The 288,358-nt window shown below is 44.9% G+C and overlaps 7 protein-coding genes across 14 annotated transcripts; 3 read left to right on the top strand and 4 right to left on the bottom strand.

The window, feature by feature from the left end:
* Window positions 1-15,239: 15,239 nt before the first annotated feature.
* Window positions 15,240-101,425, top strand: CCDC158 (coiled-coil domain containing 158). Of its 5 annotated transcripts, none has more exons than XM_039541599.1 (27): window positions 15,240-15,317; window positions 47,485-47,675; window positions 48,905-48,941; window positions 50,987-51,117; window positions 52,740-52,984; window positions 53,324-53,433; window positions 53,772-54,099; window positions 56,545-56,621; window positions 57,575-57,685; window positions 59,077-59,191; window positions 65,385-65,504; window positions 68,613-68,810; window positions 70,537-71,019; window positions 73,585-73,774; window positions 75,293-75,445; window positions 75,906-76,018; window positions 77,235-77,393; window positions 79,792-79,884; window positions 81,469-81,594; window positions 84,914-85,077; window positions 87,145-87,204; window positions 90,913-90,972; window positions 94,102-94,169; window positions 95,189-95,395; window positions 96,356-96,379; window positions 99,833-99,934; window positions 101,235-101,425. In XM_039541599.1, the coding sequence occupies exons 3-27, from the start codon at window positions 48,916-48,918 to the stop codon at window positions 101,309-101,311; spliced, it is 3,540 nt and encodes a 1,179-aa protein (XP_039397533.1). In that variant the 5' UTR covers window positions 15,240-15,317; window positions 47,485-47,675; window positions 48,905-48,915; the 3' UTR covers window positions 101,312-101,425. The 5 variants fall into 5 exon arrangements, with proteins under 5 accessions (XP_039397533.1, XP_039397532.1, XP_039397531.1 ...); XM_039541598.1 differs by lacking the exon at window positions 15,240-15,317 and adding an exon at window positions 44,257-44,297; XM_039541597.1 differs by lacking the exon at window positions 15,240-15,317 and adding an exon at window positions 44,260-44,309.
* Window positions 101,426-110,935: 9,510 nt separating this feature from the next.
* On the bottom strand, window positions 110,936-114,141 carry STBD1 (starch binding domain 1). The gene is made up of 2 exons (XM_039539406.1): window positions 113,872-114,141; window positions 110,936-112,326 (listed from the first exon to the last, which is right to left on the bottom strand). Exons 1-2 carry the CDS (start codon window positions 114,122-114,124, stop codon window positions 111,440-111,442), a joined length of 1,140 nt encoding a protein of 379 aa, XP_039395340.1. The 5' UTR covers window positions 114,125-114,141; the 3' UTR covers window positions 110,936-111,439.
* Window positions 114,142-122,686: 8,545 nt separating this feature from the next.
* FAM47E (family with sequence similarity 47 member E) lies at window positions 122,687-138,719 on the bottom strand. The gene is made up of 8 exons (XM_039541334.1): window positions 138,564-138,719; window positions 136,880-137,210; window positions 135,398-135,555; window positions 134,562-134,715; window positions 129,411-129,590; window positions 127,168-127,320; window positions 125,784-125,861; window positions 122,687-122,878 (listed from the first exon to the last, which is right to left on the bottom strand). Exons 1-8 carry the CDS (start codon window positions 138,578-138,580, stop codon window positions 122,765-122,767), a joined length of 1,185 nt encoding a protein of 394 aa, XP_039397268.1. The 5' UTR covers window positions 138,581-138,719; the 3' UTR covers window positions 122,687-122,764.
* Window positions 138,720-149,536: 10,817 nt separating this feature from the next.
* SCARB2 (scavenger receptor class B member 2) lies at window positions 149,537-185,702 on the top strand. 4 transcript variants are annotated; one of them, XM_039540835.1, is made up of 13 exons: window positions 149,537-150,016; window positions 155,840-155,997; window positions 159,669-159,816; window positions 165,760-165,948; window positions 166,716-166,807; window positions 170,187-170,306; window positions 171,298-171,476; window positions 173,928-174,046; window positions 176,275-176,348; window positions 177,539-177,590; window positions 178,544-178,702; window positions 178,834-178,904; window positions 181,434-185,702. In XM_039540835.1, the coding sequence occupies exons 1-12, from the start codon at window positions 149,900-149,902 to the stop codon at window positions 178,861-178,863; spliced, it is 1,437 nt and encodes a 478-aa protein (XP_039396769.1). In that variant the 5' UTR covers window positions 149,537-149,899; the 3' UTR covers window positions 178,864-178,904; window positions 181,434-185,702. The 4 variants fall into 4 exon arrangements, with proteins under 4 accessions (XP_039396769.1, XP_039396770.1, XP_039396768.1 ...); XM_039540836.1 differs by having other exon boundaries at window positions 178,834-178,909; window positions 181,434-181,534; XM_039540834.1 differs by lacking the exon at window positions 178,834-178,904 and having other exon boundaries at window positions 181,434-181,534.
* A 2,312-nt stretch (window positions 185,703-188,014) lies between these two features.
* NUP54 (nucleoporin 54) lies at window positions 188,015-213,299 on the top strand. Its single transcript, XM_039542085.1, has 12 exons — window positions 188,015-188,215; window positions 194,475-194,558; window positions 194,680-194,817; window positions 197,274-197,500; window positions 200,995-201,182; window positions 202,662-202,858; window positions 209,218-209,272; window positions 210,015-210,108; window positions 211,392-211,499; window positions 211,648-211,767; window positions 212,192-212,302; window positions 213,050-213,299. Exons 1-12 carry the CDS (start codon window positions 188,164-188,166, stop codon window positions 213,176-213,178), a joined length of 1,503 nt encoding a protein of 500 aa, XP_039398019.1. The 5' UTR covers window positions 188,015-188,163; the 3' UTR covers window positions 213,179-213,299.
* Window positions 213,300-214,543: 1,244 nt separating this feature from the next.
* PPEF2 (protein phosphatase with EF-hand domain 2) lies at window positions 214,544-254,445 on the bottom strand. Its single transcript, XM_039541189.1, has 18 exons — window positions 254,370-254,445; window positions 246,582-246,654; window positions 241,746-241,775; window positions 238,758-238,885; window positions 236,672-236,729; window positions 234,891-235,066; window positions 224,545-224,659; window positions 223,487-223,533; window positions 222,582-222,748; window positions 222,456-222,492; window positions 222,213-222,362; window positions 220,467-220,817; window positions 219,901-220,086; window positions 219,043-219,185; window positions 218,147-218,253; window positions 217,507-217,670; window positions 216,420-216,507; window positions 214,544-215,203 (listed from the first exon to the last, which is right to left on the bottom strand). Exons 2-18 carry the CDS (start codon window positions 246,634-246,636, stop codon window positions 214,971-214,973), a joined length of 2,235 nt encoding a protein of 744 aa, XP_039397123.1. The 5' UTR covers window positions 246,637-246,654; window positions 254,370-254,445; the 3' UTR covers window positions 214,544-214,970.
* Window positions 254,446-262,383: 7,938 nt separating this feature from the next.
* NAAA (N-acylethanolamine acid amidase) lies at window positions 262,384-285,327 on the bottom strand. Its single transcript, XM_039539229.1, has 10 exons — window positions 284,969-285,327; window positions 284,389-284,553; window positions 278,052-278,178; window positions 276,598-276,688; window positions 274,417-274,493; window positions 268,179-268,351; window positions 266,713-266,775; window positions 266,029-266,095; window positions 263,524-263,552; window positions 262,384-262,465 (listed from the first exon to the last, which is right to left on the bottom strand). Exons 1-10 carry the CDS (start codon window positions 285,022-285,024, stop codon window positions 262,390-262,392), a joined length of 924 nt encoding a protein of 307 aa, XP_039395163.1. The 5' UTR covers window positions 285,025-285,327; the 3' UTR covers window positions 262,384-262,389.
* Window positions 285,328-288,358: the final 3,031 nt, after the last annotated feature.

Below are 288,358 nucleotides of genomic sequence, written 5' to 3'. Positions count from 1 at the left end.
GCCCATCATTGGCTGTGTTCTCCTTATCACACATGTTGTGCTAGCCATGTGTAGGATTGTAGACAACACAGTGAAGCAAGAGTCACTGAGTACTCATCAGCCTGCATTGCTTCTTGTACCTGCTAGTCCCTGTTTTATTATTAATCTCAGCACCTTTAGTCACAGGTCCAGCACTTTCTCCAAATTCAGGTTTTGACTGTTCTTTATGGCCTTGATTCAGCGCAGCACGTAGGCAGGTACTTAACTTTAAGCACACACTTAAGTCTCATTGAAGTTAATGGAATTTAGGCTCACGCTCAACATTACCTCCCATGCCCTCAAGAAGACGTGATCTTGAAGGGGAAACATGCAGCTTCACCTCCATTCACAGGGACGCCAGATGTCACCAGGGTCCACAAAATTAGTGAGAAAGATTATTCATACACGTCACAAACTCTAAATAGACCCATGTTCAAACACAGGTTTATTTGCATGTTTGTTATGTTTCAGACAATATTTTGCAACTAAATGAAACCTGCAAGTTAAAATAAGTTACAGAATTCCATCAGCGGCAGAAGCCACCTCCTCTGCCCTCTCCCTCACTACTAAGAGCAATTTCAGTGGATCCAAGCAAAATTCTTTACCTGGCATTCTTAAGTTTCTACTAATCTCTCGGTTTCTAGTTGCTACTGTCATTTTTTCTGGCCACCATTCATTTTGGTAAGAAGACTAGTAGCCCCAAGAGACCAAAAGACCTTTTGTTCTGTTCTAAAACCTAGTTGGCTAACTGGAACCAGTAAAAAAACCATCATAATTTCAACTGGAATTTGCCTAGGGCCTGGGAGACTTAGGAGATCAGGCACTGGACTATAGCTAGCAGGAAACATCACTGCCTGAAGATTAATGATTGCTTCAACGTGTGACAGAAACATTTCTGTGCATCTTCAGAAGAGCTCCATGATCCACAGTTTGAGAACCACTGTTTAGGTGGATACTCCCTCAAGAAAACCCTGCTACATAAGTGTTAATGAATTCTGAGTGAAGTAAGAAAAGCTGTATTATCCCAAAGATAGCAGGAATGGGGAAAATAGTTACCCTGAGAGAAAGGCACATGGTTTTCCTTTCATTCCATTTGATTATACTTGGATAATGCCCTCTACAGAGCTGTCCATCACTTGCAAGCTCAGGTCAGAGAAACACCCTGACCCGACCAGCTGGGTGACACAAGCCAAACAATGATGAATTCAAATTCAGTTGATCTTGCAAGAAAGGTCTCCGAGTGGTCCATTGAGCAGCTACAAGAACACCCCATTTTTCATTTTTTTGACATGTAAGGATTTTGGAAAAGTGTATTCTTTCATGCTCAGATAGGAGTCTTCCCTACCTGGACATTTTTGATGCGAGCACTGCATAGATCACCTCCTTCTGTAACTGTCCATTTGTAGTCATGTCTTTTGACTACTACAAAATGTTAAATTAAATTTGGAAATGTTCTAGTTTGCACATTTTTCCAACACAACAAAGAACTGCCTCTACGCTGTCTATTCTTCAACTGACCTGATATTTAAGAATTTGTTCCATCACGGTCACTTAATCTGTTATTAGAGAATGTTGTCTGTACTTAACTAATAGGAATAGAAAATAATAAAAAAGGCAACAAGTTACAAAGTTGAGAAGCCAAATCTGATCTGGATCCAGATCCAAACTTCCCCCAAGTGTCCTGATTTGTGTCTTCTCTCAATTATTTAGTATTCCGATTTGGGCACATCCCTAGTTATTACTATGGCTGAAGGTGTCAAGAAGTCACAGGATGATTATCATTCAGCATCTGACTTCTGTGTTGACTACAACAGTGGTTCTCAGGGGTACATGTACCCCTGGGGGCAGGCATAGGTCTTCCAGGGGGTACATCAGTTCATCGAGATATTTGCCTAGTTTTATAACAGGCTACATAAAAAGCACTAGCAAAGTCAGTACAAACTAAAATTTCATACAGACAATGACTTGTTGATACTGCTCTCTACACTATAAACTGAAATGTAAGTACAATATTTATATTCCAATTGGTTTATTTTATAATTATATGGTAAAAACGAGAACATCAGCAACTTTTCAGTAACAGTGTGGCTGTGACACTTTCGTATTTTTATGTCTGATTTTGTAAGCAAGCAGTTTTTAAGTGAGGTGAAACTTGGGGGTACCCAAGACAAATCAGACTACGGAAAGGGGTGCAGTAGTCTGGAAAGGTTGAGAGCCACTGGGCTACATCACAGTGCAACCTATGCATGAGTGTGTGTTACAGGTCCCCCACTATGCTGATCTGCAGAGCATATGAGTCGTTACAGCAGCCAGCTACAGAGGTCTGCCCCGTTAGCTCAAACTGTAGCAGTTCATGCTGTTAGCTCTGGAGGTCCCTGGTTCAATCAGCCAAAATAGCAGGTGATTACAATAGCATATCTAGGCCAAATTAGACTGGATTAATCTACAGGCAAATGCTAGCACATAGCTTTGTAAGGGACTATTGTGTGTGACAGGGATGAGCAAATCCATAGAAGTTTGGATTCAGGTTAGTCATACATTTCACCAAGCTCTTCCCAATGTTTCTGAGACAGAAACCTGCTAAACTGCTCCGATACCTGCTAAACTGAATGAAAACTGAAAAGGGTTGCTTCAGCAGCCAAGAATGCAGCTGGTGTGGGTGGGCTCTGATTACATTGCCCAGCCACAGTGTGTGAGCCGTAGAGAAATCATGCTGTAATCAACAAGGTCTTCAGCTGCCAAAATCAGTCACTCAGACTTAGCCCTGGTCTACACTGGGGGGGAAATTGACCTAAGATATGCAACTTCAGCTACAAGAATAGCGTAGCTGGAGTCGACGTATTTAGGTCTACTTTAGGTATTTAGGTCGACTGCTGCTGCTCCCCCGTCGACTCCACTTGCGCCTCTCGTGTCCATGGAGTACCGGAGTCGATGGGAGAGCACTCGGGGATCGATTTTATCGCATCCACACTAGACGCGATAAATTGATCCCCGATAGATCGATCGGCGGGTAGTGTAGACATACCCTTAGAGCTGTATTTTAGCCTTCCAACCACTGCTGCAGTGAGGAGTGTTTGGAGATCTCCTGCCTAAAGCAAGTGGTATGTTTAATGGGAAGAGAAGAGAGCACACATAGCCGTGGCAACTATGTATTTTTGGAGAGACGACATGTGTTTCTCCCAGAGTCAACCAGCTTCTGCTGACCAATATGGAAGGGAGAGAGGTGAAGGTCCTTCCTCAGCCCAATCCATCCTTGTCTCCTATGGGGTGTTATGATCCACTGGTGGTTCTAAACAATTTCCACCCATGCACTCAATGAACAGAACTGGAATAATGGCTGCCCCTTAAGCAAATGTAAGGGCTCCTTGAACCTTCTTTCCCTCCTCCTCTTCAGTGAAGAGCCAGATATGATCTGGCCTATACACCAAAGAAATACTCCTTCTAGCTCAAGACAGCAAAGTTTGGTGTATAATTAAGTCTAACTTCTTTCCAACATCCTGGCCTTTACTTTCTGATCATGTTAAAAATAGAGAGACATAATGGCCAAGACTTTCAAAAGCAATTATTGATGATTGACTTTGAGTGCCTTATTAGGTGCTCAACTTGAGACGTCTCAAAGGGATCTGATTTTCAGAGGAAGGCGGTGAGCACAATCTGCAAAGGGGGCCTCTTTCAGGTGTCTCAAGTTGGGCACCAAAACAATGAGGCACCCAAAGTCACTAGTCACTTTTGAAAGTCTTGGCCACAATTCACACATGTGATGGAACTAAATACTTGTACTGGAGAGAGCAGACACCAGCCATGAATTTCAACCTTTCCCGCTGGTGGCTCCTCAGAGCCAGACTCTACTACCAAGTCCTGATGAGCCAACAACTGATGAAGGACATTCAAATTTAGGGCTGGTCTACACTCAAGGGCTGGTCTACACCACGGGGGGAAATCGATCTAAGGTACGCAACTTCAGCTACGTGAATAACATAGCTGAAGTCGAAGTATCTTAGATCGAATTACCTACCGTCCTCACGGCGCGGGATCGATGTCCGCGGCTCCCCATGTCGACTCCGCTACTGCTGTTCGGGTTGGTGGAGTTCTGGAGTCAACAGGAGCGCGTTCGGGGATCGATATATCACGTCTAGATGAGACGCGATATATCGATCCCCGAGAAATCGATTGCTACCCGCCGATACGGCGGGTAGTGAAGACGTAGCCTCAAAACTTACAATCGGCATAGCTACAGCTCTCAGGGCTGTGAAAAATCCCCACTCCAAGAGACATAGCTATGCCAGCCCAGGCCCTGATATAGACAGTGCTAGGTTGATGGAAGAATTCTTCTGTTGGCACAGATACCACCTCCCAGGGAGGTGGATTAACTACAGCAATGGGAGAACCCCTCCTGTCACTATAGTGAAAATCTACACTTAAAACCCTACAGTGCTGCAGTTGCAGAACTGCAGCTTTAGCTTTTTAAGAGTAGACATCCCCTTAGTAAGAATAAGTTTGCACATTCATCTCCAACCTACAGGAGGTAGTTAAAAGGGTCCTAGTATATTACCACCCCATGTGTGGGTTTGTCAGCAGGGCTGGAACTTAAGACCTTCAGATCCCTAGCACAGACCTCTACAAGTTGAGCTAAAGAAGCAGTTGCCAGCTGACAGTAATGGTAGGCTGTTATCCTCCAGGTGGACTAGCCACTAGCAGGCAATGCAACACACATTTTATGACCATATTATAAATGCACACAGATTTTCTAACTAGTTGCTCACTCATTCTCCCAGTTTTCACACCTCTATCTTCTGCACGGGTTTGCCTGTTCCTTTTCCTGTTTACATGGGTTGCCAACAAAAAAAAATCACTCTATTAACACTGGTATGAAGTCAGCCAAAGATCCTATCATTGGCGTGCACACAAAGCTCTTTTTCTCAGTTGTCGTCTAAATGCAGTTATTATCATTCAGTTCAGTGCACCATTGTGTCTCACTGTGCTGTACATTATGGTTTCTTTTACTATCAAAAGTATAAAACATAGTCAAATATGACGACTGTGGTTATTCATTCATTTATAGTGCACTTTTCACACATCACTATATTTTAAATATTTACAAACTATGTCTACAGAGAGATCATTTTACTGCACCTACTGCCAAAATGCAGCCATCTCTACAACAGCACAGAGCAGCTAGTATACTAACACCATCAATGCTATGTAACAGTTTTAGGTCAAGGAGAGAAGTAGTGAGATGGAATTTAAGTTGACAGAATGTAATTACTCTCGATGGAATTTGGCCAGGACCCAGGGTTCATGATCTAGCAAAATGGTCCACAGGATGACCCGTAATGACTGCTAGTATTCAGAAAGCCAGAACCTCCATCAGCACAGCGTCCACTCCACTGTCCAGAACCCACTGGGGGCACTGGGTCAGTATGGACTCAGAGGGAATAAAGGCACATACTGAATCCCCAACGCCCCTTCTTGTAGTATTTCCAAGTCTCCATCCGAGTACTGGCCCAGTCCAACCTGCTTAGCTAATGAGATCTGACAAGATCACAGCCTGAGAATAATCAAACATTCTCTGCAGTGAACAACAACCACTCACCCTGGGTTCTATTAAAACCTGACCAGCAGAAGAACCCATTGTTCGAGGAGCTGATGAGATGCAAAAGACATCCTAAAGATGCAGTCACTCAAGCATACTTACATTTTAGAAGCTCCCCGTAAGGAATTTTGCTGCTGAAATACTGTCTGTAATAAACCGAACTTTGCATCTACTCACAGATGCTACTGATCTACAGGACAATAATGAGAAATCAATTGCCTTATTTTTAATAACATTTGAGCATGACAGAGCCATAGGCATTTGTGTTTTTTTGTCACCTGTGCTCAGAAAACCTTTATAATGTATTATGAACGCACAGTAAGAGACAGCCATTCCAGGCAGAGAGGACCAGGTTTGGAGCTGGTGTCTATTGGGCCTTTCAGCAATTCAGAGTCTAACCCCCAGGGTTTACAATCTAAGTAGAGAAAACAGAAAAGAGGTCGATGAAAATAAGCGTTTTTATTCTTGTTTTATAGCTGGAGAATAAAGGCACAGAGGGATGAAGTGACCTGCCCAAACAGCACCAAGGAAGTCTGTGGCAGAGCCAGGAATGGGACCACAGTGCCTTCCTCCCCGGGGCTTAATAACAGAGAAGAGCTGGAGAGAAAATGTCCCCCACAAGCCTGATTTCTGCAGTGGGAGATACCAAACTCCATAGTCAGCCTATAGGCAAATATGGGTTAAGACTCTCAGCATTTTGTCCATGCCCAGCCCTTCTTTGCAAGCCATTATACAGACAAGTCCCTCCGCTGGAGGCCTGGCTCTTTTTTCACATGCTATCAATAGTCACAAATCAGGGGAATATTCAGCTCTGAACCTTTTCTGAAAGTACGGCATGCTGGCATCACACAGGAGCAATCCAACCCCTCAGACTTCCTGGGAGGTAAAATTCCCCAGTCATTCGCTCTCTCTAGGCCCCCAACTAAAGACAGAAAGACATTTTCTTCAGTAACACCCTCTGTGAGGAAACAGAGATGGCAGTCAGTAGGAATAGCTTAGCCTTGGGGTGTGGGAAGTCTGCTGTGCTGCATATGAGCAAAGAAAGACTAGAAATCATCCTCATAAGAGTATTGCTGGTCGAGCGGTTTTGCCCCTTGGGTAAGAAGCAGGGCTTTGGCATGCTGCTGCTCGGTCGCGTGTTGGCATGACAAATTCTTACACCCCTTGCTGCGAAAGGCGGCTCATGGAACAGTCCTAAAGCAGCGTTACATAATCAGAGCCTGCCCTAGGCCGAACGGCTGCTTTTCTGTGTGGTGAGCACACTGGCAGGAAGACAGCGTTCATTTCCATCGTTCGCTGCCTGACAAAGATGTCAGCTCCTGTTTCTCTCCGTCATGAACGCGGGCCAGGTAACCAGCCTCGACTTTTCTTAGTCTAGAGGGAGCTATAGAGTGCAAGAGGAACATCAAACTGTATGGAGACTACATGGTGCAATCACCTCTTCCTCCTAATGGGCCCTTAGGTATCCTCACTACAGCAGCCACCGGGAAACTGCACACAGCACACTGATTCCTTGCACTGTCATTTTCTAGCTTGCACTGTCGCTCTCCCTAAGGGCCAGGTCACAGATTGGCCCTGCACTTCTACATGGGGGGTGGGCACAACAGGAAGTCAAACACCCTCCACGCTGCTGCATGTGCACAGGGTACTTCCACCCCCTGTGCAGGTGGGGAAAGAGGGAAAAGGACTCAATGGAGTTTTGTCTCCACCTCTCATCATACTGGCCAGCACAGCTGAACCAGCAATGGAGGGGCAATAATATACTACTAGTCAGGGAACAAGCGAAAGAATTGTGCCTCTCTGAGTGACCTCCCCACATACACACACACACTCACATGGGGCTAGTTTTTCAATGCCAATCTAGCCCTTCCTGTTCATCGGTTCCAGAGTGAGGTCAGGCAGCTGCTGTACTGTGGTAATGCCTAAAAGTCCCAATCAAGGGTCAGGACCCGTCGCGCTAGGCGCTGTACACACACAACATGAGACTATGGTCTCTTCCCTAAAGAACTTACAATCTAAATAATCACCAAATAACAAATAATCATCAGTGGTAATTAACCATACATAATATGATCCCCATTGTGTAGATTTGGGCACGAGGCCACAGAGAAATGGGGGACCCTTGTGGTGAAGACACAGGAAACATGGGCTCTACTGCCTCTACCACAGCAAGTCCTTTGCCATCTTGGGTCAGTCACTGCAGTTTGTTTCCTCATCTACAAAGTGATACTGATCTACATCACAGGGCTGTTGTGTGGCTGAATTTCTTAGTTTGTAGAACACTTTGAGATCCTTAGACACAAGGCACTAAAAGAGTGCAAAGTACCATCATTAAGAATAATAAGTGTATTACCTAAGCTCACACAGGAAGTCAGTTCTAGAGCCAGGATAGAATCCAGATCTCCTTGCTCCTAGTCCACTGCAAACCATTGCTGATCTGAGGTCCAGTCCACCAGTGGTTCTTCAGGCAAGCCTCCCCTTGACTCCAGATTATGTATTATAAAGGCTATTTTACAGATGGGAAAACCTTTCTGGGGCACAGAAAGGTTAGCAATGTCCTGATGACTGTCACCCAAGTATATTTGCTTCTCAGAAAACTGCAGTTGTTTAGTTGATTTCCTGGTTTGGAGAATCACAGTAAGTCGCAATCATTATTATTTGTATTATGGTCACACCTAGAAGCCAAAACCAAGACCAGCACCTCATTGTGCTAGACCTCAGGAGAGATAGTCCCTGCCCTGAAGATCTTACGGTCTGAACTGACAAGACAGAGAAAGGGTGGGAGGGGCAAACAGAGGTAAAATGACTTGCTTAAGGTCACATAACAGAGCCATAAATGAAACAGAGGGCTGCAGAGTCCCAGTCCAGCACCCTACACAGAGGGCCATACTGCCTTTGTACCTACTCCAGCTGTGACTCTTCCACGCAACCTAGTTAAGTGTGTATGTGTCATTAGACCTAGCATGCGGTGTGTATTTCGTGAAAATAGTCATTAGGGCCCCATCGTGCCCATGTGGCATCTCCATACTATGTTGTTATGTAAAGGCCAAAGACATAACAGGTGACCAGGAACAGAGTGAAACAGAGAGACAGCGGAGACAAAGTGATAAGGGAAATGCCCCTTTCGGCCCCTGGGGCTAGTAGCTCATTTGGAGGGTGGTAGGAAGGGGGGAATGGCTGTTTGGGGTAACCAGACTTATTTGATAACCCTGTAGAGGACTGGTCCAACTACACTGAGACACTGGAACAGGATATCATCACTAATGGTATAAGTTATGAGAAAAAGGCGGCAGTCCCAGGGGTAAAAACTTGTACCATCTGTGTGGCCCAATAGCTCCTACTAAACTAGCAGGCAAACCTTTGCTGAGATTGTTTAAATTCTACATCATCCTGAAAGCCCCTGGTGACTGCAGAGCATTCCAGCTTTTTAAAACAGAAGCAAAAAGAAAAAGGAAACAGTTTTTGAACTTGTGACTGGCTTAAGGACATTAACAGAGCAGCTTCAATTTGGAGGCAGCGAGGGATTGGTTAGTATGTGGGATGCAAAATGAAGCAACCAAAAACCAATTACTGGATGAGATATAGCAAGGCTTTTTGGATGAGGCCAAGAAGCTCACATCCTCTGAAAGGGGACACTACTATGCATCTTTCGCCTCTGAAGTTAGCTTGTGACACTTCCCCATATGGAATAGGAGCAGTAATTTCACATGTGATGGAAGATCAGACTGAAAGATTTCATACTCTGAAGAATATAACTACACACAACTTGATAAAGAAGCTTTGAGTTTAGTCTGGGGACTTACGAAGTTAGATCAGTATCTGTATGAGACCCTTTACTCTGGTGACAGATCATTAACCGCTAGTTCCCGTTTTTAACCCAAAGACAGGAGTGCAACGGCCGGGGTGCTGTTTTTGAAAACGTTGACTCCATGGTCTAAGTTTTCTAAAGTGTCTATTTTTGTGTGGGCAAATTGAAACCACTGAGTTGTTTTCAGAGAGTGCTGAGTACCCACCCTCTAAAAAAAAATCAGACCCCCTCTAAGATGTCTCAAGTTGGGCACCAAAGCTTGAAGCACCTACAATTACTATTCACATTGGGAAAATCCTCAGTTTTTCAGACAAAAGAAATGTGAACTCAAATATAGCCCTATCTTCTTTCTACAGTAGCTATTGTGTACCTGACCTGACAGCAGTGTAACAAATATATGCAGATCAGACTAGAATTACCACAAAAATGCCATCTATATTTACTAACAGCACTGGACTGTGAAGTACAATGTTAATGAATTTACCTTGTCCTCTCACATTCCTTAAGTAAAACAGACTGTTTTGGTTGGCCAGGTGGGGTTGCTAGGTTAGAGATTTAGGTATGGGTGGTGGGGGGCACACAGGGACTCTCTCTCCCAGGGCGTATGGAGCCTTAATAAATCACGGGCATGATGTTTTCTGGCAAGCAGAGATTGGCCACACTGTTCTGAAAGTAGCTGCTGCTGACTGACTCACAGAGCAGCACAGGCCCATGGGCCCATACCTCCTGCTATTGATTTAAGTGGGAGAGAGATAGGGTCCTATGTATGGAGAAATTGGCTCCTTTCCCCTTTGGGGCAGGGTGGGGCGGAAACCACCCTGTGTGTGGCTGACTTGCTGGATGGATAAAAAGGCTAAGTCACCCCTGATGAAGCTGTGATGGAAACGTAATCCTCTTCAACAAAAGCTGCAATCCTAAAACACCTCTAGCCCCTAGCATAAGAGAATGGGAGGATCCCTTCAAAGAACATTGTTTCTCCATCAGTCTTTCATGGTGCCTTTCTCCCTCGTGTTCTCCTCTCCCTTCCCGCTCCCCACCCCCATTTCCCTAGCTTTAGTTTGCATGGGCTATTTATAGAGACCTAACAACAATAGAGATTTACATGGCAAGCCTGCGGAAACCTCTTAGCCTGGAATCAGAACTGTGCAGTATTCCCAAGAAACAAACGTGTTTGAACTTGCCTCCCCAAGAGCGTTGCATTCATTGACTTGCAAGCGGGGTGAACAGTGGTAGTCATTTAACCAAGGGACAAGCGCCAGCAACTTATTTAATTGCAGACTTGGTGCCAAGGGGACCACAATACAACTATTAATAAAAGTCTGCACTACACGACTAATTCTTCTAACCTTTTGCTGTTGCCTTATAGTCAGGTCAGCGGCTGCATCCCTTCTGAACTGACACTATACAAGAAATAAGGGCAACTGCTTTTAAGCAAACATGAAACGAAGGGGGGGGAAATCTTTGATAATATGAAGATCCCTCTGCTTCCTTCTCTCCAAATGGTTTACATTTCTTTCTGTGTTTTAAGGCTCTCACTCTCTTGAAAGTAGAAATGTGTCTTGCCATGTATTTGCTCCTGAAAAACAGCCAGATCGTTGGTCTGAATTCCAGCAGTTCATTTCCCAGTTTCTATGAGACTGCGTTTGAGAAATGTGGCTCTCTTTCAGTCCACTTGCAAGACTGTTCTGCAATGAACACATAAAAATGAGTCGTCTGGCACTGGGGACCAATCTGGTTTTCTAAAACAGCCACTCACTTCAAAAATAATAATTTTAATAAAAAGGGTGAACAGATACATTCCTAGATTGTCTTCAAGAAAAGATAAATGAATGGCTCTAGCACTATCAAAAATCTTCAAGGAGAAGATTATTCCAACAGTAAATATGTGCAGCTAGAGACATTTGATTCCATCTTTAAATTACACAGAAATGTCAAGTTGCATAATTCTGAAATCCTAAAAGCAGTAGCATTATTATGTAAAGCAATGATTCAATGAGTCTACTCATCGTGCATATTCATTGAGCATGTGCAGTCTTTGCAGGGTAAGGGCCTACGTTTCACTCTCTACCCATCACCCACGTTTGTTTGGTTGATCCACCTATTGTTGCATCACATGTAGAGATTGTGAGCTCCTTGAAGCAGCATTGTATTTTTATTTTGTTTGTATATAATGCCTAGAGCACTGGGGCTCTAATCCCTGAGTGAGGCCTCTTAGCACTTCAGTAATGAAAAACAAATAATACCTAGAGCTGATCAAAAAACAGAGAAAAGCACCTTCCCAGGAAACTTCAAAACTTTCCACTTTGCAGGGTTCAAAATGGTCCCATTTCCGACTTTTGGCAAAAGTTTCACAATATTTTCAATCAAGATTTTTATTAAAGTGGTGCTTGAAATAGTGAATGAACATTTTTCATTTATCAACACAAATGTTGATTAAAAACAAATAAAAAACACCCATGAAATGTTGGCAAAGAAAGGGAAAGTGTTTGGAGAGGTTGACAATTTTTTGCAAAAAGTCCCATTTTCAAAAATAGGCCACTTTTCACTGGAAATACTTTATCTGAAAAGGTTTGGTCAGCTCTAATAATGAGAGACAACAATGTTAGCCAAGTATCTTGGCTAACAATATTAGCTAAGTATCTGAGATTTCAGATGCTGAAGGTGTTCATCTGAACATCAGTCAACAGAAGGAAAATGACCCATAGTTGACAATGGCTGTTTACAAATTCTCTCCCTCTCCACCGGTGTTGGAAAAATTTGGACTGCTGGTGTAGACCGAAGCAAACTGCTTTCAGCACCACTACAGAATGTGTGTTTGAGACCTGATGGAACGGGGAGCCACGACAGTTGTCAGCCAAACACGTCCCTTGTCCATCATTCTGAAAATCCCCATTCTCCAGTGAGAATAGAGAAGGGCTTTCAGGCCAGCAGATTATCTGGAGGGGGCTGTGGGAACTGAAAAATGCTGCACCTGCCTGTAAAATGGTACCAACTCAGCACAAGGCGTTTCCAGAGGGGAAAGTTAATACATGGGAGGAATGCACATAAATCCTGTTATTTCTTAATGGGATTTGGGAGCTTACTTCTCACCCGGTGCTTTGAAATGTATCCCACAGCCTGCTCTATTAATGAAATTAAGCACAGTGATTTTCTTATCAGCGGGAATCATTCTAAACTGTTACCTTTTTTCTTTTTTTTTTACATTAGTATAAAAAATGAACACTGTGCTTGGATGTTGGTTAGAATGTTAACAAGTGCTGTGACCTGAGTAAGCTGGGTTCATCTCTTCCGGTTTCCCTTCCCCCCCCCCCCCCGCCCCTCCTTTAACAGCCAACCTTCATTCAGGATGAATGTAAAAAGTAATGAATCTCCTTTATGAAATAGATAGCTGAGATACTAGGAGCCACCACTCAAAACACTAGCCACATGCAAGGCTGAAGTAGCAGCTGAACCATGTGGTCTGAGGGGTTTTCCCTGTGGCGTGAATGCAAATGCAGGGGGCTGGGTATTGTTTGATGGAGCTGGGTGTGTATGTGTAAGAGAAAGAAACACCACTATAGCATACAGAGGAGGCAGCAAGAAAGTGCCAGAGAAAGCCAGAGAAACACTTGTAGTGTGATCCATAGGCACCAACTTCATGGGTGCTCCAGCCTTGGAGCACCCACGGAGAAAAATGAGTGGGTGCTTAGAACCCACCAGCAGCCAAACTCCACTCCCACCCACAGCCCTCACCGATCAACTCCTTCCCCTCCCTCCCAGTGCCTCCTGCACACTGCAGAACAGCTGTTCTGTGGTATGCAGGAGGCGCTGGGAGGGAGGGGTAGGAGCAGGGATGGGGCACACTCAGGGGAGAGGGTGGAACTGGGTGGGGAAGAGGCAGGACAGGGGTGCAGCCTTGGGGGAATGGATGGAGTGGGGGCGGGGGTGGAGGCTTAGGGGAAAGGGTGGAGTGGGGGCAGGGCGTGGGGCGGAGCAGGGTTTGAGCACCCCCGGGGAAAATTAGAAGCCAGCACCTGTGGTGTGACCCTGAGAGAGAGAGAGAGAGAGATTTTGGGTCAAGTGCTGGCTTGAAAGAGGCTTGGAACTGTGAACAAAGAAATGGTCTCCTGTTGTTTGATTCTTATTGTATTCGGGCAAACTAGCCTTTGTACATTTTTTGTAAATAAACAGGATTGCATTAAAGAAATACTGTGGCCTCTAGGTGTTACCATAATACAGATCATTAACGAAAGCGCAGGACAAGCTGCCTGAAGGTGCAATGTGACAATGTTATACGATACCTGGGATGGATAATTAGACTGCATGAGAGTAGTAGGACAGTATGCAACTAATGCAACCTCCTCCAAAAAATAAGCAGGCTTACGTGCTTGTTTTTTCTGTACTGCAGAGGCAGCCTGCTCAGCCTCTCCCAGTGAGGTGCTGGAAGAGGCTTCTGGAAGCACCTTGTTAAAGTTCTACCACCACACTGAAAGGAAAGCTGAGGTGACTTCCCTACCTCTGATCAAGACTACCTTACTGGGGATACTGCTGAATCATCCCCACCTGAGACCACTCCTTCCCAGAGCTGAGGAAAACACATCTGAAGTGGAATGTGTTGACTATCGAACGGGCCAGATGACACAGGGTGCCAGGTCATACTGACAGCATTTTCCCAGTGGGGAAGAGCTCTACTGTCCTGTACACAGTATTCCCCACCCCAGGCCTGTCCCTTTTCACAACGACACTGGTTGAACAATTCCCCATTGTATCACCACACGCAAGCTATTTACCAGGAACAAAGTGCAAACATTCCCAGCAAGGGCACGGCACAGGAGTTGGTTTGCCAGGCGGTGCCGCTTCCCTCCTTTTGCCGCTTGTGTTGAAATAGGCACACAAATGAAGAGATGCCCCAGCCCCTACCTATCCCATGGCCCATGCGGTTTATCACAGGCTAAGGAAGAAGTTCTAGTGGCAGAGCCCTACCACTTCACTGATTGGGGGTGGGGACGAAAGCTTCATAGCACTTAGCAACCCCTGATTAACGAGCAGGGTTTTGACAGGCCTCCCTCAAAGGGTTCGGTCCAGACCTCTTCTGCTTGAAGAATGGTGACCACAAGGAAAAGTGGAGGGTCTTAAAGTCTCGGCCAGGGACATAGGGGACCCCTTGGAGGTTGGAGAAGAGGGAAACCCAGATGTGTGAGTTTATAGAAGGATGTTAGAAAGCAAAGGTGAAGCATATTCAGTGCACTTCCTATATAGCACAGGCAGAGACAGCCTTAGGCCCATACTACCCATGCCCGGCTCAGCCAGGCCCACTACACACATCACCAGCAGTAGTTCCGCAGGCCTGGTTCCAGGGGAAGACAGAGCTTAGCTGAACTCCACATATCTTATTTCACATAGGTGTCACCCAGGCAGCAGCCATCCTGCCTGGGGCTGCGATCTCCTCCCATCACACAAACCAGACAGGGTTGGGCTTGTACAGTAACTGGATGGAAGGCGAATCAGAAGCACTGTGGGGTTTGCAGGAGGTGGAAATCTTTCCTCTAAGTCAGTACTGAAGCCAGGGCCCTGTGCTGGTGTTAGTGGGCACTGGGCAGCTAGAGGGTGCTGAGATTTAGGTGGAGAGGAACACCAAATTCCACCTCAGGTCATTCCATTCTGCTGCCTAAGTTCCCGCCCCAGACAAGCTATCAGTCACTTGCTGTTCCATTGCTGGTTGCATGGTCCTGCCCTAGTAAACAGCTGCCATCTTCCACCCAGTGCAGATGGGGAGGGAAATAATGCTTCTATACACAGTCTGAAAGAGCACGTTGGGATTTTTCAGGAGGGTGGCAGATCTCCCATTAGCTTCCATCATGCAGGATCGAGCCCTAAATCTCTCCTCTCCCCGCCTCGGAGGACATGGAGTTATAAAAGGTAAGTGATTTGCCTTTGTGATTGTACTGGAGGATTTCTGCTCTACAATAGACTGGACTCAGGGACTCTTTGCTGCCACCAAATGGTGATTTACCCAAAGCTTTGGAGAATATGAAACTGAAGAGCTGCAGCAGCAAAATTTTTATAGCTCACTAATGCATTCAGACCAAGGATTCCAGGCTATTTTTTCTAATTATCAGGTTTTAGCTCATCCTTTAGGATTATTTTCTTCTTTTATAATCAGCACAGCTGAACCCCCCACAAGGTTTGGACAGTTCAAATGCATGTTCCACAGCATTAGGCCTGATCCAAAATCCCAAAGACAAACAGCCCTAAAATCTGAATTCAGATTATCTCAGCTCCAGCTCTAGTTTTTAATTAATGCATTGTTTTCCAGTGGCCTTCTCCGATACCTCATGCTCCCTGGACGAGCTCCCTGCAAGTGCAGAAGAGATTTAGAGATTGCCAGAGTCCTCCCTAAAAAACTGTCAGTTCTGCACAAACTCTTATTTTGGGTCTCACTGGGGTGTATTTTGTACAAACCTATTCTCCAACTCACTCTCCAAGATCAGCTTAAATCCGAAATCTGGTAAATGTTCAATACACTACAGAAGGGTTTAGTCACTAGGGTGCCCCCTCATGGCTGGGCATAGCATTGCAGCTCTTTCCTCTCAGCGCCCCTGGCCGACATTCACTCCATTCCTGCAGTGGTCTGCTTCTTCCCATGACCCAGCCCTCTGGACAGGTTATGTTTTATTTCCACCCCTTCCAGGGTAACAGGAAGTCCAACAACGACTCTAATGTCCTTACATATGGCCCTTAGCCCTAACTCTTGGCCCCATGGGCCTTACCCAGCATTTTAAAATCATCCTTATCCCGTTTTGTCTGAGGGCTTCACCTCACCTTCCTAGTGGCTGGTAGAGAAACCCAGGGCCTCCCACTACCCTGGACTGCAGTCCAAGCCAGGCTAAGCAGGTAAGGCCTGCTTCATCAGACACCTTGGTGCTGCCTCCCTGGACTACTTCCAATTAGCCTTTCTTTTGGGCTTTTCCACAGCTTGTTCCAGGGCGCTCTGCAATGAGCAGTGCCTCCCAGGGCTTCTCCCTGGAAGTCTGGGGCTTACTTTTGTGTCAGGGTCAAACACGGGAACTTGTTCCAGTCTTGTGTCTTCCAAGCGTCTCCTCTCCCTAAACTTCCTCCTCACCCTGCAGCAACCTTCCTGTTCTCCAGCGGTCTCTCCACCGCCAAGAGGCCGACTGCAGAGTTCTTCTATCGCCCTGCAGATCCCTTCTCCTCCAGACATCCTCTCTTTATAGCATCGCTCACCGACGCCCAGCTCCTCCCCAGTCTATGCCATCCTTCAGACACGACCAGGTGCATTAATTGAGCTCTCTAGTTCCAGTGAACTCTTTCCAAGCCAGTATGGAGTCAATACCCCATTGCATAGACAAGTGTGTCTGGTAGATCCTTCTGTGACTCCTGAGTCCAAGCCAGGACTTAGGCAGAGCCTGTGTAGTGACATCAGGCGGCACAGGCTGTGTTTAGTATTAGAGCTGGAAAGGGGTCCTGTCCGTGTCCAGTAAGCTGAATATAGAACGTCCGTGACGTCCATTACAGCTGAGTCCCGCCTTCTCTTTGCTCTGAGACACACCACTAAGTGTGTGACCTACTGCAGCAGTGACATGAGGCCAAATGACTGAACAGGAAGCAAAAAAGGGCTCAGACTAAGCTGTGTGGAAGTTTAATTTCGCAGCGAGAGGCTGTCTTCAATAACAAGGTACCTCTAAGTATGGCTACTGAGTTGGAGAGAAGCACCTGGAAGTCCCTCATCTCTCAATCTGGAGGAGCTTTTTTCTGGGGATTCATCTTAACAAATTTACCCTCAGGAAAGGCACATCTGTGATTTGTGTCTGGAGCGGAGGAGCTCTGGATTCACCTGTTTTTTTGTTAATAAGGGAAGTTGAGATATTCCTAATGGATCAGAGAGGGAAACATTTGTCATGACAAATTGCAGATGGCCTATCTGCACCATCAGGCAACCTGTCTCCAGGCTCAAAAGCTCCCGCTGCCTCTGTTTGTGGTGCATCGACACCCCAGCGAGCTAGCACTCGCGGCAGTCAGTCAGCAAGGAAGCACTGTGTCTGCAAGTGCTAATTCAGCGTAGTGGAAGCAAACAGAAGTCTTTTTGTGGAATGGGGGGATTGGCAGCCTAATGGAGGTGGCTGACAATAGAGGCCTTTTGGCTAAGCAATTCTGTTCCTTTGAGAGAAGGTAGGAGATCCTGTCCCCAGAGCTGGCATCAGAAATCGCTAGTAAGGCCCCACTCAGAGCCCTCAGAACGAGGGGAAAGTGCAGTGGGTACTCTTTCTGTGCTGCACCAAAATTATTTTTCCTCTGCCCTGTAAGTAAATGTCTATTTTATTCCCATTTTCTAGTGATCTGGGACATTCCTGGTCCTTACGGCTATGGCATGCCCTTTCATACAGGAATGTTGTGAAGCCTACTAGCATATTTCATTCTATTTTTTAGCTGTGTGTGGATTTAGTGCTGGTGAAAGGTGCCAGATGGATCACCCTACAAAATGTGGTCCTCTGCTCATCAACAGAAGAAGCACATCTTCCCTCTGTGTCTCGCCCATGTGTTTCAACACAGACCTGAAGAAAACCCCTCTAGGGGGAATAAGGGTGGTTCCTTCTCTGTGCCCAATCTGTTCTTGGCCTCTTTGCTGAGAGTGAAAGGAAGAGTACCAATTAGCTACATTTTTTAATTTATGGGGACACCCATCCACTTAAATCTGGACTGAAATCACTGCATGAAATATAACACATTTAAGAGCCTAGCTACACAATCAATAGGATTATTCCCCTTTCCAATGAGTAAAATGAAGAATATATGAAGGAACAATAGAAACTCTCCAGCCAGGCAATACTGTATATTCTCTGTTGCCTTCCTTATACCACGGGCCCATCCAAAGCAGGTCCCTGAATGTCTATTTACAATACTTCAATCCTGCAAAGTTTTACACCTATGATTAACTTTACACACTGTGACTAGTCCCATTGAAGTCAATGAAGTGAGGATCTGTGGGTCCTGAACTCAGGCCTGCGGGCCGCTGCTGCCTCCATACCACCATCAACAGTTCTATTAGTGCAGTGGTTCCCGAACCAGGGCTGTCGCTTGTTCACGGTAAGCCCCTGGCAGGCCGGGCCGGTGTGTTTACCTTCCACGTCCGCAGGTTGGGTCGATCGCAGCTCCCACTGGCCGCAGTTCGCCGCTCCAGGCCAATGAGGGCTGCGGGAAGCGGCAGCCAGCACGTCCCTCAGCCCACGCCGCTTCCTGCAGCTCCCATTGGCCGAGAGCGGCAAACCGCGGCCACTGGGAGCTGTGATTGGCCGAACCTGCGGATGCAGCAGGTAAACAAACCGTCCAAGCCCGCCAGGGGCTTTCCCTGAACAAGCGGCGCCCCTAGATTGGGAACCACTGTACTAGTGATTGGAGAACTGGGAGCCCTAGGGCCTTACGCTCTGCTAAAGGTACGGACCACTGGACCTAGCTGGAGGAACCTGGTACACTATTTAAGCCAGAAAGAGACAGAGGAAGTTGTCCATGCAAATGAATGTATTCCTGGTGGGCTGCTACATGGGAGCCTGCCTTCTTGTCTGAGTTCTGCCTTCCTGAATCATCCCCGGTTCCTGCCTTCCTGACCTGCTCTGGTTCTGGCTGTCCTGCCTTGTTCTTAATCCCTGCCCTTGTTCTCTGCCTCTGCCTTTTGACTTAACTTAGCTCCTACTCCGACCAGGGCGTGCACAGGAATTTCATCCACAAGTACTTGGCTGCGGTGGGGTCACAGAGCTCCTCCGGTTCCCGGACCTCAGAGAGCTCCTTCGGCCCTGTGGCTGTGGCCTGGGCACAGAACTCCTCTAGCTCTGGGGCCAGAGGAGCTCATTCTCCCTCCCTGCCGCAACCCCAGGGCCAGAGGAGTTCTGTGCCCCGCTGATTACTGGGGTGGTCTGTGCCTGCTTGCACCTCCTTGTGCACGCCCCTGACTCCGACCACTAGGTCTGACCACCCAAACCCCAGTCATGGCAAATGAGGCTACTCACAACACATAAAGCTAAGCATTTGCACAGGCCTTTGCACGACTGAAGCCTTATATTGCTGTCATATTATGACTATATTTTAAAAAATGACACAAAAGCAAGGTACATATAATCCACTTTAAAAACCAGACAAATGTGGGCCCAGCCCTGCAACACTGGTACACTCACATGACACAACTACACATGAGTAGTCTCACTGAAAACTCTAGGGTTACTCAAAAACATGAAGTTACCCACATGCATGTTAAAAATGCAAACAAAAGAAATAGTATTTTTCAATTCACCTCATACAACAGGGGTGGGCAAACTACAGCCCAGGGCGGCCGCGTCCAGTCCTTCAGATATTTTAATCCGGCCCTCAAGCTCCTGCCGGAGAGCGGGGTTGGGGGCTTGCTGCACACAGCTCCTGGAAACAGCAGCACATCCCCCGTCCAGCTCCTACGTGTAGGGGGGGGCTCCACACGCTGTCCCCACCAAGCGCTGCTCCCACAGCTCCCATTGGCCAGCAAATGTGGCCAATGGGAGCTGCAGGGGCAGTGCCTGCAGACGGGGCAGTGAGCAGAGCCACCTGGCTGTACCCCCGCATAGGAGCCGAAGGGGGGACATACTGCTGCTTCCGGGAGCTGCTTGAGGTAAGTGCCGCCCAGAGCCTGCACCCTTGACCCTCTCACATGCCCCAACCCCCTGCCCCAGCCCTCCGAACTCCTCGATCCCACCTTCCTGCATCCCAGAGCCCTCACCCCCCTGCCCACATCCCAATCCCATGCCCCAGCCTGGAGCCCCCTCCCGCACCCTGAACTTCTAATTTCTGACCTCCCAGCCAGAGCCCTCACTCCCTCTCCGCACCCCAACTCCCAATTTTGTGAGCATTCATGGCCTGCCATACAATTTCCATACCCAGATGTGGCCTTCGGGCCAAAAAGTTTGCCCACCCCTGTCATACAAGTACTGTAGTGCATTCTCTTTGCTGTGTAAGTGCAGCTTACAAATGTAGATTTCTTTTTGTTACATAACTGAACTCAAAAACAAAACAATGTAAAACTTTAGAGCATACAAGTCCACTCAGTCCTACTTCTTGTTCAGCCACTCGCTAAGGCAAACAAGTTTGTTTACATTTACAGGAGATAATGCTGCCTGCTTTTTGTTTACAATGGCACCAGAAAGGGAGAACAGGCGTTTGCATGGCACTTTTGTAGCCAGCATTGCAAGGTCTTTATGTGCCAGATATGCTAAACATTCGTATGCCCCTTCATGCTTCGGCCACCATTCCAGAGGACATGCTTCCATGCTAATGATGCTCATTGAAAAAATAAAGCATTAATTAAATTTGTGACTAAACTCCTTGGGGGGAGAATTGTATGTCTCCTACTCTGTTTTACACTCATTCTGCCATATATGTCATCTAAATGAGCTGATGAGAGAATCAATTTGCTAACTAAGTGGTTAAAGTTTTCTGCATTGGTAAAGGTGTTTCAAGCATCTGCAGATCTGTATATCTGGACATACACTAACATGTTTTCCCCTGTTAAAAGTTAACATACAGAAAGATGGGAAAATCTATATTTGTGTTAATTCATTTGAAAGATGGATAATTTCAATGCAGCTTCTTTCCAAAGACCAGTCCTCTACACAAGGCATAATATTCTTCTTGGCTAGCAGCGGGACAACAGCCAAAGCTTTGGAGCAAGGTTGAGAAACCAATGAGACTTAGTCTCCCTTTTGTGTTGTTTTTGAGATAAAGAGCAGCTTTGTCAATCAAAACTGTATGTGAGGGGTTCTGAAGTAGAAGAGTGGTCTTGACATGCCCCCCGAAGCAGTTAATATTTCTTGTTTGTGTGGGTTTTGAGAATGATTCTGTCAATCAACCTCTGTATTTGGATCTATTCATCATTTCTTCCCAGCTATTCAAAGACATAAAAACTCTTGAGGTGAAGGGGCAAAAGAGCTTGGTAGGGAGAGAAAAAAGGCTCTCTACAGCAAGGCAAACTTCATGCTGAACTTTCTAAGTGGAGTGAACTTTGCAAGGTCTCAGGCCTCATAATCCAATGTAAATCTCAAGGAAAATGTATACTATTCACCACTGGCAAAGATTCCTTGTTACTTATCCTTGTTCACTACTCAGATGTGTTTTCTGGCATAAAATTACTTCACAAAAGATTATTATTAGGACCCTGTCTGTTTAAATAGTGTTTAAAAATATTTGCTATAGTGTAAAAGGATTATAAATAAAAAGCAGCCAAAAATAGTACCTCCAGTACAAACCTTGCTGTATTAGGGTGTGAGGGTGGTTTGAATTCAAATCCTCCAGTATGACCCCAGCCTCCAAATATTGCTTTGGTGCCTGTTCCTATGTTCTGGGTCATATTTCAAATCCTGTTAATAAAGCTGTTGCAAGAGGACTGAAAGTTGCATGAGACTTGCTCATGGTGGAAATCTCACTCAATCAGTGGTTCTTGATTTCTGCCATTTGGGGCTAAAAATTCTCACGAGAAGAGCAAACAGGATCTCACTGGGTTGAATGTGACCTTGATTTGCCCTGACTTGGTCTCCAGACCAAACCAATACATTAAACCCAATCCAGATCCACTCTACTTTCTTAGTCCCACTCTAGCTGTGAGATCAATATTGCAAGAGTAAAAGCACCTGAATATTTCTGTGTGGCAAAGACAGTCAAGCTGGGTGTGGGGAACAGCCTTACTCATTTCCCCTTGGCTTGCTGCAGGAATTTTTAACGGAATGTAATTTAATAACGTCGTTTGGTGCATCCTAGAGCCGTGCGTGATCTATTTCTGCCATCTCCTTGGTACACACAGACCTTTAGAAACGTAAGGTGATGTAGGCCTCTGAAATGCCCATTTGTTTTACACTCAGTGTTCATGTAATTAACAAGAGGGCTGTTTCTCTTGCTAGGGATTAAGGCATCTGAGACGTTCTTTCTTGGCTAGTAGTTATATGGGAACATTTTTCACATGCTGTGCGGTAGCTCATCCATTCCCTTAGCTCAAAAGCATAGGTCACCGACAGGGTCTTTGTGCCAGAAACACGAGACAAACCCCAAGGTTTACCTCCCAGCAGGGTTGTAGGAAGCAATAAAAGTTTAATAATAATAGGGATAGCCTGGGAGAGAGCATGGGAAATAATCTTGAATACTAGCAAGAGCTTTAGCCCATGTTAAGGGCCTGATCCAACTCCTGTTGAAGCTGACAGATGTCTTTCCATGGACTTTAATGGAAACTAGATTGGGCCCTTAGCCATGAGGGTCCTGTGCCTATGCTGCTTCTAACACTTTCGTTTAAGAAGCCTCTCTGTCCACACTTGAGTGAGCTCATGGTGCATTTAGCGACACATAATGAGAATCGTTCTATCAGCCTTGACAGACCCAAACCCAAAAGGACATTCTGGACCTCAGCTGGCCAGCTGACAGACTCTTCCAAGTCTTCGCCTTTGATCCAGCTCCAAATTCTGTAACATTTTGATCAAAGGACTCCCAGAGTCAGCATTCTCCCATTAGGTCAGTTCCAGGAGTCTATCAGTCTTTCCCACTCTGACATCCAGATGGCTTCTAAGTGAAATTAAATGGTCTCAAGCACCGAGAGGCAAAGATTCTTTGCTAAGCCTGGCATTTTATTTTTAAACTCTCATGACTCTCTACAAAAGATTATTTTAAAACTGTTTGTTAACCTTTCTGTAGGTCTTGATTTGCTAAAGCGAAGGAATCACTTCTATTAAAGGGGCTGAAGTTGGCACATTCAAGAATCATTCATCTTGGCAGAGGGTTAGACTAGATGACCCTTGTGATCCCTTTTAACCCTATGGTTCTATGATTCTAAGATGGACATACTGTCCTTGGCATGAGAGCTAGAGATACCAGGACACTGACTATACTTTTACTCTCTAAATGTTTGTGTTTTCTCATTCTTCTACCATTTGTTTGGATTTTATTTATTTTTATGCCCAACCACAGAATAACTTTCCTCCATGTTACTGGACATAGTACTTTTAAATTTTTTCCCTATCTTTCAGTACGCACCAGTGAGTGAGACATTGAGTCCTAGATTAATAGACTTTATGCCAGTGAAGGGACTGTCATGATCATCTAGTTTGACGTCCTGCATAGCATAGGCCGTGATGGCTACACAGTAATATATTTTGGTGCTGTGTGTAACACAGCAAGTCTTCAGAAATGGAGTCTTGTGTGAGGAAGCAGAAGGATAGAACAGTAAGGGCAACAAGTGGAGAAAAATAATTCAGTATTTATTTGGGCTGTCAAGTGATTAAAAAAATTAATCACAATTAATCGCGCAATTAAAATTAATCATGATTAATCATGCAATTAATTGCTCTGATAAACAATAATAGAATACAATTTATTGTAATATTTTTGATGTTTTCTACATTTTAAAATATATTATTTTAATTACAACACAGAATACAAAATGTACGGTACTCACTTTACATTTATTTTTTATTATAAATATTTTCACCGTAAAAAGCCAAAAGAAATACTATTTTTCAATTCCCCAATTACAAGTACTGTAATGCAGTCTCTTTATCGTGAAAGCTGAACTTACAAATGTAGAAATATGTACAAAAAATAACTGCATTCAAAAATAAAACAATGTAAAACTTTAGAGCCTACAAGTCCACTCAGTCCTACTTCAACCAATCGCTCAGACAAATAAGTTTGTTTACATTTGCAGGAGATAAGGCTGCTGACTTCTTGTTTGCAATGTCACCTGAAAGTGAGAACAGGTGTTTGCATAGCACTGTTGTAGCCAGCGTCGCATGATATTTACATGCCAGATACGCTAAATGTCCCTTCATGCTCCAGAGGACATGCGTCCATGCCAATGACGGGCGATCAATCACAATTAATTTTTTTATTCGCGATTAATTTTTTTTAGTTAACTGGGATTAATCAACAGCCCTAATTACAAGATACCCAACAGCTGTCTACAAATTACTGGGCTGCAGATGGATGCCCACTAACTGACTGAGTTAGTTTCAAAGGCCCAGATCTTCAAAGATATTGATCTCAGTGGAAGTTAGAGCCTAAATAGCTTTGAGGATCTAGGCCAAGGTGTTTAGTTAAAGTATTTTCCTGTGTCTGTAGGACATGTGGAGGGGCTTGGGGGATGGGGTCTTAGCCCCATTGTTTTCTCTTAAAAGATTTGGACCTGATCCTAAATTCCTTGCACATTGAAAATTCCCATTGCCTTTGGGCCAACGCTTGGCACACACCATGCCGGCGTAAAGAACTGCCTTTCCATGGTGTGCAGTACTGAGAGGCAGAGAGCTTGTATTTATAGTTCTGGACCTTTCTTAAGCACACCAATCTACCTTCCCCTCAGTCACAGTTTCAAAGGCTCTCTTAGGTGAGATCACCAACTGAGTGATACCTACAGGACCAAAACAATTATGAGTTACTGATGACTACAAATAGAACATGTCTTATGTCATCCATGACTGTTTAACTGGTAGTAGATTGAGTAATGAGAGAGACTATAGAATAACCAAGGGGCGTACAATAGGCTTTCACACAGAAGTTAGAGGACCTTGACTTTGCAGATATCAACTTACTATCCTATACCCACATAGATATGCAAGCCAAAACAAATGATTTCCAGGCCAATACATAATTAGTAGGGTTGAATATCAACACCGAGAAAACACAAACCAGGAGAAGCAACACACAACAGGAAATGCCAATAACACTTTCTGGGACTGACACGGAAGGGGTCCAATGTTTCACTTCTTTTGGCAGCACTGTAAGTACAACAGGTAGAACAAAGACCTGAAAACCAGTTATAAAGTCATAGAGTTTAAGGGCACAAGGGACCATCAGATCATCTAGTCTGTCTTCTTGTATATCACAGGCCACCAACACCCCACACTAAACCCAGCAACCAAAATAAGACCAAGGTATTACAGCCCACAGGAGACAAGACTACTATGTGCCACAGGCAGAGAATAGGAAAGATCAAAGTGTACCAGTGCCCGAGGCCTCCAAAATGGCAGGAAATGATTAACTGAGACATATCCAGATAATCCAGGCAGGTGACCCACACCCACATACTGCAGAGGAAGGTGAAAAGCCCCCAAGGTCACTGCCAATCTGATCTGGGGGAAAAATTCCTTCCTGACCACCTCACCTATGGCCATCAGTTAGGACCCTCAATATGTGAGCAAGAACCAGCCAGCCAAGCACCTGAGAGAGATAATGCTTGGTGCTACCTCAGAGTCCTGGCCCTCCCCATCCAACGTCCCATCTACAGCCATGGCCATCCCGGATGCTTCAGGAGAAGGAGATGTTAATAAAAGAAAAACAGGGGGGTGGGAAGTCCTGAACATAAGACATAAACTGGGAGTGACATTGTGACTCTAAAGCCAAATCGGGAGAAACAGAAATCTTGCCCTCCAAACTAAACTTTGAATATTTAACACTATTGCAAAGCCAGTCTTACTATAGGGTGCTGAAACTTGGAGACTTATTAAGATCTTACTATCTAAACTTCAAGTTTTCATGATCAGCTGCCTTGGACAAATCCACAATATCAGATGGCCAGAAAAAAATCACAAATAAAGAACTCTGCAGGAGGACAAAAGAGAAACCAATAGGACAGGAAATTATAGAACAAAATTGGAGATGGCCAGGACACACATAGAGGAAAGATCCAAAACCACAACAAGACAGGCATTGGACTGAAACCCCTCCCGAGCAACAGGCAACAAGGTAGATCAAGGATAACATGGAAATGCACAACAGGAGCAGCATAGAAAGCTATCAACATGACCTGCTAAAACCTGCAGCAGGAGACTGGCAAAAAATAGACTGCATGGAATAGACAGGCATGAGAAATAGAGACAAGTATCACATGTGAGCGGACTTGCCAACTATCAAATATTCCATGACCTTTTAATTGTGTTACATGGAGATAACAGGACATATAATAATAGATGGTAAAATCATGCTGCAAACTTTCAGAGACTTCAGTTACATGGTCACTGAAGTCCAGATTCTCATTTACACTTTGCACCACTCTGGCAGTGTCAAGGGACCTTAATGTGGGTGTAAATGTACCTTACTTGCCAGAGCAGTGTAAACAGGCCACAGCGTAAATGAGAATCAGGCCTTAACTCTGAATTACCACTCATTTAAATTCTTAACCTGCATCCATGCCCCACTTTTCTCTAGTTTTTACAGATCAGCAATACTGCTGTTAGACTAAATTCTGCTCATCTTGTCACCGTACTTACATGAGTGGTCCCATTCATTCCAATGGGACTTCTTCAGTGAGTAAGTCAGGTAGTCAAGATTTGACCTAGACAATGTTTTCATTTATTATTACCAACAGTTCCCAATAGCTCTACAGTATAATCTTGATCGGTCAAGGAATAAAGAATTATGTATTATCTAGGTCAAAAAGCTTTCTAGGTAACTAACCTGAATTCACTATCTGCTATTCAGAGTGAATTATGAACACAGATATGTTACATAGCTATAATGTATTCGTCTATATAACCAGATTGGTCTTCAGCTGAAACTGGAAGCAAACAAAACAAAACCCATGCTTGGCACAATTTCCAGAGAGTAAAACTCATATGGAAGCTGGCAAGCTAGCATCTATGCCACTGATGCATGAACAGATGCACAAAAATTAGTGACAGCGCAAGCGAGGCTGTAGCTACAAGTTAAAAAAACAAAATACAAATTTTTGCAGTGTTGTTTTAGGGAAGGAAGGCACAAGTCATACAGCTGCCAGTGGCCTCATGCACACTCCAGGCATGTTTGACATTCAGGGGGCCGGTTGCTGAGGAAACCAAATCCCACAGACTCATTAATGCTCCACAGCAAGAGCCATCTCTGTCTCATTTAAGAAAAGTTATTGAACTTTGTATGTTGTGGGAAGATATTTCAGGATTAAAAGCAAAACCTGCTTTCACCACAACAGTAAAAACATTCTCATGCACAAAGCTGAAAATCTGACACTGCAATATTAGTCCCTAATGTGCAAAAAGTGAAATATAACGTATTGACTCAGTGATGTGATGTTTTGCTTTATGTGTCTGTCCCAAGTTGTCTCTATTTAATGATTGCTCTACAGGAAAGGGGGGGAATGTTCATTTAAAGCTAAGAACCAGTTCAAGTTGGGAACGTTTATGTGAAAGTCCCAATCCCACAATCCTTGCTCATGTGACTAAAGGGGAAATGAATTGATGGGAACTCATTGATTTCAATGGAGCGACTCATCTGAGTAAGGATCACTCATGTGAGTGAGGGCTGCAGGATCACGCCTAAATGGAATAGATCCAGAGTACCAGAGTTTTCTTTTAGCTGCCATTGGTTTTGATCCTCTGAGTTTCTAGAGCCCACAAGTCCCATCCTATATAAAGAAATTAGATTAAATAATTATACATGTGCATACAAACTCAAACACACACCCAAAAGGTCCATTTTTTACATTATGTATATACACATACATGCTATTGCCAACAGCCTAGCAGAGATTTGAGAACCACAAAATGTACATTTTTCTAAAGCATTTAAGTCCCATTTTCAAAAGTGACTTAGGCACTTGTGAGTCTCTCTCATTGAGAGTGAATAGGACTTAGGCCCTCAGGGACAGATTTTTAAAGGTATTTAGGCACATAAAGATTCAGATAGGTGCCTAAGGGGATTTTTACTTTTGAATATCTCATGAGACACCCATTTAAATCTTTAGGTGTCTAAATACTTTAAAAATCTGGCCCTTATGAGCCAAACCCTATTGACTATTGACTTTATTTAGGCTCCTAAGTGCTCAAGTCCCTTTTGAAAATGGGACCTAAGTACTTTTGAAAAGGTGAGAGACAGGTATTCAGCCTGTAACATGAGCTAGGCAGGGGGGAGGGGAGGTCGACACCTCTGCCCGGGAAGCTAGACAAAGGAAAGGAGCTGAGTGGAGGGGGTTGGGTCAGTTTTCGGTTTGGGAGCTGGGTGGTGGGTTTTCAGGGGATCCTAGGCTGGGCTCCAAGCACCCTGAACCCCCCAGAAAGGCCAGATTGAGGGGTCCTGGCTCTGGCCACGAGCTCTGCTGTATCCTATGTTCCTGTTGTCCAATAAACCTTCTGTTTTACTGGCTGGCTGAGAGTCACTGTGAGTCCCAGGAAGAGGGGTGCAGGGCCGGACTCCCCCACACTCCGTGACAACTGGTGGCAAAGGTGGGATCTACTGCACCCCGTGTACGGCGCTTCCTGCAGTAAGTGACTGGGGAGCAGTAAAACGAAGGGGCGATTGCAGGGGTGATTGACCCCTGGGAGAGTGTGACCAGAGAGGACTGTGCAGTAACAGGGTCCCCTGGGGGATCTCAGCGAGCGGTCCCAGGGGCGGAGGAGTCTGCAGCTTGACCCTGGCAGAGAGGTGGTGACCTCAAGGACTGGCACACTAGGGGTCCCCCTGGAACCCGTGGGGAGCGGCGAGCACTCCGGCCTGCGAGTGGCCAGCAGGAAGATGTATGCCAAGCAGCGTAAGTGTGAACTGGTGGAGCTGTGCAAGCGGAGGGGGCTGCGCAGTGGGAAGCTCACCAAGGCCCAGCTGATTGCCCAGCTGGAGGACGAAGATCGCGTGAATGAACCGATCCCTGTCTCTGAGGGAAGCAGCCTGGCAGATGCAGCGCAGGCACCAGTGTCTGTCCCAGCTGGGAGTGGTCAGCTGGCTGCTGAGGGCTTCCCGAGACCCCTCAGTCCTATGCCTAGGAGGAGGGTGAGGAGGAGCCCAGCGACTACCGAGGGCACCGTGACCCCCCCGGCCAGCAGGGGATCCTCCTGGCGAAGCTCACCCCCCAGCAGGGGATCGTCCCGGCGACGCTCATCCGTGGAGCGCATGCAGCTGGAATTGGAGAGAGAGCTGAAACTGAGAGAGCTGAAGGATTGTGAGAGACAGAGGAAACATGACCGGAAGGAAAAAGAGTGACAGAGGGAGCGTGACCGGAAGGAGAAAGAGCGACAGCGTCAACATGAACTGGACTTGGCGAGGCTGGGGGACAGCAGGCTCCGGCCAGCGGGGAGTGAGGGGGGGCCCAGGACTGCGCGGAGCTTTGATAAGTGCATCCTGGCCCAGCGTAAGGAGGGGGAGGACATGGATGACTTCCTGGGTGCCTTTGAGACAGCCTGCGAGCTGCACCAGGTAGATCCTGCGGACAGGCTCCGGGTTCTCACCCCCTTACTGGACCCCAAAGCCGTGGCATTGTACAGCCAGCTGGGAGAGGAGGAGAAAGGGGACTACAAACTATCCAAGCAGGCCCTGCTGCATGAGTTTGGGCTGACTCCTGAGATGTACCAGGAGAGGTTCCGGAGTCAGGATAAAACCCCTGAGGTCTCATATCTGCAACTAGCCGTCCGCATGGAGGGATACGCCAGCAAGTGGGCAGATGGGGCCCAGACACCGGGGGACGTGATTAAACTGCTGGTACTGGAGCAGCTGTATGAGCGGTGCCCATCCGACCTGAGGCTGTGGTTGATGGACCAAAAGCCAGAGAACCCGCGACATGCAGGGCGGCTGGCTGATGACTTTGTGAAGAGCCGGTCGGGGGGTGGCAGGGAGGAGCCCCAAAGGAACAGGCCCGCCGCGACGCAGAGAGAGAGTCAACCTGGGACCTCCCAAAGGGGGAATAGGGAGAACCCCCTCCCAAGGGGAACGGCCAGCGCCAGGGACAACCGCCCGATTCGAGGGGACCAACGGGACATGAGCTGCTATCACTGTGGCCAGAGGGGCCACATACGGTCCCAGTGCCCCAGGCTCAAGGACAAACTGAGCAGACCGACCCCACACCAGGTTAACTTGGTAGAGACCCAGCTGGATGAGGGGCAGCGTTCGCAGGAAAGGGGGGCTGGCCACGTACCACCGGCGAAGGAGGGAGGGGGGCCCCAGGTCAGCTCATCTGAGGGGCTGGATGCTCCAGGCTCCGAGTTTTGGGTTTACAGGGTGGGCACGGGGCTACCCCTCCGGAAAGAGTGCCTTGTTTCCCTGGAGGTAGATGGGAGGAAGGTCACTGGGTACTGGGACACGGGCGCAGAAGTGACACTGGCCCGGCCCGGGGTGGTGGCCCCAGATCGGATGGTGCCCAACACCTTCCTGACCCTGAGGGGTGTGAGCGGGACCCAATTCAAGGTGCCTGTGGCGAGGGTGCACCTGAAGTGGGGGGCCAAGGAGGGCCCCAAGGATGTGGGGGTACACCCCCATTTGCCCACAGAGGTGTTAATGGGGGGGACCTCGAGGCCTGGCCAGGCAAGGCCCGGGGTGCCCTGGTCGTGACCAGTAGTCAGAGTCGGCGCAGGGCACTGCACCCTGACAACGGGGAAGGTACTCGGCCCGAGGCACAGGACCCTAACCTGGTGGGGAGGGAATGCCCAGGGACACGGCCCAGAGAGGCTGCTACCTCAGACCTAGCTGGTGAGAGAGAACAGGTCCCCATCCCTGTTCCAGCTGCTGAGTTCCAGGCCGAGTTGCAGAAAGACCCCTCCTTGCGGAAGCTCAGGGACCGGGCTGACCTCAGTGGGGTACAGACCATGAGGAGAGGTTGCAAGGAGAGGTTCCTGTGGGAGAAGGGGTTCCTGTACCGAGAATGGGCTCCCCCCAGGGAAGTGGAGTCATGGGGGATCAGGAGGCAGCTGGTGGTTCCCCAGAAGTTTCGCCACAAGCTCCTGTACCTGGCCCATGACATCCCCCTCGCAGGGCACCAGGGAATCTGACCTACCAGGCAGAGGCTGCTACAGAACTTTTACTGGCCTGGGGTCTTTACCCATGTCCGACAGTACTGCCAATCCTGTGACCCCTGCCAGAGGGTGGGGAAGGCCCGGGACAAGGGGAAAGCAGCTTTGAGGCCTTTGCCCATCATAGAAGAACCTTTCCAGAAGGTGGCCATGGACATAGTGGGACCTCTCAGCAAGGCGACCCGGTCAGGGAAGAAATACATCCTGGTGGTGGTAGATTTCGCCACTCGCTACCCCGAGGCGGTGGCCTTGTCCTCTACCGACGCAGACACCGTGGCAGATGCGCTGCTGACCATTTTCAGCCGGGTGGGGTTCCCCAAGGAAGTCTTAACGGACCAGGGGTCCAACTTCATGTCGGACCTGCACCAGTTCCTGTGGGAGAAATGTGGGGTCCGGCACAACTGGGCCTCAGCGTATCATCCCCAGACCAACGGGCTGGTGGAGAGGTTCAACAGGACGCTAAAGATGATGATAAAAACATTTATGCACCAGCACCCACAGGACTGGGACAAGTATTTACCTCACCTGCTGTTCGCGTACAGGGAGGTACCCCAGGAATCTACTGGGTTCTCGCCTTTCGAACTGTTATATGGAAGGCGGGTAAGGGGGCCCCTGGACCTGCTGAGAGACAAATGGGAGGGGAAGGACAATCCCGATGGAGAGTCGGTGGTGGAGTATGTCCTGACCTTCCGGGAAAGACTTGCCGAGCTCATGGGCCTCGCCAGGGAGAATCTGGCCCGAGCCCAGAGGAAGCAGAAGGTCTGGTACGACCGTACGGCGCGGGCCCGCGCCTTCGCCACAGGGGATCAAGTGATGGTTGAGGAAAAACCGTGAGGAAAAACAAACTCCAGGCCGCCTGGGAAGGGCCCTTCAAGGTTATCAAGCAACTAAATGAGGTAAACTATGTGGTGGAGCTGTCGAACCGGGCGCACCACCGCTGGGTGTACCATGTGAATATGATGAAGCCATACTATGACAGGGGGAATATGGTGTTGGCCGTGTGTGGACATTGGGAGGAGCCGGGAGATGACCCTTTAGTGGATCTATTCCCAGGGACAAAGGCTGGTTCCCCCCTGGAGGCGATTCCCCTTTCTGATCAGCTGACCCCGGCCCAGCAGACTGAGATCAGAGGGGTGCTGCATCTGTACCGACACCTGTTTTCCAACCAGCCTGGACGCACTAATTTGACTGTCCACCGGGTGGAGACCGGGTCACATCCCCCTATACGATGCTCCCCTTTTCGGGTCACCGGGAAAACTGCCCAGGACCTAGAAAGAGAGGTCAGGGACATGCTGGCCTTGGGGGTGATCCAGCCGTCCACCAGCCCCTGGGCCTCCCCAGTGGTGCTGGTCCCCAAGAAGGATGGGTCGATCCGGTTCTGTGTGGACTATCGAAAGCTCAATGCCATCACCGTATCTGATGCCTACCCCATGCCCAGGCCTGACGAGCTCCTGGACAAGCTGGGAGGCGCTCGGTATCTCACCACCATGGATCTTACAAAGGGCTACTGGCAAGTGCCGCTGGACGCAGATGCCAGGCTGAAATCGGCCTTTATTACCCCTCTGGGGCTCTATGAGTTTCTGACCCTGCCTTTTGGCCTCAAGGGAGCGCCGGCCACCTTCCAGCGTCTGGTGGATTAGCTACTGAGGGGGATGGAGAGTTTTGCTGTGGCGTATATTGATGACATCTGCGTCTTCAGCCAGACCTGGGAGGACCACATGTCCCAGGTTAGACAAGTGCTGGGCCGACTCCGAGAGGCTGGGTTAACCGTAAAGGCTGAGAAATGCAAGGTGGGGATGGCGGAAGTATCTTACCTGGGCCATCGGGTGGGGAGCGGCTGCCTAAAGCCGGAACCAGCCAAGGTGGAGGTGATCAGAGACTGGCCTGCTCCCCAGACCAAAAAGCAGGTCCAGACCTTTATTGGGATGGCGGGGTACTATCGAAGGTTCGTGCCCCACTTTAGCGCCATAGCCGCCCCCATCACTGAGCTGTGCAAGAAGAGGAAGCCAGACAAGGTGGTCTGGACCAAGCAGTGCCAGCAGGCTCTCCAGGCGCTGAAGGAGGCTCTGCTCAGAGGCCCAGTTCTGGCAAATCCAGATTTTGACACGCCCTTTATGGTGTTCACCGACGCCTCAGACACGGGTCTGGGGCGGTGTTGATGCAGGAGGATGAAAAGGGGGAGAGACACCCCATCGTGTACCTGAGCAAGAAGTTGCTACCCCGGGAGCAGAACTACGTGGCCATCGAGAAGGAATGCCTGGCCATGGTGTGGACCCTTAAGAAACTGGAGCCATATCTCTTTGGGCACCACTTCACCGTGTACACCGACCACTCTCCCCTGACCTGGCTGCACCAGATGAAAGGAGCCAACGCCAAGCTCCTGAGGTGGAGCCTGCTCCTGCAGGACTATGACATGGACGTGGTCCATGTAAAGGGAAGTGCCAACCTGATAGCGGACGCACTGTCCCGGAGAGGGGGCCCCGAACTTCCCCGGGTCACTGGGCAGAGTGACCCCGCTCAGTTCAGTCTCGAAGGGGGGAGAGGTGTGGTGGAGTAGGGGCTGTCGGAGATAGGTGAGAGACAGGTATTCACCCTGTAACATGAGCTAGGCAGGGGGGAGGGGAGGTTGACACCTCTGCCCGGGAAGCTAGACAAAGGAAAGGAGCTGAGTGGAGGGGGTTGGGTCAGTTTTCGGTTTGGGAGTTGGGTGGTGGGATTTCAGGGGATCCTAGGCTGGGATCCAAGCACCCTGAACCCCCAGAAGGTCCAGATTGAGGGGTCCTGGCTCTGGCCACGAGCTCTGCTGCAGCCTGTGTTCCTGTTGTCCAATAAACCTTCTGTTTTACTGGCTGGCTGAGAGTCACTGTGAGTCCCAGGAAGAGGGGTGCAGGACCGGACTCCCCCACACTCCGTGACAGTTACCTGTAGGTTAATATTGCATTCCTGAACAATAGTAATTTAATTCCAGAAGTACCACATTTCATAGGTATTTAGTAAATAGGAGAATGCTGGGGTGGATTTTTTAAAATTGCTATGTATATGCATACTTTCTGTGTGTGTGTGTGAATAGTCAGATACGTGCATGCATATGTATATTTATATACACATACATACCCAGAACTATTTACTACACTTTTCTATTTTTTCCCCTTCAGTTCTGATTAGCTGAAACAATATCATGTGACCTAAAATGTTTTCTCGCTAGTCAATTGACAAAAGCAGGTAACGGCTCACTGAACATGCTCAGATGCACCAGGATTTCATGGTACAAGATGGCTGGTGCAGCACACAAAAGGAAGATTCACCCACTGGCATTTAAAAAGAAACTATGATGAAATGAATAGAGCCTCTTTCTGAAAGCAATAGTTTCTGTCTTTTGGACAGGAAAGTTACTTTGATAGCTTAACAATGCCCTTAGACTTCAGGCATTACAATCAACAAAAGGATGTCCTGGACACCTAAGGATTTCAATAGAAGCTAGAGGTGCTCAGCACTTGCCAGGATCAGTCCAAACCCAGGAACAATTCCACCATGTAGGAGGCAATATTTTACAACTATTGCCCTGGAAACCAGGCATTTCTGCTAACTTCTTTGCATCCTGATTTAAAACAAACAAAAGTACCTTGGAGATGATTAATGGTTCCCCATGCTCCAGTCCGCCTTTCAGAGTGAATCCCCATGGAGCTCCTCCTTGAAGCAACACCTCCAGATAAATGTATCTTTCTTTATAGGTTATGCTGGATTCTGAAGAGGCTATGCCAGTGGCAGTATTGTCTAGCATCCTCATCTTTATTATCACATACTCATTCAGCCACAAATCCCACTGAAGCAATCACGGAAGAACAAGTTGAACTGCCCCCAAGTCCACTACGAGTCATCCTTAAGCATGTGAAACCCTGGGCTGTTTGGGGAGAGGCTTCTGACACAGCAAGTTTCTCTTCTGAGTTGAAGTCCAGGGTCCTGTGTTGAAAAGTCTTCATGCCAGCATTTCAGCATGTTGTTTTTCCTTCAGAACTCACTGAGTCCTTGCAGGCATTTCAGAATTGTGTCTTTCCCATCCCAAGTATTCCTTGGCAGGATACCTTTCTGAAAATTATTCTTCCTGCCCTTACTATTTCAAACCTGTGTGTTTTACGTAAATTGGACAAAAGAAAAAAAACTATGTAGGTTTATAACCACTGGCCAGTAAATTGCCAAAATCCGAACGAATGCTTCATTTGTGATTGATTATCGGTCTTTTCTTCCTTTCTGTGTGTGATTTACCATTATAATGGCCTTTTTGCCTCAGTCCATTGCACTAAAAGAATGAAAGCGTCTTCTCCCTCTCGCTCCCTCTCTCCTGCTCACTTCAGAATTTTCTGACTTGTCAAAAAGAAAAAAACGGAGGGGGGGAAAAGCCCAGACTGAAAAAAGCATTTCCGTGTGGTTTTAAACTTGAAATAACTTCCCACGTCTCGAATTAAAAAGAACTAGAGTCTACAGGGCAAACAGGAAAGGCAGGTGAAATTAATCCCTTGAAAAAATGTTAAGATGATAGCTGAATTCTTTTCACTTTCCGGGCTTTCCCAGATGATCTGCCAGAGTTGCTGCAGCTACTGCTGTTCAGAGGGAGAACGGGGAAGTGAAAGTAAGCTGGATTAAGGATTTCTGCACAGCAAGCATGGAGCTATGGAATGCAGGGTGCAGGACCTGGTGCTCCCATTTCCATTGGCAACAGGTTTGTATAATTTTTGGTGGTGCCTAGAATGGGTCCAAATTGTCCACCCCTGCCTTGTAAGCCAATATATATTTTTTAAAATAATGTAAAAATGGACTGGAAACAGTAAGCATGTACAATCTCCCTATGGCTTGTCATGCAGGAGGGGGACAGTCTGACCCAGAGTGATTTCCGATGTATTTACATATTAGTAGCTTCTCTGTGACAAGACCTCAGCTGTGAATTCGCTGGGAGCTAGTGATTGGATATTACATCATCAACATGCACAGCCCACCAAGCTGAAAATGGCTCCAGACAATCAGGACCAAATTCTCACTTAGTTCCACCAGCTGCAAACCCTGTGTAACCTCACTGAAGTCATGGCGAGAGCTACTGTTAAACAGGTAGAAAAGTGAGAGAAGATAAAATAGTTACCTGCAGTTGGTTTGTTGCCTTTGGAGCGGCCAGAATCACATCAACATTTGGATCTTGCTCCCTTGTTATTGCAGCTGTGTATAATTTAAGCTGTAAATTTTCACTCTAAAAGAATGACAGTTCTTGGGATATTAGAGAGACAAGGTGGGTGAGGTAATATCTTTTACTGGACCAACTTCTGTTGGTGAGAGAGACACGCTCAGGAAGAAATGCTCTGTGTAAGCTCGAAAGCTGTTCTCTCTCACCTTCGGAAAGTATTACCTCACCCACTTTGTCTCTCTAATATCCAGGGACCAACATGGCTACGACAACACTGCATACAATTCTTGGGATATTCAGAAATACCTAGCAACCCAGAGATCTGATTTCCACCACAATGTGTAGGTGTGGGCAAACATGCTATAAACAGCGAGTTAGCTCCACTTTTTATATAATCCTGCTCAAAGAAAGATAAAATGTTACTTTACACATTGAAAATGATCATTTCAGTTAAAATGAATGGGCCAGATCTTCAGCGGGTGTAAATCTGGAATAGCTGTATTGAAGTCAGTGGAGTGATAAGGATTTATACCCGCTGGGGATCCAGCCCACAATTTCCACATGACTTTGTCTTTTTAAAGTTTGCAAAACCACACCACCAGGGAACCACATCAGGCCCATGATCCATGACCATGTCAATCTGAACAAGAACACCCTGGCTCCATTTTGGCAGCTTGATTCGGGATGGCAGAAAGTGTTTATGCTAATCACTAGACTATTGTCTAGTATAAATCTTTCTAAAAAAGGAACATTCACTCCTAATTACAATTAAAACAATATTTTAAATTCAGTTATAGAAAGAGAATCCAAAGTCTCAAATAGTAACCATTTTTGTTAGCTTACCTATGGCTGTATCCTCAAATAGCTGGAGTACCTTGGCACTACCTGTCACTCCAAGCAGGAAACTTCTTTAAGAGAAAGAGGATCCAATATGGCAACCAGGGGCGGCTCTAAGAGCAGGGCGCGCTCTGGCGGTGCCGGTCCCGCGGCTCTGGGGGACCTCTGGCAGACATGCCTGCGGAGGTTCCGCTGGTCCCGCGGCTCCGGTGGAGCTTCCGCAGGCACGTCTGCGGGAGGTCCACCCGAGCTGCGGGACCAGCGAACCCTCCGCAGTCATGCCTGCGGGAGGTCCCCCGAAGCCGCGGCTCCGGTGGACCTCCCACAGGCATGACTGCGGAGGGTTCGCCGGAGCCGGCTGCTGCCCTGCCGGCAAAATGCCGCCCCAAGCGCGCGCTTGACGCGCTGGGGTCTGGAGCCGGCCCTGATGGCAACACCCATTTTTTCATGTCCTTTGTGTATATATATCTTCCTACTGTATTTTCCACTGGACGCATCCAATGAAGTGGGTTTTAGCCCACAAAAGCTTATGCTCAAATAAATTTGTTAGTCTCTAAGGTGCCACAAGGACTCCTCGTTCTTTTTACTGATTTCAGTGTTCGGACTGAATGATCAGCCCCCAAATCTCTAATCAGTCAGCCCACTGCCTCCAGTATATGAATTGCTGCTGGTTGCTGTAACTCAGTGTCTAAATCCATGACTAACATCCCAAGTTTCTTCTCCAAACAATCAGTGTAACTAACATCCTAATATTCTCTGTATTGATTTGACTAGATGCATTTGTTTAACCAAAGCCATGGCGTCACCTACAGGTAGTCTATAGCTAATGCAGTGATTTGACAGCTCCATCACGGTTCATTCCAGATCTTATCAATTCACACTTGTCATAACTGGCTTACATAGCACAAGGTTTATTTACCTTATATTTTATTTATTTTTATTTCAAAAAGAAACAAAAAGACTCTAGAACAATTTTATTGAGCCTAAAAGCAATATCACATCCATAAATATAAAAGGACATACTGACTGGAAGAGAAAATAGCATAAAATATTAGATCCTCACTGTGGAAATCAACGGGAGGTGCACCATTCTGATATAATTAACTCCATGAGGGCTCTGTGAAATTCTGGCTGATTTTAGGGTTTGCCCCATGACCAAAACTCGGTGCAGCAGTAAGGAAATGTAGTAAATCAGATGGAGGCAGTTGAGATGCAGAATTTAGTGTTTTCAACTTTCGATAAAATCAGGAGGACCTTGTGAGAGAGAAGTGCTGCCAGTAAGAGGTGTCATTTCAGAAAAAATGTGGTGGGGGGGGAGAGTTGTGTCATCATAGAGAACATTATATGTTATTTTATTATATCCTGCAGCTTGGGGGGGGGGTGACAGAGATGGAAGTTGAGTATATAAACCTATGAAAAGTGCGGGGGGGGGGGGGGAGGGCTGAGAGACAGGGACAAACCAAGGGGGCAACTGACCTCCTTGTCCCATAGCAAATGATGCACCTGCTGCTGGTCAAGCTCTGGTGGTTTATGGAAGCTGCTGCAGACCAGTTGTCATGTTCTGAAAATGGACATAAGTAAGCTTGGAAAGATTAGACTTTAATCATAGACACAAAGACTCATAGACTTTAAGGTCAGAAGGGACCATTATGATCATCTAGTCTGACCTCCTGCACAATGCAGGCCACAGAATCTCACCCAGAATCATCGGCAAATGTCAGTAAACGTCGATTTCACCATGCACGCACAAACCAGTGAAAAACTATTTTCATCCATAATCAAAATTTACAAGAGGCAAAGTAAGAAAAATGCTTCTTGAGAACTTAGAGTTTGATTTAAGGATATTTACTTTGTATATTTCAACACGTGATATTGATAATTTGTGGTTTAATGGTTATAAAGCTTTAACATTTTGAATCTCAACATCTATCGTCATTAAATGATTATTGACTGACTCCCACCATATTTCCTGCAACTGTGAACAATACCAGCAATACCAGCTGTTTTAGAAGAATTCTGCCGTATTTAGGTTCTTATACCACCTTCCTCACCATACCTGTCATTTGCCGCTCGTTCTGCCCTTCATCCTCTCCCTCAAGGGAGAATTGTGCGGGCCGCGTGCTGTTTTATTTTGCGAGGTTGGTTTTTGTTTTCTAGATGTACATACTACTCTGTGTTTATGTTAGAGAAGGCAATGCTGAAGAACTGCACTTTGCACTTGGAGCAGAAGGTGGTGAGGTTTGTGAGGGTCCTGAGTTCCTGTGGAGTTCATTCCACAATCTAAGACCAACCTCCAGGAAACTGTCTGCTGCACAGACAAGACTTTACCCTGAGGGTAGAAAGTTCCACTGTGTCTGAGGAGCAAAGAGATCAGCCATGGTCTTTATCTTGGCGCTTTTTTAGGCAACCTTTTAGATATGCTGAGATCAGGCCAGTGAGCACCTTAAAGTTACAGACTGATCTCTTGAATTTGCTTGTGTTAACAATGGATTTCTCCTTCCATTCACTTAGCTTGGTTAGGTCCCTCTGAAGCTGTTGACAATCTTTTCTGGTCTTGACTAACCTAAATAATTTTAGGTCCTCTGCAAATGTTGTCATGTTACTACTTCAAGTTCAGGGGAGATATCTCCCAACATCCTCTGTTGATAAACTCCAGGGAAAGGGGTTGGATAGCCAGCCTGCTCCTGAGATGCCCGTTACTGTCCTGCCCTGCACTTGCCCTGGATGCTGCTAGGCCAGTGGCATCAGGCAATGGCATGGGAGCAGGATCTGGGCAGCAGAGGCAGCATGGAGGAAGTGTCTGAAGCCAGCGAGTGGAGTCTGCAGCCTGGTAGGGAGAATGGCCCAGCTGTGGGGAGAAAAGAGTTGGCTGGGGCTGCAGCCTTCCTTTGTGCAACAGCTGCTGCCTGCAGAGGTGCTGCCTCTGCCGGCTCCTTCTCCTCAGAAAGTAGCAAGGATGCAGGAGTGTTCTGCTTCACAACAGGTTCTGGCACCCCCCTGATCACCTCTTTGCGCCCTCCAAAGGGTCATGCCCCCCCAGTTTGAAATCCTATATGCTAAACCATGCTACGGTTTCAGAATGCAAAAAATAAGCCCAAATTTGCAAGAAATTAACCTTTTTTATTATTATTATTTGAATGGCAGTAGCACCTAGGAGTCCCAGGCATGGGTATTGTGCTAGGCGCTGTACAAACACAGAACAAAAAGATAATCCTTGGTCTTGTCTGCAGCTGTTCAGTGTCAGAAGATATGCAAAAAAACCCACTGACTCATTAGGACAATGACACCTCCCTCTGAATCTGAATCTTCTCTGCACGGTTAAATGTCACTTAGGGCATAAATGAGGCTCCGCCATTCCTGTCTATCCAGGGCTGCTCTTTGCATGTCCTCTCTGTGGTTAAGTCCCAGAAGATTTCCCTTTCTACTGTTCAAAAGGAGGGATTCTTTCAATTGGCCCCTTTCGCATGTTCCTCCGGCTGCCCAAGGACACGCCTGCCACGGCAGATACTCTGGCTTTGTTCTTAACAAATATTTACATCTTCCTCTCTGGATAATTTAGAGATAAGGAGTTTTGAACTCTCTGATGAATCTCAGCATTTGTTATATATTAATTCCGTTGAATACCTAGTACTCTCCTAGGGCTTTGGCTTTCAAAAACACTGAGACGTCTGTCCGATTTCCAGCTTGCACATCCATATGTTAAAGGGTAAATAACATTTGAGTTGTAGCTTCATAGCTTGGCCTTTACGTTGTAGATTTTTGACGACCCACTCTTATTTAAGCTGGTGAAAGCAGCTGCCTCACTGCCAATTTGTGATGCTGTTTCCTTCTGCGTATCCCCATTGGCTTGCACGTTATTGCTCAGGTATGTAAGCTGACTCATTTCTTGTATTCCTTTGCCTTCTGATACAACATGTGAAGTAGAGGTTGCTGGGGCGCTCTTTGGATTTGTTTTCTCATAACTGATTATTTACCGTCTTTTTTGCGATGCTGGGTACTTTTTTGGTCTTCGCTTGCACGTTGCTTGAGCTGTCGCTTAAAAGACCTATGCCATCAGCAAAATCTAGATATTGTTGTTGAGCCATGTGCTGCTGTGTTGCATCCAGCAACATGGTCTAATTCTGCTCCTGTGAAGTGAGTGAAGTTTTATCATTTGGATCCCAGGTTCCCAAATCCATATGGAAACATATCATGGGCCAGATCCTCAGTTGCTGTAATCAGCATAGCTCCATTGCCCTCCATGAAGCTATGCCAGTTTACATCCAGCTGAGGATCTGGCCATGAGGGAAAAGACAAGTATGTTGATAGACAAGCATTTAATATTTCCATCCAAGGTGCAGAGACTCCCAGGTGCTTCCTTGCCAGATACGCTCCAAGAATAGGAGGCAAAGTTTTCAGTAAGAGCATATTGAAAGTGCTATAGAGTCCTCAATGCATGAATGATCAATGAGAGTTTTGTGCATTGCAAGCTGGGAGGGCTAGGGGTACCAGAAAAGTCAGGAAGTGGGGTACCCAGAGATAGGGTTTCCAGAAAATGCCAGGGGTTGTTGCAAGATCCTCCCCATGGGCATTAGGGTACCTGCACTGATATCGGGAAGAGGGAGGCAGGGGCACACCGTATGAGGCACAGGGCTGCAGCTCTAATGGGGAGCAGGTATTGAATTTCTTCCTGCAGCAGCAGCTGGGATCCTTTCAATGAAACTTTACAGAGAAACCAAACACCGCATATGGCTTTCATTGGTTCCCACACACAGGACAAGTCTGAGAGGTGGAGTTTGTTTCCTAGGCTACCGAGCCAGCCAAAGGCTGGGGGTGTGGAGGGGGGCAGATGGCTTTCAACGGTTCCTGGAGTTTAAGAGGCCCAGACCAGCTTTTAATGATCAGTGCCATGTGCAAACGAAAGAGCGGAGTATGAGCTGCCCCCCCCAGCTTCCCTATACGGAGAAGCAAAATCACAACACATATGCTCAGAGCAGGGAGGTCCCATTACTAGGGACAGCGGCCCCACTGCAGGAGGAGACAAAGATATTGCTCAGTTCAATAGTTCTTTATTGGCATGACGAACTATACAAGTGCTGCCAAAGAGTAAAAGAGACAGACCCCTCAGGTGCCTGTCAGAGGTAGGTACAACTTGTCCATGATGAGGCTTCATGCTGTGCCAGGATTGATACCACCTGAGATCATATTGTCATTAGTGTCCAGGCCTGACCCAGCGTCAGGCTGTTATATAGGTTGATGTTTTTTCTCTCCTTCGTCTCAGGGTGATGCACAATTTTTCCTCAACACTTTGTGATGAAGAGCCCTCTATCATTCCTGATATCATGAGGTAATAGCTTTGCGCTGCCTCGTGTCTCAACCACTGGAGTAGAAGGTGTCTCTCTGCCTAGACAGACAAATTTTGCCTTTGTGTGTGTTTGTTTTTCCTGATGGGGTACTGATATGTACTACCACAATGTGGTACAGTATGCCACGTGCTTGCTGGTGCTGTGGAGGTCTCTGTTTTCAGCTGGAGAATTCCCTCACTTTCTCACTGAATTGACGGCAGCTTGCATTCTTCTTTCGTTCTGAGGTGCAGTCCTTTCATTCTGGTTATACGGGTGCTTGCTTAGTTGAGGATTCCATATAAGTCTTTTGTGGCAATGCTGATGTTAGCTGCTGCTGAATTGTAGAGTTTCTTTAGAAACCTATTTCTCAGGTTTTTGTGATAGGAGTTTTCAGGACTCTCTAATATTTAAGTCTTGTCAATGAATATATTTCTTGAGCACTCTGGTTGCTGTTATTTGGTTTGATTTGCTTTGGTATTGGAGCAGTCAGCTGATATATACAATTGTGATTTGGCAATCAGTACATTTTTGTGACTGAACTCTAGGCATGCGATGGAATAGCTGGTCACCGTATTTCCAACCTCTGAACTAAAAGGGCTGCCAGAATTGCTTTGCAATAGAGAATACATAATCCAAGTCATGTTATCATACTGCCAACCTTAGGCATTCAAAAAAACCTCAGACACCTCTAAAAGGATGGGATTGGCATAAAAATCATTAGTTGGATATTTTCAGGCTGCTTTTGATTTTTGACCCTTTGGGGGAAGCCACTCACCCCCAATTTGTGTGTGATTGCTTTGTGTACAACCTTAAACACATACAAAAATGCAAACCTTCCCCCTGGCTGCTCCCAGGGAGATTCCAGTCGCCCACTCCGAATCCCTGGGGAGGGAGACATGCCATTCTTTCCCTTTCCATCTCCCTCCCCACCACTATCCTGCCTCCTTCCTTATTCTCCTAGCCCCCCTCTTCTTTCTTCCCTACCCCCCCCCAATTTACTGCTGCTCTCAAAGGCTCCCTGTATACTCCCCCACAGTGAGTAACAACAGCAGAGGCACTATAGAGAATGGGGATTCCAGGAGATAGGCATCCAGAGGCTGTGGGGCCATGGGACGAGGCAGCGAGACCCACCGACACAGGCGTCATGGCCCCTTCAGTGACCCTGGCAACGGGGCTGTACTTATATACACACCAGGCTCAGTTCTGGCTTTGGGTCAGGGCTTCCAGCTCTCAGCTCCCCGGCCTCCTCGCTGAGTCAGCAGCTTTCCTGGCAGCCAGACAGAAGTACCTGGGGGGTTTAATGTGCTTTTCCCCCAGTCGGGGATGCCGCGGGCTGAAGGATTTCCCAGCCCTGAAGGCTGAGGGGCTGACGCGTTTCAGCCGGCCTGGGCCGCCGGCAGCGCGCTGGAGTCTCCGGGAGCGAGGGGAGGCTGGAGCCTGAGCGAGGTGCGTCGAGACAGGGTGACAGAGGGTGCGAGACGGGGGCCGCGGGCAGCTGGAAGGGGTCCCACAGAGAGCAGTGGGGCTGACACAGAAGCACTGGGGGAAGCATGAAGCAGGGCTGGCCAGCATCAGACACCTCGGGGGAAACGCACGTGGGGCAGCCCCCCACGGCCTCCCCCAGCCTAGCGGGGAGGTGAGGGGCCCCGCAGTGCAGCAGGGAACGCTGCAGTTCCTCCTCCCTGCCACCAGGGGTGCCTGCCCCGGGGCTGCCAGGCAGCCTCTCCGCCGCCCCACTCCCTGCTCCCCCTCGGGGATCCCGGCCAGGAGCGCAGGGAGGCGACGGCAGCGGGACGAGGTGCTGGGCAAGGTGGGGAGAGCGTCCCCGGCCCAGCAGCAGCTGGCACCCCCGGCCCAACAACCAGCCCCTACCCCCAGCCAGCGCCGGTCACCCAGCCAGCCCAGCACCCGCCCGGCCCCCCGCCCGGCACCCAGCCAGCCTGGCACCCACCTCAACCCCCGCCCTGCACCCAGCCAGCCCGGCACCCACCCGGCCCCCGCCCCAGCACCCAGCCAGCCCGGCACCCACCCGGCCCCGCCCGGCACCCAGCCAGCCTGGCACCACCTCAACCCCAGCCCAGCACCCAGCCAGCCTGGCACCCGCCCGGCCCCCCCCCCGGCCCCCAGCCAGCCCGGCACCCACCTCAAGCCCAGCACCCAGCCAGCCCGGCACCCACCCGGCCCCGCCCAGCACCCAGCCAGCCTGGCACCTCCCAGCCCCGCCCGGCACCCAGCCAGCCCGGCACCCACCCGGCCCCAGCCCGGCCCCAGCCAGCCGGCACCCGGCACCCACCCGGCCCCACGGCACCCACCCGGCCCCGCCCGGCACCCAGCCAGCCCGGCACCCACCCGGCCCCCAGCCCGGCCCCCAGCCAGCCTGGCACCCACCCGGCCCCACCCGGCACCCACCCGGCCCCAGCCAGCCCGGCACCGCCCAGCCCCGCCCAGCCAGCCCGGCACCCACCCGGCCCCGCCCAGCACCCAGCCAGCCTGGCACCCACCTCAACCCCGCCTGGCACCCAGCCAGCCTGGCACCTGCCTGGCACCAAGCCAGCCTGGCACCCACCCAGCCCCCCGCCCGGCACCCACCCAGCCCGGCCCCCGCCCGGCCCTCCGCCTGGCACCCAGCCAGCCTGGCACCCACCCGGCCCCGCCCGCACCCAGCCAGCCCGGCACCCACCAAGACCCCAGCCCCGCACCCAGCCAGCCTGGCACCCACCCGGCCCCCCGCCCCGCACCCAGCCAGCCCGGCACCCAGCCAGCCTGGCACCCACCTCAACCCCCGCCCGGCACCCAGCCAGCCTGGCACCCACCTCAACCCCCGCCCGGCACCCAGGCAGCCTGGCACCCGCCTGACCCCTGCCCAGCACCCAGCCAGCCTGGCACCACCCCCCCCCGGCACCCAGCCAGCCTGGCACCCGCCTGGCACCAATCTATCCTGGCACCCACCCAGCCCCCCGCCTGGCACCCACCCAGCCTGGCACCCACCTGATGCACACCCAGCCAGCCTGGCACTCGCCCGGCCCCTGCCCGGCCCCCAGCCAGCCTGGCACCCACCCAGCCACCACACAGTACCCAGCCAGCCTGGCACCCACCCGGCCCCCCGCCCAGCACCCAGCCAGCCTGGCACCCTCCCGGGCCCCCGCCCAGCACCCAGCCAGCCCGGCACCCAGCCAGCCCCCAGCCCGGCACTCAGCCCGCCTGGCACCCACCTGCCCCCAGCCCCTACCCCACCAAGCACCCACCTGCCCCCTGCCAGGTGCCAGGCACCGAGCCAGTCTGGCCCCCACCCAACCCACACCCACCCCCTCACCACACCAGGCCGCACACCCACCCGGTCCCCCTCCCAACCCCGGCCCCCCCCCCCCCCACACACCCACCCAGCCCCCTTCCCAGCGCCAGGCACTGAGCCAGTCCCTCCTCCACCACCACCAGGCACCCAGCCTGACAGACACCCAGCAGCCCCAGTTCCCTGTCAGGCAGCCACCTGGCCCCCCTCACACCACCAGGCACCCACCCTGCCCTGACACCCACCCACCTCCCCGAGCCAGGTACCCACCCAGTACCCCAGCCAGCCAGCCAGCCAGCCAGCCACCCACCCCCTTGCTCCACACCCCGCCAGCTCCCACATGAGGCACTGACCCAACCAGCTGCACACTGCCAGGCACCCACCCAGTCTGACACTAACCCAACTGCGCCAGCTCTCCACCAGGCACTGACCCAACACCCCACCTGGCCCCCTATAGGCACCACCAGGTCCAGGTGGATCAGGGTCCTTGTGGAGGGCTAATCTTAGAGAGGGCCCCTCGCAGCTGTTTCTAGAGAGCATAGGGATAGGTCCTGCCTCCCGCCCATGGCTGCTCTGACAGCCCACGGCCCCAGGGTGGAGGCAGGCATCAGTGACTTTCTCTCACCTCTGAGAAACACCATTCAGCAGAGCGGTCCCAAACTTGGCAACTCTGCCTGAAGGGGACCCAGCAGCCTGATTCAACAGTGAGCCACTCTGTGATGCCTGAGTAACACCACTGAAATCAGTGGTGGTACAGTGGCATATAACTGAAATAACAAGAGTGGTGAACTGGGCCCAGAGACCTAATGGGAGGGACAATGGGGAGAGAGACACAGAGAGGGAACGTAAAAGCAGACTCAGCTCCCCACGGAAAGAGAGGGGCTGCCTCTAAAGTTGCCTCAAGGGGCGGGGGGGGGGGGAAATCAGCTCCTGCTGAGGTGAAAATTAAGAGAGACTTTATTTTCCAACAGGCTATGACCACGTCCATGTCTGCAAATCAGCGTGCGCTCATTTTATACAAGCCTGAACTCAGGCTTTTTGAGGGCCTGCTAGCAGGCTCCAGGGGCTGCCAGAATCTAAATCTCACTGGACAATAAGCTTACCCTAGAAGTTCAGCTTCCTGTAGACGGGCAGTCTTCTGCACCAATGTGCCTTCTGGGAGCACAGGCCTGGCTCTGCACTCCCATGTTTGAAAAACCCAAAGGAGGAGCTATTCACTCCTGCAAGTTCAGCACCTAAGGGGTGAAGTTGCAAGTCAGCATTGTGGACTCCTTCCGCCCAGTTTGCAGGGCAGAAAACTCAAAGGGAGCTGCTAGTGCTCATCACCTCTAAAAATCTGGTGACATGTCATTTTGTATTGAGGCACCCAAGTCTGAAAACTTTTTGGCCCGCTTGTACAACACCTAGCACAGTGGGCCAGAGGTCTCTGACTAGGCACTACTACTACAACACATAATTTTGAAAGTGTCAGCCTTCTCTAGCGGTTAGTGTGGGGTCTGGGAGCCAGGACTCCCCGATTCTATTTCTGACTCTTCTGTTGCTTTATTGTGCACCTTGGGCAAGTGACTTTCAGTAAGTTTTCTGTATCAGTGAAATTGGGACAATAATACTTACCCACTTGTATAGCAAAGCATTTGGATAATTTGGCTGAAAGGATTATATAATTATAAATTGTTCATTCTTTTATATTCCTTAGAACAAACTCTGAACTAAATGCAACTCTGCTGCAGGTGGATTATGCAAGCGCTGATCTGGACCTCTGTCTTTCTGCAATTAATCCAGCCTTGCAAAACTGTCTTGAAAATTTACCAGAGCAGATACAAAAACTACTTGCCCTCCATAGTGAAAACACTTTGCGCACCTCTCAAAAAGAATTACTTGCCACAGGTGAGTGGAGGAGAAGAATTTTGCAAAGCTGAATAAAGCTCAGATTTATTAGGGACAAGGTTTCAAAACTGGCTGCCTAATTTATGCCAAAAGAATCTGTGCATAAAACCCTCCATTTGAGCCATCCAGCAGGCACTTGAAGCACAAAATAGGTCAATGTGTGCCTGGTGCCTCTGTGTGCATAAAGCTTGTATGTGCAAATGTCCACAGGACTTTTGTGTGCTCAAAATCTGTTACCAGTTTTGCAGCTGTAGTCTAGGCAGAGAGTTGAAATTCCAGCCTTTAATGTTAATTTGGAGCATAAAGTTTGATGCCTGAAATCAGTTGTGAGAATGGTAAATTTTGCATACCTCTTCCAGTAAAAAAAAAAGAGGTATTTCATAGGAGATGCCAGGGCTATATAAGAGAATTCCATTCCAGATCATGGCTACTAGTGACACAGTGTAGTTCTGACACCCTGCCTTCAGCTCCTTAGGGATTCAGGTAAATGACTTCCATCCGGAGTTTTTAAATAATATTCACCATCTCCTGGGAAAATAATTTATTGAGTTTAATCAGCTTCCCCACAGAAGAGCTTCTCTAAATTCAGGGGACTGGGAGGATTTCCTATCAGGCTTCTCTCTCCTTAGCTCTAGAGACCCACAGTCCTGCTTGTTGGGCTGAGTTTGTTAATTTAAATTGTTAATTAATTTGTTTAATTTTACGTTATTGCATTTCTCCCTGGGTTGGGAGAACTCAGCAGGCAGCAATACTCCCCAGCTGGTTTCTCTAAGACCAAATCACCCTAATCCAGCAAGCCTTTTTCAAGCTGCCTTCTTGCTCTCTTTTTCATTGCTCTCTGGAGGCTTCACTTTTAACACCAGGCCTGGACTGATTTTAACCACATGAACTACTGTCATGGGGTGCTACGCTCATTTCCCCAACGTGGGGAGGAGGGTTGAATGAGTCACAAGTGGGGCAGAACCAATTACCTCTTAAAGGGGCCAGTCATCCCATCACAGCTGGCCCCTGTTATAAAACATAGAGTTGCGTTTATGCAACAAAGTCCATCTCACAATATTACTCAGGAAACAGAAAAACTTTCCAAAGCAAATATAAACAGCTAATTGTTTAACATCTGTGAACTTATTTCTACACTATTAAATTGCATTAGTTCAAAATTCATTTAAGAGAAAAAGTTGATTTTTAAAATGTGAAAAAAAATTAAAGATTGCTATTATTCTTTGCAGACACTGTTACAATGAGCAAGAATATCCAGGAATTAAGGTAGTGTCTGTCTTTTTTGTTTGTTTATTAGCGAAGTTATTTTTAAAATACCCTGCTGCTTACCCTTATAGTGTACACCTTGATTATTGAACTTTGACATGACCAGAATAGTAAAAGATAGTCTTCTTAGCAATAACGTGACAGCAGAGATGAGGAAGAAATGTGTTACAAAGTGCACCAATGTCAAAGCCATTCTGTGGCATTCTTACTGATGACAATGGGACTTTTGCACAAAGATGAAGGGTAGAATATGGCCCTGGGGTAATAATTAAACTTTTATGGCCTGATTCTCTTTTACTTTCATTTTCATATTGTTACATTGTGTATCAGTCCATAGGGTAAAAATGATGTGAAGCCCTTTTAGGAATCTTTCTGCCTTTTGTTTATTTGCCTTTTGATGTTTGCAGTTAACAAATTTACACACACAATTATGCCAATTAGATGCAAATATTTAGGCACACATTTACGCATCAAATAATTGAAAATTTTGCCTGAAAAGTATCATCACTGGGCTTCCGCATTAACAACTTAGATTCATGGGGCAGTTTTAACACTCTTCGGGTTGGATTTACTAGTAGGTTCTGGCTGCTTTGCACCCATTTGGAGTAGGTTCTGGCTGCAAAGCACATGGAGTGTATCAGTGAATCTGGCCCGAGTTTATAAACGTCTCTGAAATCTTGTTTTTTGTTTTATTTCAGTAGGAGGGCTCATCTGAGCACTTCATATATCAGACTATTGAGGTGAAGCTGAGGTGTTGTGTAGCAATATCCGTATGGTGAATGAAGCACCCTCTAATTACAATTGAGATTCAGTAAGCTCAGATCAAGTTATAAACTTCCTGTGCAGCACCTATCCAGCTCTATGGGGCAATGCAGAGTGGACAGGTTTGCATCCTTCTTACCCCAACCTCTCCCACTGAGGCAGCATGTGCCCTTAAGGCCTCACAGAGGGAGTAGTCTGTGGGGTCTCTTGAGCTCAGAGACTTGTCTAAGACAGAGTCTTGTTTGAAACTCACAAAGGAAGGGATCCTTACTTCCATCCCCTGCACACCCACTGTGCCAGTAACAATCTGGCCATTACTGCACACTTAACTGGATTTGCACCCATGAGAAGGTGAGTTTGATTGCAGGTTTTCCCTCTTGATGTCTTTAACATCTCTTAAAAATCTAGGATTTTGTCCATTTTCATGAGCTGTCTAGACTTCAAAAATAGGATATAGATCCACATTTAGAAATATCTCCCTTTCTGTGCCCTTCCCATTTTCTCCTTAACTTCCTCATCCTTCCTTCTTCAAAAGGCTAGGTACATGTTTTTAAGAAATGTTGTGCTGCCTATGCGACTTCAAACAAATAAGATTTTGAAACTCTGCATTCTATGGGCGATGTCATGCTGTGAGCTAGGAGAGTTCTTGTTTCTGTGCTGGAGATCAGTGTGTTTAACTGAAAAATGTTTTCTGTTATTGTAGAGGGTTTCTTCTCTTTACAACCCTGAAGTGTCTCCCCATAACATCTGAAAAATACAGTCCCATAGCACTTGTCAGAATTCAGTATGAAATTTCTCCTTAACCATTTGATTGATTGAGTTGTTAATGCTTTTGTCAATCAGTCAATCAGCCATGCAAACTTTACACGGTAAAGCAGAATTTCTGTGTCAGTAGATGGTATTTCACCAGCCAATCAAGAGAAAAAGTAAGGCGGGGTGGGAGGAATCTTGTTTTGATATGATCCGAACAGGTTGTTTTTATTTGTTTGATGGAGTATTTTGTTTTGTTGTATTTTGTGTTCAGCCCCTTCAGGACAAATCTTGGCTGGTGTATATCAGCATAGCTCAATTGATTTCAGTGGAGCTACACAAATTTACAAGAGTTGACGATCTGGCACTTTCTTGCTAAATGAGTGTATAATGTCACTAAATGGAGCCTATAAAATGATCTTATTTTTAATTATTCATTTCAAATACTATTTGTGGTGACACGATGCAGTTGGATACCTTCCTCTATTCATACATTGTACTCTCAACAAATACTCACACATATAATTTTGCAGGGAAGCACTGGAAAGACAAACAAAAGAGACTCTGAAACTCCAAGAAGAAGCAACCAAATTTACAATGGAATCAATCACACATTCTCTGAGTCATGAAGAGATTTTATCAAGTGGCAACATTCCCAGTGGGGGTAAGTACTAAATACAGTTTAACAACATTGAGAATTCATTTAACATCAAGCTATCTCAGTTGTGCAAACTGTCCCACTCAAGAGTTATTGTTAAAAAGGGTGCATAAGAGTTGAAATTTTACACTTAAGGTTGAAGCATCTTTTAGCAAAACTGTTGTTTCAAAACTGCTGTTTTAAAACTGGTGTCTTGTACATTCTGAACAATGTACAAAAATATCTACATAAGAATGGCCATCAGACCATAAGAATCAGACCAATGGTCCATTTAGCCCAGTGTCCTGTCTTCTAACAGTGACCAATGCCAGATGTTTAAGAGGGAAAGAACAGAACAGGGCAATTATCGATTGGTCCATCCTCTGTCATCCAGTTGTAGCTTCTGTCAGTCAGCAGTTTATGGACATCCAGAGAATAGGGTTACATCCCTGCCCATCTTGGCTAATAGCCAAGAACTTATGGCTTTTTTGTGAACTTATCTAATTTTTTTAACCCAGTTATAGTTTTGGTCTTCACAGCGTCCCTTGGCAATGAGTTCTATAGGTTGACTGTGCATTATATGAAGAAGTACTTCCTTATATTTGTTTTAAGCCTACTGCCTATTGATTTCATTGGGTGACCTCTGGTTCTTGTGTTATACGAAGGGGTAAATAACACTTCCTTATTCACTTTCTCCATACCATTCATGATTTTTATAGACCTCTGTCCTATCCCCCACCCTTAGTCGTCTCTTTTCTAAGTGAACAGTCCCAGTCTTTTTCATCTCTCCTCATATGGAAGCTGTTCCATACCACTAATAATTTTTGTTGCCCTTCTCTGTACTTTTTCCAATTCTAATATATCTTTTTGGAGATGGGGTGACCAGAACCTTATGTGATATTCAAAGTGTGGGCATACCAGGGATTTATATAGTGGCCTTATGATATTTTCTCTTTTATTATCTATCCCTTTCCTAATCTGATTTTAGTGAATTAACAAAGTGGTGCAGATGTGCTATGATAGTGGATGGGGGTTGGACATGTGTGCAAAGGTGGCTTTAATCTGCTTTTGCACTCTCCTGATCCCTAGATTGCTATATACTGGATCCCCCCAATGTAAATCAGGGCGGCTCCCAGATTGCCAGTGGTCCTAACATGCAGTTAAGCCAGCCAGAGATCACTGGGGTGCAAGGATGCCCTGGCCATGCCACTTTCACCAGCTCTAAGGGTGGGTGGCATAGGAACTACCCCAAGCTGTACCCCCTACCTGGGGGTGATCATCCTGTAGTCTAAGAACTGAGGCCAAAGGGCCTGACTTACCATTGCCATGCACATTGTGGCAGCATTTTCAGCAGTGCAAAGTGAGAGTGCAGTGGGTTTAAAATGTTACCAATCTGATCTTGCAGTGTCTCACACCCACTCTGCACTCACTTTGCACTGGTGTACATGACAAGATGCATTGCAAGAATGGATGGGGCCTATACAATCCTTAGAAAAAGCTGACTTCTAAAGTATATGGGCTTGATTCTCCACTGTCTTGAAGAGAATGGGCAGAACACTCATTTGGCTCTTGGCTTTCACAGGTGTAAAGAATTATTTTATTTTCACATAAGGATTCCATTTTCAATATATAATATTTTCTCATTTCAGGTGCTGCTAGCCCACTTTTCAGCAATCAGAATGTATTAGCATCTTCCATTCGTAGCACAGTGATGGAAACCTCTACCTCTGCTAGTGCTGGCAGTAGTCCACCCAAAACTGTCTTGTATTCTAAATATGAAGTGGACATTGATACCCAGAAGAGAAGCACTAGTTATCCTGGAAAAGAGCACATTGAGAGCATCTTGGAAGAGTACTCACAGCAAGTCAGAGATCTGCAGAAGAGGCTAAATGATGTGAGTTGAAGACTTTGGGCCAGATTCATGGGTGTGGCTGCCATGGCTTTCTTACATACTGGATTCCTGGACTGGCCAGGGTAGAGTTTGGTCACCAGCACATTTAGAGCAGCCTCTTACCTGTTCTCAGCTACCATAGTTCCCAGTGCCTCAGAACAGCAGCAGTCTTGCCATGCCCCCTCCGGTAATGCCCCCAGTACACCTGCACCATAGCAATGAGCAACAACTGGGTATCTGAGAACACTAAAAAAATGTATCTTATTATAAATTACCATATTACCCTTAGCTACATTTATTTTTGGTCAAATATTCAATAATTTGCTTGTTTTGTTTGTCCAGAACACTGAACTGCATGAACAACAGAAGTTCAATTTAAGACAGACAATCGTTGAGTTGCAGACCAAACTTCAGGAGGTGCAAATGGAGAGAGATGCTCTTGTGGATATCAGGTGTGTGCATGCTTACATCAGAGACTAGCCCATTGTAGTGTATCTGGTAAATGATACACAGCTCCCATGTGGGCTTGGGAGGAGGAGAAGGACTGCAGCAGGTGATTGAACTAGTCCCCAAGTGCAAGGACGGTTCTCCTGGAAGGAGCCTTGGGCAGCAGTAGTCATGGCAGAGTGCAAGGTCTGGCCCATAGTTTCAGAAAACATACCAGAGTCCATAATTTGCAGAAATAGTGATTATAAACCCTCCCCCCCCAATATCAGACAGGATAAAAACAAACATTGTACACCATTATCACTTTCAATATTTCTTGGATGTCTTCCTTTCTGAAATACAGACGAAGAGAATCCCAGACCCAGGAGGACATCAAAATACAGCTACAGGCTACAATTCATGAACTGCAAACAGCTAACCACCTTCAGGAGGAGATGCTGAGGGAGGCCAACAGCCAAACTGAGCATCTGAAAAAGATGGTACATGGCCATGAGGAAGTGCTCCACGAACTGCGGGGCGTTCTAGTGGACTACGAAGACAGCACAGGCAAGAGGGTGTATGAGCACGAGAACATCAGCGGTCTCCATATCCGCAACCTGGGCACAGCTTTTAGTAAAGTCCTGCGAGATTTAGACTCAGAGGTGTCGTATCTCAAAGGGAGGATTTTCCCGGTGAGTGGGGAGAACACTACTTTTCCTGACAGTTAGTGGTGTAAGCTTCCAGGTGACTATGTGTTTTGTAAAAACACTCTGAGAGCCAAATCCACAAAGCAGTGCCTGGCTCAAGTAGCTGAATCCTTCCCTTGCCTCAGAGCAGCTGTGGAGCCAATTCACACAGGCTGCTTCGGGGTGCTGCATGATCCCCGTGCATACCACTCCCACCTCCTGCACAAGAGAGCTCCAGAGAATCCAAGTAGTGGTGGATCCCCTGGCCCTGTCCAATCCCCACTCTTGGGAGCCCTGGGGAAGCTATTTTAGCTCAATATATTAATTTGCCTTCCTATAAAGCTGCAAGGGCTTGTGATTTCAGCAGTTCCCTGGCTCCTAAGCTGAGTCTCTTTTGGTTATCTTCTGAACATGCTTGAAAGCCAAAATTTTACAGCTGTTGCATCAGTTCAGTAGTAGCTTCAGTGTGAAAAGTTAGCCGTTGGATTGTTATGCTGGAAGGTAGTGTTAATACCTGTCCTCAGTCCTAGACCTGGGTAAAATCAGTGGGTGCACTAAGCACTTATGAAGAAGCAGACAAAGGCCCTTTGTGTAGCAATAGCTGAAATAATAGATGCCACTGCCCAAGGCTCTAGCCAGCATGGCAAGGCCTGAGGAGAAACTAAGCCATGTGGGCAGAGGGATTTCCCTGGGGACTGATTGCAGACACAGGTGCTGGGAGATTGACACTGGTTGGTGGGGTGGGTGTCTGTGGCTGTCAGAGGAAGAAAGATGTAAAAAGCCAGGAGAAAGTCAGCAGACAGTGAGAGAAGTAGTCATGAGGATGGCCCTGAGAGGGATCAAAGGCAGCTCCTTGGGGGGAAAGGGCTTGCTTAAAAGTAGGCTTGGAAATTGTCAACAAGGAAACTGGCTGCTGTTGTGTGTTCCTACTGTGTTCAGGGAAACAGGTCTTTGTATACAGGGGCGGCTCTAGAAACTCTGCCCCCCCCAAGCGCCGCGCCGCGCCGCCGCTCTTACCGGTCCACGGCGGGTCCCTTCCTCCAGCTCGGTCCCTGTTGAGCCATGCCTGCGCACAGGTCCCGAGCCGGCGACGGCGGCGGAGGACCCTGTCCGCGCGCCGCGGGAGCTCGCGAGCGGCGGAGGGGAACGGACCCGCGGACCGTCATGCCTGCGGCAGGTCCGCGCTCGTCCGGCTCGTGACCTGCAGCAGGGCATGCCGGGCGGAGCTCCATGCAAATCCGCCCCAAGGAAGCCCGCCCGCCGCGCCTGCTTGGCGCGCTGGTGTCTAGAGCCGCCCCTGTTTGTATACATTCTTTGTTAATGGTATCAAAGAAATACCTGGCTCCATCATCAGTTTCGCCTCCTAATGGAAACAATGCAGCGATGCCCCAAATATTGGCCAAAGGGCAACGATATTAATCAGTAATGACCTGAATCTGTACAGTGCTAAGCACATCTCGTGATGTGTCAAGAGCCCTCAACGTCTATTGATTTAGGTGGAAGTTAAGAGCACTCAGACTTTTGTGAGATGAAGCCCTACAGAAATCAGTGCTGGCTATCAAAGACTCCTTTGTCTGACGCTATGTCATCGGCTTAGGGCCAGATTGCACCTTGGCCACCATGCTGGTGGACAAGCAAGTGAAGACCTTGTCTTCATTAGGACAAAAAAGGTGTGTTCTTAACTCGCCTGCTAACTCGAGGTAAAATCCTGGTGAAGAGGACAAGGAATTGTGTGGTTTCACACAAGTAAGCTCTTTGGGGCAGGAACTTCCTTTATTCTACCTGTACAGCACTAGCACAGTGGTCCATGACTGGGGCTGCCAGACACTATGATAATACAAATAATAAATAATAATTAGTTAGCAGCTCAAGGTAAACCCCAAGGTCCCCTATAGTTTTTAACTCAACCTGCTAACTTGTGTAAAAACTACAGATGCCTTTACTTCAGGTCAAATCCTAGTGAAGACAGATAACTCAAGGTAAGAACACCCTTTTTTCCTAATGAAGACAGACTGAGAGGGCGCAAAGAGCCTCACGCCCTTTACACATCCCATTCAGTGGCCAGCTACACCGGAGTCTTTGAGCTCAGGGAGTGCAAAGACTGCAGGGCTAGCACTGCTTTCTACACTAGCCCATGGAAAGGGGGCAGGCAGGAGTCCAACTGTGACCATATTCCCCACTGGCAGCGGGCCAGGCACAGAGGAGCAAATGCTGTAACATCTTTTAGGAGGAGCACACTGCCTGAACTCCCACTAGGGTGATGTGTCTCTGTACTGTCCCCAACTCAGCTCTGTAGTTTACAGCCAGAATTTAACCTTGCTTGTGTGAGTTATGCAAACTGAACCTTGGTTTCTTAAACTGTAGTAACTATTGATTTAGATTGTGTTTTCATTTACTAGTGGGTAAGAGTGATTACTCACTATAAACAACACTGTAATTTGCTTACAACAGTTGGAGGAACAACTTGAATCACTGAAAAAAGAATCACAGGCCAAAACAGAACTTCTGCTTCAACAACATCAAGATAGGTACCTTTTCCCTATTTAATCACTAGTATAGTTCAGGCACCATCACTTCCTCACTTTTCCAGGATTAATTATTTTTTGTACCAGATGCTGATACTATAATAAGTGTGGGGTGCAGTAGCAGTCAGTATTATTGAGGGTTTATCTGTTTCTATTGTAGCTTTGTGTTTTTAAATGCTCATAATTTCCTGACACATTTAACAATTTCCAGACATGATCTCTGCTGAAAGGTCAATATTTTGGAAGCGTCTGAGCAAAACCATTTCCATTGGGTTGTAGTAGGAGGATTTTCTGACTTTTGTGTTCTTTACCGTGTCATGTTAATATTTTCCTAATATAGGCATGTTTGTTAATGACTAGAACCAAAACCGTTTAAATAATTCTTGTGTGGAGTGCAGCATTCTTGTTAAAGCTGGTTAGGATAAAATCAATAACTTTATAAAGTAGGATGGAAAATAGAAATGACCAGAGGTATTTTAAGTAACACTGCAAAAAATGCTTACAGTGCTTTTTGCTTTTTTCAGATCAGGGCTCTTCCCCTCTCTCTGATTAAAATAAGCAACCGAGCTTGCTATTTATGTAGCTAGTGCAGATTGCAGTACACCTTGTCTAATACATGGTAGTGCTTTAATGTAAATAACAATGTGTGGATGACATGACTTTTAATTGTCATCTTTTATTTTCCTTGTTTTTCCCCTTATCTCTTTCTTGTTTTTGTTCAAAACTTTGGCCTTCCTTGGTTCAACAAATTGCAACTTCTCGAACTTTCTAATTGAATTATCTAGTTATGTCATCAAAATAAACTGTGAATTAATTTTATACAATTGATTACATTCATGACAAATCCCCCAAATCTTTAAACTTATGACTACTGGGGAAATATTCTTTTCCGTACAGTTTATGCAGTGGGAAATACCTTGTCTACAATTGTAACCAGTATTTATTTTTTAAAATAGGATTGAGCAACTAATAAATGAACATGAACAGGAGGTGGCAGCACTGACTGATAAAACCAACAGCGCACGCAGCCATGCAAATAGTATCCAAAGCCAGATGGAGATCATTCAGTATGTTTCTCAGTTATACTGCAGAACACATTAAAATAACCTTGCTTCTAGAGAGGGCACCCTCTGCTAGCATACACTCTCTGCTGGCATGATAAGATTTCCTAGTAACTTTGCTTCAGAGTTAATCAATCACTGCAGAAATCATGGGAGGTGAAATCTAGAAAGGGTACAGAATAGATAGGGGGGAACACAGTCTTGTGCCTAAGGCAAAGCTCTGAGAATCAGGAGACATGGGAACTGACTCTCAGTCAGAAGCAAGGTAAGTCAAATGAGTCATTGGAGTTACTCTGGTTCAGGTGAGAGGAGAATCAGTCCTGGGCTCTTTTCCTGACTGACGTAAATTTCTTTTTGTGACGTTGAGCAAATCTCTGAGTCCTGAGTTATGAGCAACTCCTGCAACACTGCACAGTAGCGAAGTGAAGGAGTGAACAAGAACCTTCTTCACTTGCACATCTGCATGGGGAATGCTCACAATAGCATTCCCTGCAATCTCTATCACAGGGACTGCTTCTCTTCCTCCCCTCTTTGGGAAGCAGAACTAGGAAAATGTGGGACCACAGCCCTGCTCCCTCTCTAGACCTACCCATAGAGCAGGAAAAGATTGCTGCGGGGAGCATTCTGCACCAGCTTTATATAAATTAAGGAGATGACTGGAGTCCTTAACCATCAAGAGTTGGTAGGATTCTGGTCCAAAATTCATTCCTGACAGTATATTTCTTGTCATCTGTATCATAAACAAAAATGGATGAATTCTTTTGATGTTTACTGGCAGAAATAAATAGTGATGAATTTTATAGAAGATCCTGTGGAAAAGCCACATATATGGCCAGTGTTGGCATTGCTAATAATTGAGTGACTGGAAAATGGCATGGTGGTTCCCTGTTGATGGTCCCTTGATGACTTGTAGGTCAGATGTGCTCAGTTTACATGTTAAAAGATGAGTTTTCTATCTGCCAACCCCGCAAACTGAAGCTGGGGTTTGGAAGTCAAATTGGGCCATGTGTGACTTGCACATAATCGCCCATGATAAAGATTCGCTGAGCTGTATTCTGCCCAGAGTTCCACTTGTGCAGTCCTCTGGTGCAACTAAAGACAGACTCTAGCTCCCCAGTTAAAACTTAGTTAACATGTGTGTTGATGATACATGGCCCAGAATTGTAAACAGAAATAAAAGCAGTGACGACTTATTTTTGTCATTAAATTAACCAAATATGACTGAATACAGAGGGAGCAGATCTGTTAAGCAAGACGGTGCCATTTTTATATTTTCACATTTCAGACTTCACACAGTGAAGTCTAGGGATCACATCCTTAGCATAGCCGTGTATGTATCATGCTTTGGCAGCGCTCACAATTTTTTTTTTTTTCCTTCCTTTCAAAATTTTTCTTAGAGAACAAACACGAAACCAGAATTCAATGTACATGCGTCAGGTCAGTCAACTGGAATCCACTGTTTCTCAGCTGCGTTCTGAGTTACGAGAAGCTAAAAGGATGTATGAAGACAAGGTGTGTGTGGACTGTAGTGTTCGTACTAGCTCCAGCTGAACTTGGTACCTGGGTTTTCTCCTGAAATGCACTGTATAGGTCAGAAAAAGACAATCACACTCTCATTTGAAAAGGTGTTGTTTCAGAGAAATTCAATGGCTGATCAGATAGATCACTATTCTTTTATCCATGGCACTGTTTTTCTTTCCAAACTATTGTATTGTATTATATACCATGTTTAAGCATAGGAGCAGGCTTGAAGTGGTTTCCATTATATAAAGGGTTTGCAGTTTGGTTCAATGTCTCTCAGCACCTCTGCTGTAAAAATTGTTCCGGCACCCCTGAGTTTAAGAACAAATAACATTGTTCTCTAACAAACAGATTAGAGGAGCACACAGATCAAAATTAGTTGCAAATGATTCCATCTGGAAATCAGTGCAGAGGACCATAGACTTTAAATAGCAGTTGTATATGTGGATCAAAGGCATTATGTCTCCTAAAAAGGTAGAGAATGTAACAAGAAGACACAATTAGGCAATTAAAAAGAACTTCTTGAATGAGCCATAACATCCAGAAGTGTTCTCCAGAAACTTTCTGTCTTGGGAAATCAAAGAGGAAACTAATCTGCTGTAAACAGATCAAGAGCCCTAATCGGCATCTGGAATATTAATTTTTTACCCATTAGTTAAAGGAAACTGGTGATTAGGTCAAATAAAGCTGCTGTAATTAGCAATTCAGACCTAAATGCTTTGGCCAGAGAAAGAGGGAGAATCTTAACCACAAATACAGGCCGAGGCACTTTGGTCTTGAATCACCAATTACAGCAGCTTCATTTGACCCAATCAACAAGCTTCCTCACAAATCCTTCATTCTGTTTACCACTCTCCTCTCCCATCTACCTATCCACAGTCCCAAATGAGACAGTTCATTTGGCTGTCTCATGAACATGCCTTCTCTCAGGGGTTCTCTCACAGGTTTTCATAGGGTGGATCATACCTCAATAGAGAGAGTGTGGTTTCAGCCACCTGCTCTTGCAGCTTCCCAATCATGAACCATTTGGAATCACATAAAACCCCTGTGGCTACTACAGCAATTGCTTGTGTAGGAAAACAGTGTTAGTATTGAAGTATTTTGAAGTGACCCAGGTGGAAAGACAGCATTTGTCAGCACCTGCAGGTTCAAGCTGCTTTTCTTCATAGCAGCAAGTTTGATAGCACACTGAAAATCCCTGACTCAAAATATGGGCAGCAAATCCTTTTCCTACACCTTTACCTTTTGGTGATCCATTACCTTAGACCAATGGAGAGAAGTTCACTCCAGCCAGTTCCACTCCAGAAGTTCACTCCATCCATTCACTTTTCAGAGAATTTATTTAATGTCACCTCCCCACCCCAACTCCACATCCCTTTCTGGGATCCCTCTTACAAGAAAATACAAAGACTGAAGTCAGTGCCCTTCCCCAAACGGGAACAGAAGAGTTACCTCTCCAGTAATTGGGAAGGGGGTTGTATTGCCATTATTTCCTCATTCCCAAATACATGAGAGTTACGGAAACTGAACACGTACATCGAAAAGTTCCGTTTCTGTGTGGTGATGATGGTAGCCTCTACAGTATAATTCTTTCTCTGAGTTCACAAGGCTGGTTTGAGACTGTACCCCTAAAGAATGCCTATTTCAATATAATATCTAGCTCTCTCTTCAAAAATACTTGAGGCTCTGCACATGTGAAGGCCGCTACCCAGAATGACAGATTTCTTTCAGGAGGTGTTCCCCATCAAATATGGGTTGCAATTGTTTGATGATACCCCATGTGGGTTCCAGTGTGAGGTGGTAGGTGACAACTAGAGCTGTGTAATCATTTCCCTCCCCCTCATGACTGGAGAGGTATTAATGGGCCCAGGGAAGTCCTGATAACACAGCTCCATTGGAGCTCCATTGTCAGGGAGCCCGGAATCCCAGAGTAAGTAGTGGACCTCTGTGCAGATGATCCTTGTCTCTTGTGCATCCCCCAGCATCCACTGGTCTCTGGTGATGGGACCATGGCTCATTGGGCGGGGAACACTCAGAGGAAATCCACAAAGAGATTTTCCCTGCACAGCAGTAGATGACTCTGATTCACTAACCACAACATTTTGTGTGCCCTTTCTTTAGAATTTCCATTTCCTTATTCCCTTCCCTGGACTTAGGTCCTTTGGTTTCATAGATAATACTGCTGTGATTCTGACATCTCATAATTATTATCTGAGGATAATTTCCCTTTTTTCTCAGAGGCTGACCTGAAAATGGTTGCTCTCCGCTCTTTGTAAAATTAGAGCTGACAACTCATGCAGTAACGTTTGACTTCTGGAGTCAAATCCTGCTTATGTTACACATCATGTTAACTTTGGCAGCCTTTTCCTGCTTATTAGTGGAAAGCTGCTTCCATTGTAGAGCTGTTGTATGATTTTACATGGTTGTTATTCACTGTTCAAGAAAGGCCCAGAAAGGAAATAGCAGGGATATGGTAGGTCAAGCTTGAGGTACCATGGCACAGATATGTTGTGCATTTGAAAGCAGGCCAACCTGCCCTTTGTCTGGCTCCACTTACTGCTCTGTTTCACGTGCATCAAAATTCATTCCATAGTGTTTCAAAACAAGCACCGCAGATCTCAAACCAAACAAATTTTTTGTTGGGCTTGTAAATTAATCTGTTATGTTCCAGCTGTGGCCGAAGTGCAGTTTACCATGTACTTTTTCATGTAGATGACTTTAACAAATTCTGTTCGGCATAAACAGAGCAGCACGCTATACTAGAATCATAGTAATGTCGGGCTGGAAGGGACCTCGAGAGGTCATCAAGTTCAGCCCCCTGCACTGAGGCAGGACCAAGTAAATCTACACCATCCGAGAGAGACAATGTGAGTGAGGTAATATCTTTTATTGGACCAATTTCTGCTGTTGAGAGAGACGATCTTTCAAGCTTTTCCAGAACTATTCTTGAGGTCTGGGAAATGTACTCAGAGTGACACAGCTAAATACAAGGTGGAGCAGATTGTTTAGCGTAAGTGGTTAACAGATTTCAAGGTGAAGTGGCCGTTAACACCTTTCCCATCATATGGGGGAAAAGGAGGGGGAAAAAGCTGGGGGTGGGATTTAGTGGGTTATAGATTGTTGTGATAAGCCATAAATCCAGTGTCGCTATTCAGTCCTTGGTTTTTAGCGTCTAGCAAAGATATGAATTTAAGCTCCCAGACTCATCTTTTGAACCTGTTGTGCAGGTTTCCTTTGAGGATGAGAACTGAGAGGTCAGATATGGAGTGATCGCTTTGTGAAATGTGTTCACCCACAGGTGAAATGGATGGTGTTTTTGTCTTTTATAATTTTTCTGCCTGAGTTCATTCTAGAGCATAGTAATTGTCTCGCTTCACCCAGATAGTTGTGATCAGGGCATTTAGTGCACTGGATGAGGTACACCACAGGTTTTGACAGGCATAGGTAGGACCCATGGATCCTGAAAAGTGTGGTGAGGGGGGGCGGGGGTTGATCATTGTAGCTGTGGAGGTATGTCTACAGGTTTTGCCTCTGTTGTTCCGGCAGGGTCTGGTGCCACTTTGAGTTGGTGAGCCCTGGTCTGTGGGGAGTTTGCTTCTGATGATGAGCTTAGAGAGGCTGAGGAGTTGTTTGAAGGCCAGGAAAAGGGGTTTAGGAAAGATTTCTTTCAGGATATGGTCCCCATCAAATATAGGTTGTAATTGTTTTATGATACCCCATGTGGGTTCCAGTGTTAGGTGCTAGGCAACAACTAGGGGTGTCCACCCACCCACCGACGACTGGAGAGGTGTTTATGGGCCATTTCCACTTGAATGGTCCCTTGAAATATGTGTTACCGACATGCTAAACAATCTGTTCCACCTTGCATTTAGCTGTGACACTGAGTACATTTCCCAGACCTGAAAGAGAGCTCTGTGTAAGCTCCAAAGCTTGTCTCCCAAACCAACAGAATTTGGTCCAATAAGAGATATTACCTCATCCACCTTGTCTCTCTAACAGCCTGGGACCAACACAACCTCAGTTCTAGACCATCCCTGGCAGGTGTTTGTCTGGAAGGTGCCACCCCTATATCTCTGACTGCAGAACGCAATCTTTGGGCATTTTTCCCTTTTGGAATTCTTAACAAAAACAGAACCCCAGAATTTTATGTGCAATACTTCTCCAAATGTTACTAACTGCAGCAAACATCACTCTCAGCTACCTGCACCTGGCCCACTCCACAGTCTTGGCACGGATCCGGTCCTGGCTCCGCACCAGCCTCTAGCCTTGGCTGCTGGTCGTGGCTCCATTCCCGGCTCCATTCCTGAGGGCTGGGCTGGGAACGGAGCCAGAGCTGGTCGCGGGCCCGGCTGCTGGCTCCGATTGCAGCCCAGCTGTGGCTCCACCCCCAGCCTTGGCCCCTGGGAGCAGCCCTGCTCCCAGCCCCACCCCCAACTGCAGCCCTAGCCTTGGCCCCTTTACCCCCGTCTGCGTCCCTCCCCCGAGATGCAGCATCATTCCGGCGGGGTGTGTGGACAGGAGTTAGGGGGTGCACGACCCTCAAGAGTTTGGGGACTGCTGCATTAGAGAAAGTTTACCACCTCCAGGTGGAGATAACCCATTGGTTTGCCCATAGATTTGATAATGTATTTATGATGAAGGAATGCAGCTCCCTGCTGTGTTGTAGATATTATTGGCTTCATCAGCTATTGCTACAGACACGCAGAATCTTACACTCAGGCCATGGCATATCTGAAGGATTTCACATCATCTTTAAGAACAAAGTGAATATGACCAGACAGACAACCATTTTTAGAGGAAATTGGGTAGTATAGGCTAAGCTATTATTTTTGTATTGCTCCATCTGGACATCATTCCCACGCTGTGTTTGGCAAGGGACTCTCCATACGCTGCCAGATCCTGGCTCAGATTGTCCTCAGGAGATCCATGCATGAAGGGCTTTCTCCATTAGCAGATCTGTCCCAGATGGAAGCAAGGGGGCCAGCCCCCTTGGTAATACCTTCCCACACCTCTGGAGCCTACAGAGGGCTCTCCACTGGGTTGGGCTCTCATAGGAGGAGGGGAGGGGTCAGCTCAGGGAGTGGGTAAGACTGTATGGACCATCATGCTCCCCCACCCTCCCAGATATTATGTACAATAAGTAATATGTCCTTTCCCATGGAGCCCCGCCATACGGGGGCTATAGGAATGGCTCTAAGGGCAACTGCAGACAGAAAAGGCCCTGGAAGTGGTCCTTTAATGTTACACTTCTAGCAAGCCGAGGAGTTACCAGGGACCCCACAGCCAATCCTGACCTTCTCTCTACCCAGAGAGCACTGTAGGCCTTAGAATCAGAATTGCAGCTCAGTGACAGGGAGGGCAAATCCTGCCTCTACCAGGCTTTGGGATAAGACTTGTTGAGGAGGTCCTTATGGAGCTGTCCTGTACTCTCCTGTTGGATAATGACAGCATCATTGGCATGATGTTCCCCCTCTCCACTGGTCTGAAAGGCAGGAGTTTTGAGGTCACTCCTGAATAAACTGGTTATGCAACTGTATTAATAATCAGAACATGTACTATTCCCCTGTAATTATAATTGCATTATAGAGAGAACAGTTTACTGCTTCTGTCCTATGCCAATGAAAGGTTGGTTGATTGTTTTTTAAAGAAGGCAAAAAGGTAATTTCAAGATCTTAGTCAGGCCAAGAAAGATTGTAGATTTTAAAGTGTAGTTCTTTGAAAAGTGTTGCAATAGCATTGTAGGTGGTACTATGTTTATTATCACACAGTGACGCCTTATCAAATGTGCTCAATTTTCAAGTACAAATGTTGATTTATCTGACTGCCGGCCATGCAATATCAACTTAGAATCTGCTAGTCAAACTGGGTTTTTTCCTAGCTCAGACATTACCAACATAAAGATTCCGCATTTAGACTGTAGTTAACCATTGTCTTGATGAGGTTTGAGTGGGAATAGAATCCAGCTCACTCTCCCCTAGCTGTGTTGGCTCTCCAGGACTAACAGTAGTAGTCAAAACTCATTTTAATCACTAAAGCAAGCAGATACATCTCTGAATACACATAGGGAACAGATCTGTTGAATACAGCAGCACCTTTTGGACACAGTCACTTTTCAGAGTAGAACTGTCCCATAAGACAATTATCCCCAGCTGTTAAATTCTGTTTATTTGCATGCATACTTTAGATAGAAGATTTGGAAAAGCAACTGCACCTGGCTCATTCTGAGATGGCAGAGGCACAAACTGAACGGGATCAATACAGTCAAGAATCTGGAAATCTGGATGATCAGCTTCAGCAGCTGCTGGTAGGAATTTGATATATTAATAAACCATTTATAGGGGAGTTCCATTTTAGTAATCAGTTTGTCTCTTAATCAGTTGAATACATGGATTAAATCTTACCATCTAATAGCTTTTGTTTTTATTGTTGCTGTTGTATGGGCACATTGCCTATTATGGAAAGCTGGCAGCCTCTTTATAATTAAGACTGAGACTTACTATAAATTTAATCTTCCTGCCCCAGAAATCCTCAAAGGCCTGAAAAGAGCACACTCAATGCAGGCATACCCCTGGTAGCTGGGCATGGCATAGCAGACTCTCCTTCATTTTCTGCCAACACCAGCTCCGGCCTGGAAGTGGTCTGCCTGTTCTTATGACCTCAGCCCCCTGATCAGGCCACATTTAGAACCACCCCTTCTAGGTTAACAAGAAGTCTTGCAAATAATCGTTCCAGTCCTTACTTTGGCCCTCAACTCTGGTCCCCACGGTCCCTACCAGCCTTCATTCAGGGATTCAACCATAACCCCTTCCCAGGAGTTTCACACTATGTGCCGCAGTGAAAGATAGGGGAACCCAGACCCCTCCTTTACACTGGGCCCCTATAGCCAGCAGCCAACATCTGCTCCATCAGACTCCTTGCTGCTGCTTCCCTGGACATCCTGCTTCCATGGCCTTTTTCCAGACTTCTCCCCACAGAGTCTCTAGTTTCATCTTTCTTTTAGTGGCCAGGACTCTCATGGCTCTTCCCTGGGTCCCCCAATAAAATCCCAAACTAGAAGTACAAACTTAAACAAACTTCTGCCCTCCTCAGGCTCTCATTTAATCTCTCAGGTTTCCCCTGCTCTGTTTCTCACTTGAGCATCTACCAGGGTTCGCGCTCTCTCTCTCTCTCACTCTGGAAGTCACAATTCTGCCTTGTTAATGCACTTACTCCACCTCAGTACTTGCTCCATGTCTCTCCTAGACTCTTACCAGCATCCTCTATTCAGGAAAGGATCCCAGGGAGCTTTCTCCTTGACCCCGCCAGTCTCTCTCCCTTATACCAAGGGAGGCACTGCAGAACCCTTTCTCCCCACAACAATCCTCTAGGCTGGGCTTCCTCTCTTTATACTAACAACCCAGCTGGGATTCTTCTTTCATTGGGCCTGGCCCACCCTTCAGGTGCAACCAGGTGCCCTAATTGAGCTCTCTACTCCAGTTAATTGTTTCATTACTTATATGGAGCACATATCTCATCACAAGTTCATTCCATTAGAAACCCAGGAAATTCAGAGCTAAGGTTAACATTAAAAGAAATGCAAACATTTGAAACTATGAAAATCACAGTTAAGGCTCCCAAATATAAGAACAGCCGGCATACTGGGTCAGATCAAAGGTCCAGTATCCTGTTTTCTGACAGTGGCCAATGCCAGGTGCTTCAGAGGGAGTGAGCAGAACAGGTAATCATTGAGTGATCCATCCCGTCGCCCATTCCCATCCTTAACTCTGACCCCATAGCCAAGCTAGGTTAGCATCCCACCTTTTTTCCTTTCATATCTACTTTGTAAGATTTTTTTTTGATCCAGGACTTTCCTAACTGCTCTATATAGTCCCTGGCCATAGACTGAAGACATCTTAAATGGGAAAAAAACAAAACAAAAACACACTGTACCTGTACAGCTTGCACAGATAGTAGCAAAATTGTGCATCACAGATCATTGGTTTCATACATACACCCTATTTCCAATGCTAAGTGTAATACTTCATCATCACACTCAACTTTTGCTCTGTGTATGAGTTCTGTAATTTCATGATCGGGTTTTGGGAGGTTAGTATACCAACTTTCTGTCTAGTATCACTTGTACAATAGGTGACACATGGAATCTGAAGAAGAGTTTTGCATGATTGCATTCTGTATGCTGTTTAAAACAAACAAAAGGTGTTCTTTTCACACAATGCACAGTCGGTCTGGGGAACTCTTTGCCAGAGGATGCTGTGAAGGCCAAGACTATAACAGGGTTCAAAAAAGAACTAGATAAGTTCATGGAGGATAGATCCATCAATGGCTATTAGCCAGGATGGGCAGGGATGGTGTCCCTAGCCTGTTTGCCGGAGGCTGGGAATGGGAGACAGGGGATGGATCATTTGATGATTATCTATTCTGTTCATTCCCTCTGGGGCGCCTGGCATTGGCTACTGTTGGAAGACAGGATACTGGGCTAAATGGACCTTTGGTCTGATCCAGTATGGCCATTCTTATGTTCTTATCTAATCAGGAATGTGCAAAGTATATATTTTCCTGTGAACTCTTTATAGCGTAGAGAAGGCTGGAGCCAGGACAGTCACTATACAATTAAGAGTAAAGCATTCTAGTTTATGAATAAGGTAGTCTCAGTTTCTAATATTCTTCAAGGTATTGGGGGGAAAAGTTACATTTGTTTCAATGCCTTTACTGTGTATGTTCATTCTTTCACTCTCTGAGTCTCTCATTTCATTCCCATTTTCTTTGGCTTTACTAGTGTTCTGCGTGCTGCCTCCGCTTCCAAAATGTCAGCCCCTTCACATTCTACTAAGAATTCTGCTAACCCCTTTTTTAATTAACATTTTCCAAATTGCCTGATAATTTTGGATTGTGGCATCAGTTTTTGAAACTTTACATTTGTTTCTGAGCTAAAAATGATTGAAAAAATGTACAACAAATTGCTGTCTGCAAACAGTCAATCAAGCCATGAAATTACAGTTCTCATTATTGTTAAAGGTGGATGATTTCCTTCCTTGGCATGTACTGTAGTATTTGTATTTTTTTTCACTATTAATTTTGATACAATGCAGTTTTTTGCATTTTGCTGATTTTTTTGGCTAGGGTATGTTAGCATAGAAATGGCATCAAAGGCTTCAAGTCTTGAAGTGTTAAATAAGATATTGATAGCGGTAGTACTTAGAAGAGGATTAGTTTAAAGCTATTGCTGTGTTGAAGGATGGTGCCTCAGAAGCATCAAACTATCTGTTCACCAGAAATCCTGGCTTTTATTAGGTGTAAAGATATAGTAATCATGATTTAACTATATTACTGATTGTTGCTAATATTAAAGAAAACAAAAGACAGGATGGCTTTACGATTTAAAGAGGACAGTGGCTGCTGTAATTTCTTGTAGGCTGATCTACATAAAAAAGAGATGGAACTGAGTCTGGAAAAGGAGCAGAACAAGCGGCTTTGGGATCGGGACACTGGCAACAGCATCACCATTGACCACCTACGGAGAGAACTGGACAACAAGAATATGGAATTGCAGCGCATGGAGAACATAGTGAAAACAATGAAGACCGAGTGTCAGGGACAAATGGAACGTCAGGTCAGGAAGGAACTGCTGAGTGTATTATTACCATTGAGAGGTTTCCCATTCCCATACACCTAGATATATACCAGGGGTAGGCAACCTTCGGCACGTGTGCCAAAGGCGGCAGGCAAGCTGATTTTCAGTGGCACTCACACGGCCCAGGTCCTGGCCACCAGTCCGGGGGGCTCTGCATTTTAATTTAATTTTAAATGAAGCTTCTTAAACATTTTAAAAACCTTATTTACTTTACATACAACAATAGCTTAGTTATATATTATAGACTTATAGAAAGAGACCTTCTAAAAATGTTTAAATGTATTACTGGCACGCAAAATCTTAAATTAGAGTGAATAAATGAAGACTTGGCATACCACTTCTGAAAGGTTGCTGACCCCTGATATATACTAAAAATAGCACTGTTTTTCTTATCCTAGTTGGAACATGAGCAGCATCTATACGTAAGCTGCCAGAGGTTTTCATTCTAATGCCCTAATTTTGATCACTCATAACTTTCTGAAACTTTCACCTGCCAGTCAGAAATTTTCAGTCCTAATCTCTGGCCTAAGGTGATTTTATACCAAAACAGCCGGAATTTGAAATTTGGCACATTAACACACTTCATGAAGAAGTGACTTTGAGTGTCTGAGGAAACTTGGTTTGGCTTTGGCCAAGTTATAAGCTTCCAGAAATCCCATTTTGTGCATGTACAGTAAATGTAATGTGCCCAGGACTGATGGCAGCACCTATGAACCTCTTGTGGACTGTTCTCTATTTCACTTCTCTTTCAAGACGGTCTTTCTGGTGGCAATCACTTCTGCAAGAAGAGCTAGTGAACTAAAGGCCCTCATAATTGAGCCACTGTATACAGTATTTCATCGGGACATGGCGGTGTTTATGTCCACAGCCTAATTACTGGGCTGAGTTGAGCCCTGTGTCCAAAAGGACTGTTCCGTTGCTTTCAACAGAGTAGACTCTGGACATCAAGCCCTAGGGTCAACTCCTTTCTTCAAACTGCTGCATCCTCTCAAAAAAATCTTCCAAGTCCAAATACGTAACCCAGTGCCAATCCTGTCAGCTGCTGCTCTCCACTTTAGGTCAAATTAATTTGTCTATAACTTGATTCCTTTATTTGCCACCAACTAGACAGGCTTTCCCTACAACTACTTCCTGCAATCCCCTCTTCCCTCCACCATTAACTTCTACCTTCAATTCCTGATATTTCTGGGTCCATTCTTGTCTTCTGCATCTGTACTGCACTATTAGCGGTTCTTGGGTCACAATGCTTCCTGTTGGAGGTTGTCCTATAAAAGTCTATGCACTTTGCTGACTACAGCAATAAAACTAGTTATATACTATTGATGCACACATACCTTTTCCAGGATATATTTGCTGTAAAGTTCAATTGCTCAGGCTTTAATATATTGAATTATTTAGACCTGTCTCCTCTGAATAGTTTAGAGACAGTTAATTTGTTTATTCTATTTTTCATATCAGTCCTACTTATTTTTTTTTCTATATTTCACACTGTGTTTCCTTTATCAAGGAAGGAAGAAAAGCAGAAGAATCATGAAATCCACTAGGGTCCTTGTCATGCAAACCTAATTTACCAGTGAAGCTGTCAGATACTATAATGATGGATGCTATAGAAAATCCATAGATAGGTAGCTAGAAAACCCTGTAAGTAGGAAGGCAGATAGAAAATACAGTTGTCAAAGTTGACCATTTTATTGTTACCATTCAGATGGCTGCAATTAAGGAAAAGAATGAAAGCATTGAAAGAGTCTCCTCCTTGACTGCCCAGCTAGAATCAACCAAAGAGATGCTCCGTAAAGTGGTTGAAGATCTGACAGCCAAGAAGATAAATCTGGAGGCTTCTGAGAGAACAGTGTCTGACTTGACAGCCTGCCTGCAAGAGAAGGAGAGAGCCATTGAAATTACCAATGAGGAAGTCAGGAAGCTCCGGTCACGGGTAGATAGTAAGTTGCAGGAGCTCCAGCACTTAAAGAATGAAGGGGATTACTTACAGAATGTGCAGTTGGAGTGTGAGACACTGAAACTGCAGGTGATGGAAAAGGAAAGAGTTATTGAGATCTTCCAAAAGCAAATTGATAACATGACCCAGATTGTGGGCCAGCATGGACGAACTGCTGGTGCAATGGAGGTGGAGAAATCTCAGCTTGTGAAAGAAATCAGTGACAGGAAACTGGAAGTACAAGAACTTAAGGTCTGTACATTTCACCGTGTTTACGTCTCTGCAAGACAGTACGTTCAGTCTGTTTTAAAATCCACATATTGATATGTTACACTGTCTGTGTTTTCAAGCAGTTCAGAAAATGGGCCTAGAAATCTATAAACATTTAGAAGACCTAGCATGGCTGGGAACATCATCATTATGTTATCATTATTATTTTGATCAGTTTGTATGAAAAATGAAATAAATATTTCTAGGTCTGAAGTTAACACATTATGGGTGAAATCATGTGCAATCCTGCAGGGCCAGGATTTTACTCTATGTCCATGAGTCAGAGTAGTAACTAAACTGGACTCAATATTAAAAAATGTGCACCTGAGTTGCACATGTAAAAGCATACTTTTGCATACACCAAAGGGATAATTGCATGCACAACTGCAAATTTAACAATGTGTACAATTACCCAATTATGCACAACCAAATGTGTGTCTGTGTGAATAGCTTAGCCTCTTATTTTTATAATCTATAGGTCAATTGATCTGCTTCACCATTTTACCAAAGAACAAACATGGACAAGAAGGAGGCAAAAGTGTGTTCTTCATCACAAAATTACCATGGTGGATCCCCACTGTAGAATAGTGCTTCAGCCATTGTGTGTCCCACTCCAAGGCAGTTGATCTGCAGATCTAAACATTTTGACTTGTGGTTATAAAAGGCCACCCTACCATTTTCAGCTTCTTTTCTACTGATGATAGAGGTCATAGAACCATTGCTTCATTGTTCACGATTACACAGTGAATTAGTTTTAGAATAACAGTGGATGTTAGTATAATAATTAGCCATTATAATTGATGTTAATTGTTACTATAACAGCAGCAAAGAATCCTGTGGCACCTTATAGAGACAACAGAGTTTTAGAGCAGAGCAGTGGGTGAATAAGTGATGCATGATGATGATCGGATGTGGGCATCCACCCGAAAATTCCTGCTCAAACCTCTAAAACTCTCTGTTAATCTATAGGTTGCTTTTGCTTTTACAGATCCAGACTAACATGGCTACCCCTCTGATACTTGTTACTATAACAGTAGTGTTAGATCCAGAACTAGTTTGTTCTTTCATAGGCAGATCCAGAGAAGTGTTTAGGCTTTAAAGGTTGATGACAACGAGAAGTGCATGACGGACCAACCTGTGAGTCACCCTTTACCATACAGGCTTTACCACCCCCACCACTTCAGGCAAGAGGAGAGCAGGAGCAGTAGACAAAAGTTTAGGAAAAAATTTTGTCCACTCAGCACTCAATCTTGAAGGCCTTGAGATGTCAGATCTGAAGGTGTCAGGCCGCACCTTCAACAAAACAGAAAAAGTCATATTGTTACTGAGAGTGGTAATTATGGGTGTTTAGTTACAGAAGGAGAAGCACTCTCAACCTTTGTGGCACTCTTCATTGAGACTGACTAAACATTCCTCATCTAGAGTATGCCCTATAGACCTGACATCTTCTTTAAAGAAGAGGCATTCTAAGCTCACCATAGTCAGGTGCTGACAAGACTCCTTAGAAAAGGAAAGGTTTGTTCTTGGAGCTTACTCAATTCCAAGGGGCTCAGATTTGTTGGTTCATATAGAAACAATCTGATCAGTTTAGCACTGGAGGAACATTTGAGCCCTCTCCGTTGATCTCCATTGGTTCTGGTCTGATGTCAGTTCAGCATCCAGAGTTTTGGGTGAGGGCTAAGGAGTTTTGCAGTGCATCATCAGATCCAGAGCTGACTCCCTGGTTCTATTACAAGCATGGTTCTAAGTCTCTTGGGCTGAACCCACTAGAGGCTTTGCAAGTGATGTATCTGGCCCTTTACTTAGCAGGGCTCTCACTTCAGAGACTCATACACAGAAGTCTCCCACCTCATCTGCAGCAGCCTTCAAACCAAAGGACCTTATCACTAAAATATTCTGATCTACCACTTCATCAGCTCTGTCTTCTCTCAGTGCTGGCTTAGTATGAAGCCATCCTTGCCTCCTTGTACTTTTGCTGTTGTGTGGTGTGTATGGGGTGCCACAGCTGGGCTATGGCCCCTACAACCTTTGGAGCATGTGACTTTTCTGGTTTCAAGTGCCACTTTACCCTGCATCTTCTCATGGTCACCTCAGGTAGATGGTATACTGAGCTCCTTCCCAAGGCTCAACTAGTTTCCATCAACTTGGTAAGAAATCATTTCAAATCCCAATTCATTCACAGGTGAAACGGCACAAATCAGTCTTTTTAAAAATCTTGTGAGTAACTATAGGAATCAAAACACAAAACATATGTGAGTTAGGGATTTTATCAACTGATTTAGCCACTAGCTGAACTCTGATAGTGCTTAAGACCAGAGCACATTTTGTTAAAAACAGTAATCAGTTGGGTTAGCAGAGACAGTGATATATGCTGAAATAATCTGTTTATATATTTATCCCCCCCATTTTTGTGTCTTTTCCATTCTAGTTTTCATCTTTGCACCAAGTTATTCCATGATAAAAATCAGATTTCAAATAATTCTGATGTGTATATGTCTTAATTGTTAGTTAAAAGCTTTATTACAATTTATTTATTTACATAAGTAGATTGCGATGGACAAGAAAGAAGACAGAATCCGTGAAATGGAGACCAGATTGAGTGAGCTGGAGCTGGAAAAAGTTAAACTGATAAATACCTGCACTGAGAGGCTCCGTGCAGTAAAGGACATGAAACTGGAAAGAGACCAACTCATGAATGAGCTGAAAGCCAGTCGCACTGAGCTAGCTGGCCTCGCAGGTAGGGAGCCTCAGATCAGATATCTGCTAAATCAGGCTGATGTTAAAAATAGAAGAGCTGCCTGCTCACTCCAAATATGGGTACCAGTCAAGTCAAGGAAAAAGTTCCCGGATAGAGTACACTGATGGTCAGGCTGCTTCAGAGAGCTAATTCATTATTTGGATTTCTAGTATAGAATGAAGATGATGTCATTTAGAGGCATAACTCCCAGTGCCTTGTGCAAAAATACTCAGCAAAGCCTGACCTTTGGTAGGGCCCAGAATAAAAACCCTAGTAGGTCACAGAATATAAACTTCACCACGAGCCCTCCTTCTTCCCCAGGTTTTATACAGGGAAGCTAGATATTGCAATGTTCCATCATTTAAATAAACTGATCTGGCACATCCTATTAACTGTTTACTATCAAAATGTAGTGAAAATCTTGTATCTTAACTCATCAGAAAAAGGACATTAGCAAATGCTATACATGAAAGGAGATCAAGATGCCAGGGACATACAGTATGTGATATTGGCAGAAAGTGTCTGAACCCTATCACTGCCAATAATAGCCTACTCAAAAACTCATAACTACGAGGTGAGGTTGTACATGTGTATTTCCTTTCACCACAGTCACCAGAACTCAAGGAAATCACCTGTTAAGGCAGCATTAACATCCAGACCAACCACAATTCACATGCTGTACTATGCAGACATTATACCAGCCACATGCATTCACAGATTCCCCCATTCATTTTCAGCATAATACATATGCCCAGCTCCCCACAGTCATGCTCCAGTGCACAACCTTAACTCTGACCTCAGCAAAATTAGTAGATGGTAACCATATACATACTTTTACTTGGAAAGTCTGTCCTCAGATTTTGTGAAAGATAATAACAACAGAGTTCAAGTGTGTGAGGGCATGGGGGGGTGTCTGAAATGGAGGGTCCAGAGCTGGAGGGGCCACACTGTGTGGGAGCCAGAGCTGTGCAGGTAGTGAGAGGGAGTTGTGTAGGGAACATAGATTTGTAGAGGATGATTGGGGGAATTTGAGGGGGTCAGAGCTGTTTGAGGGATGCATTTGAGTTGAAGCTGTGCCAAAGCGATTTCAGGGGGGTCAGGACATAGAGCAGGTTGGAGTTGTGAAAAAGAGCCTGAGAGAATGGGCACAGGTCAGATATTTTATCTCACAAGTAGCTATGCCACACCAGGTAGCAATGGGCAGTCTGATCCCTGAGCAGCACACAATCAAGAAGTGTAGCTTGATTGTCACGTTGTAGAATGGACTTATAGAACAGTTAGGAAATGCATCTCATTTTGTTCCAGTGAAACACAGCCTTTCGATGACATCATAGCAATGCAATGGAATATAACGTGTTTTAATTTGTTAGCAATTTTTTTCTCTGTTAATTGCATAAATATTGTATTCCTTTTAAGGGATTAATCAGCACATAAATAAATACATTAAATAGTAACAGGTGGATGATTTTATGAATCACTTTACACTTTCGTTCAATTCAATGTGCTTACATTGCACAGAGGAATATGAAAATTTAAAGAGGAATTATCGAGACAAAAGCGAAGAGATGGAAGGTATCACAAGCAAACTCAGAATGCAATTGAAATCTGCCCAGGCTGAACTGGAACAAACCAGAGCCACTTTAAAGACTATGGAAGGTTCCGACGGCCATGGTAACTGGAAGGTTTTTTTTTCTTACCTCATATTTGTTTGTCTTTTTAACAAGTGGCATTTGTAAATATCTTTATTCCTTCAGTAGATGTTATTAATGGTAATTCAAATATTTTATAAAAGGAATAAAAAACAGTGGCATATGCAGACACCTTCTTGTTTTATGGTTTACTAGGAATCAAATTATGCCAGGAAATTTGGAGCTGAATTTCATCAGAGTATAAGGTGGTCTATATTAAATTTTCCAGTATAGGTTCTTCTGTTTATATCACAGTCACCACGTAGGCAAAACTCCCATTGAGTCTAATGGGAAGTTTGCTCACATAAGGACTGCAGAATCCCAACCCACAGTCTGTCTTTAGTGTATTATTGACAATTGATTTCCAAATAACACAGAAAGCATCATGCCTGATCCATTTTGTTCATGAAGGACTAATCAGTTGGGAACCTTGTCTTTTACAGCTATGAAAGTTGCAATGGGAATGCAGAAGCAAATCACAGCCAAGAGAGGACAGATAGATGCATTGCAGAGCAAGATTAAATTCTTGGAGGAGGCAATGACAAATGCAACTAAGGTCACAAGAGCTCCAAGTAAAAGTATTTAACTATATTTAGATAAATAGTTCCAAGTAGAGATTCAGGGCCAAATTCAGGGTTAGTCCAAGAGAGACCAAAGGGAGTATTAGTTAGCTTAACTTATACCTTCATCTGGCTTCCTCCAGCTGAATGTTACATCAATTAGTCTCTCTCCAGACTGAAATTCCCTCAGACTTAGGGCCTAATTTTCATATACTCTAAGTCACTTTACACTGCTCTAGTGATGTAAAGGAGCCCTAAACTAGGTGTAAATATAATTTACTGCCAGATCAGATGAAAGTGATCTTAGTGTAAATGAGAATCAGGCCCTTAATTACTTACAAACTCGTTTAGACTCACGTCCTCTTACCAACCAACTCCCCTTTCTTGCACATCCTTCTGAATCTGGCCCTCAGTGCTTACCCTCAGTTTTACCTCTCAGTTTTGTTTGCTGCTAGATTTGAGATACTATTTCCTAACTGAAAAATCCCTCCAGAGGTGATTTTGGTTCATTCTGCTCAATAGCAGGCAACTATTATATTTATTAGCTAACATATCCTGATTGACAACAACTGTCAGGCAGCTACAATAACTTATTTTCATATTTTCTGTAAACATTATTGTTCATACGATAATGCCACTGTGGGTGCTTGCTTTGGAGGACGGTTTAGCAGAATTTGTCTTAATTCAGATTCTGAGCACTTCAAGTTTTGGTGGATACTGCTTGTCAGTTTCTTACCAATGAAAGTCTGTCTAGTAGATTCCCAGACAGATAAGTGGTTTAGTTACCAGTAGAGTTGACTGGATTATCACCTACATGTGTTTACAGAAATTCATCGTCCTCTGCTAGCTTTGGATCTAGTCACTTGCATGGATTATGACAGTTGTTTCTTCGATATTGGGCAATGGAAGAGCTTATCAAAGCGTGGAGCATAGTAGTATGCTCATACACTGTCAAAGCTTCACATTTCAGATTTGAAATGGTTCAAGGCTCTGTGAGGTGACAGTCTAACGCTATAAGAGGTCACCCTCCTATTGTGAAAGCTCCTGTTTCTGCTTAGTATGATAGCCGAGCTTCTGGAAAGGTTCACTGAGCAATTTTAAAAGAATATAAACCATTTCAATTCATAAAGCTCATAGATAACAGATGTCTATATTGTTAGCAATCCTAAACTGGTATCTCATTCACTTTGGTCTTGATCTTTACAAATGCAGGAGAAGCATTATCTGAAAGAAGAAAAAAATAAACTAAGCCAAGAACTGAGTAGTATTGCAACAGAAAACAACAAGATGACTGGAGAGCTGGAGATCCTAAGGTCACAAGATCGACGTTTGAAAGAAAAGATTGCTAACATGGAGGCAGCTCTTGATAAGGTAGCTCTTGGTTTAGTCAGACTTTTCATTCCCCAAACTTTTCCTGTGAAGAGAAGGGACCTTAAGAGGTGACATCTGGTAAAACCTTGACCTGGACCTCACATTAATACACTTCTGGTTTCTTTAACTGAAGCCTTAATTTAGCCCCAGCTGGCTCAGGAGATACAAGTTGCACCTCCTTGAGCTAGAAGGGAAGAATTCATCCCTAGGGAAGGGCTGGTGTGGTTTGCACTGCTACCTTCCACTGAATGTTTCTGTGGTCGGGACTCTGTAGGAGCCCTGCCAGAGAGACACTGAATCAGTATGTTCCTGGTGATCACCCTGGCCAGTATTGCCCATTTATGGAGGCTGCAGGCCTCCTAGTTCAGGGAGGATTGTAAGCACCTTGTGCTGTTGCAATTGCTGCCTGGTTGAGCTTATCACAGCAGATCCTGCCCCCGGTCTAGACAGCACTCCAGCCTCCAGGTGAGGACCTAAACAGCCATGTAAAACTAACTGTTGTTAGAGGTAGAGCTGGTAGTGACACCTATACTTAAAATTGCCTAACACTTCCCATTATAACATGGTTTTTCTGTTGCTTTACAACTTTGCCATACTTTAACCATTCAGGCCGAAAGTTTCCATGCTGGGTTCTGCCTCAGGCTGAAGTTTTCAGGAGAGTTTCAGCTAGAACCGTTCATCCCTTTCTGAAAAAGATATTGTGGAAAAATAATGTGCTTTTCCCATGTTAAATTTTTTTACAACCATTTCATGGAGGAGCTCAAGTGCCTCCATTCTGTGGAGCAAGGACTTGGAATTCAGCAGGGGGTTGCTTTGGGGCCCCAGATGTGCCTTTTCCTATCCCTGTGAAAAACACCCAAGCTGCACCAACCTATAAACCCTTGAAAAATCTCCATTTGCATATCTTCAGTATAGACTTGTTAGAATTGGGCAGCTAAATTCCATCTGCACTGGCCACGCTCAACCCCTCACAGCGCCTATGTGCCAACCAGACTGTGCATGTGCCATCCCCATAAAACTCCATCTCAGGACTGCATGGGCCACCAGGGGGCACTGGGCACAGGAACTGAGAGCAGGTGGACTCTCCCTCATGTGCCACAAAGTCCCCCTCCCTCCAGGCATACAGGCAGCATACAAGAGGAACGTGCTTGACGCATATACAGAGGGGAAGAGAAATTGTCCTAGTGGGGTGTGGAGAAGGAGTAGATTAGAACAAGGAGCCTGTGGGGTGGACAGAGACTGGTTGGGCAAGGAGACTGAGACAAGGTGGCTATTGGGGTGACTGGGATGAATATCCTAAGAACGGAGACTCAGCCTGCGAGAGGGGGGAAGACAGATCAGATGCAGAGCCAGCACCACAGGCATCCTTAATTCTGGCCATTTCCTAAATTTGAGTGCTTGACTCGGCAATATTAATAATGTTGTTAGCACAGCTTTGTTGTGTGTAACAGAACATACAGTAATAATATAGCCGACTAACAAAGGCATAGGCACAATGAAGGCTGGTGCTGTCTGAAAGTGAGTGGGTGAAAACTAACTGTAAAAGTACAGTCAGAGCCCATTTAAAGCAGTGGGTAAAGATCATAACGGATGGTCAGACAGGACAGATAGTGCCTATAATACCTACCCTGAAGAGCCTCCACTGTGTAGACATCATTAAATGTAATTGATCAACCTGCTGCTCATAAATTATTTCTGAGTTGAATGTTGAAATAGAAACTACCGTGCAAACAAGAAGCAGCTAATTATGTGTATGAACACTGTATTCACCATGCTTCAGTGAGCATAGAGAGTTAACTGCCTTTTTGTCATGTGACAATGGCAAAGAATGACAGAAAGAAACTCAGTTTCTTCTAACACTGAACAAGGAACTTTATTAGAATTATGAAAACACCCTCCCTAAAGTGTCCCTGTCCCTCTCTGCCTCACAGTAGCGCTCGGGCTCAGAAACTTCCCCAGCTCCTGTTGCTTAGTTTCCTGCTACAGATTTAAAGAACCAGAATACGTATTATCATATCTGCATATATCACATTTTTCCGCTATAAACAATCTTTAACAAGTTGTATTATTTAACAGAGTATAGATTCCAGACTTCACCCCCTCATCCATTTTAAAGCCTTGAAGAGGGCTTTGCCTAGTTAATACACTTGGATTACTAATCCCATAGGTGTTCAGGATTCTTTCCAATAGCAATATCTCCTTTCACTAAGGTTGTTGTGTGGGTATCCTTGCTACTAGGGTCATATGGCGATTCAGCTGCCTTTTGGAAGCTCTGCTGGCACTATACAAATGAAAGGTCTCTTTGTAGGGCCCCTTGTTCTTATTTGAGAGAGAGGATTAAAAACATTTAATAGAAAACAAAGAAAAGGTTAATTAAATCTCATATTCTCTCTTGCAGGCATCTATGCAATTTGCAGAATGTCAGTGCATAATCCAGTGTCAGGAGCAAGAAGCCATGCGCTTCAAACTACAACACACTTTGGATATAAAAGTAAGTTCTTTATAGCTAATATGTGGACTGAAAAATTTAGGCATTTACTCTTGGTTCTAGTTTTAATACTATCCTCCTTTTACTTCAGCATATGCCCAAGGGTACTTATCTGATACCCTTAACTCAGGTTTAACATCACCCCTTCACAAGTGGTGCCTTTGATATCACTTACTTGTAAAATACTATTCCATGTGAGTAAGGGTATCAGGGTCTGACTTAAAATGAATTAAAGTTGTAATGGGAATGCTTTGGCACCATGCTTCTGTGACAAGTACTAAGACTTTTGTGATACTCCTGAGATTTTCTGGCAGTTTCAGGTGAATTAGAATTTGAGAGTTTTACTGAATTCTATATGAAAATGAATAATGCACCCAGAACAGTAATAAGTTATTTAACTGGACATTAAAATATGGGACAATTTTGTTTTGTAGTGGTTTCTATAGCAGGATGGACATCCACTAAGCACTCCGTCCTGGGGCAGTGTACAGGCACACTGATCCCTTTTGCAGGACCTGTAAGAACTGCACACAACTTTCACACAGCTGTCCCACCCTTTGCCTGTGGCTGGCTTCATAATAGGATGATTCTTTTCTAGGATAAAATCACCCCTGCCTCGGGCCACTTCAATAACAGAAATAGTTCTTAACCATCACAGGGTCCCAAGATAAAGCCCATCACCACACAAGAGTCCATACTAAGCTCTGGTGTCTTCGCTCATAGGCAGAGCTCTTATTCTGTCCCAGCTTGTCCTCCCAGTTCTTCCTAGCTGGAGCTTAGCCTTCCATCTCTTGCCTTTAAGCCCAGACTCCATCCAGGTTTCTCCACAGAAGCTGCCTGGTCCCTGGGCTTCTCTCTGTCACAGCTCCCTTGGCCTCAGGCCCTTCTCCACATGCGGTCTTCGCACACTCTGCAGTTTCTCTTTGCTATTCTGTACTCCCCCCACTGCAGCCTCCTGCTGCTCTTTATAGGGCAATCACCCTGTTCTCTCTCCTGTGTGACTCCTTCTATAATCAAGCCTGGCTCACCACAACCTTTAAGGGGTGAGCCACCCTGTGGCAGCGCCTAAGAATCATTACCCTTGAGTGCTTCCCAGATAGAAAACAGTTGTAACCACCACAGCAATACATGGAATTCTGAGCACAAAGCAAACTGCTGGAAGTGGGTGTGACTAATGGGTTTAAAGGGGTTAACTTGTGTGTGCCTTGTAAAGTAGATTATAGGACTACACTGGGGGCCATATTTTATAGCATCAAACTGCCTGCTGCCGTTCAGGATTCCTTGCAGTCAGTGTGATCCTATGGTTTTTTATTCTGCATAGGAGGAACACCAGTCATGGACCAGCCAAGATTTTCAAAGGTGACTATTGACTTTGGGTGCCTCCATTTTTGTGTTCCCAACCTGAGACAACCCTAAAGGGGTCTGATTTGAGGCCCTCAGAGTCACTAGTCACTTTTGAGAATCTTGGACCAAGGCCCTATTGTGCTACACACTGTGAAAAACACATAACAAAGATGGCCCCTGTCCCAAAGGGTTTAGTCTGTACACCATTTTGTCTGCTTACACCTGACTACTGTTCTTCGGCAGGAACTGCAGGGCCCAGGATATACGTCAGGTTCTACTTCTGGAAAGCCACGCCACATATCATTGCCACTTACTCATCCCCATGCTAACGTGCCACCTTCCCAAGCCTTTCAAGGCTTCATTCCTCACGTGAGTATCTGCTCTAGATTGTGAAGTCAGCATGACACAGAGCTATTCTGAAGTTCAAAAACTGATGTCATTTCCAGTGGGGGTTTTTCAAAGGGATTCTTACCTACCAGGCTTAACTCATTTCCTTTAACGTCTCATATTATGGACTTACTCCTTTTCTTTTTATTTAGCTAAGACTCTCTTAGCAGTTGGAGAATAAAAACTAGCTTTTTAAAACTAATTTCCTTACCTGTGTCACTAATAACACTTTAAAATATTGAAACAAAGACTACATTGAAATACATTTGACTTTTCACCATTTATGGTGTGTGTTTTCTGTAACTCACTCAGCACAGACAGTGAGAAAAGACTAGTCAGATTTCCAGTTTCCAGCCAATTTCCTTTTCTGGTTCTCATGCACCAGTACAATCCTGCAATGTTTGGTTGCAAATGCTGCAGGAGAATGTTTTAAAAGTTCCTTCCCATACTGGCTTTCTCTGATTTTTTTTTCCTTTTAGTTTATGACAGCTTTTGTATTAATATTAGATTATGTAACCTTCCTCTGTTCTTTTTAAATACACCTAAATTATGGATTTAACCGAAATCTTATGCAGAAAATAATTCTCCATTATTTTCTCTATAGTTTTTATATGATTTTCCATATAGGACATGCCCCAGATCCCACCAAAGTAAATGAGAGTCTCAATCACGTTTGGTAGCAATTGGATCAAGCCCATGATCATTAACACACAACAGAGTGTGGGTTTGTCAGTCACTGTGTGCACACCTTATTTTGTATCAGTAAATATGTACCGTGGGACCAATTCTGTCCTCACGCAGATCCATTGATCTCAGCAGGAATTGCACCTAATTAAGGCCCCATCAGCCCTCTGCGTGTGCTCATGGCATGCCCCCTCCATGCCCCTACAGACGCCCCATGTAGGGAGGGGTGCAGGGCCAAAAGTTGCAGACTGTCCCCACTAATCCCATGGGGAAATATAAGATACTGCACGTAAAATCTACAGTCTTTTTTTTCTGCTTTGCTCTTTGTGTTTTGGGAATTCACATTTCCTACAGGGACAGCTGTGGCTCGGGGGAGTCCCAAATAGCACAGCTCCTGCAGGAGCTATACTAGTGCCCACGGATTTATGGGAGTGGGTAGCAGGCAGCAGGGCTGAGGAAAGGGCCCCGTGCCCAGCCTTTCCCTTCTCTTGTGTGAGAATAACCTTCCTAGAGGGTGTGGCCACGTGAGGACAGAATTGGACTTTGTATATTTACAGTATGTTCAGCTTTATCTTTGCCGGGTCCAGTGTAAACCAAATGCTGACATTTAACTTGAGCATGCTAATACACCATTGGGAGAACTTTAGTAACTCCAGTGCAAAAGGTTTTTGTTGCTTTCTCAGAAAAGAAATGGTTTGATCACTCTACATCATTGCAAGTTTCTCTTTCACACAGCAGAGAAAACGTCACTAAACGATGGCCATTATTTTGCGGCTAAGGCATGTTTGTGTACTTTAGCCTACGAATTGTCTATTTGCTCTGTCCATTGAATGTCTGCATAAACTGTTACCTATCTCTGAGTTTTCTGAGAACAGACAAAGCAGCTAGGAAATTATAAAAAAGCTTTGGCCAAAGTTTTGCCTTTTATCACTTGGAGACATGCACTTAAAAAGTTCCAGTTACCAACTAACTTCACTTTCTAATGTGTCCCTTTTTCTGTATATACAGCATGTGAGCAAAATGTATCAATTGTGTGACTCCAATGAAATCAGTGGAGTCACAGCAAGGATGCACTTGGCCTTTCTGGGTATGTCTACACTGCAATTTAAAACGCACTGTGGGCCAGTGGCAGCTGACTCTGGCTAAGGGGCTGTTTAATTGCAGTGTAGATATCCAGGCTCAAGCTGGAGCCCAAGCTCTGGTACCTTCCCCCCTCGTGGAGTCCCAGAGCTCGGGCTCCAGCCCAAGCCCAAATGTCTACACTGCAATTAAACAGCCTCACAAGCCCAAGCCCCGGGAGCCCAAGCCAGTTGGCACAAGCCAGACATGGGTGTCTAATTGTAGTGTAGACATACCCATTGTAAGCCCCACCTGTTAAGATTGCCTGACACTTCCCATTATAATATCCTATTATTAGATGCTTATAACTTTGCCAACCTTTAAGCATTTGGGCTGAAATTTTTTTATATCGGGTGTCTGTTTCAAGATGACTTTAAGAAAGAAAAACCCATTTCAGACAGAACGGTTTAACCCATTTCGAAGAACGAGGTTAGAGAAAAGTGCATTGTTTTGCCCAGGTTAAAAAGAATTCTGGCAATCTTTTCTTTGAGCAGCTCAAGCACTCTAATAGTGTGGTCCTCATTTTCTGGGTGCCTGACTTGAGCCCACGGGTCTTGATTTGCAAAATTGCTGAGCATTCACAGCTGCAACTGAAGTCAATCCAAGTTGTGCTTCAAACATATAAAGTATTATAGAATGCTAAGTAATCTGAAAAATCAGGTCCTAGGGGTCACAGATTGGGCACTCAAAATTAGTGGACACTGTTGACCTTAAAATCCCTGTGCCTCTGTTCCCTATCTGTAAAATGGGAGTAATACCAGCCCCTCATTTCACAGGAGGTGTTGTGCTAATTAATTCATGTGTGTTTGTGAATAATCAGATACTGTAGTGAGGAGCTCCAGAAAAAAGCTGATGAGGAAATTAATAATTCTCTGTTCAGAGCCGGGGTTGACTAGGGTTCACTAAATAAGGCCTAGGGCCACCCATTGAATAATCAGGAGAAAACAAAATATTAAATTTTATTAAATGCAATATTTTAAATATTGAATATAACTTAATTTTCATTGAGTGAGGATTGTGCATCATGTACGCTGAATGAGATGGAAGTCCTGTGGAAAATATAGTATGTGATCATGTAATTAAAGACTGCTTTACAATGCATATGCACCGGAAGGCTGAATTAAGGTTGCATTTCCTAACTTTTGAGTGCTTAACTTTGCAACCTTAATAATGTTTTTTGAACATAGTATTTGTGTATGTATATAAAAATGTACATCTATATCCAGTACTGTGTATAATCATGTTATGATTTTCTTTACAATATTCTGAAAGACAGACGGCTTATTAACTTACATAGTATAGTCACCTCTTATAAAATATTTTGATAATGATCAAATTTTCATGGTCAAACCTCTAGATAGCCGCCACTAAAATAGAGTTAAAAAATCTACTAACTAAGAACAAAAGAGAAATGTCTGTCTTTAGCTAGGTATATATAGGTTCTGGAAAGCAAAATGCCATTTTAAAGATATCTTTTATAAATGAATATTTAATTCAGATGCCACCCAAGCCAGGCATTGTGAAGGAGGACCCACTGCGAGATTTAAAGCGGCTTCTCCAGGAATTAAGAAGTACGATTGATGAGATCCCCTCCATGGTTCTCAGTAAGAGTGACAGCGATGGCAGGAGAGAGTTACCTTTAGCCACCTTGAGAAACACAATGTAAGAAAAGTGTAAATTAATCTGGACATATATAGCGTTCTGAAACTAAAATCTGGCCACTCAAGTGCTTTGGGGACAGTGCAGGATACTGTTGTACAGGAAACCGGGATTTAGGAGTGGACTCAAGGTATCCAGAGAGATTAGCCATATTGCTCATGCAACAGCCCTTATTGATAAGCTGCTTTCTGGGAGAGGAGTAGTGGTTGCTTATAAGAGTGCAGAAGGAGAATGGTGGCCCAAATTAAAAAGATAGGCAAGGTATCTGTGCCATGGTCTAATGAATCCATATCACAGGCTGAGGATGATATATGGCTATGATGGTAGTGGAACTAGCAAATGACTGCATCATTTGCACCCCGGTGATGTCTTGTTTATTTACTTTCCATCTAAGCATTTCAGATTTTATGATCATTTGTGAACCCCCTTCTTCTGTATTATGGAAGTATCCTGTCATGTGAGAGTAGGGTGACCAGATGTCCCAATTTTATAGGGACAGTCCTGATTTTTTGGGCCTTTTTCTTATATAGGCTCCTATTACCCCCCACCCTGTCCCGATTTTTCACATTTGCTGTCTGGTCACCCTATGTGGGAGACAGGCGAATGGTTTCTCTTAGAACACTACAATGACTTCATAGATCATGTTAAACAAAATATCAAAACCAGCATCACTTGTAAAAGCCTGATGCTCTGGATCCAGAAATAGGGAGTTTGTAAAGATTAACATCATTCATGACTTTGCATTAGAATATATTCCTTATTTCAAGAATTATTTATCTCCCATTGTATGTAAAATTGGGGCTTTGTCAGATCAGTCTCATATACCAAACATCCCATTCTCGGGCTTTTTACTGTTTTGGTTGAGTAGCTGTTTTTTACTGAACCAGAAATTAGTGTTATCAGCATCAAACCCTTTGAGAGTCTTGACAGTCATAACGAGGGCCCTACCAAATGCATGATCCATTTTGGTCAATTTCACGGTTATAGGATTTTAAAAATTGTAAATTTCATGATTTCAACTATTTAAATCTGAAATTTCACAGTGTTGTAATTGTAGAGGTCCTGACCCAAAATGGAGTTGGGGGTGAGGGTTTGCAAGGTTATTGTAGGGGGGGTTGCAGTTCTGCTACACTTATTTCTGTGCTGCTGCTGGCGGCGGTGCTGCTTTCAGAGCTGGGCAGCTGGACAATGGCAGCTGCTGGCCAGAAGCCCAGCTCTGAAGGCAGAGTCACCACCAGCACCAGCACAGCAGTAAAGATGGCATGGTATGGTATTGCCACTCTTACTTCTGCGCTGCTGCTGGCGACTGTGCTGCTTTCAGAGCTGGGCAGCTGGAGGGCGGTCAGGAGCCCAGGTTTGAAGGCAGAGTCACCACCAGCACCAGCGCAGAAGTAAGGATGGCCTGGATGGTATTGCCACCCTTACTTCTGCGCTGCTGCTGGCAGGGCACTGCCTTCAACAGCTGCCGCTCTCTGGCCGCCCAACTCTGAAGGCAGCGTAGAAGAAAGGGTGACAATACAGCAACCCCCCAGAAACTCCCTTTTGGGTCAGAACCCCCAATTTGAGAAACCCCCTGAAATCCGTATAGTATAGGGTAAAATCACACAGAAGATGAGATGAGACCAGATTTCATGGTCTGTGATGTGTTTTTCACGGCCATGAATTTGGTAGGGCTCTACTCATAACAAGAGAAGAATGTTTCAGAACACAGGGCAGTCAACAGTGCTGAATTGCCAATGTCTGGATTATAATGATTGTCTGTATTATATCTTTATGATGGAAGTGAGATAAGCCATTGGCCTCTGTGTTGCTAATTCAGCCATGAGCTCAAGAAATGGTTTTCAACGTCTAGCAGTAAATCTTTGACATTTTGTAAGAACAGTTTCTTTGGAAAGATTTGCCTTCTGTTTTCTCTCTTCTGTGTGACATTGTGTTCCCCATGTGAGTTGACATGAGGACTGGAGAATCCTTTCCCGAACTAATTATTCCTCAGAAAATGACTATATCTGCCAATCCTCATGGTAGTGCTTTTCTTGATATTGTTAACCATGGTACATTTTTCCCATACAGAGATGCTGCAAGTAGAGAATCTGCTGTCACATGCAGCTTGCGACAGGATATATACAGCAAGTAAGAAACATTGTCATTTGACTGAGAATATCCCCGACTTTTACCAGTAATCCGGGAATTAGTCTACTTGTTTCTCTAGAGGATATTAAATAGAAGCTACTAAAGCTGAACATTTTAAAATCAGTAGGTCCAGACAACATGCTTCCAAGAAGTTCAAAAGAGCTGGCTGATAAGCTCACTGAACCATTCATACTGGTTTTCAGTAAGTCTTGGAACAATGAGGAAGTTCCAGAAGACTAAAGAAAAGCTAATGTTGTGCCAATTTTAAAAAAGGGTAAATGAGATGATCCAGGTAATTATAGGCTTGGTAGCCTGACATCAATCCCAGGCAAGATAATGGAGCAGCTGACATGGGACTTAATAAAAAATGAGAGAGTAATGTAATTGTGCCAGTCAACATGGTTTTATAGAAAATAGATCCTGTCAAACTAGTTTGATTTTTTTATGAGAATATAAATTTGTTTGATAAAGGTAATATGTTAACCTCATAGACTTCTCTAAGATGTTTGACTTGGTACTGCGTTATATTTTTATGAAAAAAACCAGAACCATATAAGATTAACATGGCACACGTTAAATGGATTAAACTGGATAACTGATAGGTCTTAGAATGTAACTGTAAATGGGGAATTGTCATCAACCAGGTGTGTTTCCTGTGGGGGTCTCAGAGGCATCAGTTCTTGACCCTATGGTATCAATGACCTGGAAGAAAACATAAAATCATAACTGATAAATTTTGCAAATGAAACAAAAATTGGAAGAGTGGTAAATAATGAAGAGTACAGGTCACTGATTCACAGTGATCTGGATTGCCTGGAAAACGGCGCAAACAAACAATATGTGTTTTAATACAGCTAAAGTGTGTATGTCACAGGTCCAGACACCGCTGGAATGCCGTGTCCAGTTCTGGGGCCCACAATTCAAGAAGGATGTAGATAAATTGGAGAGGGTTCAGAAAAGAGCCGAAAGAATCATTAAAGGCTTAGAAAACCTGCCTTATAGTGATAGACTCAAGGAACTCAATTTATTTAGCTTAACAAAGAGAAGGTTAGGCGGTGACTTGATTCAGTAATAATGAGCTTTTCAGTCTAGCAGAGAAAGGTACAACATGATCCAATGGCTGGAAGCTGAAGCTAGACAAATTCAGACTGAAAATAAGGTGTAAATTTTTAATTATGAGAGTAATTAACCATTGGAACAGTTTACCCAGGGTCAAAGTGGATTCTGTATTACTGACAATTTTAAACTCAAGATTGGATGTTTTCTAAAAGATACATTCTATAAATTATTTTGGGAGAGTCTGTGGCCTGTGTTATACCTAGATGTCCACAGAGGTCTCTTCTGGCCTGGGAATCCCTGAATGCAGTAAAACCAGAGGGACTAGCTTTTGGGAAACAATGGCAGTAGAGTTGATTATCAAGATAGGTTTTAAGATGGTGAAGAAAATCCCTGGTATTGTGTTCCAGGTGACTGGAAGTTCTTTTAATATCAAAGCACTGAGATACATTAGCGTGATACATATCTGTGAACTCTATTGATCAGGTCTGCACCTCATAGGTATTCATACAATACTGATTAAACTCCCCAAACCCTTTTCCAATATGCTCCAGGCACAGTGCAAAGCCTGGTAAGGATTATCCAAGGGCAATCTCTTTTCTGATTGTTTCAAACCCCTGTAAAGAATCTGAAAGTGTCATACACAGGACGTTACAGAAATCCCCGGGAGTGAATGTGGCTCCTTTTCTAGTGAAGTTACATTAATTGAATACAGAGCATATGGACAGATGGAACAATATGCTTCTCTCCAGCTGGGACAGAACTGACTTGTTGACGATTTGGATTTCAGGAAAGCTTTTATTTATGTGGATGGTTTTCTCCTCCAGTGCCTTAATGGAGAGGAGGTGGTACTTTATGAGTAAAATACTTGATAGAATGGGCTTTCAGTCTGGAAGCGATCATGGTAGCAGAGCTGGTGATGGAAAGGTAGTGTTTTTATGAAGCTCCAAAATTAAACCAATCAACATTTGCTTCTCTAGGTCACAGCCAAGAAACCTCCCAAACCTGACACTTTAAATCAATCCGTGTCCTTGGTAGGTTCTGGAAATTGACCCAGATGCGTGGTCCACAATCTAACCCTACACGTCTGTGCAATAAGAACTTTAAAGTGGCTGATATGTGAGACCAGATTGGGAAAAGGCAGGAATTCATACTATGGGAGTTGTGATCCATGGGAGTTATCGGATATCGTTGGATGAAATATGAGCTTAATACAGTAGACTCCACTGCATAGTACCTTTCCTTGCACGGTCTCTGGGCTGTGCCCTGCCCTGGCACTGAGGGCCCAGGCTCCGCATGTCGCCATGCCCCCTCTCTCCATACAAAGCCCTGGCTACAGGCAGGTTTGTGAGGCTGTAACCAGGGAAGGAAGCACTGGGAAATACCAAGTTCAGGGATGGAACCTATTAATAGTTTCCAAAGCAGCTATTGTGAAAAATCAGTCCATGCTGTGAACTTGCTGACAATGGGAAGGACAGTGGGTTCCATACTCTATCACTGTCCACCCACAAAGCCTTGAGAGGTAGCTACAGGTGGAAAGAGCAAATACTAAGGGTGCCTGTAAGCAGTTGAACTCACCACCATAGCACTTCTGGCATCAGGTCAAGGCCCTGTGGGGTCTTCACTTCTAGTGCCCCTATCGGTCGCCTCTTTGGCCCTGCAGTGGCCTGATTCTGTCTGTGAGTCAGCTCTCCGACTAAGTCCTTTCTAGTCCAGACCCCTTCCAGGATGACAAAAGTACAACTAAAGTCCAAAAATGTCCCAACATCAGAGATCCTGCTTCCCTCACTTGGGCTACTCCTCATCCCAGCCTTTAGGCTCAGTCCTCGGCCTCATCCTGGGCTCAGTAGTCTTATGTTGGGGTTGTACACCTCTTCCTCGGCTCTTGAAGGTGGGCTCAACCTCAAAGCCCCTGGTGCTGCTTCCTTCGTCAGTCTGTTTCCCCAGGCTCCTCCCAGGCAGTGGGTACTTCCTACCACCTCTCTCCTGGGTCCTCCCTAACTGAGTTCTCCTTCCTTCTCATCTAGTCTCTTCCTGACCCTTTCACAGCTGGGGTCACTAGGTATAATTAAGTTGCCAAACCAAGACCAGCTGACAGATAGCTGCCAGGTCACTGGCATGGTTGAGCCCAACCCCGCCTTAAGGAAATGTCTACACTGCAGTAGGGAGCATGCTTCCCAGCACGGTGGGCAGACGTGGGAGCTCTGCTCAAACTAGCATACTGAAAACGGCAGTGTGGCCAGGGTGACACAGGTGATGGTTGGGCTACCTGCCCAAGTATGGACCTAGAAGGTCAGGTAGATTTGGACTTAGGTGCCTCGCCCGAGCTGCTGTCCATGCCGCTGTGGCCACACTGCTGTTTTCAGCATGCTACCTCAAGCGGGGCTACCTTCTCTGTCTATCCCCATTGGGAAGCTCATCCCAGCTGCAGTGTAGACCTAGCCACAAAGGGCAGCCAATCTGCGACAGTCCCCCAACTTCCATTATAACGTGTAAACGTCTTGATGAATGCATATAACATTTTAGCAATTTTTTCTTCATATCTGGCTGTGTACTGCTGCAAACTGCTGCATCTTGGAAATCCTGGGCAATCTAGCAGTCCTGATGGTAATGCTTCATGGGTTTCTAACTGGCCTATGTCTTTTCATACAGAGATACTGCCGTGAGAGACTCCGCTCCTGAAGGCAGCTTGGGGCAGGATACTTTCAGCAGGTGAGAAGTGATGCCACTTAACTGTGTGTAACCCCAACACCATCAGAGCATGCATGCTGATCTCACTATCTCTTTGTTATTTATTTTCTAGGATGTGGAGGATTTGTTATATTGAGTTATTCCTGTGCTTTTCAATGCTGTATTATTTGTGAAGCACTGTCAGGATGCTTCTTAGAAAGAACGTAACAAATATGATCAGCAGGGCCGGATCCAGGCATCAGCGCAGCAAGCAGGTGCTTGGGGCAGCCAATGGGAAGGACCTGCCGCCAAAGTGCTGCCGATCACAGCTCCCCCCCACCCCCGTCACTTGGGGCGGCAAAAACGCTGGAGCCGGCCCTGATGATCAGGCCAAATCAATGCTGATTTACACCTGGTTCAACCCCACTAAAATCAGTGCCACCACACCAGGAATAAATGAGTCCCATTAAAGCCCATTTGGAATTATGAAGTTGCTGCAATGATATTTAAATGACGATTGTTAGTGTGGACTAGTGGCTCCTCATGGTGATTCTGCTGTAGAAATAGGCCCCAAAAGTGCTCGTTGTAGACTTAAAATGGCAGGCACTAATGACCTGAATTTCGGATATGCTACAAATCCCATTTAAATCAGCAGGAGCTCTGCATCTCTGAAAATCAGAATATTAGTACGTTAGCACCAAGACACAGAAAGCCAGAAAACTGGGGGAATCCAGAAATCATGAACCAATTTCATATTTCCAGAAATCCATTTAGGGCCAGATTCTGATATCCCTCCTCATGTTAGGTGATACCTTACTCGACAAGTGGTCCCATTGACTTAAAATGGGACTATTCAGCATGACATAGGACATTGGAATCTAGCCCTAAATCATAGCTGAGAGAAAAAACAATGAAGGAACTTTCCTTTCAAATAACATTCTTGGATAATAATATCAGATAGCAAGGTTATCTGATCTAGTTTTCCAGACACTGATTGGAAGGTATGTGCCAGTCCTTCTTACCAAACCATTTGCAAAACAAATCCCTTATTTTTCAGTTGACATTAGTAAATCAGTTCTCAGTCTATACACTGAATCATCCTATGAAATGACTGATGCAATCATCTGCTTTCTCTGTTCTAATATTCACCATGCATTGCCACTGCATTAAAAATCTCAGTGCTGGGTTTATAGGCTATGTTTTTATCTTTGTAAAGCCTTCCGGCCAGATTCATCAACCTATTTTCTGTGACAAAGCAGTAGTTTTTCCTCAATTTTTCCTTTTTTGCTGCCATAAAATAACCTGTCTTTGTCAAAAAGTCAAGAGAAAATAACTAGCAGTAGGTTATTATTTGATAAAATGATCAGTGAATATAAATATGCATGAGTACAAAAAAAACCCAGCCACTTTGTTGTTTTTAATGTGTGTATCGCAGTTGAACTGCTATATATCTATACGTCATGTAACCCCAACATCAGAGCATGCATGCTGATCTCACTGTCTAATAGCATGCTACCTGCCTTATTACTAGTGAGATAATCTTTCTCAAACAAGGAAGAATCAAAAGCAGGAAAGCATACCTAGATGTGAACCTGAACAGTTCTATATCAAATACACTGTGCCACAGACAGCCAGGAGTAAATCCAGGGCTGTTACACCAGGAATGCATGTAGCCCACTCTGTATAGTAAATTTATCTTAAACAGAATGCTTGTCATTGCATAGAATATTATGACATATGTATGGAACAACCACCAGTGTTACGTTGTCCTTTCATAAAATGTATGCCCTAATTAAAACAACTATTGCATGTACTATTTATACACTAGCACTGTTAAATGGAAAAGGATTATCACTCAGCTGCTGCCAATAGCCAAGGCACTGAAGTAGCTAGTGCATAAATGTTGAAATAAGCTTTTCATGTCAATGGTTTGTTGTGTTAGCATCATCACCTATTTATGTCCCTCTGCTGGAGTTACACTCCTTTAGACTCTGTGCAATCCTCCCCACCTACAGCATGAATTCTGCAACAAGATTACTGTACGGCTCTGGTAATTGTATTTCCAACTGGTTTTAACCCAAAAGTCCTCAGTAAGACCCTGCTCCTGCAGTTTGTTTTGTGTGGGCAGACTCCCTATACCCAGGCAAAGCTCCAGCCAATCTAATGAAGCTCCATTGCAGACTAACCCCTCTCTTTGCCTGGTGCCACACTGACTTCAGCAGGGCCCTCATGGGCACAGAAGCCAGGCCACATGGATCCTGCTGCAAGACCAGCATCTTAGTCTTTACTCCATCCTTATGCAGGCAAAACTCTCCCTGGGAATTAAGACTGGAGTAAAACCTAAGCAAGGACGTCAAGGTTTAGCCCACTGTTTACTCTCCAGGTAGAGCTTGTGTGGTGTGTTTTCCTTACTATTCTCTTGGTTTTGTTTCTGCTCTGTGGACTGACTGCAATTATATATGTTAACCCTTTGATATAACGTACTACACCCCGTATTCTAACTATAGGAACCTATATGAAAATCAGAAATCCCCATATTGTACAAGGATCCAGAGCCCATTGAAGTCAGTGGAAAAACTTAAACTGACCTCAGCTGGCGCTAAGCACTCAAATTGTGGTACTAACATAGCTGGGGGCATGCCGCTTTAAACTGCAGTCATCAGTAGAGACTCTCGGATACTATGTTTATGGAGGGCACGTAAATATCTAGATAGGAGCAGCTCACTGAATGTGGTACATTTTGACATCTCCCAGCACCGTAGGCATCCCCTCCTCTCCAGCCAACATCGCCCTCTGCTGGGCTACACTTTCTCACCCCCCAGCATCCTCTGTGGGAAGAGAGGTTGTGGCCACATTGCAGCTGTACAGCTTTCCCCAGTGATGGACTGACCTACACCCAGGCATGAGGCTGGACCATTAGCTTTAACATTACGCTAAAAATTGCATGAGAATGAAATGCCTGAGCACAAGAATGCTGGAATGGTTCTTTCAGCCCTCCAAGTAAGCCCATTTGAACCCTGTATGCACCATTTACCTTTCATGTATGTATATGAGAGTTCTAGAATGCATGCAAACGCTTCACTTTCTCATGGTGGGGATTAGCTACTCCAGCGAAATCTCAGCCTGGCACGTTCAGGAGGGAATGCTAGTCTGCCATTATTTTGCTTGCAGGGAGCCTTTAACTTTACATGTTTCGGATCTTGAGGACCAAACTGCTACTCGGCCCTTCACACCCACTGGTGAGTTTTCACTGGCTGCACTAAAGAATGCATGTTTCAAGTAGGCGTGGCTCGGCCCAGAGCAGAATTGTATAGAGACAGGAAACAAGTGTATTTTCATAGGTAAGGTTTATAAGTGTCTCTTAGCAGGAGCTTTTTACAAAATCTCTAAAGCACTTAGCACAGTGCTTCATCATATGTGTTTTATTATTCATAGGTCAGCTCTCTTGAGAGTGACATCAGCACATGTACTAAGAATTGAAAAGATAAGGAGGGCTTTCCAGTTAGCTGTTTTCCCAGTTCTAGAGCGATTCCAACAAATTACTGTGTTTATTATGGTTTTCCCCATGAATATCTTCCACTTGACAAAATGAATTTCCATAACAGGTATTTGTTAACAGTAGTGGTCTTACCTAGTTACAAAGCAACATTTTCAAACTTGGGTGCCTACATTTAGGCCTCTAATTCCATATTTAGGTAACTAAATAAGAGACCTGATTTTCAGAGGTGCTGCGTAATGGCACCTCTCATTGACTTCATTTGGAGTAAGGGTTACTCAGCACCTCTTACACGCTGGTCATTTTTATTTAGATGCCTCCGTATAAATTTTGGGCACCCAACTTTGAAAATATTGTCCTAAGCCTTCTCCTAAGTAGCTAGACAGAAGGTAAAGCAAGAATTGGGTTGGTGAACAACTTTGAAACTCCTGTCTGAATTGTTGAAAATCTGGTGCTTCTCCAAGGGTGCCAGAAACAAGTAGTTAGCAGAAATACACTTGGCCATACTCCTCTAGGGAAAAAGTACAAGCCATCTTCCAGTTGACAATCCATGCGTCAATACTGCATGTGACTTGCAAAGAAGTTATACTCTCTGTACTCTTGGCTAGAGGGTAGGAGCTGCTGTGTTGGCTGCTGATGGAAAATGGGAAGGATCAAAGAATGCAATGAAGAGAACAGGGTTATGAAATGATTGCATAGCAGAACTCACATTAAGGGTAGAATATGAGCATTTATTCAAATTGTACTGTGTCAATTTTCTAGCAAGTCCATCCATCTTCACTGCCGCTCCTCGTTATGCCTCTTCCCCAAAGAAGTTCTCCCAGGAGGAGAGATACAAAGATAGGTCTCCAGTGCACTCACTGTTAACTGCTCCGCTAGATGACCTGAAGGCTGTCCCTAGTACCTCAGCAGATCACAGACCATCTTTGAGGAAGAGTAGCTCACCAGAAGCTACAACTGCCCGGAAAAGTAAGTATGGCCCCTCCTTCCAATCAAGAGGACTCTGCTGGCTTTTTTCTCTCCCCTAATCACTACTGTAGTGAATTACAAACAACCGGCTAAATTCATCCCAACTGTAATTCTATAGAGACCAGTGGAGTTACACCACCATACACAGATGTTATGTTATGTGGTTCATGAGGGTAATGTTTTTAAATGTTCAGAAATATATTTATTTTCATGTTTCCTTTTTAATATATAATTATTTAAATTGGGGTGGGCAAACTTTTTGGCCCAAGAGCCACATCAGGGAATAAAAATTGTATGGTGGGCCATGAATGCTCAGAAAATTGGGGTTCAGGTGCAGGAGGGGGTGAGGGCTCTGGCTGGGGGTGCGGGCTCCGCGGTGCAGCCAGAAATGAGGCATTCAGGGTGCAGAAGGGGGCTCCGGGCTGAGGCGTGGGGTGCAGGAGTGCAGGCTCCAGCTGGGGGTGCAGACTCTGGGGTGGGGCTGGGGATGAGAGGTTTGGGGTGCAGGAGGGTGCTCCGGGCTGGGATCGAGGGGTTTGGAGAGTGGGAGGGGGAATCAGGGCTGGGGCAGGGAGTTGGGGCATGGGGAGAGGTTCAGGGGTGTAGGCTCCGGGCAGTGCTTACTGCAAGCGGCTCCTGGAAGCAGCAGTATGTCCCTTCTCTGGCTCCTACGTGGAGGCAGGGTCAGGCAGCTCTGCACACTGCTCTATCTTCAGGCACCACCCCTGCAGCTCCCATTGGAGCACCGGAGGGGGCCATTGGAGCATGTAGAAACTGGACGGGGACCATGCCGTGGCTTCCGGGAGCCCCATGAAACAGCCCCCAACCTTGCTCTCTGGCTGGCGTGCCAGAGCAGGGCAAGCCCCAGACCCCATCCCCCACTTTAAATCCTCCCCTTTCACTCAATAAAAGTAGTAGTGATTCTCAAAATTACATTATTGGCCTTTTCTTTTTACACAGATATCTCCTTCACTCCCAGTTCTTGTAAGTGTAATTCCATGATGCACATTTGTTCCAATGTATTTGATGTTCCATTTTAAAGCTGCGTTCTAGAATTTGCAAACCTGCTTGCCCTACTGAAATCCACCTCAGTTATTACTAATTTTCTCACTTCACACTGCATGTCCCTGTCCCAAAGAGCTTAAAGACAAAATGCTTCCCCATTTAGGAAGTGCCGCATTGTGACAACCCATATTAAGACAAATATTTCTCCTCCTGTATTGTATACACTCTGATGTGTATCACAGCAGCTGTTTAACAGTGACGATGATTAACACTATATAGCAGTTTAGGATGGAAAGTGACGAAAAATACTATATCCCATTAAAGCTGCACGAGAAGTTACCAGAACATTAACAAAACTGGAAGAAAACAATGAGGGTGAGATTTTTCAAAAGCGTTCTGTGTTGGCCTAACCATTCAAGTCAATGCCCATTGATTTCAATGGCAGCAGAGTTAGACCAACATTGAGGACTTGTAAAAATGCCACTCTGGCTGTCTATAAACTGTAAAGTGCTTCTAAAACTAAACTAGTACTTAACAATGCAGAACGTAGAGAAAGGAAGATAAATGTATTTGAAAATCAACCACAGCATTAAAAATTCTGGAAGGCTCAACCTTCCCTTATTAAAACAGAATATACAATTTACAAAGGGCTGGAGTGTGAAGTCATTACCCAATCACAACTCCATACAAGAGATTTGCTACCACATTCCTGGAGAGAAAGGAGCCACTGATCACTTGAAGAGGGGGAAAAAATTACCAAAAAGGTAATTCAAACAAACAGGTGCCTTCTCTCCATCAGGCAGGGAACAGTTGGGGCGAATTCCTGTTGTTGCAGGTAGACAGTCTTATTGCTTCCTCAGTAGGAGATCAGCAAACCGCTCTTCCTTGCAGGGAGGTGGGAAAATAAGGGGTCTCCTTTGGTAAGTGTGTTGTCGCTGGGCTATTTGGGGTTTTTTGAAAGCAGCCCTGGTTCTCCCTTTTGGTAATGAGATAAAAGGGAATGATTCTTCTTTCATCAGGGGAGCAAACACACACACACACAAAAATTGACTCCTTAGTTGCAGGGCAACCAGTTCCAAGTCATAGTCATAGAGTTTAAGGCCAGATGAGACCAGTTCATCTAATCTGACCTCAGGCCACCAACACCACCCAGCCATCCTCACCTTCCTCTTCTTCCTAGTCCCTGGAGAAAGCACAGCATCTTCCAACCAACCCAAAACATCTCATCTTTATCATCAGTTGTCATCAAGGCAAATCCCAAAGGGACATAGCCTCCTTACAGATCAAGCACCACCAGGACTGATGTCTAGCTAGGTCCTTTATGGCTACATCTTAATGGCCAGAACTGGAGGATTCTTTTCTCTAGGCCTGGAAACTATGAGACAAAGCAGGCTCTTTTCTCCTACGCGGTGAAGGGATTCAATCCCTCTTCTGTCTGGCAATAAAGATACATTCATTCCTTCACAATCCCATTGTAGTCAGTGGGAATTTTACTCAACTAAGGACTGAGCAAAAAGGCTTTCAGGATTTGGCCAAACGAATGGCTTGTAGAACAGATCTAAATCCTCCTGCCCAGAAATGACCCTAACTAGTTTGGGAAAGCATAGGTAGTTCAACCATAGAGCCCCCTACTAGTTAAACCAAAAACTTGTCAGTTGCCTTATCTAATTAAATAAAATGTGCAGTTACCTATTCTCGGTATTTGCGCTACTCAGGGTATTTGCTATGGTAAGTATTGAGAAATGCCAAGGACTAGTGGAAATATTGATATAACCACATCTCTCTCATATGTATAAAATCTTAGGTAAAAGTAACAAACTTTTCCATCCCACCACTATGCTGGTAGAAGGGTGTGTATTTTAACACCAGTGTACCAGCCACCTGCCAGTGGCTCAGGTTGCCTGGAGTACTTTATTAATCTAGTATCAAAAAGTCCCTAAAAAAGGGCCATCAGTGATAAATAGATCAAGACTAATCTTTGGAGTGATACCCAGCTACACATTAGTTATTACATTTGCTTCTTACTTTGTTTGTAATTCCCTTTAGAACCCTGACAATAGCATTTCCCACTCAGTTGTTTTAATTTTTTACAGTTGGCAAACCTCCGGCTTTTCCTCTGTTTTCTCTAAGGAGCCCTAGCAAAAAGAGCTGTGCTGGGCTCACATCCTTGCGCTTCTGCTGGTGGGCTGACTGGCTCTGCAGCAATGAAACACACACTAGTGGGCTAACCCTGCAAGACTTCGCATGCTTGTTTGTTTAAAAACTAGGAGAAGGGTGCACGTAAGCAGAATGAAGGGCACATGACACTTCCACGCTCGTTGCCAGGGACGGTTGGGTAAATGCAAGTCCATTTATCTACAGAACAGTACAAGCTTCTGCTACCACTGTGTCTTAATGCTGATAGGGCTTCTCAGCTCAGGAAGTAATTAGTTGCAAGCCTAATGATGAATTTTGTGGGGTGAACATCTCTGCAGTTGCAATTGCACATAACCCACCAATTTATTTCACACAAACCATTAGACAGGCAGATGACACTGATGACTTTCCGTCACTGCCTGCCCTGGCTCAGTTCAAACCTGTAACCTAGAGATGAAAAGTTCCACATTCCATGCTTTTTCTGTGTGCCTGTGTCTCTGCCCCACCTCAACCTACCTGTCCCTTTCCCACCTTATTTTAGATTCAGCAGCAGATATGAATGGTGCAGCTCCTGACCAGACGTGGTTTACCGCTGGTGCCAGCTGCAGCGTGAAACCAACTATGATTGTGTAATTGTAAAGCATTGATTTGCATGTGCCATTATACCTGCTAAATTGGGCTCGTCCAGAGTCCACCTCCTGCTCAAACTGAATCCCAGACAGGCCAGCTACTAATTCCTTTATTGCTATTACAGCCTTACATTTCAACTCTATTTCTGAACATCAGTATTCAGTCAGAGTCAGTGTGGCCTAGTGGGTGGAGCACTGTACAGGGACTGAGAAGACCTGGCTTCTGTCCCTCTGTCTGCTACTGGCTTCTTAGATGACCTTGGGCAAGTCACTTCACTTCTGTGTCTCAGTTTGCCCATCTATAAAATGGGGATAATGATACTGACCTCTTGTGTAAAGAGCTCTGAGATCTACCAGTGAAAAATGCTATGCACAAGTATTATTATTAACAAAGTACTTTTTCCTCCTTCCCCCTCCATGCAACCACATAGCATTTTAAAAAATTGGCTTGGTTGAAACAGAAATGATTAATTACAAAAACTGATGTTAATGATCTTGTCATCTCATTTATTTTCTCTTTGATAGGACTACTTTGCATATTTGTTGGAAATCTTTATTTTAGAACTAATTTTAACTCTAATTTGAAGGCTCCTATATAAAAGACAACTAGTTAGATAATGTATTTTTGGACCTCTAATAGTATAGTGACTAATCATTTTCTCAATAGCCTCTCAGCCTGTGGAAACCAGTGGGAGCACATGCAGGCAGCTACAGAACAAGATGGAAAACCTACAAAACCTGGTGGAAACGTTACAGATGAAAAACCAAGGTACTGGAATTTATTCTATTGAAATCACTCCTATTTCTTTTAAAATGTACTGGATCTCCACTGTCTTTGTGGTACATACCATAGCTCTGGCCACAGTTGTCCATTCCTGTCAGTTTAGATGTGTCCAATTTACTAATAGCCACTTCCACATTATCCAGCTCCTAGGAGAATAAACAGATTAACTCCACAATGTACTGTACTCAGCCCCTTAACTCTAATGAGCTCTGAGATCCTAAAGCTTTCAAACATGGCAGCTGTTCAGGGGTGCAGTCATGTGTTGCTGCGACCAATTAAATGGGAGTTTTAAAGAGCTGTTGACACTCCATGGAAATTGAAAGCTCTTCTGTTTATAGCGGTCTTCATTTAAAAAGAAAATCAGTTTACCAACAGTAACCACACAACTAGAGCTGATCCTCCACAGCTATTCCTTATTCTAAAAACAGGGAAATACTGCAGTCTCAGCCCACCCACTGATCACAGCTGACATATTAGGGCCTGATCCTGCTCCCACTCACACTGAAACCAGCTAAACTCCTGTCAACTTCAGTGACTGCAGACCACTGGGTGCTGGAATTCCTTTTGTCAGCAGCATTTTGTCTTGCTCTACATTCTGATTATCTTCCCTTTCCCCTTCACTTCTGTGCTTATGGCCGTGGAAAATGAATGCTTCCACACACCATATAGTTCTTATGTGAAAGTCATGAATGATGGGAAACCAAACAGGGAAAAGTTTGGGCCAGCTTGTGTAAACAGTCATATCTCCATTGACTTCAACAGCCCTTCAGGATTTGCTCTCATTTAACTTCCACACGTTACGGTTACAGAAAACATGCTGGTGTATTATACAGCAGCTGTATAAAAGATACAGAACAAAAATAACCCCTCATATGCGCATTAGAACAAACTCCACCTTACAAACATTGACTTTTAAGTGACTTTAGGCCAATCAATTTCAATACAACCCATACAAGTAACTTTGAAATCAATAGAGTTGTGCCCATTTCCTTTCTTACAGTAATGAATTTGGGCCATTGGGTCCAAATGAAACAGCTGTATAGTCAAGCCAAGGTAACAGCCATTTAGTATTAGGCCTACTTTGTGTACTAAAACATCAGCCTAGTAAAGTGGAAGCCATGTTTGTTTTCTAAAGGGCATAGCAAACACAGAGCTTTGCCTGTGTAATGTGCTGGCTGGCTGTATAAACTGCAGCTGTCAAAACATGAAGCTTGAGTTGTTTTCTGCTCAGCATGATCTAGCAAGACACAGCATTCGAGTGATCTTTTCTCACTGCTATTTTCAGCAATGTCTTCGATGATCCGCTGTCAGGAAAAGAAGATTGAGAAAGTGAAGGAAAAGGAGAAAAAGCTAACAAAATAAAGAAACTCTGTATGGTTGTGATCATTCTAATATATGTAGATTCAGCCCCATTAAATGTGATGCTTAAAATATGATACTGTTAAAGATTCATAATAAAGGTTCATAGTTTTGTAATCAGTGTCTTGGACTAGAATACTAGCTGCAGTCTGCAGTACTAAAAGAGCAAGAAGCAGAGAAGTAAACACAAGACATGGAGATAAAGGTATTGCATCTTTTAGTGGCATACATTGGGAATAGCCACATACTCCAAGGGAGTTATGCTGGTCATCTCAAACAAGGCCCAACAGAGCCCACACACCTATCCGGGAGCTGCCACCAGTTCAGTGACTCTTTAAAAATTGTTAGTCTTTAAATATTTTAGTGAGATTCCTTTTGTTAGCCGTCCACCTCTGAAAACAACCTGGAGTAACTTCTATACGTAATGTTATTTCAAGAAGTTCTGCTAGTTCATGCTACTCCATATTTCAGAGCTAGAAACAAATAATGCTGCCCGCCTCATAGGCAAACTGGGAATTTCCCCTTTTCACTTGTATAAACTAGCCATTTTAGTTCCCCACCTCCATCCACTCTTGGACCATACACCTGGCACTGGGACAGGACTAAATGCATCTCATTCCAGTGTGACCTTTTTGGGGGTGGAGGGGAATGGAGTGGGGCAGGGAGGAGGTCCTTTCTCAGTAGAAAAAAAAAGTTCTATAGCTGGTAGGATGTGTTTAATACAGTAAATATTTGAAGATGCCGTGCACTGGGATATTAGCAGTAGTCGCAATGAAGATGGATTAAGGAGCAGAGTGCAGGTAAAGTAGCCGGAGGTGCATGATAAATGTAATTTAACGTATGGAAACCACCATCTATATACATTTCTCGGACTAGAGAGTGTATCTACAATGCAGTGAATTGGCTGAATGGTGCACAAAGCAAAAAAGGATCACCCGTTGCTCTTCCCCCAAAGATTCCTTTCCTTCTGTCACTTCCTCCAAGAGGATCTCTCATTCAGAGTTCCCATTTCTCCCACTTAAACACTGGGTCTTCCTACAACTCTGCATATGAATGTGAGATGTTTAGACCCAACATTGGAAGCCAAACTCTCACACTTCAGAGAAAGATGAAGTGGGAGCAGGGGGAACATAATTCACATAACCAATTGCGTAGTGCTGCATAGAAGGGGGAAAAATATCCTTCCTGATTCTTGTGGAGAACTGCCTCCACATTGAAGCATGTGACCAGAGTGGCTGTATCTGATACATAAAGTAGGTAGGCAGGCAGCATGAGATTTATTCTCATTAAAGTTATATTTTTTTAGTCTAAAGACACTGACAGTGTTTCTTTAATAACAAAGAGAGGGTTGGATTAGATTGTCATGAAATGCCTCACAGCAAGGTACAGAACTCCGCCCTAGAACAGTCCTGTTCCTCCTGTCATGACCGGTACCATGCGGCACCTTCCAGCCAAGGGTAATAATTAACATCCCACATCCTCCAATAATATACACTACGGTAGTTGCATGGAACATTATCCCCCCCACCTTCCAAAATGGCACATCAGTGGTACTTGTACCTGCCCCAGAGATCAAAAGGCAAGATAGGATGTGGACTTTGATCTCTCTCACAATAGCACAGCCATTACCTCTAGCCAGACCCAAAGTGTCCTGCACCTCATTCCAATGGCAATAAACTGCCTTAGAGCAAGTGTAACAACTGCTGACACACCCAATCACAAGAAGAGAGAATCTTATAGAAGTAGAAATGAAAACAATCTTGTAACCCACAAATAACTTTGAGAAGGAACATTTTAAGACAGTTGCCTGGGGAGGGAGGGGAGACTGTTCATATGCCTGAGGACAAGACCACAGAAAGGAATGACCTAGGGAGGAAAAAACTGAGTTTTAGATTCAGAGTAGAGAGTATAAAAGGCAGGGACCCTACTTTCATACATCCGTGAAAGAAACAGAAATACCTACAAATATGAGTGCCCATTTGCAAGTGGCATCTCAGAAAGTTGCCAAGTGCTTAAACTATTTTACATAGCAATGACTGCCAATGTGATTTCATGGGTGGGGTTTTCCTTACAGGTGGAATGATGCTTACAGACTTGACATTTATTGCACGGATTAATTTGAGGATGTTCTGGGTTTGGATGGGGAGTACAAACAGGGACCCTGTAGTCATCCCCATAGCTTAGTTCTGATATCATAATACCCATATTTTGGCTTCCACTGACTTTGAGGCAACCTCTGTACAAAGAAGCCCGGAGGTAACATTTTCAAAAGTGCCTACAACATAGGAGTCGACAGTTCATCTTCAGTGACTTTGTAGAGGCTAAGGCCAGAGTCTATGACAGCATAGCCCCCCAGCAATAGATGCAGCATACACCACCAGGAGGAGGTTTTCTGCTAGTGTAGTACCACCACCTCCCTGCCCTCTTCTCTCAGCACAGCTGTGTCTATAATGGGGGATCTGTTGGCCTAGCTATGGGGCTGAGGAGTGTTTGGGGTGGTATTTTATACCCCAACCACCATAGCTATGCTAGTACACCTCTACCCCGCTATAACGCAGCCCACTATAGCACGGGTTCGCATATAGCGCAGTAGCAGGGGGCTCCGGCGGCACTTTAAAGGGTCCAGGGCTCCCCGCAGCGGCCGGAGCCTGGAGCTCTTTAAATCACCGCCAGATCCCTGCCACTGCTACCCCGGGGCTGCGGCAGCAGGGCTCGCTGGCAATTTAAAGGGCCTGGGGCTCCGGCTGCTGTGGGGAGCCCTGGGCCCTTTAAATCACCACTGGAGCCCTGCCATCCCTTCCCTGGGGCTGTGGCAGTGGGGCTCCACCAGCAATTTAAAGGGCCTGGGGCTCCCCGCAGTGGCTGGAGCCTGGAGCTCTTTAAATCACCACCGGAGCCCTGCCGCCCTTACCCCGATATAATGGGGTTTCAGCTATAACACGGTAGGGAGTTTTTGGCTCCCCACGACCGCATTATAGCAGGGTAGAGGTGTATAAGTTAAGTGTAGACCAGGCCTAAGTTTCATTGATTTTCAATAAAACTGACTCCCAAGTCCCTTTGGAAAGTGGGACAGAGGCCTGGTCTACACGTAAGTTATATCGGCATAGTTATATCGGTCAGGGACGTGGAAAAAAAAAGACACCCCTCTCTGACTAACCTAACCCCCAGCATATAGACAGAAGAATGCTTCCATCGCTGTAGCGAACATCAGTCAGGGAGGTGGTGTTTCTATACCTACAGAAAAACCCATGTGCGGTGTAGTCTCAGCCTACACCACAAGACTATGCCAGTAGAGTGTCCGTAACTAGTATTACCATATCACTACCCTTAGATTCTTCTGCAAATCTGATTCTTCTGCAAATTTTACCATGGGTCAGCCCAGGTGGTTACATGTGGGGAGGAAGTAGAAGAGGAATAAAGCCAATAGGTACCCACGCGAGCATGATGAACCCATCACTTTTTAAAAAGCTGTATCATTTGGAGGAGAGGCTCTACAAAGGTCGCTTGGTTACCACAAAACATCTAACTTTCTTTAAAAACTTGTTGCATGATACAATTCTCAGGACAGACCAATCGTCCAAACTTGCTCAGCCCAGTCTCGATTTCATTTGCTGGGGTTTGCAGGTGATGAGATTACTGTTCCTTTATACTTTTCAAAGACTTGGTCTTTCATCATCGTCCACAGTAGCATCACACACTAAATCTCATTGTTTCAGTTCCTCACTAGTTGAGGCTTGTGATTGGGTAATATCTTCCATCAGTTTCACAAGCCTTGTTCATAATCTAGATACAACCCACCCCGCTAAGCAACCCTGACCTTGTGGTAAACTTAAGGTCAAAGCTTAAGTGATATCATAACCGTGAGTTGGGTGTAACTTTAGTCTGTGTTCTTCTTTTATATTTCATTTAATTCTCAAGAATTTTAATTAGAAAAGGTTTTAGAAAAGCCTATGCACTTTAAGATTTTAACACTACCATTCCAAAGAGCTGGAATGACCTATGCCAAGCCTTTATGCAAGGGAGGAAGAAAAACACATTCAAAGGGAAATCCATTTACAAAAATTATCTGCAGAACAAACAGAGCAGGAAGTGGCAGTGCAAGCCTCTATGCACTACTCTACCCACCCGCCCCTCGGCTGGCAGAGAAGGAAGCCAAGTCTGGACTGGGAGATTGCCAAAAAGGAGTGCCCATTACAGTGCTGGTGGGCCAGCAACCTGATTCATGAACAAGGGTAAATTAATTTCACATAGGGCCCCCCGCACCCAAACCAGTCAGATAGTAACACCTTCCAGACATTAACAACCTGGGCAGGATTTGAACCAGGTACCTAGAGGTCAAAGGCCCTCAAGCAAGATAGGTTTAGATTGCTTTTAAGAAAGTTCCGAGCAGCTCGGTGCTGGGCTTTGTGCCTTCATACCAAAGTTGCAGCACATTAACTCTACCACTACAGCTAAAGCGGTGCAACCTCCACAGCATGGATGCACTTACACTGGTATGAAACTTATTCCTCTTCCAGGAAGAGGAATAAGCTAACCAGTACAAGGGACTATTATACCTGTATAACTGCACTAGGGTTTAAACCAGTATTACCATATCACTAAAAGAATCACATCCCCAACCAATAAAGGGACACACATTGTGCATCTACCAGGCTTAGGATAACGAAATCTAATGTAATTCACTTCATCCTACCACTGATGTTACTTTGTTTACCTATTGCTGGGCTGTTAGTTAAAGAGTAATATCCATTTAGGATTTCTCTTCCTGCTTCACCACAGGTCTTTGATCTAACAGCTGTAGGATGCATCCCTCATGATTACATCAAATATCACCACAGAATTCTTGCTTTACCGTTAACAATGCATGTTCTCTTCTGAACACTTGTCATTTGAGGAGACTTTACTCCTTGCCAGGGTTAGAGTCTACTTGAAAGATGTTAATCATTGCATTAAGTGGTCTATTCTAGTGGAGGTTAAGTGGCTTTCTGGTGAACATCTTAATCTAATACTGCAGTTTTAGATTAGTTTAATCCTCTCAGACAGGCTTCCAATGTATCTATAAATCCATTCACAAACTGAAGGTTGTACTATATATGCTTTTTAAAATTCACAGTATATCACTTTTTAACCAGTTAGTGACAATGCATTAAAAATTGCAAGGCAACTTGACACAATACGCACTGACCTGCAAGTGATGGGTTAATGATTACTTTTCCCCTTCAACTGTGTCTTTTGGGAGTGTTGGTCACACATTATGAAAAACCAGCAACTAATGCCGACTCCATTAACTTGTTACGTTGCAAAAGTTTGTTCTTCCTTGAATCAGTTGGGTACATAAATTATTGCTTTAACCCCAAGAAAGAAACCCAGACTATTTAAAAGCATTTAGAACTGGTGAAAGGTGCCACATTAGCAGGCCTTAGAGCCTTCTATTTATATACTAGAGAAAGCAGGATCATCAATAAACAGAGACATTGTTATAATGCACCAGAGATGCTCAATTGTTGAAGTGAGCTTCCCATGATTAATCTGATTCCCAAACCTCCTATCCACAGCTTTCCCAAAAAGAAGCCAATGCCAGACAGTAACCCTACAATTCCATTTGGCACAGGGTCCTGGCCCTCATGAAAGGTTCCCACATACACAATCCTACTGGGGCTCCAGGCAGTTATATCAGTGGTGAAAAAAAACATATGGGGGTTCTAGCCTTGCTGGGGAAAGCAGTGATGATCCGGACCAACACCCCAGCAGTGATCTCCTACATCAACTAGCAAGGAGGTACCTGAAACAGCTACAGGAAGCAGCTATTTTACAGTATTAGGCAAAGTGTCATTTTCTGTCCATGGTCACCCACTGGGCAGGATCCTGTACACACTGAGGTGATTGGCTGAGTCAGAGACTCCCTCCTGGTAAATGGTCCCCATATTCAGCAATCTTCCAGCTACATCCCCCTTGGGCATCCTGTGATAGGCATTGGCAACAAAGCAACAGATCTCCAACATTCTTCAGATGGAACAGGCAGCCGCAGGCCTTCCCCAGCAGGTGAAGTAACCAGCTGTACGCTCCACAGGTCCTCCAAGAGGTGAAGACAAATAGGTATCCTACTTGTGCTCCAGCCTAAGCCCGTCAGTCAGTCCTCAGCTAGCCTAAGAAGCAGCCTTATCCCTCTCAAAATACCAGAGAAACCCCATTCTAAGGATTCTCCTCCTTCAGCCCAGGCAACAGGTTCTGCCTGTGAAAGGAATTAGCACTCCATTAAAGACCAGAAGAATGTTTTCAGAGCACACCTAAGTGATGGTAGAATTACCAATGGCAAGCCCAGCACTCCCTCAATTTTATATCTTGGTGCTTTTCCCAGACAGCCTTTTGGACGCTAAAGGATCAAGCGCCTAAAGCTATTAGAAGCCCCTCTTCGAATCTGATCCTTCATGCCTCAAGGACAGTAAAGACAGTGCCTCAGCCAGTCACCCTGGTGAGAGTTTGACCTGGCTCTGCAGACAGTTCTGCCATTATGACAGTCTCCTCCTTCTAGCGCTCCCTTGCAGAAGCGCCAGTTGGCAGCTATTATTTCAGCCAGAAAGCTTAGTCAGGGGTGGAATGGAGCCACTTGAAGGACCTCATTATTGGGTCAGACTACATGGTAATGGTACCTGTTGTAATAATGGGGCCTACACATTTACACAGTCACCCTCAAGTGAATCGAGTCTAGGAAAAGGTTCCAATCCGATAGAACAATAAATGTTGATAGGAAAAGGTGCTAAAAAGGAAACAGACTGAATTAGTCCAAATGCAAGAAGTGGGTTAAGATCATGCCTCATAAACAAGGGACATGTGGGACTGGAAATCAGAGAACCCAAATTGGTGCTGGAAATAAGGTCTAATTGGGGAACAAAATAATAAGGTTGAGCTATTCCACTCATCACTCCCTTTTAAGGGTTCTTAAAAAGGGAAGATTTTGGAGGTGGGAGGGGAGGAATTTTAGCAGAAGCAGCTGCCTGCCAACAAGTGCTGCAGTGAGCTTTATCATTACGGCTGCCACTCCCACGACCCTCTCCTGACACCATGGAATTTACCCTAACAATTGGGCCTTCATCATCTTAATCCTGAGAGGTCCTGACTAGACTGAGCCAAGAGAGGGACCCAGATGACAGCCATCCCCACTGGCAGCAGCTGAATTCCAACCACCACCTGGAGCATGACCCTCACCCTCTACCCCCTTTTTGTATCCTTTTCCTTCCCCATCTTATTTCTTCTCTTCCTGTCCCTCTAACACGAGTCTGGCTTAGCCAGCCAAGACTATTTTGCAACACTGCTGTGATGACAAAGGCAGCTAAAAGCAATGCCCTAAGCAGCCTGATGCTGGTACAGGTGTGCCCCGTTTTGGAGCGGCTGATGATATCACATACTATACCTGGGTTTTTCCAGCAGCGAGGTTACCAGCGAGTCCACACCAGGGACAGAAACTGCATTTTCTATCTTGGCTGTTCTTCTCTTTCTTTGCTCATGGGTGTTTATCTTGTTTGGTCTTTTAGAAAACAGGATTGGACTTTTAACAGCCCATTTCAAATAATGTCTCTCGCCCCACCCCCAAAAAAAGGACAGTTATCTTTACTACTCTCTAAAAAAAGAGTCAAAACAAGTGGTTTCTCAGTGTAAAAAACTCTACAGCTAAAGGGAAAAGAAACAGTAAAAAAGATTTAACTGTGTGTTACTATGGCAACAAGCAGGCTAAGGTCTCTGTATATCCAAACCTTTTTCAGTGTTGGACAATAACAGGATCATGTCAACACCTTTGACTCTTTGGGCCCATATACGTTAGGACAAGCTACCTTCAAGCCTTTCTAAGTCTGCATAAAGCAATGCATGGTTCAGCCCAACTTTCATGAGAACCAGAAAATTCACTTCTTTCTGATGCAACCTTACTTCTCCCAGGAAGGTCTTTGCCCGAGCCACCTCCAAGGTATAACAATGTCATTCTATTTGCCTAGGACCAGGAATATTTTGAAGTAGTGCTCTTCAAAGGGACTGGATAGAGTGAAAAAATACCTTTGACTTGATTAGCTAGCTAGAGCGTCTCTCCTTTTTCCTCTGAGAAGGAAGCTAGGAGTAGGGCCCTACCAAAGTCACAGTCCATTTTGGTCAATTTCGCAGACAGAATTTAAAAATAAGTTTCAGGATTTCAGCTATTTAAATAGCTGAAATGTCATGGTGTTGTAATTGTAGGGGTCCTGACACAAAAAGGAGTTGGGGGGGGTTGCAAAACTTCTGTGCTGCTGCAGGCGGCAGTGCTGCTTTCAGAGCTAGGCAGCTGGAGGGCAACAACTGCTGGCTGGGATCCCAGCTCTGAAGACAGCAGCTCAGAAATAAGGATGGCATGATATGGTATTGCCACCCTTACTTCTGCGTTGCTGCTGGCGGGGCGCTGCCTTCAAAGCTGGGCACCTGGCCAACAGCCACTGCTCTCTAACTGCCCAGTTCTGAAGGAAATGTAGGAGGGTAGCAATACCATGACTGCCCCCCTCCCCCCCCAAAATAACCTTGCAACCCCCTTGCAACTCCCTTTTGGGTCAGGACCCTCCAATTTGAGAAACACTAGTCTCCCCCCATGAAATCTGTATAGTACAGGGTAAAAGCATAGAAAACACCAGATTTCACAGTCCATGGTGCATTTTTCATGGCCGTGAATTTGATAGGGCCCTACTTATGAGTCAAGAAAGTCTGTTTCGATAGAGGAGATCTTCCAGGTAGTAACCTGGAACTTACAACACACCTTTGCATGTTATTTTAAGAGTGGGGGGGAGGGGGCGCATCTGCCTTCAGCTGTAGAAGAGTACACTCTGCAAGCCAGTCCTCTGCATAGTACAGGTAATTCTAGGCAATAGAAACGTTTTAGTCTTGCACAGAAGTCAATTGGCAGGGTAGCAGTTCCCACCTCCCAAACTGGAAGCCCACCCTGGCTTTGTTCTAGCTGGATTAACAACCAACCTAGAAACACTTCTTATGCTAGTGAATCATTGGACTGGAGAGTAGGTGCCAACTGCAGCAGAGAAGTTGAAGTGCCAAAACATTAGAGTACCCGGGCTTCTTGTGAGCAGCCCAGATGGTCCTTCCATGCAGAAGGCTCATTTACAAGATAAGAAAATCTTTTTAACCCAAGTATAACTAAATGACACTAGTGTTTAGGAGTGAAATCCCTGCCTTGGTTAGCTTCTAGAGCAGCGGAGTACTCCCTCGGTTTTGTTTTACGTGCAAACACTACAGATTGATTTTCCCTTCCCACTACCCAAGATAACAATTACAAAGTTCATTTGGAAACCCCTACCTGTTCCCAGTGAGAGGAAAGTCACGTATTAAACATGTCAGGTGGTCACTCCTGAACTTTGGCCTTCTGGAGGCCACCCTGCTAATCTGAGCTTTCAGGCTGGCCAACTATTCCCTTTTCAGATAGGAGAGTGGGGCTGAGGAAGAAGGGGAGATTTGGGGATCAAGCCCTCTTTCCTCCATAAAGGTGCAGGGCACCTGTCAGGGTACACCTGGGACCTCAAAGGAAGCCAGTCCAGTTACTCTGAATTAACCTTTTAAGACAACTTAGGTTATGTCTAAGGGTCAAACATGAAGGACGGTCAATCTGAAAATATATTACGTTTATTGCTTAATTGTACAGTACAATAAATTAAAAACTTTTTATAGCAAGCCTCAAGTGCAGTGTGGATAGCTACACCTCCTCTTGCATTCAGTCCGCTCTTAAACCTTAAGCCAGTCGTACAAAAAAATTCATCCCACTGCCCCACTCATACAAAGTCAAATTTAGCGTCAAGATTTAACGTCACACAAGGAGCTGTCTGAAGTGCTGCTCTTGCTTTCCTATCTGCCTGGATATCGTTAGGCAGATTTTGGTTTGACTTCAACTGAGGAGTCTCCTCACATGGAGGATCCCTTCCTAGAGCCATAGCTAACCCTAGCAGAGGAGAGATTGGTGGATCAGACAGTTCTAGCAGGGATTGGTATATGATGTACATTAAGGTCTACTATCCAAGAAGATTCTGCTGGAAACTGGAATAAAATTAGAGGCCCCCATGCTTCGTCTAAGCATTTTCTTTGCTGGGTCAGTAGCTTCCACTGAGATCCTGTTCAATGATATCCCCACCACTGATGGGCCGTTCTATCTTCATGTTCCGTCATTAAGGTTCTGTTGTTACATTCTTCCCAACGTGTGACCTTCCCATTCTCCACCAAAATGAACTTCCACTCTATTTTGGAATCTGCTGGTAAGATAACAGTGTCAGACCAGAACCCATCCTTGTCACACTTGAGTGGTACGTAGTTGTGCCACTGACCAAGACACTCATGGTCACCTGTGACAGCAATCAGCTGAGCATCAATGTGAGTGATGTAGTGCACACGGAAGTTCACGTGGATATTCTGAGGCATTGGGGGCACAGCGGCAACCCGCTTTGCTTTTGAATCAGCCTCAAGGAAGTCTACCTGTTCCAATTCCTTGTTGCCTTGGCCCACACTGGTGTCGGAGTCATCTGCACTACTGTTTTTAACAGCATCTCCCCAGGCTGAGTCTTCAGGAACAACTTCCCATTCCTCATGGTCAACCACGTCCTGATACTCAAGGTTGGGCCCCAATTCTAATTCTAGTGTTGGGGGTGACTGTTCTTCACTTTTGTCCTCATGCACGTCACTAGACGGTGATGCTTCTGCCAAAGCATCCCCACACTGTGCCTCACTCTCCTGTCCCTTTAATAGTTCTGATTCTGCTGTAGAGGAACCAAGGGTTTCATTGCTTAAGTATTCACAGTAATTCATTAGTGGGGTGGCGGGTTCTTTGACCGGTGACTCCATTTCACGAGATTCTCCAGGAACATCACCACCACTAAGAGATGGGACATCTTCTCTTGGGGTAGTTGCCAGAGTCTCTGTTGCCAGGTAGTTGCCAGGCTCTGGAGGGCTGGACAGGACACTGGCAGTGGTTTCCAACAGGGTACACTCACTGTTTTCCAGGAGAGGCTCTAATTAAATACAATATTAAAATACTTAGTTAACCAGAAACAGCACAGCCTCTTGGTTTCAGCATTAGACCACTGAAAGCGTTCACAACTCACAAGACTAAAGAGTTACTTTCCAGACACTGCTGTTCCCATTTACTAGGCAAGTTTTTTTTTTGTTTTGTTTCTTTAAATAATGGAAGCAAATTATATACCCTTGTACTACAGTTACATTAGGCAAACATTCTTACAAGACATGTTCGAAGTTTGTCCTTACTCTTTAAGGCTTGATTATGATCAGTACTCCCTGCCAAGACCTCATAAACCCTATCTCTACAAATCAGTATATTTACCAGACAGTCCTAACTTCAGAACATTCAACACGTCCACTATTCTTGTGGGAGTCCCCCCTCCTTTTTTGACTTTCACCTATTCACAACCAGTTAGACAATTCAACTCTTGTTTGACATGCAGCTCCAGGAGTGCTGGATATTTATATTCAGGATACAAAACCCTAGAACATTCTCCTACCACAGTTTGTCATCTCTCCCCCGCCCCCCACGCTTTTAGTTTTCTAGCCATATATATTGTCCCAGAAATAGTCTCTAGCGATTAATGCCAAGCACCCCGTTTCCAGTAGCTTCACATGTGGTTTTTTGGCTGCTTGGCCCCTCCGACGTGCAAGCTACAAGCCTACTAGAGGATTTTTAGGCCCACAGGTTTAGCTATGTTTCCCACCTCCAAGGAGGGTGACCAGACAGCAAGTGTGAAAAATTGGGACAGAGGGTGGGAGGGAATAGGAGCCTATATAAGAAAAAAAAAACCAAATATCAGGACTAACCCTATGAAATCGGGACATCTGGTCACCCTACCTCCAAGTGAGCTGCTCTATTTGGCTGAGGCGAGCTCCTGTTTGATCCACCCCAACACTGGGGAGCCCAGGGACCCTCTGTGTTTCGGCAGCTCTGCTGCTGCTTTGGGGAGGGGCGTTTGTAACCAGGAGGAGAAAGCAAATCCCCAGCCCACATGCCTGCCTCCTGCACCACCGCGCCAGAGGAGTTACCGACCAGCCTGCAGCCTGTTTCTATGCCAGGCCCAACGCTGCCAGCCCGGAGCAGCAGCAGCTGAGCTCCCGCACGTCCGCCTGGCAGGGGCGGCCCAGAGGAGTCAGTCCAGGGAGCCATGACTCACACCCCCCCCCCCAGTCTCTGAGCTGTCGGGCCAGGCGGGGGGGGAGTAGTGTCACCACCACCACCCCCCATCTCCCCTCAGCTCCCGGCGGGCGGGGCCGCGCTCTGCACCATGGCTCCCAGCGCCGCACTGCAGCAGCCCGGGGAAGGGGCCCGCAGCTCCGGGCACCGGGGGGGGGGCGGCAGCGCGCCGGCCGGCTCGGGAGCGGGGACAGGGACCCTGGCACGGGGCAGAGCCCCCGCCGCCCCCTTTGCCTGCCTGCCCCACCCCTGGAGCGGCACCGCCCCCCTCCTCGTGTGTAGCGCCCCGGCGGAGCCCCCCCCACCCCGTGTGCAGCCCCCCGGCCGAGCCCCCCCACGGCGGGCCCCGGGCCGGTACCTGGTGCTTGGGGCGCAGCTCCGCAGTACTCGGCGCCCGCAGGCGGCTCCTGGCAGGCGGCCCCGCTGCTGCTGCTGCTTCCCCGCGTCCCGGCACCCGCGGGCGGCTCCTCCCCGCCCCGGCCGTACCAGAGCCAGGCCAGGAGCGCGGCCACCAGCCCCACCAGCAGCGCCGGCCACAGCCCCACCAGCGGCTCGCCCACGGGCTGCGCCGGGGAGGCCGCGTCCGGCCGCGGGGAGTCGCCGTGCGCCATGGCTGGGATGCGGAAGCCCCGCCGCCCCTCGAGCCGCCTTATATCTGCTCCCGGGGCCCGCTCGGACCCCGCCTGGGGCTCGCCTGCCCCGCCCGGGCCGCGGGGCGGAGCCGCCCCTCCCCGATCGCTCTTAGCCGCCCGCCAGCACCCCCAGCCGGCCGGATCCTGCCCGCCCCGGGCCACAGCCTGGTTGGGTTGCAAAAACCTCCAGCGGGTCCCAGGAAAACCCCTGGGGCGGGATCGGGCCCCGTTCCTTGCTTTTTGTTTTAAGCAGATGATTCGCGGCTCCCCGCCGAAAGGCCGCCCCCGAAACCCCCCGGGGAACTGCAGGGGAGTTCGGATCCCAGGGCTGGGGGGGGGCTGTGAAAGCGGCTCAGAGTCTGACCCCGCTGCCAAGCCGGGCCGGCTGGAGGGGGACAGGCCCTGTGGGAAGGAGGTGATGGCCAAGCTCTTCAGATCTCAGCGGTTTGAACACCAGGCTGCTCGATGAGAGGCCCAAATGTGACTCCGGGAGCCTCAGAGGAGCTGTACCGTCAGGGCTGATGTGTCTAGAACTAGAGGGGGGAGGACTTGGGGGAATAATGATGGAGCTTTTCTGTTAAACAGCGAGGGGGTGGGGTGGGGGGAACCGTGATATTCCCCAGCCCGGTCTGTGTGGTGAAATGGAGACATCTTAATTTTCACCACAGAGCTCTCAGTCACAGCACAGAGCAGCTTATACTGCAGGCTACACAACCCTCAAGCATGACCAGTTAACAGCCTGGTAGCACTGGTGAAGCTCCCAAGGCCCTTGTCTCCTTCTGGCTGCTGGTTTGGCAGCACTGCCCGAGTCCACTGTCTCCGGATCCATATTGGATAACTAGCTACTGCCTCTGCATTGGGTGAACCAGAACCGCAGCATCACAAATCACCTCCCTTCTTGAACTTGGGAAAGTTCAAAGCCGGATTTGGATCCAGGATTTTGCAGCTTGGGCCCCAACTCTAATTCTAGTGTTGGGGATTGTTTCATCCTCCAGAAGTGTTAGAGCAGGGATGCAGAACAAAGAGAAATGGCAGAAGTGTTGTATATCGTTAAACTAGAAGTGAGCCCAGGTTGCACCTGAATCCGAAGCCCTCAAATCTTTGGGAAGTTCAGATCCGGTTTAGCATTTCCCTGTTTGGGCATTCCTCTGCAAGAGGAATTTGAACTGGAGCACCAGATCCTACTCTCCTCAGACACGGAGGAATTTTGGATCCAGATGTAGATCCAACCTTTGCAACACGTGGCCATCTGTACCCTGTCCATTAGTGTTGCTTTCTCCTGCCCCCTCTGCCAGGGAATGGACTCCCCTCTATTTTCAGCCCTACCACGTTCTAGTACCTTTTCCCTGGTTCTAAACCCACAGTAACTGTCCAGCTTGGGAACGCATTTTACATCAGCTCCTCTGTACTTAGTTCTGAATATTGCATTCTCATGTGCCTGAATATATGTTGTGGTGCTCTGTCAGCCTTACGTCTGCAGCTTCAAGATCTTTGTGTGACACTCAGATTTGTCTCTAGGAATTTCCCAAATACAGTGCTGCTGCCTTGCGTCTCTAAGTCCCCCACACTTCAATGATATGAATAGTGTGATAGGATTTGTGTCTTCAGCCCTGGTGTCAGTAAGTGCAGCTCCATTGACTTCCACTCCTACTTGGAATGTAAACAAAGAAGGTTGAAAACAGAAATGTGAAAGTCCAGCTCAGTTTAAGACTTTCTCGCTCCCTCTCCTTTTCCTCTTCCTATCATTTTTTCCTTTCCTGTTTTTTCTTCTCACTGTTCATTTTTCTTGTCACAGTCGGTTAAGAAGGGTACCAAATGTTCGGTTCTGCGCAGTAAGGCAGTAGCTAGAGGCGTCACCAGCAGCAGATTACAAGATGTTTTTTTAATTCAGGGGATAATTCTAACATAGATTTATAGACTTTAAGGTCAGAAGGGACCATTATGATCATCTAGACTGACCTCCTGCACAATGTCGGCCACAGAATCTCACCCACCCACTCCTGTAACAAACCCCTAACCTATGTCTGAGTTATTGAAGTCCTCAAATTGTGGTTTGAAGACCTCAAGGTGCAGAGAATCCTCCAGCAAGTGACCTGTGCCTCATGCTGCAGAGGAAGGTGAAAAACCTCCAGGGCTTCTGCCAACCTTCCCTGGAGGAAAATTCCTTCCTGACCCCAAATATGGCGATCAATTAAACCCTGAGCATGTGGGCAAGACTCACCAGCCAGCATGGAGAGCTATGCCATGTCAGAACTATATGCTGAGGATTTGAATTGTTTCTGCAGTGAAGAATCATACACTCTTACGACTGATGAAGTGATCAGCACCATATTTCATGAAGGTTATTTGCAATAACTCCTGGAGCAGTATGATTTATATAGATACTTCTTAGCAGGTGAGAGTAAGGCAGATGAGTTTGTTTTTCTACTTGCTAGTGCTGTTGAATACTGCGTAGTTTTGTTTTCTTGTTTCTTCTTTTAGACGTCAGATAAATTTATTACTCCTTTTGTAACTTCCGCATTGTATGCTAATGCTTACAATTGGATTTCTTAACAATGTACTGCCCTTCCTTCTTTTGTGTTCTGCTTTGGAGGCTTTTTTTGGCTTGGTAGGGATTCAGAATCCATTAGCACAGATTAGATTTGACAATTATTTTGATTTAATTTAATTTTATTACCCAGTTTGGGGCCTCTTGAAGTGTTGAGGATAGATTTTAATGCAGGATTAAGGGATTATACTGGTAAAGATTAAACTAGCAACTCAGGTAACTCAGTCTAAGAGTTGTGGCTTTATACTTTAGATCAGTGGTTCTCAAAGTTTTGTCCTGGTGACCCCTTTCACATAGCAAGCCTCTGAGTGCGACCCCCCTAATAAATTAAAAATACTTTTAAATATATTTAATGCCATTATAAATCCTGGAGGCAAAGCGGGGTTTGGGGTGGAGGCTGACAGCTCATGACCCCCCATATAATAACCTCGCAACCCCCTGAGGGGTCCCGACCCCCAGTTTGAGAACCCTGCTTTAGATCCTTGATCCTAGTTTGCCAGTCATAAAAAAACTGGTAATAACACTATATGGCTTAGCCTATTGATTAGCACGGGGTGGGCAAACTATGGCCCACGGGCCACATCCAGCCCACCAGCCATTTTAATTTGGCCCTCGAGCTCCCGCTAGGGAGCGGGGTCTGGGGCTTGCCAGCTGGGGAGCAGGGTCGGGGGCTGCTCGGTGCGGCTCCCGGAAGCAATAACATGTCCCCCCTCCAACTCCTATGCGTAGGGGCAGCCAGGGAACTCCGCTCCGCATGCTGCCCGCACCCCAAGCACTGCCCCGCAGCTCCCATTGGCCAGGAACCGCAGCCATGCCGCTGCTTCCAGGCGCCACTTGATTTAAGCCGCACCCACAGCCTGCACCCCTGAGCCACCCCCCCACGCCTCTACCACTTGCCCCAGCCCAGATCCCCTTCACGCCCTCCAAATCCCTTGGTCCCATCCCTCCAAACCCCTCATCCTCAGCCCCACCCCACAGCCTGCACCCCGGCCGAGTCTTCACCCCGCAGACCTTCCCTCCTGCCCCAGCCTGGAGCCCCTCCTGCACCCTGAACTCCTCATTTCTGGCCCCACCCCGGAGCCCACACCCCCAGCCAGAGCCCTCACCCCCTCCTGCACCCCAACCCCAGTTTTGTGAGCATTCATGGCCCGCCATACGATTTCTATACCCAGATGTGGCCCTCGGGCCAAAAAATTTGCCCACCCCTGGATTAGCACCAGACAAAGAATTTGGAAAGCTATCTCCATTCAGTCTTGGGAACTAATTTTTAAAATCCATTCTTTTTATCCTTACCTAATTGTTGTGATTTGAATTCTAAAACCCATTAATGAGATCTTATTATCAGCTATCTCATTAGAAAAGAGAGTGGCTAATTGGATGTCGGAGAGAATCTATTTCCAGTGTGCGGTGTTCTTAATCTTTTAGTGTCATTGAGAGCAACACGGTGTCAGCTTAAGAGGACATAAAATGTCATTTAAATTTATAGACGCACAAGTGTACAGTCTTCACAATGGCTGAAGTTCCCTGGATGGCTGCATAAATACAGTGAGTTCATAATCTAAAACAGGTTTTCCCTTCTATACATATCATCTGTTCTTACTAACTTGGACAAACTTCACTGAGAACCTAGTCCAGCTAAGCATGTACTCACATGCTTATCTTTAAGCATGTACTCAAGTGCTTTGCTGAATAGGGGTGAACTTAAGCACCTGCTTAAAGTTAAACACATGCTGAATTAGGCCCTGGATGAGAAGAGCAGCGGAGCCTGTGGCCAACTGGACATCCTCTCCAAGATTTTCTTTTTGTACATTGTCTTTGTTATCACTGTATGTGCTCAGAGGAGAGATGTGTATATGCAGCTTTGCCTTGCTATTTAAAACCTGTTTCTCCAAAGTGCAATATGAAAAGCTCTGTTAACTTGCCATGGCCCCATATATAAAGTACATGCAATTAATCCCTTCCTGTAGTTGGCTGCCACTTCCCTTTTAGACTTCTTTTAATATTTCTGTTATCCTTGTCGTTTTTCTGTAACCAAATCCGGAGGCTTCAAATATTTTTGTTAAAATAAAGTAAGTGAATTAAAAGGGAGCATTGTTCTGACGTAGTCTATCCCTGATAGTTATGGAAACTGCATAATCAGGGGCTTTTCACTGCTGAAGAATGTATTGCTCCTGAATATTTAATACCTTGTGGGGGAAAAAGAATATGAAGGAAAAAGGAAAAACTGGCGGGTCACAGTCCCAGTAATGGAGCTGGATTACTGCTGTACTTTATGTGCAATTGTCGAAGTGGCAAGGCTACAATTGAGGATAAGTTGAAAAGAACTAGGCTGACTTTCAGGCTTAGTTTGGTGGGCGAGCAATTGGAAGAAAAAATATATGTTCTTTGTAAACTGAGCAGATCTGCTCTGGTGTCACTGAGAAGCAATAAACACGGAAGCCCACAATGCTGTATTTACAGAATCACTTTTCTGAACAGCTCTGCACAGAAAGCAGCCATCTGGACATTTTGCTGGTGAAAAGAAAGACTGGAAAAAATAGTCTTTCCCAATAAAACATTAGAAATCAGGCGTCCATGTTGTTATAAGGTAAATGCTCACATAAATATATATATAGTTTGTTAAAGCAGTTGTTAAACTACACACTACCGATTGTTGTTTTGGTTTGTTTATTTGGGTTTAAATAATCAAGCTTATCATATAACATCCTTCAAACTCCCTGACGCCAGTGGGAAAGCTGATTCTTTCAGGGTTGTCTTGTAGGCTTGGTCTACACTAGGGACAGTTCTCAATAACTTCTCCCCCTTGCTAACATCAGTGCAGCTGAAATGGTGGTAGCAACACTGGTGTTATTGAGGGAGAATATGTGTCAGTGTTTTGTTGATACTATAACAAAAACCTTTGGTTTAAAGCAGCTGTTTAGCTTGCATGTACCATTAATGGTAAGTGCTTCAGATTCATAAGTGTCTGCATTAGAACGTACTCCGTCGCCATTCATTTTTCTTTTAAACGAGTTTAAATGACATAACCACCTGTTCGTTACTGTCAGGATGAGTGTCCTGCTACCTCCTGAGGTCACAGCCTGCCCCTCAGTGAGATCCTGCCAATAAAATCTCCTTCACAGCTAGGGATGACTTCAAGAACTGCTCCAGGATTAGGTCTCTGTGGTCTGGGAAGCACTCTTCAACATCTTTATTCCTGCAGCCTCTGACCCGTGTTAGTGCTGGGCCTGAAGCCAAGGGGCTGGTTCACCCCTGCATTACATTTTAAGCCAGTGTAACTCCACTGATTTCACTGGTGGGAATCTGACTCCAGCTACAGCCTCCGTGCGCTGCTCTGTAAAAGCCCTGCATCCAGCCAGCAAAAAGTTCTCACAGTGCAGGCACTGCATAGTGCTCCCATAGGCAGTCGCCTACGCAGGCTTCCTTGAAAACCTGGCCCCAGGGTGGGCAGCGGGTCCCCATACTCTACATGCTACAGGGATCCTAAGTTGCTGTGGAGCTGCCTGTAGGCACCCATGGGGTGGAAGCTTAAAACAGAGCAGCTCCTGGTTCCTCTAACTTACACTGGGGGCCACAGTGGCCCCTAGAAAATCCAGCTTAGAGACACCTTTGCCCCCTCATCTCCTTGGCTGCAGCTTCTGTGCTGCACCTCCTGGAAAACACAGCACAGAGTCCCAGCCAAGGTGCCTTTGTGTCCCTCCTGGGGTATTGAGTGGGGATAGATCAGAGCAACCTACCGCAGATGGACAATGAAGTCAGCAGCCCATACACAGAGTCAGGTTCCCCCATCTGTAAGAACATAAGAACATAAACATAAGAACATAAGAAAGGCCGTTCCGGGTCAGACCAAAGGTCCATCTAGCCCAGTATCTGTCTACCGACAGTGGCCAATGCCAGGTGCCCCTGAGGGAGTGAACCTAACAGGCAATGATCAAGTGATCTCTCTCCTGCCATCCATCTCCATCCTCTGATGAACAGAGGCTAGGGACACCATTCTTACCCATCCTGGCTAATAGCCATTTATGGACTTAGCCACCATGAATTTATCCAGTCCCCTTTTAAACATTGTTATAGTCCTAGCCTTCACAACCTCCTCAGGTAAGGAATTCCACAAGTTGACTGTGCGCTGCGTGAAGAAGAACTTCCTTTTATTTGTTTTAAACCTGCTGCCTATTAATTTCATTTGGTGACCCCTAGTTCTTGTATTATGGGAATAAGTAAATAACTTTTCCTTATCCACTTTCTCAACATCACTCATGATTTTATATACCTCTATCATGTCCCCCCTTAGTCTCCTCTTTTCCAAACTGAAGAGTCCTAGCCTCTTTAATCTTTCCTCATATGGGACCCTCTCTAAACCCCTAATCATTTTAGTTGCTCTTTTCTGAACCTTTTCTAGTGCTAGAATATCTTTTTTGAGGTGAGGAGACCACATCTGTACACAGTATTCGAGATGTGGGCGTACCATGAAGAGAGGGACAATAATACTTCCCTCATCTAGGTGACTGTGAGCTCCTTGGGGCAGAGAATGTCTCTTATTCCACATTTGTACAGCACCGACCCTCGCACAATAGGGCCCCTCAGGCTTGACTGGAGCCTTGTGGCACTACTTTCATACACATCATAAATAACGGTGGCATGCTGGGTAAAACGCCCAGTCATCACAGCGCAGTAGAGACGAGCTGAAATCTTTAGAATGTAACAGTGCCTCCAAGCCAGCTCTTAGCATGGCTGAGCAGCCAGGCCAGCTGCCCTGCATCTGGGATCCACTACCCCAAGTGGAAAAAAACTTTTGTAGTGATAATCAGGATGGCCCATTTCCAACAGTTGACAAGAAGGTGTGAGTAACAGTAGGGGGGGGAAATTAGCCTGGGGAAATAGTTTTTACTTTGTGTAATGACCCATCCACTCCCAGTCCTTATTGAAGCCTAATGGTGTCCAGTTTGCAAATTAATTCCAGTTCTGCAGTTTCTTATTGGAGTCTGGTTTTGAAGTTTTTTTGTTGAAGAATTGCCACTTTTATGTGCTTGGTTGTAATTGAGTGACCAGGGAGATTGAAGTGTTCACCAACTGATTTTTGAATGTTATAATTCTTGACGTCTGATTTGTGTCCATTTATTCTTTTGCGTAGAGACTGTCCAGTTTGGCCAATGTACATGGCAGAGGGGCATTGCTGGCACATGATGGCATATATCACATTGGTAGATGTGCTGGTAAACGAGCTCCTGATGGCGTGGCTGATGTGATTAGGTCCTATGATGGTGTCACTTGAATAGATATGTGGACAGAGTTGGCAATGGGCTTTGTTGCAAGGATAGGTTCCTGGGTTAGTGTTTTTGTTGTGTGGTTGTTGGTGAGTATTTGCTTCAGGTTGGGGGGCTGTCTGTAAGCGAGGACTGGCCTGTCTCCCAAGATCTGTGAAAGTGAGAATCATCCTTCAGGATAGGATGTAGATCCTTGATGATGCGCAGGAGAGGTTTTAGTAGGGGATTGAAGGTGACAGCTAGTGGCGTTCTGTTACTTTCTTTGTTGGGCCTGTCCTGTAGTAGGTGACTTCTGGGTATTCTTCTGGCTCTGTCAATCTGTCCCTACTATTACTCACACCTTCTTGTCAGCTGCTTGAAATGGACCATCCTGATTATCACTACAAAAGTTTTTTTTCTCTTGCTGATAATAGCCCACCTTAATGGATTAGTCTCATTAGAGCTGGTATGGCAACACCCATTTTTTCATGTTCTCTGTGTATATATATCTTCCTACTGTATTTTGTACTCCATGCATCTGATGAAATGGGCTGTAGTCCACGAAAGCTTATGCCCAAATAAATTTGTTAGTCTCTAAGGTGCCACAAGTACCCCTCGTTCTTTTTGCTGATACAGACTAACATGGCTACCCCTCTGAAACTACCCCAAGTGGTTCTGTTTCAAATATATTTGATGAGCAATTTCTGAGGAAGGAAGGGGAAAAAAAACCAAATCAACACAGCTTAGAAATGACCATTACGGGAGCCTTCAGAATGGTTTATTTAGAAGAAACAAATGTGAGTTAACAAAGTCAGAGATCTGCATTAATTAACGAGTGTGGAGGAAAAACCTGCCCTGGGCTCCTCGTGTCTTTTTAAGGCCCTTTGACGTCCCCTCTTTTGCTCCTTTACCATCCTTTGCAGCCAGCATCTGCAGAAGAAACTAAAAGAAAACACAGATTTAAAGCACAGTTACTAGGAACACATTTAAATGGCCAGCTACTGACTACAAGATATAAAAGAACAAGTCACAGAGGAATAAGACACCAGTGTGCTTAGTGCTTTAATACAGATCTTTGTTTTTAATGGCATGAGACCCAGAGCTGTTGGAAGGTGCATAGATGCAGTCTCCGGGGCTATCAAACTTCTTTGTCTCCATAGGTACCACCCAGGCAATGGTGATGGAAGCTTCCCATGCAGTCATGCGCCAACCCCATCCTGAGCGAGCCAGAGCATCTTGAGAGGTGAGAGGGTAGCTCAGCTCCCATAGCTCATCCACTCTTTGCTCTCTCCACTGAGATACCCTGAACGGGGAAGCCAATCAGTGCCAGCTGTGGGTGTGGCTTCTGTGATGTGGACAGTTGTTCACTGGGAACCAGGCTGAGAGTATGCAGCTCCAATGGCCTTTGGCCCACATCCAGCCTTACTTCCTGCTGCTTTTTACAGGGAGTCGGCGCCTCAGGCCTGGGGAACTAATCAGATCTCTCTGTTCATGACAGTGTCCTAGCAAAACACACGCATGGAGTTTCCTCAGAGGTCGTTGCTTCTCTGGGGAGGGATAGGAGTGTGGGAGGAGGAGACAGCCTGGCTTAACCACTGAAATGCTGCCTTACTTACCTGGCACACGGAACAAAGCCAATGGCTGCTGGTTCAGGGCAGGCAAAGGACACCATGTTGTTTGCCCTGTTTTGGTTCAATGAGGAACAACCACTGAGCGCAAAGGGAGAGGTGAAAGAGCACAAGAATTAGGGGGAAAGGGACCCATCACCAGGTCACAGTCTGATTTCTCAGAAATCCTGCTGTTTTCTCTGGTGTTTACGGTCTCCTTTCTCCCCTAGCTTTTCCCCTTCCCAGGCCTTGTGCTCAGTGGTTTAGCCAACGTAATCTGGCTCTCCTCCTGCTGAACCCACAAAGCAGTGTGACAGCACAGCCGTGCCTGATCTGCTCAGTCTAATGAGAGCCCCACCTGCCACCTTACTTCCCTAGCTCCAGCCCACCTTCTCCTGCCACCTTCTGCTGTCTTCCCATCCCCACACCTAGCTGCTCGTATCTCCCTCTTCCCTTCTCCCCCTTCTCACTGCTGGCTGCCAGCTCCACAAAGCCTCCTGAGGCATCACTGCAGACTTCACTTCCCCAATCCGCCAGGAACAAGAAACACAACACCCAGTTCTAGCTGACTGGGTGTAGAGAGGGACTCTGGGGCTGATTGGGATGAGGGGGCACAACTAGGAGCAGGAAGACGTGGATTTTCTGCATGAGGTAGCTAATGGAACCTATTCCGGTGTGGGAAGGGATGAAAGGGAAACTCTGCCTTGGGATTAGAGGATGAGGGGGGAATAGGGAGACTGATCTCAGACTGAGGGAGAAGAGAAACTCACCTGGGCTAGGAGCGGTGAGACCCGGGAAGAAAGAAGCGGACTCTAAGAATGGGCAGGTGAGCAGAAAGAGGATGAATGAACGGATGGTAAGGCCAAGAAGAGGAACACAACACAGAGAGGGGAGACCAGAGAACTGCTGACCATAATTGGAGTGAGGACAACAATGTGTAAGCCAAGCCATCTGAATCGGGGACGGTGTGAATATCGTTTATTTGTGTCGGTGATAAGAAGGGTTTTTATTGACAGATATAGGGGAGGGACCATCTCTGTTCTGCAGCCTTCTTTCCATCACCACCTGCAGCTTTTCTAGCTTTGCTTCTTCCTGTCTGGTCTGTCACCCATTTCTTTTTCTTCTTTTTGCCTCCATCTCTCCATTTTTCTTTGAAGGTGACTGATTTGGAGACATTCAGTGCCAGCCTGTCACACTGTTTGGCCCGGGGGCCAGACCTAACCTATCATATATAAATGTGTGTAATATGGTCAAGATGAGTCCCAGGCACCAGATGACATGCGAAATCCCAACATTTCCTGGGGAGTCCCAGACACCATCTTTGCCTAATGACTGCCTGACATCACCAGTTTCCACTGAGCAAAACACTTCCAGTGCTGCCTCACCCATGTACCAGGCCCATCCCTGTGGACTGATGACCTCCAGTGGAAATCCAGCACTTGGAAATGATTCTGCTTTCAGCCACAGCATGGAAACTGTGGAGGATGCTGCAGCCAAAGGGTCAAGCGGAAAAGACAATGGTTCCTTCTTAATGTGATCACCCTCGCAAGCGATGGTGCAGCGTTAGATGCAATGAGCCAAGGGGCATTCTAAGGCCTGGCCTTCCTTGCTGAGCTCTGAATGAATGGCCTATGAGGAGGGCTCTTTGTTGGGGTGACTGTGGCCATGTCGAAACAATACCTTGCAGCACGTCCTGTTGAGGTGGCTCATGCAGCCTTCACCAGCCCTGTCCAAACTGTGCTAGCTGCTACCATGTTTCAATGCCGGCATTGCCAGCAGGGGTCAAGCCTAGGTTCCCTGACCAGTGCAAGTTGTTTTGAACAAGAACTGGTCTACCCGAAGCTATTTGACAGCCTTGAGACCAAATTCAGACCTGACAGGGCTGGTATTTGGCTTTGGTGAACTTCCACCCCTTGCCATAATCAGGTCTGAATTTGGCCCCAGGGCTAAGAAACAGCTGTAGCATGGTACCCGGACATGGTAAGGACTGTAGTGCAGATTGGTCCATGGGTTCCTCGCTAGGTTGTATACAGCATGGTTTTATAACATGGTTCTCACAGGGCTCTAAGACTAGACATCCTTGTCAACCCTGGTCAGTTACACTGGGCTAGAAACAATGATGCTTAAACCAAGATGCATTGAGCACATCTTTTTTCCCAGAGTGCACAGGGCCAGAGGCATCCCGGTCTGTCATTGCTACTGAGCATATCAGTGGGCTTGTTACTCTCTCACTGACTTACCTCAGGCTTCCGGTAGCCCTTCCTTTCGAGGAATTCCTTAAAAGCCTGTGTTCCATGGAGCTGCATGACCTCTGCCTCCTAGGAGAATTTCCAAACCAAATTAAGGGAACACTCAAGAACAAATCTCACAGATTTATTTGTTTTTTCATGCCCTCATTCATACAATAAGCCAACAAAGCAAGAAAGGGACAGGAAAGGTTATTTCTGTGAAAGTCTCACAAATATGGTAAACTCCATTTCTAATTAATCTCATGCATTGTAGTTCATTCAAGAGATAATTTCTGATTTGCTATTTTTTACGGCAATCCAGGTGTTTCATAAGCACTGAATTGCAATGAGACAGTATGTCATTTTTCAGTGAGTGTTGTAGCAAGTCACTAATTACTAGGGATTATTTTGTAAAGCTGTTGTAACCAGCTGGAATTCCCACCCAGCTCTTATCACAACATACACACATGAAACATGGCCCAAAATTACTCCCACTCTGGGGTTCACATTTATTGTTAACGGAAATAATAACAAAAAGCCAAAGTTTTCTTCTGAACGCCTTTGTTCCTTGGGCTTTTCCCCCACAAGCTCTCCTGCCCCCACCAGACACTCAAACCTTTTCAGACTTCTGGGTTAGAGCTGGTAGATAGAATTTGACCAGATAGCAGGTTAACACGCCTGGTCTTCCTGGGATAGTTAAGACCACAAGTGGACAAGTCTTTCAGCCAGATCCTAGTCTCTGATAAGGCTGCAACTATGCCATTCTCTAATGTCAACAAGGCTATAGAGTTGGGCCTGCTTACAACAGTGATGAATTTGACCCTTTGTTTACATGGGTTGAGACCATGACCAACAATAATTCCTTCTGAGCTGGAATTGTGCATGCTTAGTCTCAGACTGGGAGTGAATTTTTACTGCCAAATGTGAAAGGTGTTTAATCTGGTCTTGAGATGCATGGAAGCAGAGAGAAATATATTTTTCATCCGCATTAAATGGACATGAAACTAGAACCCTTTGAAGTAAACATCGTGACTGGCTTTTCGGTCTTCTTTTGCACTCAGCCCATACGCAAGGCATTGTTGTGCCACCACCTGGGATGAGCCTTAAAAGATCATGGGAGTTAGGACGTCCGTACAATTGTCTTTTTGCTGGGCTTCTACAGTGCTTAGCTGTGAGGCCGTGATCCATGATTGGGGCCTCCAAGTGTCACAGAACACAAATAATCAATAATAATAATTATAGTCAGGAGGGTGGGTAATATGAACCGTTCCCCTCCCACTGTAACTGAGTCAGATAGCATATGGTGTGCAGGCATGTTCCAGTAACAACGTATGCTCTGCAGCCTGGAACTAGTATGAGAATTTCACCACAGAGATTCCAGAGATGCTTGCGGTACCTTTTCACTAAACCGCTTCCTTAACTTCTGAATGGCATCAGCTGCCGCTTTTGGATCCTCTAAAGGCTCATTTACTTTTTGTTTTCTCCATGTTTTTGGGTCAAGGTACCAGGCTCCATACCTGATCTTCTCCCATTTGGGCTGGTAGAGACCCTGCATGATAAAATCATAATAATTAGGAATATCCTCTAATCATGTTTGTAGGTCTGACTCACCTCCCACAATGTGTATGTGAATCGCTGCCCTCTACTAGATGGAATGTCAGCCCTGGTCAATGGATGAGATCAGGCGCTCAGGTACCATAATGGTGAGTGCAAGATGGAGTCAGTTGTGTCTCTTTCTGGTGCCTATAGCAGGTGTAAGTCCTATTACTACTATATAAGTGTGAGGTGTTTCACTAGCTACCCCTAGCAATAGCAATAGAATAAAAAGTACTAATTTTCACCACCACTGATTCTTCTATTATTCATTAGACTTCAGATAGTGAAATCATTCTCTCCATGTTCTCCTCCCTACATCCTAGTGAGTTGTTCTTTCCCATAAACAAGGATCTAGACAGGAATTCGGGTTTAACTAGAAGCTTTCAGTTTCCCTTGGAAATATTCCTCAATAATAAAATAGAAAGCGAAACAGAGGGGCAAAATCTATGGGAGGAATAGAGTAGAAAGGAAGAAGAGGACATGGAGCTGTGGGAGAGGCTTCAGTTGAAATGAATTAGCAAAGAAGAAAGTTATCCTCTTCCATTCACTCTCCTGTACTCATCTGCCTTGAGCAGAAGGGCTGCCCAAAGGAGCAGCCGAAAACAGAGTAACACAAAATATCCCAACGCCTAACAGCAGCTTGCAAAATTCTTTACCTCAAACACCGCTCCCCAAGCATAGTCAGCCTGTGCAAAAACTTGCACTCAGATCCTAATAGTCCCCTTGGGAATTAACACAGTCTACACGCCCTGGGGTTGTCTGACCACTGATTAGAGCTGTGGTTTTCAACCTTTTCATACCAGGACCTGCTGCCCATTTAATGACATAGCAAGGGCAGGATGGATACAACCTTATTGACACATGTTCATGCTATAGTAGGTGACAAAGCATCACCTTGCAGAATTAACATATTTCCCTATTATGCTACTTTAAAAATCAGACTGTTTTCAAGGTTTATGAATATGAGTACAGATGTCATCCCTCGTTGTATGCGACATTACAGAATGGCCAGCAGGTGGCATTTCAAGAGCATTATTCTGCATAAAAAGCTCCACACCCATGTCTAGTGGAGAGAATATTTCCTTTGGTTTTTGTAAAATGGGCTTTTGAAGATCAGTATTCTCCCTTCCCTCTGACCCCAATTCTTGTCCAAGGAGAGAATTTCTAATGAGGACCCAATGAAAAGGAGAGGAACACATGGAAACAAAACTAGCAAATCTGGCATTGGTATCAGAACTCTATAATCAGTACAAGCTCTCGGAATTCTCTCTTTGGGGCTATATATTCTTTACATTTTCTGCCATTAAAAGCTTGGAGGCAACCACTGGAGAGGTGAGTTGTTTCTCACGGTGACTCTGATGATGGGGTAAGTAAAGCACAAGCCATGCCCTTCCACATGGCTAGTGAGCTTCCTTTCAATGACTGGGGACCTAGCAGGCCTGAAAGGAGGAATATGAGGCACTGCAAGATAAAAGTCATTACTATGGCAGTGAAAATTCCCTGTTAAAGCCTAGTAGAAACAGCTCAAAATAAGAGAGATCAAAGCTAATATGTGTGCCCTGCAGTTTCTGCTGAATCAGATATTTCTCTTCCTAGGCACAATAGCAAATATCATTTTATAGGTCATCTCTTGCCAGTTGTTTTAGAAACACGAGTGTGGTCACAAACCCACTTTTGTTCCACTGAGGACAATGGTAGTTTTGCATGCAGCAGAATGGAAGAATCAGTCCCAACTGTGATAGCATATAACAGAGAAGCAGAATGAAATACTAGCTAATACATACTAGAAGTAATATGTTGTTACACAGATTTGATTGCTGATAATAGACAGAGTATAGAATTATGGACTTTGCCATTGATTTTATGTGGAAGGCACTCAGATACTATGGTAATGCGTGGCAGTATAAAATGCTAAGACTAAGATAACATAACACAATACAACATATAGGGCCAGATCCTGAGAGGTGCTGAGCACCTTGAACTCCCATTGAAGTTAATAAGAGCTGCAGATGCAGCTTGTTTAGTTTTCCCTGGCCTGCTTACCTTAGGAAGACTCTTCATAGCTTTCAGGGAGGATGAACCCTCCAGACGCTTTCTCAGCTCCAGTGGCACATCGTTTATCTCCACAACGTCCACAGGCATAGCCAGCGTGGGCTTGGTTTCATAACCGGTATCAAACAGCCTCATGATGGTATCTTCATCAATGTTATAATTTTCTCCTCCCTGAAGCAATACGCCAAGTGCACCGTTAGGAGATAGCAGGAGGCAGTTTCTGATGTTGTCAAACACACCACACTTAGGGAATGGGGGGAATATTTACAACATACTGGTAGAGAGCTAGATGTTCAGCACATTGGGGACAGGCACCATTGCCCAGCACCAGTTCCAGCCTAACCCAGGACAGTGGTTACCAACAGCTGTTATTTATTTAGGCAGATCATTACCAATCGCCTATCTGCCCTGCTCAGTAGGATTGAATCCTGTTACATGCTGTGAGCTGGCCCTTTAAGGCAGTGGCCCTCAACCTTTCCAGAGTACTGTATCCCTTTCAGGAGTCTGATGTGTTTTGGGTACCCCCAAGTTTCACTTTACTTTGAAACTACTTGCTTATAAAATCAGACATCAAAATGCAAAAGTGTCACAGCCACACTATTGCTGAAAAATGGCTGACTTTCTCGTTTTATATCATTATAAAGTATAGCAGTTGGAATATAAATATTGTACTTACATTTCAGTGTATGGTGTACAGAGCAGTATAAACAAGTCATTGTCTGTATGAAATTTTAGTTTGTACTAACTTCACTGGTGCTTTCTATGGAGCCTGTTGTAAAACTAGGCAAATAGCTAGATGAGCTGAGGTACCACCTGGAAGCACTCCACGTACTGCCAGGGGCACGTGTACCCCTGGTTGAGAACCACTGCTTCAAGGGAATCTGGGGTCAGCCTCACCTATGGCTAGTTTATCTCAGAGCAGGCAGGTCATTTGATGAAGGAGCAGGTGACTAAGAACAAGGCCTGCTTAGAGGTGCCCAACTCCCACTGACGTGCCTTGTGATTTGGGTGCCAAACTCCCTTGCGTGCTTGTGAAAATCACAGCCTAGATTCCTAAACAGGCAGAAAGCGATTTTTTTTTCAAGAACTAATGCTGTTTCCTGGAGACAGATCCACATTAGACTAGAAGAGCAGGGGCTTCCAGAGACTGAAACCAAGTCTTGCACCACACGCCCTGGGACACAACTTCTTGTGACGCTAAGTCACCATGCCCCTCTTTGAAATGGTTCTTCTTAGTTCCTCTTTGCTTTCCTGGTGTAGGAATTCAAGAAGTATATCAAAGGTCCCTTTACCATGTGCTGCTCTTATCAGAAAAAGTCCTTTCCCACCCAGTCAGATGAGCTATAAAGTAAAACAAGATGTGAGCACATGACACAGTGCAACACAGGGGTCAGAAGGTCTGTAACTTCCGGTCTGGTTTTTATTTTTAAACAGGTCACTGAAGGCCATTTGTGCTCTGAGTGGGATACGAGGGCGGTGCTAGGCATACGATCCCCTGAGATTGACAGGTCTAGGGCCTACCATGGCGTTCTCTTAAGGTCTGGGGCCCCGGCCCAGTGGGGAAGGCAGAGAATGGCTAGCCTCTGAGCACTCCTTGGCACACTCCAATGTCAGGGGTGAGGACAGAGGTAGAATGGCCCATTCAGCCCACATTTCTCGCATAGCATTTCCCAATCCTGCTCCCTAATACTATCCTGTCCATTTCAATCCCAATTTTAAAGCAATAGCACTTGGCCACAATGAACACAGAAAACATCAGATCATGTGAGAGTCTCTGTCACAAGAAACAATGGCTTAGAGTGTTAGGAAAGTGACTGCATCACTTTATCACACTCTTACTCTGCTTCTTAGAGGGGATGGAGCAAAGAGCCATGCCAGATAACTGAAGATACCGCTGCTGGGATAAGCAGCTGCACAGTTACAGGGATACTGGATATCTGCCCTTTCTTCTGAACAGCTACTAGAACATCTATTTTCCATACTGGGCTAAATCCTGGGAAGTGCTGAGTTGAAATTACTGGGAGTTGCAGGTGCTTGGGTGGGACCAGGGCTTCCTGTTCCATGGAAAAACCTGTGGATATAGGCCTCAGGGAGGGAAAACTTGACTATGATCCCCTTGGGGAGGGGGCATTGCAAGGAAATCATGATTCCTGCTCAGATGTGGCAGTAATGGGATGCCTAGTAAGACCAATGATTCCATGACTGGGCTGGGCTCCACAAGACAGAGGAATGGATCTGCACCCAGCAGATCCCAAGATCCACAGGAGGCCAGGGCCATGTGTATCCAACTGACTCTAGATCTCAGGGGTTCCTGGAGCCCCTAATGGGTCTATACTCCCAAGGCCTCCCTTGGACTCAGCTGCTCACATGATCCTCCTTAAAGGGGTTCTCCAGCAAAGAGGGGCTCTCTGTTAACAGTAATACAGGGTGGAGCTGCAGTACCTCTTCCTAGTAATCTGCACTGCTGTAATCACAAAGCGGCTTCCCTAGCCCCCCGCCAACTCAAATGCCCACATTTGTCCCCTTGAGAACCAATTCATAACCCCATGGAGAGCCCTTTGAGGATCCCGGAAGGAGGGTAGGGACAGTGCTGAAGAGATGGCTAATCCCACTCCTCTGTCCCCATTTGAAGCAGAGCAGAAGGAGGAATCTGTGTGCAGACAGCCCTCCATGCACACATTTCAGGGGCATGCTCCAGGCTTTGGGCCTGCTCCTGCTCCCTTTGAAGTCAGTGACAAAACACCCATGCCCTGATTTTCAGAGGCATTGAGCACTCACATCTCCCAGTGAAATCTGTGTTTGGACAGCACCAAAGGGGCCTTGCCCATGACTGGAGCTCCTCGGTGCTACAATAATACAAGTAAATAATAATAACAGGACCTGTGGGCACTCAGTAGCTCAGTGCTTTCCATGAGGCAGGACTGGGGAACAGGGCCCACTCCTTGCAACCTTGTATTTTACCCTCCCTTGTTTGTCATCAACCTCTTAGCAGCCTGAAAACAAAGGGTCCGTCTGTCCCCAGTGGCCCTGTCTTCCTCCAGCACTGCTCACACAGAGATTTTGCTGTGTTTCCAGCGCAACAGGTGCCAACACGGTGGCCTTTTGTCCCCTCATCAAGTTTTACACACCCCTGTGATAGGAGTCAAGGATTATTTTGCAAACAAAGACTCATTATATAAGCAGGTAGACATGAGCTCCGTTGCAGAAAGGCAAAGGTATTTTTAGCTAATGGCTGCTGCAGTGCAGTAGGGGGTATTCACTCCTTACAGTCTCATTTCTAGGGAATTCCTTTCTCAGATGCACCATGGGGGCATTTAAACATAATCCGCATTTGGAATTGGAGGAAAGACACACGCCACCAGATTGTTTATCTTACAGTAGGTCTAGTGGGCCTCATAAGGTAACCGCATTTCCCTTTATGGTCTCTGTGCTGAGACCCTTCACAAGGCTATTGACATACATGATTTTCTAAAGATTTGTTGACACAATGGGTCAGATCTTCAGTCCCTCGGACATCATAAAGCAGACAGATACCTTTACCTGGCACTAGGGAATTCCCAGCCTCCTGCCTGGTGTAGAGGGTTGTGACAAGGGTAGGAGGGACAGGACTGTAACATGCTGTGCTCTCGCCAGTCCTCCCCAGCAAAACAGTTTCTCAGGAGCCATTTCAAACTGGACCATATTCAAACAACTCTTAGGCTGGTCTATTTTTGAGCCAGAGGCTGCCAGTCGCAGGATCAGGAGAACTTTGAGCCACTTTTGTCTCGCTCAGTGCAGTCAAGGACTGAAGCTGGTATTTTACTATTTGTACATATTAAAGCGACTAGCGTGAATCCAGAAAAACAACGACATTGTTTTCTGCAAAACAAATGTATTTCTATCGAGCTTTTTGAATGACTGAGCAAACGATAACATAAACGGGGCTAGCAAATGACTCTCCTTAAAGCCTTCAATTCCTATGACATATGGGAGACTCAAAGGAGAGAGTTTGGTCTTTGACAGAAGATGAACTCTTGAGACAAAGCAGGCACTGGTCTGGTCTGGAGACTACAGTCTGACTTAGATCCACAGATACAGATAGCCACGAGGAGAAGATGCTGTGAAACCCCTGGTTATCCAAGACCTCTCGGCACTAAGTGGCACACTATAAGAGTATGTCTGAACACTGTTATGTAAATATTCAGGATCCAGGGGCCTGCTCTTGCTCCTGTTGAAGTCCATGGGACTTTGGCCGCTGACTTCAGTGAAAGCGTAACCAAGTACCCCAGGTCTGAAAGCACTTGGGATGGGATTTTCAAAATCATTCACTGTTGTCCTAACTCTGTTCCCATGGCAGCCAATGGAATCTTTACCATTGACTTCAATGGAAGCCGAGTTAGGCCAAAGCAGAGTGCTATTTAAAACCCCAGGCATGGCGTGTCTAATACATGACAGAAGCATTCCCCAAACTCTTCCCTATCTTAAACCCACCTGATCCCACTGACATTTGTGGCGCTGCAGCAACACTCAAGTTAGAATTTGGCTGCTAGAGAAAGGGAATGTGCCGCTATTTATTTGCACATTTTTAAACTGTGTCCATCATAGTAACCTGTGTTCACTAAAACCAATGCCTGCATTGCTGAGTCACTGTCAATCAAAAAAATTGGCCCTGACTCCAAAATGAAGCAGTTAAATCTAACCAATAACTCCCTCTCCACACATCTCTCAGGCAAATGCTTGAGTAAACAGATGGACTTGGCAGACTTACAGAATAAACTGATTTGTGGTTTGCTTTGCAGTTGGGCTACTTCAATGACACTTCTGTAAAAGCAGAATTGTAAGAGTTAACATTGTCAAACTTGGGTGCCTCGGGTTAAGCACCTAAGGACATATTGAGGCTGGGATTTTCAAAAGCGACTACGGGAGTTAGCCTCCGAACTCCCAGTGACTGTCAATGGAGTTGGGCAAAAGTGGCCTATATCTTTCAAGAGGTGCTAAGCATCCCCCTCTCTCATTGCCGTCTGTGGAAGCTGTAGTGCTCAGGGCATGTTAGCTGAGGGACCCACTTAGGATGTAGATGCCCTTCGGGTACCCAAATCTGAAAACATTAGCCCAAATCATTACTGGACCGCTGGGATAGGAGGGTTTTGGTTTTCAACTTACCCAAGAAGCAACCCAGTCACAAAACTCCTTAGTCGCTCGCTTTATGTTCTCATCAAGGGGAGGAACGTAGCTCCGTCTGGCTGCCTTTTCCCTTGCTGCTACCTCTTTCTTGGAAAACAGTGTGTATGGACTCTTGCCTTTAGACTGCTTGAAGCTGAAGAGATGGATATGACACAGTTATTCGCAGTCTGTATGTGCCTCTCATCAGCACAAATGCGTTCCTGCGGTTTCAGATCAGTGGGGTTTGAATAATTGTCTCTGTGCCTGCTGCTCCCAGCTTGCAATTCATACTTCCTTCTGTAAGGAAGATACTGCTGCTGCTTCTTCTGCAGAGTCCCTTTATTATAGAGCTGGCTGCCCTCAGCAGGCCTACAGCACAGAAAGATTTATGTGCAGATCTTTATGGTCTGCAGGGAGACCAGCAGCTAGGTTCTGAGACAAAGCCCACTGGAGTCTATGGGAATCTTTCCATTGGAGTCAATGGCTTTGGATCAGGCCCATAAAGACTTCTGTGCTGAAGCCCTACTAAGCCAGCCAGCCCTGGGAAGCCTCTTGGGTGTGTCTAATCAGAGAAACCGGGCAGCAGACTTCAGTATCAACTGAGCTCTGCCGTTTAGCCAGAGCCCAATTACTAGAAAGGTTGGAGTGTCCCCAAGACCTTCTAAAGCTGGACTGGGGTGGGGTATGGAAAACACCCACCCACAGAAACATTCAGCTCCTCTCTTTCAATACATTTCATTTCAGAGGAGAGAGACTGGACTGAACCCAAGCCCAGCAGCAGAAGGTGGATTCAGGCAGCCCTGGGTGCTACTCACTCTGTCCTGTACAGTACTCACAGGGCTGATGGCCTGGGGCTTATTTCTTTACTTTTCCCATCCTCCAGCTGAAACAGCACTTGCTGAGGGGTGTGGCTCGCCTGGTCACGATCCTTGTATCCAGCTTTACTATGCAAGCACATCTCTGGGTCCAGGATGGCCACAACCTCTTTGAAAAGCTGAGAGCCAAACAAGAACAGAGCACATGTCCAAAACCACCTCACACCCATGGAGACTGCCTAGGAGACCTCATTACAGATCATGCGCCCTGCCTTAGTTCCCCCATCAGCACGTGGCAAACCGTTCTGTGACCTGATCTTGCCCTGGACAGAGCCAGGACACTGTATTTATCCTCAAATTCAAGATGCTGTCATGGCACAAAGAATACAATGACCTTCATTGTCTTACTGCTTCCTGACCAGTGGTTCTCAAACTTTTGTCCTGGTGACCCCTTTCCCACAGCAAGCGTCTGAGTGCGACCCCACCTTTTTAAATATTTAACACCATTATAAATGCTGGATGCAAAGCGGGGTTTGGGGTAACCCCCCATGTAATAACCCCGTGACCCCCCTGAGGGATCCTGACCCCAAGTTTGAGAAGCCCTGTTCTTAACCTTTGAGCAGTATGATCTTCCTCAGCATTCTGCACTGTACCACTGAGGATGAATATATTCACTCTGAGTTCACTGTGGCCCCCAATACAAGGCCTGCCATCTCCCTGCTTCTGGTCACTCTCTCTCTAAAAGACCATGATAACCTTCCCCTGTTCCACCTGAGAGTGGAAAGCTTAATGCTTCCCACCCACCTTCACTCCCTGCCCCCGGCTTGCTTGCACGGAGTCCTTCCGTGTCCACCCCCCTGCCCCAAATCATAAATGCAGTTGTGCACTGACTAAGCCCTGTTGTTTCCCAACAAAAGAGAGGCTGGGAGGGACCCCAGAGCAGAGGAAGGAAGGATTCTGGGAAGAAGTAGTTATTCTATGTCAGGCCAAGGTCCAGATCAGGTGAGGACCCACACCAGGCAAGACTCTGGCCAATTTTAATACAAGAGAGAGATAATCCATTCATTGCCCTGGAACAGCCAGTTATATCTGGAGGTGTGCCCAGTGATACAGTGATGTAAACCAACTCATCGCTGTACAACCTACCAGATATGGAATGGTGTGGTAGACTATTAAAGGAGCCCATTTTTGTATAGTGGCCCATGTTGATGGCTGAGTGGGAGCAGGTTCACTGACTGAACACAAATAATATGGCAAATCTCAGAATACTAGCAGGGTGTCTCAGAAGCCTGCTGGTGACTGCTGTCAGTTCAAATCTCTCCCTGTCTTTAAGGTCCCCTTCCCATGGCAAGTCAGCTTTAGTAGACGTTCAATTTGTAGGAAATAACATTGCTTTAAAACACCCGATGAGAAAAGCTGGGTTCTGGATTGCTTTTATATTTAAAATATGCTAAAAGGATGCTCAGTCTTGAGGAAGAACAGCAGCAACCATGGGGACTTTACCTCAGGAGGGATGCTTTCTTCCAGATGAGGGTAGAGCGCAAGGGGGTGTTGGCTCAGGCAGTGTTCTGTCTGTGCAATGTGATCCCGCCTGGCTTCCTGCCTTGTAAATGTTTTCCTTGCCTTCTGCTGGGATGCATTATTAGATAGAACAATCGGTAAAAGCCCCTTTGTGCCACGGATGATGATGTTGTCAGACGGAGCAGGGACACCACTTCTGAAATCATCCAGGCCACTTTTCAAGAATCTCCAGCGCTGGCTGTTAAGAGAATCTGAGAACTTTGCTTTGTTGCTGTGCTCTCGAAAGCCCTTAGAAGGCAATTTCTCCTTGTACCTGAGACCAAATGCTGCTGGTCAGAGCTTAAAGTAAGGGGAATGAGTTTTAACAAAGCACAGTAATATCTCTGCCACCTGTCCAGCCCAAATATGAACTCCCCATTCCATTCCATTCCCTTGCCAGACTGAGACTCTGCAAAATATACGGGGAGGTGGAATCTCTTTATTCTGCCAGATCACAACCATGTGCTTGTGTTCAAATGGTCTGTCCTAAAATGCAGACCTGGAATTGTCAATAAAGTTGGCCTGATTTTCAGAGATGGACTCCAGCTGAAGATCAGGAGAACTGCAGCTGTTCAACAGCTCTGAAAATCAAGCCCAAATATTCATTTATTAAATCCCCTGATTTAAGAAAAATGAAGACTTTGAAGACAAATTCACCCTGGATATGAACAGGTGTGATTCCATTGAAGTCCCAAGTCCCAGGAGCCACATCCACTTATACCAGCTGTGAATTTGGTTCATGCTGTATTGTTAAAACAAGCACAAGTTTTATTGTTTTAGCATCGATAAAAAAAATCAGGCCAAAGAATGCAGTGATCTAATGTCTTCCCCATATTTTGAGTGACCTGTGGGATTTGAGTTAATGGTTTGTTTAGACCCAAGTGTCTGCATCTCAATGGACATGAATTTGGCATCCTTATGGGCATTTGCATCCGAAAGGCCAAACACTGAACCGCCAAGGAGACTTCCACTGCCACTGCCTGGGTTATTATGGCTGATAGATGGATCCAAAGAGCATGCCGATCCTACAGGTCTCTCAGTCTGGCACGTTTCCTACCAAAAAAGTCACTCACTACATGCATAGTGACTCAAACTCATGCACTTCATATATGTTAATAACTGGTTAGATGTGTTCAACCTCTGCCTTCTTAAGTGGTTACAAAACATTTTAAAGAAAGGAGAAAAACTCTTCCTTATTTGTAAATTTTAAAACAGATTTAAGTATCAAATAAGCCCATGCCAACAAAAGTCCAAGGATCATGCAAGGCTCATACCTAGTTGAGGACAGTCTTGCATATTCCATGCATGATCCCAGCATGGGCCCCTCTGTAATGATGTAAGAGTAGGCAGAGGATTATTTCACAGTCCTGTGCTGAAAACACGGCATGCCACATGGACAAGGCCCTTTACCAAGCAAGAGGGAATGGGATGAGTGTTGCTAACAGCACGCGGCTCAGGCTTTGATATGTCAGCCCTGTTGTTTGCCATCCACTCGAATCAGGGTGGTGAACGGCTCTGCTGTCTGCCTGGGGCCATGAGGGTGAGCTTCACACACCCAATACGAATTTGCCAGAAGGATGGGCACAACTAGGCAATGCCGTCCAGCCTCCCCGCAAACCCCACTCACCACGGGGCTGAGCCCATCCCTGCAGGTAGGAGGCAGCTGCTGCTGCTGCGGACCGTTGGTGGGACAAAGTGCTCCTCTCCCCGTCCCCGCCACAAGGCAGAACATTAGGGCTGTCTTCGTTCCAAGCACCGGCTCCAACCACCCAGGCTGAGAGCGCTGGTTGCTAGGAGACCGTGGCCAGGGGGTGCATGCAAGAGCGGGAAAGGCTGTTGGGCAGAGTAACTGTCACATAGGCTATGACTGACCCCTCTCCTGTTGTATCTGCCTCCCACCCTCCCTCTCTTCCCCACCCCCATCATGTCTATCACGTTGGCTCCAGTGCACCACAACTGTTGGCCAAGCAGCTTCTCCACACCATGGCTGCCAGGCCTGGCCTTTCCCCAAGAGTAGTGTGGCCACAGGGCCTGCCACTTCTTGTGTCTTGAGGACCTGCCTCCCACCTGGGCACAGCAGCTCCAGGACCTTCCCTCCAACGGGCGGTGCAGCAGTCAGGCCTGTTCCCGCCCCCTCACACACTGCACCCACAGGGCCAGTCTCCTCACTCCCCCATGGGCACCCACCACACACAGCGTCACTGCCGAATGCCACACCCGCCCTGACGTAACCACTGAAGTAGCTCAGCCACAACCAGGAGACATGGGGAGAGTTAAGGCCACACTGTGGCTGTTCAGGATGAGGGTGAAGAGCCGTGGGCTGAGGTGGTTCTGTCTGTCTGGGTTCTTACACAGGTGCCCTCCCAAGAGTAGAAACTACCCCACAGCGAAATCAGGTTGAGAATGGGACCTGATGAATAGAGTGTAGCTAGGGTATTGAGCGGCTTCACTGCTTATTTCCTTGCTTGTTTGTCTCCCAGGGGGATGTGCAGTCTAGCAACATTGAACTGATTTCAGTTGGTGAAGCTTTTGCTGTGGGAATTTTCATATCTTGGCTCACCTGCATTTGGGGCTGCACTGCTATGGAGAGTCTATGATGTACCGATGCCTTGGTACAGAGACAGTCAGCTTCCTACAGCACTGCTGGGTACACTGGGGAGCTGAAGCAGCAGCACCAAAGGAATGATTCAAGGGCTGATGACTTGGTTCGGAGACAATGAGCTCTTCCCCCCACCACTCCACCTTCCAGTCTCCACGCAAAGCAACCCTCCTCCCCCAAGTCCCTGACACACACATGCACATACAACGTCTCTTTCCTGCTATTTCCATCCACCCCCAGCTAAATCCATCTGCTTTCTCTGCATTCCTGCTGCTGCCCAGGCTCGCTGGACTGTGTACAGAGGCAGCTGGTGAGTCAGGAGGCAGCTAGTGAAAGCAGAAGTAGCTGGCAGATGTGCATGGTTGTGTTGGCTAACCTTGGCATCACTAGATGTGATGAGTAAGGGAAGTGCTGTGTGTTACATTTTAAAGTTTCTAATGTGACCTATGTCCCAGATATTAGAGGGTGTGTGTGTGTGTGTAGCAAATTTCACAAGGGAGCATTGTTAAATGCTTCCCCTGCATAAGTTAGTAAAGATTTCACCAAAAAGATACATAGAAAATTCCACTGTCCCTTGAAAAGTTATTGTGCTAAATGTGGAGATTAAATTCATCCATTAAGATATGAAACAGAGCAATTTTAGCCCTGTTCTAAATGCAAACCATAACTCAGCCTTAACTATGGAGTCACTACTGATGCCTCCATAACTTGTAGCTAAGTAGGGTGACCAGATATCCCGATTTTATAGGAACAGTCCCCATATTTGGGGCTTTGTCTTATATAGGCACCTATTACCCCCCCTTTTTCACACTTGCTGTCTAGTCACCCTATAGCTAAGCCAAGAGGGGAACTGTTATTCCACACATAGAATACAGCTTAGCATCTATACACATACATGTTAACTTTAATTCTTTCAAGAATAGTTGGTTCATCTACTATTCTGTAGTATTACAGTAAGTTCCTTTCCTATATGCCAGCTGCTAATCTGTAGTGTATGTGAATAATAAATGAGAATAAAAATATTAAAGTGAAACTTGCTTCCTAGAAGCTGTTTAACCTTCCAGAAATAGTCCCATGTCTCAGACAAAGACATATAATTATATTATTCATTATTTATATAGTTCCATAAATTTACATGGCAACTTAAAGGCAAAAAAGAAGAAGCTCCACCTTGTGCAGTCACTGATACTTGTGCAAAGAGGGTATAAAATATCAGTCTTTGCAGGATCAGACAAATGTTGACTTTTTTTTAACTTATAGTCATTTTATATATTCAAGTTTACTAATGATTTAGAGTACATTTCACACCCATGAAAGGTGCTGGAGTAACACTCCTGAAAACATCCCCACAGAGTTGCACCAATATGCCTCGACCTTTATCTCGAGATGCCACCTCTTGGACTGGGAGGATAGTTCATAGCCCTGTATGTTTGTATTCTCTATGGCCCACTCAGTCCTTGGCCACTGGACTGAGACTTCTAGCAAGGGAGCCAATTAGGGCACTTTGTGATGGCGGATTTGTTAGTCACTGGGAGACTGGCCTGTGAAGGACTTGGAAGATGCTGTAATATTTTATGAAGCGACAAAAAGTCCTGTGGCACCTTATAGACTAACAAACATTTTGGAGCATACGTTTTCATGGGTGAATACTCAGTTTGTCAGATGCATATAGTGGAAATTTCCAGAGGCAGGTATAAATATGCAGGCCAGAATCAGTCTGGAGATAACGAGGTTAGTTCAATCAGGGAGGATGAGGCCCTCTTCTAGCACCAAAGGAAGAGAAACCGCTTTTGTCGTTGGCTAGCCATTCACAGTCTTTGTTTAATCCTGAGCTGATGGTGTCACATTTGCAAATGAACTGAAGCTCAGCAGTTTCTCTTTGAAGTCTGGTCCTGAAGTTTTTTTGCTGCAGGATGGCTACCTTTACATCTGCTATTGTGTGTCCAGGGAGGTTGAAGTGTTCTCCTACCGGTTTTTGTATATTGCCATTCCTAATATCTGACTTGTGTCCATTTATCCTTTCACGTAGGGACTGTCCAGTTTGGCCGATATACATGGTAGAGGGGCATTGCTGGCAAATGATGGCGTAGATAACATTGGTGGATGTGCAGGTGAATGAACTGGTGATGTTGTGGCTGATCTGGTTAGGTCCTGTGATAGTGTCACTGGTGTAGATATGTGAGCAGAGTTGGCATCAAGCTATGTTGCATTAGTTGGTTCCTGAGTTAGAGTTACTATGGTGTGGTGTTGGGTTGCTGGTGAGAATATGCTTAAGGTTGGCAGGTTGTCTGTGGGCGAGGACTGGCCTGCCTCCCAAGGCCTGTGAAAGCGAGGGATCATTGTCCAGGATGGGTTGTAGATCACTGATGATGCATCCTCCCTGATTGAACTAACCTTGTTATCTCTAGACTGATTCTTGCCTGCATATTTATACCTGCCTCTGGAAATTTCCACTATATGCATCTGATGAAGTGAGTATTCCCCCATGAAAGCTTATGCTTCAAAACGTCTGTTAGTCTATAAGGTGCTACAGGACTCTTTGTCGCTTTTTACAGATCCAGACTAACACAGCTACCCCTCTGATACATAATATTTTATGACTATTGTGACGGGTTGGATCACAGAAAACCTCTTGGAAACTGTCAACTGATGTGCTGAGACTACCTCTGAGCCCGTTTTCCCTGGCAGCCTGGTACTTCAGTGCCCTGCCTGATTTGAGCCAGACATGCTAGCCTGCTACAAACACAGACCCAGGTCTGAACCATGTCCCCCAAAAGCTGCAGGCTTAACTGAAAACAGCTTAAGAAGTGTTCCTGTCTCGAGCACTCAGATGCCCAGCTCCCAGTGGTAAACCCCAAATAAATCAGTTTTACCCGGTATAAAGCTTATACAGGATAAACTCATAAATTGTTCGCCCTCTATAACACTGATAGAGAGATATGCACAGCTGTTTGCACCCCCCTCCCCCCAGGTGTTAATACATACTCTGGGTTAATTAATAAGTAAAAAGTGATTTTATTAAATACAAAAAGTAGGATTTAAGTGGTTCCAAGTAATAACAGGCAGAACAAAGTGAATTACCCAGCAAAATAAAATAAAACACGCAAGTCTATGCCTAGTACAGTAAGAAAACTGAATACAGATAAAATCTCACCCTCAGATGTTTCACTAAGTTTCTGTCACAGACTGGATGCCTTCCTAGACTGGGCACAATCCTTTCCCCTGCTACAGCCCTTGTTCCAGCTCTGTTGGTAGCTAGGGGATTTCTCATGATTGCAGCCTCCTTTGTTCTGTTCCACCCCCTTATATATCTTTTGCACAAGGCAGGGATCCTTTGTCCCTCTCTGGGTTCCTGTCCTTCCTTCTAAATGGAAAAGCAACAGTTTCAAGAGGTATTTCAGTACCAGGTGACACGGTCACATGTCCTGTGAGACCCCCAAGCCTTCATTCCTCCCAGCCTGACTCACAGGAAGGCCTGCAAGCAAACAGAGGCATCCACAGTCAATTGTCCTAGTTGATGGGAGCCACCAAGATTCCAAACCTCCATTAATGGCCCACACTTTGCATAATTACAATAGGCCCTCAGAGCTATATTTCATATTTCTAATTTCAGATACAAGGATGATACAGACATACAAATAGGATGATCACACTCAGTAGATTATAAGCTTTGTAATGATACCTTACAAGAGACCTTTTGCTTGAGGCATATTCCAGTTACATTATATTCACACTCATTAGCATATTTTCAAAAAATCATATAGAGTGCAACGTCACAACTATTACATGTTCTGTCTGAGGGTTTGATTATAGTTGTGCAGTTTGCTAGATGATTACAGAGAGATTCATTCTAACAGGAGTTGTATTGCAAGTCTGGAGGAAGGGAGACCATAAGCTCAGATAGCATCATTCACCAATACTGAAAAAAATAATACGGTGCCAATCCCTTTGAAGTTTACCTCTGACCATGTTGAGTTCAACAGCTCTTGTTTGGTATGTAGGAGGGAGGAATCCAGGTAGGAAACTGAAACAAAGAGCTTGGGAATGGATAAAAATGGTCACTGAGCCCCTAGGACACAAGGGAGAGAGACATGGAGACTACTGTGAAACACACTGAACCCCAGTCCTCAGAGGTGGGGTGTCTGGAGAAGCGAGGCCTACCTGTACTTTAGATAAGACAGATGCATGTAGACTGTTTGTTGTGTTCAAAGTTCTTTTCTTGTGCTTTGATGCCCACCGTGGAGAGTAAACAATACTTGGTTTTGCAAAGCCCGTTTTTTGTCATTGTATTCACATACTGGCCATAGCTTCCGAAGGGAAGAATTGCAGGGCTCGGATCAAGTCGGGCCTGCTGGGGAATCACAGGGATCTGTATCCTGGTTCCCAACTCTGAGAGTGGGGTACTGCTAGATTCCACTCCAGGGATATGAAGGCCTACAGATGAAAATATAGAGGTCTAAATCCCAGAGGGATTGCCCTTAGACAACAAGCAGAGGAGGCTAGAGGTACAGCTGGCCCTGAACTGTGACACAGACCACCAGCAGGACCAATTTTCCAACATCTATCCTTCATTTGTTAAAACATACATAAAACATTTACAATGGAAAGGGGTTGCTTTATGATTAGAGCAGAGGCCTCAGAGTCAGGATTCCTGACTACTTTTCTGGCTCTGCCACTGACTTGCTTGGTAATTTACCTCTTTACTAGATTCCCTGCTTGACACACGCCCTTTTGACGATCTGTTGGGGTCAATTCATAGAAGCTGCATCTCTAGCTTAGGTAAGTCATAATTTTTGATCCTTGCTTCTCAAAGATCTTCCCTGCATCTGAGGGGAGGATTCCATCCCTGGTTTAGCTTAGCATGCACAGGGGTTCTTGGATTGCTTCAGAGTGTGGAAAGCACTTTGAGATAATGGACACCCTTTCCCCCCAAATGCTTCCACTTGGGGGCATGAGGATTGCACTTCAGATGATAAGCCACAGGTTCTACCTCCAAACTTGGAGGAGCCTCAGAAACCTGTGTGGATACAGAGGTTGCGCAGGAGGACAGGCCTCTGTGTGGAGGCTCCATGCCTACCCACTGATTCTATGTCCCTCCTCCCTAGCAGCATGGAGACATCAGAGCCACACTACCATGGACTCCCACTGGCAACAGTTGCCTGCAGGACCCCTACTTAAAGGGGTATCGCCCTGTGGGTGGGGCTCTGCAGAAAAGGTATTACAGCCGCTTGCTATCTGGCCTTTTCTGGGAAATCTCAATGGGACTGAAGTGGAGGATGATGTGCATCCACACTCGTCCTGTTCCCCACCCTAAGTCTCCCCAGTCTCCTCCCTCATGCAGATCCCAACCCTGCAGAGAGCCCACCACAGGCTACAATACAGAGGACACTGCCCTAGAGATGGCTAAGCACCTTTTTGTGCATAGGGAGTGAGATTCATGCATAGAAGGGCCTATCTGCACTTGGATATTGGCTCATTTTGCCTGAGAGAGTGACACTATCACCACCATTAGTTACTCAGTGAGGCCCCAGTGCAGCAAAGTGTTTTGCTGAGGAGGGATGAGATTATTATTATTTATTATGTTTATTTTGGTAGCGCTTAGGCACCAATCCCCAATTGTGCTAAGCACTATACAAATACAGAGTAATAGACAGTCCCTGCCTCCATAGAGCTTACAATCTAAATAGACAAAGGAACGTACCATACAAACAGAGAGAATAGAGGTACAGTTTGCAAACATCATGCTAGTGCCAGAATTTTTTTAGGATTTGTGGGATGGTATTTTGCTGGGAGGTGTTAGCTAAACAGAAAGACAAAGGAAGGGAGAGAGGATATTGAAGGGAAGTGGGTGAGAAGGCCAGGGCCAGGGGCGAGGGTGGCAGGGTAGGGGAGAAGTGGGAGGGGATGAAGGGAAAGATAGCAGGATTGTTTCGGTTAAGCATGTGTTTAAATGTTTTGCTGAATCAGGGCTATCATGCCTTTTCCCATTGGCAATGTCACGCTGAAAGGAAGATAAGTCTCTGCTTGTTCTGAGATTACAACATATTATGACACATTGATCTAGTATTGCACCCACTGTCTTCCCACACTGTACTTCAAGTGTAGAAATTTTGTTAATTATGTACTTTAAAAGTATAATCAACAGTGAGCCGCTTCATATTTATTTTTAAAGGTGAAATAACTTTCACCAAACTAAGACTTCATTAAAGAATCTAGAAAATCTGTATGGCCAAATCGTACAGGTATACTCTCTATGGATAGATCTTTATGAATGAGAAAAAGACTAGCACAAACAAGACTGCACAAAAAAGCCTTTCAAGGATTGATCCCACAAATCCTCAAGCATGTGTCCAACTTTCATTAGCTTCAAGGGAGTTTTATTTCTTTGCAGTAATAAATCAAATTTAGTCTTAAGTGATTCAATCAAATCTCAGATTCCAATTTCCATTTCAAATGTGCTGTTACCCTCCAGAACTCCGACTGCCTCAGTGTCCCTGCCTTTCTATTGATTCTCATTGTTTCTAATGTTCAGATAAAACAGCATTTTCTTTAATTGTATTAATACAAAAAGCTTCACCACTATGAACATCAGATTTCACAGGAGAACATTGCATTTAGCTACAAGATTCAGATTTTTTTTTCTCCAATTTTGTCTTTGATTTAGAGACTAGGGACTGATTCTCTTCTCACCCAAGGCTTGTCTACAACGGCGAGTTAGTGTGCAGGAAGCCAGAATATGAATCCACAGTGCATTAGCTTGCCACACACTAACTGGCCATGTAGACCCTACTCCTGCTTACTAAAAGTTCCCTGCTGTTTGAAATGGGAGTATGTCAAAGTGCACTATACAACTTTTAGTGCAATCAGTTAGCATGTGGCAAACCTGTGCAATGTAGAGTCACATCCTGGCTTGCTCTTCACTAACACACCATGGAGACAAGCCCTTACACTAGTGTGAATCAGGAGTAACTAGGGTGACCAGATGTCCCGATTTTACAGGGACAGTCCTGTTTTTTGGGTCTTTTTCTTATATAGGCTCCTATTACCCTCCACCCCAATTTTTCACATTTGCTGTCTGGTCACCCTAGGAGTAATTCCCCCTAAAACAATGGAATTAGCTGATGTGAAACCAGTTTAAGTGTGAGGAAAAACAGCCCTTTGAAAAACAAAGGTTTCTAGTTTGGAAACAAACTTCTGCTGCATTGCTTCAAAGGCCATTAAAACTGTGTTTAATACAATCTCTAAAGAGGCATCTGTTCTTGAAGAATCCCCAAGAGATAATACAATATGGTATAGGGGAGAATTTGTAATTCCAGTGGTTGAACTCATGAGAGTTTCCTTTCCTTGTTATACTTGAGCTGGCCTTCAAAAAGATATTCCAATGATTTATTCTGTTGTTGCATTTTGGAGCCATTATAAGAAAACAGAATTTAATTCCCCCCCCCCCCCAACTGAAATCTAATAAGCTTACACTAAATTAAACAAGGTTGATGGTAAAATCTTACACTTTTTTACTTCAGGGAGTAAACTACATTAATTATAACTTGGTTGTTCCAATTTCCCCATACATGTTGAATGTGGTTTAGTATCTTTTAAGAAGCAGAAAAATGCATACCACAAAAATATTCCATCTGCTGCAATGAAGGAGGGTGCAACATTAGTAATTTAAAAGAAAAAGCCCACATGGTTGTAGAGAAAAGCTTGGAATGTGAACCCCAAAGGCTCAAAATCCAGAAGGCAAGCAAAACAAAACTTCTTGTTTTTTAAATCTCATGATTTTTATTTATTATTTCTTTTGGAGGCCTGACTTGTGATTTTTGCATCTTGTGGTTGGAAAACTAGTGCTGCTAGCGCCATTGTTCCCTGCTACAGGAAAGGAGTCCTCTTCATTTACAGGACTCACTTTCCCCTTGGAAATCACAGGGGCAGGGGCAGCTCCAGGCACCAGCACGCCAAGCGCGTGCCTGGAGCGGCAAGCCGCAGGGGGCACCCTGCTGGTCGCTGTGAGGGGGGCAGGCAGGCTGCCTTCGGTGGCTTGCCTGCACGAGGTCCACCAGTCTTGCGATTTTGGCGGCAATTCGGCAGCAGGTATGCCAAAGCTGCAGAACCAGAGGACCTCCCGCAGGTGCGCCGCCGAAGGCAGCCTGCCTGCCGTGCTTCGGGCAGCAAAATACCTAGAGCCACCCCTGCACAGGGGCCATAATGGGAGACAGCTAGATCAGTAGGCACTGCTGAGGAGAGGGAGCCTTTGCTTTCACAGGGCTCCTTACCCTCTGCAAGAGGTGCCCTGGAGGTGATTACTGAGGGACGCTAGAGCAACACTCCTCAGCTGAGGGCCTTCAAAGGAGAAATCTCTCAATAGTGCATTGGTCTGTTTATTTTTCATGAACAGTTCAACTATATTAGCGCAAGCTGATTTTCACTGAATTATGGCAGAATTTGCTCTCTACAAAATAATGACACGTGAAGGTTAATTCAGTTTTGAGGCAATTTGTGTGTGTGTGTTGATCCTATGACAATGGGTTTTTCCCCCCTTCTGCTCTCCCATCTGGGATATCGTTGTTGTTCCACTTGTTCACTGGTGAAACTTTTAAATGAAGCTTCTTAAACATTTTAAAACCCTTATTTACTTTACATACAACAATAGCTTAGTTATATATTATAGACTTATAGAAAAAGACCTTCTAAAAATGTTTAAATGTATTACTGGCATGCAAAACCTTAAATTAGGGTGAATAAATGAAGACTTGGCACACCACTTCTGAAAGGTTGCCAACCCCTGCTCTAAAGCCACAATGACTATCTTGCTGCTTAGCATTTCTCTGAAGCAAAGAGCTTCAAACAATGCTCATCTGAATCAGAATCTCCATGACCCAAGGGCACACCTGTGCAGATGGCCTATAATCAAGCAGCCAACCAGGTCAAGTCTGAGGATATGTCTACACTAGAAATGCTACAGTGGCATAGCTATAGTGTAGACACTTCCTACAGGATCAGAAGGGGTTCTCCCGTTGTAGTAAATCCACCTCTCCAAGAGGCGGTAGCTAGGTCAAGGAAATAATTCTTCTGTTCAAGAGGTGTCTAGACCAGGGCTTAGATCAGCTTAATTATATCACATAGGGCGTGAAATTTTTCACAGCCCTTAGTGATGTAGTTAAGCTGTTCTAACTGTGTAATGTGGACCAGCTCCGTAGAATAGCTTACAGTTCTCAAGCTCTTCATGTCCCACCTGTGCTCCGTGTGGGTACTGTACTGACACTGTCATACTCACTCAGTCCCAAGTAAGTCAAATGAAAAGGAATCTTCAGAGAGATCCCGCCTGCCCAGAGCCATCCCAGTGCATTTTTGTCTCTCTCCATTTGATTGTATTTCATGTTCTGTTGCTGTTATTCCCTCAAACTATCTCATCCTGCCAAACTGGCTCTCCCAGCACTAGAAAAACCAGTCTCCATACGTGAACCCACAGATGCAATGAGCTGATTGCTATATAAATACAACCTGCAGAAAAACAGATGGGAATGGCCAGCCAGGTCCAGATCAGAAATCCAGCTCATCCAGTGGCCAGCCCCAGCTGCTTCAGAGGGAGAGGCAAGACTCTTCCAAACTGGGCATTTAGGGTGACCAGATGTCCCATTTTGGGGTCTTTTTCTTATATAGGCCCCTATTATCCCCCACCACCTGTCCCGTTTTTTTCACAGTTGCAATCTGGTCACCCTGTGGGCATGAAACATTAAGTCTGTGGGACGGGGTGGGGGGAGGAAACAGCAAGTGTGAAAAATCAGGACAGGGGGATGGTGGGGATAATAGGTGTCTATATTTAAAAAAAAAGCCCCCAAAATTGGGACTGTCCCTATAAAATTGGGACATCTGGTCACCCTAGTGGGACAATGCTGCAGAGGGGAGGCCACGGGCTGGGCATAGGTTAACCAGCGGTCCCGATTTTATAGGGACAGTCCTGATATTTGGGGCTTTTTCTTATACAGGCGCCTATTCCCCCCACACCCCTGTCCCGGGTTTCCACACTTGCTGTCTCATCACCCTGGTGGGGAAAGGCGGGACTAGGGCCTGGCTGCAGCGGCCTCAGCACTGACCAGCCGCCGCGCCACTGCCCTGCGCTCTCCCCCGCCCCCGGTGCCGCTCGATTGCCCAGGAAACCGAAACTCGCCGCATCCCTCCCCGGGCAGCCGCAGCAGCGCTGCGCTCCCCCGGCGGGCGGCGCCTCGGTGCCCGGCCGAGCGGCACCGCCTCAGGCCGCCGGCGCGCTGGCGTAGGCGGAGAGCGGCTGGGGCAGGCTCGGCTCCGGCTCCCCAGCGGCAGTGCGGGCTCTGTGCGTGTGTGTGCGCGGCCGCCGGGCGCCCCCCGCCATGAGGAAGTGCTGCCTCTCCGCGGTGGGGATCCTGTCCGTGACCCTGCTCATCGCCAGCGTCTCGCTGCTGGTGGCCCACGTCCTCCAGAGAGCGGTGGACCTGCAGGTGAAAGAGGTGAGAGCCCCCCGCACCCCTCCTCGAGCCAGGCAGGGCCGGGGGAGGCTTCGCTGCGAGTCTCCTTTGCAAGAGGCAGGCGGCCTTTGCTGGCTCTAAATCTAGCGAGGGGCGCAGGGGAGAGGCCGGGGATGGAGCCTGGTGGCTTCCCTCGAGGCCTGGGTAATCCTAGGCAAAGCATCCCTGGAGTCCGGGTAGGGTGGGGAGCGGTGCCATGAAATCAGGCTCTGGGTGAGATCTGGAGAGCTTGCCCCTGAGCTGCAATGAGAAAGCTCAGAATAAATGTATTTTCAATCAGGCTGATTTTAAATGTGCTGTTGAAATGCAGCAAAAAAATCCTTTGAGACTGCAAGGGCTGCCTTTAAAAAAACCAAAACCACCCTGTGTTAATAAGCCTCCCCCTCCCCGGGGAAGCCTAAATATGTGAGATGTGTGATTTTAAAATAGTGTAAAATGTAATCAGATGCAAGTAGCTGTAATGACTTTAATTAAGGGACACATTCCAAAGCAGCAGTAAGTAAGTGGTGAAAAGCATATAAAGCTTTAAGTACCTGCTATCTTACAGTTCCTCTTATATGGTCCTAGTGACATTTATCTTGAATAATTCTCTCTTCATGTTTGCTGATAAATTTCTCTCAACTTTTCCTGACGTTTGTATGGATCAATGCTTTATTTGTTGTCAGGCTAGGATCGCCATGGCAAATCATTAAAAAATATTCAGTATTTTTAAATCTTATAACAACATGTGATTATCAATGTTAAAAAGCATTAAAAATTAATTCCTGGGTGTTATTTAGCATAGTTTTTTTTAAAAGCCATTTGTTCTCCCCTCCTATCTGCCCTTTATTTCTGAATGGTTGTTGTCCAGAGTTTCTAGCCTGGAGTCAAGATGGGTCAATTCGATTAGCATTAATGGTTACTTTTAAAAAATGGTTATAGTAGGAATCATTATTTACTGATATCAGCTCTAACAGTAAGTGCACACTCTTCATGCTAATCATTAATAATATTTGGTTATACAGTGCTATTCAATTCTAGATCACAAAGCAGGGTGGGTGTCCTCGTCCCCACTTTTCAGATGGGGAGGCTGAGGTGCAGAAAGATTAAATGATTTGGCCATGTCCATACAGCAGTGGCAGAGCAGGGATTAGAAACCAGGACTTCTGAAGCTCAGCCCAGGCTGCCAAGCACTGCGGGGTACTGTTGTTAGTGGTGTTGACAAAGGGCTTGTCTTAACGCAGAAACTGCACTGGTTTAACTTAAATCAGTTTAGTTAAACCTGTGCTACCTGTGGGTGAGAACTCTCTTCAGTCTGTTTAAAACAGATTCTCTGAGTTTAGCTTGACCCTGTAAATTTACCAATGCAAATTAAATGGATATAAGACAGGTTGAAACTGATATAGGAGAGATCACATGCAAAGTTGCACTGGTATAAGAATCACACAAAAACAGTGCTACTTTGTGTGTAGACCAGGCCATAGTCTCCTAGCATAAAGGGTTAATGGTGGGGAGGAAGGAGGAGAAAATCTGGCCTTGATCCTGCTAGTCCTTGTGCAGCACACAGCAAAGAGTGCAAGTGAAACTGTGAGTGGAAGGTAAGCTTAGGCACAAGTAAAGTTTCAAATTTTCAAAAGCACCTGAGTGACTGGTGCACCTAAGTCCCATTGACTTTCAGTGAGAATTGAGGATCTAAGTCATGTAGGAACTTTTGAAAATTATGACTGTATTCCTTTGCACTAAGTAGAGGTTGGTTGCACCACCACTGTATCTATGCTCACTCTGACTTCAGAGGGTGTGAGGTACGACAGAGCTTGGGATGGAGAATGGGAGTGTCTGCGGCCTCATGCTGGTGAAGCCCTTAGCTACACTCTCTTCTTTGGCCTTCCTCCTGCTATTAGGTAAGAATAAATTAGTACTGGTGCAATGGTGCTCTCGCTACTGTTGGATTGGGTTCCCTTGTGCTCCTCCTGCTCATCACTTTTTACTTATACGCACCTGCGCTATGCAGGGTCAGGTACTCTCTCTACGCTTATCTAATGCACCCCTCCTAGTCGGATCCAGGTGCCACATGCAGAAACCAAAGAAAAGCCCCAAAAGATTGTGCTCGCTATCACTCCATTGACTCTGCTGTTTACTTAGTGGGGTTGTTCATACTTGTTTGCACGCTAGGGAAAAAGCATCTGGCTATATGATGTAGTCAGTGATATTTTAGGACATCATGTGCAAACAGATGAATCTTGCATTGCATTTGAAATGTGGCAAGATTTGGGCTTTCCCCAATCCCTGATGGGGGAGTTCCACAATTCAGAGTCTGTGCCAAAATCCCTCAGCTCCAAGCTCTCAAGAGTTTTATTCTGGTCTCCGGCAGCTGCAACAACTCCATCTGCTCACAGCCGCTGAGGTAGGTTGCAGAGGGAGAGGCTGTTTTTGTGACAGATGAACCCTAATCCATTGAGGGCCTTACAGCAAAACTGGAATTGCAGCCAGGTATGATTATATGCTATGATGGGCTCTCATCAGTCTGAATTGTGTAGTAGGAGGAATGGCCAGACCTAGGACAATCACAATGGCTGTAGTCTAGCCTGGGGGTGAGGAAGCTGTGGATCACTATGGTCAGTGCAGATAACATGCAGGCGTATAAGACTGAATGACCAGTTTAAATGTTACTTTAGAAGTAAGTGTTCCCAAGGAGATGGGGAAAATATACCTAGACTCGAGTCAAGGAGTCCTACTCAGAGTGGTTGAAGAAGTTTACTCTGCTGTTCAGTTGTACTCAATCCAGGAGTGTGGGCATCTTGAAAAATCAGAATGAAACCTTGCAGGAGGGAACATAACTATTCCCAGGTGTTACAACTTCTTAGGATCTTTGGCGTGCTTGTGGGGAAACAATGAATATTTACTCCACTAGCATGAATTCTAAGGAAGGATCAGTGGGGCTCTGCATGGGTGCAGGAGTCCACCTGCGTGGAATGAGTTGCAGGATCAGGGCCTAAGACATCAGGACCTACAGGAAACAGGATGTCAGAAATACGGGGTGTCCCCATGGAATTAAAAAATAACTCCGCAGAACATTTCTAAAATAATTTTTCTGTAATACATGTGGCATATTCAGAATACATTATTTGAAATCCTTTTATGAAAAGCACTCTGTAACTCCTGTGTATTACTATGATTATGATGTGGTGTGTTACATGACATGATGGGCCAGATATCCTATCTCAGGGCTGTTTGCCACAGACTCCACATCCTCCATCTCTAGATGTCCACTCCCACCTCCTCTCTATCCACAGAGAATAGAAATCCACTCGCTTTGGTGAATCAGCAGAACCCATTTAATTTAGCATTCCTTTGCAAGACCACCATCTCTCAGTGGAGGGGTGTTCCATGCAAACACTGCCAGCCTGTTACAGGGCCTTAATCCTTTGTCTTACATGTCAGTGGGAGTTAGGTGCCCAAATTCTTTGGGGATCTGGGCCAGCTTGCTTTCCCACTCAGAAATATTGGAGCCATCCCAAGCTCATTCTATCAATCTAACCACTCAAAAATAAAAATGTAAGTGGAAAGGAAACAGAAACTGAGGCTGGGATACCCAGAATGCGTCCGAGAAACAAGTTGTGTTAATGAAATTAAGATCCTATAAGCACTAACCAATAATTGGCAGTTCTTCAGGCCTTTCTGCTTTTGAGCTTGTGTTTACAGTATTTAATGTGTTTTCCCAGAAAAATAAAAGGAGCAAAGGGAGATGTGATCCATTTAGTTGCAGATTATTTCCCCCTCTTCTGCCTCCTGGTGATGTAGCATTGAAAATATGGTTTTCTCTGTGCTTTTCCTTAAACAGTTTAATGTAGCGAGTCAGAATTATCCCTGAATTGACTTCAGTGGAGCTGAAACTGTTTTCCCCAATATTGATTTAGTTTCCCTTTTTATAGCACTGCTGCATCATAGCTGTAATGTCATTTTCAAAACAAAATGAGCACGTTTGGAATGAGACTTGTATATCATGTTTCTGGAGGAAATGTAAAAAGGTGGCATTCAGACCCTGACCCCACAATTATCGATGAATTGCCAATACAATAGTTAAATGATTCTACAATAACAGGGATTTATGGACATTCTTATATAGACTTCTATATAATACAAGATGAGCTGATAGCAGATGGATTTGTGTGCATTTGTGTTCTCATTTTTTTGTTAGGAAAATCTTTAACGGGAGTGGGAAAGGAACCCAGGCCCAGCCAGGGATTTTGCTAAAACAGCTGTTAAGTCCTGGTCCACATAAATGTGAGGACCCTCAGTAACTTGCAGGATTGGAGCCTGAGACTAAGTGCTCATGCCTAAAACAAATTTCACACGCAGCTGAGTCAAAACTTCATCCCTTTGCTGGAGTTGGGTTTATTAGCAAAGAAATTAACGATAAGACAAAGCTCAGCTTCTCTCCTAGTCTGAGCACTCCTAGGGTGCCTGTCTCAGGGCTGTTTGCCCCAGACTCTACATCTTCCATCTCTAGATGTCTGCTCCCATCTCCTCTATATTCACAGAGGATAGAAATCCACTTGCTTCCGTGAGTCAGCAGAACCCATTGAATTTAGCATTCCCTGGCAGGATCAACATCTCTGGGGTGAGAGGGGAAGGTTCCATGTAAACACTGCCAGCCTGTTAAAGGCCCTTAATCCTTTGTCCCTATTTTCACAAGTGCAATGCAGTCTTCGGAAATTGTTCCAGTTAGAAAACTAAAAACAAAGGGTTTGAAAAACCCCAGTGCAGCTAGCTGTTTCTGTTCCTGCTCCCCCGCCTCCTGCTCCAGGTTTCTATGAATTAGAGAACCCAGGACCCCAGGGTGCATACTGGTGGGATTCTGTCAGGTTATACCTGGTCATTTATAACAGGATAAAGCTTAAAGTGTGTCATTACCGGATAACTACATCTGACTTGTAATAAGATGACAGTCAAAGACAAACCTCCCTCCGTTTATGTAAATTCGGAGTTGTATTTATATGTATACAGACGGTTACATTCACCTCTGTGCAACACTCTATGCCCCACTTAAGCATAATGGTCCCAGTCCTGATCTTACTGAAGGTAATGCAACAAGGAATTTACAGTCTAAGGCCTTGATTTTCAGAGGGGCTGAGAAATGCCTAAGGGGTTAAAAAGTGTGGAGGAGTGCGTTTCACCCAGAATTAATATAGGGAAAGATTCTGATACCCTGACTCTGGTTTGGTAGCATCTTAGCTGGAAGAAACCACTTGTGGAGTAAGGCCCAGATCCTCAAAGTTATGTAGGTGTCTGAATACCTTTGAGGATCCAGGCCTAAATGATAATTCATTGTGAGTAAGGGTGTCAGAATCTGGCCCAATGTAGTATTCAAGAGGGACTGACTATGTGAGGACAATAAGGTCCTTTATTTCAGTAATAATTTAAAAGATTTCTGTGCCCCAAATAAAACCAAATGGAGGGGGCGAAGCTGTTCTCTCACTGAGGCACAGGCGTTGCTGTACCTCAGTAGCCAGTATTGGCTGGCATGGACATAGTTCATTGTGCTCTGGCTGGTAAGTCTACATGCCATGGAATTTAAGACACAAACATTTGAGGGAAATAGAATGAGAATTTCTGCAGCTCTAGGCCCCCGCTTTGCGAAGGCTAATGCACACGTTTGATTTCAGTGGGGCTACTTGTGCTTAAAGTTAAGCCCATAGAGAAGTATTTGCAGGGCCTCATCAGCTTCAGTCCAAGGGCAACTCACGAGTCCATTTCTTCTCTCTCCTACAGCGAATCTTCACAGAATGCCCAGCAACCATGTGATTTCTTTTTTTTATTGTGTAGGGAACAGTACTAAAGAATGGCACAGAAGCCTTTGACCTCTGGGAAGACCCTCCTCCACCAGTCTACATGCAGTTCTACTTTTTTAACGTGGTCAACCCTCTAGAAGTGGTCAATGGAGAGACCCCTTTGGTGGAAGAAATAGGGCCGTACACCTACAGGTAAGTCTATATCACTTACTGTATTTGCAAAAATAAAACTTGGGAGGGTTGGGGCAACCATGACAGGCTTCTTAGCAAAAAACCAACCCTGTTGATATGTTATGTGCTGGAGAGTTTACTCAAGGGAGGCAGGACGTTCTAGTGGGGCTGCTTGGTGCTTCCTCTCTGCCCCCTGTGGGGTCTGTTCCGGCCCCCTCTGTGCCCCCCTGAACGTTCCTCTGTCCCACAGTTTGGGGACCATCGAGTGAAAGGAAATCAGGCCCCTAGTGTTTGAAGGGATGCTCGAGAATTGAAGGGAGGGCCTGGTTTGTTAATGTTTCACAGCCACATTGGTCTTTGCACACGCCTTTCCTACCCATGTTATTTCTCTCCCTCTGCCTTTCTCCTTCCAAACTCAGCATCCTCGTTCTCTTACTGCCTCTCCTGCTATTCTCTCATCTTCCTTTCCCCTCCTGCAGTCTCTGCCTCTCCTCCTTCCTTATTTCCTCACGGTGGCCAATCTGGTTCCTTCCACATAGTCTCCCTCCAGCCCTTCTGGCTCCCATCCCAGTGCATTGGAAGCTTTGCTCATGCAACACCCATGCCGCTGGGAACCACTGCTGCAGCATCTCCGTGTGAAGTGTTCTGGCAGAGTGTGGCACTTACAGCTAATCAGAGGCGCTCTCCTGTGTGTCAGACAGATAAACAGGGCTCTAGTTTTTGTAGGGCCCTATGTGAAGTGGCACAGAGTCCCCCACCTCCTGGCACCCATGACACATCCCTGGGTGCCACCTTCCTGTCATCCTTCTCAGGCTGTGATTCCCTCCCCCCAACATATTTATGAGGCTGCACAAGCCAGAACGCCAGCAGGTAGAACTGGGTGGAAACCTTCTGACTGGGGAAAGGGTCCTGCGAGAATTCAGTCTTTGCCAAGGCCCCAGAGTCAGTTGGGATGGAAGACGGAGAATCAGGAATGGTGCTGTGGCTGGTGGATCAGGCGTATGCATGTGGAGAAACACAGCATGAATAGCTGGTGTGTAGATCCCCTGGCAAGAGCGCTCTCATGACATGTCATTTTGCAGTCAGTGTGCAGGAGGCGGGGCTGGGTGGTGCAGGCTCAGTCTCAGTTACTTGCGTATGACGTGAGCAAGCCGGGTTGCACATTTCAAAGGTTTATGATTCACTCTCTGACTTGCCTGTACAGGATAGGGTCTGTCTGATACAGAAACACTGGAAGCCGAAGTTCTATTTTCCAACAGATTGATTGGCATTTCCAGGGCTGTGTCACGTGGGGGCCATTGTAGGCTGCTTCCCACTGGGACGGAGGAGAAATATCAAGCTCCTTGCTCGGGCCACAAGCCAGCAAAGCACAGAAGTGCATGCTTATCTTTAAACACATGAGTACTTAAATCATGCTTAAAACTAAATCTGCACTTGTGTGGGTTTTTTTGTGTGTGGGGGGGGTAGTGCAGGCTGGCTTGACAGTGGACATGCTCTGAAATTGGGCAGGGGGAGAGCAGTGTTGTGACTGACGTAAACAAGACTGGACAGTACTGAAGGGCTATTTATAAACTCAGCATGCTGGATAGATGACGTAGCTTTAAACAAATCATGTTTTTGATTCACAGGCTGCAAACCCAGTAAACACAGGGACATTCAATAGGGCTGTTGTAAGTGCAGAGATGGGCATAAGTTGCAAAATTCAGATCTAGCTAGAGCCAAAAATAGTATTAGTGAATGTCTCTCTAGTCACCTGAAACCATATTTAGTGGTTTTACGGGCTGGAGATCAAAGGAGTAATTTATTGTAAAGCGCAGCCTGCTCATCTGTCCAAACTTGCTGAGCTCGGAAACGCTCTTTAATTTTGTCAGGTTTTGCCATATTGAAGATTTTCCTCTTTAATCTTTGAGACTCAACCCTTGGAACCCTAAGGAGTGAGTTTTATTTTCTCCTCCAAGCCTTTTAGGAGTGGGAGATTTCTCAGACTGATTATGGCATAGAAATTGGGAGCTGCTTCTGCCCCCTCCCCTCCAATTCAAGTCCTGGCTTCCATGGTAGTCTGTTGCCAAGTCAAATGGGAAGTGTTGCCAACTCAAAATGTTCCCAAATAGTGAGGATGCTGAAGTATGGTGGATCTGTCATTTATAAACGTTTGGGACAGGGGGAATGGCTGGTTTCTAACTGGAATATTTTCCATGGAACATAAGCATCTCTCTAAACAGCTTAGAGGTTGAACCAGTTTCTTGGGGGAAAAAAAATTAAATGCAAATATAGCTGTATGTTCATGTGTGTAGATTAGAGTGCTCTGAGGATTCTTGTATGCACTGTTGTTGTACCTGTATCGCCCCCAGGATATTGGAGAGACAAAGTGGGTGAAGTCGTATCTTTTATTGGAACAACTTCTATTGGTGAGAGAGGCAAGCTTATACAGAGCTCTTCTTGACCTGAACAAGAGCTCTGTGTAAGCTGGAAAGCTTGTCTCTCTCACCAACAGATGTTGATCCAATAAAAGATATGACCTCACCCACCTTGTCTTTCCGAAGATTCTTGTGCAGTTGGCATAGAACATGGGTGTTGAAATGTATGAAATACAGCCTTGATCATGTTTGCTCAGGAAGAAACCCTTGTAAAAAGCAGCACAGGATTCTTTTAACTCAGGAGCTGGTGTGGAGTTAGTGAGATGTAACCAAATTCTTACACAGCTATAAAGAAATGCTGGCAAAGCATGTAACCTGACATTTATATCTGTCTCTTCTGCTTTTGTTTTGCAACAGTTCTAGGCACAGTTAATTTGGAGATTGGGTGAGCCAGCACCGCAGAACATCATATATATTGTTTGTGAAATGGTGGCTGCTGACGTTTGTAAAAGGGTGGGGCATGCATTTCAAAGTCATTGACAACTGGAATTCTGATCAGATCAGCTGGCAGCATTCCACCCCTTATGCATTAGGCTTGTTTATGAGCAATCCTGGGACATCTGCTGCTTGGGATGGTAAACAGTATTGTAGAGGTGAAATCCTGGCCCCACTGAAGTCAGTGGAAAAAATCCAGTGGACTTAAGTGGGGCCGGTGTTTCGCTTGGCATATTCAAGAACCTAGGGTGAAATTCATCCCTGTGCAGAGAGCAGCATAAGGCCTTTTCCACAGTCTTGTCTCACATAAGCCCATAGGACCTGATCTAAAGTGCACTGAAGTCAATGGAAAGACTCCCCTGTTGGTGTCAGTTGGATCTGGGTGATGAGGCTTAAGCGGAGCATAGACCTTGCACTGGCCTTCTGCACAGGTGGTGTGAATTTTGCCCACAGTGAAGAGGCAAAACTGTTGTTTTCAATCCATATTTCATGTGCAGAACCTTAGATTGGGCCTTTAAATCTTTTTGTGTTGTCTTGGGCTGTAATCTTTCTTCTTTTCCCATTGTCATTTATAAAGCAAAAAAGTAAACTCACTAGATTGCATTAAGAACATTGGTGGGTGAACAGGATTTTAAAAAGTGCTCAGCATTGACCTAACTCTTCCTCCTTTGGATCCAAAGGGATCCAGACTTCAGTGAGAGCAGAGTTAGGCCAGGGCTGAGTGCTTGCGAAAATCCCGCCCTTTCTCTTCATGCTCTTAAAGCAGGAGTTCTGTAGCCACAATAAATATTATCTGTACCATTGCAAATTTCCTTAAGAGACACATTTTCTGTCTCCCAGAGAGTACAGGCCAAGAGCGAATGTTCATATTTTGGACAATGACACCAGAGTCTCTTCTGTGAACCCAAAGACCTATGTATTTGAACCTGAGAAGTCTGTTGGAGACCCTGAAGTTGATCTGATCAGGACAGTAAATATTCCTGCAGTGGTGAGTTCTGTTGTATTTATGGCTGGAATATTACTGACATGTGGCTGAAATACTACTGAGAAGTGTCTATTAATGACACATGGCTACAACTTGTACTTATATGCATGGTATTTCTCATCTTCAAAGCGTTTTGTTAATTTCCAGCTCATTTCTTTTTATGACAACTTCTTGAGATAGGTAAGAATTATCCCCATTAATGAATGGGGAACTGGCAGCAGAGAGGTTAAAAGGCCATCGAGGCAGACCGTGTCAGAACAGAGATTGGAAATCCGGCATTCCTGGATCCCAACCCTCTGCTCAGACGACTGGACCATACCACTCTCGGTCCTTTCATAGGCTCTGCTGTCTCATTTTGAAGGATGCATTACCCCATTTAAAAAAAAGGAATGTGATCTCTGAAGTCCTCAGATACTCTTAAAGGAACTGAGCCTGATTCTCCATCGCCCTGCACTTTGTGTAGTCATGTCCACCAGTTCAAATACATGTAAAATGATCCCAGATCACAGTAGTAGCGATTTACACCCACTTTGCACTGATATAATTGACTGCACAAGGTGCAGGGTAACAGAATCAGGTCCATTGTCTGACTCTGTTCTACAGCTCTTGGCTATACCCATAAAGGCAGGACTTATACTAAAGAAATAGGCAAAAGCCAGATACAGTGGTTAATATTTTAATCTTTTTTTGACCAAAGGTTATGTGTTACAAGAATATTGTTTCTTGTCACCGTGACAGGGCAATTTCCTGTAATATCTTTGAAAGACCTTATTTTATTACATTTTAAATTATGTATAAATGTGGGCCAGGATTGTATATAAGTTACCTCTCTAAGGAGGAGATGTGACAGATGCAAGACCTGGGAATACCAGAGACTATTGAAAATGTGCCAGAGAAGTATGGACTTTTCGGACAATATATGTTAAGTGGATTTCCTGGGGAATCCATAGGAAGGTTAATGCCCCTTCTCCGGTTATGCAAAACCACAGCCTTTTGAAGCTATGGCCTGAGCAGAGGGTCATTGTCTGCTGATTGCCTCTTACAGAAGGCCAAGATCAAACGCACAAGCTGTATAAAGAAGCGGCTGATCGGCCCAGTCTCAGTTGTCATTCTGGATCTAAGACAGATGAACTTGTAATCACAGGGAAAGCCCAGTTGTGGGTTTTGACCAGAGCCCTAGGTTGAATTGGGGGTGACCTCTGCTAAGCTTTCCAGCATGTGTGTAGGTTCTTTTATGGTTTTAATGTGTTTTCTCTGTAATGCTTTTACCTTAAGAATAAATGTGCTTTCTTAGAAGGAGCTCTGTGGTAACATGCAATACTCTGGTCATAGCCCTTGGAGAGAAAGCAAAGCGCAGGTGCTGGTCTGTTAGGCAATCTGGCTTGCTGGGGTATCACAGTGTAAGGTAGGGAGTTGTGCAGCCTGGAAAATCCCCACCAGGTTAGAGATGGAAACAAACTTCTAGAGACAGAATATGGCTCTGCAAAGAGCCACGACTTATAATTTGTTGTGTGCAGTGTTGTTGTAGCCATGTTAGTCCCAGGACATTAGAGAGACAAGGTAGGTGAAGTAATATCTTTTATTGGATCAACTTCTGTAGATCTAGTGCTGTCTACACCAAGGATTAGGTTGGTGTAACTGCATTGCTATGGGGTGTGGATTTTTCACATCCCTGAGCGATGCAGTTATACCGACCTAATTTCCTAGTGCAGACCGCGCCTAAGCTCGAAAGCTTGTCTCTCTCACTAGCAGAAGTCAGTCCAATACGAGATATTACTTCACCCACCTTGTCTCCAATATCCTGGGACCATCACGGGTACAACCCTGCAAACAACAAATGATAAGTTGTGGCTCCCAGCTTGATCGGGCACCAGCTCCATCTTGTGGCTGTGTGCAGAGCCATATTCAAAGGCTTGTTTCAATCCTTAACCTGGTGGGCTGAAGAAGATGAGGCTGAGTTGCACACCTAGAACTGCTCAGTGTGCACGTAAGGGGGTGCTCAGTTGCAGTGTGGGCACCTGAACATTTAACGCGTGACAACAATGTTAATGAAACAATGTCATGGCCAGCTTCTCTTAGCTGAAACCAGCCATAACAGATCTTTGGGGTCTGCTCTAAAACAATTTATACTGCGTGAGTCTGCTATCCAATCCCTATTTTGTGCAGTCCTAGAGTGCATACTCAGGCAAAAATTCCTGTTGACCTCAATAGTAGTTTTGCATGAGTAAGGACTGCAAAATTAAGCATTTTTTCAATGTCAGCTACTCGAGACAAAGGGTGCTGTCTCCCTGACCCACCTGCAATAGATTTAACAGAGTGGCATGCAATCTAAAAATCACACTTTTAGACTCAACCATACTAATAATCTCTTGTAACTCAGTCACTTGTTTTTATTTATGGTTCAGTTTGCAGTTAAGAAGTTGGGTAAAAGCAAATTACATGGGTAAGGGCTTGGCATTAAAAAAATGTACTGTTAAAAATAAGATTTGAGGGTTTTGAAGTTTTCTCCTTGTTTTTTATGTAAAAATCAATTATTTTATGTAGAAGCTGATGATTTCTCTAAAAAGCTAAAAAACCAACAACCCTCAGGTGAGTTGCATTAGCATTAGCAGTTGGACTTTGAGCTCATGTGCCAGAATGTAACTCCATTAGGTTTGACACTAATTCACAATACAGGGCAGGGGACTTGGGTGACTCCTAGCAGCAGAAGCTCAGGCAGCAGTTTTGTTGTGGTGGAGTTGGGTGCTCAATGATTAGGGTCCTACCAAATTCAGGGTCCATTATGGTCAATTTCACGGCCATAGGATTGGAAAATTGGTAAATTTCACATTTTCAGATATTTAAATCTGAAATTTCACAGTGTGGTAACTGTCGGGGTCCTGACCCAAAAGGGGATTGTGGGCAGTTCGCAAACCAGTTGTAGGGGGGTCATGGGATTGCCACCCTCACTTCTGTGCTGCCTTCAGAGCTGGATTCTGAAGTCAGCAACTGCAGAACTTCCTGCAGCCTCAGGAGGTTCCTGGAGTTAGAGGTGGGGTCTGATCTCCCTTTTCCCCTGAGCAGCTGTGCAGGGGATGGACAAGTCCTGTCCCTCCCCAGCCCAGCTGGAGCTGGGAGCCCCCTTTGCTGGGGTGCTCCTCGGAACAAGGTGACACCAGCTTTCAGAGGGAAGGGCTTATTTCATGGTCCGTGACGCGTTTTTCACTGCCGTGAAATTGGTAGGGTCCTATCAATGATCATTTGAAGACACTGAAACATCAGTGTAAAACATACTGCTGCAGAGCTTCAGTGTAGACCCTCATTACAGCGACAGGAGGGGTTCTCCCATTGCTGCAGTTAATTCACCTCCCTGAGAGGTGGTAGCTAGGTCCACAGAAGGATTCTTCTATCAACCTAGAGATGTCTACACCGGGGGTTAGGCTGGCTTAACTACATCACTCAGGGGTGTGGATTTTTCACATTCATGAGTGACGTAGCTGGGTTGACATAACTTTTCGGTGTTGACCAGCCCAGAACCTTTTGTTTAGAAGCTGGCTATCTGATGGCCAGCACTGAATATCTGAGCTACTGGCTAGTCAGTGGCACAACATTATTTGCCAACTACACAAGGGTTCAGGGGGGGATCAGGGCGGGGGTAGGGGGTTGGGCTGCGGGAGGGGTCAGGGGTGCAGGCTCCGGGCGGTGCTTACCTCAAGGAGCGGAGGCATGGCCAGGCGGCTCTGCACGCTGCCCTGTCCACAGGCGTCACCCCTATAACTCCCATTGGCTGTGGTTCCCGGACAGTGGGAGTTGCGGGGGCAGTGTGCAGAGCCCCCTGGCTGTCCCTACGCATAGGAGCTTGAGAGGGGACATGCTGCTGCTTCCGGGAGCTGCGTGGAGTGGGGCAAGCCTTGGACCCCGCTCCCCAGCTGGAGCTTGAGGGCCAGATTAAAATGTCTGGAGGGCCGGATGCGGCCCATGGGCCATAGTTTTCCCACCCCTGATCTAGACATACTCTTTAAGAACTCACAGAGGCTTTCTGTGGTTAACAGTACCTCTGCCTGGGGCTAGCTTAATACCAGAACTAGTTCACAACAACCCACAGTCCCAAACTAAAGCGCATACCAACAACACAAAGAAAAAGTCCATACTTAGCTCTGGCATTTTCTCTCACCCCTGAGGGCTCTTCTGGCCTAGTCTGATCTCCTAGCTCTCGCTCACTGGGGCTGTGCCTTCCAGTCCCAAACAGAGTCAGGGTTTCCTGCTCCCTCCCCTGCAGCCTCCTGCACACTGGGCTTTACCCTCCAAGTTCCCTGGTGTCATGATCCTGCAGGAGCCTTTTTTCCCTGCCGTGTCTACTGACATAGCGACAGCTCTTTGGGTTTCCCCTTGTACTTTATAGGGAATTGCCTTATTCCCCTCAGTGGGGCTCGTTCCGTAATCAGGGTTGGCTTAGTCCCAGGCTCTCCAAATCGTGGGGGAAGCCACCCTGTTACCCCAACGAAAACTATTTCCATCAATGATCATCAAAATGTACAGCTAGTCAAAGTAAGAAAAACGCTGCGTAAGAACGTATTGGAGTTTGATTTAAGGATATTTACATTGTATATTTTGACAGGCGATGTTGCCAGTTTGTATTTTAGCGGTTATAAAGCTTTAACTTTTTGAATCTCAGTGTCAGCTGTCGTTCAGTAGTTATTGTCTGATCACGCTCGTAAGTTCCCACAACTGTGAAAATTTAAATTGATAAAAATTGAAGAAAATGCTTGAAAATAACCGTTGATATTACCTGTCAAAATGATAAAATAAAAATCAAATTCTGCCAAGCCTAACTCTAGCCACCGCGGTCCACACAGGGGTCATTCATATTAGCGCATTTGAATGCAGCTCTTGCAAGCACAGTCTCCCTGACCTGGACAAACTAAGGTTTCTTTTTTGAGGGCGATGCTACAAAAACTCTATTGTGGACTACCTAGGGAAGTAGTTTCTTGCACTGTTTGACTAACACGATTCCCTGAAAAGAATCCTGCGCTGCCCACAACTGTATGGGAAATCAGGCTAGAAACTTGCTAGTAACAATCATGTTTCCTTTCTGTTGTTGATAGCATGATTTCGAAGCCATAAGTAATTATTAGTCCTGCCAGGAGTGACGGGGCCTGGACTAGATAACCTCTCGAGGTCCCTTCCAGTTCTATGATTTGTACCAGTTCTATGATTTGTACCAACCTGTTCTTATGTCAGTTTTGCTCTTTTTTCACATAAGAAACTTGACTTTTAACTATCTGTTTAACTTCACTTCTTATATTGAGCTGTAGAAAGTGCAGTGTACCAAAAGTTACAGGAAAAATAAATTTCATTCTGTTCAGCATGTACTGTCTTCACTTAGTAGGTGATGCAGCCAGTCCATGCGTTTTGGAGAAGTGGCTGCCTTTTATAGAATTTAATCTGCATTTGGTTTCACAACTCTGAGCCACAGCTTTTTTTAAAACTAAATTTCAAACACTTCTCAGGTCAATAGGCTACTGTGCTTCAGCAAACCACTTCCGTTTAGCAAAGCATTTTTGCATGTACTTTGGTTTAATGCCTCGCAGCCACAACATCTTGAAACTAAAATTCAGTCACTCTGGCCAATATCGATTCAGCAGGTCACTTAGACACGTTTAACTTGATATACATTCTTAAGGATATGCTTAGCGTAATGGAATGAAACTTGTGTGCTTTACTGAATAGGGATGGATTTAAGCAAGGGCTTAAATGTTTTGCTGAATTGGGGCCTGTGAAAGTAGATATCGATAAGAACATATCAAAAGAATCCCAGTGACCAATAAATTACCTGTTATCATTCAGTCATAAGGTTGAAAATATGCTTCATGCCTATACATTGTTCTGAGATTGTGTGTGTGTGTGTATAAGTACATTTTATTTTAATACTGTATTAACTTGTCCTTTATTCCTCTCCCGTATCAGACTGCAATGGAATGGACCAAATCAACTTCTCTTCGGCTACCCACAGAGATTCTCCTAATGTTGTACCAAGAAAACTTGTTTACGACACACACTGTCCACGAATTACTGTGGGGCTACAAAGACAAACTTTTGTCAGCCCTTCATGTGTTTCATCCTGAGATTGATTCAGAGTTTGGCTTATTTAATAAGGTAACTTGTCTACGATGTCTTGCTTTCCGGAGCTTTAAATTAATGGCACGTCACTGACGCAAAGTTGAGCCTGTAATTGCTGGGCCAGTTGTAAAGGGTATGTCAGGGTCACACGCAAGCATTGTGGGGAGGTTGTGGGGAAACAACTGGAGAGATGACAGTGGGGATAGCTGCCTCTTCAGTTGAAGGACGACATCTGCCTTTTGCTACTCAGTTTCAGAGTCCCTGAGCAGAGCCACATATGCTTTTTTTTCCCACCCATGCTTGGTTAGGAGGTTGCAGAGTTTCCTTATTCAGATGTGGACCGTACCACTGTTGCTCATGCTTTAGTCCCCTATAATGCCCTGTTTGTGGGACTAGCCTTGAAAACCACTGGGAAAATTCAGCTGAGATAGAATGTGGCTGCCCACTTACTTAATAGCATTTCATTGTGGGAGCACATAAATATCTGGGCCCTAGAGAGACTGTGTTGGCTGCCAGTTTGTTTCTGGTTGCAATTCAGAGTGTTGATTCAGTCTCTAAAGTTCTTTATGGCTTGGGCCATAGATATCTTGGATACCCCATCTCTCTCCTTGAAATCATCTGGAATACTTCGGTTGACCGTCCCTCTCTGTCAACAATTAGCTTGCAGCCCCCATCAGAGTCCAACGCATGGTAACAGGGTGGCACAACAGTAGACACCTACCACCCTGTTCTAGTGCATCAGCCAGCTGCCCTAGGGAGTGAGTGGCCCAGCACTGTGCAGACGAACTCTTCTGTGTTTCTAGATGAATGGAACGGATGATGGTGAATATGTTGTTCTCAGTGGGAAAATGAACTACCTGAACTTCTCGAAGATCGTGGAGTGGAGAGGAGAAGAGTAAGTTGTCGAATCGGACAGTGTGAAACTTCTCACTTCCTTTGAGACCTTTCAGTCAGCAGAGACAGCGCCTTTCATTTCTAATATTTTTACAAAGAAGCCAGTTTAGTGACAGGCTCTCTGCACATCTCAAATCCCACAGCTCACAGGAAGTTAGCCTTGTCCTGCAGAGGACAGAGGCAGGTAGAATGCACCTGGAGGGTGCTGGGGGAGCAACACGACTACTATACCCTTTACATGGGTGCTGCATTCACTCCCTCCACCATTGCCCTCAGGCCACCAGCTGGTGCAGAAAGGAGGCTGCGGTGTGGCCATGCCCCCACACAGACACATTGCACCCTCTTTGAGAGAGGTCATTGCTGCTGGCATTTCAGATGTTACAGGGATGGAGGCAGTACACGTACCTAGGTGTATAGATAGGGAGAGAGAGACACTCCCACAACTTGCAGTTGGTCAGGAGAAGCCCCAGGATTTTGATTGCTGCCTGCATGAGCAAACCTGCACGCTGGGCACCCAGAAGTGGGAGGGGTGGATGTTGGAGCCAATACAGTGTTAGTGAGTGTAACTTCTCAGCAAACAGGGCTGTTTCTGTCATGAAAGGAGAGTTTAATAACTAGACCTAGTCCATTCTGTCTGGGCTCTGGTCTTCCCTGGGAGAAAGGTGAGTTTTTAAACATGTATTAACCTGTCCTGTGTTCAGCTAGCCCATGTTACAGTCCTAGTAAAGGGGGCAGTTGTTGTTTTAACCAGGATTAGATGGCCAAGGTACATAGTTAAAACTGCAACTGCCTCATCGTCACTAGAATTGTAGCAGGGGTTAGTTACACAGATCATCTTGGGTTATGTCTTCACTGCGCAAAATGGTCTGTTTGTACATTGGTGCAGTTGATTTAAAATCCTAGTGCAGACAAGGCTCTATAGTTTTGACTGTGATGTAGCTAGGCCAGGTCAACTGCAGGTGGGGTTCACCCCCACCCCAAGGGCTTTCTTACTTGGCTAACATGCATGGGTTTAGTTTGTGATCCTTTTGGTCTTTTTGACTTGACTTGATATCAAAGCTCTACTGAAAAGCTGGGAACTATAACGACAAACTCCATATAGAAACTGACGTATTTCTCTGCATACTGATTTTACAGAATCAGCTTGAACTTTAAAACTATTGCCAATAATCTGCTACATCATATTCACTGAGTATTTAGCAGTATTGTGGGCTACTACTTAGTTTTCCCTTTGATTTTATTAAGTATACAATATATATTAATAAAAAGGGTGGTGGAGCTTGTGTTAATGCATTCAAGCTGGAGATTCGCTCCATGTTTTTCCTGCTAGTCAACATCCATCCATGTACTCTTGCAGATTTCTATAATACAAATGACATTTATTTTTATTTGGAGTGAACATACTTGGATCCTGCTTCCATTTGCTGTTTCCCTCCATTACTTTTTCTTGTTAGTTGCTGTTTTCTGGTGTCTTTCACGCAAAGGGGTAGATTGTGACTTTAGATACAGTAATGAGCAAGGGGTGGTGCATAAAACTGCCCCACCCAGGAGACATTGTATCTCTGATGGGTCACAGTCATCCCCTGCTTCCTTGCTCCTGGGAGAGCTCCCCACACCCTGCAGCTGGTCAGCTACTCTGGGTAGCAGGGAGTGGGGTGGAGCCTCTAAGGCAAGGCTCAGACCCTTCCCCATGTTCCCAGCAAGTAGCCTTGTCTACTCCTCTGCGTCCAGACCCAAGGTCTGGAAAGCCTGTTGTTGGCACCAGGAGGCTACTACCCCTGAATGGATCTTTAGTGGCTCCCAGTGGAGCAGATTACTGTCATATCAGTGAAAAAGGTCCACAGTAATTATCTTGCATACAGTGCAGTTTATTTGAGAAGGGATTACACAAGCGGTAAAAGGTTACATTAAGCACATAACTCCTATGTTAGACATTAAGAACTATACGTTAAGAGCTACACATTCCTCTTAGCGAGCCTCTCTTTCACAAACGTACACAAACAGGCCCTGTGCTACCCTCACATAGTTCCTGCTTGGCAAACAGAGGTGGTGGTTACCAATTCTATGGATGGCTTCTTCCCTCCAGGTCTGGTCTCCTCAGCCCTCTGGTCTGTCTTGGATTCTCTCAAGGCCAGGCCTTGGCTGCCTGGAAATCCCTCTGGTCACTGTCCTACTCGAGCCCATGGTACAGAGTTTTGGCTACTCTGTCTAGCAGCTTCTTCAAGCGTCAATTAAGGAATTCCCCAGCAGTAATTTAATTTGTTTGATTTTTATACTCTTTTTCCTCAAAGGGGTCACATGTCTTAAAAGCATGCCCAGTGGGCGTGTGGTTACTAATTTTTACCTGGTTAGTACTTTCGGAGGAGACTGCAGAGTGGTGCCAACTGAGCATTACCCCACATTCACTCCCTTATCAATCATTCACTTCAACCCCTTGTATGATGTCCTTCAACAGGGTCGAGATGCCCCGGTCAGCCCATGCGCCACTCAGGATGTTCTACACGTGTTGTTTGCTTTCAAGTGGACTTGTTTGCTGACCCAAAGATCAGTATTGATCATACAGGCAGCATGGAGCAAGGCAGTTTCACCTCTGGCATCTGCCTGATGCTAAGAGAAGGATTCTTCTCCCAGAATCCTCTTTCACAGTTCAATCATGTCAAGCCATGTTCTTGCACCATTCATTCATTACGGCCACACAAATTCAGCACCATCCCTACGCTTGTCTAGAAGCAGAAGGGGGTTCCTACACGCTTGCTTGACATGTGGTCTGGCTCATAAACAAGCCCAAAGTGAATAACCCAAAACACTGAGCTGTTAATTAAAATGTTTGCCAGCAACTTTTTGCTTGGGCAATATACTCAGAGCCAGATTCTCAGTTACACTAAAGCCCCAACGTAAAGGGGATGTAAGTGTAATTTATGTGCATTTTAAGCCCCGTATACACTGCCAGAGCTGTTGCGCTATGAGTAGGTCTGCACTGCAGTCCGAGGTCTGATCACAGCGCAGGTAGACATAGCTACACTAGCTTTAATCTAGCTAGCGCAGCTAAAAATTGCAGTGAAGCCATGATGGCATAGACCCCAGTATGGGTTGTACAAGTCCACCCAGAAACCTGGGTGTGTACTCGCATTCCTAACCCGTGCTGAAGCCTGTGCCACCGTGTCTTCACTGTTATAGCCATGTTCGCTCAATCGAAGCACGTGCGGGTACGGTTACCCAGCTATAATCATACCTCTGACTGCAGTGTAGACATACTTTCAATGTGAATGAGAGTCAGGCCCTCCCGGTCCTTCCTACGCCAACCAAGCGGTAATTAACTCCCCATTTGCTCAATAATTCTTTGACTCTTTCATTCCCTCTCTCTGCTTCTTTTACTGCAGGTCACTGAACTGGTGGACCACAGAGTCATGTAATATGATTAATGGGACAGATGGAAGTGCTTTCCACCCATTGATAAGCACAGATGAAACAATTTATGTCTTTTCTTCCGATTTCTGCAGGTAAGGAGAGGAATTCCAAACATAACGTATCAAACTGTTCACACTGGATCCTTCTGAGATTTCAGATGAAATCTTTTCCCCTAGTGTTATGTTTTACAAGCTCTATTCCTTAAATACATTTGTCCTTTATTAATTCACTCTAACAAGTAGGAGTGAGTTAGCCCCTAAAAACCAAGTCACATCTAGTTTAAAAATGAACTATTTGTGATAAAAGTAAAATGAAAATTTGAGTTACATCCTGAAATATCTGCTGAATTCCCTCACTCAGCAGGATGAGAGGAGACAGCACAAGCGTGCTAAACAGACCTTATTTGAAACTTCTCTTTCCCTCTGTGAAATCCTCTTGCACTTCCTAGTTTGCTAAAGACATTCCAGAATGCATCATTCTGTGACATCACTTCCACCATTCGACACATACACAAGTAATGGCATATGGAAAGCGTGGGACTTTTCTCTTGCCATCCTAGGTTTCTCTGCCATTTGAAAACAAAATTGACATGACTTTTTCTTTTTCAATCAGGAAAATAACCCCCATTAGATGAATCCAGGCAATGTTGGGGGTTCAAGAATTGCCCTCTTTGGGGCCTGCTGGTACTGTCTCCCCCCCGTCCATTCTTTTCATTGTCGCTTTTGTGGTTTGTGAGATCTGTGGCACAAAAATAGCTGCTGCAGCACTGAAAATCGTATGGCTGAAAAGATAATCGTGAGGACTTGAGAAACCCTTCTGAGGCCAGGCATCTGTGCCCCAGACCTCCTCTTTTTTTTTTTTTATAAAAGGGTCATGCAGCACCACAACAAGGTGTATAGGACCAGAGCCAAAGCGCATTGAAATTAGTGGAAAGGCTTCTGTTGATTTGAGTGGGCTTTGGATCAGGTCTGTAGCTTACCGTAAATCCAAATGGGCATACAGATGCCACTTTGAAGGCTATACAGCATAGGCTACTAAGTCCTTGTGTCTGTCAATTCAGATTTTTGCTTTTCTTCCCCACAGATCTCTGTATATAACCTTTGATAGCTTTGTGAGTGTGTCTGGAATCCCTGCCTATCGGTTTGTGCCCCCTGAAAAGGTGTTTGCCAATACGTCAGTGAACCCAGACAATGCAGGATTCTGTGTGCCAGCAGGAAACTGCCACGGCTCAGGTGTGCTGAACGTCAGCGTCTGCAAGCAGGGTATGTAGCCAAGGAGTGTGGGGAATACTTCTGGGGCAGCACATTTTCACGTTTAACTGAAACGTAGTGGGGCAATTGGCTTGATCCTGTGAGGTCCTGAGCACTCTCAATTCTACATGAAGTCACTGGGATCCGAGAGAGTCCAGCATGGTGCCAAATCAAGCCCAGTATCACCAGTTGTTATTAAAAGGCTACAGTAGTGAAGACAACTGATCTGAAATAACATTCCTGAAAGATGTCGTCTGCTCACGCTCTAGTTTACATCATATAAAGACAGGAGTCAGAAGCACGTCCTAGGAGCCGGACTGTAAAGTTAAAAGCAGTCAGAGCCAGCCATGCGCTACGCAGCACAGTCACTTCTTAGTGGGCAAAATTCAGTATGGGGCCTATGCACCATTTGACCCTGGTGCATAGGCCTCATGCTGGCTGTACTGGGTGAATTTCCCCTCCATGAAGATGGGGCATGTCAATGAGTAGCCTCTGCCCAGGTGACCCCTTGTGGCCTCAAGGCAGCCCTGCCAGCAGCTCCTCACCTCCAGTTCCCCTCTTGGTTCCTCAGTAAACTCAAAAAGAGGCTTTTACAAATCCAACAACAGCTTTCCTCAGGGTCTGGTTTATTAACTTACCTTTCAAAATTTCAACACAAGAGCCTTCCCGCCACCATTAAACTGGGCACAGCCCCAAACTCCCCTGCTGTGCAGGGTCTTCCCTGCTTTGGCAAGCTACTCCCAGCCCTTCCTAGCTGGAGTTGAGCCTTCAGGCTCTGGCTTCCAGGCCCCAACCTTTCTTCCAGTTAGGGGCTCCTGCATTATTAACTTAACAACGCATTCAAAATAGAGTTTTCAAGTCCATCCATTCTCCCAGGCCGTTCCTTGCCTGTTGCCTCACTCGCCCAGCTTCAGTTTCTCTACTAGAGCCTAGCCGCTCCCAGCTACTTCTGTTCTCCTAGAGAACACCTGCTGCAGGGCTGGGTGTTCCCTGCTCAGGTGTGCCTCCTTACTAATCAGAGCTGGCTGGCCCAGGGCAAGTTCTGCTTTGGGAAATGTCACTTCCCCAGTTAGTGTGTGAAAGTCGTGTTCTGTGCTGGCTTCAGTGCTTTCCGTGTGTGCTTTGTGAAGGTTAGCTCTATTGGCATGAAATTTGTAATCACACCTCTTTAGAATGTCCTTAGACCCCGTCTGTGTTGGGAATAAAATAGTCCTAGTAGAATAATTTTTAATCAGTGCAATGAGACTGCTCATGTACTTAGTTACACAGGTGCATAAGTGACCGGACTGTAACACGAGTGACACCTCAGAAGTGTAGTGTGGGCTCACAGCATGGATGACACAAAGGGCTAGATCGGGGTGGCCAGCCTGAGCAGGAGCCAGAATTTACCAGTGTACATTGCCAAAGAGCCACAGTAATACGTCAGCAGCCCCCCATCGGCTAACCCCCTCCAGCCCCCAGCACCTCCCTCCCCACATCTCCTGCCCGCCGCAATCAGCTGTTTTGCAGTGTTCAGGAGGCTCTGGTGGGGAGCGGGGAGGAGCGAGGGCATGGCAGGCTTGGGGCAAGGTGGAGAGTGGTGGCAGGACCTGGGGCAGAGCAGGCTGTTGAGCAGTGAGTACCCCCCCCCCCCAGGCACATTGGAAAGTTAGCATCTGTAGCTCTAGCCTTGGAGTTAGCGCCTATACAAGGAGCCGCATATTAACCTCTGAAGAGCCGCATGTGGCTATGGAGCCACAGGTTGGCCACCCCTGGGATAGATCCTCAGCTAGTGTGAATTAGTGTAACTCTTTTGGCTTCAGTGGGACAGCCTGTGTGCCCAAGTGCTTTGCTGGATGAGGGCCTAACCCTCGGGAGAGAACAAACTACATGTGATAGATGTTTGTCACCTTGCTTAATGCACTGCTGGAAGGCCCTCGATGACTGAAGTGATGAGAGTGTAAGAACCTAGATAGTATACACCAGAACTAGGTTGGAATCTGTTGTGTTGATGGACCATAAGAATATAATAAATAACAATACCCAGCTCTTATATAGCACTTTTCATCAGTGGATCTCTTAGCACTTCACAAAGAGCTTGTACATTATCTCCATTTTATATATGGGGAACTGGGGCAGGGAAAGATAAAATGATTTGCCCAAGGTCACGTGGCAGGCCAACGGCAGGGCCAGAAATAGAACTGAGGTCTCCTGAGTCCCAGTTCAGTGCCTTATCCACCAGGCCATGCTGCCTTCTGTAAAGTGCTTCCAATGAAGTGAATGGGCTCCAGAAGAAACCAGTTTTCTTCAGTTATTTATTACTGGATTCTGGGAATGTATGTTAGTGTTACTTTTTACTATTGGAAGTTGTTTCATGGTGTGTGTGTGGTATCTTATTTTTGTTCCTGGCCACACTGATAGACTGGATGGATGGGGATCTGATGCATTGTTATCTTTAGAAAACTTAACTGTTTAAAATTCCAGGTGTCCCGATCCTTTTATCGGCCCCACATTTTTACCAAGCAGACGAGAAGTATGTTAAGGACATAAAGGGCATGCATCCCAGAAAGGAGGATCATGAAACATTTCTGGACATCAATCCTGTAAGTATGTGATTCCCTTTGAAATGGCTTGTAGGGTATCTGATTCTCCCTCCACTAGGTGAAGTGAATAAATGAAGGCAGCCACCTCCAGTTAGCAATCTGCCCCACAGTGACTAGGGGGCATCACACAGTCCTCTTGTCCTGTTGATACCAGACCCTTGAGAGAGAAAACCAAGCTCTACCCAGAAAAGCAATACAAGAGTACTGATCTGTGCACTTAGAGCGTTGCGTTTGTAGATCCCAGACTTCACCAAAGATATGGGCTTGTAGAATAGACTCCTTAGGGAAGGAAGGAAGATGCTAAGGCCTGATCCGGCTCCCATTGACTCAGAATTGAGTCCTTAAACCTTATTCCCTTTGGCATCCAGTTTATATGTGATGCCATGAATGTGATGGCTTAGATAATGGCAGCCAGAGGGTTTTATTCTGGTTTCATCCCTGGTCTGGCAATCTCCTCTCTAAGCGCTGTTCACTAGCCCTCTCTCCACCTCTTCAGCCGAGCCACACCCCAGCCAGACCGCCTTAGAAAGGCACTTCCCACTCCAAGCCCCAGGACCATTCTGCTCCAAATTCCACAGCTCTCAGTACCAGAAAGGATCAGTTTGCTGTTCGTGATATCTCAAGCTTTCCCATCAACCCACCCACGCTAGGTACCCTCCTCAAGGACAGGTTTTGACAGGAAGTTTTCCCTTTGTATGGGACAGGATTTCTTTTTGCCGGAGAAGGGTGGAGATTGTTTCCATGCAGCTGGTGTTTTCCATCATAGCCACCATAGCATTCCAAGAAAACCACATCACTCTTCACTTGGCTCTCCTCCTTCTCACTTCCTGGCTCATAGAGCAATGAACAGTCCGCAGGCTCCAGCTTTCATCTCACAGTCACCAAAGCCATCGCCCAGTTTCCCCTGAGAAAGAGGAAGTGAAATCTTCTCTATCTACTTCAGGGCGAAAAAAATCGGGAGACTGGAGACCAATCTTACACCTCAAGAGGCTAAATCCATTCATACTGCCCCAGAAGTTCAAGATGGAGGTTCTGCATTCATCCCTGGATGTCAATAAGCCCAAGTAGTTGCTGGCCTTGGTCAAAGACCTGTTAGCTGGGTTTACAGCTATTTTGCATCCCAGGGGAGTCACAAGTTAGCTAGAGTTGACTGCTGAATCTGGCACAGCATTTGTATTATTATGGTACCTATTGATGCGTGGCTTCAAAAATCTACTCTTCTGTAAACCCACGCAACAGAGCAGTGGCCTGGAAGTGAAAATGTAAAGGAGTACAATGGAGAACAGAACAGTAAACAAACAGAATGAGGGGAAAGAATAAAGGAATGACCAGCATAATGACAGGGGGAAAGTAATCTGACTCAGGATGCTGGGAGGTACCATTTCCTTCTGCTTCAGCAAGGGCAGCTCCTTTCTGAGCACTAGTGCACATGCTGTTCAGAATCCAAACTCTTGGTGTCAGCGGGTTCCTGATTGCCAATCCCTTCTTACACAATTCTTTCTTAGTGTGTGATTTGCCCCACCAAAAACATTAAAGCTAAATTTTGCCACCTCTACACTTAAAAATCTCCTTCCTCCAACACGCCAGACATTGCAGCATTTATGATGATGATTGATTATTATTATTGCAACTCGCAGAAGAATTATTTTGCACAGATCTTCTCAGTGGCAGTGCAGCCAGCTTCATCACTCTGTCTTGGGTTGTAGTAGCAATTTGTTTTATGGTTAAGGCACAAGGACTCTGGGTTCAATTCCCAGCTCCACCACAGACGTCCTGTGTGACTTTGGCCCTATCAATTTAACCTCTCTGTGGCTCAGTTCTCCATCTGTAAAATAGGGGCTAATAGCACTTCCTTTCTCCCACCCGTTGCCTTTCTTATCTGTTTACACTGGGACAGGGACTGTCTCTTAACTGTGTGTTTGGACTATGCCTTATAGAATGGTGCCCCAGGCTCAGCTGGGGGGTCCCTAGAGTCTCTCAGGTTCTATAGTAATGAGGGTCATCTAAGTATCTGGATGGATGGATACAAATAAAAATAATCCCCTAGCACGCTTCTACCTAATTCTCCTATAAAGAGATAGGAAACCTATCCAATTCCATCTTAACTAGTAGATGTGTTGTTTTATCATCTTAAAAGCATCTCTTTCCCACTGTAAAAATTGGGCTGAAATCATACTTTTAGAGTAAAAAAATGATTATTATTTTTTTTGTTTCCCTTTCTTTCACAGCTGACAGGGATAGTTGTACAAGCAGCCAAGAGAATGCAGATCAATGTTCTTGTCAGAAAACTAGATGAATTTATGTAAGTATTCTCCTCTAGCAGTGGGGATTTCAGGATTGCTCGCCTGACTTCGTATTTGAAGCGACTTTGCCTGCAGAGTCCTTAGGGGAAATATTATTTGTAGAGATAGTTCAGTCCAATAGAATCTGACCTAGAAAATGGTAGGGTAGTTCCTCCTTCTCGTTTCACATTCACAGTGGCAATTTGTCGTTATTTCAACAACCTGAAAACTCAGGTGTGAGCTGTCGCAAGCTACGGTGGCCCTGCTATGTTTTCTGAATATATGTTTCAAACTGCGAAAGTCTAAATGTGAAACACACTATGTGAGACAGAACCGAAACGTATTGGTGGCATGATTTCTGTGAAGTCAATAAAATAGATTCACATCGACTGAGGATCTGGCCGACTGTCCTTATGTGAGTTTTATAAGAGAGACACCGTCACAGGAATGGATGTGTACCCACACACAGCCACGATTTCTGCCACAGCAAATGCCAAACACATTCCCAGCTGATGAAGCCAAATTAGTGTCAGAATGGTAGTAGGAGCTAGTTAAAAACTTTACAGGAACTCCCATTCACTTTCAGCTTGACACTTCAAAGTTCCCACACGAGTCTGTATGTACAAGGTACTTTAAAATATATAAAGGGTGACATCTTATCTGCCCAGATCCCTTTGGGGGACTGGATCCTAAGACAACATTTCCTCATATTTACTGTACTGTACTTTCTAGTCACTATGAGATCTCTCATTGAAACACTTTCTATCCCAGTATTGCTGGCACCGTTAACATAACTCCACTGTAATACCAGGCATCACTTTAGCTGGTGTGTGTCTCTTATAACCGCATATGTATATTTCACAGCTATGTATAGCCTTCAACAACTGCTCAGGTTGGTGTTCCCATTCCCTGGCACAAACTTTCCATGAGGTCAGCTATTAATAAGCCTCTCATGGATCTTTTTTCTCCCTGTTCCCCAGGAAACCCCAGTATATTTTATTGCTTTAAAAACAAAGACTACATTCCAGTTTCTAGATCTTGATTCTTATCCTAATCTGGGGGAGAGGAAGGTTAAAAGTTTAAATAAAGATAAGAAAGGTCTAGAGTTTTCACATGGGAAAGTTTTCCCCCTTGATTGCTGTGTTCTAATCTGTCTGGAGAAAGCTGAAATCATTGCAGAATCTCAGTGCCTTCTTGTCTTTTTACACAGTGAAACAGGCAGTGTCAGAACATTGGTTTTCCCCGTGGTGCATGTAAACGAGGTAAATATTGTAAATGGTCTCCATTGCCGTGTGTGCCTGTCTAGAAAGATACCACCACTGGGCCTGCAAAAAAGTGGGGAATGTGTCATGTTTCTCCTAATTTTACAATAGCAGGCGGGTAGGAAATAGTTCTTTGTATAAAATTTCTGGTTGATCGTTGTCCTAGGTCCCAGTCCTGCAAACTCCCCTTCACGTGGGAACTCCTATTGACTTCAGTGATACCTCTCATGGGGTAGAAGTTTGATGGATCGGGCCTTTAGTTTGTCAGAGTTCCAGGGAGGTTTCTTCACTGAAGATAGATCCCTGAATTCCTTGGATTGGTGATGCAGTCAGTGTTAAAAAGGGACTTTACAAAGGGGTTTAGGTTATCTCTAGGAAGGAGCTTTATCTCACTGAGGATCTTCATGCTCTGAACCTGAGAGGGCTTCCAAATTAATGCCCAATCCTGCATATAGTTAAAGCTGGGAGTAGTGCTTACTGTCTTGAGTCCCATTAACTTCAGTGAGACAGCTCCTGGCAGCAAGCATTCCTCCTGGCAACAACAGCGTGCAGGATCAGACTACGAGTAAGATCAAGTGAGGTCAGCACTTGAATGGGAGACCTACAGGGGAAATCTTAGCTATTGCAGGAACTATGCTGGTGATTCGTGAACCAGTCCCTCCGTGGGGTGCTGAAGAGAAAGCACCTTCCCTCTGAAAATCCAGCCCTTTTAAGGTGTCCCACAGTTGTGCACACAAAATCATTAGTTACTTTTGAAAATGCAGACCAGTTTATCCTTATAGCTTCTAAACTAGAGCTAGCAGTTCTAGTCAGAGGCGAGGCATATCAAACAATCATCATGGCAGAGGGGATGCTGCTGTTTCCTCTTATGCTTATTCTAAGTAAGAGAGCGCAGCATAAGGGGTATTGAAACGTATCATTTTTCTCTTTCTCAATGCTCCCTGCTCCTCCAGAGTGTTCTGATTGATGAAGCATCTGCCAAAAAACTGAAGAGCGTTCTGTTTGACGCCACAGTTGTAACCAGCATCCCCTTCATAATCATGGCATTAGGAATTATTTTGGGGATTTGTTTCATTGTGCTCGTATGCAGGCCCCCTGGAACAAAGGAAGAGGTTAGTAGCATCTGAAGTTGACCTTCCTTTCTTGGTGTTTATCTGTGTTTTATTTGCCTGTCATTGATTTTACCTTTTGGGTTCCCACAACATTTTTTGCTTTTTGTTTTTGTTGCAACTGCTCTTTCCAGGTTAGAGAAGTGTTAATAGAACCAGAGTAAGTGCACCCAAACAAAGCTATCCAGCCAATTTAAGATACATGGTAAGGTGGGTGAACATACATATTTTGTTTTGTTTCTAATTCCTTTGCTAGCTACAAACACTAGTTGTAAAAAGAAGCCTGTCTAGTGAACTCTGAAGGGTAAGATCCAAAAACCACACATATTTGATTGACATTTTGAGCCCTGTTCAATTTGACAGTTGCCTTTTGAGGAAAAAAATATTAAATTGATTTTCAGGTTCTCTTGTAATACTTTGGGCTGGTTCTAGGCCCCGTGTTCTTCCCAAACCAACTGAAGGCCAAATCGGCCTCTAAACTAACAGCCCAATTCTGAACACCCAGAAACTACAGACAAATTCAGATTCGTATCCCAGCTTTGCCTCTTGGGCCATTCAACAATACTGTCTCCTTCAGAGAACTGAAAATCACTCCATAATGCACAACCTTAACTCTGACCGTACCATATTTATTCATTCAATGGCAATTATAATCTTACAACCTGAGCATCTCCACGTGTCGATATGCCTGATACAAAGACGATACAAAGTGGATCAGCTCCTCCAAATTACTTCTCAAAAGCACAAAGTTATGCTATAAATGCACATTATGACTTAAAAAAAACCCCACCAATCAATTGTACAATAAAGTACCAGACGCAGATACTAGTATTCCATAGGTGTATTCTGATCTGCTATATTAAAAAATTGGCATTAAGGTTGTCAATGCTGTCAAAGATTGTGAGCCAAAACTTCACCCTACGTCAGTGGTCTTGTATGGATGCTAAACTAGGGAGATCTTCGTGATCCGAGACAGGGTACCCTAGTAGGCTTTTTCCACTTCTAGCTGCTGTTGCTCTAGGACAGTCTTGCTTTTTGTGTATTTTGCTTTCTAAACAGGTTCTTGCAACTGCATGAAAAAGCACATGCAACCTGCATCCTGAATTCACACCCAAACCGTGCGTGTGCTGTTTCTCAGTTTGTGAGGACCTGGGCATGCTTATTAGTTAGCCTTGTGGTTGTTTTGTGGCAAGACCTCAAGAGAGACACCTGTGTGCTCTTTCTGCAGACTTTACTCAAATGTTGGCTGCTCCCACTTGGAAACTTTTGCTTCATTCTTGCCCCCTGCTCAGCTTTTTGGCAATGGATGATTGAATGACTCTGGTCCTGGTTCCTTTATGGGAGAGGTGGATCCTGTTTCTCCTGAGCACCTGAGTTTCTTTTTCCCTTCCCTGTCTGGTTGGCAGGCTCAGCCTGAGAACCTAGCAGCAGGCCTGTGGGCTCCGGGCAAGGCCTCAACCTTATCTGCTCTCTCATCCCAGCCCCAGCGAGACCAATCACAGCCACGTTGCTCAGGCTTTCTCACAGAGGCTATGCTTTTTCCTTCAAACTGTGAAATCTGTGATGGCCATGAAAATCATACAGCCCTGGTTATACCCCCTTGTCTTGCACCAGTTCTTTCCCCTCCCTCCTGTTTATGGCCTTAAGCTATTTGTCGAATATTATCACACTGCTGACCCCACCCCTCAGTTGTCATTTTGCAAAGCTCAACATATTTAACTCTTTAAATCTTTCCTCTAAATGTGTCTCTCCAGACCCGCATCATTTTTGTTGTTCCTTTCTGAACTCCCTCAGGTGCCCAGAAGTGCACACATACATTCCAGAGGTGGTTTCAGACACATACAGAGGAAATCTCACCTCCTTGCTCTGTGACTCAATATTTTTGCAGATGCAGCCCAAGATTGGCCTTTAATTTTGCAGCCTTGTTACCCTGCTTTCTGTCGCCCCTAAGTCTTCAGCATTACTGGTTCCCAGGATTCTCCCTCCTGTTGAGCGTGAGTGTGTGTGTGTGTGTGAGAGAGAGAGAGTATTTTTCCCAAGATGCATTATTTTGCATTTTTCCAAGATTTCCTGCCTTTGACCCTGTCCCTCTGTAGGTCCCTTTTAATTATCTCTGTCCCCACTGGCGTGGATAACTCCTCCCAGTGTAATCTTGTCAATATGCTGCTCGCTTCCAGCATCATCATGATGTTAAATAAGCCCTGCCCTAACACTGATCCCTGTGTCACCCCCTAAACATCTCCAAGGAATGCAGACAGCATGTGCCTGCTGCACCATTCCCTAAGATGATGCAGCACGCTCCCCGCTCCGTGGCTGGCCAGCAACACTTGCCCATGCAGAGAAGAGGGGGGAATGCCCTTTTCTCCTCTCCAGCCCCTTTGGGGCAGCTTTCCCAATGGGAGCCCTATGAGGAACAATCCACGTGCTCACCATAGAGCATATGCTGCGGTTGTGCTGGTCCTGGCATAGGTTGAGCAAAACTGGGGCGGATTCTTGCATCATCCCCCTTGAATATCTATGCAAAGACCACTCACAATCTGCCCTGCGGTGCTTTTTTAGCTTAATAGTTGTTCCTGTATGGTACAAGGGATGGAATTTGAGCTTGGGGGATGATGATAACCAGGATCACTCTTCTTTGCTGCTTTGAAACTCAGTCTTACATTTGTTGTCCTCCAGCTCCACACTATCTAACACACTGCAGTTAACTTTTCTGCTTTGCCATTTTGTATTTCAGAGTTCTGAAGAGGAAAGGGCTCCGCTCATCAGGACATCCTAATCTTCATTTTTTCCCCTTCCCATGTGAGCTTGGTGAATAAACTATGCAAGTTGATCTAATACCGGACACTACCCGGCATTCAGCGCCGTCTAAAAACCCATCATGCTAATTATAATTATTTGTAGTACAGGGATGGAAAAAACTAAAATGCTAGTGAATGAGGAAACTGTTTTCAGCTGCTAAGTAAGTTTTAAAACCAGATACTAAAATGACTTGAGATCCTGCTTTATTAACTAGTGTTTAATATTCCCAGTGCTGTTGAAAGCCATAAAAGCTAAGAACCACTATGTCAGTAAGATTATAATACCCTGATTCATGTATTAGAATTACGTGGGGTAATCTTTGTAATGTGGGCTCCGAAGTCCCTTTTGAAAATGGAACTTAGGCATGTTTGAAAATACTGTCCTGGGTCTAACTTTGTCTTCTGTGTAGAGTACACTTGGCTTCTTATTAACAGAGTGTAAATAGATCGTTTTACTAGTTACCCATCATGCCTTTCACCTCCAAAATTGTTTTGTGAATCTAAGCCAAACTGGTAAGTGAGGCCTATTTAATCATATCTAGTTTTCAGTTAAGAAGCCAAGTACTTCATAGCACATTTTCGTACAGCACCTTGATATGTCCCAGTATTGTTTGAAATCCCATTGTGTGGTATTAATACAATGCCCTGGCAAGTTTTTAATTTTTAATTATTTTTTACACTGGAATACAAAGGGTTGGTTAGCTGAGGGTACAATAGAGCATTCTCCTTTTTCCTGTGTCAGTGTCTCACAAATATCTATTCTGTGGAGCACTGTACAGGCAGACGCTGCAAGGGTATTTGTAATTGCATTAAACATTTAGGAAACCTACAGACCTTGTGTATTGAGGAATGTTTGGAACATAAAGGAAAGCAGCATAAACTTTTTTTTTTTTTTTAAATACTGGTAGTTTAAAATGTTGTAAGGGTACCTGTTTCCTCTCAGTGAGGAAGAGCATTCTCACAAATCTATTTCCATCAAATAAAGTCAGTGAAAAATGGAGACATACTTTTTGGATTGACTGAACACTCACACGTAGGATGTTAGCCTATCAATTGTTCAGCAACCCAGACCATTTTGGGCTGTCCCAGTCAGAAAAGTTCTACTATTATTATTTATTATCTGTATTACTGTAGCACCAAGGAGCCCAAGTCCTGGACCAGAGCCCCACTGTGCTGTGGTCTATAGATTTGTACCAATTACAGAAAGCTAGAGATACTGGCATTTCACCAGGCTGACTTCTTCAGCCGACTGGCTCCTCTCCTGTGCAAGCCAAAACCAACCAAATAATACTCATCCAGATTCAGGCATCTGCCGTGCTGCCTGGCTGAAGATAAGAGCTCCTGTACATAATGTGTGTTCCCAATGAGTGAGAGACTCAGGCTAGCCAACGACAGCCATTCATCTCAAGGGATTTGCTCTGCAGGAAAGTCTCCATTTAACCTCATGAGAGGAAACTGTCCAGCCGTCATCTGCCCTGTGATTGGCCAGGATGAAAATAATGCCATGTGAAAACCCTTGTGGGTGAGAGGCTTTGGAACTCTGCCCTACCTTTACCCCGAATGTTATTCTGCGGGAGGGGAGACTCTTCCTTTGCCACTTTATGTAGATTCCAGTTGCAGATACCCTCTTCTCCATCACCCCAGTCTTTGAGTCTCAGGGGCCCTTTATTTCTTTCCTTGGCTGACCTCTGGAATAAACCTGCCAGCTAAGGAAAAGCCCAATAGCTTTGGCTCAGGGTCCCTTTTAAATTCTTCCTTGTATTCAGAAAGGGGCAGCTACAGAATGCCCAGTGCTGCTGGTAAAAGGCTGCAGCCCTCTCAGATTAAGGGCCAGCCGTCCTTAGCTGGGGCAACTGAGTCAGTAGCTGCACAGCCCGTGTTCTGCGAGTGAGCCATTTGCCTTTTGCAGTGCATGATGCTAAATCAGGAACTCCAGATCACCTTTCTGTCTCAGTCTTTATGTTGTACAGGTCAGATCATTGTATGATCCACATTGAAATCTAGCACCTTGTGTAAAAGAGCTATCTGTGCACAACAACGGTAACCTACAAATCATCTACAAAGCCTCGGGTATTTTCTGAGGAAGTCATTTTGAAAGCATTATTCCTGATAAAATAACAAGGCCTCACAGGGTGAAATTCATCCTAGCGCAGAGGACCAGCAGAGAGACTACGCACTGTTTAAGCCCTGCTGCAAAATACCAGTCCTCATTCCACTGTCCAGACCAAGTAGTCGTGGACTCAGCTGAGAAGTCAGGAACAGGTTTTGTCCCAAGGATCCTCTGCAGTGGGGTGAATTTAACCCCAACATATCCATTTTAAAATGTTACATTCTGCTTATTGGGTCAGATCCTCAGCTGATGTAAATCAATGGAGTGCCATCAAAGTCAGTGATACTGTGCCAATTTTACACCTATTCAGGATCTGGCTCATTATTCCTGTCCGTTTATTGATTAATTTAGCTGAACTCTTCAAATGTCTGAATGACTGTGTCTAGATGTTTGTGTATATGCTACAGCAGATTAAGCTGCTGCTTGGTTTTGTTACTTCATTGCTTCAATGTTTCCATTCTCTACCTTGCCCTGAAGAATTCCCCCCCCTCCCCCCCAAGGAACATCTGTTTCTTAAATCTCCACTAGACCCTAGGGAAGAGGTCGTATCTGTCTAATATAGAGGAAAGGTGGTTATTTTAATAATAAACGTTTCCATTTTATTTTTTGCATGCTCCTGCTGTTATGTCCATTCCTGTACAGCTGTCCTGTTTCGCTGCGCCTTCTAATTTCCAATGTGCAGTTGGAAATCAGTTAAATGTCGTGCAAAGTGACTTTCATCAGGTTTTAAAACATGTGCATGTCCGTTAGAGGTGAGCACTGTGGGCAAAATGCCAACAAAATCACATTCAGTTGTACTTTATAGACACTGGCTTTTAGTCCATGGAACTTTAGTCTTTCTGGAACTTCTCAGCTACTAACTCACATGTAAGAATTATAGTATAGACTGTGTTACAAGCGGGATGTTCCAAAACTCTCCGCAGTGGCCTAACGCTGCTCCCACTGTCGTCAATGGGAGCAGGCGTAGGCCATCACCAAACACATTTTAAAATCCCGTATTTTACAGATACAAATAGACGCATAGATATTAAGCAGTTTGGAGAAGGGTGTGTGCATTTCTACGTAAGGCAAGAGCAAAAATGACTACAGAGTTAAAAGCTAAACCCCATTCAAGCAGGATGCATGATAAAATTTTAGTGTTTTATTTCCTTTTAGTTTTGTGAAACCGGTACATTGCAGTTTGATGCCTCTTACTGGAGCATTCCACCTCTCTCAATCCAGCACATACAAAAAGTCAAATATACCCGTGGGAGAGCCATTTTATGGGATGCCAGACCTTCCAGCTGTGTGTTATAAAGGGTTATTGATGATCAGTATATTTGATATGCAGGGGCAGTTATCCTTGACAGGCCTGTGCATTGTTTCTTTGTAAACTGCTCTGGGTACCTTAAAAATCCAGAATCCCATTTGTTCATCTTTCTCAGCTGTTAACTTGTAAAGAAACACTACAAAGAATATCATTCTCCTCTGGATATATGCATGCTACTCACAATAGCAGCCAATTGTGCTGCCTTTCAGTGTTAGCCTAGTGATTAGAGCCCAAGGCTGGTTGTCAGGAGACCAGAGTTGTAATCTGTAGGGTTATTAACATTTACCTATATACCATCCAGAGGTGTGGGGATGAATTAATATTTGTAAAGTGCCATGGGCTTGATCCTTCAAAGGACAGCTTACTTCACTGTGATGAGACACTCAGTATCTTGCAGAAGTGCTAATACCTTATACCATGACAGTTCCTTATATACCCATTAATAAGAATTACTTGTGCCTGCATCCAGGGAAGATTATCCATCTATAATCCTTCTGTTCAGCTGTTCTGTAAAGCACTGTTTGTTTCACACTGTGGAAGTGATTCCAGGCAGTGTTAGATACTTTTTTAATTATTGAAGACTCACAGGAAATAATTGTCAACTGCTATTTGTTGATGGATTTTGTATTTGTTTTCCTGAGGCTGACTGTTGAAGAGGAGATACTCATAGCAATGATCAGTATGTTTGCACACTTGATTCACTTTCTGTGACTCTAGCAATTTTTGTTTCCACTATTAATGCAGATCAAGTGGTGCATTAATAAAAGTTAATGTTTCTATTAAAAAGTGTGATGAACTTGGTATTTTCTTTTACTATACAACTTCTGGGTTTATGTCTGAGTGTATCTGGTGCCTTTTGAAAGAAAACAGTTCATAGCCAATATTTTCAAACCTAGCTTTTGGCTCTGAAATCCATATTCAGGCACCTAAAAAGTGACCTTGTTTTCAAAAGTGCTCAGCACCAGCAGCTCCCACTGACATCAATGGGAGTAGTGGACACTCGCCACTTTGAAAAGTCAGGACACTGGTTTAGGTGCCTGAATATGGATTTAGGAACCTAACTAGGCTCCTGAGGGGGGTTGTTGCAGGAGTGCTCAGCATTGGTCTAACTCTGCTCTCATTTTGAAGTCAAAACGGCCCCTAACTTTAATGGGAGAAGAGTCGGGATGGCACTGAAAGAGAAAAGTAAAGCTGCTTGTATCTCAGTGGAACGTGGCTGTGAGACATTTATTACACCCAGAGAGTTGGGATTGTAAAATAAGGATTATGTAAATTTCCAGGGAGGTGCTGTGATTTAGAATATCGATACCTTTGCTGATAGTTTCTCACTGTCTTGTTCCATAGAGAGGCAGGTTCACAAAGAGCAATACAGTGAGTTAGATTTCTGTAGTTAGGGGGAACCACCAGACACAAGAGCCTAATGTTTAAAAAAGTGTCCACTGATTTTGGGTGCCTCATTATTTGGTACCCAACTTGAGATGCCTGGGGGCACCATTTCAAAGATACTGAGCCCCCACCATTCCAGTTGACCTCAATGGGGCTGCTGATGCTTGGCACCTCTGAAAAATAGCTCAAGCTGGGTACCCAAAAATTGAGGGTACCCAAATTAGTGGATACATGAAAATGTTGACTTTCATCTGCTCTTTATTGGGTTATGGCTACACACTGGTGATTTGGGATGCTGCTTAGAGGGAAGTGGACCCCACTTCTCCCCCCGCACCTGTATATCTGGAGCATATATTCCAGTGAGGCCTAATGTGTGGAGCAGTGTGTGGGATCTGGGGCTAGAAGACAAATAAGTAATTGCCCTTGCATCATGCCTTTCTTTGAAAAACCATAGTAAATGCCTTCTGAATATAGGACTCCAGAGAAGTTGGTACCATTTTCTGTGCAGAAGTGGGTGAAAAATAATAACCATTTTGTATGGAGAACTATTTCAACTGCAAGAGAATTTTTAGGGAGTTACCAAGGACCTGATTTATAGTCCTTGTGTACCCAAATCTCATATTCTGTTCAGTAGGAGCTGTGGATCCTCAAGGAAAGGAGGATCAGGCCGCAAATGGTGACCTGTTTGGTGTGGAAATTTCAGTAGAAAAGGTACAGTAAGTTTCCAGTATAGATTTGCCCATGGGCCTGATTCGCATCTCTGGTAGAGTCAGTGGAGTTACCCCAGCATAAAGCTGGTGACAGCGAAAGGAGGGTTTAGCCCAATGGCTTAAATTACAATGGGTTAAGCTGGGGTGACCCCAGTAACTTCAATAGGGTTGCTCTGATGTAAAAGTGGAATTTGGTCCATCATCCTTTACCTGGCCTCATGGGACAGGTGTTAATCTAGGGTTAGGTAAAAATTATTGTAACCACGTGTGACCCCGTTGCAGTTTTCTTTTTAATGGCCGAACATGTGATGGCGTGTCTGTGGAAGGCAGTGACCCTGCTGGCTCCCTTGTAGTTTTAAATCTGTAACCCCATCCAATGATTGAGCACAAAGCTGACTGAAAAGCAAGGGCCAGGTGGCCGTCAGTGGCGGGGTGCGGGTCTCTGTATAACATGCAATGGGACAGCGTGGGGGAACTGGCCTGCAGGCGAGGAGTTGTCCACCGGCCCCCCACACCCTGTGGAGAAGCGGGGTGAAGTCCACCCCGTGCACCTGTTGACATCAGTGGAAGCTAGGTGCCTATGCACCTTTGGGGATCTGGGTTCACCTTGCTGGCTAGCCATGCCCGGCCCCCCTGCCCACGCTTGCAGCACAGCCAGCAGTGGAACCCAGGAGTCCTGGCTCCAGCCCACTGCTCTAGCCACTCTGCCAGTGGCCACAAGAGGGCACCGCCCCCTCCTAGGCCACATGGTATTGCCCTGAGTCTGTGATTTCCGCCCTCCCCCCTCCATTAGACTGCTTGGTATGTTCCACAGCTAACGTTCTCTCACCACCCGCCCCCTCAATGCCAGCTCCGCTTCTGAGAGGCGCGCGACATCCATACGTCACCGCTAAGGCGTAGCCGAGCGCGAGATCCGCCCTGCTACGTGATCCACCCATCTGTTTTGGAGGTAGGGCCTGGTCGCTCCTGCGGGTGACAAACCAGAGCATTTTATTACGTCATCATTCAGCGCCACCCTGTGAGTGCAGGCGCTGGTTGCTGGGGCTATTAATGTTTCCGGGAGCAGGGCTGTCACCCGGAACTGTTCCCCTTGGGGTGACCGTTTCCAGCCGGACCCGGCGGCGGCTGCACTCCGCCAACCGCGCCGCCTCATGGCCTTCAACTTCGGGGCAGCCGCCGGCGCCGCCGCCGCTAACCCGACAGGTCAGTGCGGGGCGGCCGGGGCCGGGGCCGGGGCGCGGAGACCGGCTGCGGGGCGGGGGTGGGTGTGCCCGCTCCGTGCCTCCCCCGTGGCGCTCGCCCTAGCAACCGGAGCGGCGGCGCCGCCTCCCCAGCGCCGAGGCGGGGCGGGTAGCGGTGTCTCGTCGGGATGGGAGCCGGGGCGGGTCCGGCCCCTCCCTGGGACACCGCAGCCGAGCCGGGGCTCTTCCCCTCCGTCCCGATGGATTGACACCGAGCCAGGCGCCTTGGGCTGCGTTCCCGCGGCGGCGGGTGAGCTCTGGGCGCGGCTGCAGCCCCGCGGGCGCCCCCCCCCCGGGCTAACTGCCCCCCGCGCTCCAGGCGCTGCGCTGTTGCTGCGCAGGAAATGCCCCTCCGACATCTTTATACAATTGAAATGACTTGTGAGAGGGGGGCGGGGGGTGCATTTTTCTAGCCTTCCCTCCAGGGCTCTTGCGAGCTGCTTCTGCAGATAGTGTCACATTACGGTATGTTCTGCTCCCAGTAGAGCCAGGTGGAGGTTCATGACCTCTGCAGTAAAGGGGGTCACGAATGACCGAGCAGTGTGTGTGTTACACACACACACACACACACACACACACACACACACACACACACACACATATATATACCAGGGCTTGTCTTGAATAGAAAAATTTAATGTGATTATGAAAAGTTTAATCACGATTAGCTGAGATGAGGATGTACATGATGTGTACTCGTTGGCACTGATTAGTCAGTCATGATAACTATCAGGTAACTCAAGTATTCACAAAAGTCTTCATGTTCAAGCACAATAGTTTTATTTATTTAAAGAGACATCCCTAGATAGCTTATCATTTGTGAGACATTTTCTAGGGTGTGGGGAGGAGGAAAGGCTACATCCAACTTGAAATCAGAGGAGGGGAATGTTCCTTTTAAGCTTTCTAAGTGTGTGGCTTGTCTAGGCATATATCTATTTGTGAGCTAGACCCCAAAGCTTTAAGAGGTTGTGCTAAAAGGCAAATCATTTCCAGCCCCTTCAGAGCACTTAGACTTGTAATACTTTGTCTGCCCTGGCATTTATCCTCACTGCAGAGGTAACTCAGGTTCTAACTTGAGTGGTGCCCCAGTCTGGCTCCCATGCACAAAAACCTCTTGCCTGACTGGTGGTGGTGTTTACACCCAGGCTGGCAAGCTGGCCTAGAGTACAGGCTAAAACCTGAGTGCTCCTTACACTCAGGCTGGTAACCCACCCATACTGCAGTGTAGATACAGGCTAAAACTCTCAGGTGCTGATAATTCTCCAGTGCCTTCCCAAAAATCCTTCTGTGTGTGCACAGAAACACAAACGGTTTCTCCCACAGTTCATTGAGAGAGAATCCTAGAATGATTCATCTTATTGCAGTATTAACAACATTGGGATATAACCACAAAAGTCCTAGTGTGTATAGTACCAGTGTGGACATGGTATGGTGCCCCACTTGAATATGGCTTTGCAGTGTGCCACTCACACCCAAGTGCTGATCACCCAAATGAACTCTGCAGTGAAGACATACCCCTGGAAAGTTGTACTGCTTTAGCTAACACTGGTTGTACTAGTATAGTTAAAATGCTACAACTCCCCTAGTGGACTCTGTTACATTCGTGTACATGTGCTTTTTACATGTAAAGCTTTTCCTATATGGGAGAGGGAATAACTGGACCAGCATGTCACTTGTATACTGATATAACTGCATCCATGCTTGGAGTTGTACTGGTATAACTATAGCAGACAAAATCATGCCTCTGACTGACATAGTTACATGACTGGAACTTTCATGTGTAGATTAGGCATAAGTGTGGGAGGGGAGAGAAGTCTTACAAAGCTAAAACATGAATAAAAAAAGTGTATCTGCTAACAGCATAGGTTAAATAGCAGAAAGCTTTGGATTACTCTGTTTGTGTTTAAATAAATGAATCTCATTTGAAATGGAATAACTTCTCTCCTCTATGCTTTTAATTTAACTATTTCTATTTTTCTTGTCCCTGGCTATGGAAACCACTTTTTTTTTTTTCCCTTCAAACTAATGCTGCCTGCTCTCTTTCTGCTTCCCACCTGTTAGGATTTGGTGGGCTTGAGACTGCAAACTCCACTGCCAGTGGGTTTAATTTTGGGGGTTTCGGATTAACTGCCAATCCTGCAGTGAATTTTAATATTGGGAATTTCGGTGTGTCCACTACCTCAGCGCCACCATTCAATTTTGGTAACAGTCTGGCAAGTGCAGGTAGATAACACACACACTTGTTTGTAGTGAATGTTGATAGCAGGGGTCCAAGAATTCTTTTCAGATCTCTGGTATCCAAGTATAAAAAACTACTTAATACCTTTTGTATAGCCCAAATTAGGGAACAAAGCTTTTAATAACTTGTAGCAAAATCTCAAAATATGACTTTAAAAATACTTCCACTAATTTCTGGATTTCATATGCAAATCCAGTGAAAATAGCTGTTGAAAGAAAATTACTTGGTCTGTCAAATGCACATTTTCTCTAAAAACAAAATAAACCATGGTGTCCTGCCAGTCTAAATCTAAGTCTTGATTATTTAGCAAATGGTCAGATTTACTGGCAAACTGTAATCTCAGTTCTTTGTTCAGATATTGGTAATACTGAATAATTACAGAGTAAATCTGTAAAGCCACATTTCCTTACTTTAGATTCTTGGACTACTGTAGTCATGTTTTTCATCTTTCCTATGTCTCTTCATTGGACTTCAGTTGGTTATCATGAACCCACCACACTTAACTAGTTTCTGTGGAGAAACAAATTGTATACGATCAGCACAAAATCAATAGCCCTTGCTTTTTGTCTCTGTTCAAGTACTGTTGTTGATCTGCTGAAATAATGCACAGACGCAGGGTTGTCTTTAAAAGATGCTCCAGCTTTTTTGTTCTTCCTAATGTAGACACTGGTTATTTGTGAAGGGAATTGGCAATCCAGTGTAAATTAGTCAATTGAGTAATCACATTGATTTATTTTAAATTTAGTCCTTTTTTAATGTGAAAATATTTGTGCCTTGTATGGTGGTATACTATTTCATATGTTTCCATTTATGTAGGTTTAGCCCTGCAATCTTGTTCTTGCAGCTGCTCGTATAGGAATTAAATGCATTCCACAGTCTGACCATTTTTTTGTATTTTAGCACCCATGTCACTTTCATGCACCTGATGAATAATGTAGATCTTGTTTAACTGATTTTACTCTGGTACAAATTCTAATTAATTGCCTTTTTCCTAATGGATATGAGCTAAATTAAAACCAAACCTGAGATACATGTTTTCATTGTATTAACAGTTTAATACTACAATTATCACTGGAAACCTTTTTCATCCAGTTGCATAAAGCTGATGCTCTGAATGAGTGAAAATCAAGTTGGGTTGAAAATTAAGTCTGGTTTAAGATTCATTGTGTGCACAGGGATGGTAAATCTAATAGATTTACAAATCATTATTTGTTTTGATTCAGATGTAAACTGTATTTTGATAAACTGACATGTCCATTGCCAATGACTATATCCATTTGTTGAATCATGTACACTATACTGTTTGATATTTCTATATACAGCTCTTGCTGATAGTTAAAATTGCAAAATTATATTCAAAGATTGTATAACTCTGCCGCTCATAACTGCTTTCCTGACATACATAACATGCCATTTCAAGCTGTTTCATTACATTAAGTTTAAAAAAAAAAAATTACATGTAACTTACAAATGGCTTTACAACAGCTGGTCTACATAGTGGACTCTTTTAGTTGAGGTCTGTGAGGTGCTGTCATTCCTGCTCCATATGTGTATAAGAGGCCCCTGGGGGAGACTCATCAGTTTGGGCTCTGATTCCATTGTTTTCATCTGACCTATATGATGTTGTGTCTTTGCTTTTCTGCTGCCTGGCCAAGTTCAGGAGTAGGATCAGAGTGGACTGATGATCCGTTTTGCTGAGTTAAAAAAGGATCTAAAAGGTATAATGGGATGACTTCTTTAGGCTCTGTTCAGGGAGAATTTCTATCTTTTGTCCACGAGTACAGTTTAGAATTGCTTTTTGACCTCTTAATGCCCCAGGAGACCCAAGTCTTGTCAGTGGAATAAAGTATATTTTTCATCTTTTGTGCACTAATAAGGTGATGGTTACTTTCACACATGTCTGGATCAGGAATATGTGCCTGAGCAATTTTAGATTGGATTATTGCAATGCATACCATACAGAGTTACCCCTGAAAGCCTATTGATGTTTGCAGCTGGTGCAAAACAGCACTGCTTGCCTGCTCGGAACAGTAGCTGTAAGGCACTGCTTAGCCCCTTTTTGGATAATTGCACTGGATATGCTGCTCTGCCATCTGGTCCTCTTTTCCCTGTGCTCTTCTATGCATACTACCTTGGTACCTGGACATGATTCTGCTGTTGGTGACTCCGAGTCCCTGGGGGACGGTTCCTGTTTTTTCTACTGTGTAGCAGAGGCCTCTAGTAGAGGCATCTAGTCTGGGTTCTTCATGTTTCCAGCTGCTTTTACAGACTCTCTTCATGGAGAGCCTGAACACCTGGAGAAGCAGCAGGAAAAAGAGGGGATCCAGCACCATACGACTAGTCAGCTATTCATAGACTCCAGTTTGGGAACTGCTGACTTAAATTTTTAACTAATAAAAGTAAAACCTCAAGCGTGTTTGCTGGACTTCATACAGCCAGTGATTTTTGGAGGATGCAGGTGTTGCTAGCTCTTCCAGATGCAGAGCAAGGACCATCCCAAACAGAATGCGTTGCAGTAGTGTACGGGGGGATCACAAAGGCATGGATTACCACTGTGAAATCCACACCCAGAAGGAAAGTTTACAGTTTCCAAATATTTCAGAGATGGAAGAGGACCACTCTTTGCTATTGATAAAAGATTGTGGGTTTATGTTTAGCTGGTTAAGATTAATGATTCAAGGTGCCAGGGATTAATGTCAGGGTAAAGGCATCCATTGCATATATGAAATCCTGACAGCCCTTCATCTTATTGGCAATAACTCAATCTTACCCAGTCAAGTCTTTTAAAGTACTGACTTGTATTTGTTCTGCTGTTTTGGCCAGTCAGTGAGATGGCACAGTTGGCATTAGAGACTTGAAGAGATTGTATTATAAAATTAAGGGTGCTCTCAATTTACTGAGGACATTTCAGCCCATGCTTCTGAACTGAGATATAAATATCTTACATACACCTCTACCTCGATACAATGCTGTCCTTGGGAGCCAAAAAAATCTTACCGTGTTATAGGTGAAACTGTGTTATATTGAACTTGCTTTGATCCACCGGAGTGTGCACCCTCCCCCCCTCCGAGCAATGCTTTACTGCCTTATATCTGAATTTGTGTTATATCGGGTGGCGTTATATCAAGGTAGTGGTGTATTTACATGTTAGAGGTTCTACTGTATGGCCCCTTGACTGTTCCTCTCAAGAACCAAGCACTTCCCTTTGCATTGTGAAGTATTCTGACAAATCCATCCTCCTAACAACCTGTGTGCCACGCTGTGGACCTGATCCTGAAAACTGATCCACACAGGGAGACCCATTCATCCATGGAAGTCAGTGGAATTCCACAGGAGTCTACCCCCTAAATCTTCTTGCAGGATGGGACACAGAATGTCATCCTTCTGCTGGCATGAGGGACACTGGCTTTGCCACATATTCCAGGGTTTTAGGCCATCTTTACTGTCTGTGTTCTTGCTCATATGCAACCATTGTATGCAAGATGCTTAGTTCTACCCAAGTGTCTGTAGTTCTTGTTTATATTTTTAATTAAATGATCCTGTATATTAAAAATGTACCACCCCGTCCCACAAAAATCCAGTTATTCTACTCTAGAGAATTAATTTGACAAAAGTTAGTACTAGCTATAATCTTCTGTAGATGGGGAGAGCACATCTGGCACTGAGCAACTTAAGTTAACTAAAGCCTAAGTGTGTGTGTGTGTGTTGGGGGGGGGGGTTGTTTGTTTGTTTTTCAATATCCCTGGCTCGCTTGTCACAAGATAAATATGTATTGCTTCTTGTCCCCACTTTCTCTCCTGTTTACTTTATTGTCAAAGTAAATAACTGATCAGAAAAACTTGCTTGTGCCATAACACATTCATCTGTCAGCATCTCCCTTCATAAAACTCATTGCGTTGGAGTGTGCAGTTTATCATGATCTACAAGAGATTGAATCATGTGGCAAAGCCACCTTGTTTATTTGTACAATTTATTTTACTAGGTGCATTTGGAGGATTTGGGACAACTACCACCGCTCCTGGATCAGCATTTAGCTTTTCTGCTCCTACCAACACAGGCACCACTGGTGAGCTACCATCATTCTGGTTTAGAATTAAACTTAAAACTCCTACAAGACTGATGCTATCTGTTTTTGCTGTTCATATGTAAATCTTCTGTTAATCTTTGATTTTCTCCCCTCCTCTAAGGACTGTTTGGTGCTACCCAAAACAAAGGTTTTGGATTTGGTACTGGTTTTGGTGGAGCAGGAACTGGTACTGGCCTAGGTACTGGTTTAGGAACTGGGTTAGGCTTTGGAGGATTCAGTACCCAACAGCAGCAGCCCAGTAAGTACAAAGACTTCTGTTTCTTTTAAAAGCTAATATTAGTAAGCAAAATGTCTCTTGTTCATCACTCCTGAGTAATCAAAATATTAGTATGAGTTTACTTGAGTAATGGACAAATAATAGAAAATTCTAGCAACTTAATATATTAAGCTGCTTTTCTGTGTCCCCAGAACCATCAGTGAAGAGTTTACAGATTTCAACACCCTTCGTAGTCTAAGTTAGAGGTTCTCAAGCTGGGGATTGGGACCCCTTAAGGGGTCATGAGGTTATTACATGGGAAGTCATGAGCTGTCAGCCTCCACCCCAAACCCCACTTTGCCTCCAGCATTTATAATGGTGTTGAATATAATTAAAAAGTGTCTTTAATTTATACGGGGGGATCCCACTCAGAGGCTTGCTATGTGAAAGGGGTCACCCGTACAAAAGTTTGAGAAGCCTTTTACACAGAGCACCAGAGCCTGAAGAGGGGGATGAGGCAACTAAACCTCACTCAGCACGAAATTCACCTCCAAGCCCCAAATCTCACTAGTGGGGAGATTGCTCTGTTGTGGAAGAAAAAGACCAAATAGCCTGGACATTTTAATGTGACTGCTTAAAAATTCACCGTTTGGCAGGCTCCACACTTCAAGTGCCTCTTGCTCAAATTGCTACAGGTTGCTGCATGAGAACGAAAAACTTTGGCACATTCCCAGTAATTTCAAAATGTACTAGTAAAGTGTCCATCCCCTTGGACCAAAAAAAGAGATGGATCACTTTTCTTTTGAGTTATCTGCTACCTATCTTGCTGATGCTGTTCACTGTCTGTCTACTACAAGGGATTTCATGGAATAGATGGAGGAGCCAGGGTTCTACAGAGCATCCTGGAGAGTGTTTTCCTTTTGCAGTTAGGGGTGTAAAATAGTAACGGTTGAACAGTTAACTGGTCAGCATTAGTCTTCCCAGTTAACCCAGCCTAACCATTAACCCCTAGCCCGGTGGGTGGGCCCCTCTCTCTTTATTTGGTTAACTGGGTAAATGATATAATTTTAATTGGTTAACTTTTTAAACAATATTTACATTTCCTATTTGCCACATAATACCCAGGTACCTTCACAACATGCCTCAGGATGGCCTTTGCTGTTCTGTTGGCAGTGCAGCCATCCTTATTGTTTTCTCTAGAGCAAGCGAAATCCTGTGGTAAGGTAGTTCTTTTCCAAGTTTAATATTGCCCTTCCTTTCCAAGAGGCATATCTTTGGGAATAGCCTAGATCAGGGCATGGGTTCCATGTCTTAGCAAGGAAATACTCTGTATGAGAGTGAGAATGTCTGTCTTATCCAAAGGTCTCTATAGATCAAACAGAAATTTCAGCTCCTTTTTCTTTACCTACAGAACATGTAGGTTGCATTCCAGTGGAACTTGGCCTTTCATGCCTCATTTGAAAGAGACCAAGAGAACCAGGCCAAACACTTTGAGATATTGCTATGCCATTCCCTAAAGGATTGGTCCATAGCAAGAGATTTCCTGGCTGCGTGGAGCTGAACATAGCTTGCTTTTTGCAGTTCCTGGCTGCGTGGAGCTGAACATAGCTTGCTTTTTGTAGTGACTTTATAAACTGAATTCTTTTCCTCCCCTGCCTCCTGAAGCAGTCACATCCCATCCTCCTTCCTTTCCTGTAAAGGAGGAATACGTTTAGAGAACCATCAACTGTCAATTTCAAATTCAGGCAGTGTTCCCGTTTGACCGAAGCTTAAAAGGTTTACAAAAGTCTGTTCCGTTTATTTTTTGGTCTCCAAGAAGTCCAGGATGATCCAGCAGATTCTGGATAGTGGAGCATAAGTGTATCAAAAAGGAATCCAGCACATTGGTGATCGTTGCTGTCAGTCCAGGAGACTTCTGAGCATCTTGGTTATAGCATACATATCTCCATAGCCCCATTATAGCAGCCCTCAGAAATACCTGTGCTTCACCTTGGGATCTCCATTTATCATACTGGTCCCTTCTTTTGGTTTAGCATTGGCACCAAGAATCTTTACAAAGTTGATGGTGGCAGTGACAGCATCATGAGAAAGGAAGGAATTGTTGACACATTTGGTTAAAAGAAAAGTCAATACATCTATACCCCGATATAATGCTGTCCTTGGGAGCCAAAAAATCTTATTGTTATAGGTGAAACCGCATTAAAGCATCCAAGAATGTTTATCCAATAACATCCCTCAAATGGGTAAATTTAGACACCTCTTTTTAAAAGTGTGCCTCTGTGTAACTGAATGTCGGACAATTCTATCAGCACTTTTAAGAAGGGGTGTGGGGGGGGAGGGGTATAATGTCATTCAAAAATCAAACTTTGTGCTGCTTTATTTACCCACAGACTTCTTGGTATTCCCCTGACAAATGCACAAGAAGTTCTAGTGTGGTGTGCCTTAATCAGTTAATCTTTCTTTATTCCTCAAGAACTGTTTTTTGTGTCTGATTTTAGCATTAGGTGGCTTGTTCAGTCAGCCCACGCAGGCACCTTCCCAGTCCAACCAGCTGATAAACACAGCCAGTGCTCTTTCTGCTCCCACGCTCTTGGGAGATGAGCGAGATGCTATTTTGGCAAAGTGGAACCAGTTGCAAGCCTTCTGGGGGGCGGGCAAAGGATATTTTAACAGCAACATTGCTCCGGTGGAGTTCACACAGGAAAACCCATTTTGCAGATTTAAGGTATGATATTTCTGGTATTTATCTGAATACTTATTCTGAGACCATTTGCAGTCTTCTGTTTTAATCCTAAATGCATCATGGAAGTTGCTTAGAATTAGCAATAGCTAAATTATGTAACATCGTATGTTCTTCAAGGTAATGTGTCCCATTCTGATATGCATGGGGTAAAGCTCTGAGTGGTGTGCTTGCTGAAAATCTAGGCCCTGCGGACGTGGGGGAGATAGCTCTGTGGTTTGAGCATTGTCTTGCTAAACCCAGGGTTGTGAGTTCAATCCTTCAGGGGACCACTTAAGGATCTCTGGGGCAAAATCAGTACTTGGTCCTGCTAGTGAAGGCAGGGGGCTGGACTCAATGACCTCTCAGGGTCCCTTCCAGTTCTATGAGATAGGTATATCTCCATATATTACAAATGACATGCTTGCTCATGTGAGCAATAAGACAGATAAAATATTCCAGGATAGTGTTAGGAGAATTAAGGTCATTAACCATCCAAAATGAGCACTAATCCATTAGAAATGCATTTCTTCTGGTGCTAATCACTTAAATATAACACTTAAAATTGTCTTCAAATTAATTTTTAAGCTTTACAGTGGTTCTCAAACTTTTGCTATGTGAAAGGGGTCACCAGTACAAGCTTCTGAGTGTGACACAAACTCTGATAAAAACACTTTTTATATATTTAACACCATTATAAATGCTGGAGGCAAAGCAGGGTTTAGGGTGGAGGCTGACAGCTCGCAACCCCCCTCCCCCTGTAATAACCTTGTGACCACCTGTACCCAGCCCCCAGTTTGAGAACCCTGCTTTAGAAGACCAGGATAATCTTTTTTTTGATATCCAGAACAACAAACTTAATGTTGATCTCTGTGTCAGCCTCAGCAACAGGAGACTGTTTTCTAAATTTGGCCTGCACACCATTTTGGTAGCCCATATTCTCTTCTGCATCAGCTAGATTCAGGCCAGCTTATTCTGATTTGAACTCATCTGCTTTTATCCGCAGGAGTCTTTAAGCTGTCCTTATGCCTTGTCCCAGTTTCCAGTTCTGCTGTGTCAGCAAAGAGTAGAGGGTTCCTCATCCTCCACAGATCTGATGATGCTTACTCTAGCTCAGCCACAGACCAATTAATAGACATATCAAAGACAGTAATAAGCCTGGCTTCGTGTACGCATTTGAGAGACTTCCCTAAGAGATGCAATTTTTACCCTGAATGTTAATGTAGTTTGTTGCATAATTAATACTTGGTTCCGACATACACGTCGGAGAACATTACCAACGCTCTAAAACCGAACCTATGTATAGTAAATGCATAAAGGGGTGTAAAACAAGATGGCAGGTATTTTGCTGTCTTCATAATGCATTTTATGGTGCAGCCTAGTAATAGGAGCTTCTTGTGGGCAACTTGACACTTCTGAACAATCACTTTAATATAGGTATCAATTGTAAAAGTTTCACACCCACTTATAAGAGGACTGCTCTTAACAGAGAACTACTAGTGCTTTCTGCAAATTGCACAATACTCTTCATCTTTCTCATAAATTTAGCTTTCCATTGATTCTGGGAAGTGCATTTCTGTGCTATGTGTCTAATCTTATTTGTCCTAGGGCCTTGAGTATTGCCCTGGGTTGATTCAGGCTGACGGACTTTTTGTACCCAAGTGAAATGGCTTTGAGGGAACTCTTGCGGAATCTCGTTAGACTTCCTCTTCTAAGAATGTAGTGCGTACACTGGCACAATAGTTGTAAGTGCAGCCATGCATCCTAGGTTAAAGATCCATTTGTAGCCCCTCCATAAAATTCACTGTCTTTGCTATATTGTATCAGGAATCAAGAGATTTCAGTGACTTGCCCCAGTGTGCTAAGAAGCCGTGTATTTGAACCTTAAAACAGTACAACACCTCAGTGTATGAAAACAGTTGCCTTAAAGCAAGTGGGATGATAATCACTAATTCATGACTTTTCAAACTGTCCTGCAGTCTTTGAAAATTACTATTGTTATAGTATGAACAACAGAGTTTCTTTGTGTTGGGATATTGAGTTGCATCAGCCAAAGCGTGTAATACTTAATCTTACTGCAACTTTATCACAGAAAGGGATAGAGAGGTTTTTAAAAGAAAATAGAGAAGATAAGATTAGGGTTTTGTGTTTTTAAATACAAGCATTCAAAACTCCATCATTACACACTGAGATGGAAAAGTAACTGTTGTGGGTGTACTGACGTTCTCAAATGTTATATCTTGACCTTCAAGATTGTTTTATTTCATTTAAGCTTTACACCTACAAAAGCACTCAGTATGTACACCTGGAGTTGTGTTCCCCAGTGTCTTCCTACTCCAGCCAATACCGCATAGAGTGGAGGTTCCAGAACTCTCCAGAGGTTGGAAGTGATGCACTTGTGAAAAAGGCGGCTGTGATTCTGTGGTACATTAATAGGCGTGTCATATGTAAGACATGGGAGGTAACTGTTCCACTCTAATCAGCATTGGTGAGGCCTCAGCTGGAGTACTGTGACGAGTGCTGGTCGTCATACTTTAAGAAAGTTGTAGACAAACTGGAGAAAGTCCAGAGGAGAGCATCACAAATGGGAAAAAAAGATTCAGCAGACTTGACCTATGTGGAAAGGTTAAAACTTGAGCATGTTTAGTCTTGAGAAGAGAAGACTGAGAGGGACCCGATATATTTGAAAAACTATTAAGAGCTGTCGGGGATGGCGGTCAATAGTTCTCCATGTCCACTAAAGGTAGGACAAGGAAAAAAATTGGTTTAATCTTCAGCAAGGCAGATGTAGGTTGGATATTAAGAAAAGCTTTCTAACTATTTGGGTAGTCAAGCACTGGAATAGGCTTCCGAGAGACTGTGGAATCCCCATTGTTGGAGGTTTTTAAGAACAAGTTGAACAAATAGCTGTCGGAGATGATCTAGGTATACTTGGTCCTGCCTCAGCACCGGGGTATGGACTAGATGCCCTCTTCAGGTTCCTTTCGGTTCTAAATTTCTATGATTTTATCTTCCTTTTTCCTTATTTCTATATTACGAGGGGTTTTTAATACCAGGCATAACAAGTCAAAATCCCCTTTCCTATGTTTACATTTGCATTTTAGAAAATGTATAAAATTCTGTTATGTTTAATTCCGTTCTCCGTTCCAAAACAGTAACAAAATTTCCCTTCAACCTAGAATCTTCCCAACAGAATCTTCCCAACAGGCCAAAATTTCTCAAAGGCAGAGAATGGACATTTCTGAAAATTTACCTTTTTAAAAACTTCAACCATTTCAAAAGTGACTTTACTGTGATTGCTCAATAAAATGTAGTTTTAGAAAGTGGGAGTGCATTTAACACCTTTAAAATTATTCATACACTATGGTTATATTTAGAATTAGCTGGAAACATGTCATTTTACAAGTTCTGCAAGTGTTGTCCTCTCCTACACCCACGTCTTGATGTATCTCACTTTCAGGTGAACCTTTTAACAACAACCAATTTGGCTTTTTCCACAGGCTGTGGGCTTCAGTTGCATGCCCAACAACAAAGATGAAGATGGCCTGGTGGTCTTAGTCTTCAATAGAAAAGAAGTAGACATACGAAACCAGCAGCAGCAGCTAGTAGAATCACTGCACAAAATTTTGGGAGGCAACCAGACCCTTACGGTCAATGTAGAAGGCGTTAAAACACTGCCAGATGACCAGTACGTGAATATCTTCTTGTGCAATTTTCCACCCTTCTCTATCTGGTTTTCTCTGCGTGTATAATGTGTTGGCTGTCTTAAAGTCAATCCGCTTCAGTACAAAGCTTCTGCTGAAACTCCTTCTAAGAGTCTTTTAGGGATACTCAAATACATATTTAAAGTTTTAATGTTTGTATTCTCAATATAGTACCCATCTGTGTTCAACAGTATCCATTTCTTTGTATACAGGTTTTGGCCTCTTCTGTCTCCAGTTTCTTTCCACTGTTTCTGATGGATCACTAAATCCAATTTTTTTGGTTTATTTGGCATTTGCAATGAGGCCAGTAAAAAATCTATTGCCAGAACTTATCTTGTGATTCCTCTGTTCGGCAGCAGTGCAGGAAAAATCAGGGATATGTGTAGTGGTTAGTGCAACTGGGTTAAATGCACTAAATATTTTAGAAAGTGGAGGGCATGCCCTACCAGTAAGATATTTCGGGTAGACAGTGGTGTGGGGTGTTTTGTTTTGTTGTTTTTTGGGGGGGAGGGGAACCAATGCTGACAAGGTATTCTAGCATTTGAGCCCAGAAATATTTGCTTTGGAATTAAGTTTGCTTACTGACAGTGTCACTGGCTACTTCTGTCTGTGGTGTGCCAGAGGACTGTTCTTTACACTGAACTACCTTAAGTATTTCTAACACCCCCATGACCGTAGGCACCTTTTGGCAGTTACCATCCACACACTTGCTAAACTTAGAGCAAAGACTCTACTTTATCCTGACATATAGACTGATTTGATGTATGAAAAGACAAGAAATGTGATGCTCCAGTATCCAGTTCTTTTTCTCCAGTGATAGAATTTGGGCTGGGTCAGGGATGGGTGAGCAGGGTCATCACCCTGAGCACTGACTTCCCCTTGGCACCACCACAGGGCTGGTTGGCTTTTCTTCTTCTTTGCTTTGATTAGGCACACTTCCCCCTCTCCCCGATTGGTTGGCTGTGCTTTCCTTTTGCTTGGCCTATATGAAGGTGCACACTGCTGATGTTTCCTGCCGTGGGTGGGTGGTAAAACATCTAGGGCTGCTCCTGAGCTAGGCTGATGTACTTTAGGAAGATACATGCATGATATCCTGTTCATTTTCCTTTGTTAACAAAATGTGAACCTAGTGGTTTCTAATAAGCACTGAACACATTATTAAACTGTATAATTTTGTAGTTCAGTTATGTTTTATTAAACAAGTAGTTGACTTCTGAACATTTGATTAATGTTTGTAATTCTAAATGTGATGCTCACTTTTTTGTTTGCTGTATTAGTCAACAGTAAATATTTTCAGTTTTTTTTTTAATTGGCTGGAATGTATTAATTGAAAATAATGATTTTGTTGTTTGTTGGTTGGCTCCAGGCTTATAATTGGATTTCAGTTATTTCTGTAAACCATTAACTGATCTACAGTACTTGTATTATTATAATTTTCTTTTCTGTTGCATTTGCTTGTTCAGGACTGAAGTTGTCATTTATGTTGTTGAACGGTCACCAAATGGGACTTCAAGGAGAGTTCCAGCCACAACCCTGCATGCTCATTTTGAACAACTTAACATAAAAACATCACTGCAGCAGCTTGGAGTTACCCTCTCCATGGCCAGAACGGAACTTTCTCCAGCACAAATCAAACAGCTTCTACAGAATCCTCCTGCTGGTATGTACTGAAGTGCTACCTTAGTTGGTAAACAAGCTTCCACGTTCTCCAGGTGTCCAGGAGAGTAAGTGACTGCTTAAAAATGTCATTTTTTAGCTGACCTTTCATACTGACATGTCTGTTCCAAATATTTCTAACCCTTCCAACAAAGTAACTTCATTTTTCTCAGTTGATGATACAAAGTTATGCAAATATCTAATACTGGCGTAGACAATATTGTAAACCAAACTGTAAGTCTTAAACACCCTTACTAGCTTTCATCAATCAATTACCATGCAGGAAGATGTCACCATTAAACGTTTCTGACACTGCTGTTTGTGACTTGTTTTGTGACCTGGACATTACTAAAAAGCATATTCACAAATGAGTGAAAGGTTACTACATTAGACTACTGATCTGAGCCTCAACTATCATGTCTAATTCTGCCAAATTGCAGTACGTGTCATAATTCTATGATGCGATTTATCCATTAGCAAATAACAGAACCACCCTCATTGCATGTAGGACTTATTAACTGCTTCACTGAGTCCAGCAAAAGTGATATGCCAGGACAGTAACTTTTTGCAGGTAAAATAAACACCATAGGGGCCTGTATTCTCACTCCTCCCAACTTTCTCTGAGTGACTCATACCGATCAGTACATGTGCACAGACAGTAATTGTATCCCTTTGGATGCGTGCGGTGACCTTTTTGATTCCTCATTTGTTCACTTGCAATATCATAGATACTTGGCTTCTGTTTGCTGGTCTGTGGCCTAAAGAGAAGAGTTTGTAGGATCTTTAAGTGTGAGAAGATAAGTGTACATTTGGAATAACTCTTTGCCTGCTCTCCAGGTTCAAAATCATAAATAGTCTGTTTTTGGCTTGGATAAATTGTGTTAAGGAATAAGTTACCCAAGTTCTGGATATGTGTTGTTTGTTTTGGGGGGAGTTAAAGGCCAAAATAACATTTAAAATAGACTTCAATCTTTATCTTTCTTTCCATAACAGGAAATCAGGTGCTTTGGTAGCAAAATTAGGATAACTTTGATTCCCTTAGTTGAATCTGAAATCCAATCCAGTTTCAAAAAATGAATTCAAAATAGTCTTATGTACTACACCTGTGGTTCTGCTACCACGTTTTGCCATTTTAAAATAATTTTTCTCTCCCTTATTGCTAGGTAAGACATTCAAAAAAGGGGAAACTGACTATATGGGGACAAAGTCTGTTCCGTGCACTAAGTAACAACTGCTGTCCTGTCTCTTTCAGGCATAGTAACTTTAGGTGTAACTATAGTAGGTATTTAAAAAAAAAAAAAACTTACCACAGAAATCTGACAATTGTTTTTACCTTGGCAGTGTCCATTTAAACTACTGATGTGTATTTTGGAATAACACTGGTTTTTAGAACTGCTGCTTTATTGATTTGTGCAGCTAGCGAAGTTTCAGCATAATTGTATCATTGGTACCTCGTGCTTCTCCTCCTGTCTGTTTGCCTTTTTATCTTGTGCATAGACTCTAAGCTCGTTGGGCATGAACAATCTTTTGTGTAGGAGCCCAGCACAACAGGCCGCTTACAGGAATACAAATAAAACCCTTGCGTTAGGTTTTCACCAGTGTAACAAGATCCAGATCTGTTTAGAAATCAGTGCATGCACAACAGTATCATTTCTATAGCTCATGAAATGTCAGACTTCCAAAAGCATCCTTTGTACTGACTGTGCATGTATAACAAATTATGAGCAAAGCAAAATTACTACCTGAAAGTTACATGGTGGATTTGAACTCATTCTGAAAAACTGGACTTTCAAAGTGTAGGTTGAACATCTCCAACTTCCCCATCCTTAACTCCCTCTGTTGTGCGTAAGTACTGCACTCGCAGCATGCGTGCGCGCGCGCGCACACACACACACACACAAACAAAAAACTGACCGTAAACGCTGCATACTAAATTCTCTAAATAATGGAATGTTTTGGATAGGCAGGTATTTCAACATTTTAGTTTAGTTATAAGTAAATATTCAATTAAATATTTCAGGTAATGGAATTAATTTATGGGCAACTAGAATAAAGAAGAGCATTGTGCAGATGAAGCATAGGACATGTCAGATTAACTTTACTGTAACTTTGACATCGTGGACTAATTTATCTGGATTTTAAAATGAGTTTGGCATGCTTCTGCACAGAAAAATCAGCACTGTTATCCAGAAATGCAATATATGAGAGAAACAGTTGCCTTACCCATAGGAAAAAGGGTTTATTTTTCTCTGGCACAGGGGAAATGTTACCTCAGTTTGATATTAAGACCTATTTTATTTAACATGTTTGTCCAAACATTGAGAGAAAGTTGATTAGATGATATTCAAACTGGCAGACAAAACTAAGGCCTTGTCTACACTGCCACTTTACAGCACTGCAACTTTCTTGCTTAGGCGTGTGAAAAAACACCCCCCTGAGTGCTGCAAGTTTCAGCGCTGTAAAGTGGCAGTGTAGACAGTGCACCAGTGCTGGTAGCCACTCCCCTTGTGGGGGTGGTTTTTTAACAGCTCTGGGAGTCCTCTTCCCCCAGTGCTGGTGCCACGACCACACAGCCACATTAAAGCACTGCCACGGCACCGCTTTAATGTTGCTCGTGAATACATACCCGAAGTAACATAGTGAATACAAAAGATATATTTAATATAGGGATCTGCATAATCTGAGTCACTGGTCATACCAAGGAAAAGACGGCTTAATAAAAAGAAATGAAAAACAGTATACCTGAGGAGGAATAGACAGTAGCATTCACTTAGAGAATGCCATAATTAAGATTGCTAAACAGTTAAAATTGCTTCCCCTCCCCTCCCCCCCCAACTAAACTTTCTTAAAAATGCTCCTTCAGCCTGGGGCTAAAATTTACAAACGTGATTAGAGTAAATCTCAACACTTTTCCTTTGTCTTCTGCATCTTGAGGGCTATTGCCTTTATATTCTTACCTTAGTTTTTCTAACTTCACTTTATGTGAATTAATATACTCAGTGTGTGCATCTTAGCACATTATCCTTGATAGATAATATAGTCCAGTGGTGATAGCACAGAGCTGGGTACCAAGACGTCAGAATTCTAGTCCCAACTTTGCTATGTGGTTTTGAGCAAATCTCATTGTTTCCCTATTGTTGAAAATGATACTTGCCTACTTCCCAAGGATGTTCTGAAGACTAGTTTAAACTAGGCAAACAATATAAAATATTTAGGGCTGTCAAGCAATTAATAAGATGAATTGTGATAACACAATTAAAAAAATTAATGCTCACTTTATATTTTATTACAAATATTTGCACTGTAAAAAACAAAATAGTATTTCAATTCATCTAAGTAGTGTAATTCAATCTCTATCATAAGCTGAATTTACAAATGTAGAAAATTATGTACAATAACTTTTTTCTTTTTTAATGCAATGTAAAACTTTAGAGCCTACAAGTCCACTCAGTCCTACTTCAGCCAATCACGCAAACAAGTTTGTTTACCTTTTATGGGAGATAATGCTGCCCATTTCTTGTTTACAGTGTTGCCTGAAAGTGAGAACAGGCGTTCGCATGGCACTGTTGTAGCCGGCGTTGCAGTACATTTACGTGCCAGTTGCGCTAAAGAATCCTGTGTCCCTTCATGCTTCATCCACCGTTCCAGAGGACATGCATCAATGCTGATGACATGTTCTGCTTGATAACGATCCAAAGCAGAGCGGACCGACATGTTCATTTTCATCATCTGAGTCAGATGCCATCAGCAAAAGATTGATTTTCTTTTTTGATGGTTCAGATTCTGTAGTTTCTGCATTGGAGTGTTGCTCTTTTAAGACTTCTGAAAGCATGCTCCTCCACACCTCGTCTCTCAGATTTGACGGCATTTCAGATTCTTAAACCTTGGGTCGAGTGCTGTAGGTATTCTTAGAAATCTCTATCTTCTTTGCGTTTTGTCAAATCTGCTGTGAAAGTGTTCTTAAAACAAACAACGTGCTGGGACATCATCCAAGACTGCTATGACATGAAATATATGGCAGAATGTGGATAAAACAGAACAGGAGACATACAATTCTCCCTCAAGGAGTTCAGTCTCAAATTTATTTAATGCATTATTTTTTTAATGAGGCTCAGCATGAAAGCGTGTCCTTTGGTATGGTGGCCGAAGCATGAAGGGGCATAAGAATATTTAGCATATCTGGCATGTAAATACCTTGCAATGCGCCATGCAAATGCCTTTTCTCACTTTTAGGTGATGTAAATAAGAAACAGGCAGTCATTTCCCATAAATGTAAACAAACTTATTTGTCTGAGTGATTGGCTGAATGAGTTGTAGGACTGAGTGGACTTAAGTTTTTTTTACCTTGTTTTGTTTTTGAATGCAGCTATGTAACAATCTACATTTGTAAGTTACACTTTCATGATAAAGATTGCAGTATAGTACAGTAACTCCTCACTTAAGGTCCTCCCAGTTAACACTGTTTCATTGTTGCTAATGAATTGGGGAATATGCTTGTTTAAAGTTGCGCAATGCTCTTATAACATTGTTTGGCAGCCACCTGCTTTGTCCACTGCTTGTAGGGAGAGCAGCCTATTGGAGCCAGCTGGTGGGGGCTTGGAACCACGGTGGGCTGGCAGCCCCGCCAAGTTCCCTGTGCAGCAGCTGCCCAGCAGGCTGTCAGTTGCCTTGCCGGGCAGTTCAGGTGTCCCCTCCCCCCCAGTGCCATGTGCTGCTCCTGCCCTATGCCTTGGAGCTGCTCCCGGGACCCTCCTGCTTGCTGTGCAGGGCGTAGGGGGGAAAAGGTGTGCTGATGTCAGGGTGTCCCCCATCTCCACAGAGCCGGGGGGTGGGGGGGACAGGACAGGGCTCAGGATAGAGACCTTGCTGGCAGCAGCTGCTGTCTCAACTTGCTGATCTACTTAAAAAGTGGGGTCAGCATACTTAAAGGGGCAATGTGTGTGTCTCTCTCACACACATACACACACCCCACACACAGTGGCTCTCTATCTCACACATACATGCACCCCCTTGCACTTCGGTAAGTGGAGGGAGTGGTGCACTCCAGTGGGATAGTGTGGGTTCATCATCTTCAGTTTCCCCAGGGAATGTTTGCAGCCACTGCCATGCATCAGTTGTCTCCTCCCTCCATTTGTGCTGCCTTGTAGAGTGTGAGGCTACATTAACAACGTTTTAATCCTTGAGGGCTCAGCCAAGTGTTAGTTCATCATTCAGCAGCAAGGCATCCCCTGGGAAATAGCCCACCCTCTAACTTCACCACCTCAACCAAGCTTCACAATCGTCATTGCTGTGAACAGCATTAAATTGTTTAAAATTTACACACACACACAGTTAAAAAAAATATATGTATATGTGTGTGTGTGTATGTATATGTGTGTGTGTGTATGTATATGTGTGTGTGTGTATATATATATATAAAAATAAAATGTACATTTCCCCTGGAACTTAACCTCCCCACCCCCATTTACATTAATTCTTATGGGGAAATTGGATTCGCTTAAAGTAGCATTTTTTAGTAACATAACTACATTAAGCAAAGAGTACTTGTATGAGGTGAATTGAAAAATACTCTTACCATTTTTGTGCAAATATTATAAGTGAGCATTGTACAGTTTGTATTGTGTAATAGAAATCAATATTTGAAAATGTAGAAACATCCAAAAATATTTAAGTGATCTATTAACAGTGCAATTAAAAAAATTAATCACATTTTTTGAGTAAATCATGTGAGTTAACTGATTAATCGACAGTCCTAAAAATATAATGGCTAGATCTTTTTGACTTCCCATTTGCCAGCTCAGCAGCAATGATGGAGCCAAATGATGTCTTTCCATTGCTTTGTCTTATGCCAGCTTCACAGCTTATTTAATCATTAAATTGCTATATAAATATTCATTAATATACTGAAAATAATGGCAAAATAAGTGACACCCTGACTGAACTGATAGAGGTTTCCAAAGAAGTCTTGTGTGTTTGATTTTGATGATGTCATTTGTTTAACACACACTGTAGTTGCTTGTACTATTATTTTTATATTCCTTTTGGACCAGATTTTGGTGGTCTCCTGACAACTTTCTGATGCTTAATGTTTTTTAATCACCATTTTCACTTTCCTTTCATCTCTGTATCAGTGAGACAGCTTGACAACTGTTCTTTGGCCCAGATATTTCCACAAAACCTGGGCCTAGGATGTCTTAATAAACTGAATCTTCAAGCTATTAATTCAGCTTATCACAGCTGATTGCAGTGTGGCTCTTTCACATGCATTATTAAATCTGATCACTTACCAGCTGTGTGATGTGAAAACTATTGAAGCACCACTGAGATTGTCCTTATGGAAAGAATTTCCATTTTCTCTTGTAGGTGTTGATCCTATTATCTGGGAACAGGCCAAAGTGGATAATCCTGATCCTGAAAAGTAAGTCTTCTTTTTTTTTTTTTTTTAAACATGGATATACGGTGTGAATTTAGCCTTAAAAATCAAACACTTTCTAAAATAACTTTCAGATAACTTTAGGAGATACTATTTTTAGGGGCACAACTGTATAATGTGATAACTACACGGTAGGTAATGAGAGGGTGGCCACAGAATCACAAACACTCTCCCTCACAAAAATGCCAATTTAGTAAATCTGCCTTTAGGACCCAGGGGAAGGAAAGAAGTGCACTCAACCCCCTCTGCAGTTTCTTTCTCCCCTCTCTCCTGAGCTGATGAGTTCTCTGGAAGCAACATGTAGAGTCTAGACAGATGGTGTAGAATCCACTACACATCCACAATCTATGCAGCACCCCCAGAATTATTAGTATGTGAATCTGTGGCAGCAGAGGACTGTGGGCTTGGTCAGAAGTCATGTCTGATTTTTGGGTTGCAAATTCTTGCTGTAGGGTAGATGTTAATTGTTTGGAACTGTTAGCTCGCTGTATCTGTGAACTTCAAACCAGCACATTTCTTGGTCAATCCTACCCTGTTAGTCCTGCAACTCTAAATAAATGTAATCTCCTACACGGTCAGTATAAGGGGTGAGGACTTCTGAATTTAACACCCGTAATTACAATGACTTCTCATTCTTGTAATGAACAGTCTGCAATTCAGGAATATTTTGTTAATTACAGCTGTAAATCTTGAGTTGTTTAATAACGAAGCACTTCTCTTCCCGTAGGCTTATCCCTGTACCAATGGTAGGGTTCAAAGAGCTGCTGAGAAGGTTAAAGGTCCAAGACCAGATGACAAAGCAGCATCAGACCAGATTAGATGTAAGTGTTAACTTCTGGACACCATTCGTTTTGAACACGGTCGCAGACAATGGATTTCACACTTGAAAAGTGACTCTTGTGGCCTTAAATCCTGACTTCCAACTGCTGAGAACTAATCTGGGGAGTATTAACACTTAGCAATCGTTCTAAACTGCTGCCACCATAGATAATAGAGAAACCTAGGATACGTCTACACAGTAATTCAACACCCATGGCCTGTGGAGCTGTAAAATTGCTGTTTAGATGTTTGGGTCTGAGCTTTGGGACCCACAATGAGGGAGGGTTCCAGAGTCCAACCTAAGCCTGGATGTCTACACAGCAATTTTTAGCCCCACAGCCTGAGCCTTGTGAGTCAGTGAGCTGACCTGGGCCAGCCCCGGCCACCCCCTGCATCTTTTATGCCAGTGTAGACGTACCCATTGAAGCGTGCATCTGTGCAGTTATGAATTTAGAATATCTTTGAGTAGGTGACTTAACTGAAGCTGAAACAGGAACTGCAAGACAACCCTTACAGAAGCTATGAGGACTCTTGTATATGATTAACAGGCATTTGACACCATGCTATATATAGGAGTGGCAGACTTATGAAATAACTGTTCTCTGCTTTGTATGAATATCTTCTCCCTCATCTGCTCCCTTGAAAGAGAAAATTATCTTTTTGGCTATGACAGTCTAAAATCCACCCTTCTTAGTTCAGGGATTTTCAAAAGTGTCTCCAAATTAGGCACCCTGCTCTTCCTGACAAGCACCCCACTTATTGGGGGGGGTGTGTGTATGTAAGACCTTTTAGGTCTCTCTTGAAAATTCCAGCCATAGCACCTGACACAGCCTCAGTTTGGGGAGCGTATATTGGGCACCGATCCTGTAGCGATGGGTGTGCTGTAACTACCTGACCAGAACAGATATTTTCACTTTGAGGGGACACAAGTGGGAAGCAGGAAAGGGGTTAAGGGTACTGACAGAATAAGGCCCCCTCAGCTGCTCAGGATAAATATTTAAAACTTTCAGTTAATTGCATACAAAACAGAATGATGGTGATAGCAGAGATGAGCTGCAACAGACCCACTTATTAAACAATGGGGTATGATGGCAGTCTTACATGAGAAACTACTACTCATCGTTTTCAAATATGGCCCCTTTTCCTTTAGGACTGATCATTGTTTTGAAACTCTAATGGCAGGGAAAATGAATGCTGCTACTAATATTTTCCTGCTTGTAAGAAGGTCTTTTTTTTTTAATGAAATTTTTGATGGCCTCCAGCTGCAACCATGTTTTTCTTCCAGATAATATCAGAAGATATTAGTGAGCTACAGAAAAATCAGACCACAACCATGGCAAAAATAGCCCAGTACAAGAGGAAACTAATGGATCTTTCTCATAGAACCTTACAGGTAACACTTGGATGCATTGAGTAATCTGATGTGTGTGTTCCATGGGCAACAGACTAGACTTAGAGCTGTAAAAGGAAAATTATTTCCCATTCCTTTTCCTTTCTTTCAATCATTCCAAAGATCACAACTTCAGTGGTTCCTTTTGCAGGTGTTAATTAAACAAGAGATCCAAAGGAAAAGTGGCTATGCCATTCAGGCTGATGAGGAACAACTTCGTGTACAGTTAGACACCATTCAGTGTGAGCTCAATGCACCTACTCAGTTCAAGGTGAGTGAGTTATAAGCTCTTGCAACAGAAACGGGCTCTTGGTGTACTTACAATAAAGCTGTAGAACAACCTCCCCAAAGCCAGGTTAAAACTATTTGTAGTTAGTATTCTTCCTCTGAAAGAAAACATTGACATTTTCCCTGTTTTGAGTCAGCAGATTTGCAAGTCCTAAATCCAATCTTGGGGGGAAAAAACCCTTCCAAAGTCAAAGACAACACAGCGAGTACTGAAGCAATTTTATCAACAGTATCAGACTGTTTGTTTACTGTATTGTATTCCCCACCCCTCTTCTTTTTAAAACAAAAAACCCCATGAAGCTGAGCCAGAACTTTCAGGCTGATGGTCCACTTTTCTCTCAGGACTAGGGAATCACACGTATTAGGATAGAAAAGCAGTTTCCCCCTTATATCCCATCTATTTTTAGGGTCGACTAAATGAACTGATGTCTCAGATCAGGATGCAAAATCATTTTGGAGCAGTTAGGGCTGAAGAGAGGTACTACATTGACGCAGATCTCTTACAAGAAATCAAGCAAGTAAGTATTCCTTGTGAACTGCATGCAGAATTCTACAACAGCCTGCTTGGGTGGAGGGTGCACAGCTTATAAATAACAAGATGGAAAACAGTGGTGTTGGAACTGAAGTTTCAGCATGCCTCTTGCCTCTCAAGTGGACTTAGTATTTGCTTGATGCTGTTGCTGAATTTCCTCTAGACTAAGAGCTCTGTTCTTTGCAATCCTGATGTGCAGTGAAGTTGTTTTCCTGTGGTACCCCAAGCAGTGCACATGCAGGGGCTACCCAGAAGTGCAGATCTTGGAAAACCAGTCCTAGGACTTCAGGCTCCCTGGTCCACCAGAGAGCCAATGGGGCTGGTCCTAGGGCTGAGAGTCCATTAGCTTTAGCTGGGTCTTCCATGCTCTCTGCAGCAGTGCTGTCAACTCTGGAACTTGCTATGTTTTGACAAAAGTTTAATTGAATCTGCATTTTTTCCAACCAGCTCTAATCTTGAGTGAACTCAAATAGTTCAGTGTTTCTGATAAGGAGCTCACAGGCCTTCAGGCATGACCATGGTAAAAATGAACATGTATTATACTTAGCAAAACTACATTACTTGTGCCTTCAAAAAGTAAACTTAACTTGTAGTAAGGAAGTTATTTTAGAGAGGTTCTAAATGGGATAAACCTGTTCTGCTCTTTTTATCAAGTAGTGGACTGACCTGTAGTTTTGTGTGATAAATGCTACAGCTGAAGTGTTTTTCGCATTTTTTTCTTTAATTATTCTAGCATTTGAAGCAGCAACAAGAAGGCCTGAGTCATTTGATTAGCATAATAAAAGATGACCTGGAAGATATAAAACTCATAGAACATGGATTGAATGAGAGCATCCCTATCAGAGGAGGAATCTTCAGTTGACTTGTCATAGCCCACTGTAAGGGGCATATCAAATGCATTACCTTGTTTCAGCATTCACTTTCAAAGCCTGAAACTGACCAGGTTAAATAAAATGCATATCTTAGTATAGGATTTTCAGAAATTTGGTATCTGCTGTAATCTTTTGGACGAGCAAAGCCTCTTCCATGCTTTTCAAACTTGATAACCTTTGGAAGGTTTAGACTTATAAAGCTGTATATGCTTTCTTAAAAGAAACAATCTGTTCAGATACTGTTCTGCTACAAAAGTTATGTACTATTGTACATTTTTACAACAGCATTGTTCTTCCATGCAATGCTAAGGGAATCTTGCCTTTCAAGTTTTCATTTTTGCAGTGAGTAAAAACATGAAAGGAATCTACATCACAAAATTCTGCATCCAAAAACTAGGCTGTTGCAAACATGTACATTACACTGTAAACATGTTTTAATATTTATCTGCGGGGGGGGGGGAGTTGTGGATATAGTGTTTAGTGTAATGTGACCTTTTTTGGACTGCAAGGCTATATTTTTATATCATTTTGCTTATTCAGGAAATAGAATAAAATGTCTACTTTAAACTGTGTCCTTTATCTTGTTGCCTTTTTATTTCTAAAAAGTCATACTTTGTAATAAGTTACATAGAGATTTATAAAAAGCACTTGTGACTAACAAATCCAGCAGACTTGTGCTAGGAAAAAAAAAAAATCTACCAAGCATCATATTGTAAAGAAATTAAGTTTGCCTGACTTCTTCCCCTGGATTATATTAGCATTACTCTAGATACAGCATTTGAAGTAATTTATAATAAATTACTCCAACCTGACAGATGTCTTTCTTGGGTTCCCAAACAAGGTGAAAATTCCTTGGTAAATACCATTACTCTCTGCAAATCCTACTGAGGTACAACATTTGTGAAGGTTGGGTGAATCTTGATTTGTTCAAACTGTAACAACAGTACTTATAGTACATTGTTCAAATTTTTTTGCTATGTGAAAGTTTTTTCACTTTCTGCTGCAGCACTAGATTGACCCTTCAGCACTATTGCCTGAACCTCTATAGCAGCTCTTAGAAAGAGTTAAACTTACAAAATAGATACTCTAGCAGAAAGAGATCCACTAGCTAAAGCTAAACCAGTTCAGACTAGAAAAGGCACATTTTAGCAAGATGGTTAACAACCGGAGTGTCTTACCCTAGGGATGTGGCAGATTCTCCATCACTTGACATCTTTAAAGCAAGGCTGAATTTAAAAAAAAAAGTCATTGTCTGAAGTTCTAACTTCTGCATGAACCCGACTTTAGTTCATCATTAATGGTTGCTTCTGGGCTTTAAATAACAGATCCTGCACCCTTTTTTTAGGTTTGTACTTTATTAGATACTTTAACAACTTCAGCTACTGCAGATTTCCTAATGATTCCACTTCACAAACTTTTTAATGCTCCTATAATAGTTTACCCCCATGTACTGAGATTTCTGTAACAGGCTACACCATACCCTTGCAGAGTGTTAGAAAACCCCACTGTTGGAATAAATATCTACTTGATCACCAAATTCCCTCCATTTCCTTTTACAGTACAACTTACCTATTTGGCCAGTTATCATACCAAAAACTGGAACATGGGCAGTAACTGCTGCCAACACTGAGCTGTCTAAAATGCAACTCAGTTCTACCTCCCCACAAGTTGTCAGAGCTGCTGGCATGTCTTTCATTTGTGAAGGACTGCTGCAGCTTGGGAGACAAGCTCAAGGCATTGCATGTGGCATTTCAGGCTGTTGCTTAGCTATTGGGGAAGCCGCTAACAGTCATCGCTCCTGGGTGGGATTGGTAGGAGCTCTGCTGCTTTATCGTCACAGTGAGTGTGTTCAATGAGGCGGAAGGCCTCTAGAAACTCGTTGAAGTCTATGTTTCCATCCTTGTTGAAATCTATGCTGCGGGCCAGGTCACTGATGCCATCATCTGTGAGCTCAATGTTCATGTGGGAGCTGAACAGCTTCCAGGTCTGGTGGAATTCCTCAAATGAAATGAGCCCTGCAGGGAAGAAACTTGCCATTCAGTTTAGTGACAGTCCTGTGCTGTCCTCTAACATGGACAAGGGGCCATGCAGCCCTTCTCTCAGCCTGCCCCTTCAGCAGCCCACAGGTAGGTAATGGTGCAGCTCCTGCACAGAACTGGCAGCAATCAGGACAGCCATGTTTTGTTCCAGGCTCAGACACACACTGTGATGTGGAAGTCATTTACTGCATATGCCTCATTTTCCCATGTATAAACTGGTGACAATACTCCATATCTCAATTGGGTGTAGAGGCTAAATTAATACATGTTTAGAAAGTGCTGGAGAAGAGTAAAGTATTGTTATAATTACCGATGCAGAGATAATAGGCAAAAATGAAGCGAAGGTTTAATACATTGTGGCATGAAGGGAGCTTCAAACAGCTGAGATGCACCAGGAGTGAGGGGAGGAGAGACAGTGTCCTCTCACAGATAATTTAGCAGCATAAAAAGTGAATTCAGATGGCTCTGTTTACTGGGGTGCTGGGGCTCACCATACATAATGGGATAGGTATTGCAGGGATCTGAGCACAAGTCTGAATCTTCACCCATTATTGGTGATGCTGGCTAGCTGTCCACTCCCCTCAAGGGATTAACTAATAGGATAGATTAAATGTAACCTCAAACAGTTACACATACCTTATTCTTTTCTAGTGAACTTATCCAGGATAACTTCATATTAATCTACACTCCTACCACACTTTTCATCTGATGCTCTCAGTGTATTAAGTTACAGAAGATCCTGGCAGGTAGTAGCCCTATTTTACAGATGGGAAACTGAGGCACAGACAGGTTTAACATCTCAATCCTACACTTCTGGAAATCATTGACTAAACTACTATTGTCTTTAATGGTGCATAACTGGAGCTTAAATAATTTGCCATTACAGAAGGTAGCTATAGTACAACTGGGAACAAAATCCAGATCTCCTGGGTCCTAACAGGGTACCTTAACCACAAAGTCATCCTCATAGGTAATATCGCTTTTGCACTGAGGTCCTACATGAGCCCATTTTCACAGCACAAAGAAGTGATTCATCCACAGTTAGACACATCCTCAGCTGAACCACAGGGCAATTTTTGGTTCCCAAGACCTTGTCTAACCATTGAGCAAACTGCTTCCACTTTCTCAGGTTTAACATACTAGGGTGAGCCCAAAATAGAGAGGGGGTGGGGGGAAGAAAACACATCCTTACCTGAATGATCACTATCTATGATCCTGAAGATGGTCTCCAGGTTGGATCTGTTTCGATAAATGGTTTCTAGCAAGCTTGACTGTATGTGCTGGAAGATATAACATATTTCCTTTTATGCTAAAACTTACTACCCTGTCCTAGCACAGGCTTGTGTATAGTGAGGCGAGCTGTATTGCATAAATAAAAGCAATTCATCTACCCTGAAAAGAATCATGTTACCTTGTGCTGCAAACTGAAACACCTAGAAATCCGTACTAAATACTTTAACTGTAGACAGATCTAAATCTTTTGGGGTTGTCATGACATTTTGATCCTCCTGGGTATGACTCTGCCTCCCAGTGTGACCCCCCCACCTGTAAGCACTTAACAGTATCAGTGCGCGTGGGTTTGTGTTGAGATATCTGATTTCACCACAGTTACGATCTTAGTGATTGGCAGTGAGCCCATTCCTAAATCCAGCAACACGTAAACACAATGTCTCAGAGCCACATCACTACAGCTGGGATCTGAAAAGCCCTGAACTTCAGCAACTCTAAATCCAAACGGGGATCCAGGCCTGAATTTCACAGTGGGATGGGTTTCCACACCTCATTTTATGGCTTATTCCAAATCTGGATCTAAATATGCCAGTTGGGTCCCCACCCTCTCTTTTCTTTTCTAATTTTAGGCCCCTTAAGTGGCTTCCTGGGGCATGAAAAGAACCCTAACAAAAAAAAAAAAAGGTGAATAAAAGGAACACAAATCCACTCCTACCCACCTCACAGGATTGTTGTGAGGATTAAAGGATTAACTTGCTGGTGTTTAAGCAAATAAAGGAATAGAAATAAATACATAATTAACAACTACTTGAATAAAATGTTCATTGGCCTGTTCTAACTCCCACTGAACACTCCATGGGCATCTTCCCATCGATTTCAATGGGGTCTGGATCAGGGCCTACATGAAGAAATTCTCCACCGAGGCTTTCCTAGCACATTCATGCCCTCATCAGTATGGAATCCGCAGGCCCGGTCACTTTGGTGGTCAAGTGGGCTGCATTGTCCAAGCCTTCAACTGTGCTCTGAGGACTGGCAGCACCGTTAGTTACCTCTTTGCTCCGTTGTTCCACAGCTAAATCACCCAGCCAGGATTTGTACTCCAGCAGGCCCCCGGCAGTGCTGCGCACCAGCTGTGGCCTCAGCATACGCCAGGGCAGTCCTAAATGCAAGACTGACTCGACCGCAGTTGCCCAGTCACTCAGTGTGATGGTTCCTGTTTGAAAAGGGCACTCATGAAACCGGAGGCTGAAATCGCACTTAGGAAAGAACGGGGTTGCTTATTTAGTAATCCTGTTGGTTCTATTGTCATATCGTCCATGGGCTACGGGGAACCTCAAAGAGCCTTATTTTCACCCCTACAACTCTGCACTGCAGTGACATTCCTCCAGCCAAGGTGCAGCTAGATCAGCGGATATGGGGGTGAGAGGATGTCACTACAGGCAGAGAGATGGTATCTTTCCCCATCCTAAGAGCAAAGTTTCCACGCACACAAGCCTGGGTTAACAGGACACAGACAGCAGCAACCTGGACACCAAGTCCCAGGTTTTCCCACTCTTGCTTTACGTCCATTGTCAGCCAGGGCTGTGCAGCTGCTGTAGACTGTGTGCTCCATTACACGAGGGACACCCACCTGGGACCCCGTCCACTGCCCGCTAGTGCACATGAAGCTCTTTCCTTGCATAGTCTTACCGGTCTCATCCTGGTCATAGCCCTTAAATGCACAGATGAGGTCCGACGTGTGAGCAAAGAGCTTCTCCCTGAGCGCGCGGAAGGCTGACTCCTCCACTCTGCTGATCCTAAAAGAAGCAGAAGAGACACAGACATTTTGAAAAAGCTCATCACATGGGAGCGAGATGAAGAGCATCTGCCCCTGCTGGACCATTCGTGCATGCCCTGGCCATACCCATCTCTCTCTCATGAGCGGAGAGCGTTTGTTGCAGACAAGTTAACCCCAAACTGCAACACATCAGATTACACATGATACCCTGCCACATAGCTTTGGTGTAACTCATCCCAACACGAATCACAGCACTAGGACCAGTGCTACAAAACTCCCCACCACCATCCCACATAACTAGAAATCAGTTCACGAGCCTCGCTTGGTCCCAGGAATAGACACATGTTATTTCTAATTCACTGACAAAAGGTGTGGTTTGTCCACACTTGTTTCGGTTGTTCAGATGAGATCAGCCACTTACAACATGCTGGATGATCAGCTTCTGAAGTGATCGAGTCAAACTTCCAAATAGTTGGTAAATGGCAAGAGTTACACTTTGTATTGAAAACGGAAGACTGGAAATGGACACAAGATTAAGAGTTTATGATCATCTTCTGCATAACACACACAACCTCACCCAGTAATTCCTGTCCCAAGCACATAACTTCTGTGTGTGTATTAAAGCACATCTTTTAGAAAGACACCCCGTCTTGATTCATCCAGATCCAAACTTTCTCAAAACTTCAGGAATTTTCACATCTGGGCTTTTGGATTAATCAATCAATTCTGGTTTAATTCTAAAGCAGAATTTGATGATCCAAAGTGCATCTCTTAATAGCATGGCTAACACTAAACTAGAAAGTCTTGCCTTTGTCTCATAGTTAATGTGTGGGCTGTCTTGTTAGCTTGATACTGCACAAAATGAGGGATCAGGTCCGGCCCCAGCTTCACATAGGCTCCTCTGTTACTGCCAATCTCATAATAGTTTGAAGCAGAAAATATGGTCAGTACCTACATGAAAAAAATGGACAGGCATTTACAGTTCTTTACGATAATCCACATTCACCAACCAGAGCTCGGATCAAGGAGCAGTACAACTTGTTTGGGGAAAGGAAATTCAAGGAGAATGTTTGGGAAGGGAAGAATGAAAACTATACATGTTCTCTGTGTGCACTGCTAAAGTCACTGGACTCCACTGAATTCTCTTGGCAACACTCTGCCCTCAGATACACATCTATGAATCCAGACTAGCTCTGTTGAAGTCAGTGAAGTCACTCTGGATTTACAGTTGTGTATCTGAGAGCAGAATTTGGTCCTGTGTCTGCTCGTTAAACACCGTTGCGGTTTTCAAACCTGGCATAACTGCGAACAGTTTTGAACAGAACATCTGTTTGGAAGCCCCAACGAAGGAGATAGGATTCCATTTTGCTAAGTACAGCACTTTTCAATGCACGGACGCATGCCAGTCTGTGTGACAGATCCAACTGGAGTCTAATTTAGTTCAAGATTCCCAGGCCAAAACCTGACTTATGGTGGAAAGCACATATCAGTAACTTCAGGGTAAAAACCGTACAGGCATTTTGTCCAGTAGTTATCCACAAAAGCACCAATAGACTCCAAGAAATTCAGAGTTAAAGCAAAACTGAAAAGAAACCCAAAGTGATAGTACAGAAATACACTCCAACACCCTGATCTCTGACCCGTTAGCATTGGCCTAGCCAGCTACCTTTCGATGGTGGCAGAACTCATAGCCTTCCTGCTTGCACTCATGAGAGCGGATCAGGAACTGCAGACCGTGCTTCTGGAGAATGTTCTCTGTCACATCCGGCCCAAAGTAGCAGCCGCCTCCTCGCACCATATTCATTTTACAGCCCTCCTGAGGCATGGGGTCACTCCACAATAAATCTACAATCTGAGAGATCAAACACATACGAGGACTCTGTACAGTGGTTGCCCCAACGCTTCACACACCAGAGCATCTGAGATTCCACAGGTATCATTTCCTCTAAGCACTGAGAGATTTCCAGTACCACAGTGCGGCAACACACAACCACGCGCTGTATTAGTATTATAGCCATAACACTTGAGAGCCCATCATGAACCAGGACTCCACTGTGCCAGGCGCTGTACAGACACAGAACAAAGATGGTCTCTGCCCCAAAGAGACAAGTAAACTAGCAACAACATATTAAAAGGAGAAGACGACTTCCCAGGACTTTAATTTCCCACAAACGTTAAATGATTCTTCGTGCAGTCTTCTCTAAGACACACACAACACGAGGTCGCACTCACCTGCTTCCACTCTTCTTGGCTAGACTCGCTTGTTTCACAGGACTCCAGCTCTGACTCGGTCATGGTGACGGAGCTGACACAGCTGAGCTCCTTGTCTCCCGGAGTCTCACTGAACCCCACCTGCCGGCGGCACTTCTCCAGCTCCTCTTGGACCGTCTGCCGGACCCGCTGGGAGAGCTCTGTCCTGCTGGCCGTGCTACCAGTGCTCGCTAGCCCAGGCTGGAGGCATGAGCCAGGGAAGGAACTGCTCCTCGGAGGATCGACACCCACAGGGCTCTCGCCGTTTATCGCCTTGGAGTCCACGTGTCTACTCTTCTCTTTTCTCTTTTTGCCCCTTAACACAGAAACAAACTGAAAGAAAAGAGAGAGAGGGGTGGGTCTGGGCACCAGGCTGGGGGCCAGGAGCTCCCAAGTTCAGACCTTGGCTCCAACACGAGCTCCACCTTTGTGGCTTTGGTCAAGTCAGGCAACTCTCCTGGCCTCAGTTTCCCCCTCTGTTAAATTGGGATTAATCATACTCTTATTGGTCTGGCCCTAGCTGCTGTGGAGCCCTGTGCAAACTAGGATGTAACCGAGCTAGCGCTGCTGGGAAGGATGGTCTAGTGGAGACAGGATTCTATTCCCAGCTTTGCCACTGCCTGCTGGGTGACCTTGGGCAAGTCACCCCCATGCCTCAGTTTCCCCATCTGTAAAATGGGAGCAGTGCCTCACTGTTGATCCTATGATCAAGAGACCCATGCCAGCACCTGGATAGAAATCGAACCAGCTGACAGTGGGAAGGGCTGGGAGCCGGACAAGCAAAAGATACTTGATTTTAGGAAGGTAAGAGGAGAGTTTAGTGATTAAAGGAGGCGGGGATCAGGGATTCCTGTCATTCTTGGAGGGGATGTGGAAAGGATTTGATCAGCTACAAGGGAGCTTACAGAGCGTTTCAGCAGCTGAGAGTGGCTTGGCTGGACTTGGGGTTACAGGGAGAGATCTTGTGGGTGTTATCACAGCAGGATCCCTCAGAAGAAAATGTGCCCTCCTCAAACCCCCCTGCACAGTCAGGAAGTGTGGTGAAGCGTAGCGCACAGAGAAACAGTAACTCGCCTAAGGTCACTCCGGAATCTTCCTAGGGCAGAGCCAGGACCAGAACCCCCATTTCCTGAGTCACACTGTGGTGCCTTACCCACCCCATGACATGCATCCGACGAAGTGGGTATTCACCCATGAAAGCTCATGCTCCAAAACGTCTGTTAGTCTATAAGGTGCCACAGGACTCTCTGCTGCTTTTACAGATCCAGACTAACACAGCTACCCCTCTGATACTTTACCCACACCAGACCATCTCGAGCCCAGTGTTGAAAAAGAAATTACAAGCCAGAGGGTGCAGAGCAAGGGGACTGGTGCTACCAAGGGAACAGAGTCCTAACCCTTATTACTGACCCCCTTTGGATCACAGGGGCTGCCTCAGCCAATCCGTTTAACGACATCAAAATCCATCACAACCCAGGACAGAAACTATGTTCTTCCCACTGAAAAGAACCCCAGAGGCTATTCTATTCTGCTCCCCTTTACACCTAGTGCGCATGCTCAGTTAAGTCAAATCAGTCCGTTTCAAGCTGGGATCTAAACATCCTTCCACTACAAAGCCATGTTCTGGGTTTTTATTCTCTATGGCCAGGATACCAGAAATAAACAAGCTCTCGCAATCACAAACCAGCAGTGCCTTTGCATTTCAAGGGGTCCACAAAGAAGATGTACCTTGTGCCTTTGGATTTTGGCCAGCAGCTCCAGGTCAGTCATGTCAGACACCCCGCCGTGTACAATCAGGACTTTCTGATCGATTAAGGTGGCCAGTGGCAGCCAGCAAAAGACATTCTGGAGCATCTTCAGAATTTTCTTCCCATGCACCTAGAAAGACAAGGGCAGGAAGGAGGAGGTGAAGCACCAGGGAGCGTGTGCCAGACACAGGAAAGAACGTGTGAGATTTCAAAGCAAACCTACCTTATATTTTTGCATGACCTCCTTGGTGAAACCATAGCTAGATGGAAACCGAAGAAATGATTTTGAGTAGCCGTTTAGTAACGAGCACATTGTACTCCAATACCCCCCTGCAGTCCGTGCCCATACCGTAAGTTGACCATATGGTCCTCGTGGTTTCCGCGGTTCAGATGAACCTCCTTTGGATACACCAAGAGAAAGGCAAAGAGAATGATCAAGATCTCAACGGACTGTTTGCCTCGGTCCACAAAATCCCCGTTGAACACATAGGACTTCTCTGGGGAGGGAAGGCCGTTCTACACAAACAAGAAATACGGTCAAATGCCATAGGGCGAGAAGGGGACAGATGGCAAATCCCTCCCCTCTGCGTTCTCCGAACCACCGCCCATACATATATCTGTGTTCCAACTCCCCTGATTCACAGCATCTTTATCATACATGTCAGCAACTGAAAAGAACCAGTACTGTCATCTAGTCATTGTGCTCTGTGGTGAAATTCCGGCCCCACTGGAGTTAATGCCAAAACTCCCCTTGACTTTTCTAAGGCTGGGATTTCATCCAGTATAATGCTAACTGTGCTGTAAAGGATTAGGCAGAAGGAGGCTGGTGATACGATTGGCCGACTCCTCTGGTGATCCAAGTGGCTGCAGTTCCATTGACATCCGCACCCATTTACCCCACCTGAGCATCTCGGCCAGTATCTGATCTGCAGCCTCCTATCACTTTACACGTACGGATACAAACCAGTGGTAAGAAAACAGTCAGGTGTTGTCTTCTAGCTTTAAAAAATGGACCGTTAACCCTTGGAAAAAACATACAGCTAGAACAATAGCTGTAATAGCAGATTTAAAGAACAACCAGGGACAAGCTTTTGTTTAGGGAAGCCATTTCCAAACCAACTGAGCTGAATGTGAGAAGGCAGCTTTGAGAGCCTGATCTTGGAGGATACTCCCCACTGCAATCGGTGGGACTGCTCCCATGAGTAAATGCCGTAGGACGGGCCAGTGTGACTCTTAGCAAAGCACAGTACGTACCTTGTAAAATATCAGAAACAAGTCATCCAGCCGGCCATGCAAGTCTCCTAACACACGAAAAGACATTCAGTTCAGGGCGTGCTTTCCTCCTCCCTGATATTTAACAAAGCAAAGCTGTTCATGCTGTCACTTAACAAAAGGGACGGCCATTAAATCGCTTTCTGTAAATCAACACTGCTTTCCGTGTCCCCGGACCCACTAGAGGTTGTTATCAGAACAAAGGGTCCAAAAAAGGTCAAATCATTAAAAAAATAAAATCCCCCCTTAGTCGCACAGAAGCATCTATTACTGTTTGCTGCGACTTACCGTGCATTGCACTCCCATCCACATATCCCAGGGGCACTAACAGAGCCTCTGCCTTTAGTTCCTTCTACAGACACTAATGGCAAAACTGGGTCTATTCACTAAAGCAGCTAATTCTTTAGGATGCACCATAAGCCTTGTTCATTCTCCTTAATGATTAACTGGGTTTTATGGTTTGGATTCCATAGAGCATTATGGGATGCATTTATTAAAATACATCCACCCCCATCCAAGCCCCCTTCCCTTCCACAACTTCTACTGCTCCAGCAGAGCTATAGCAGCCTGAATACTAGCATCACTAGATTCACTGACCACAATATGCGCACATGGCCAAGCCTCGGGGCAGCTCTGTTTATATTCCAGCGGCTGAACTGATCTAGACTAGGGAAAGAATACAACTGACAAAGCTCCCTAGGCAGAGCAAAGCCCGGTCAGTATGGAGACTCAGGACCTCTAACGGTTGGGTTTGATTTGACTTGAATGCAGCAGGTAAAGGTGAGCTCTGATATCCAACCTGATGTCCCACTGCATACACAGACCCAGCTATACCGTTTTGAAGCTACTCCACCACAAGTACCAGCACCAGATCCTGCTCTGTTATACACATACGTCACCATTTCATCCACTGGGGTTACACATCTATTACAGAGCAGGATTTGGCCTACACTGTTTTGCATTTAAGAACAATAACCATCCACGTGCGCGTGGCTGCTAGTTCTGGATGTTCAAGGGGGCTTCCTTTCGAGTGCTCTTACCGCAGACGGTGATCTCCTCGCTGTAGCAGGTGGAGACATGATTGATGTTTGGCAGCTGCATGAGATGTCTCCTGGTCTCGTGCAGGAGCTTTAAGACATAATGAGCGTGGAGCTGCTACTGGGAGAAATCGAGGGAATTAGAGTGGGAAGTTCACCACAGGACAGTGTTCGGGGAGCAGAAGGGAACGGACTTGGGCAAGCTGTTGGCATGGTACTTCCAAATGGAAAGGGCCACCTAACTGCTACTGCTGGTAACGGGGTGACCAGGAGAGGTCCAGGGGGAAAGGAGACCGGGACTGCGTACATGGGCCAGCCCAGCTGAGATAGCAGTAGCCAAGTGAGGAAGGACTAGCTGCAATTCTTCTACGTGGGAGTATGCTAGGGGCCAGCTTCTGAACAGCGCCTCTCACTGAGAGCAATGGGAGCTGCTGGGGCCTCAACACGTTTGAAAATCTGGCCCTCTGAGAGACAGCGAGAGCGAGTGTGTTGTGGCACAGGACCAGGGCAGCTGTTTTAGTGGTTACCTGTAACCACCTACAAGCTCCAACAGAGATCTGGACCCTGTTGTGCTAGGCACGGTACATACACCAAAGAGACAGCCCCTGCCGGGAAGAGCTTACAAACTAAACGGATGAGACAGACACAGGCTGAGCTAGGAAACAGCAACAGAGAAGGGAAGTGACTCGCCCAAGGTCCCATGCCAGCCTGGTGACAGAGCCGGCGACAGACCCCAGGACTCCTGACTCCCAGTCCAGTGCACGATCCACTAGACCTTGCTGCCTCTTTTCCAGAGAGCCACAGCCCAGATAGTCCAGGTGGGAAAAGAGTCTCCTCCAGGCATTGTTTATTTTTAGTCTTTCCCTCAGAAAGTGCGACTTTGTGTTGCCTTGTGTCCAGGCGCAGCACACGTATCTAGGATTTATTTAATGCTGCTGAACTAAGGGCACATCTTGATGAACAGTTAGTGTCTGGCAAGCTAGGTTGTCAATCCACCTCACACCAGCCTGCTGCGCACTAAATGTCCAAGTGAACCCTGCCTGCTCACCTAGTGAGCACTGATCTGCCCCTATTCCAAAGTGGAGTAGATCAAAGTTCATGATGGGACTTTGAATGCACACAGCAGCAGGCACCACATGGATACTTAATGCACAGCAGGCTAGTGGACTGTAGATTTACATCCCAGCGTGCTGCACACTCACTGTTTGTCTAGCCAAGCCTTTGTAGAGGTCTTTTTTTAAAAGCAGCACTGTTCTTGAGGGAGAAAGTCGCAGAGAACTGCCATTATGCAAGGAGCCACCACCTTGTTCACTGAGCTGGGCGGGAACCAGACTTTCTGTATTATAGGAAATTTGGTGGGTTTTAAATTTGTTTTCATTCTGAATCAGTTACATACACTAATGAGAGCAGCACAAAGGGAATCACGGGGTCCTGAGGAGGATACACTAGAGGACGATCCCGTGGATGGGGAGACGGGGGCAACAAGGAGATCGATTATACCCAGACCTCTGGCAAAATCAGACACCCTCCTCCCAGCAATCAAAGGAGGGAGGTGAGCACACGGAAAAGGAGGTTCACCGGATAGCCTGGTGAACACTAATGCACCACGGGGCAAACTGAGAACCGTGGAACCCCTACACTAGAACGAGTCAGGGAGGCCATGAGTTTGCAAACCCCACCGAAAGAGGTGGCTAGCGTAACTCCTAGTGCACCACCCCCTTCTTCCTTGCTGCAATGCTTCCCGGACCCACTCCCTTTTCCGGGTCAAGAATAGAGGGGCCTGAATGGGGAACTCCCACCATCAGTAGGGGCACAGAGTAGGAGGTTCATAGGATCCCAGGGGACGGCCATGTGTGTACGGTCAGCAGGGCGGCTATACCCCTACACTAGCTTTAACAGATATAGGAGCTGCTGTATCCTTACTCAAAACCACCCCAAAAGCAGGAAAACGATTAAAACAGGTAGCTTGGAAAACCTCTCAAGGGAAACCTAGTATCAGGTGGGAATGGACCCAAGTCCCCTTTTCGGTGCAAAGGTTCAAGACATTAGGGGATTTGACCCAAACTCCCGATATGTTTGATGAAATTATTCTGGGATCCGCCTGGCTGTTCAAAAACAATGTAGTGATTAATATGCCCAGAGATACTCTTTGGAAGTTAGAAATTCTCCCTCCTCATTCAGGAAATACGGGCAGGACGTTATGTTAACAAAAGGGGGAGAGAGACCAGTAGCCACACTTACAGCTCAACAAGCTGAAAAGTGGTGCTTGAAATTCCCCTCAGTATGGACTCAAAAGACAACAGATTGCAGTAAAATGAATTCTTGTGTTAAGATTGTTGGGGAATTTGTGCCTCCCGAGAAACAATACTCCTACCCAAGAGAGGCAGAGGCCCAATTGGTGCAAACCATCCAGGAATTAGAACAGGGGTTCATTCGAAAAACAAATTCACCCTTTAACTCTCCTGTGTGGCCAGTGCTAAAGGCAGACGGCCAGTCCTGGCGTTTAACAATTGACTATAGAAGAATCAATAAGGGCACCGTCCCTATGGCCCCTATTGTGGCCATACAAGCAGTGCAAGCCACATCTAAATATTTCTCAGCTATTGATCTGGCCAACTGTTTCTTTGCCATCCCCCTACATCCGGACTCACGAGATCTGTTTGCCTTTACAATAAAGGAGCAACAATGGCCCTTTTGTCAGTTGCCCCAGGGATATCACAACAGCCCAGCTATTGCCCCTTGGCATGTTGTGGGATATGCCAGACCAGCTGAGTCCACAAGAAAGGCCTTTTGTGCTTTCGTATGTAGATGACATTTTGATATTTGGGGGAACTGAGGCACAAACTCAAACACTGACAGAAAGCGTTTTGGCACAAATTCAGGAAACGGGGCTCAAAGTAGCCTTAGACAAGGCTCGGTTGGTGCCACCTCAGGTTACACACCTGGGTGCAGTCGTTGGACAAGAAGGGAGACAGATAGATCAGAGGCAGGTCAGGGCCCTGGTAGAAATGCCGGCCCCTACCAATGCCGCTCTTGAAGTGTTCTGCTAGGAGGATTCAGTTTTCTTAGCCCACACATTTATAAATATGCTGAAATAACTCACCCATAGTGGCAACTGCTACAGAAAAAGATAAAACGGGAATGGGGAGAAGAGCAGGACTCCGCTTTGACCCTGCTAAAACAGAAGCCTAACACAGCCCCAGCTCCGCGTTTCCGCCTTTCGGTAGCCGTTTGATGGCTAAGAACATGGCCTTGGCTGCCACACTATTACAGAACCATGACGAGGGAAAGCTAGTGCTGGTAGCGTATGAATCCAGGAAATTACAGGAGCAGAAATGAATTGTGACCCCTGTGAACGTGTCTAGCAGCCATCTGGGCAGTACAATCTTTTGAGCCCCCAACAGGAATGGTTCCTATTACTATCCAAAGCACCCACACTCCCCTCAAGTACATTTTGTCAGGGAGATGGATGGGAGGTGAAGTCTCAAACACCCAAATGGCTCAGTGGACGCTTATCCTAGTTAACAGAGGGCTGACCACAGAACCGGTGTCCAAGCCGGACATGCTAACACGTGCCCTAACTGAAAAAGGGAACCGACATGAATGTCCAAAGGTGAGGGCCGGTGCAACCATTTAGGCGACCTAGGCGGTCGCCTAGGGCACTAGCATTTGGGGGGCACCATTTTCTTCGGCAGCGACCGTGGTGGCCAGATCTTCGGCTGCCCCGGTCGCCACCGGCATTTAGGCGGAGGGAGCTGGGCCAGGGGAGTGCGGGGAGGGCCGCCTGTAGCAAGTGGGGGGGCGGCACGCAGAGGAACTCCCCGCCCCAGCTCACCCCTGCCCCGCCTCCTCCCCGAGCACACCGTGGCTGCTTCACTTCTCCCGCCTCCCAGGCTTCCGGCGCCTACGCTGATTGGCGCCACAAGCCTGGGAGGCGGAAGAAATGAAGCAGCACACCGCGCTCGTGCCTCATCTGCAGCAGGGCTGAGTGGGTGAGTGGAGTGCCAGGAGTGCCGAGAGAGGGAGGGGGGAGGCTGCAGGGGGGGGAGGCGGGCGGGAGGGGGGAGCTGGGAGGGGCTGGTGGGCGCAAGGTGTAAGTTTCACCTAGGGCGCGAAACATCCTTGCACCGGCCCTGCCAAAGGTCACTCTGGAGCAAAGAATTGCCTTGGTACAGGCACCCCCGCTGGAAGAATTAGATCCCGGGGGTCAAGAAAAGCACGTCTGGTTTACTGATGGGAATGCAGTGGTAGTAAAAGGGAAAAGATGTGTAAAATACGCTGCCATTAACTTAGAAGAGGAAGTCATTCAGGGACATTTAGACCATGGATCGGCTCAGCATGCCGAACGTCACGCAATTTATCAGGTTTTAAGGCAATATGAAAATTCCCCACAGCCGGTGTATATTTATGCTGACAGTGATTTTTGTGTGAAGGGAATACCGTTTTGGATACATGACTGGTATAGGAACAGGTGGAAAGCAGCAGATGGAAAGGATATTGCATATTCAGAGGAATGGAAATGGATTTACCAGTGGGTAACAAAGAACCTTCAACAGTTAAAGGTGTGACACAGTAAAGGAACAGGTACGGAGGCCATGCGGCATAACCAGGTAGATACAATAGCCTGACAACAAGACATAGCAGTTGTAACTAGAGGTCAGGAAAGGAACGTCTGTGCTGACACATCTGAGCCAACAGATGGCACTACAGACCACCTTAACCGAGTTCCAGGAAAAACGGAAAGACAAGAGTTAGTTAATGTAGGCTATCAGTTTATACATGAAGGAGTGGAAGGGACTTTAAGAAGGCTAAAGCAAGTAGCACAATGGGAGTGTATGGAAGATTATGTTAAAACATGGGTGCAAAATTGCGTGTGGTGCACTCAGGACAAGGCTTGTCCTCCACACTGGCAACTCATGATGCACCAGCAAAGGCTTGGGCCGTGGCACAAGGTTCAAATTAATTTTATTGAAAAATTGCCAAGGAGTAAGGAAAGATTCCAGTACTTATTGGTAATAACTGATTCCTTTTCAGGATGGGTGGAAGCATTTCCCACTAAAAACAACACCAGGGTGTTGGCCAAAAAGTTCTTTAATGAGGTAATATGTAGATATAGCACCCCTGAAATAACAGATTCTGACAATGGGAGAGCCTTTGTAGGAGAAATCTTTACAATAATGATACAAGCCTTGGGAACTAAACGAAAGCTCCATATATATCATACCGGCCTCAGTCCTCAGGCCAAGTAAATCACACAAGAAAAGACTGGGCGGATAAACTGCCTCTGATTTTGGCTGCCATCCGCAGCAGAAATAGACTAAGGACAAAAATTCAACCCTTTCAAATTCTGTTTGGATATCCAATGCATGCAATGATTGATCCTAGTTACCTAGTACAGGGTCAAGAAGAGAGCTCTAATAGAACCCAGCATGATTATTTTCAATGGCTCAAACAGGTACAAGAAGATTAACCCTATACTGGAGGGTGGTTTTATCAGGCCATCGAACACATGAATAACAAAATTCAGAAACAAAGGCCCGCAAAGGCAGCTCTGTGGGAAACAGGGGACCAAGTCGTGTACCTTAAAATGGGGAAAAGGGGCCACCCACTGGAATCAAAGTGGATCGGCCCTTACTCCATCGTGGACCGCCTTGGCCCATTGGTATAGCACATTGAAAAAGATGGAAAACTGAAATGGGTACACGTTTCACAAATTAAACTGTTTAAATAAATAATGATGTTTGAATTCTTTGCAGAAAAGGACATCCCGGAGCCTGAGTACGAGGCTCTGCTTAACCACCACAATTTTAATCCACAGAAATTGAGACTCCAGTGTAAGGTCTGGTTTTACCTGCCTCTGGGAACTTTTAGTGCCCAGATACTTAGAGCAATCATGGGAGATGCAGCCCTCCTTATAAGCCAATCTTTAAGGAATAATTCACTCCCCACCAACCAATCATGGATTCCTACCTGTGATCCTCATGGAATGGTATGATAAAAACACTAGCCAACTCTTAAAACCCTTAGGAAATACATATATATATATATATATATATATATATATATATATATATATATATATATATATATATATAGATCCCTGGGACGGGGAAGTGGGATTTAAGGTTCACCTTATAAACACCACAGGAATACCAAACCACTGGGAAACAGGGGTTAAAATAGAAGGTCCCTATGGGGATACCACCTGGTGTTCCAGCTACCCACGATTACCATATCAATGGGATGAGCCTGTTAAGACAGGGACAACACTAACAGTTATTGTGGGGTACTGTCCAACACCCCGTAGTAAATTGATCCTATGGTTCCCGGACACATGCACCAGAACCTGGATCAGGGGCTGTGCATTCAAAAGAGGTACCCCAATTAAGATAAAGAAACCAAAATTGTTTGTGACTCAAAGTGATCCAGTAAAAGTCTTGTGAAATCCACTATTATTAAAAATTGGCATGGAAAGTGGAAAGTGTCTAAACTGGAACCCAAATGTTCACCCTACTCCCTTCCTATTATAACTGCCTTGATAAAAACACATCAACACCCCAATGGCTGAGAAAAACGAGATGTAGTAGACACCATATTAGGAGGACTGGGATTTGGAGCAGGAATTATGAATACTGTAGACCTGGAGATCATTAAGAATAAGTTAAGTTCCTAGTCACAACGGCAAGCTAGTCTCATTCACAAGCAGGCAGATACTACTGTGGATTTGGTACAAACAGAGCTGGGAAACCAAAAAGCAACATGGAATATGTGGCCGTGGCTGACCACCACCTCCTGGCTGCTGTATAAACACCAAATAGAATTAGGGAATAAAAGTGCCTTGGCCACAGGATGTCATGAGATGCAAATTCTTACTTTAGCATCACTCGAACACGAAATGTTTTGGGTAATATCTGGGGATGTTTGGGTATTAACGCATCTTTTAAAACAACGGACAAGGACCTTGTTTGACACCTAAAAACATGAATAGATGCAGTATGTTTCCAGCATGGTTAAGCCTGATTGTTATCAGGTGAAATTATTGTTGATATTGCTCACCCACAATCTGTGGAAACAGAAATATGGAAAGTGAGCCCACTCCCAAAATTAACCACGGGATCCTTTTGGCTGCCCCGGGTTATGGGTCAGTGGGCTGGGAAAGAGCAGAAATTATTGGACACCCGAGGGTGTACGGAGCGGAGCCCTCAGAAATGGGTGTGCTAGTTCCTACCTGTCACCACAGAACCATGCAGCAAGGACACATCCTTGGGAACATGTGTATGGGACGAACTAGAAAATGTGACACGTGTTTGTACAATGACTAATGTGTATGTGTTACATCCTAGGAACCAGTATTCTGGGAGGATGCAAGTATTAGCCAACTCCCAGTGGATGAATGCAGATGTAATGCCTGTGTATTATATACTAGCAATCACATGTACTATTTACCAAAGATAGAAGAAGCAAAGAGCACTAAAACCGCCACCCCGGTTAATTTCTCTGTTACCCTTGGCCTGGATCGGCACGATCTAACTGATCGCTTGTTGTCAGAAACAAAGGTGACTCTGTTTTTACAATAAACACAGAGGGAAGCGTGTCATTCAAATATTACATGCAAATGGAGACATGCTAAAAATTGCTAGGTCTGAAAAAGACTTGACAGCCTATCACTGGTATGATGTTTTTACAGGCTGGTCCCCGACCTCTGAGGGTATATTGTCTATTACGTTTCGCCCATTACTAGTTGTGTTAATATTGTCCTGTGTTTGCTTGCTAGGAATGTGTTCTATGTGCTATTGGACAAAAAGAATGTTTGTTAAATTACAACCACAAGCTCAAATCGCCTCTCAGTACATTGCTATGAAACAGTTGTATAAAATATAACCCACTCAAGAATTGTTCTTGAGGGGTCAAAAGGGGGAACATGTAGTAGTAGGATTCTATGTTTGTATTTTGTATAATTTAGAATAAAAGGATGAAGAATAATAATGTAGCATGTATTAAATGTAGTAGTGTATGATTTGACCATATCCTGCCAGCCACCCTTTCTGAAAGCAGAAAGGAATGGCCTAATGGGCCATTGGTAGAGCTATATCAGCCAGAATCTGTGTCTGAGTTGATTTCAAGGCAGAAACAAACCTTTTAGGGTCACCACTTTGTTGTAGGTTCAGCACTTTAAAATAAGTAAAAGAAAGCAACGATTGTTTTTCTTTTGCTTTGCAACTTGATGTTGCTGTTCAAAATGTTCTGTGTAAATCAATTCAGATGTTCTAGGCAGGAACCGAGGACAGACGCAAGGGCGCCAGAAGGCTGCAACACGCCCCTATTGAAATGTCAGAGAAGGGCAGATTGAGGATTCTAAAGATGAGACAGGCACCTATCAATGGGGACAAGATAGTGGTGATCAAAACCAGCCTGGGGTAACTCTCTGAGAGACGTGATGAAAGAACAAGATAAAGGATGAGAAGGACAATTTAAAAAAAACAAGCACTCGTCAAACAACAATCGATTACAGCAGGACGGTGCAAACTCATTGGTCCCAATGAAGGAAAATCACTATATAAACAGGGTGCCTTACCACGAAACTTTGGGTTCGTCCTGCCAAGACTTCCCCGGAGCATCGCGTCGGGACCGACAGAACCCGGCTCCTACCTACCCATGACCAATCTAGCTGGCCACTAAATTGGTCCGGACTCTGGACTGGTAACTATAACATCTACTGGCAGGACAGTGTGTGGGGGTCTGAATGAGTGCATATGTTAATTGCTGTATCTTCAATAAACACAGTGTATTGCCTTTTCCCCTGAAAAAGATCCCGTGTGCTTCTTATAAGCATAACAGCTTCCATCTTCCAGCCGAGGAGAATGGACTTCCCTTCAAAGCTGCTCCTAGATCAGTTGACAAAGAGGGCTTCGCTGGTGAACAGATTGCTCACCTCTCCGTTCAAACAGGGATAAATATGTAAGCAGGGGCGGCTCTAGACATTTCGCCGCTCCAAGCAGGGTGGCATGCCGCGGGAGGCGCTTTGGCGGTCGCTGGTCCCGCGGCTCCGGTGGACCTTCCGCAGGCGTGCCTGCGGAGGGTCCGCTGGTCCTGCGGCTCCACCGAAGCCGCACGGGACCAGCGGAACCTCCGCAGGGACGCCTGTGGAAGGTCCACCGGAGCCGCCTGCCGCCCTCCCGGTGACCGGCAGAGTGCCCCCCGCGGCATACTGCCCCAAGCACGCGCTTGGCGTGCTGGGGTCTGGAGCCACCCCTGTATGTATGGCCAAAGTCTCTACAGGTGTCAATGAATCCAAATCTACTGATTTTAACTGAGCAGTGCCCATTTACACATGCCAAAAATCTGAACATAAGAATATAAGGACGGCCATGCTGGGTCAGACCAATGGTCCATCTAGTCCGGTATTCTTTCTGGCCAGTATCAGGGCTTCAGGGGGAGTGTAAACAACAGGGCAATTCTGGAGAGATCCACCCAGTCTTCTCCCACCTTCTGGCAGTCAGAGGTTTAGGGTCACCCTGAGCATGGGGTTAAATCCTTGTCTACCTTGGCTAATAGCCACTGATGATCCATGAACGTATCCTGATTTTTTTTATCCCAGTTATTATTATTATAATAATTGGAGATATACCAATCTCCTAGAACTGGAAGGGACCTCGAAAGGTTATACTTTTGGCCATCACACCCTCCTACGGCAACACATTCTACAATTGTATGCTCTGTGAAAAAGTAATTCCTCTGGCTTGTACAGTATTAAATAGGCTGCCTATTAATTTCATTGGGTATCCCCTGGTTTCTGTATTCTGGGAAAGGGCAAACACCACTTGTTATTTTTCCAACCCAGCCACGATTTTATAGACCTCTAACATATCCCCCCTTAGCCGTCTCTTTTCCAATCTGAGCAGCTCTAATCTATTTAATCTCTCCTTATATGGAAGCTGTTCCATACCCTTAATCATTTTTGTTGCCCTTTTCTGAAACTTTTCCAGTTCCACTACATCCTTTTTGAGCTGGGGTGACCAAAACTGGACACAGTTCTCCAGATGTGGGTGCACCATGGATTTATACAGTGGCAATATGGTATTTTCTGTCTGTTTTTCTATTCCTTTCCTAATAGCTCCTAACATTCTGTTTGCCTTTTTGGTCAGCAGCCTCCAGAATAATCACATGTAGGTTCTGTGGGCCCGTGGAGCAAAAGGAGATGGTCTCAAAAAATTCCCCTTCATATTCCTGACCACATGTTTGGGGAAAAAAAGAGGCAGATCACCCCCTAGAATGATCCTTTTACCACCCCACCTCCGTGGCAGTGCAACGAGATGAAACCACTACAGTCCCTCTTTGGGGTTACTTACTTGTTTCTGTTTGAAAGCTTCGAGTAAGGCAGTTGCATGATCAGGCAGCAGTGGGAAGGAGAGATGGGGTCCAGTGTAGGAATCTGGCACCTCTACAGAGTCATAGTCACAGAGATTTTCCAGCTCTGTGTCTTTGTAGCTTTCTTCCTCCGTCAACATGCGGCTAATGAAGTCCCCTGGGTGGAGTTTAAAAAAAAGGGGGGGGGGGTAATTGGGCCCAATGTGTAATTTCAATTACTTGCTGAAGATCATCAGGCTGGAGGGATATTCGAGAACAACCTTTCAGCAGGCTCCTCTCAACATTTTAGTCTTGATTCCAAAGCACATAATCTGGTTAGAAACTAGATTGTGTCTGCATTAGGAGGAGAGGAGGGAACTCAACCTGGTCAAAACTCAGAATTTGCTGCATGGAAGAAATTTTGACATTTTGAAATTTCTTTTCATTCCAATGCAAAATGAAAACAACTATTTTTCAAATTTCCCATAAAACAGATATTTTGAAAACTCTGAGGTTTTGGAAACTTTTAATTTTGAAATTCCAAAATGAAATTCAGACATCTGAAAGGAAACTCGGACATTTTCCAAAATGAAATTATTTTCAAATTTTGAAAAAAACTCTCTCTGCAGGAATTTTCACTGAAATCAACATGGTTTTTTTAAATGTTTCAATTTTGACAAAAATGGGATTTCCCACAGAAAAAAAATATTTCAACAAAAATTTTCCAAGCAGCTCTAGATATGACTCGGACTAGATGTAGGCAAGGCCCAGTATGCTCTGTGGCAAGCATTTCTGAAAGCCCTCCTGATTTCTGCAGCATTTGGTGCAGCCAGTCTGTGGTGAATTTTTTGTGTTTTTCCCCCCCGAATTAAATGTGAAAATGAATGGTATAACCAGGGCAGGTCTCCTGTGTTATTTATTTTGATATAATAGTCAATGTATTTTACTCTGTATCCAGATCGTCAGTGTAACACAAATGGATTTTGTAGTGACGATGCAGAATCATGTTGTAGGATTTGTTGGGGGAGAAAAAGTTGGGGCACCCAGTTAAGCGAGAGAGGCACTTTGAGATGATGGGATAAGCACATCAGCGGGATGTATTTGCTAAAGTGATTGGCAGTGAAATAGTTAATGCTGACATGTTACCTGTATAGTTAGAGTTAACACACCACTGGGGAAAACTGGGAAGTCCCATACCCCGTAGAGCTATTGTTTTCAGGCTGTCTATCAACTCAGGAAGGCAGCACTGCATTGGTTTGCAGTCATATTTTTACAGTTCTCGTCACAACCACGAGGGCTAGAAACTTAATATTTTTAAAGAAAATTAAGATTCTGGAGCAAGTTCTCCAAGGGGGGAGTCTGCAGCTGCAGAACCATGGAATCCACAGGACCCTGATTATTGTAGTTAGGGAACATCTGACAGTGACAAGCTCTTTTATAACAATAATATTCTGGATGTGTACTTTTATTCCCCATCCCAACTCCTAGAGGGTTGTGGCTGCTCCAGATCCCCCTGGGGATCTCCCTATTTTACTCCTGACCCCACTTCAAACTCCTGAGGCCTGTGTTATAATCCCAGTCCCTCTAACGCATGCACTGTAGTCATGGGTCCATCTGACATCTAGACAGGTCTCCCTTCAGATCCCTGTGAAGTCACTCCTTAATCAGCTGGAAGTGTCAGCGTTGAGCCATGTGAGTCCACCTCCCTCTCCACACCCTGCACTGAGCATGCAGCTTTCAGTGCCACAAGTACCATATCTATGTATGGAATACACAGGCTTACTCTCTTTGCTGCTGCTTGGTGTGAAGTGGTCCATAAGGTAGCCGAAGAAGTTGTGAAGCTGTAGAAGACAAGAAGGAGCATCATGTTATTCACCCTAAGACACGAGCTAAAGCTTTAAAAGCTCTACCATGGAGTGTTCTTCAGAACACAGTTCCTCTTTTCACCTGAGCCTCCACAACCTCCTTTGCCTACTGCACTGTCTAGACAGTCACACCTGTTCTCACTGTGGAGCAGAACAGTGGTCTATATAGACCAGTATCCACTCTCCCAAAGAGGCCAATGTAAAATAATTCCATGGAAGATGTAAAACCCACAAAATGCAGCCAATTGTGCAATATTACACCATGGGGGGGAAATGCTCCATGAGCTCTAGGTGGCTATTAATTTATACTGTGAAGTATAGTCCTGCTCATTTCTACCCTGGGCAATGAAACTACCGATGCTGCTCCTATTCATATCAAAGACCAATCTTTTTTTAACTCTTGCCGAGCCATTTGCCTGAAAATCTCTCACTGTGGAGAGTTTCAATAATTAATTTTACATTGTGTCAAGTGATATTTAATTAACCATCTTTCCAATTTAATGCTTATTGTTAACAGCCAATTTTTCAGATGAGTTCATCCCACTGGAAGCATATTGGATACAGAACAGTAAAAAAAAATCTGGCCCTGGGAGATCAAGAATAAAAAGCTTCATCCAATGCCCAGTGAAGACAGTGCAAATCTTTCCACTGATGTCAATGGGCTTTGGATCAGGCTGAAGATGAGCATTACCTTATAACTGCTTCTGGAGTGCATGCAAAAGACAGGGCTTTCCTTACTACCTTTGCTTCACTCCACCCTGTTTTGTTTCAAGGGAGTTTGCAGGTTGGGGTATGGAAAACAAGAAATCATAGCATCCCTCTCTGAGGGTCTATCCAGATTTCCATCTCCCCTTCAGCTACCGTTTCTCTGATCTAAAATATCTCACATGCTGAAGAAAAAGATGCAAGTATCTGCTTACGGCAGACAGGTGAGAAAATGTTGAACCAAGTTAAGCAATAAGAGCTCATGTGGCTTCCCTCCTGGTGTTCATAAACCTCCAGAGAGGAGCTGTGACACCAAATTACACCCAACCCCGTCTCATTTCATTTGCTCCCCGGGGCTTCAAGATTAAGTATTTCTGGCTTCCGTCATATACAAGTGAACGGGGACTAACAGGCAAAAGAAAGTCAATGTGAAAAGAGCCAGAAGGGGACTAGGAAGCCATACGGATGTCAACACCTTACCAGAAAACAGACATTAACTAATACCAAGTATGAAATATAAACAAAGGAGGCAGTAGATCAGGAGCTGCTATTTCATTGCAGGAGACAACTGTCCCTGCCAGGCAGCCACAGAAATGGCTTTCAGATGTCTATCACAAAAGCCTCAAGATGCCACCCACTCATTGGCAGGCAGTGTCACGCAGCTCATGCTTACTCAGGCAGAACAGAGAACAAACACAAGAAAGGGGAACAGAGAAGCTTGTGCAAAAATTCCTCTATATTAAAAACCCAATTGTGGAAGTCTCTAAATATGCCTATTACTCACCTACCTACCACATAATCCTACAGTCACCCTTCTCCTCCCCTCGTCTCATCCATTCCCCTCCACCCACACACACACAGTGGGTCTTGTATTTTGTCTTCATCACTGCTCAATTTTTATTGCAGTTGCTCCTAAAGGCCTCAACCCAACCAGGGCCCACTGGATTTAGATAAAATGCTACAAGATGGCATGTGCAAGGCCCTGTACATGCACATAGTCTGCTCTAAAAAGATTCCAATTTAAACAGACAGCAGGAGTTATATTATCCCCATTGTACAGGTAGGGACCAGAGGCACAGAGGATAAGTAAGTGACTTGCCCAAGGCCGCCCAGAAAGTCTGCTGCACAATTGGGAACTGAACCCAGGTCTAGAAAGTCTCATCCCAGGGCCTTCCTCTCCAGGAAAGGATTGTGTGGGTCTGCAAAGCACTATGCACCTCCATGGCCCGATAAGAACTATGAAGACAACAACGACAGAGGGCACACGCTTCCCTTGTCTCCTTCTCTTTAGCACCGTACCTTGATCTGATCCTGCTCACAGGAGTACTCTATGGACTGGAAAATTCTCCACGTGCACCTTCGGCGCATCTCTAGCCGGGCAACATAGCGTCGATACCATCTTTGGATCAGGACAGCGGCCTTGAAGGCTGTGACACAAGGAACAGAACCAGAGAGCTGAGCTGCAGTATCTCAGCACCCAGGCAAGTGCTCTTCTCCCTCCCAGCCATGCAGGGAAAGAAGGGAGTTTTCTCCTTCACGAGTGGATCGTAGGAAAGAATTAACTCGGGCCGGCCAGAAAAAGAGAATTCCATTCTGGCATTTGGTTTCATATCAGGATGAAACTAAGATCTTTTCCCATTTAAAAATGAGAGCACAAGAGAGACTTGAGACTAGCCAATACCCCACTGGTTATGGCACTCACCTGAGATGCGGGATGCCAGGTTCAAGACCCTGCCCCAAATCAGAGAGAGCAGGGTCTTAAACCTGGTCTCCCACATCTCAGGTGAGTGCCCAAACCACCAGGCTCTTGGCTATTATGGGGTCTCTCTCTCTCTTTCTAAATTCCACCCCGGACTCAGGAAACCTTCCCAGAGAAAGTTTAGTTGAATCAGACAGGTTTCTACTTCAACAAATGGGTGTTTTTCAACCAAAATCATTTTGCTGAAAATTTCCCAGCCAGCTCAGATGTTAACATGACATTATCAGTTGTTCTTCAGGGTAAATCCTAACTAAGAAACACTTTCTTCACTGTCATAAAAGAAAAGTCTGATCCCATAGATCTCTCTCTATTGTCAGAGACTCTCAGGACACTTCTAGCTCTCCCTGGTGGCTCCTCATGGTACTGTTATTATTTAACCAAATCCTGCCTCAAAAAGCTTAACTCTAAATAGACAATTTCCACCACCTTTTGACTCTCAAGTATCATTATTCTCATTTTACAGATGGGAGCTGAGGTTGGGGAGATTAAGGGATTTGCCCAAGGTCACAAAGAGAGTCTGTGGCAGAGCCAGGATTTGAACCCACGCCTGAACCCTGTCCAGTACCTTAATAAAGCTGGACTTTGCCTGCTCTAAGTCAAATAAATACACGGCCTGATTCATCACTGCTACTCCAGTTTTACACAGCTGTCACTACACTGACTTCAGAAGGGTTACACTGACACAGAACTGGCCTAACACAGTGATGAAGCAGACCTGAAATCTCTACCTCTGCTTTAACCTAGTGCTCAGCACATTTGTGTAGGCTAGTCTTGTCCATCCACTCTAATCCATGCATTCCTGTATAGGAAACAAGCGTCTACTCCCCAGAACCACTGGAAACACATAAAAGCCACCGCCTGGGTTTGAAACATGCTTCCTGCCAATGAAACGTGCTAATACTTAGCACACACATATCTGTAGTGCTTTGCATTTTACTCATTCATGAAGCAATCCCTGAATTTACAGCTATTCCCTGCGCTAATAAAAACCTGAACACAAAGGCAACATCCTCAAGTTACTACCCGAACAACCCTAAAAACAAGGACACCCAGTACAGTAGAACCTCAGAGTTATGAACACCTTGGGAATGGAGGTTGTTCATAACTCTGAACAAAACGTTATGGTGGTTCTGTCAAAAATTTGCAACTGAACATTGACTTAAAACAGCTTTGAAACTTTACTATGCAGAAGAGAAAATGCTGCTTTCCCTTGATTTTTTTAGTTGTTTACATTTAACACTGTACTGTATTGTATTTCCTTTTTTTCTGGTCTCTGCTGCTGCCTGACAGTGTACTTCCTGGTTCTAAGTGAAGTGTGTGGTTGACTGGTCAGATCATAACTCTGGTGTTCGTAACTCCAAGATTCTACTGTAAGCCATCACAGTCAAAAGCCACAACTAACACATACACTTTGCACGCTGCCCTATAAATGGCTGCAAACTTGTGACCTTAGTGGGTTAGAGTGAATTTGAGGCTACCAACCTCAACTGTTCAAATCTAAGGACTGTTAGTAACCGCACCTCGGCTGATCTCACCAGGGCAATGGGACATGAGGGGAGGCAGACAGCTCAGGTTGCGAGGACCTAAACCAGGCAAAGATTTCAAGATCAAAATGAACACCTGAAATTGCACCTGGGAGCAAACAGGAAGCTAGTGCAGCCTTTGGATGGTTAGTGTAATGTACTCTCTATGGCCAACCTGCAGGCAACCATGTTCTGCAGCAGCAGCAGAATCCCAGAGGTCTGCAAGGTTAGCCCGATGTGGAGCACACTGCAGTAATCCAAGCTGGAAGTGACAGATTACACACACGAGAGATGAGGTCTCAATCCTCACAGCTTCCAAGGCCAGCACTGTGCTCACCTAGTCTGACCTCCTGTCTGACACAAGCCACAGAACTTCCACACAAGATTTCCTAGGGCAGATCTTTCAGAAAAACATCACATCTTGATTTTAAAATGGCCAGCGATGGAGACTTCCCCCCACAACCCTTGGTAAATCATTCCAATGGCTAATTATCCTCACTGTTAAGAAACATACACCTTAGTTCTGGTCTGAATTTGTGTAATTTCAGCCTCTAGCCACTGGATATTGTCCGACCTTCGTCTGTGAGATTGAAGAGCCCATTGCCACGTATTCGTCCCCCCTTGGGAAAAGGCATTTCCACCCAGTAAAGCCAGCTGGGAAACCAAGATCAATAAAAGGGTCTTAAATTGAATTCATGGACTGAAATTTAAACCCAGTCTCCCTACATAAAACAGTCCTTCCCTCTTTCCCTAAAGTCACTGGACATTAGAAACAGCAAAGACAGCCCTCAGAAAGTTGAGTTACCAGTCATTTACATTTAAAACCAGATCTTCTAGGTTCACAAAAGATATAATAGTGACCATACACTGAGCATCTAACATCACAGGTGAGTCATTTAGTGCTGCTAATGTATCAAAAGGTAAGCGACTGTTTTGTTGTGCTGCTTTATATATCGTTACAATTGCACAACTGAAAAAGCCATGTGTTCTAATCAACCAACTTACCTGGGTGAGCTGCATCTGGCAGTGTTTGCACTGAATTAAAAAAGAAAGAAAAGAAACAGATTTTCCCACATTTTATGAGGATCTGAGCAATAAACTGAACAGCAGATACACACCAACACTTAACTATTCACTAGAGGATATAACCCAAACAGAGGTAATCAGAAACTAAAATATGCCCATTCATTGTGGCAAATACAATTCAATAAAACCCAAATCAATGGTGAATAAAATATTGCCTTTTTCACCTTGTCTGAAATCATTAATAACTAAATCTGGTCACTCACCTTAATTAAACTTCCATGGAAGAATGTCAACCTGCCTCAATACCACAGTGATAAGCACATTAGAAATACAACTAAACTGATTTTACTTTAATGCCTGTGTAATTAAGGAAACCCTACTTTCAAACCTCTACTCAGTATCAGAAGTAGATCAATCAACAGCGTGGTTCCCTACCCTAAGTGAAGATTTATGATTCTTAGCAACTTTAAGATCGATCAACAAAAATACAAAGTAAGGTGCATTATTTTGGCAAATTTTAAACTGACGCATAAGCAGCGCAGAATCTATCCTGCTCCGAGATAACATTAAGGTTACATGCCTAAACACCCAAAAGTCAAGAAATAACATTAAGACCATACACATCTTCACCACTGCCCCTCTGTGCACATGCATTGCAATGCAGTCTTCACCGACGGTCACGTACTACCATATTTCCCAAATAATACAGTTACCATACAAAAAGAAAATAGGCCCTGGCACAAGTGAAATTTTTGCTGAGGATTGTCCTGGGGTCTCCAGGAATTGAAGATTAATCTTTAATTAAAGATTATGTCATGTGATGAAACCTCCAGGAACACGTCCAACCAAAATTGGCAACCCTAGATAACTCTAGCAGTCTGGAGTCCCCTTCATGTTCCTGCTCGTATGCCTCATTGATCTCCAGTGCCTCTCTGGCCCTGCCGTGTATAGCAAGATGGAAGATTTCACCCTCTCCAGGCTGACCACAATGTCATTCACTTTAAGGAAAACGTGAAAGCACCTCAACCGTGTCTTAGTTTCTGCCTGGTTCCTAGTGTTTCAAGTGGCTTGGTTTGCTCCATTTCCTCCCGCACCCACACCCTGAAGAGTACGTTTTCTATTGACACCCTGCAATAAGTACCTGGCACACAGGAATGCTGGGCGGAGACTGGAGTTTAGTTCTGACTTCAGTCAGAGCTACAAAAGGTTATACCCCCTTCAGTGGGTACTTAATGGGCATCTCTCACAATCCATAATTTCAAACATTCAGGAAAGTTGGGGTGCTCAGGAGAACACGTTCAAGGAATTAACAACGCCCTTGCTTCCCAATGTGGACATATGGACAAAACCATTCTGTCCTTTGGTGGATGTGCCGCAGGGTTTACACACTGCTCAGCAAAACATCACATTGGAGCGTCAGGCAACGTACAAAAAGCAGATGAGACATAGGATCAGTTTGAGGCCAAGTCAACCAACCAGCAGGTAGGACGTGAGAGAGGAGGCAGCTCCCTAGTGGCCTGTTGTAGCATTAATAAAACAAATGGGGTTACATTTTACTCAGACATATGCAGGGACTCTGGCTGCAGCGGGAAACTCTCAGACGAATTAAAAATGGAGAAAGCCCCAAATGGTGAAAAAAGAACCAGCTTCAAAAAGGCAGATCTCTGCTCTTAGATCCTGATCCAAAGTCCACCAGGAAAGACTTTCATTAACTTCAGGGCGCTTTGGATCAGCTAATGCAATGATCTCAAGCCTGAAAAGAAGGGAAAGGGAGACTCAAACGACACACTTGGATTCCTCACTGAAAATTAGTTTAACCAATCCTGTCCACATTAAGTGAACGGAATGGCCTTTAAATAAAGAAAATTAAGTATTCAAATGGGAACTGGAAATGGTGAAGAACTCTAGATAGCCAGATCCACAGCTGGTGTATCTCAGCGAATCTCCATGGCCTCAACCTACACCAGTTTACCCCAGCTGAGGATCTGGTCTTGTTCATTATAACAGCATCAGAAGTGGGAATTTCACCCTAGAGCTACCAGAGGAGGCTGTGGGGTTTTGGTTTCATAGCAGTGCTTTCCCCATCTTAGAGACTCAGAGGTTAGAAATGGAAAATGATCTAGTACGTTGAAATGACATTTTTGAAGTTTCTCTTGTGGAGCTTCCTCTCCACTGTTCCATCAGAGAGATCGGAGATCACCTCACTGGGAAATGGACAGGGGCTTGGTCCCAGTGGATCCTCTGAGGTGTGTGCGCAGTCCTGGCCCTCTGCACTCTTTCTTGGGCTCCCTGTCCAGCTGTCCCCTTCCTGGTTCCACTGCAGCATGGGTCTAATGGGTCAAGGTTTCACGCTGCCAGGGTTTCTGCAGCCCATGTCTTCCACCAGAAACATTCCCAGGTGATTCCACAGAATGCAGGGTTACTGCCCGCAGAATGGCCATGGGGCTGGTGGAAGATGATACGTGTCCATCTGGCTCTGCCTCTAATCCGCAGCTCTGCAGCAGTGCTTCTGAAAGGTCCAGGAAAAACCAGTAATGCAGCTGCAGAGGCAGGGAATCCACATGGATTTTGTGGACACAGGGGACAATTTGGACCAAATAACAAATCCAATATTTAGTTGCACTTGCATAGCTTAAAACTCAGATTCCTCGTCTGACGAAAAGCTGAAGATTATGTTCAGTTTGTTAGAGACAAGCCCCTGTATATGCTGCAGCAAGCTGGGCCTGAACCCCACAGCAACACCTTTGGTTCTGTAGTACTCTGATGTAGCAGACAAATTCTGTTACAGTCTCATTAAATAACAGACAGGTTTTAAATGAATGAACTCTGAAAATGAATATTACACTCAGACCAGTCTCCTCGGTTTTATTTATTTTAAATTAAATTCCATTTTATGTTCTAGTTTTCAGTATGCAACAGATCTCGTTTTTAACAGACAAGCACAGCTGCATGGGAAGGCGGCAGGAGGAAGCTAATTATTTTGACAGCCGGGTACAGGGCACATCAGTCTTTTGGCAGCTGGGGATGCAGTTTGGGATTGTGGAATAAACATTAACTGGATGTTTCTGGTAAAATGATCAGCAATGGAATTAGTAATGTTTCTATTTAAAGTGTCATCTGTAGGTTTCAGAGTTAACGGGCATTTGAAATGAATGAAGCCGTTGTTGCCACTCAGAGGTAGTATTTCAGGTTGTCTATGGACTCAGGAAGACAGTACTGAACAGGTGTACACTCAGCTATCCTTTCAAAGTGGTTGTCACAACCATAAGGGCTGGAAACAATTAAAGATTCTGAAGCATGACTCTAGGGTATGCGATAGACTCAGCAACAAATACCGTGGCTGCATAGTGGACAGGGCCTTGGTTAAAGGTTTAAGATGTAAAGATGCTCTGGTAGGGGTATCTCTGCACATGGAACATACAAAGGTATCTATTGTGTTTGTTCGACCAGGAGCACCTGTGTGACAGGAAGCTCTTTAACCCTAATGTTTACAAAATACTTATTAGAGAGACAAGGTGGGTGAGGCAATATCTTTTATTGGTGAGAGAGCCAAGCTTTCAAGCTTACACGGCTCTGAAGGATCTGCGTAAGCTTTAAAGCATGGCGCTCTCACCAACAGAAGTTGCTCCAATGAAAGACATTACCTCAACCACCTTGTCTCTCTCATACCCTGGGACTGACATGGATACAACAACACTGCATAGAAAATACTTATGTAAGATACTGGCTGCATTTCCCGAGATTACTTGGGAATGTGGAGGAACACATAGGAACATACAGAACATGGATAACAGTATATACGGACTTCTCTGAACTTAAGATACCATGGTTATCAATATCTAGATGCCTTATTGTATTTACAGCTGGGCAAGGTTTTTTGACAGAAACTTTTTTGGGTGATAAATGCAGATTCGGTGCCACCAGAACATTGCAATAATGTGTGTGTGGTTTCGCTGAATGGTGTCCGTTAAAAAAAATCTTTAAAAAGTAAAAATCAAAACACTGATTTTTTTCAAAATGATTCCAATACTGTTATGTAGCCTTAGATAACTGATGCATTCTGTTGAGAAACTGATTATTTTGGAAATAAATGAAATAAAAAAACAAAAAAATCAGTTTATACTATATTAAAGCTACGAATACACATTATTGCCATTATATAGCTGGCATCATGAAACTATATCTGTGAAAACTGAAATAGAGAAAAATAAAAAAAGCTCAAAAATAAACATTGCCGTGATCCATTTTAATTAGAAAAACTAAAAATCGAACTCTGTCAAGCCCAATCACAAGTGACGAGACAAGAAGATCATTGCATTAACACAATTTAAAATAGACACTGTCAACCTGCTTAACCACAAACTCTAACCTCTAAAAGAGCCAAAGCGCTTAATTCTCCATCATCCCAGTTTGGTTTGGCAAACCCACAGCACAAAACAGCCCGTGTTTTGGTTTCAGTTTCAAAGTCTGTAGAAAGTCGTGTTCATGCCAGCACAGCTCTCGCTATCAGAGCGTGGGAGCACAATACATGCACGTTTACCAGTAAATGACAAATTAACATGGGCAACAACAGCAACAGATTTGCTTTGCTTTACAGCTTTGCCTCTGCCTTTAATCTCAGCCTCAGCTAAAAGCTATTTACCATTATCTTCTTTGGGAACTGAATGTCCTTTTTTATGGGACACTCAACTATACAACTGGGCCACACAATGTCATCAGGTAATACAGCATCTCTGTGCTGAATATTTGTGACTTCCTAGCAGGACCTTTATAATCCACCAGGAAAGACTGAAATATTTTATGAGACGCTCTCACCTTTTTCCGATTTCCGCAGGAAGTAGTAGGCATTTGTGGAACTACCACATCCCATGATCTCCAAACGATGTTTCTATGGGGTTGCAAATAAATACAGTATCATCAAAATCAAGTAAGCAGCACTGGAAAGAGCATTCAATCAGAATCAGGATGGGTGCCCTGTGTCCCAAGCTGCTGAGAGACAATCCTGAATATATTAATACTCAGTAAGGTTCAGAAGCCACAGCTTTACAGGTGGTCTTTCTTGATTCAAGTATAACCCTGACATCTAATTTTCCCAACATACTGTGCATCTGCACACAACCTGGGATGTATTCTTTCGGCATGGTCTCCAGTTTGATTGTTCTAAGTTTCAGGTCAGATATAGGGAAGGAAATTTTGCAGGTATTTTGTTTTTCAATTAAACAGAGATGTTTTAGAATGTTAGGTACCTACATACCAAGTCTGTATTATGTGCCTAAAACAGGTATAGTATTTAGGTATCAACATATTGATGTAGATGGCTAACTTTAGACTCCCATGTTTGAAGAGTAGGTAACCCACAAAACTAATTGGTCTGAACCTTGGTTTGATTTATAAAAAGTGAAAGGTTGTTAGACAAATATTTACACACCCTAGACCGTATTTTATGATTTGCCTACAATTCAGACCAAATAGCTTTGTCTCAGGCCAGTCAGGATCACAAACACACCATGCAATTAGATCATTTTCACCTGGAAACAATGCATATTACAAGTGTCCATTCAGAAATTCAACCCGAATGGCAGGGTCACACTAATCAGAGGTTGCAGAGGTGCAGATAAAGGACAGGATGTCCGAGATGAGCCTGGAAGCAGGAAAGATGGGTTGAAAAGGTGGCTGGAGGCAGGCATTTCCTGTGTATGCATGGGGTGGAGTGGAGTGGAGTGGAGTGGAGAGATCAGGTAGTCCACCAAAAGATTAATTACAATAAAGTTCGTCAGAACAGGACAATTAAAGGAATGCATTCTCCTTGCACTGAACAAGTTTAGTCATTTCTAAATATGGGATGACAACTGTATGAAATTATACATGGGACTTTTCTTTGGGAGTTTGGAGATGTCATAGCCTGAGAATGATGCGAAGCGAGCCCCAAGCACACCATGTCGGCAAGCAAAGCCTTTGTATGTGTCTTACACTCCCCTCCCTTCATCAGGGCCTGTCCCAGGTCAGAAACATCTGACATATTAAAATAAATAACTCTAGGACTGCACTGCATCATTCATTCCATTGGGTGTCTCTCCCTAAGATATATCCCTAATTATGAGGAATTAAAGGACAGGGATGGCATTTAAATCTATTTGCTATATCACAGCTGGAGTAGTGGCAGGTCTAAAATAAACAACTAGCTGTCATAAGAAAATAATCAGCTTTGTTAAATAAATACCGCTTTTCTTCACCTTCTGGTTTTACTCCGGGGGGTATTACACCATCAATGAATTGCTTGGATCCCAGCCACTCTCTTTAATTCTCACCATTGTCAAGAGTGCCAAGACAGCACCCAGCCAGCACACATTTTAGGAATCAGCCAAATTTTGAAATCTCTTACTCTGGGGAACAATCAAAAAACCAAGCCAGTGGGATTCCTTTTTCATCATTCAATCTGTCATTTGTTTTGGAGACCACGGACACAGCCTATGAGCTCATATTCCTTCCAGGTACAGAAGAAACTAGAATGAGCAGAGGAGTCCTGAAGGCTAACACAGCTAAGGTATTCCTGTCCATTCCTTCTGAGACAGGAGGGGATGAAAGATGCTCTGCTTTGGTTTGCGATAGAAGGCGGCAAGTTTAGTACAAAAGCGTGTGGGACAGGAGCCTACATTTTAGGAAGCTGCCATGAAAGGAACATGGCCCATGTCTGTCAGCAATATTTCTGACAACATCTCAGTCAACTGATGGTGAAGCATTGGTCACAGACAGTGCAATGTGAAAACTATGGGGTTTACTTTCAACAGGGTTCTTGGGTGACAGAAAGATGGCCAGGAAGGAGATGCAGGGGGTGGCAGGGAAGGACCTGACTGAGGGGTAAAGAGGGGAGAGATTCATAGTGGGAGTGGCAGACCAGAACTCAACTAGTTTTGAAGGGCACCGAAATAATCTGATTGTGTGGGGAGTGGGGCGCTTTTCCTTCTAGCTCTAGAGCAGTGGTTCCCAAACTTGTTCCACTGCTTGTGCAGGGAAAGCCCCCAATGGGCCGGGCCGGTTTGTGTACCTGCCACGTCCGCAGGTTCGGCTGATCATGGCACCCAGTGGCCGCAGTTCGCCGCTCCAGGCCAATGGGAGCTGCTGGAAGCAGCGCGGGCTGAGGGACTTACTGGCCACCACTTCCAGCATCTCCCATTGGCCTGGAGCAGTGAACTGCGGCCACTGGGCGCCGCGATCGGCTGAACCTGCGGACACGGCAGGTACACAAACCGGCCCAGCCCACCAGGGGCTTTCCTTGCACAAGCAGCAGAACAAGTTTGGGAACCACTGCTCTAGAGGAAGGGGGCCCATCACCTTTCCATCTCCATGCCCTCTCCACCTGCCTCCCGAAACTGGCCACATGCATTCACAAACACTAAGGGTATGTCTACACTACAGGATTAGTCCGATTTTACAGAAATCGATTTTTGGAAACAGATTGTATAAAGTCGAGTGCACGCAGCCACACTAAGCACATTAATTCGGCGGTGTGCGTCCATGTACCGAGGCTAGCATCGACTTCCGGAGCGTTGCACTGTGGGTAGCTATCCCACAGTTCCTGCAGTCTCCCCCGCCCATTGGAATTCTGGGTTGAAATCCCAATGCCTGATGGGGCCAAAAGTTTGTCACGAGTGGTTATGGGTAAGCGTTGTCAGTCAATCCTCCCTCCGTTAAAGCAACGGCAGACAATCATTTTGCGTCCTTTTCCCTGGAATGCCCGGGCAGACGCCATAGCACGGGAACCATGGAGCCCATTCAGCCTTTTTTCACTGTCACTGTATGTCTACTGGATGCTGCTGACAGACGCAGTACTGCAGCACTACACAGCAGCATCCCCTTGTCTTTTGCAAGTTAGCAAAGATGGTTACCAGTCATACTGTATCGTCTGCTGCTGTCATGGGTGCTCTTGGCCGGCCTCAGTGAGGTCGGTCAGGGGCACCTGGACAAAAATGGGAATGACTCCCCAGGTCATTCTCTTCTTTAAATTTTGTCTAATGGAGAGTCAGTCCTGCCTAGAATATCAGGCAAACCTAAAGAACCAGAGAGGCAAACGGCCGCTCTGGGTCAGAGCCCCAGACATCCCGCAGAAATGATGAGCTGCATGCCATTCTAGGGGTACCCCTGGAACAACCCCACCTGTTGCTTCCCTCCTCCCCCACCCCTCCTGGGCTACCGTGGCAGTTATCCCCCCATTTGTGTGATGAAGTAATAAAGAATGCAGGAATAAGAAACAACACTGACTTTATTGCAAGCAGAGATCAAAGCGGGGAGGGGAGGGCGGTTGGCTTACAGTGAAGTAGAGTGAACCACCATTCTGCACTTGCTCAGCCTATAGCTGAAAATGGGAATCTGTGATAAGCACTAGGATAGAAGCACAGGCAGGACTGAATCTCCATTTGTGTGTGGGCCTTTGGTTGACACTGGTAAAATACAAAATGTCCCAGGATATGTATGTTGGGGGACAGTTCTAAACAGCAGCTTAATTTTTTTATTTGCAGCAAAATGTAGAGGTCTAAGTATCTGATTGTGAGCCCTGGTAGCAAGGAGTAGGCTGGGGTAGGCGCGACCACACGGTGCTGCTGACTGGGAGAGTAGCCTGAGGCAGAAGCCTCCAGCTGGCATGATATTCCAGGCAGGACTGAATCTCCATTAGACAAAACTTAAAGAAGAGAATGACCTAGAGTCATTCCCATTTTTGCCCAGGTGCCCCCGGCTGACCTCACCGAGGCCAGCCAGGAGCACTCACGGGACGACAATGACAGATATCAGTCATACTATACCGTCTGCTGTCCGCAAGGCAAGGCAAGGCAAGGGGATGCTGCTGTGTAGCACTGCAGCACCGTGTCTGCCAGCAGCATCCAGTAAACATATGGTGACATTGAAAAAAGGCGAGAAACTATTTTTTTCCCTTTGCTTTCACAGGGAGTGGGGGGGTGGGCGGCGTGTGGAAGGGGCTGATGACATATAACCTGAACCACCCGCAACAATGTTTTTGACCCTTCAGGCTTTGGGAGCTCAGCCCAGAATTCAAATGGTTTTCGGAGAGTGCGGGAACTGTGGGATAGCTACAGTCGTCAGTCACCCCTCCCTCCGTGAGCATCCATTTGATTCTTTGGCTTTCTGGTACGCTTGTCTCAGCTCCTTAAGTTTCACGCAGCACTGTGTTGAGCCCCTGTTGTGGCCTCTGTCCATCATGGCCTTGGAGATTTTTTCAAATGTTTTGGCATTTCATCTATTGGAACGGAGTTCTGATAGAACAGATTCATCTCCCCATACAGAGATCAGATTCAGTATCTCCTGTACGGTCCATGCTGGAGCTCTTTTTTGATTCTGGGACTGCATGGTCACCTGTGCTGATCAGCGCTCCACGCTGGGCAAACAGGAAATAAAATTCAAAAGTTCGCAGGGCTTTTCCTGTTTACCTGGCCACTGCATCTGAGTTCAGATTGCTGTCCAGAGCGGTCACAATGGTGCACTGTGGGATAGCTCCCAGAGGCCAATACCGTCGAATTGCGGCCACATTAACCCTAATTCGAAATGGCAATGTCGATTTCAGCGCAACTCCCCTCGTCAGGGAGGAGTACAGAAATCGATTTTAAGAGCCCTTTATATCGAAGTAAAGGGCTTCGTTGTGTGGACGGGTGCAGGGTTAATTCGATTTAACGCTGCTAAATTCAAGATAAACTCGTAGTGCAGACCAGGCCAAAGTAACAATGCCTACAAGGCGTTGCAATAAAAGGGCACGCGTGCAGCTTATTCTCACCTACATAGGAAAATTCAGTTCCGTTCTGGTGCCATGAACGGTGAGAAACCACTGAAGTGAGAGCTGTGCAAACAGCAGCTGTAAACCCAGCATTAAATCCCCACCACCATGGGGCCTTGGGGAAAAACTGCGGAGAGGAGCCAGCCCTAGACTCCAGCGGCAGGGGCAGCAGCCACCAAACAGGGACCCCGGGACACTCCAGTCTAAACTGTACAATTTTCTGACTCTCCCTGCCCTGTGCTGACTGCAGGGGCACCATGGGGTGGGGGAAGGGGAGACACAGTGGTACCCTCCTGCTATCCTGGGGAGCCCTGGCTGAGCTGCACGGTTGTAAGTGAAGTGGGGTGCTCTGAGCAGAGCCTCACCCTCACAGGAGAGCCGTGACTGGTCCACAGTGTTGTCAGTCAACAGAGCTCTGGGTGGGAGGGGACTCCCCCAATGAACCAGGTGAGTGGGGGAAGGGGTGGGTCAAACAGGGACTTCCCCTCCGCCCCCCAATCCCTTTCACATGCCTCCTCCCCCTGACCCTCCCACTCTCTCTGCAGGCAGGGGCCATGGACCTGTGATTGAGGGGAGGGGGCACTGCCAGGGGATTCAGGGATGTGTGCAGAGGTGGGAGGCACTGCTGGGTGCCATAGGAAAGAATCACAACAAATGCTCCCTGCGGGGAAGCACCAGCCCCAACCCGGGATGCACCACAGAACGTCCTCCAGTTGAGAGCTCTGCTTTAATCCCAGAACGCCGCCCTGGAAAACATCCTCCCATCTAATCCTAGACATCGAGTCAGTCTTACTGCCAGGGCCAGATCGCCCCTCCTGGGTTTCCTCCGCTGCTTTGTGCCCCCAAGGACAAGACTTCACTTCTGGAAAACTATAGCACAGTCAAAAACATCGCAGCATGGGATCTTGGTTCTCCGCCTAGTTGTGATGTTGTGTCATTATTATTTGTATTACCAAAGTCCTAGGCCCCCTAGTCCTGGGCAAGGACCTCATTGTGTTGTACACACGCAGATGAGACAGTCCCTGCCCCAATGAGTTTACAGTCTAAATGCACGGAGACCGTCCTAATAAGCAGATATTAAAAAGCAAAGCAACAGTGATAAAAAGCTGCACAATGACCAAGAACACTCACCTACTCTTCAAACCAGAGCCCAACAGATAAAAAAAACAAAAGACAAAGAAAGAACAAAAGCACCAAAGAATGACAACTGCATTGACAGTCAGGTTGAGCCAGTCAGCAAAGCAGCACAAGTTATGTCTTCGTAAAAAAACAAAAACATATGCACAGCGCCATTTCCCTGCTCAGCAGTGTTGTAATCATTGCACTTAAATATAGACAAGACTTGCAAGAGTCCACACCTCCTACCAATACAGCATATATACTCCGCTGTTGGGTCAGGAATCAAACTGAGACTACAACAGATCTTTGTTTTGGTGTGACGATTCTCATCACTGAGTTTTCTAAACACCCAGAATACATATATTAAAAAGGCAAATGATGAAGAAAAAATAAGGTGCAAGTCAGAGCCAGGGGCAGCTCTAGGCTTTTTGCCACCCCAAGCACGGCAGGCAGGCTGCCTCTGGCGGTTTGCCTGCGGAGGGTCCGCTGGTCCCGTGGCTTCGGCGGACCCTCCGCAGGCAAGCCGCCGAAGGCACCCTGCCTGCCGCCCTCGCAGCGCCGGCAGAGCGCCCCCCACGGCTTGCCGCCCCAAGCACACGCTTAGCGTGCTGGGGCCTGGAGCTGCCCCTGGTCAGAGCATGTCTTAGAAAAAAGAAATAACTTGCAAGTCAGAGCTAAAAGTTTCCTGGGCAACCCAAGAATTAATATTCTTGATAATCTTTATGGGACTTAGTTTTGCACTGAGCAGCTACATGAACTTTCCTGAGATTGTCCAGGATGGAAATCAGCACAGAATTTGCCACCGTAGCTATAGAAATCTAAGACATCACGCGAAAACACTATGTTGTTTAGGTACAGGAAAATGCATTGTTATAAAGTAGAAACACAGCTGAGAAAGATTCTACCTAGGACCTATGTTATGTGGGGCTTATACAACAGAATCCAAATTGCTTCGGCAACTCCAGATATGCGTGGATAATCGAGAGCTCAGATAATCAGAATTCAACAGACAGGGAGTCAACAGAATAGACATACACTGGCACCTCATTAGATAGGATCACAGATGCTGGAACTAGGGGTGCTGCCACATGCGGTGGCTTGAAGTGGTTATATACAGGGTTTACAGTTTGGTTCATTGGCTCTCAGCATCCCCACTATACAAATTGCTCCAGCACCCCTGGATAGGATGGATAGGATAAGGGGGAGTTGGAATAATCGGGATTCTACTGTATTACTAAGTAGTGGGACCATCTATGGAACGTGGCCAAGCCTGCTGTAAAAAGGAAGATATTACCATGTCATCTACAAACCACCAGTAACTACAAATTAAGATTTTGCAAGAAAAAAAAATAAAAAAAAAGATTAAAATAAAAGTCAAACAAGAAAAAATTCAAGGTAACTGACACTAAAGACCCAACAGCTTGTCTTTACCTCCTGATAGCAAACACACGCGTTCCACTGTTTGCAGTAGAGTTGGATCCAGACATAGGCTGATAAGGGTTGTTATGTTTTATAAACACAGTCATCTTGCACGTGAGTAGCAGCTGGGATGTTGGCAAAGAGAAATGCACTTAGAAAACACTGTGTCTCACACAGCTGATAGCGAAAGAACTTTATCAAGGTCCACTTCCCCCCACAGGAGTTATTTAATAACTCTACCACACAAGACACTGCTACAAAGAAAGAAGAAATAGAAAATTTACCTTGTCCTCAATCTCTAGTTTAAAGAAGAATTTATTTGGATAAACACTTCAAAGCTCTCTGGTTTTTTGTTTTTTTAACGTGGTTTGTTGTTTGTGCGTGTTTGCACACATATATGTATATAATCAGCCTTTGACGCTCAACATGATCAAAAGTCTCCGAGATGATTTAGTCGTACAGTCCCATCTGAGGCCTTAAAATGATGAACGAGCTACTCCAAGCATATCTTCCCCTTAGCCACTCTGTGAAAATTCCCATTTCCTTTTGCACGTCCAGCATGAAGCACATGTGCTGGTCCGCAAAGAGAGCACAGACCTTATGATTTATTTACTGCACACTTGTTTTGAGAAGCTTTCAAAGCCTCCCCATGTGACACTTACAAAAGGCAAGAGATCTGAAACGGATTAGGATTACTGGCAGGGATTATGGATGGGAAATGTAGCACGCCGGCCTCTCGTGTCTTAACTGAGCAACCAGCTCTTATACACCGTCCTGCTGCCTTTTGTTACATGAAAAGTTTCTCTGGGGGAAAAGTTCCCACTCAATCCCTACTTTGGGAGGAAAGGTCCCTTGCTCAGGTCAGGATTTTGTAGTGCAGAAATAAAGTGCAGAGGACATAGGCAAATTAAAACCCAAAAGAGAAAGCTCTCGGTTCCTGGAACTGCAGAATGGCTTTGTCTGTTCCTCCTTTGGTTCCTTTTAGGATTAATCAGACAAAAAGCTTCAAAGTAACACAGACGCCATCAGCAGATACCCTTGCCAGCACAGGGCTGTTAATAGCTAGAAAATCCATAGTTGACTCATCTTGTCGGGGACCACTATGCTTGCTGGGAATATAATAGCGTTTTTAACCAAATGTGAATCCCAGTGGATGCAGTTTTGCATTCCTAGCTAAAATCTGGATTCGGAGAACTAGAAAGGAGCCTCCTCCACCATCCTTGTATTCTGAAGGGTTCATCCTCCACATAGATGCAAAAATCCTTATTGTGGTGCTGGAACTAAGGATGCTGCCACACGCCCTGGCTTGAAGTGGTTTCCATTATATACAGGGTTTACAGTTTGGTTCAATGGCTCTCAGCACCACCACTATATATATTGTTCCAGCACCCCTGTACTGAATCCCAGTGAATTGATGTCATCTTTCCTTGTGGCAATCCTTTGCTTAGGAAAAGTAATGAAAAGACTGCCTGAAGAAACCATTATAAAAGTCACACTGTATATGCAGCAGCAACTCTTTGGTACTCGTTGGGCTCTGCCACACTTGGAAAAAGAAAAACAAAAATCAACCTAAATTAAAAAAAAAAATAAAAGGTACTTGCACACACCATTTACAGCAGTTACCCTAAAGGCGAATTAAAACAGTGGAGTTCAGTATTAGTTGTTCATGAGTAATCAGACTGCTGCTGGGTGTTTGTGAAAATTGTTTGCAACAAACCACACTGACATTTGCTTGCATAAACTATTCAGTGGGTACTTACGGATGACAAATGTCTGCAAAACCAGGATCCATTTGCAAACAGGAAAAAAAAAAAGCTATATTCACAACAAATGTTACTCGCAATGAGTAATTTGATCATATCTATAAACCACAAAGATTCCGTGCCAGATCCTTAGCGAATGTAACTCAGCAGACCTCTAGGAAAAGTCCACAGATCTATGCCTATTTACACCAGCTGAAGATCTGGTCCCCCAGCTTTGGGTGTGGCTGTTATGCAAAGATATGTGAATGAGAGAGAGGCTGCCAGCTCTACAAATTAAAGTGACGTAGATACGGAATTAAGAAATCGGTGTGGCCTCCTTTATTCCCACATTCTTCCTGGAACCCTCTGCTTCCCATCACATCAATTATGACACTATCTCAATAACTGACGCTCCTGAGTAAACTGGGTCAAAGCAAAGCTTGCAGTGCCTTTATCCAGGTAAAAAGTAGAGCATGTAGGTAAGTACGTAACGACATTTAGCTAGATACGGCATGATGAGATAAAGGACGCATGTTTCTATAAAGCTCTGTTAGGAAAAGCTCACATGACCAATTCAAAAATATTGCAAGGGACGCTGTGAATCAATGTTTTAAAGGGAGCAATCGCTTTGGAAATTATTTTGCTACGCAATGAATTGTATCTAAATTTGATTGCAGAAGAGCACTACAGGTACTGAGATGCTGTCTGATTTTATCCAGCAGTCCAACCTCCTAGACTTCGGAAGGGCTGCATACCCAGCCTCTGCTTCCACACCCAGACAACAATCCCTGAAGTCCTGCTATATTAAAGGTGTCCTGCATAGGGAATCAGAAAGGCAAAACCCCAGCTCTTTTTTTTTTTAATGTAGAAAGACAGTCAAGATACACTAAATACTTGCCCACTGTTACTTTTTCACATGAGCCATGGCTGAAAGGACCATGTGGATGGTCTGTGATTCCAAAGGGAAGAGAAAGGGGCAGGTGGAGGCCGGAAAAACATGCATTTGTCTCATCTTCAGTCATTTTGAGTACATTTCAGTGGAGCTCTCATCTTAGCATGCGGTGCATACACCTACTGTGCAGTATTCAATATAGAATGCCATTTCCGCCCATTTCACCAAGGCCCTGGGGGTTACCCTGGCAGAGAGTAGGTCTACACTGCAATCGGAGGTGTTACTGCAGCTCTTACCTAGGAAACTTTTGATTTGAAGACCTATAGTCCCATCTTACAGTCCTGCTTCGGGCTAAATTCCCACTGACATCAATGAAAATTGTGCCCTATTAGGAATGAGATCCTGAACACTGAAACCATAAGGGTAGGTATTAACCTAAAATCAATCCTTCCAACTCTGTGTTTTTCCTACAGCACCACAAATTGAATGAGTGACAGGTGCACGTTCACAGCACGATCAAAGGGAACATAGCTGCAAAATTTCTACTGTGCAAAGGAAATTCAGCCTCTGTTCATCCACAACCCCCTTAGGCTCAGTGCCATTATATCCCATAGGCTAAGCCTGGCTGTTCTATCCTGGAGGAAAGCACATTAATTATAAGTTACACACCGTCCAAAGTTGCTCTGCGCACTACCTTAGCATAAAGAACCACCTCTCAGACTGAGTGGTAATCTTCAGGGAAAATCAGCAATTCAGATCAAGGACAAACAGTGTATTTCCAGCCACTCTACAGCAATGCTAAGGGAATGCAATTTAAATTGCACTGGGATATCACTGGGAAAACATACCCTTCCATCACCTATCACCTTGCGGTCCAATTAAGGGCCAAGGAAATGCTGGAACACAGGAGAACCAGTCTGATTCCAGGGTCCCATGGGAGGTGTATTGCAGGGAGCCTGCACTGGGGATCCAGGCCCCTGTGTGCTGCAGAACACATCTCTGCATGGCCCTTCTCCACTCAGAGGAGGTAGGGGAGGGATGGGGGAAGAACACAGGCCTATTCACTAACCAGACACAGTTCCATGGAGGAGCAGCAATCTCACCAGCTGCTGTAACCCTGGTGCTGTAGCAGTGCCTGCAGAGTTCTCACTGCCCGTCCCAACCCGCCCAGGGATTGCTCCAGCACTCAGCTCATTTTACTCAGGGCTGTTGCTAAAGAGAGGACCATGAGGCTTCCGCTATGGATGTGGATCACAGGCCCCTTACATGTCCGATGAAAGAAGAATAACGAAATAGCCCTAAACAAGCCAGAGAGTCAGCTGAATATTTTTATTTCAGTATTTTCTTACTGGCCAAGCAAAAATAGAGACTTTTTATTATTAATAAACTCATCAGTACATTCATTTAAAGTGCACATTGCATTCCAGAAACACGAGTAAAAATCAGTTCCCTCTCTTTTAAAAATCTGCTAGAAAGCCAATGAAATTTTTAAAAAGTTAGTAAAACCTTCTGTGATGGGTTCAGTCACAGAGACCCCCTTGGGACTGTCACCTGACATGCTGGAATTACCTCTGAGCCCACTCTCCCTGCCAGCTTGGGACTCCAGAATCCTGCCTTGTTGAGCCAGACACACTAGCCTGCTGCAACACAGACCCAGGTCTGGTCCACGCCCCCAAAGCTGCAGACTTTAAAAACTGCTGAGCAGGTCACTTATCTCCAGCACCCAGATACCCAGTTCCCAATGGGATCCAAACCCCAAATACATCCATTTTAATCTGTATAAAGCTTTTACAGGGTAAATTCAAAAATTGTCCGCCATCTACAACACTGATAGAGAGATATGCACAGCCGTTTGCTCCCCCAGATATTAATCACTTACTCTGGGTTTACTAATAAACAAAAATGATTTTATTAAGTATAAAAAGTAGTATTTAAGTGGTAGGGTGTGACGTTACTGACATGCACTGTGATCGTATAGATCATTGTTGCAACCAGGGTTCTATGGTTCCACCAGGTCTTGTAAAGAAGAGGTCAAGTGGGGTGTGCATGGAAAGGTTGTAGTTTGCTGGTTATGATTATGCTGTCTGTATGTGTGTATCATTTTTGTATCTGAAGTTATGAATACTGGCTTTGTACTTGTATCTCAGTGTGTTTGATTCTAAGTAGCCTCAGTGAAGCATTTGGTCAGCTTCTTGAGAAAGGACTATTCTCAGTAAGTGCCCAATCAAGAAACACTTAACTGACGCTGGACTTTGGGAGATGCCAGTCCACATCTGAGCTTTTCTGGGAACGTTCAAACTAACATGTAAACAATGGCGTCGGCCTGCAAAAAGCTGAATCATTCATGGACATTTGACTTGCCCAGGTGGCTACAAACTCCATCTTGCTGCTGTGACTTTGCACAGAAGAACAAAGGGGGTTCCGCTCACAAGAGAGAGACTATTAAAGTCCCTGGAAGCCTCTCCATTTTGTCTTCAGCTGGCTCAAGAGATGGACTCTCCACCCCCAAGAGATGCCTGAAAGAAACTGGAACAAACAACAGTAACTACAGGGGTGTGAGTGATTGCTGGACCCAGAATAGGAAGGAGTCCAGTCTGTGAAAGAAGCTTATTGGAACATCTCTGGGGGTGAGATTTCATCTGTAATCAGTTTATTAATGTATTAGTTTTAGACTTGCGGGTTTTGTTTCATTTTGCATGGTAACTTACTTTGTTCCATCTGTTATTGGAACCACTTAAATCATACTTTTTATACTTAATAAAATCACTTTTGCTTATTTTTTAACCCAGAGTAAGTAATACCTGGGGAGCAAACAGCTGTGCATCTCTCTCTATCAGTGTTATAAAGGGTGGGCGATTTATGAGTTTACCCTGTATAAGCTTTATACAGAATAAAACGGATTTATTTGGGGTTTGGCTCCCAGAAAGACTGAATACTGGGTGCTGGGAAAGTCTGTTAACTAAGAAGCCTCTGAGCTGAGTGGATCTCAGTTTCAGTGAACTGCAGGGAGGCATGGCCCAGCCTCTTGGTCTGTGCTGTAGCTGACTGGAGTGTCTAATTCAGCAAGATGGGAGTGGAGGGAAGTCTTCTCTGGCAGGGGAGTTTGTTCTCAGTGGTATCCCAGCACATCTAGTGACAGTCTTGAGGGAGTTTCTGTGACCAAACCCGTCACGTAAGTGGTTCCAAGTAATAGCAAACAAAGCAAAGTAAGTCACCAAGCAAAATAAAGCAAAACCGCACAAGTCTAAGCCTAATATATTAAGAAACTGTTTACAAGTAAAATCTCACCCTCAGATGTTCCAATAAGCTTCTTTCACAGACTAAAAAGTGACAAAAAGAGTCCTGTGGCACCTTATAGACTAACAGACGTATTGGAGCATAAGCTTTCGTGGGTGAATACCCACTTCATCGGATGCATGTAGTGGAAATTTCCAGAGGCAGGTATAAATATGCAGGCAAGAATCAGGCTAGAGATAATGAGGTTAGTTCAATCAGGGAGGATGAGGCCCTCTTCTAGCAGTTGAGGTGTGAACACCAAGGGAGGAGAAACTGCTCTTGTAGTTGGCTAGCCATTCACAGTCTTTGTTTAATCCTGAGCTGATGGTGTCACATTTGCAAATGAACTGAAGCTCGGAAGTTTCTCTTTGGAGTCTGGTCCTGAAGTTTTATTGCTGCAGGATGGCTACCTTTAAATCTGCTATTGTGTGTCCAGGGAGACTGAAGTGTTCTCCTACCGGTTTTTGTATATTGCCATTCCTAATATCTGACTTGTGTCCATTTATCCTTTGGCCAGACTGGACAGTCACTACGTAAATGTACATAGCAGAGGGGCATTGCTAGCACATGATGGCGCAGATTACATTGGTGGATGTGCAGGTGAATGAACCGGTGATGGTGTGGCTGATCTGACTAGATCCTGTGATGGTGTTGCTGGTGTAGCTATATGGGCAGAGTTGGCATCGAAGTTTGTTGCATGGATTCATTCCTGAGCTAGAGTTACTATGGTGTGGTGTGTGGTTGCTGGTGAGAATATGCTTAAGGTTGGCGAGTTGTCTGTGGGCGAGGACTGGCCTTCCTCCCAAGGCCTGTGAAAGCGAGGGATTGTTGTCCAGTATGGGTTGTACATCACTGATGATGCGTTGGAGAGGTTTACAGATCCAGACTAACATGGCTACCCCTCTGATAGTTTCACAGACTAGAATCCTTCCTAGTCTGGGCCCAATCCTTTGCTGGAACTAACAAGGACGGTCCTAGGGGAGACATCGTAGGTGAAAAGCAGGGGTGTTGTCATGACTCACAGCCCCCTTTGTTCTGTTCCACCCCCTTTTATAGCTTTGGCACCAAGCGGGAATCTTTTGTCCCTCTGGGTCCTCACCCCTCCTTCTAAATGGAAAAGTACGAGATTTAAGATGGATTCCAGTATCATGTGACATGATCACATGTCCTGTGAGACCTCATTCTTCATTACCCACGGACTGGCCCACACATTCACAGGAAGGCTTGCAGGTAAATAAACCCATTCACAACCAATTGTCCTAGTCAATGGGAGCCATCAAGATTCTAAGCCACCATTAATGGCCCACACTTTCCATAGTTACAATAGGACCTCAGAGTTATACTTCATATTTCTAGCTTCAGATACAAGAATGATACATACATACAAATAAGATGAACACATTCCGATTATAAGTTTTGTAATGATACCTTACAAGAGACCTTTTGCATAAAGCATATTTCAGTTGCATCATATTCACATTCACAAGCATATTTTCATAAAGCATATGGAGTGCAACATCACATCTTCATTCCAGAACACGAACAAAATCAGAATCTTGCAAGTCAGCTTTACCTGAAATCTTCATGGAATTGTTTTGTACAAAACCACTACAGTGCATTAATTTAGTTTAAAAGTGATGCTGAACTTGGAAAGCTTCAGCTTTCCCCCCTTTTGTCTGTTAAAAGAGAGAGAGTAAGAAGAAATGAGCATGGATCTGCACCGAGCAGAGAAATAAAGCAAACACTTTAAATTCTCCAGCAGAAAAAAAATAAACCCTGCTATCTCAAAAGCTCAACATGACCACTGCTAACCCTAGGGTCAAATCCATGTCCAGCTAAAGTCAACAGCCAAACTCCCACTGAAGTCAATGGGATCAGAATATAGCCCTGAAGGAATTCTCCTCTCTTCCAGGAATGGGAATGCAGCAGCAGCAGTCACACCTCAACCTCCTGCCACAGCCCTGAGCCCCTCTCCCACACCCCAAACCCCTCATCCACAGGTTTGTTGGGTCACAGGCATCAACAATTTTCTTCAATTGGGTCGCCAGAAAAAAAGTTTGAAAACCACTGTTTTATAGGACTGCACCTCTAGCCCCTGCTGGACATTTAAACTGCATCATTAAAAGCTTCATAAAATTAAGTGTGATTTTTAGGCCCGACCCAGGACTGAAAGAGCAGGCCGTTGAACTTCAGTGGGAGTTGGGCTCTTATGAAAAACTCGATTCAGGAAATTCAAATAAAATAACTTCGAATTAATTTCGTTCTTTAGACATACCCTAGGTTCCCACAAAGTTCCCTCACCTCAACAGGACAGGAAATCCCATCCACAGGTACCACTGAGAGTTCATACTCAATGAAAACTGCTCTCAGCATCAATATGTTACTTACACATGTTCACTCCAAGGTTCTGATCCGTGTCATGTACTTGTCTGGGGCTGCAGCACTCATTACTGTGGTATATATTGTGTAACTGGGGGGAAAGGGGGAAAAAAGATGTACTGTATGCTTAAAATACCATCCCAAATCCAGGAAGATACAGGTAACAACAGCAAAGCAACAGAATCAATCTTAGTAGAAAGAAACATTCTACATGTCAGAATCAAAACAATAGAAAGGCACAGAGTGTTGAACTATCTGGAAGAGTTTGGTAATGCTGACAGCCAAATTCTCTCCTGGTGAAAACTGGCACAGCTCTATAGACATCAAGGGAATTTTACCCAGCAGAAAATATGCCCTAAATTGTGATTCTGCATCTATTCTATCAGTTTACTAGAATATTAATATTATTGATCTCAATTGCTACAGTGACAGAATTCGAATTGTGAGAAAGAGTATAAACACAATATATAGGTGATTAAATCCTTATTGCTGATCCCGAGGAACCAATTCCAGAGCTCTTAGCGTGAGTGAGGGAAGCTGTGGAAATACTGAGCTACATTTAAAGGTAAAACAGGACAACGGGAAGAAGGGGAAGATATACATTTTTGTAAAATACAGAGCCATTATGGAGCAAGTGAAAGAACTCAGTGCTGGTTAGGCATGCAGTAGCTTGTAAAACTATACTCAGTAGCTATGTTATGCATGTATTATTTTTTCCTCTTCAAAGCAAAGCATATTTACTAACACAGATTAACAAAGGCAAGAGTTACAACAAAAACTAAGTGGAAAATGAACGCTCAACATATCAGGAGCAAGATGCACCACTCAGCAGAAGAGCAGTTGGTCTGAATATCAATCTGCTTCATTGTTGTGTATCACTATGAAGTTTAGACTCCACGCACAGGAGGACTGAGCCTTATGAAATACGATTCTTTCACTGGACAGCGAGTGACCGACAAAGAAACAAACCCAAGCGAGGGCAGACACTGAAAAGCATCGTGCACAGGAGCAGTGTTTAGGGCTGGGGAAAATCATTAGATATTTTGCGTATTTAAAGGAAAATCATCTGACAATCGAAATCAATATTAAATATAAACTGCCCTGGAGTGGCAGTGGGCACTGATATATGTTTCTAAACATGATACTTACTTGTTTAAGACCAGCCTCACTGATAATACCTATTAAAAAAAAATTAAATTGTGTCAGATTAAAAGAAGTGTTAAAGGCTTTTTAGAAACAGTGGGATACAATTATTTAAGATGGATAATGCAAGATCAAAGGTTACCCTATCCATTTTTAAAAATCAGAGCACTTTACTGAACATTTTGAAACAAAAAAGCTTTGAGAATGCCCAAAGTTTGTCAAGTTCCTGCATTTAAGAGGCAGATATCAACCTTCTCTCTACATTCTACCCCCTCAGCGTCTGTAGTATTTATACATGTGCTTGTATAAAATAAATCATCTAATAATGCTGGTGATACAGTCAACTTGCGTCCCTCACATGCTCCTGTCTGAGCAGGTCAGAACACAGCTATGTTACACATGCTCCTCGTTTAAAAGTAATAGTTCATAGCTTCCTAAAGGGAATGAGGCACCTTTCTAGACCTGGGTCCTTTAGTCCACGCCCACAATAGTGCAGGATTTTACTCTGTGTTATAGGCCTGATCAAAAGCCCGATGGGCTTTAAATGATTGGGAGTTTTTTAGCTAACTTCTATGGGCTTGGGATCAAGCCCCATATGTTAAATGGCCTAAGCCAGTAGTTCTCAAACTTCTGTCCTGGTGACCCCTTTCACATAGCAAGCCTCTGAGTGTGACCCCACCTTATAAATTAAAAACACTTTTTTATATATTTAACCCCATTATAAATGCTGGAGGCAAAGCGGGGTTTGGGGTGGAGGCTGACAGCTTGCGACCCCCGCATGTAGTAACCTCCCAACCCCCAGTTTGAGAACCCCTGACCTAACCCAATTATTGGAATCACCCCTTGCTCAGCTTTGCCTGTAAAAATCTCTCCACCCAAACAACGCAAGCATTTTAGAAGCATGTAATGTCACTCAGTGGAAACTGGGAGTACTGTGGCATGAAAACAGGCTCTGGCACCTTTTGAGTCTGAGCCTGCTGCAATGTCATTCCTCCTGCAGAGGTTGTACATGGTTAATCTGGTGGCCTCTATGGCTGTGCTAGGTAGAATTTTGAAAGGACGAATGATCTGAGTTTGGAGACGACATGTCACTTGAGAATGTGGCATCATACATTGTCATATTCTTTTAGAAGGGCTGAACCAAAATTCTGACTCTGAACACCACAGAAGCATTTCATTCCAGCTCCAAATCCAGAGCCCATCACTCAAAAAACCCCCCAGTACTTTGCCAACGGTCCCCATGACCAAAAAACTAAAAAAAAAATTAAAAATTCCAATACTGTTTTTTCTATTGACTTATACTCATTTTTCGTAATATATTCCATTATCCAAACATCTGGGGAGTTCCAATTTTCACTCCTCCATTAAAACTTTTAGTTTCTGTATGAAACTAAGTTTTGTGTTGTTGCCATATTTTTCCACCAAAGAGGTCATTGCCAAAGCCCATGATAATTTAATAATTACAAAATAATTAAAATTCTTCTCTCCTCCTCTGTGACTTCTGAAGCATTGCAAAAAAAAACCTGATTGAAACCACCACAGTTATTAAATATAATGGGTAGAAATCAGTGGGACTTGTGCTTTTAAACTCCGTTATATGCTTCTGAAAGTCTACCATATCTGAATTACGGCCTAAAAACCCCACAGGAATCAAAGCTGCCCCGTCTCAGATGAAAAATAATCTGAATAGATTTACATTAAATTACAACAAAATAAATTAAGCTGGTATGCAAAGTATTTCTGAGACAGACTTTGAATAACTGGAGATATAAACTCTTTGGGGCAGAGTCTGTCTTCTTGTATGTACAGTGCCTAGCACAATTGGGCCCTGATCCTTCACTGGCACTAGCACAACATATAAATAGTCTTAATACAGATCTTCAAATTCAGCCTTAAAACCGCAATAATAATTTACACTTCTACAGCATGTTTTGTCTGAGGATCTCAAAGCACTTGAACAACCTCGTGAACTAACGCTCTTTGTGAAATACGTATTACCAGCCATGTTTTATCGGCCGGAATACAGAGACACAGAGAGGGTAAGGATCAAATTTTCAGAAGTGCCCAATTAATTCCGGATGCTCAGTTTGAGACCATTGCAGCCTAATTTTCAGAGAAGCTGAGCGCCCACACTGTCAGCTGGAGCCAATGGGGGCTGAAAATTACACTCCAGGATTCTCAACTTGGGTGCTCCAAAACTGAGTCACCCACAATTAACAGACACTGGAAAATTTGGGCTTAAGTAACTTGCCCATGGTCACAAATTGAATCAGCCTGGCTCAGTTCTCCATCACTAGAGCACAGTTCCAGTGACCCTGGATGACAACAACCACACAAATGAGCAAAAATTAGCCCTTTGCTGTATGTCCTTCACCATGCACTGCCTATGTAGTTTTCCAAATCCTCACTAAAAACAATCACATTCCTCAATCGCTGCTCTAACCATCTCTCCAAACAGCAGAATTTTAAGTCAACATCTAGACATCATGATGCAAAATTTAAAAGAAATACCTGAAAGAGGGTCTCAAAATTAATATTCTCCCATCCAGTGGCATTGAGAGCTTTAATGGCTGCAGTTCTGCAAGGAAATGATGCAATGTCATTCAAGAAAAATAATCATCATATAAAACATTATGCAGCCTGAATGAGAAATGTTTGCCACTAAAATCAATTCATGTCAAAACATCTACCTGGGTCTCAATTACTCTAAAAGATGGTATGAGCTGAATCCAGTCCCCCATAAAATTGAATGAGAGGCATTACCATTAAAGGACATAGCTACAGAACTGCAGCCAATCTGCCAACATATTTTGCGCCCTTGCATCAAACAGTCAATCAACTAAAAATGTTGCTGAAGCATTTAACAGTGCCTCCAAACAGTGCCTGGATACTGTGACTAGGGTTAAATTCTGTTTTCTACTGGGACATCAACCCCAAGCATCTTTCCCTTCCCACAATTTTCTTCTGCCTCACATTAGAGAGCCGTCACCTTGTAACCACTGTGCTCCCAGCCAAAGAGCACTGGAACCAGTCAGTATCACTCCTTACCTGGTCTAGTTTCTTCCGAATGATGCTGCAGGAGCTGAAGCGGCTGCCTGCTCAGCACACGAAGCTGCCCAGGGGAGCACCCAAAAGTCTGTGTCACCTCTTATATACGAAAACAGCATCCGAGGTCACAATCCAACTCAAACTCACCTTCGATCATCAAATGGAGGAGGGGTTGTCCAGTGGTCATAGTTTGTCTCTACACGGAACCACCTACACCACAAAACAAACCAAAACAGCAAGTGTAATTTCACCCAGTTGCACATGTGGCTAATAAAAACAGACATGAGTCATTATGTCTCTATTTAAAAAGAACAAAAAGGTTCCCCCACAAGTCTGTCAATTCCCCTGTCAATAAGAAGCCCAATGGCACAGTAAAAGGCAAGCTCCCGGTTGTACTGAGCGTTCCCATACATAGACTGTTAAGGAGATTGACAGTAATGAGAGTTTTTCCAAAGGCAAAACTGCCATTGACTTCAAGTGAAGCAGAATCAGGCCCTTAAAATGGAATCTGGTCTGAGAAGAAACTATATAACAACAGACCTCTCTCATTCATTGGCTCTGCTCCCAAAGAACCTTAAGTTTTTTGGCATGTTTGTTTGTTTTACTTCAGTGAAAAAAATAAGGTTTTTAAAAATGCTTTTTACTTCTGTTAGCCCTGCAAAGCCAACTTGACTAACAGTGAATTAGTTGGATTCTTCTTGTGCATCAACTGAATTGTTGCTAAATTGTAGTTAGAACGACAAATTATTTACCCAATACACCCCTCACTGAAACTAGCGGGGTTGCAGATATGTCACAGATGGCCCAATTTAGCGTGCAAATCTTTCATTACCAGCGATGATGCAAAAAGGAGGAAAGAATCCAGCGTAACTTTCAAATCCCACAGTGAGTGTGCAAGGCTAAGGGTACGTCTTCACTACCGGCCGTATCGGCAGGTAGCAATCGATCGACTCCGGAACTCCACCAACGCAAATGGCGGTAGCGGAGTCAACATGGGGAACCGCGGATGCTGATCCCGCGCCGTGAGGACGGTAAGTAATTCGATCTAAGGTACTTCGACTTCAGCTACGCTATTCACGTAGCTGAAGTTCCGTATCTTAGATTGATCCCCTCTCCTAGTGTAGACCAGCTCTAACAGTCAGAAAAACAGCACGTTACTTGTAAATTGACCTGTACATCAGCGACACACATGAATTCGAAACAACCCTGAATATCCTACGTACATGTAGACTAGCATATTATTGTCAGTGAAGCAGCTCAGCAATTGGATAGCATTTATATCTGTACCAGTAACTGAACTGTACTTCTTGTCACAGGCTTATATAATCTCAATTTTGTTTATTGTCCTCAGTAAAGAAAAATCAATCCACACGTCCCTTTTCTCCCCCCTGTTCTCAGAGGACTGGCCCTGCCCTGTCTGGAAGTGGCTTCCTTGGCTGAGGAGGGCTGGATGGAGCTGCATTCAAAGACATCAGTGAAAGAGTCTCCTGGCTCAGCCATAGTCGACACTGCAGGCGCACAAGATGCTGCCCTCCCACCAGGTCTCGGGTCTATTGAACACTCTTCCCAGCAGCTCACAAAGGTGAAACAAAGCAACACTTGTGGCCACTTACGCTCCGGCTGTGGGCTCAAGAGGCCAGATGTCTGCCGGCCCCCTTCTATTCCTTGTGATGACCACGCCCTCTTTGGGCGATGTCCCTGCGACGATGTAGTAAACGTCCGCAATGATCGGGGTCGCAGCCAGTTTGAGAACGGCAGCTTGAAAGTCTGCAGCCTTGCTCAGGGTCTAATGCAAAACCAAAATCACCGGGAATCAATACTGCACAGCCTGCCGAGCACTGCATCAAGACAGCTCAGAGACGGGAGGGCTCTCGGCTCCAGCGAAGGCTGCATTTTATGGAAAGGTCAATGTTTGGCTTAGTGACCAGTAGAGTAGGTATCTGTGTAGTATGGGAATGGTTTCTCACTTAGGCCCTGATCTTGCCATCAATGTACACACTTTAAGCAGGCCCACTGAAGCCAAGAGGACTAGTCAATGTGCTTGAACTTAAGCAGACATCTAAATGTTTGCAGGATGGGGCCATATATAGCCAAATTGTAAACTCCATCCTCACACAAGTGAGCAGTTAATGCCAAGAGTCGTTCCTCTTAACTCATCAGGCCCATTAGGAAGAATGAGGAAACCAAAAAAAAAAAAAAAGAAAAACCACCCCAAGACTGGGATTTTTAAAAGAGCCTAAGGAAATCAGGCCCCTGCTCCCAGCTGACTTCCAATGGGACTTGGGTAGTTAACTCCCTTAGGCTACTTTGAATATCCCAGCCCAAACACATCATTGTCTGGTAGGTCCAGGTTTGGTGAACACACATTTTTCCCATAGCTAATAAGTGACATTTTAAAAAATTCCATTAAAATAGCTGTCCAACCCGACTTGAACCATTCGTCATAAGAACCAGGAATGGACAATGACTAGGAATTGAGTACGCTAGTTTCACGGTCCAAACATTCGAATTTGCATAAAACCGTTTTGTAAAACCTGGGTACAGCTCACCCCTCCCCTCCCCTCCCTGACAGCAGCACCGCCATACCGCAATCGTGGGATGTTTTAAACCTCGCGCGCACTCGTGGTATATGCCATTGAACGCCGATTTTGGGCCCGGAAACAAGCACTGACTGGGGGGACCGCATGTGTGTGCAGACTTTGTGACTTGCTTGCCCCTGCCCTGAACGCCCATAATACCAGAGATGAGAGCCTCACCAGTAGAGAGAGAAGTGGCGATAGCCTGCTGTGTGGCAGCACAGACAGCCACCGGTCAGTCGGATTCAATTGGATTTGGAGGAAAATCTACTGTGGGGGCTGCTGTGTGCCAATCACTAAGCTGCTGCTACGAAGGTGACTGACTCTGGCGTGCGTGCAGGCCATAGTGGCTTTGCTGCAATGGGATTCCCTAACTGTAACATCCACGTGGGATGGCCAGGGAGGGTTGATGCTCGCGTATTCAGAAGCACTACTCTGTTTTTTAAGGCTGCAGGCAAAGGACTACTTCCCCAGAGAAAAAAAATACAGGGATGGAAATGATGTCTGCTTCCTCTGGGGGGGGGGCCCCCCCCTGATGCCATGGCCATGATGCTCATACCAATGTCCCCTATGTTATTGCTGCTTGCTGTATTCTCCAATCTCTCTGTGAGAGTAAGGGGACCTTTATGGCGGTGGGGGGGAGGCTGAGGCAAAACCACCTGGCCGCTGGCAGCACAGACACCAGGGAGAGGGAGAAGAGACCACCAGGCACGCAGAGGAGAAGCTCAAAGAAAAAAAAGCTTCGGGCATCATCAGTGTTTTTCATTATAAAAAGAGGGAGAGAAGTAAGTGTGTGGGGAGGAGGGGGGAGAGGGAGGAGCCAAAAAAAAAAAAAAAAAAAGAGTTCTGATCCTTCTGGTGGGCTGTCTGTGGGGTACTCTGTGATCCTGCTGCCCGTCCTGAAGCTCCCACAGGCGCTGGAGCATGTCAGTTTGATCACGCAGCAGCCCCAGAGTTGCATCCCCGCCACCGCTCTTCCTTCCGCCACCGCTGATTTTCCTGCCGCCTTTCTGCCGCCTGCCTCCTCATCTCTTCCCCCCTCCTGTCCTCCCGCTCACCTCATCTCTGTAATTTGCTCTCCTGTCCTGAAACTCACTCCCTCCACTCCTTCAGATTGAATCTAATCATAACTATCATCATCATCTCATCTTTCACATCTCTTCTCCTCTCTTTTCTCTTTGCTCCTCCTAGCCTTGGGAACAATGGTTATACTCTTTCACAGTGAAAAGCTATTCACACCTATTACATAGCATGTGATTTTTCTACAAGGTTTTTTTTTTTAATAGTGACTGCTTGCTCTCTGGGGTTACAGATCTCACAGACACAGGTCACAGGTCCAGGATTCAGCTTGCAGCTTGGCCATGGTAAGCCACTGTCTCAGTGATTTACCCCTCCCTCCCCGGCTAATACCACTACGCTAAGTGTTTTTAAGCTGCTGCATTCACGAACCCAGTAGAAAAATGGCCACCCCCTTTTTAAAATTCCTTTTTTTTTAAGGTTATTATCCTGAACGATATCCTTTGCTGGGATCTACCACGGTGGGCAGAACAAGGATGCCTTGCCCAGAAACCTTCTGCAAAGGCTCTGGAGTACCCTACAGGAGCGTTCATCCGAGATGTCCTGGAGGATTTCCTCAATCCCCCGACATGTTAAACTTTTTTTTCTAACTATACTCTCAGGGCAAATCAATCATTAAAAAGGCTTTAAAAAAAACTGTGTTGCTATTTGCAAAGGTACACTCTCTCTCAAGCCCAGGCGGTCTCTTCTCTGCAATAGTGTTGCTTGGAGGCTGGGGAGCAGGTTTCGTCAGGGGGATATAAAAAATCCTGGCTGCGTAGGCTTGTCTGAGCTCCTTAACTTTCACTCTCTGCACACGGAGTCCTCCTGCTGTGGCCTTTAGTCAGTCATAGGAAATTAGCTCTCCACGCTGTCGGGCAGGAAATGAATTTCAAAAGTTTCGCGGGCTTCCTGTCTACCTGGTGAGCAATGCTGTCAATTTCCAAGGAAGCACTTCGTAGGACTGAGCCCTAAATTATGGGATGAAAGATAAAAGGTTTCTCCAGGCCTTGGTTTTAACTTTGGTTTATGTGAATATTGGTGACAGTGGGGAAATAAAAATGCAAATAAGTTATTTTAGGCCTTGCGCCTGCAAACTTATACATGTTACTTCACACAAATGACTAGTCCCATTGATGTCAATGGAGTTCCTCACATGTGTAAAACGATGCACGTGCCAAAGTGTTTGCAAGATTAGGGCTGCAGGAAATACTCCCTTAAAAACTGACCCTAACAAATTAACAAAGCATAGGAATTAAAAGCAAATAGGGCTTGTGAAATAAATAAAAAAAAAGACAGCAGGTATCTTGTACAGTAACTCCTCACTTAAAGTCGTCCCAGTTAATGTTGTTTCGTTGCTGATCAAATAGGGAACATGCTCGTTTACAGTTGCGCAATGCTCCCTTCTAACCTCGTTTGGCAGCTGCCTGCTTTGTCCACTGCTTGCAGGAAGAGCAGCCTGTTGCAGCTAGCTGGTGGGGGCTTGGAACCAGGGCAGACCGGCAGCTCCCCTGTCAGCCCCCCTAAGTTCCCTGTGCTGCAGCCGCCCAGCAGGCTATCAGTTGCCGGCAGTTCAGCTGTCCCTCCCCCCAGCCATGTGCTGCTCCTGCCCTCTGCCTTGGAGCTGCTCCCAGAAGCCTCCTGCTTGCTGTGCGGGGGGGGGGCTAGGGAGGGGCTAATATCAGGGTGTTCCCCTCCCTGTTCCTTTACCCCATTTCCATGGTGGGGGGCACAAGGCTCAGGATGGAGGGAGTTTGCTGGCAGCAGCTGCTGTCTCAACTTGCTGATCTACTTAGAAGGCCAATGTACTTAAGAGTGCGGTCGGAATACTTAAAGGGGCAATGCACGGCTCTCTCACACACACATACAGCATGTGTGTCTTTCTCTCTCCACCATGTTATCTCCCCTCCCTCCATTCGGGCTGCCTTGTAGCGTGTGAGGCTACATTAACAACATGTTAACCCTTGAGGGCTCAGCCAAGTGCTAGTTCATCATTTAGCAGTAAGGCATCCCCTGGCAAATATCCCACCCTCTGATTTCACCACCTCAACCAAGCTTCACAATCATCATCGCTGTGTACCAGTATTAAATTGTTTGTTAAAAACTGTCTGTGTGTGTGTGTGTGTGTGTGTGTGTGTGTGTGTGTGTGTGTGTGTGTGTGTGTGTGTGTGTGTGTGTGTGTGTGTGTGTGTGTGTGCGTGCGCGTGTGTGTGCGCGCGCGCACATATAATATAGTCTTTTGTCTGGTGAAAAAAATTTCCCTGGAACCTAACCCCCACATTTACATTAATTCTTATGGGGAAATTGGATTCGCTTAACATCGTTTCGCTTAAAGTAGCATTTTTCAGGAACATTAAGTGAAGAGTTACTGAATAACAAACAAGGTACATGAAGAAATTAAATGTTTAGCAATGTCTGGCTCCTAGTAATCAAAGGTTTGTTTTTTTCTCATATACAGCAGTCTCAACGTTTGCTTGTTATTCCATTGAAGTTATGCAAGAAACATACTGTGTGTATGGTACAAAGTTCACGACCATTTTCTAGACAGCATCTGCAAATTCATTTCAGATGTGCTGAACTAGTATCAGGTGCGTGAACGAGAGCCATACAGGAAAGAAGCAGGAGGTTGGATTTTTGTGTAACAATGTGTAAGTGTTCTCCTCTCATCACCTCGTTCAAAGTCACTTGTTTGGTTCCCTTAGCTAGCCCTGGAGCTGTGCACTGAAATCCTAATAATTGCTTAGAGCTTCGTGCACATACTTCCTATGCAGCCCTCTGTACATTCCTACCTTCATTCCACATAACATGGCAAGATGGAGTTCGGTTACAAACAGTTCATTTTCTTTAGCTTTTGGACAAGATGTATCCGACATTTCAAAAAATTATTACTATTGAGAGTTCAATAATCAGCTATAGGGGGAACTCTGCAATTCAGGAAGCCTAGTATACTCACAGTCTTTCAACAAACATCCAGTGTTACACGTAACGACTCCCTCCTTGACAATTTAATCTCTCCCCTTTGGAGTTTCACCAAATTAATCAAATATAAGATCCCACAATGCGACTTTGATGCCTCAACAGGGTATGTATTATTTTTCAAATGTCTTCATTTTGAGATGTTCTGGCAAAAGGCATTTTGCTTTACAATAAAACTGTTACACTAATTGTTTCAGTACATACATATTGCTGAAGGCAAAACAGTGGATAAGCAGGTGGTTATTTTAAACTGACTCCCTTCAACAACTAACAAGCTTCTGCAGAAGCGTTCATTCATGTTCTTCTGAGTTTGAGATGGGAGTTGAATCTTCTCAGGAAGATTCAAACTAGCGCTCATCTAGCTAACTCAGTATCAGTGAAGACATGGAAGCACAGGCTACCTGCTTGAGTAATATTCAAGGACCCAAAAGAGCTTGTACAGCCTATGCCACTGTGGCTTCACAGCTTTTGTTACCTGATCTAGCTAGATCAAAGCCAGCTCAGCTGTGTCTACATGTGCTGCAGTCACACCTCTGACTGCAGAGTAGACAGACTTATCAAAACTGCCAACTACGGCGCTGCTTTCAGACACTGCAAACCTGCTCTGCAGTGGAACATACTGTTTATTTTACTTGGAAACCAAAGCGTCTTGTTTGTTATAATTCATGACACGGAGAACCAGCGCAGTTTTATTTTCCCAACTACCCAGCACATCACATACGTGTGACTCCATTAAACCACAAACTTAGCCAGAGGTTTAAGTGCCTGTGTAATTCTCACTGTGAAGCTGAATACTTTCTGAAGTAATAGCCTATATATGCAACTATACGTGCAAGTAGTGTAAAATACCTTCCCTATCACATACCCACCTGTAGGTCTATCTATCAGTGCAGCTATTATGCATTTACACTATTTTGTATCCACCTGGTCCCTTAAAATACTTCCTGTTCTGTGGGACAGTCATCTTTTCACAGAAACGTAAATGTTATTGAGTGATAAATTCAAGCTACCTGGCAAGAAGCCCCTGCAGTACTGGAAGGGCCTCTATTTCCTGCCCTAGGACAGTTTATAGCTCAAAAACTCTAAGCCAATACAATATGCTCCTATACAGGTCATATACTTGCCAGTGTATCTATGTAATTTTCAACGCAAATGAAAAATGGAAAAACAGTTGTTATTATAGTTTGTATCTTCAAGCAGCTTGTGACTAAGATAAAGAAGATGAAATACTTTGCATACTTACATCCCTGATAAGCCAGCTGACTGGGACGTTTCGACTCAAGAAAGCAGCTATTGCATTCTCCCACCATCCTCCCTTAGCTGCAAAAAGAAAGGGAAAGTGCTATTACACATGCAGGCAATTCCTGCTGCCAACCAATATCTATACTGTGCATCTTCATCCTCTCTCCCCATCTTACCATCCTTCACCTCTCCTCTCAAGCTCCGTTTTCAATCTCTATAATCCTCTCCCTCTCCTTCACTACCTAAGTCCAGTACAATAAATTCTCCATCCATGCTGCTATTGGGAATCAAAGTGACAGCCACTGATTACCAACTTCAGCATCAGCTGTAGCAACTCTGGGGTGAAGACTGACCCACCAAATAGCTACAATGCAACAGCCACTGTGACAGGGACCAACACTATAACAGAGTTTGAGAAAAGACTAGTTGTCCCCCTTTACCTACACCAAAAACCCAAAAGTAAAATCACTGTAGGAGACTCAATATCAAGTGACTTGAAGGGGCGCTGTCACAACAAATACTCAACACCTCTCAGGAAAGACCAGCACTAGCAATTTCAGTCAGAAAGTCCCCGAGTTCCTTTTCCATTACAGCTGGTGACTCGCTGACTTTCCATTTATAAACATTATTTCTTCATAGCAGAAACTGGGCAAGAGAAAGGCTGAGGTTAGTGTAACAGAGGGCAGAGTCTTGTAACACACATTATGGACAGGGCCACAATTCAGCCAGCCTAGCCTAAACTGTTAACAGCTTCTAGGGGAAACATTCCTACTTTATGTTCCCTGTATCGTTTATTGTATTGTAATTCTACAAAGAATGAAAAGTGCTGGACAGAAATCTGGAGCCCAGCTAAAAAAGTAGTGACAACTGTTTGGCTGAAGAAAACTAAGCAGAACAGAAACTGACATTCATGGTTAAAATTATCCATGGGCCAGAAACACAAAAGGAGAAAGTCCACAGGAAGAGTCCTTCCCGTCACTTAAATAACTATTAGGCTAATGTAGAGCCATCACCTCCTCCAGTCTCATGACCCCTTCCCCCAATTTTATCTCAATGGTTCAGCGGTAGGTAAGAAAGCAAGCCAGCGGCAGGTGTTATTCTGCACAACAGTAATACACGCTCCCCACATGCTGCTGTTGGTGCTACTGTTCTTTGTAGAGACCACGGTCATACATCCTTAGCATAGAAGAGTGCATGACGCGAGATCACCATCTCAGTCCAGTTGCTGGTGGACAAGGGAGGCCTAACTTGACCCACATCAAACTACCTCTCAACTCGGGGGCTCAGACCCATCTCTAATATTTACAATGCTTAATTCTCCTTTTGCCTCCCCACCATCGCGTCCCCCCCCCCGCAAGTTAAACATTGGTTTGCTTCTTTGTAAAACTGGGATCCAAGTTCTGACCATTCTATACATGCCTCTCAATCCTCCAATCTAAACTCAGGTCCCCAAGGGAGAAAGAATGGCCTCTAATGTAAAGGGGCATTGCCACCTCTGCCTTCATTGCCCCCAAATGCCCTTCCACTGTCCCTTCTCTCGCCAATGACCCCTCAAGTAGGTCTCCACTGCTTCTCAGTCTTCCCTTATCCTTTAATCCACTGTCTTCAACCTTTCTTTCCCCCTACTGAAGATCCCATTGCCTCTCTTCTCTTTTCCCCTGCATTGCCCTGTATGCATGGGCCCTACCATACTGGAACAGGCCAGGGGATCCAGCCTTTTGACTCCATGCACAAGATGGTCTGTCTCTCTCCGCCCCATGTCTCCCTTCCTCAATGGTGTCTCCTCAAAGGGCCACAAATTCTCCTCATGGGCCTCCCCAGAATTCCCCCATCTCCTGCTTCTGCTGTTTGAAGTTCAAATGCTGCCGTGTAGACATCGAAACATCTCTCCTCTCCAGGGTGGCCCCAGGGTGCTTATGTATGCAGAAGGCCAGAAAGTTGTGCTCTACCCCACTTCAGTGGCCAGCATGTTTGAGGGAGAAGGGTTGGACAGGGATAAAAGCAGCTGAACTGCAATGAGTCCCATCCAGTGTAGGAGAGTTGTCAGGCATAAGGTGATAGCTCCAACGTGGCTTTGACAAAAGTGCTTTAGAATGATGTTCTACTACATCGTTTACAACTAAGAAGTTAAACTATTGAAATGTTTTGGTATGACAGTGCTGTGGTTGAGAGTTTGACTTACCTCGTTCATCACCAGAGATTGTAAACTTGTGTGGACTCTGTCCAGTCCATAAGCCCACATAGCCCACAAACGTGGTACCTTTATACGCTACCTAAAATCAGAATATGTACAGCATTCTATACTTATGGGACAGACATGTTTTTAATACAATGTTCCAAAACAGCATCTTATATTTTACCTGTGGATTTCCAGTAAAGAAATAACTGGATTCCACCTTATGTCATTTGAAAAAGTTAACACAATAACATTATGACATTAAAATATCTGCATCATGATTGAAGGGGAAGGAAACTAAAGATAAAAAAAAGCGAAGATTAAATTCCACTGCATTTCATTGTTAAGGATAACCCAACTGCTATTAAAATGTTGTTCAAGGGTATTGGACTGTGAGGCAGAATCTTCCATTTCTAAGTATCAGAGGGGTAGCCGTGTTAGTCTGGTTCTGTAGAAGCAGCAAAGAATCCTGTGGCACCTTATAGATTAACAGACGTTTTGCAGCATGAGCTTTTGTGGGTGAATACCGAAGAAGTGGGTATTCACCCATGAAAGCTCATGCTGCAAAACGTCTGTTAGTCTATAAGGTGCCACAGGATTCTTTGCTGCTTCCATTTCTAAGACAGACAGATATGAGGAGATTGCAACAGCAAATAAATCATTTAAAATATTACAAAGTAAAACACACAGACTGGTCAGTGTTTGCAGAAGTTGTCAGACTGACAGCCATGCAATAAGATTCTTAAAAAGGAAAAGATAGTGCTGAAAGGGAGGAATCAGAGATGAAAATTACCTGTTCGGCTCTTGAATCCCTCTCCTCACTAAAACTGAACTCTATTGTACATGTTCAAATATTCTGATCATGTTTTAAATGTGCTCTGCATTTGGTCTCCTTGGGAGACTATTATCCAGCCAAATACATCGCACAATCAAGAAGATGTTTCTTAGACTCAGTCTGAGTTCCCTTTTCTTAATTTCCTTCCATTAAACTCTTGTTATACCCCCATGTACCACCTTAAATAATTCCTCTCCATTCTTGGAGTTTTCACCATTCTAATATTTGTAAACTTGTGCCATCCCTTCACTACCCAATACATATTTTGCTCTTTCAATATTTCCTTATAAGTAGGTCTCTCCTGGCCCCAGGTCAATTTTGTTTTAGTATGAAATCTGTCCAGTTTTTCAATTTCTCTCTGATATTTTGGTGCCCAAATATGAATAACTCAAATGCAGTTACACCATAGCCCTAGAGAGAGTGGCAGGGGTGCTCAAATACTACAATGATATACAAATCTCTGTTATATAAACCTGGACAGATGGAGACGCACTCTAAATAGCAAATATTCTATTACTCATTTTCTTGCTCTCCTCTGTGGATTTGTTATTCAATTCACTAAATCTAGCTGCTTAAATATATGCAGACCTGTGTGCCGTTCTCAGAAAACAGCATCAGACCATACCTGCCCATTTTGCATAAACTGCACGTCAATTGTAATCTTGCGTAAAATATCTCCAAAACCATAATCCATGTTCCGACCATGGTAAATGTTTCCCTTGGAATCTTGAGCAACAATACTGGTACAGAACCTTGGAAAACAAAAGAAGAGGAACTATTTAAAAAACCCCAAAACAGACATTTTTTCAATAGTGAATAATTTTTCAGGAAATTTCTTACAGCAGTGACTGAATCTTTATTTTATTTTCTCTGTAAAGGGCCATTAACACTTATGGCATTGCATATACAAATGTTGAACAGCTACAGTTTAAAAAAAAAACATGTTGAAACCACAAAGCAATGTAAACTCTCATATGTGAAAGTAAAAGTTGTGTTTGCAACCTTCTCTCCACCCCTTTCAGCATATGCATTACAATGCCATCTTTAATTATATACCATTTCTACGCTGTATATATTGGCAAACAATTGTTTTTACTGACTTAGATACACATCTAAAATATCCTAAAGTACAATGTGCTACTCTTTGTCTGACAGACCAACAGAGTCCATGAAAGTTATTTATAGGACAAACACAATTAGAACCCAGCACTATAACTCCTAGCTATAAAGGTCAGGTGCTACTCTTGGTATGTAGGTATCTCAGTTTCCTCCAACCATAAAAATATCTTTTCAAGCAGTTAACATGCTGCTTTCCTTCATTAACCTTAAAGGTACCAATCCCCAGCCTGCTGCAAATTATCAACTAGTTCAGCAGTTTCTTTGGATACAAAATAAGTTGGGGAAAATCTAAATTTATGCCCATAAAATACATGATGTATTTATATTTACCTTGACGAACCCAAGGTCAAGTTAAAAAGAATTAACTTAGCTAGGTCTCTCTCTTCATCCTTGCCTAAAAAATTACCCTTAATATAGCAGGATTGGGCCTGATATTAAAATGCATGCTTTATACATTGGCTCTCAACTCTCTAAAGCAAAAATAAAAAAACAGATATTGAATTATTGACAATGAAAATTATATAAATGTATCAGAATTTAAAAAATTATATGTACATACGGTTGTAGAAAAAAATTACATTATTTAAGAAACAGGATGTAATCATGTAATTAAAGACTGTATCACAATGTATGTACACAAAAGAGAGTTCAAATTCCACATGCAGCCTCTTGACATCGACTGCTCCTGAGCTGAGTACTTAACTGTGCAACTTAACATCTCTGCAATGCCCTAGCCTACTCATCATGACGCCCACAGAAGTAAGTCCCAGGAGTTGTGCAGCTTTTTGTCTTACAAGACGTAGTGAATAGCGCTGGGTGGGAAATATTTTTCCTGTCTTGGGAAAATTTTCAAGATTTTGAAAACATTTTGGGGCCCAAATTGGGACAAAAAGTTGAAGTCTCAAAAGTTTTTGCAAACTGACAATTAAAAAAAAAATCTGTTTAGGTCAATCAAAATGCTTTGTTTTGATTTCAACCTTTTAATGTTTTATATTTTAAACTATAATTAACTTACATTTCTAAATGAAAAGTCATTTTGACCAGAAAAATGGAAATTTTTTATTTCAAATGTTTCAAAACAAGACATTTTGACAATTTCAAAACTTTCCCAAAAACTCTGAAAGACAAGTAATCTGTTGAAACCAACTTCCCACAAACAATTTCAGTTTTAATGAATTGGCATCGTCTGACAAAAGAGTCAAAAACGTCACAACCAGCTCCAATAATGATTGAGGCATTCACAGCTCACTGTTACTGGATTGCTAAATTTGCCACTGAAGCATTTGTAGCATGACCTTTAGCAGTGCATATTATAAGTTTAGCATTTCTTAGTTAAACTCTCACTGCACTTATGTAGAATGTGATTTTCAAACCTTCAGACTTGGTCAAATCAAAATAAATTTTCATCAGAACATTAAGACACTTTCCTTCAATGAGAGGGATTGCCAAATTTCAACTTCAGCTTCCTTATATCAGCTGCTGTAGCATTTAAACTTTAAAAAAAAAAAAAAGCCTCCAAGAACATTTTTATACTGATGAAAACCTAATTTTTTCCACTCTCCCTCTACTTGAAAGCTAAAGTTCAGAGAAGTTATGAGTACTGGAAAACAGGAGTTTAAAATGCAAATTTTTATATAACCTTAATTATAGCAATTAGTCTCACTATAATAATGCTCCCTCATAGCAAACCATACCTTATTAGTCTTTAACTCTTAATAGACAACTCTTCAGCTAGAAAGTAATTAACCAGAGCTAGCTGGCCTTTATTAACATTAAGAAACAACGTACACATCACCAAATAAAAATCTCCTATTAAAAATATAGAATTTGATTCATTCTGAGTGGCATCCGTGTCATGCAGTAACACTTGGATGATTATTGAACGTTCGATCATCACTTGTAGATCACAGCACACTCCAAAGTAGCATATACACAACTCTAAAAGCCATATTCAGCTCTTTCTTAAACAGGTGCAACTCCAAGGACTCCAATGGAACTGCACCCAATTACACTCAGGAGACCTTTGATCTGAACTAGAAGGAATGTAAAAAAAAAAAGGAGGCGTCCTCGTGGCACCTTAGAGACTAACAAATTTATCTGGGCATAAGCTTCGTGGGCTAGAACCCACTTCATCAGATGAATGAAGTAAAAAATACAGGAGCAGGTATAAATACACGAAAGGATGTGGGTGCTTTACCAAGTGTTAGGTCAGTCTAATGAGATAAATCAATTAACAGCAGGATACCCAGGGAGGAAAAATAACATTTGAAGTGGTAAGAGAGTGGCTCATTACAGACAGTTGACAAGAAGGTGTGAGTAACAGTAGGGAGAAATTAGTATTGGGGAAATTACCGTATATACGCGATCATAAGCCGGTTTGTTTATAAGCCGACCCCTCTTCCCCCCAAGATGGATAAGTAAAAATGGAAAATTTTTATAACCCATTCATAAGCCGACTCTATAATTCAGTGGTCAGCAAACTCTGGCTCCCGGGCCATCAGGATAAGCCACTGGCAGGCCAAGATGGTTTGTTTACCTCGAGCGTCCACAGGCACGGAGGTAAATCCAAGTAAACAAAGTGTCCTGGCGCACCAGCTGCTTCCCTGATGGGCTGGGACAGCAACTAGTGGGGAAATTTTTTGAGGAGGAGAAGCTGGGAGTCAGGGGAGTAACCCCTGTGATCACCCCCCACATGACCCCACCCTTAGCCAGGGACCCCCACACTCTCCCAATCCCATCCCTTCCCACCTTATCTGGGGAGGATGTCTCTGACCTGGCTGGAGCTGCTCCGGCAGGCTGGGCAGCATGGCCGTAGCCTGCTATGGTGGGCCAGACCGGGCGGCGCAGCCACAGCGTGCTCTGGGGGGCGGGGCCGAGCGGCCCGGCTGCAGCCTGCCAGCCCCGGAGCTGCAGCTGCTTTGGAGGCTGGGGGGAGAGCAGCGTGGCCAGAAGCAGAGAGACTCTGGCCCCACATCGTCCCTTCTGGCTGTGCTGCCTCTCCTTGCTCCCTTTGTTGGGGGGAGGGGCTGTGTCCTACCTCTCCCTCTCTATACCCATTCATAAGCTGAGCCCCTTCTCTGGTGCTTCTCTTTTTTACTAAAAAAAATTCGGCTTATGAATGAGTATATACGGTAAGTTTAGGTTTTGTAATGACCCAACCACTCCCAGTCTTTATTCAGGCCTAATCTAACGGTATCTAGTTTGCAAATTAATTCCAGTTCTGCATTTTCTAATTTCCCCAATACTGATTTCTCCCTACTGTTACTCACAGAAACAATTAGCAACAAATTAACTTTCTGTTGCTATTTCATCACCACCTCGCATATGTTTTAGGGCCCAATCCAGTGTGATGTGGAGAATCCTCAACTCTTAATGGCTTCATTGTCAGCAGAGAGCACTGACTACTTCACAGCAGGTGCTTCGCACATGGTTATATCCGGCCTCTAAGTAAGCGTTTTATCAGCTAGTTACGCTTGCAAAGAGATGGTGTCACCTAGAGGGAGCCCAACATTCAGCTACTGTGATGAAAAGGGGTCAAAACCAAACATGGAGAGTGAATTTTTCCAGATGAAAAATTTGAGTGTCCTTTTCTTTTTTTAAATTAAACATTTCTCTGCAGTGCTGTGAATTCTAACAACCTGTTTCTGTTTCCTCGTGCACTAACTGACTGAAAATAAACAAAAGTTAACTTTTTCCCCCAATTAAATTTCATCCACAGTAGGAAAGAGAACTATCCTCATTTTCCCACTGTAGACAAAGCCAAGAACTACGTTGTGGCTATAACCACAACAGCTAACATGACAGTTTTAAACACAAATCTATTTGTTTCCACTCGGAAGCTAAGTGATACTTAAACAAAAAAAACAAAAACAGAACTCATTTTCCCAGACAAATCATCCTTACTTCTGCTTTTTGAGTGAAATCCTACTGCCTAAATGATTAAACAAATTCAATTTATTTTTTAACTGTAAAGGATCTAATGAGCTTTTGAAGAGATGCTCCTTGCCAGTTTGCTTTGACCTTTCAATTAGGGCGTCAAGCAATTAAAAAAATTAATTGTGATTAATCGTGCTGTTAAACAATAATGGAACACAATTTAATATTTTTGAACTTTTTTACATTTTCAAATATATTGATTTCAATTACAACACAGAATACAAAATGTACAGTGTTCACTTTATTTTTTATTACAAATATTTGCACTGTAAAAAATAAAAATAGTATTTTTCCATTCACTTAATATAAGTAGTGTAGTGCAATTTCTTTATCATGAAAGTGCAACTTACAAATGTAGAATTATGTACAAAAAAAAACCTGCATCACAAATAAAACAAGGTAAAACTTTAGAACCTACAAGTCCAATCAGTCCTACTTCTTGTTCAGTCACTCAGACAAACAAGTTTGTTTACATTTGCAGAAGATAATTCTGCCTGCTTCTTGTTTACAATGTCACCTGAAAGTGAGAACAGACATTTGCATGGCACTGTTGTAGCTAGTGTCGCAAGATATTTACATGCCAGATGCACTGAACATTCACATTTCCCTTCATGCTTCAACCACCATTCCAGGGGACATGCGTCCATGCAGATGACGGGTTCTGCTTGATAACCATCCAAAGCAGTGTAGACCAACACATGTTCATTTTCATCATTATGAATCAGAAAATCAGCCTTCTGCTGGTGGCATCTTTTTTGGTGATTTGGCTTTTGTAGTTTCTGCATCAGACTGCTGCTCTTTTAAGACTTCTGAAAGCATGCTCCACACCTCATCCCTCTCAGATTTTGGAAAGCACTTCAGATTTTTAAATCTTGGGTCGAATGCTGTAGCTATCTTTAGAAACTTCACATTGGTATTTTCTTTGCATTTTGTCAAATCTGCAGTGAAAGTGTTCTTAAAACAAACAACATGTGCTAGGTCATCATCTGAGGCAGCTATAACATGAAATATATGGCAGAATGCGGGTAAAACAGAGCAGGGGACATACAATTCTCCCCCAAGGAGTTCAGTCACAAATTTAATTAACTCATTATTTTTTTTAACAAGCGTCATCAGCATGGAAGCATGTCCTCTGGAACGATGGCCGAAGCACGAAGATGCCTATGAATCTTTAGCACATCTGGCACATAAATATCTTGCGACACCGGCTACAACAGTGCCACGCGAATGCCTGTTCTCACTTTCAGGTGACATTGTAATGAAGAAGTGGCCAGCATTATCTCCTGTAAATGTAAACAAACTTATTTCTCTTAGCGACTGGCTGAACAAGAAGTAGGACTGAGTGGACTTGTAGGCTCTAAAGTTTTACACTGTTTTGTTTTTGAATGCAGTTAACAAAAAACCCTACATTTGTAAGTTGCACTTTCAGGATAAAGAGATTGCACTGCAGTACTTGTATAAGGTGAATTGAAAAATACTATTTATCACTTTTACAGTTCAAATATTTATAATAAAAAATAATACAAAGTGAGTACTGTACACTTTGTATTGTGTTGTAATTGAAATAGATATATTTGAAAATGCAGAAAAACATCCAAAATAAGTAATAAATTTCAGTTGGTATTCTATTGTTTAATACTGCGATTAATTGCGATAAATTTTTTTCATTGCAATTGTTTTGAGTTAATCATGTGAATTAACTGCGATTAATCAACAGCCCTAGTTTCAATATATACATTACTGCACTGCACCATCTCACCCCCTCATTAGTGCACTAATGTTGCTTGATTGATTTATACACTCAAAATTCAGTTTGATTCCATCTCATATATTAGATCAGAGATTTATTATCTTCAATCATAATTTATAGCCATTTTGCATTGAGACACACTCCTCCTTATACTTACGCAGAAAATTCATAGGCCAAATTGATGAGAATTCCATCTCCAGCACTAATCCCCAGTGCTTTGCACATTCCCAGGATCTCTCCTGCAAAGGGTTGAGGGATAAAAGACTCCAGTTCTTCTGCTATCGGCCGAATGGCAGCATGGACCCACTTAGGTACAGAATCACTGAAAGACAAACCCAACATATCAGCTAATTGTTCCCTTGAAGATGGGTGTGAGCAGTCAGAGTGGTATGACCAGTATCTACAGCTCACAAGTTAACCAGTTATTGGATTCACTGCCCATCTGCTCAGCACCAGACAGAAAGTTGTTTTCCATTATCAATTATTAATTAGCAGCCACACTTGTGCTAGGCTGCCTCAATCCACAGACATTTATCCACATGAGTAATCCCACGGCGTTCAGCAGGATTCATGGAAGTAAAGTTAAGCACGTGCTTAAGGGTTTACAGGATGCAATGCTTTTTCCTCTACCATTAGGTCCCTCAAACTCCTAATTTTATACATTTCTAACGAGCCATCACCGCGGTACTGGGGGTTTAAAAATTGCTATTTATTAGGGCGACATTTACTCTACTTACATAAAGCCTGAGTATTGGGGCTTGATGCTGGCAAAATCCACCACCACTCCGAGCATACACTGGCTGTGCGGCCCTTGCCCAGCCTATGGGCCGGGACCAGCTACTCCCCCTTCCTCCCAAGTGTACAAAGTTTGGGCCCATCATCCCCTCACCCACTTGCAACATGGCCTTCCAGCGCCCCTCTGCACAGCCCCCAGGCCTGCTACCAACGCAGCTGCTCAGCCAGCAGAGCCCCAGGACAAGCGCGAAGCAGCCCAGCAGCTCCGGTACCAGCCGGGCACAGGGAAATCTGACAAGGACAAGACCAGTGGTTCTCAAACTTTTGTCCTGATGACCCCTTTCACATAGCAAGCCTCTGAGTGCGACCCCCCTAATCAATTAAAAATACTTTTAAATATATTTAATGCCATTATAAATGCTGGAGGCAAAGCAGGGTTTGGGGGTGGAGGCTGACAGCTCATGACCCCCCCCCCCCGTAATAACCTCACAATCCCCTGAGGGGTCCTGACCCCCAGTTTGAGAACCCCTGGACAAGACCCAAGGCAAAGGAAGCGGGTGGGGAAGGCGAGGGGAGAGCCAGGGCTGTGGGGCTAGGTTGGTTGCCCGCACTCAGACCTGTGCCGGGCTGGGGGGGGGGTCTCCCTTTGCCCACAGGGAGCACTGCTGGCGCCATGCGCCCGAGGGACTGGGCAGAGCATTGCCGAGGCCAGGGGCAGCTTTAGGATTTCCGCTGCCCCAAGCAGGGCGGCACGCCGCGGGGGGCGCTCTGGCGGTCGCCGGTCCCGCGGCTCCGGTGAGCCTCCCGCAGGCATGCTTAGCGCGCTGGGGTCTGGAGCCGGCCCTGGCCGAGGCAGAGCCCACCAGCCAGACGCCACGGTGATGGGCGCCTTCGGGAAAACGGAGGCAGGCGGGGGGAGGGGGGCCCGAGCTACGCCCCAGGCTGGGTGTGGGACCTGGCGGCACCCCCCGGTGCGCTGCTGCCCCCCGGCCCGGGCCGCTCACTCACTCGATGACCCGGGCCACGGCCGCCCGCAGGAAGGCCGGGTCGAAATGCCGCAGGGCGGGCAGCCAGCGCTGCCGCGGCTCCTGCTCCAGGCTCACGTTGCACAGCGGGGGAGCCGCGGCCCGGGCCGCCCCCCAGAGCAGCAGCAGCAGCAGCGCGCGGCCCCGGCCCGCGCCCATGGCCCCGCCGCCAGCCCCAGTCTGAGCGGGGAGCGGCCCGCGGGGCAGGGCGGGACCGAGCGGCCGCGTCCCTCCGCTTCCGGCCGGGGCTCTGGCCCGAGCAGGTGCCGCCGCGGGTCTCAGGGGCGGGCCCGCGGGCTGGTTCGCGCCGCGTCGCGCTCAGACGCCCCTCAGGGGCTGCAAGGAGCCGGGGCTGCTGGCAGAGGGTGGGTGCCCGGGCAGCAACTGTGAAAACACGGGACGGGGGTAACAGGAGCCCGGGTAAGGAAAAATCCCTAAAACAGGACTGGCCCTTTAAAAACGGGACCGCTGGTCACCCTAGTCGGGGCCTTAGCGGGTCAGGCTTTGCCCCGCCCCAGGAGGGTTGTAAATCCCTGGCGCTATATAAGGAAACAGGTTTCTAAATCCGACGAAGTGGGTATTCACCCAGGAAAGCTCATGCTGCAAAACATCTGTTAGTCTATAAGGTGCCACAGGATTCTTTGCTGCTTCTACAGAACCAGACTAACACGGCTACCCCTCTGATACTTAAATCCAAAGGGTGTTAAGCGGCCTGTCAACCTGCCAGTCAGGGCGTCAGGCGCCTTGGAGCAAAGCTTTTACAGCATCCCTTCACTAAGCCCCAGCTGGCTCCAGCCCCACAGACCCAGCCAGGGCACCTGCCAGCCCAGTTCAGCCCCTTGCCAGTCTGAAACCACTAAAGCTTCTTTCCTAGGGCTTCTGGTGTGTATTTACACAAGGCTCTATCTGCATACAGGGGCACTGGAACATTTTTTTTTAAATAGTAGCGGTGCTGAGAGCCATTTAACCAAACTGTAAAGCCTGTATATAAAATGGAAACCACTTCAAGCCAGGGGGTGTAGCAGCACCCCTAGCTCCAGTACCTATGTATGCATACACAAATGCATCCCAAGGCAGCAGTTCCTATTACTCCAGGTATGGACCCAGACTTTCTACCAACACTTAAAACTGGTGTGAGTATTATACAAAAAAAGCGTGAGCTACTGCTTACATTTTCTATAGTAGAAACTTAAAGTGGGGGGAGAACTGGAATAAAAAAAAATCCAGTTTCTAAGTTCTGGCTTTGAAATGTACTGTTTTTAAAAGGGAACTTGTCAAAAGAAAAGCAAGGTGGGAGGAGGGACAGCCAACAAAAAGGACAGAGATGAGAGGGAGAAATGTGGCAGAAACAGGATGCAAATTATTATTTCTGAATAAAAAATTTGCATGGCAAAATGTTACAGAAAAGTAATTGGTTAGGTGCTATCAGAAGGGGGTGGTACAGACATGCACTTTATTTCATCTTCTAACAGATTTAGGCCTCATTCTGCAATTGACTCAGTAGGGGCAAATCTCTGCACTTATATGGTGTCAGTTTCAGGAGAGGGGCATTGTTTTAGAATAGAGTTACGCAGATCCCATTCTTCCACTAACTGTTCCAGTTTTGGAGCATAGAATAACCTAACTGCACATCCACAATCAGTTGGCTGAACAAGCCCTGAAACTACAAGTTGATTTTAAACAAAAAGGGGAAAGGTATGTAGTGTTGGTGTAGTTGTGTTGGTCCCAGGATATTGGAGAGACAAGGTGGGTGAGAATATCTTTTATTGGACCAACTTCTGTTAGTGAGAGAGAAGTTTTCCAGCTTATTTGGAGCGCTTCACGTCTGGGAAAGGTAAGTGTCACAGCTAGAAACAAGACTGAACCTGTACTTTAGCATAAGCCATTAGCATGTATTCTAAAAAGGACCATTCAAGAATCAGGGGCCTGTGAACACCTCTGTGGTTATAGGACACAAAAAGGGGCAGGGGAGAAGGGGGTGCTATACCAGAACAAGTCACCAACTCAAAGCAGCACTAGACCCTGCCACAACAACAAATGCAAAACCTGCAGACAAATCTCCACTGCTCTGATGATCAACACCCCTCTACAATACACCTTTCACGATCCCTGGGTCCTGCACATACCTATCACAACATGTGGTGTACCTCAGCCAGTGCACTAAATGCTCCAACAGCTATGGGGGTGAAACCAGACAGACAATCACTACACCCTTGAATGAACTCACACAGGAAAATTATAAAAGACAAAAAACACCGTATCACCTGTGGGTGAACACTTTTCACAAAGAAATCACTCCATTCTGATCTCGGAGTCCTCATCCTCAAAGGAAACCTGCACAACACTTTCAAAAACAAGCCTGGGAGT

Source organism: Mauremys reevesii, linkage group 5 (assembly GCF_016161935.1).
Source record: "Mauremys reevesii isolate NIE-2019 linkage group 5, ASM1616193v1, whole genome shotgun sequence".
Lineage (NCBI taxonomy): Eukaryota > Metazoa > Chordata > Testudines > Geoemydidae > Mauremys > Mauremys reevesii.
The sequence above is the reverse complement of the archived record's forward strand: the minus strand, read 5'-3'. Positions and strand labels throughout refer to the sequence as shown.

Bases quoted from the DNA above. Each gene is read 5' to 3' on its own strand.
- CCDC158 (XM_039541599.1), top strand. From the start codon at position 48,916: ATGAGCAAGAATATCCAGGAATTAAG. The intron at 54,100-56,544 runs GTGAGTGGGGAG...TGCTTACAACAG, and splicing joins TCAAAGGGAGGATTTTCCCG to TTGGAGGAACAACTTGAATC. The intron at 99,935-101,234 runs GTACTGGAATTT...TGCTATTTTCAG, and splicing joins GTTACAGATGAAAAACCAAG to CAATGTCTTCGATGATCCGC.
- STBD1 (XM_039539406.1), bottom strand. From the start codon at position 114,124: ATGGCGCACGGCGACTCCCCGCGGCCGGACGCGGCCTCCCCGGCGCAG. The intron at 112,327-113,871 runs GTACCGGCCCGG...GTATTTAATTAG, and splicing joins AGCTGCGCCCCAAGCACCAG to AGCCTCTCCTGGAAAACAGT.
- FAM47E (XM_039541334.1), bottom strand. The intron at 134,716-135,397 runs GTGAGTACTGTA...CCATCTCTTCAG, and splicing joins AGCCCCAGGCCATCAGCCCT to CTTCAAGCAGTCTAAAGGCA. The intron at 122,879-125,783 runs GTAAGTCAGTGA...GTTTTCTTTTAG, and splicing joins AGGGCTACCGGAAGCCTGAG to TTTCTTCTGCAGATGCTGGC.
- SCARB2 (XM_039540834.1), top strand. From the start codon at position 149,900: ATGAGGAAGTGCTGCCTCTCCGCGGTGGGGATCCTGTCCGTGACCCTG. The intron at 171,477-173,927 runs GTATGTAGCCAA...TTAAAATTCCAG, and splicing joins CGTCAGCGTCTGCAAGCAGG to GTGTCCCGATCCTTTTATCG. The intron at 174,047-176,274 runs GTAAGTATGTGA...TTTCTTTCACAG, and splicing joins CATTTCTGGACATCAATCCT to CTGACAGGGATAGTTGTACA.
- NUP54 (XM_039542085.1), top strand. From the start codon at position 188,164: ATGGCCTTCAACTTCGGGGCAGCCGCCGGCGCCGCCGCCGCTAACCCG. The intron at 209,273-210,014 runs GTAAGTCTTCTT...CTCTTCCCGTAG, and splicing joins GATAATCCTGATCCTGAAAA to GCTTATCCCTGTACCAATGG. The intron at 211,500-211,647 runs GTAACACTTGGA...TTCCTTTTGCAG, and splicing joins TTTCTCATAGAACCTTACAG to GTGTTAATTAAACAAGAGAT.
- PPEF2 (XM_039541189.1), bottom strand. From the start codon at position 246,636: ATGGGATGTGGTAGTTCCACAAATGCCTACTACTTCCTGCGGAAATCG. The intron at 241,776-246,581 runs GTGAGAGCGTCT...TTTTTAATTCAG, and splicing joins CCTGCGGAAATCGGAAAAAG to TGCAAACACTGCCAGATGCA. The intron at 222,363-222,455 runs GTAGGTTTGCTT...TTGTCTTTCTAG, and splicing joins AGGTCATGCAAAAATATAAG to GTGCATGGGAAGAAAATTCT.
- NAAA (XM_039539229.1), bottom strand. From the start codon at position 285,024: ATGCTCGGAGTGGTGGTGGATTTTGCCAGCATCAAGCCCCAATACTCA. The intron at 266,776-268,178 runs GTAAGTGGCCAC...TTTGTGGTGTAG, and splicing joins CTTGAGCCCACAGCCGGAGC to GTGGTTCCGTGTAGAGACAA. The intron at 266,096-266,712 runs GTGAGTTTGAGT...ATTTCCTTGCAG, and splicing joins CCTCCATTTGATGATCGAAG to AACTGCAGCCATTAAAGCTC.